The 245,046-nt window shown below is 45.5% G+C and overlaps 2 protein-coding genes across 6 annotated transcripts; both read left to right on the forward strand.

The window, feature by feature from the left end:
* Positions 1-64,205: 64,205 nt before the first annotated feature.
* MEGF9 (multiple EGF like domains 9) lies at positions 64,206-114,646 on the forward strand. The gene is made up of 6 exons (XM_027877880.1): positions 64,206-64,548; positions 88,230-88,431; positions 100,907-101,046; positions 104,515-104,658; positions 105,538-105,810; positions 109,755-114,646. Exons 1-6 carry the CDS (start codon positions 64,206-64,208, stop codon positions 110,207-110,209), a joined length of 1,557 nt encoding a protein of 518 aa, XP_027733681.1. The 3' UTR covers positions 110,210-114,646.
* Positions 114,647-118,160: 3,514 nt separating this feature from the next.
* Positions 118,161-188,674, forward strand: CDK5RAP2 (CDK5 regulatory subunit associated protein 2). Of its 5 annotated transcripts, none has more exons than XM_027877858.1 (39): positions 118,161-118,257; positions 118,411-118,478; positions 120,376-120,443; positions 124,230-124,340; positions 124,872-124,948; positions 125,723-125,843; positions 127,061-127,212; positions 128,176-128,338; positions 129,720-129,773; positions 130,188-130,307; positions 130,892-130,984; positions 132,780-132,998; positions 138,572-138,742; positions 139,463-139,636; positions 144,330-144,427; positions 147,308-147,438; positions 149,047-149,162; positions 150,630-150,758; positions 154,546-154,641; positions 155,322-155,369; positions 155,984-156,171; positions 158,375-158,837; positions 161,398-161,662; positions 162,533-162,649; positions 164,688-165,285; positions 167,141-167,373; positions 169,519-169,567; positions 170,296-170,471; positions 171,609-171,734; positions 176,260-176,376; positions 176,646-176,835; positions 177,045-177,166; positions 178,537-178,785; positions 179,667-179,759; positions 180,026-180,285; positions 182,560-182,706; positions 184,572-184,710; positions 187,048-187,094; positions 187,989-188,674. In XM_027877858.1, the coding sequence occupies exons 1-39, from the start codon at positions 118,205-118,207 to the stop codon at positions 188,046-188,048; spliced, it is 5,901 nt and encodes a 1,966-aa protein (XP_027733659.1). In that variant the 5' UTR covers positions 118,161-118,204; the 3' UTR covers positions 188,049-188,674. The 5 variants fall into 5 exon arrangements, with proteins under 5 accessions (XP_027733659.1, XP_027733661.1, XP_027733660.1 ...); XM_027877860.1 differs by having other exon boundaries at positions 179,670-179,759; XM_027877859.1 differs by having other exon boundaries at positions 155,987-156,171.
* Positions 188,675-245,046: the final 56,372 nt, after the last annotated feature.

Raw genomic sequence — 245,046 nt, forward strand, 5'->3', positions numbered from 1 at the left:
GCCAACCGGGGCTCTCTGGGGTCCCCCCAAATTCAGCAGATAATCCTTCCCCGGGGCTGGCGCGGGCAGATCCCCCTCGGGCCGTCGCTCCACTCGTGGGTCATGGATGCTGCAGGGATCCAGGAGAGAAGAGCGGTTGGGAGCGGGCGCTGGGAGGGACATGGATGTGAAAGAGGTGGAAGTTCTAAGGCTGCCCTTGTCCTTTTAAATAGCTGCAGCCCGGGGACTCCGGGCTGGCGGGGGTGCCCCAGGTATCCGGTTTCAGCAAACAGCAGCTAATGAGCAGAGATCCAGCCTCCGAGGGGCAGGATCTGCGCTGCTCGGCGGGCAGGGGGGCACCCCGGGCACCCCACCAGGAGGGGAGGGGGCCGGAGGAGGGAGGGGAGGACTGCGGGTGAGGAGCTGCGTGGTCACTGGCAGGGGAAGGGGCTGCAGGATCTGCAGGGCCGGGGGACAGGGCTGCAGGGCACAGAAGAGGTCCTGCGAGGTGCTGAGCATCCAGCACGGGGCCGAGACACCAGCATGGGGCTGTGCATCAAAGCTGAGACACCTCACGGTCCCCACTCTGCAAAGGTGTCTTGTATCTTCCCACATTATCCCCTGAGACAAGGGGAAGGACTAAAACACCTCAGACCTGGCTATGGGCACTAGAGTTACACACTCCCTATTAAAAAAAAAAAAAATACAGCCACAAATAGGACTGACATTGACCCACAAAGGACCTAAACTTGAGGCGAGAGGAGAATGATGTTACATTACATTCAGAGTAGAAAATCCAAGGACCCGCTGGCCTGACTCAGCAATACAGGTTTTACTCAAAAACCAGACCTCAGAATATAGCCAAAAGTTAAGGTTTGCACCATAAATTAGATTTCCCTTATGACATCTGTTACCACACACGGTAAAGACTTCTCCCCTTTAATACATATATTTGACTTAGTTGTGGTTGCTCACTGGGGCTGTGGTTTTGCATCTCCCAGTTTCTGTAGGCATAAGATTTTATTCATACCTTTGCTCTGAAGCACCTGCATTCTGCTTCCAAGGTTGCTATAACAGTGGAAGCTTTAAGTAACAATAAAAAAAAATTTGAAACGAGCAGTGTTGTGAGTGGGGTAGAAAACTAACAGCCTCACAGTCCTCTGTCCTCCAGAAACCCTCCTCAGAAGGGTACAGCTAATTACACATCCAGATACTTATAAGAAACTCCAACTCACAGACAAACCTGTCTCAAAACTCTCTAAAGGCACAGGTGCTCTGATGACCCATCCAGTCCATCTTTGAGGATTGGGACTTTAGGAACAGCAGGCAGTGACAGAGCTTGTCAGAAATCCCATAAAATCTCTAGTGTTCTTAGCTAAGTTTTTTCCCCAGCTGCTTCTTCTGTGTTTCTCAGTCACACATTCCTCACTGAGAAACATACTCTAGACAAGCCACAGTGTTTAAGATAAACCTTTAATCTATTAAAAGGTACTTTACAAAGAACATGTGTTAATTCCTCTGCTGTTGAATACATAAATTATATCCTTCTGGTCTTTTCTACCTTTTCTCTCTTCTAAATGCGGCAAATATTGAGCAAACATTCTTTCCCTCAAAAAAAACCTGATAAACAAACCAAAAACCCACTCTACCCAGAAAAGAATAAGGCCTGGCTTCCCAGAGAGAGGGACAAAAAGAAATGGAAAATGATGTGCTGCATCTTTTTGCAAAGGCTTATCCAAATGGGATGTGCGTGGGTAGCTGGGAAAGACTGGTGATGCTTCAGGTCCACAACACTGCACCACAAGGACCCCGACAAAACTCACTGACAGCCCCATCCTCAAATCCTCTGCACATATTTTACTTTGCTCAGATGAACATTTTCAAACCAAGCACATGCATAAAAGCTTTGCTCACAGAGAGACATAAATGTAGCCCAGCAGTAGGAAAAAGAGAATTAGTTTAAAACAAAAGGAAACCCAACATTGCTGAAGCCAAGACTAGTGCCAAGTGAATTCAGGTTCAAAAATTAGACCTCATTCTTCAAAAAGAGAAAAGCCACAACATATGATCTGAATAGAAATATATTTAGCAGATTTATTTTTCTTCCCTTCCAAATTTAAATCGAAGCCATTTTAAAGCACTAAATGAACTGAAGTAAATCAGCACAGCACAAAAATGAAAAAAAGGGGTGGAAAAAAGAAAAAAGGAATGGGAATTGACTGCTATAGTTTAATTAGTCAAAATGAGAAAAGTATAGGGGAGGAGGAATTCCACCACACAACATAGGGAACAGAACACTTGCTTTGATGAAACGCACCTCTCAAAAAAAGCAGCATGTCATTACAGCCTGAATAAATACAGCATTTTAAATATTCAGCTGTATTTAGCCAGTTTCCAGAAGAACAAGTACCCACCTCTCCTCAGGAGCTGTAGCTTGGTTAAGCGTCAAGGCCTCTTATTAATATAATTCTGTCTCCTCGCTCCTCTTGGAAAACCGAGTGGGGAGGCATCTCCGAGCTTTACAGCTGCCCTGTGTGACTCACAGTGCCCGGCTTCAAGGGGGCAGAGGAATCCCAGACACTAACCTGGCCTTGCCCTCCCAGTTTGGCTTGGCCTGGAGGACAACAGTGAATTACAGTTAAACCATTTTTAACTTTACATAAGTCTGAAAAGTATCCCAGATCACTCACTGCCCCCACAGCTCACAAGGAATTACAGGGATGTGTTTGGATATATTTAGATAAATACCCTATTCAGGTTGAAAACTGTGGTATGACCAGGCAGAAGTGAAACCCACGGCACCGGAAAAACTAGTGGGAGGGATCAAACAAACATGCGAAGGAGAGGTGGGATAAAGAGCCTTTCACTCCCCTCTGGGCTGGGGATCCACACCCAGCCCGGATCTGGAGTATCTAAACTTGGTACCTGGCTAAGAGTTGCTGAAGCCACAGGGAATGGGAACCACAGGTGACGGCCCCAGTGATTGTGGGAGGACACAGCAATGCAGCCACGGCCCCAGAACATGTGTCACCACATGGAGCAGGGCTGGATCCACACCTCTAAACCCAGCAGGAACAGGAGCTTAACCATCCACAGGAATGGGACTCATCCTCCAGCCCAGGCACAGTCACAGCAATCCAGGCAGTGGCAGAGGAGGGACTGGCTATGCCCCTCTGCAGCTCTGGGGAATGTCTGGTGGAGGCTGACTCAGCACCCACCCTGCAAACACCAGCAGCCTCGGCAGTCAGAGCCCCTGAGGGGCTGCAGGCTGGGTGTCTGGTACTGATCCCTGGCTGTTGGGGTGGCACCGAGACATTTACACCAAAGCAATTATTCCTACTCCTTTTCACTCCCTTTGAGTGCTCCACACTTGGCTGCAGTGCTCTCAGGTATGTAATTCCCTGGATAGGATTTCCTAATCCCTACACGACTTTTCTGTTCAGATTCTGCATTTATCATGACCCCACCAGCACTTCTCACACACAAGCTCGACTCGAGTGACTGGCAGTAGTTCAAGCCCTGGATTAAAGTCTCCCCTACCCTGTAGGGATCTGGTCATGAGCAGAAACCTGTTGAAGAGCTTCATCTGCTTGCTGAGAGGTTTCACCATCCGTGGGAGAGTCAAGATCTCCATGAAGGCAGAAGCTGGCCTGGATGGGATCTGGTCAATGGACGCTCCTTTCTGGTTTCTCTTTCTGGCTTCAACCATCACTGTGAGATTAGGAAGTTTCTGCTGAGGAGCAGAACGTGCAGCACTCCTGGTTTTAGGGTTTGCTGTTTGACAGCTATTTGTGACATAGGAGCTGCTGTGGGTTATGTTTCTTGTTCCCAGTGCACTATGGAGAGTATTAATTATAGAGATGTACAGAAAGCTCAAACCCCATGCATGTTAACTGAATTACTGCCCAGTGCTATCCCCCCCCCTCCACAGCCCTCCTGACAAAGCCATTCCCATCCTGTGCCACAGGCTACCGGTGACACGTTTGAACTCCTGCAGCCGTTTGATGTGAAAATGTTTCAAATTCTTTTCGGGAACACTAAAGGCTTTTGTCTCCTGACTGGTGGTGCTGCGGGGATGCCACGACTGGCAGAGACAGATCTTTCTGTGCTTTCCAACTACACCGTCCCACACTGGGCTGCTCAGCCAGCCCAGAGGTGGGAATGGCTGTTAATCATTAAACGGAGCCTTTTTCCACCGGGATGGAAGGAAGCACAATGCAGCAACACAGGTCCAAGCCCACCCTGCCCAGGGAAATGCTGCCTGCTGATGACAGCTCTGTTGCACTCTTCCATTTAGATATTTAGAGAACTACAGTTTTACAGGGTGGCTGTGAAGCAATTGTTCAGCTGATGGCAGCAGCAGTGTTGGGCTGACAGGCCAGCTCTGACAGTGTAACACATCAACAGGCTTTGACATGAAGATATTACAGCTCCTAAATCCTGACTGCCTTTATTAAAGGCTGCCTGGTTTTGTAAACATCCCTTTATTTCCCTGTTTGTCCATCTGTTCTATCTCTGGTTTAGGACCTATTCAGCCACTGATGCTACTGGAAAATACAAGAGAGTCAACACCACCAGGCAAATTTCAGCTGTGTCCTCCAGTCCAAACACCAGACCAGGCTGTTCTTTCTGCTGCTTGTGGCATAGTGTGACAATCCTGGGCTACATTTGAACTACACAGCAAATAACCAAGGTTAGTTTCCCCCTTTTACCACAGAGAGAAAAAATAACTCACCATCAGAATCCCCACTGGGCTGCTGCACGTGAAGAAAAGTTCTCCCAGTCTGGAGGTTTGCTAGTTAAAAGCAGTAATGCATCAGCAAGCACAAGTGCTTTTCTCACCAGAGTGCCAAAGGACCTTGTTCATGCCAAAGGGCCCTGTTGGGTTCATGGAGATGGCTGTGTGCTATCCTGGGTGAGTGCAGGTAATGTGATCTCTCTGCAGAGAAACAGCACATCTTCTCTTCAGGAAACAGAACCACCCTGGGAGCACCTTCCCCCTCGGCAAAGATGGACATCACACCAGCACATAAAAGTGCCTGCTGATCAATTCCCTGCACATTAAGGACAGTTGCTACTGTGCCAGTTACACGCTACCAGTATGTAAAATTTAAGTCTGAATTCTGCAAGTCATGTGTGCACAACTCATATTGACTTTTGGGCAAGCACTGCCCAATTCTGGTGTGGTCTGTCAGTGTTTTGGACACCCTGGTCTCACTGACAAAGGTGTGGGGCAGTGTTTGTGCCCGAGTCCCTGAACATGCCATGCAGAACTGATGTAGGAGGGATGAGCCTGACCTGTTCTGAACACCCTGCCAATGATTTGAGGAGCTGCAGGCAACAAACATTGGAAGGTACCAACTACAGAGTCACGCCAAGTCCTTTTGGGGAAGGGACGCTCTTTGCCCCGGGGAAGAACACGTTTAAGGGCAAGAACATGGTGCTGGTGTCAGCTGGAGCTCATGTGCATACCCAGCCAGCGTCAAGACTGAGTTCAAAGGGGAGATGGAAATCAGTGCAAGATTTTGGTCTCCAGAATCTTGCAGGTTGCAGAGCAAATGCCTGGAAAAAAAAGCTTCGTGCAGGACAGTAACTAAGCCTGGGTCAGATTCTGAGTAGTTTTGATGGGGAGGGGAAAGGAGAAGGAGCTTAGAAAACATCAAAGGAACTTTCTGATATGACCAACACTTAAGATACTATTTAAAACAAAAGGTGGTTTTTTACTCTCTAAGCAAGATGTATTTTTGTTTCCAGCTGCTGTAGGAAGATAACCCTGTGTCCTGGTGCTGGGCAGGCCTGTGGGAGCAGTTTGCTGATCAAAGGGAAGTCGTTTCTTGCAGGAAGAAGTTGAAATGGAAATGATAAGTCCAGGACAAAGTGAAGGAAGAAAGAGAAGAGATGAGCATCACTCAGGCTCCACCCTGAACTGGGCTCACAAATGACACCAAGAGAGCTGCTTTGGCAGTGACAAGGATGAGCCACCCTTTGCATGTACACACATGGGTATGTTAAGGAAAAGCCTGTACTCTGCTACGTTCTGAGGTATCAACACCACAGCAACTGCAATTTTGTTTGTGTAATCTTTAAGATACAACCCAACCTTAACAGGGAATTATTTAACTTCACCTAAGCCACATCATGCTGCCATGTCACCACTTCCTTTTGCAATTGTGCTCAGCTGTTTCTGTGACCAGCTGCTCATCACTGCTCTAATGAAAAGTGTTGTGGCTGGTTAGCTGGAAAGAGGGGTCACCTCATTCCTTAAAGGCTGTTTGGTACTTGGTGTCTTGGGCTGAATCAGGAGGCTTTGGTCTTCCTGGAAGCAGCAGCATCCAGAGGCTCACACGCTAACCCAGGTCTCAGCAGAGCTCAGGTTTGGTTTTCACCACTCCAGTGACCTGCAGGGTGACCTGAAGCAACTTAAACCATTGCTTTTGTGCCATTATTTTCTTGCCCCTAGAGTGAAGCTTGTGATATAGATCATCTTATGTGTAAAGAGGTTTAAGACCTTCAGACATAAAACACTGCCAATGACTGTTATTACTTTACTGTGCAGTTGGCAGCAGCCTCTCATGCAGGACTAAGTGTAAATCTATTTCCCAACCAGCTTTTATATCCACCACAACCTGCTACCCTCCAGATGCACAGTTCATTAGAGATCGTTCGGTTTATCTGGCTGGAAAGTCCCGTGTAAAAAAAAAAAAAAAAAAAAAAAAAAAGGCAAAAAGCCCTGCTGATTAAACATGCAATTCAAATCCATCTCCTGGAGCAGAGCAGAAGAGCAGACAGTTCCTAATGCTTTATCTGCACTGCCTGAAATGCAATCTGTGCCACTTAGAGCAGAACAATGCTCGATTTCTTCATACTTTGCTCGAATTGTTAACACATAAAGCAGAAACACAGCCCATTTCCACAGAGAACTCTCCTCTGACACACTCAGTGTGTTAACCCAGAGTATAGAAATCTGCTTCAAAGCTAATAAGTTTTTTTTTTTTTTTTGCCTTCCTGCAAACACACTTCTCCACATCTGCACACTCTCTCTCCACTTCAACAGCAATAGTATTTGGTAAAGCTCTCCAAACAGGAGCCACTGCAGAAAGGCTGTATTTACCCATGTTTGGGTAAGAACTAATAAGAGACCTGGTTGTGTCTGTTTCTTAAAAAAAAAAAAAAAAATCGAGTCAATATTTATACACCCACTGGTGAAATAAATCCCCTCTCCTCCCCCAAGAAGAGGGAAATAAAATGAAGTGATTGAAATGGGATTTCATGGAAGGGGATTTTGTTTGCTTATTTGCTTTCAGAGCTTGAGAGATGCTTGTTTCTTTTTTAAATGTTATTGTAATTTGGTTGTAACGCACAGAGTGCATCAAAGCAGCTTCACAGTGGGACCTGTCGAGGCTTCAAAGCTCAGGAGCCCTTACATGCTGCTGGACTCATTGCTGGATTGGATGGACACATGGATAGAGTGTGGCAGGGGCTGGACCATCTCCATTCCCACTGAACACCCTCTTGCTCAGCCTAACGGGGCCAAACTTGAAGTTATCATTCCAGCAAGTTAGATACAGCATAAAAAAATTATTCAACATTGTTCCAGCCCTGCCAGCACAGAGATCCTGTGTGAAGCCTCTCAGGGCCAAGGAAAAGGCTCCTGTTGACTTCATGGGACTCCAAAACACGCTCTGGTTTCACTGGAACTTCTGCTTGTACAGCCCCCTGGCTACTCCAGCCTCTCTGGTGCACAGCTCCTTTGAAGAGGAAGGAGCCACCAGAAACAGACTTGTTTTGTCAAACAAAACAGTCAAATCTCTCTTCATATGGAACATCTTACTTGTGTATCATCAGCAAGCTTTTCCACTGGCAAACTCACCACATGTAAACAAAACTTTTGCTTTATCAGTGTCATCCTACCTCATAGCCAGACTGAACAGCCTCCCTGCTTCTGTTATATTGCTATTCTCTGACTTTTCTTCATTATGAGCTAAGATTAAACTATTGCTTGTTTAGCTTAAAAAGGGCAATTTTTAATCTCGTTCCATTGCCCTGTGTATCTTGAGATGCTCTTCTCCAAATGAATCTTTTACTGTCAAATCCCACACTTAGCACACAAACCAGACCAAAAACTCACTGGAAAATTTGCATCAGTGAGCAGAACGAAATAAGTGAGACTATTTAAATTTTTACATCTTCAAAAGCCTTGAATAATTTTTGTTAATATTCTTGTCAGTGGATGTGCCCCAGGCAGGGAGCAGGTACAGTGTTTGCAGTGTGAGGCTGGTACCATGCACCTGACACCTCGTTGTTTTAGGGCCAACACAACCTCAGTCATTAACTCAAGTGGGTTTTCACCTTTGCCTTCCTCCAAATAACACAGGACACCCAAACCAGCCGTCCCCATCCAACACCCCACAAACAGGTCGTTAGCACAAAGAAACACTTTGATGCCCCTAAAGTGCCTTTCATCATCACATCCTAAAAGCACTTTGCAGTTATCAACCTGATCCTTGGATTCACCCACGAAGTTTTCCCTAATTCCCAGCTGGATGTACAGAAAGCCACAGACACATAAAGGTGCAATTTTGCACATTGCACATTTGCATTTGCACATTCCCAGGGATCTCAGGGAGCTGGACTTATCACCCCGAGTTCAGAAAATAAAACCAGGCCTTTAGGAACTTGTCCCATCCTGATCACAGTGAACAGCAAAGCAAGGAGAGCCCAGAAATCCATTCCCACTGTGCCACAAATCCCCAGAGCCTCCCTCCCCTTGACACCACTGCACTGGATAGGTGTTGGAAAACTCGCCTGTCCTATGGACACGATCAGCAAAGGGACCTTGTGCAGAAAATAAAGTTTCTCTGTATTCATCACCCTTTTATCCTGAGCTGGTTTTTACTTTTTTTTTTTTTTTTTTAACTTTTTTTTTCCTGAAATGCCATTATTAAACAAGAGGAACAAACTAGTTTCTGCATAAAATTTTCCTCAAAATAGTTGGAAGATAGCAAGAAATGCCAAGATTTCTTTTTTATCTCCCCCTTTAAAGGGGAAATAACAATGAATTTAAACATTTGTAAATGATACTGATTAGCATTTCATTTTACAGCTTTGATTTTTAAATTTCTTCTTCTTATTTTTTTTTCAGTCCAACAAAGACCCCCCTCTCCCCTTAGCAATGCTAGGAGGGGACTCTGCTGAAAATTATAGATTCCAGAGTTTGCAAGAGAACCACAAAAGCCTAATTATAGTTATTGACATACCAAACACCCACTGAAGGCTTAATCTTCCCTCAGCCTGAAACAACCACACAAAGTGAAGGTAGAAAACTGACATCAAACACCCTCGACCAGGGACAGCTTTTTACTGCAGTGGGGCACACAGAGATGCCCTGGTCCCCTCCTGTCCCAGCCTGGAGGGGACACTGGGGCTCATGGTGTCGTTCCACTGACCCATTTATCCCCCATAAAGCAGGATGGCACAAGTTATCCCTTCAGGATGTCCTTCTCCGAGGATGGACCTGAAGGAGCTCCTGTCTCTGCTGTGGGACTCAGCATCTATTGTTCTGCACCATCTGTGCTGCTCCCAGACCACACGTGTGCACCCCATCCTGCTCCTGCAGGGCAGAGGTGCTGCAGATAGAGGTGCGACACTCCTGGGAGTTACCAACCCCCTGGACTGCTGTGCCCCAGCCCAGCCCCGTTTGCTCCCAGGCTGTGCTGGCACATCCCGAAGGAACGGTGCCTGTGGGCAGCTCCGGGCAGACTCCCCGCCCTGCCAACAGCGGCAGGCACATCAAAGGCTGAGTGTCTACGGCGATGCTAAAAGGGTTAGAGAGAAGGTGATGCATCGCTGGGGTGTTCCCAGGGAGCCCCAGGAGGCTCCTGAGCATCATTTCCTCTGAGGGATCCCAGATGGAGCGGGTTGCCACGTGGCTCTGGCTGAGCACGCTGTAGATGGGGCCGCAGCCGTCGGTGATTTATAGCCTGTCCCGCTGCACTGCTCACACAGGGCCCCTTGGACCGCGAGCACGACCCTGTGACAGCCTGGGAAAGGAAGGGAGGAGCCCGAGGTGGAGGCGGCAGCGAGGACTTGGGTCATTGTCACAGGCAGAGACTGATACAGAGCTGGGGAGACAAAGCACAGAGCTACGAGCAACAGGGCAGCCCAGCCTCCTCTTCCATTTCCATTTCCTCAGCAGGGGAAGTCCCCATCGTTGTCCCCAGAAGTCATAGGCTGTTCCACCCGGGCTGCCTTCCCCCTGGGGCACTGCACACCATCACCTTCCCCAGCTCCCACAGCATGGATCCAGCACTCCAAACAGCACCAGGCTGGACCACAAACCCTCATTTAGAGCAGAGCGAGTGTGTTCATGCAAAAACCCACAACAGAGCTTTTAGGACCCGTAGGAGTAAACTGCTGACTGCAGGAACCTGCTTCACCCTCTCACCCAGCCCCTCTCTGTGTCAGAGATCAGAAAGCCCAAGGAAAGGTGGAACAACCAAGGCTGGATGCAACGCCACGGCAGGCTGGTGCTTGAGGGTCAAGGCTATAGGGGAAAGCAAGTTCAGGCAGACTTAACATGAGCTTGGGAGCTTCCAACACCCAGAAATTCCCCACACTAGCATTTTTGCCATCAAGGGATGTTGCCTCTGCCTTGTGCACTGGACAGCACGATGGTACCTGCACTGCTTAGCACTGGCCTCCTCCCAGTAGATTGTGGGTTTCCATCTCTGCTCTGTGCAGGGGTGGTGTTCCTTTGGCAAGCTTTGATGGGAGCAGTTCCCCAGCCAGTGCACAGGGTGGACAAAAAAGCTTTTGTAACAAGGGGGAGGTTGGAATTAACCCTTTTCCACAGTGAACTTCACAGCACGTACATCCAGGAAATTTAGCACTTAACGTCACGGCCCAGTGCCCAGCATCTCCCCTGGCTGACACTGAGCCACAGGTGACATCTGTAACCCCAGACACAACCAAGAGGCTGATGTAAGACTTCTTAAGGAAGGAGACTGGCAAGCAGAGACCTTCCCAGATCCGTGGTTGGTGCTCTCATTTACAAGAGTGATCAAATAAATCTCCTTAAATCTGCAAGAGAGAAAGTAAATGGAGTAAAGGCTAAAACTGAGCGGGCTGGTTATTGAAAACAGCAGTATTATACTTATTTGTTTTCATCTCCTGTGCACCAGCTTTTGTCCACTGAATAGCTACAGAATTCACTGGCATTATTCCTAATTTTACAATGATTTGGAAGAAGAGGGGACAAAGGCAAGCAAACAAAGCTAATTGCCTTCAGTGTTTTGTTTATCTGGGTTTTGTTCAGCCAAACAAAGAGGACGTTCAGGTCCAAGCTGACTGTGGAGCCACAGATCTCTTTTGCTTGGCTGGTCTGTTTAAAAACAGTTTGCAATTTTGGCATCCAGCATCTTCAGCAACTACCACTAGCAACTACTTTCTTATCTCCATCTGGTCACTATAGAAACCCTGGTGACTCCAGCCACTATAACTACAGATTAATCAACCTTGCAAAGCCCCTCCAAAAAAGCAGGAAGTCCTCCAAGAGCCAATCCCTTGGTCATAAAAAGAACAAAGCCAGCAGGAGATTAATCACTGGATGCTATTTCCAATGCAAAAAGTCCTAGCAGGAAAAGTCCCAATTTTAATAACAAAGCTATGCATTGTCACCCATCCATACCAACATGCTTTTGTTCTTGGAGCCAGAGAAGAACACACTGAGCACAAATGTAAATAATATGGCAGGGAGAGCGCGCTGCTGGCAACACACCACAGAACATGGGCTACATGAACCACAACCAACCAGTTCTGCCAGCTTTGGTTGCTTTCCCCGCATCAGCCAACGTCTCAGATTTCTCAGTGCAGACTGAGGGAGGCACAGCAGGATTTCCAGACATCAGGCAGAGGAGAAAAGCAAGGAAGAGGAGTCTGGGGAGGGAAATCCAACTTGCTGTGGTTGTTCCTTAAGAGCAAAACACCTGGTTGAACACAGGTGTGCCAAGAACTGAGGTCACCTGTAAGTCCCTGAGACAGATTCTAGCAAAACAAAGTCACCAGATGTTAAATAACCTGTGAGAAATGGTCACAGGTATCTCCATGTGACTAAGCAGACTGCAAATGTGCCTCAGCACTGCAAGGTGGGACTGGACAGCCTTTCAGTAGCTGCGTGATAGAGAAAGGAGGTTTCTAACAGTGTCACCTGTCCTGAAGTGCCAAGGTCAGCACAGCAGTGGGGTGCAGGGTTTGGGGACAGCCCGTGGTGATGCAGAGCATCAATAGATAGATTTAGTCCTTGCATCTTCTCAAACAGGGAGCAGTAGTGGCAGGGCAGGACCTGAAGATCAGAAGTGCTCTTGTGCTCTTAGAAATGTACAATAGGAGAGGTTTCCAAAAAGCCCAAATATCTTTTTCTAAAAAAAAAAAAATTGTTGGCAGTTATTTGTATTTTCAAAAGAAAATGTAAGAGTCAGATTTGAGAAGACTAAACAAAGTTACAAGACAGAAGGCAAAGGAAAAAGCAGCTCCCAATCCGTTATCTTTTTTATGACATTGTGAGCATGACCTTGGGCCACCTGGAAAATGGCATTGCCGTGTTTTTCCCCACTAGACACCAGCACAAGGCTTCCCAACTCCCAGCAGGAAGAGCAGTTGGGAGGCTCAGGGAAGTCTCTGGTACCTGCATGGAGAAGCAGGACAGCCCAGTGGAGCATGTCCTGCCCATACCTCACCCATTCCCTGCTGCTGGCAGGAGCTCTTGGAGCCACTGCTCCATCAGTGACTCCTATCCTGACACCACCTGCTCCTGTTCTGGGACACAGATTCCTGGAAATTGGCCTTTGATTCAGGGGGTTGGAGCTTTATTCCACTTTCCCAACCCTTTCTATGCCCACTGCCTTGAACACCTTTCCCAAATGAGATTTTACAACCATGATTTAATGCTTCAGGTTACAAAGATTGGGAATTTGGGAATAATTTCTTAAAAGTTAGGCTCCTGAAGGCTCTTGTGTTTCTAGAGCACAGCGGGCTGCACTGTGACATGAAATGAAGGATGCATTTGGATGAGCCTTGTTCAGTGTCCAGGACAGACAAGGAAGAGGTGCCTGACCAGCTCAGGGCTTGTTGCTCAGTAATCAGAGCTGTTACAATGCTGACTCTACAAGAATTTGCCAATAATCCTTCCAGCCTACCTATAAAAAGACCTTTTTTTTTTTTTATATAATTTATATTATTATTTTCTGTTTGCACAGTCCTGTTTCAGAGTGGACTCACAAGGAGCAAGGGAAGGTACGAAACAAGGAGAAGCCAATGCAAACAGTTTGGGAGGGACCCTTTGCAAATCAGGCAAATTTCAAAGATTTCTTATTCAAGTGTCCTTCACACTCCTCACATCAGAGAGGGAGTACAGAGGAGCTAGGTCACTGAATCCAGGGAAAAGTCAAACAAGCAAATCTCTGCTGAAACCTCCAAGGTTACCGTGTCATGATCCTGTTCCAAGAGGTGAGTTTCTGCCAAGCCTGACTGAAATGTGAGCAAGATGACTTTTAAATAAAATAAGAGGGTAGAACACATTAACATCCTGCCCAACTTGATTTTAACTATCATGGAAAACGAGAAAGAAAAATTGGGTGCAAGGCATTGGATAACTAGACCCCCATTTTAACTGGGATGAGAGTCAGAAGGGGAAAGGAGAACAACAGCCCACTCTGAAGTCGTACTGGACACAGACCTGCATTTGACAAAGGGCTTTTGGGTCTTTTGTTAGTTGTAAGACTCTTAAACCCCAGCTTTCATTAACATAACGGAAATAAAGCTCTTAATCTCAGTTTGTAAACACAGATGGAGGCTGCCACACTAATGCCAAAGATTTAAAAAACGGCTGGGTCAAGGTGCTTCCACTTTTGTAGCTACTTGTGATCCCAGAACAAACCCCCTTGTTTCCAAAAGCACTCCTCATCTGCACCCAGAACCACCCAGAAATTCTTTTCAGAGGAGTTTCCTACACCAAAAATATTAATTAGCTGCCCTAACACATTGCCCACCTTTTCTGTTCGTCACTTATTATTTTACATCTGAATGTACAACATTGATTGGCAGACACTGAGCATCATTTTATCAACCTTACAACTTGGGACTCCTCTTTTTTCTCTTACGTGCAACAGGCACAAAAGCTTAGTGACTGTCATTTCCAATATCGGTGCCGAGGTGCTGCGCTCTCCCCTCCTTACAAATTACCCCCAAAACAACTGGATGCTCCCCTGGTTTGACTGGGAGAGCGTGAAGACAGCAACTGCCTTGCCTGGGTTTGGAGGATCCCTGCTCCTGGCTTCCCTCCCTCCCTTTAGCCACCAGACAAACACAGGCACTGGAACGAAAGAGACTTTCACACAAAGCAGCAAATCCAGCTCAATTTTCCACAGTCTGTGCCTTGGGCTGCCAGCCCGTGGTGCTACCGCTGGACCTCCCATGCTGGATGTGCCCTGGGCTGTCTGATCCTCCCAAACACAGCCTGGTGGCAAAACTAACAGCATTTCACACTCTCCCATTCTGAGACTGTCCTGGGACATCCCAGCACACTTGGAAGCAGCTCTGTCAGCTCAAACCATATCCCAGGGTTCACCTCAGACTCTCAGGGGGTCTCACTGTCTGCATTTCAGCCTGACATTTCCCAGGTGTTTCCTCAGTACGAGGCTTGGCAGTTGCAGGATCTGCAAGACTCTTCCTGGTTAGAGCTTCCCAGAACATGCACTGACAGGGATTTACTGGAGGTTCAGAGATCACGTGGCAAGATGAGGATGGCAAGAGACATTCACAGCGGATTTGGGAGGCTCAGCACCTTCTTCCTGGACTTGCAATAGCTGTGGTTGCTTTAACACATGCCTCTTCCTCACTTTTGCATCCTTGTGTTAACTTTTTTCCTATTACTTACATCTTTTCCCCACGTTGAATTGCAACACGTTCATTAATTTTCTTAAAAGCCTTTTATGTTACACACCCCAACAGAAGTTATACCTTTCCTTAGGAAATGTGTGTGCTTACAGCAAAGTATATCCCCACTACACTGCACCAAAGAAGCCTCGTCATGTCCAGGCTCCTTCTATTATTCAACACGTTATAGAAACTCCAGGCACCCAACTGGGGCCTCTTTGTGCTCAGGCTGGACAAGTGCAAAGAAAACGCTCCCAGCACTCGAAACTCCACGGTTGAAACTTTTAAGAAAAGGAAGAAAAAGAGCCCCGAGGGGACACCAACCCCGGCTCGCATAAACCACACATTTCACATCCCACCTCCCTTCCCTTCCTTATGGATGAAGCAAGATTAGGAACAACAGAGGACTTGGATAAGCTGAACAAGCCCTGCAGAGCACGTTTTCTTTTTAGTGCACTGAGCAAAAGAAACACACATTATAACCTTCTCAGGCCAGTCAAGTATCATATCACAGTGATTATTCCCTGCTTTAACATCAGTCTGGCAGGCTTTACACACATCAGCCATGTGCTGAAGGGAACAAGTTCCCACAGATCTATTTATTTTTGGAAAGGGCCTGATAAAAGCTGTTAGTTCTAGCTTTGCCTCGCTCTCCCAGAGAAAACCTTATTCACAGCAACCAGAATATTTGAAGAACACCAACCAAGAAGAAAACAAAGCCACTAAAATTTAAAGCTAGAATTCATTCCACCACCACAAAAATCAAAGCTGCTGTAGGCACGAGAGGGAGAAGCCCTGGTGCTGGGGACAACAAGGATTCCACAAAGCCATAGAGCTGCAGAGTCACTGCACCTTCTGCAGAGCTTGTGATGGGGCTCTTGGCCTCACCACAGGTTCATTTAGTGTGGAGACAAGCCTGGAGTTCATCCTTGCCCTTTGCACATTCCTCTCTCCCTGTTTTGAATTAGTGAGTTTCTGCTCACTCAGCAGAAATTAGACTGGTTTGCTTTTAAAGAAAGGGAAATTATGAACCTCTGCTTTTGCTGGGCTTCTTGTGTGCCAGGTGAGAACCAGAGCAGAAGGCAGAGAGGGAGCTGGAGGGGTGCAGGGATCTCCAGGCATCCAGCTTCCACAGCTAGCAGAGGTCTCAGTGGCAAGCTCCAGGATTTCTTCCCCGTGCAATCCTTCTCCAGGCTCATTTACCTGCCTGTGCAGCAGCAGCGGGAGAGCAGCAGCTCCCTCTGCCTGGGAGAAAGAGGAGTGGGACATGGAACGCCCCCTGCAAGGTTCCTATCCCTGCCTCCTGCTCCCCGACCTCTGGGGATGCTGCAGAGCCTGTCTGTTTGCTCAAGGTTTTCGTGATCCAAGTGGGAAAAATCTCCTTCCATTCTTGGAGCAGGGGAGGAAACAACTACTAGTGCTGCCAGGATTGCTCGCCAATGCAACTCATCTGTTGTGTGTGGAGCTCCTAAAGCTGCAGTTTTAAGGATATATAAGGGGGTGTGATGTCCTAATGGATGTCTGGAAGCAGCACAGTCCAGAGAAGAAAGGGAAGAAGGTGGGGAAAGACAGCCAGGATCTCCACTCCACTTTCCATTTTAGAAATGCAGAACACCATATTTCTCCTTGAAGGCCACAGGGGGATAAAGGTATTTGGCAATTTTGAGATTTAACAAGCAATTTTGAAAGTAAACAGAAAAATAATGACAATCCCTCAATACTCAAGGAAGTACCAGCTTGCTTAGGGGTATTTTGAAGTACTAATGTGACTGTAAAAACTCTGTAGAATTCTAGGTTGCTCCATAAACATCTTAAGAAAAAAATCACTAGAAAGCTTCACTCTTATCCCAGAAATCTAATCCCATCTTTAAACTGCAAAAATATGAACCTGTCTTTAATTATAAAGGACTGTCTCTTGTTAGTGTAGCAGTTGGTGCTGAACTTGCCATGAACTAGAAAGGATTAAAACATTGTCTGGAGGGAAAAAAAAAAAAAAAAAAAGTGAAGCAAAATGCCCCAAAGAATTATTTCATGGTCCTACCTTAATATTTCATGACTTTAGCAGACTTTAGTTAAGTCTTCAAAGACAAAGGGAAGTGTCTTAGGATTTTTCCTTTATTCCCTACGAGAGGGGACCAGAAGATTCCTCACTTTGACAAGTGAATCTTTCCTCCCACCTTTCCTCCCACCTGCAGCCACTCCCCACCCTGAAAGGAGCAGCCATGGCCCTACTGGGAGGTGAGGGGAGACCCAGTGGGACATAAAGGCTCCCAGGACCTCATGGATAATTAAAGCTTTAGCCATGGGTGCCCCCTTGTGCCTCGGTGAGTAATTAAGCACAACCGAGGAGTCAGAGCCATGGAATGGTTTGGGTTAGAGGGGACCTGAAAGCTCATCTCATTCTTCTTCAGACAGAAAAATTGAGTATCCAGCAGGGTTGAACTAGATGACTAAAACCAGGTTGGATGGGATTTGGAGCAACCTGGTCTAGTGGGAGGGTTCCCTGCCCATGACAGGGGGGTGGATTGAGATGAGCTTTCAGGTCCCTTCCAACCCAAATCGTTCCACAGTTCTCCAATCCAGCTGTACCGTGAGTGATGTGACACCCTGGGCTGAAGATGAGCCACGTCCACCCTCAGCTGTCACGGGGCTACACCGAGGCTGTGCCGAGTGCCTGCCTTTCTCTCAGCAACATCATTCAAGATCTCCGACATTTTGGCACAACTAAAGATGGATTTTTCCGCTTCCACTGCTTGGCAGCTCATTGCCTGGGGCTATTTGTCTCTCTTCTGATATTTCTGCTGCAGAAGGGCCAGCCCTAGCCCTCTTAATCTGCTCTGCTTTGAATCTCACAGCAGAAAGGGGCAGAGTCACACTGTGCCTCCAACCCAACAACAGTCACTTCAATACTGAGCCTCAATCAATACTTTAATGGGCCTAATTTTCTAGCTTTTGATCAAAATGCCTTTAGAGCAGGACATCCTCAGATATTGCCGCTGGCATTCCAAAATAAGCAGAAAGAACAAGATAACCTTTGTGGGACTCCATTCCCTACAATCTATAGCTCAATCTACACAACCTCATTTTAGTGTCTCCTTAACCCAGTCTGGTACATGGGAGTTGAGCAAAGCTGGATGTGAAATGGCTCCTGACCTCTCAATCTGCTTATTATCACTTTGGGAAGGCATGGCAGCTCCTTCATCTTTGAAAAGATGAATGGTTATTTTGTCTCTGAAACCCCCACACAGCAGGCAGATTCAACATTTGAGATTTGAAGCCCAAGCTAAATTTAGTTGTGACACATTACAGAAGCCAAAGGGTCTGGCTTGGGGACTTCAGTGAAGGCACAAAAATATTAAACCACTCTAAACCCCTCCAAAATATTCTCCTGCTGTTTGAATCCCTTGGTACAAAAAAATCAGGGAAAGTCTCAGGGAATTTTAGATTGTTGTTATAATTCATTCAAATATTAACAAAACAAGCTTCTTTTAAGCCATTGAAAGAAAAAGTAAGGCTGTTTTAATAGCCACAAAGATTAACTCCATTGAGTACAGAGTTTAAAATGCAGTTAGTTCTGTTTCATTGCCAAAGTTATTGCATGTTTACATGGTTTTAGCTGCTCTAGGACTTTATTGTTTATTGCTTTATTGCTTTGGTGCAAAAGGTGCAAGGAAAAGTTTTGGGGAACTAGTTTCAAGATCATATCAATAAATTTATCCTACAGGATAAAATGCTTCCCCTTCAGAAATGTGGGAATGGCAGCAGATAATATTCCTAGTGGTTTGCACCAAGGCTAATGGCCCAGTCAGGCTGTTCTTGTGGTCAACACCACTGGTGCTGAGAACAGACAATACTCTGGGTACCACAAAGCCCCAGGTATTTCACGATGAGCCAAAACTTTCTGATCAATTTTCAAAGTTTGCTTCGCTAAAATCCTGAAGGGAGAAGAGGTAACACTTCAGTGTGCAGAGGCTGGAGAGAACGTCCTGGGTTTGCTTCAACTTTCCCTTCTCCAGCTGAGAAGTACTTAGAGTTGGGCAAGATTTACAAATACCTTTGGTTGACCTAAAGTGAAAAACTTTCAGCATGTAAATAATTCATCTACAACTCCTTGCCCAGTTCCGAAATTACACATCTCCCGAGTTATTTTTCACGGTGCAGGTGGACAAGCAGCGAGGAAGCAGCATCTGTGGTGGGGATATTTATTACCTGCACACGAGACTCTAGACCTGCATTAGCAGCAAGATCATTTCTCTGGTGCTTTGGCTTCAGCTTTGGGTCAATTCTTGAGGCAAAGCTGATGCCTGAAGCACCCAGAAGACCCATTTGTTTGCATCTCTCCTGTTTGGTGGGGAACATCAAAGCCACTCAACAAATCCACATCACAGGTTCTTCTTCCACAAAGGAGCAAACCTTGTTTTGGCATTTGCTGTTTCTCCCCAGAACAGCAGCATCATCTCAGGGCACTGTGGCACCAAAGGGGTGACAGGACTGTTCACACATTAACAGTTAAGTATTTTGAAGCAGTTTTGGAGATGTACACACGGATTTCTGGTCCTTATTAAAATTAATGAAAGGTTTGTATTCAAATGCCAGCGCTGCCTCAGAAACCTCAGTCATTATGGCTCAGAAGTTGTCTCTGTCATGCAAAGCCTCTCAGGATGATTTAGAAAGTTGTACACAAGTCAGTTATTATATTTCAAGTCACAATTATTATTTAAAGGTTAAATTGCATATTGGGGGGAAAAATGAAGAGAGGAAAGGCTGCAGACAGATGGAAAGAGTCACTAAATGGGAGTGCAGTATTTTAGGGGCTGAAGCATCAATTGCACATGAGCACAGAAAGAAAAGAGCACAAAAGCAGCTGGACTGAGCACAGCAGACAGAGGCAGCAGGGACTCTTCAGACTCATATACAGATTTTTTGCTTTACCATTCACAAAGCCAAGAAAGAAATGAAATGGCAGGAGTGGTGCAGCAAGTCCCTCTTACACTCAGGCGCAGAAAGTGCATCTCCAAAGATTTCTATTAACCTCATGTTTTAGCACACAAAAAAAACCCCCCTTCCTCCCCCTCATATGATCATATTTTCACAGCAATCATTTCTCCGGCTCAGTTGCCAAAAGCTTCTGCTTCTCACCAAGCTTCTGCTCCCAGGGCACTGCAGAGTGGAACATGAGTGAAATGAATACTAAGCAGAGTCAGGCTCCAAAGATTGCCATTACCTAATCCTGTACCATTACACAAATGTATTTGTTAGGAATATTCCAAGGTTTTGGGAAAAGGTTCACAGCAGCTCACAGTGTTCCTGCAGCCCACCACGAACACTGCCTTTACCCGTCGTGGAACCACACTTGCACTCCTCCATGGAAAAGACAGGGAATTACAGTGAACCTCAGAAATGCTGAGGGAAGATTCCTTCAACCTCTGAAAAGACAGGCTTATTATGTTATTACAATTCCCTGGAAATTGCTACGTAGTCATCACTAGAGCATAAAATTTCATCAGAAGCCTCTGAAACATTCCTGCGTATGGATTCCAGGGGAAGTATGAAAAACCCTTATAGTCAGAGAGCATCACAGCAAATATGTTATCCATCTACAGCACCAGAGTATGGATCTGGAAACACAGAACTTTTTGACTGCAGCCACACGCTAAATTGATTTTTGATTTGCCATGTTGTTTAAACCAACCACAGACCTTTACAGCAAACCCTGGGCTGCCAGGCAAAGGGTCTGTCCCACAGCTCAGCCCAGAATTCTTCCCTTGGTTCTGGGCTGAAGTTCAAGTGAGCCTCTAGATGGGGAGATGGGTTTCAGTTTAAAATTGGCAACTCTTGGTGATTTTATCAGAAGTCTCGTGATGTCGGCATATTGCTTGAAACCCCCCAGCTCTTGGAATCTTGTGCAAGAAATTCAACAACTTCTGCTTAAAAACCCACAAACCTTTCTCCCATGTAAGCATTCTGCAAACCTCAGTTCTACAGACCTTCAGAAGCCAGAAGGAAAGGGCAATACATGACCTATCATTTAAGTATCCTTAGGTTTGGGAAACTTATTTATGACTTTTTAAACATCTGGTATTAATAGTGTGTTTCTGGAAACATTACATGAAAATTTTCTTTCAAAACTGTGACTTTAACTCGTTTGCTTTGAAATTCTGGGTATATTAATGCAAAGAAAAATGCAAAAAGAGAGAAGGGGAAATGAAACAGCGGTGAACATTCAAAAGTTTTTTTAAAGCAGAGTGAGCCATTTCCTCTCTAAATCAAAGCACTGCACTTATTCTGCAGGTTAGTCAAGATATTCCTGACTGACCTACAGCCTTTAGAACATAAGCTGAGCAGGACCTTAGAGTAAATCCATGTCAAAGTCCCACTCAATGATCTGCTTTAAAACTGCAGACTGACTCCAAATAATCCCACAAAATCTTCACCAGCCACCATACCTGAAGCCAATTTATGAACAGTGACTATAATTTAGGATCCAACAGAGCTGTGCCTGTGATCTCTTTCTGGCTTCTCTAACCCCATTTACTTTCCAGTGCTGGTTTTATCTTTCCCTTTTCATCCTTCACATTTCCCCCTCCCTTCTCACACAGTAGCTCTTTCATCTGCTCTCAATAGGTGCTGCTCTACCTAATTAATTGAGGACTTAACAAGTGCACTTTCTAATTAAAGTAAATAAGCCCATACTTGGAACAGTGGCTCACAGTGTTATCCAGCACTCCTTCCTCGGGAACAGGATATTATGTGCTCCACCTCCTCAGTGCCAAATTAATGCATTAAACTAATAGAGCAGAAGCAAAAACGTCTCATAAAGCATCATTTAGAAAAATGATTCTAAAACCTAAAGCAGTTGCTGGCCTTGAGTCTCTGCAGTCAATGAGATCTATAATATTTGGCAGAGAACCAGACTTTGGGAAGAGGAGGGAAAAAAAAAAATCAAACCCAAGTCATAGATCTAGATTTCAAACCCAAACTCCCACTTGGTGCTTCCAGTGCTCCTGTTGGAGATGACTTTGTGCTGGGGTTGGGGGAGGCTGGAGGAAGGGGAAAGGGAACAGAATTTCTATTCCCTTCTATGGTGCCTAAATGGCTAAGTCTGTCCCAAAATAACACCCAGCACTAGGACTTCCCTCTTTCTTCAGGGTTGCTTCTGTGCCATGAACCCAAGATGAAGATTTAGAGGGGTTGCTTGGAAAATTCCCCTTTGTCCTCCCCCTTGATCCATATCTAAGGTTATATGTGGGTCTCCACCTCTGTTATTAAACTGATGATGATATCCCTAATGTACACAAATGACTCAAAACAGATGCATTTAAAAGAAAACTGATTATTAATCTCCCCCCGCTTCCTCCCACTTAAACAGGGGAGGTTAAACAGGGGCATTCACAGTCTCTTTTATGGAATAGTTCAGATTGTGGAAGGATCTGCAAAAGCTGTCCTGAGCTAAAGGAGAAAGTCTGGAGCAAGAGAGAATACAGAGGCCAAATACAGCAGACAATGTTCTGGCAGGGAGGAAAACCACTTTTACTTTTCCCCTCTTCCAGTGTAACCAGTTAAAAGAAGCAACAGGGATTTGGGGGTGTGGTTGGCATCCACTTGAAACCTTCTCGAGCAATGAGGACAGGGGTGTCAACTGCACCATCCGTGAGTGAAAATCCAGGCAAAAAGTGAATTTCCCCCCAAAAATCAAGTCAGACACCATCTCCTTCTGTTACTGAAGGCCCTTCTGTAGCAGTAAGGATGAAAGCCACATTCTGAGGATTTCAGAATATTCTATAAATGGTCAAAAGTGCTTCCAAATCACCATTTGAATTTGTGTCATAATTTGTTTCCACAGATGGACTGGGAGCAAAACTGTGTTGGTTTAGGCCTTATGTACCTGAAGTTCATTAAGTCAAAAGAAAGCTTTGTTTCTTTCTGTGGTTTTTGGATGAGTTTACAGCTTTTCAATAGCCTGGACAGGGCTACGAGAAGAACTAACAGGAAAGAGGGAACAGAGGTGCATGGAGCCATGAGGAGTGTGAAAAGAACTGTATTTTGCATCAAATTATTCTCTGCTTTTTGCAAGCTCCTGGCTTTGAGCAGTTAGCTCAGAAATAAAGATTTGTTTGTGTTCTTCACAGTCTCTCCCTGTTGTGGAAACCAGACAGAAAGCCAAACAAAATTGTGCTCTTCTCACTGCATTTCCTTCAGCAATAAACACCTTCATTTATGTATATTTAAGAAAAAAAAAGGGGGGAAAAAACAAACAAAAAAAAAAGCCAGGAAGCTGCAGCTTAAATCTTATTTAGCTATATGTAAAAATCAGCCTTAGTCCAGGCAGAACAGTTGGGCAGATCTGGGTTCAATCTCAAGTCTTTAATATTAATTTTACCTCAAAATTCTTGTGTGCTTTGGTCTCCCAAAACCATCAGAAAAGAGATCCCTCAAAAATTGGTTGAAGTTTGGATCAGCACAGCTGTCAGAGCTCATTTGTCTGCCAGCCACAGCCCTTGCTACAACTACTTCACCCATATGCCCCACGGCCTGGCTGTTGTTACCAACAGTTGGCAGCACAGATGTGCCCACTAAAGTAAATACGATTCTTTTAATAGTATTTTTAAGTAATCAGAAATTATTTTCTCTGCATGAGGCTCTCAGCCACGCTCAGTTTTCCAGAGCAAAGCTGCTGGTTTTCAGCAGGTCCAAAGCCTCAAGTTACCTCTTCAAACACAAATCCACTTGCCTTTCTGTTGGCTAGAATTAAAGCCAGTGGAGAAACAATAACTCTGCTCCAGCCTGACATCCTGAGCCATGAGAGGGAGAGAGAGGTGTAGGAGGGATGGAGCAGCTGAGCAGGGAGTACAGTTACACTCAGAGCAGTGACCAGCAGCTCCATAAAGCCACTGAGCTTTGGTATTGTGTTAGCACTGGAAGCATGACATGAAAAGCAACATTTTAGTTGCATTATGTTATTAATTTGGCTAAAAGCCATCGCCTTCTCTAGATTGTCTTAAAAATAACTGTTTCCTACTGAAATAGCTTCCTTTCTCCCCAGCCAAATAATAAAAGCAGTTGGGTTTGGGGATGTGGGGGAGAAGAGGGCCCCAGGTTGTTTCCAGTTTTTTAGGCCTATGGAAACTTCAGAGAACACACACACAAGAGTGATGAAAGCCCAAAGGGCCGGAGGGTTTGGTGCTTGTTTTTGTTCCCTCCCTGCCAAAGTAGCAGCAGTTGCCCGTTCTTTCCTTTGCGCCTGGCACTGGCAGGACAAGCCTCTGCTCTTGGTACCACCACGGGCTCTTGGCACTGCTCACTGCCCTGCTGTCCTGAGCTGATCCTTTTATTCCATGGCACTCACCTCAGATGTATTTCAGCTGGCTTGGTGGCCTTGCTATTAAAAAAAAAAAAAAACCCTGCATGAATCACCTCCAGTTTATGCGTGGAGGGAGTCAAAAGCCTGCTGCTGCTCCTGTTAGCCACTGTTTGTCCCACATGCCAAAATATCCACCCTTTTCTGGGCGTTTCAGCCACAAAAGTCACCAAAAAACCTCCTTCTTCAACAGGGTGGGTGTTTTCAAAGCTTACTTTAGCCTTTAAAGAAAATAATCCTGACTACTCCCTGTCGACTTGCTGCTGAGAGCAGCCTCCTCACACTAATTTCATTATCCATTTTCAAACTATGTTTCTTTAGAAATCCTTTCTGTTCATTTGATGCTGAAGAAAAAAAAAAACTTGGGTTATTTTTGTTCTGTAAACACTGATATTTGCTCTTGCCTTGACCTAAAGTGTAAGGATGCTCTTCAGTGGAAAGGTCAGGAAAGGATGGGAACTTGAGATAGACTCCAAATTGGGCTGTCTAAGACCTCCTCAGCAAACTCAGCAGAACAGGAGCCCCATTTTGTTATTAGTATTTAAAGCCTGATAAATTCTTTGTGTAAGTCTAATCCTGTTCTCCAGGTAGTTATTGCTGAACACTGAAATGGTTTTGTGATCATATGGAAATTTGACATAGAGGTCTCACTCAAAGCCTCAAGGGTTTTGTTCAGTCAGAATTTTCCTGCAAATCCCTCAGTAGTAGAAACACAGATTTGCTCTGCTAACACTGAGGCTTGAGGCTGCTGGAAGAAAAGAGGATTATCAGTAACATGTCAACAAAGCCACTGCATTAAATAGTGACACCTGGCCAGGGCCCAGAAAAGGTGAAAAGGTGGCAGAAGAGGTAGAATAGAGATAGTACGTAAAAGAAACGCTGTGAGCTCAATGCAGGCAACATTCACAGGATCCTTTCCACCACATTAACCTGCTATTGATGCACCTGAAGTGTCACATCCAGTGCACAGACTAAGTAGAGGCTGATAGCATCAATACAGGTCTGCAAATCAGATGCAGCCCTGGCGAAATGCAGGCAGAGGGAGCAGCCCCAGAGTGAAGCCCAGCATGTGGATAAGCTGTGAAACCCATTTTTACAGGACATCATGGAAAGCAACTGGAAAAATCCAAAAGACATTATCACCAAAAAGAACCTCTAGACTGAATCACTAAAAAAAAAAAACACCTAAATGTGGCAAAAATTATCACTCTGTGCTGGTTGTGGCCCCCTTCACTGGCTGCTCTTACTGGGGACAGGGGTGTGAGGCTGCACAGATCTGCACTGTGAGTCCTCCTACGTCCTCAGGGTCTTTGACCCAAGGACAGACACTGCCTTCACTCCACATTAGCATTGCTGATTTTTCCAACCAAGATTAGAGGTCAGTGAGCAGCTTTGTGCTCCTGCCATCTGACTTTGAAACTGGGACTTTGCCTGCACAAGAAGTGCAAAGCACAGGGGCAATACAACAGGAGGATCAGTGCCAGGTAAGAGAAGAATCATCATAAACAGGGGATTTGCACATCATCTGTTAAAGCTTTCTGGGCAGGGACCATCCTGCTGGCACAGGCACATCTGACACTCCCATGCACTGCCCAGATGTCCAGCCTATAGGACATGTGTGTTCCTTTTATTGTAAACAGACAATCTAAAAGTGATTTAATTTTTTTTTTCCACAGGCCTGCACTTGTTTGCGTTTTGTCCAAGCTCATAAGGTCTGTCCCTAAAGAGTGAACAGATGAATCACCTTTCATGTAATGAAAACACACAGACAAACCCCAAACCCCAGAACAGGACTTTTAGAGAGACTCCAAGAAAGCCACAGGTACACACTGTGAAGGAGACTCGAGTCTTACACCTGTTTGGCACCTGAGCCAAGCAAACCTCTGCTCTGGTGGAGCTCCAGGGATGGGTGAGGAGACTGGGAAACAGATTACTGTCCCCAGGCAAAAAATAAGAGGGTTTGTTCCTTCCTAGTCTTGAGCTGTGATCCTCCTGGACCATAAAACACCTCACTTAATCCTGGGCAAGGCGGTTGGACACCTCTGTGCTTCCACTGGGGGACCCATTTTCCCCAAAGAATAAGCAACAGGCTTTTCAGATTGATTCTTCTCTCCCCAGACTAAGGATTTAGACACATCAGGGACTTCAGGGATGGAAAAGACCAGTTACAAATGCCAGGCTGCTGCCTCTGGCTGTCTCCACATCCCTTTCTCCCTTAGTGTGCTCTTTTCTGACCAGGAGCTTTGCACCTGGCTGCTGCAAGCTCTTTTCTCCCAATCCCACAACAAGCCATCTTGGGACCCTCAAGAAAATGAAGGATATGAACCAAAACTATTTAACAGCATTTTTAGGACAGCAAATGAGCCAGCACAGCCACCTCCCATGTGGGAGGAAAAGGGAAAGGGTCTGAACTCAAGGTCTTGCAAAAGGATGTGAGTCTCCATCAACTGGGGGAGGACTTGTGTATGTACTTCACCACTTTAGCAGGGCACAACAGTTTAAGGTGGTGGTTGGATTTGTCCCAGTCACCCTCTTTTCCTATCATTCCACAGCCAAGAGGAGGATTGATTGTGATGGCTCACACACCCTACTCAGAGCTCAGCCCCCTGAGGACCTGTCTCCTCTTCATGCAGTAATTTCCCATGTGCCCTTCCTGGTCTGTTCTTTCTAATCCTCTACTTCTCAGAGACCTTTAAATATATATTTTAAATTCCAACCAGATTCTTGGACTTGGCAGATAAACTGTGGGTCCCGTAAGAGTTATATTTTCTTTGAAAGCCTTGAATGAAGTCTTTATAAAAAACTTCATTAATATTGCTACCTATATGCCTGCTCCCCACTTCCTGTGCAAATCCAAACAGATTCTCCACACAGAAAGACTTTTGAAATTCGGGTATTTACTTCCCCCAAACAGCAAGAGTGTTACTGAGGAGTTTGTGGTAGAGTCAGGCCACATGTGTGTTGTCCTGCTGGAGTTGAAAAAGATGAAGCCCTCTATTCATTGCAGATGAAAAAAGCAGATGCAAGAGGGGAAGATATGAAGCTGGGGAGATTAGGGCTCTGGAATTCTGTGCTCTGGCTTCGTGCTGTTGGCAGAATTTGGCCCATATTTGCTACTAGATTATATGACAGTAAAGAGTCATTACAGCTCAGGCAGTACAACATTGACAAGGGTGTTACAGCTGGTTTTGTCAGAATAGTCAAAATTAGTAAAGATTAGCAGAGTTGTTTCAAAAGTAGCACAAACCTTCATTTTGTTGTGCCTTTTTGTTGCTGTTTTTTGGTGTTTTTTTTTTTTTTTTTTTTTTTTAATCCCCCCCAAACTGTTCTTTTGAATTCTGCAAGCTGCAGATGAACACCCCTGGCTTTCAGCACAAGTCATCCACCACGATCCAACCAATCCCTCAAGAAACTGTGCCCGCAAAACAAATCCTGCTCCCACTGCAGCCAGAGGGTGAGGTCCCCTGCCTGAGAAAGGAGCTGGAACAGAACTGGGATGCAGAGGTTGGAGTAAAAACAGGCTACCAGAGGACAACAGAAATCCAACATATTGTAGTATTTCTGTTCTGGTCAGATTCTTCCAGTTCCACTATCAAAGTTTGAATAGCAGCAGCATTAACTACAGACAGCAAAGGGAAACACACAGGACCAGAGTGGATATGAGACAGGCAGCAAGTGGAAAAATCATCTGGGACAGTCCCAGCTCCCTCCTTCCCCACACTTTCAACTTCCTTCTTCCAATGCAAGGCCAAAAGACACGTAACTCTTCTTGAAAAGCTCTGCAAGCTACAGCCTACATGCCATGACATGCAAGTAATCCCTCTGAAGACTACTTAAATGTGTAAAATTATTCACTCCTGTAAATATATCTCAGGGAAGTCAGTCAGTACGAGAGGAGGACGGTGAGATCTTTCAGACCTTTACACATATTCTCAATATAAAGCAGTCTGTGAGGTTCACCAGAGAGGTGTGCAAGCTCATTGGACACACAGCAGTTCCAGACCTCCTTTTGGAATTGCTGGAGCCAGCAGAATTGAAGGAGGAGACCCCAAAGTGGGAACCAAACCTCCTACACCTCAAAATGACTTAGTGTAGTCATTTTCTTTGACCAGGCTTTGACTGATGGCTTTAGAAATTCTCCTTTAACACAGGCTGTCCAAATGTTTGAACCCTTGAGCACAGAGCAAGGCTCATCACTGGCCAACTGTCTGAAGAGGGCCACAGATCTAACTTTTATTTAAATAGAATTAAAGATGGGAGATACTTTGGATATGTCAACAGGGCTTGCTGTCCTGTTGAAATATCTTATTGCCCTTGTTAAAACAAGTAGCTTGTTTTAAACTGGGCGCTTTTTAATTAAAAGGTGACAAGCAAAGGAAAACAAAATAGAGAAGAAAATCCATTTGAACAACTCCACTTGAAAATTAGATTTCCTATTAAGAGTTGTGTGACCCTTCCTTCCAAAGGAACATCAAAAAACTCTGAACAAAACCCAAAACATGAAATATCTCACGGGAAGTTGTAATCAGTTGTTCAAAATCCCTCTGCTCCTCCACAGGCAGCATTCCCAGCACAAAGTATCCCCCCCAACTCAACTGTTCAGGGCTCCCACGACACACACACACAGGAGTGCTTTGGGAAACACGCAGCACGAGCACAGAGGTCTGTTGGAGAGCAGCAGTGACATAGAAGAATTGGAATATTCTGGGTTTGAGTTCCCCTTACAAAAAAAAAAAAATCCTATTGGAAGGAGAATATTTTCCAAGCAGCTCATTTTTTAATTTATTTTTTGAGGATAGTTACAGCTCACCCTGGTTTGTTTGGTGTAAATAATAAAAATTAGAATTGCATCAGATTTTGGCTGCAGGAGGGAGATGCAGTGGAGATGTTTCTCCTCACAAAGCTGTCTCCCACCCTCTCGTCCCAGTTCTTCCACCAACCTGCCCTTCAGCTTGGGCACACTTTGCTTTGTACTCTGTGGCTGCAGAACTCTGCTCTGCCCAGGGTGATGGCACACACATGCAGATGCATGGCTGTCATCTCACCACAAATCCATGGAAAAGCCACCTACATTCCTAAGACTTCTTGGTTCTTAGTGACCCTTTTACATGATGCCTTTCCCCAGGTGGTCGAGGAAGGTGTTTCCTTGGCACCTGGGAGGCAGCTCAACCTTCTGCTGCAGGAAACCAACAGAACTACTGTGACATAGCTTGGGAATTGCCCTGAAAAACCTCTTTCTTCCATAAAATCCTCTGTGTTAGGGACTATCTTGGAAGGTGCTGAATACCTCACCTGAATCAAAGCCTTTCTAGGGCAGAGATTCCATCCAGGAGCAGACCCTGCATCTCAGAACCACCACACCTACCCGTGGCACATGCTGTAAGCCCAACATTTCCAGCTGGAAATAACACATCAAAATTTGAACTATTGCAGCTGTGGATAAGTGTTCAGCTTTAATGGGAACCCACTGTGATGGGACAGACAACTCCAGCACTGGCTGGTTCTTTGAAAGGAACAGAGGCCAGCAACATCACAGCAGAGAGTATGGCAAGGGTAAATATCCATGTGCAGCACAGCCAAGGATCATTGTTTAAAAGCCCTTCACGGAACAAATGAAAGGCTGAAATCTTAAGAAGTTCGAGTTTATTTCCCCTCCCCTCTTTTTTAAGGAAGGAACAAACATCAGTGGGAAGTATTTATGAGACATAGAATGCACCTCACATAGTACCCTAAGGGCCATCTTTAGAGTGGAAATAAAGCTTCCATACTAGGAGTTTGTTAACATTGTGACAGGAATCAGATGCAAACACAAAAGCTCACTTGTTCTGTAATGACTTGCTGAGATAAGTGTCCCTTATCAGCAATACTGTTTTCTTTTGGAAAGGAAAGGACTCTGTGTGTACAAGCAGGGGATGGAAGTCAATGAAAACAGAAGGCTGGAGAGGTCTGAATGGGTATTTTGTGCTGTAATTCTAGCTTGGGGCTGCTTTTTGGGTGTGGAAATATCAAACACTGACCTCCCACTGATGGTCCTTGGCAGTGGGATAAGTCACTTATTTATTTTTGCTCGGCCACAAAGCTGCTGTGTAACATGGCAAGGTCCTTGCAAAGTTACACAGGGCTGATACATCTCCCAGGCAAACCGCCTGCACCCAGCCCCGCTCCCAGCCCTCACATGCCCCTGCTCAAAATAACCCCCAGCTCCTGCCCACAACCAGGTAAATCCCCACAGCACTCCTCAGGCAGTTCTTTCAGTGTTTGGAAGAAAAGAGGATCTGTGCAGGAGAAATAGGGGGCCTTTGGTGGTGATGCCCTGCTGCTCCTGACCCAAAAACCCACAATGCACCAAGCCCAAATGAACTGCAGGAGAGCATCACATGCACTCCCTTCAGGAGAAGGGAGATGTGCAGGAACTTCTCTGTCCAAAGGAGTCACAACATTCTTTTAAACAAGGGGGAAAAGGAGAGGGAAAGGGTTTACAGAAAGGTGACCATCTTTGATCTGAGACTTCCTTCAACAGAATGGGCTCTTCTGGCTCTTGGCCCAGGCCACTGCATCCACAAGGAGTTTTCCCTTGGTCTTGGAGCCACTCTAATACCTGAAAATGCTCTGTTATGGGCTGATGATACATGAATGAAGTGAGAACCTATAGGGGAATGATGGGCTCTTCTCTTGAACAATACAAACTCAGAAATTAACATATGGCATCAAGATTTGGGATAATTAAAGCAGAACCACGACAGTGGGGAGTTCTAGTTAAGTCCGATCAGAGCACGAATAAACTTGTCATCTGTGCTCTCAGGAGAACACTTCAGGCCCCTCTGCTGCATCAGGGGGTTCAGCCAAATCAACTAAACCTCTCTCCTAAGCCATCTGACACTTTAGAGACCACCATTTCACAGCACACTCAAACAACAGCACAACTTTGGGGTGTGCTGTCATCAGATCACAGGAGGTTTCCCCTCCACCCACATCAGTTTGCCACCCAGTGATTATATGGACAGGTCTGAATGTAATGTGGAGCTGTACCACAATCTGGATAGAAAAGCACGGGATCCATCAGCAGGATACATCAGCAATGCTATGTCAACAGCCCATGGCAGATGAGGCAGAAACTCACTTGTTCCCAAGCACGTCACCTCTTGCAAGGCACAGGCTGTGCACGGTCACAGGCTGTTCCATTACACAGAGGGAGGCTGAAAAGTCTGGATTAAATAAAAGGAAAACAGCTCTGATAACCATCAATGTATCAGTGAACACTGCATTCTCCCACTGGCTTCACACACCCAGAGGGGAAAGGGTGTAAGACTAGAGGGGACTGTCACCTTGTTAGATGACAGAAGCCAGACTGGCTGAAGGAATGGCTGTGCTGTCAGCTCTCACAGCCGAGTCAGCGGGGATAACTGGCCAAGACACCAGGGTTAAGATTTTACTTTTCATATTTAAGGCTACCCAGCCCAGCCCCATTCTGCCTCCAGAGTGATCCAGGCTGGAACATCCTCAGAGCAATCATGAGGACATGATTTCTTTGGCCTATGCCAAGCACTGCTGAAAATCCAGTCTGACACTGTGATGTATTTCTGCTCCTCCATTTCTAATTCAGCCACTAATACCTACACAGACTCTGTTCCATAAACAAGTCTGAAACTAGACAGGGGGGGATCAAGGGATTTTGTGGGATTCGGATGCTATAGCCAAGGAATGCTCCAACACCATCCACCAGAAACAAAAATTAGAAAGGCAGGTTCAAGAAAAGACATCCACCAGGAAAGCACTCATGGACAAAGAAGTGGCTTGAACTTGAAGCAACTGTCACTTCATAACACAATCCCCTCCTTCTGCCTTGGGTTTGGCCCTTCTGTTTGCCATTAGCCAGTCATGGAAAGGTAATAGGTCATCATTAAATAATTGGGCTTCATAAGCAAATTCCAGCTCCCTGAGATGGTGATCCTCCTACTCAAGCCTAGAAGGCTCCTGTCAAAAGACTGGCAAGCAGGTGAAGAATCAGAACAAACCAAAGCCCTTGTGATCCCATCCAAGACAGCCAGCTGGATTCTGCAGGAGCAGTCACCTGCTACAGCAGAGACAGGAGATGGGGACAGACAAAACCAGCGAGGGCTCTGCAGCGAGAACTGACCAGTGCACTGTGAAATCCATGCAGTTCTGGGCACCTTGTGCAATTGCTTTTTACAGGCAACTTTATGGAATTTACTGGATGAACCATCCCTGTGGAGACCAGATTTTCTGTTGGTTGCTTGGCTGCAAAACGGTTTTTGAGGCCTTCTGGCTACAAAGAGGGAGCAAAAAGGGAAATCAGGTGTTTTAGTGTAAACTCCATCCCTTCAGTGTGAATTTGATCATGTAGTTCATTACTGCACGTATAAAGTTCTCCTAAAACCCAGACAAAGCACCACTGCACTGCTCTTGACCTCCTTGAAGCCTGGGAGCTTCTTCATTCCTCCAGCTTGGTGACATTCTCAGAGAGTAATCAGATATTTGGAAAAATGAACGACTGATATACACATTGCCACAGTCTACACCATGGTTTTCTGGATTAATTACCATTTTGATCAAATACTAAAATGTCAAAGCCCTTACCTACATCATCATCTACTGCTGCTCCCTATCCACAAGCCCTCCTGCCATTATTACTGGAGCAAAAGTACTTGATTTAGCAGGTTTCATTTTTGACAAAGCCTTGCTACCCCGCAGGCAGTCCTAAGCCAATCCCTTATTGCACAGGTGAGCTACTCTGCTCTGCAGTTCCTGGTTTCTTCCCCCCCCCCCCCCCCTACACTTTTTAAGGCCAAGTACTGGGTTTGCTCTTTCAGTTCTGAGTAACCTCACTCATCCCCAGGAGTCCTCAAAGGGAGCCAAGAACAAACTGGTGTTCAGAAACCTCTTTGGCTCCATTCTGGGTACTTCAGGGTGATTTTTATCCCAGTCAATTATCCAAGTACCTCTAGTGTGAGCCCACACCATTGATCATCAATGCCTGTAGAGCAGTAACTGAAATAACAAGCTGCAATCATGCAGGTTTGGATGGACATGCTGAAACCATGGAATGTTCTGACCTCTTTGAACATGCAGCAGGCAGAGAATGGCTGCCTGTTTGGTCTCATTCACAATGATTCTTCCTTCTACTATTTTTTGGAGGCATGCCTATTCTTTTGATCTAGTTTCTGCCTTTTTTTTTTTTTTTTTTGTGTCTTTCCTTTTTGATTCTCAGAGCGCTGAGCAGCTCCAGGCTCAGCTGAGCTGGTCTCTTATTATACTCCCTCTGTTTCCTTTCATCAGGATAATTTGTGTTTATGTCCCTCCTAAGTCAGTCTTTCACACATTACAGCAATCAATGGAACTGAGACAAACAAGACAAAAATCACTGTGTTCTGGGAGGCTCGTGAAGATACTGGAGGCCATATGTTCCCATCCCCAAATGGCTTTTAACTTGCGCTTTCCATCATAACTTGCTGCCATAGGAGCCTCTTTTATCCAGGTTAAACCTAAGTAGTTTAAGTCTCTCTGCTCTCAGCTAGGGCCAGCATCCCTCAGCTGGAAAAAGGGTGTGATCCGTGGTCGGGGAGGAGAAGCCAGGACATGCCATCCGTGCGACCCACGTATCCTGCTCAAACCACAGCCACTCATGCAGAAGCAGCCTCATAGGGAATAGGGCTCCTCCTGGGCCACAGAGGTACTTGGGAACGCTGGAACCACGCTGTGCACATGGCACTGTGTGTGCATCTGCACCACACAGCCTCCCATCCCCGCAGTTGTGCTTTCTCTTCCCACCGACAGCGGGTTTGTGCCGTGCCGCTTTTTCCGCTGTGCACCACATCCCCCGCTGATGGATGGGGAGAGAGCTCCCAGGCTGGGCGTTTTCAGCCCGGTCTCTGTGCCTGGGTGAAGGCCAGCACTACCCCCACACTTTTCCCAGTTCATCAGCTTACTCCTGTACTGAGGCTTAGGAGCAGAATAGCAGTCCGAAATCACCTCCATCAACATTTAGTCTTTAGTGCCTTCTTGCACTGTGGAACACATCAAGCAATTTTAGGTTTCTTCAACTACCGCTGATTTCTCACCTATATCCTCTGGTATACACAGAGTCTTCAATTTATCCTTATTCCAATTGAAACTCTCGCCTCATACGTTCCATAAAGCCTCCCCACCATGTCACTGATTGCACCACCACCTTCCCACTCTCCCGCCAACAACCCAGCCATTGCTTCAGCTCACTCGGCTCTTTCCCTGCTCCCAGATTAGGCACAAGTGCAATAACTGCATGGGGTTTACAACTCCAGGAACATGGCCTCTTGTATTCCCCCCACCCTGCCAAAATCCCCATCTCCACCCTGCCAAAATCCCTGCTCAGGTCCACGGGTTAGCTCATCATCCGACAGCTGCACCCGCCTCTCCTCTGGCCTCGGCAGTGGCTTTGCCTCAGTGTGTATCTGTCTGGAACAGCACTGGAATGATTTCTTTTAATCTGTTTGCTTCTTCCTCCTTTTGCCTTTATCTTTGGATTTTTCTCTACAGCACCAAAGCAAAGCCACGTCCCTGCATTTGCAAGGACTCTTCGGATCCCCACTGCAACCAGCAGCAAATCACACCACCCTTCTCCCTCAGAGCTTTTACAGCTCTTTCCTCTGATATCTCAAAAGAAACAAAAACAAAGAAACCAAAACAACAACAAAACCCCCCAAAAAACCACATTCCCCCAAAGTAAGGCCATTGCTGCTCCTGAAAGCCACAGTTTGCTCCATTGGTGTTGGAGCTCCCATGTTCAATGTGCCTATGTTCATACTTCCACGTACTCTGTTTGCACCATCATTCCATCCCCACATTCCCTTCTCTGTACCTGGCACCCTCCATCCTGCAGCAACACAGCTGATAAACTACGTGTCAGGAGGACTCGTGCATCCCAACAAACTCCAATTTCTTCCATCTCCCTCATAAAGGAAAAAATTCATCCTTTGCAATTTCTTTTTATGAGGCCAAATTTTACAGACCCTCCAGCTCTCGTTGTGGAAAATAAGTGAAAACTCCTGGCAGAGGATTGTATTCTTTGTTGGTTTTTTTTTTTTTTTTAATATATATGAGCAAAAGCGTATATTATGCGCTGCCTACATCAGCTTTGCCAACAAAATTTGCTGATGCTTGCAAAACTATAGGACAGTTGTCCAAATGCCTGCCACTTGCTACCCATAGACAGTCATGAATTGTCCTTCTTGCTGACAAGTTAATGTTGCATCATAAACTGCCCATATGAAGTTTTGTTGCTATAACACATGACTGAATTCAATGTGTCAGGAAAATGATTAACTGCCCTAGAGATTTGGATCTTTAAAAATAGCAGAAATTCAAAAGCCCGATGTTCTTTCTTCTGATGCTGGTCGAATTTACATCACGGTTAATAAATAACAGGCCTCCTTCGGAAATTAGGTCATTAGATTATTCTATTTGCAAGCATAGAAATTCGATCAGATGGAACTGGTAACGTCTAGGATGCGTAGATGGGACAACTGTGACATCTCAGAGGCTTATGGGGGTTATTTCAAGGAAATCTTGGTCTGACTTTTGAGTGTTTGCAAGTTTAGGTGCTCCATTATTAGGGGTAAGATTGAAAAAAAAAAAAATAGTTTATTTGCAGCAACTTAGAACTGTGTGTCTTAGTATATCCTAAACCAGTATATCTCCTGTCAAGAAGGAGCACCAATCTCTCCTCTCTGTGGATCAGTGACAGGATCAGAGGGAAGGGCTGGAGCTGTGTCAGGGGAGGTTTAGGCTGGGTATTGGGAAAAGGTTCTTCCCCCAGAGGGTGGTTGGCACTGAACAGGCTCCCCAGGGCAGTGGGCACAGCCCCAAGGCTGCCAGAGCTCCAGAAGTGTTTGGACAACACTCTGAGGCACAGGGTGGGATTGTTGGGGTGTCTGTGCAGGGCCAGGAGTTGGGTTCTATAATCCCTGTGAGTCCCTTCCAGCACAGGATTATTCTATGAATCCGTGAAAACAAAAACCATGCAGCTGGCCCAGGTGACACAACCCTCACTGTGCAAATCAGCGTCACCTACCTGGCCAAGCCACCTCTGAGGGATAAACGTGCTGCTCACCAGCCCTGAGCCAAAGGGATCTGTGCTTTTGGCATTTGAGATTGCAGCTGCATGAGGTTCTTCCAGCCCCTGTCTGCACTGTGGAGTATCATTACCACAAATGTGCTCTGAACTCACCTATTCCCCACTCATTCTGCTGATTTTTATGTAGCTGTGATGCGTAAGGCCACAATAAAAATAAAAAAATCCAATTTCAGGGTAAAACATGTTACACTGGGCAGTTTGGTGTTCCTCTGGTGAGGATGGTGAGCAGCACCACCACAAAACTCAGCCTCTCTCCATCAGAATCACCAACTGAGTGCACAGTAACTGGGTTATTGTGGGAAAACCGAGTGACTTGCCCCCCCCAAACACAATGCACTTTCCCCAGTGCATCCACAGCCAGAAGAGATGACCTTTGCCAGTGCTCAACAGCGAGTGTGCAGAGGGAAATGCTTCTGGTGGGATGCTCAGACAAACCTAGAGACAGGCAGGAAGGGGCCACATTCCCTTTCCTGAGCCAATCCTGACCGTATCCACATACCTCTCCTGCACAGAGCAGCCTTCCCAGACCCAGCACCCCACCAGCAGCCTGGGAAGAGCTGCTGTTGCCAGGAGGCACACGGAAAAATAGAAGCCAATTATAAGTGATGGCTGGGCTGACAGCAAGTACTTTTAATACAGCCGCCACACACGAATGCCAATACACTGGATTGAATCCCTTTCTCATCAGCCCTTTGTATGCTGCAAGGCTGCCAAGGGGAGCACGGCCCCCAGCACGACAGAGCCTGACCTCGGGGCTGCCTTCCCGGGGTGTGGGACCGGGGAATCGGTGCCCTGAGGCTGCAGGAAGCAGATGTGGATAAAATCAACTGGGACATTACCAGTTTGTTAAGCCCGTGGTGCCTTCTGTCTCTGTTTCGTTTCTCAGAAGCCCTGGCAGTGCAGGAAGGATCGATGGTTCCCCCTGTGTCAGAGGATGCTTGGAACAGAACAGGCTGCTTTTACCAATAGCACACCTATTCCCAGGAGCTACAGGGAAATCTGGCACAGAAATGCAATTAATTGAATGGCTTTGTCATCATATGGACCCAGGGGTCACAGTGGGGGGAGAAGAGGGAACCCTCCAGAGCCTGCAGAAGACCTTGTGTCCTGCAAAGGGGACACAGAGCATCCTGTGGGGACAGATGGGACCTGCACACAGGGCTCTCCCTCCTGCTGCTCCTGCCCTGGGGCCACTGCTGGCTCTGACAGCAGCCACCACACCAGCCCTGATGTTAAAAAAGACATCTGTCAGTCTGCAGTGCTGTCCCTGTGCTGTAACAGCCCTTTACAGCCCAGGACACCCGAAAACAGGACACAGCAGCTCTTGGGACAGAAGGCTCTTTACTGTTTTCTCTTTAAATGCCTCCCTGCTTCTCTTGGGGCAGAGGAAGGTTGGTAAATAGAGCCCATGCTAGCACAGAAACACAAGCATGGCCTGTACCTGGGTTGTTTTTTTAGAAAATGTTCTCCACTGAGGCTTTTCTGTTCCCTCCAGTCTCCACACCGGGACCCCAAGCTTTGGCCAAGCCTCTGCTCCTAACACTTTTTTGTTTTCTTAAATGGACTGAGAAGTCCTTTCATAAACTTCATGTGGGGAAAACACATTCATCTCAAGGTCCAAGCAGGATTTCAGCTCAGCCCCTCACTCACATCAACAGTAAGGGCATCTCATGACAATGCCCAGGCCTTGAAGAACCACATACATGCACAAAATCCCCTTTCTATTGAGATTTTTGCATCCATAGGGCTGCAGGGACTGATGGCAATTCTCTCACTACCGCTGTCCAGGTGATGGGACACCGACCTGAAGCTCTCCCTCAGCTTCCTTTGCCCACTGCTGACATGGCCTTGGGAAAACACAGTATTTCAGACATTTTCCCCCCTCTGTTTTCAAGTCTGGGCACTTCAGTGTGAATATAAGTATCTATTTTTGTTTCAACACATTTCCAAGGTTGGAAAAACAGCAGGATGCTTACAATGTTCAAAAAACAGGTAGAAGCACTTCTGTGTCAGATTAGTGTTTCAGACCTGGGTTATTCCCCATTATAACAGCAATCCTGACATATGATTATTTATCTTCAACATTTCTGCTAGTCCTTCTGCTCAAGGACCTCAAAGCATTGCATAAGTTTAGGTGCATGGCACATTCTAGCACTGCCAGGTGAGCATCATCTACCCACACTGATGATCAGGAGGGGAAAAACAGGCAGAAGTGAGAGCCTTAGCCTTCAATAGTGAGGAGCACAAGTCCTGCTGAGAAGGGCAGTGGCACAGTTTACAGGTTTTAGATAATTTTTGTGCTTTAAATTGGGTTTTTCTATATCTGATCATCTCTTTCATCATGATTACCCGAGGCGCTGCGACTGGAAGTGTTGTTACTTGTAAACCAAAGGATTCTTCTGAGTCCTCCTCAATACCTGATCTCAGGTGTTACCCAGCAATGCTGTTCCTTCCCACCCTCTCTCATTTTCACAGGTGTTATGTGAAGAGCAAGTTCTCACTGCTGCTGAAGGAAGGCACAATAAGGTCCAAAGTGACTCATCCTGACTCAGCAAACAGGGACCAACTCTGAGCCTGCTGTGTGGACCATCTGCCAAGTTAAATTTCCACCAGGAGTTGGATGCTTAGGGATAGGAACAGAAATGAGGAAGGAGATAAAGAAACACCTGGAAAATAAACCATTTGCTGCAAAATGATTCAGTAAAGTCACAAACAAGCCCAGTGGAATGAGTTGTCTTTCCTGGCTGTCCAGTCACAGCCACCTCCCAGGGTGCATGAAACATCAGCATGGGATGGAGATGAGTTTCCCAGAAGTCCCTGTAGGAAGGGACCAGGAGTGAAGGCAGTGGAGAGCATTTGGTGTCCTGGGGGAGCAGCCACACACACACTGCTCCAAAATCTGACCTTCCAGCCTTCCTCACCAAGGGGGAGGCTTTAATCCTGTCATGGCAGTTACTAAGAAAAGCAGGGAGATGGGGAGGGGTAGGTGCCATAATTAGGGGAGGTTTCCCTCCTGTGAAGAGGAGTGGGGACCACGGGAATGAGAAGTGAAGCTCAACACAGAGGTGGAGTCTGCCTGAAAACTGGCACGACGCGTGGCTGGACTTGGGAGATTTCAGTTTTCACATGCTCCATTTTTCCAACCCAAAAAGATGAATTTTTCCACAGAAGCAGATGCTTTTCTTGAAAGATTTCTTTGAGCAGAAGTGCCAAATTCTCCATCAGGAAACTGTTGTGATGGAAGCATTTTGAACGAGCCCCATTCGAGGTCTATTTTCAGGACTGGCCTTTGCTGGCCTGAGTCAGTTCTTCAACTCATCACGGGTTGTTTTTCCTGCCATTACGTACTTTTAAATTGAGAGTGTCTCCTCTTTAACTGAGCTCCTGCTACTGTTTAAACAAGCCCTTGTTCTGAGTCAGGTCATGAACGCAGCAGCCCTGGCACAGCTCAGCCGGCGTGACCAGGGGCTGCCGGGCAGCAATCGCCTCCCAGAAGGGAATTCCCTTCCCAGCAGGAGCGTGGCTGTTGCACAGGGATGGCTCATCCCTTCACAAGCGGAGAGAATTTTTTCTCACCCCCTCCCTCTAAAAACCCAACCATTTTGAACCACTTTTAAGGCATTTTCAGCCCACTCCACCCATTTCCAGAGTGATGTCAGTAGAGTTTAAAACCATTGTCTGGTTCCACAGGGTCATTTCCACTCACATGGCCACTGATGAGCTGGGAATTCTTTCTTTATGCTCAATTTCGGCTCAATATTCTGCTGCATCCTTGTTGCATCCCCTGCCCTCCAAGTGCAGGAGGAGGAGGGTGTAACAAAGCAGAAGATGCCGCCAAGGTATGACACCCAACTCCACACAGCATCAAGCAACTTGGGATGCTCCAGCACATCTCCTTCTCTAAGACCTGCAGGAACAGCACCTAAATTCTTCTAGGACATGCATTTCACACCTTTTTATTTCATCCACTTTTCTGCTGTGGGTGCTGGCAAACAACTAACAGGGCAGGGTCCCACAGCACCAGTATCAGCAACCTCTGCCTTGATCCACGGAACTAAGGAGCATCTGGTGGGAATTTCATAGAATTATACATTGGAATTCACAGAGCATAAATCAGCACTGCCACATCCACCACTAAACAGAGTCCCAAAGTGCCACATCTAAGAGTTTTTTGAACACTTCCAGGGATGGCAATTCCACCCCTTCCCTGGGCAGCCTGTTCCAGTGTCTGACCACCCTTTCAGTGAAATAATTTTCTGTAATATGCCATCTAAACTTCCCCAGCACAACTTCAGGCCATTTCCTCTTGTCCAACTGCTCATTACTTGAGAGAAGAATCAAATTCCCACCCCTCTACACCCTCCTTTCAGGTAGTAGTAAAGAGCAAGAAGGTCCCCACTCAGTCGCATTTTCTCCCAGCTAAAGAACCCAGCTCCTTTAGACACTTCTCACAAGACTTGTGCTCCAGCCCCTTCCACAGCTCTCTTGCCCTTCTCTGGAAGCACAACATTTAACAAATTTATCGACAATATTTAACAATGTCAGTAGATTACTCCCTGTTGAGAAAACCAACTGCAATCGTCTCTGCTGCACGAACACTCCCAGAACACGCTGCCACAGCCACCCCTCTACACCGGGGAGGTGGTGGGGACCTTTTCCCACATCTCACCCTCTCCCCGTGCTCCTACATCTTTTGTCGGGCGGGAGCTGAGGATTTGTGGCCTCGGGTTGCCCTCTCGTGGTGAAGCCCAAGTTAGACGTGGCAGCAGCTTTCAGTATTTCCCTCCCAGATGGAAGCTCAGAGTTCCACATCACATTGAGACCTACTGACATTTTCCTTAGGTACCTTCCCAGACCTCTCCAAAGCAGTCGTCGATCTCCACACTAAGTTGGCTGTGCTGAGCTGTACATGTCCTGCAACTCAGAACATCCTTTCACTCAATGCTGGTTTTCATAGAAACAATTAAAAAAAAATTCTCTGGGTAAGAGGATTGGATTTCCAGTAAAAGCTCCAGCCAAAAAACCATTTGAAAGTTTGTTTAAAAAAGAAAAAAAAAAAAAAAGGCAACACCCCCCAAAAAACACAAATCAAAACAAACTCTGCTTTGGCCAAGAACTGAACCAAAAAGTTATTCTTGTTCCTCCACAAATAAATCCTATGAAACACTGGATCCTTTCAAACCAACAACGAAAGCTGTACCATAAATAAAGATTACTTGTTTTCACTTTTATATTTCCATTACAAAGGCACTTCATCTTTTATTGAACTAGCTCTCAGTTTAAATTAGAATTTGTTTTAAAATAGAAATAGCATTCTCTTCACTCTGTGGTGTAAATGTTCCAGGGTGAGAGATCAATAATTCCAGAGGTTGTTTGACTCCCCCAGACCTGTCACTTAGGCAGGTAGTTTAACTCACAGCACTGCCTAGAACTGAGTTAAATACATCCCTGCAGGAGATCACAGACACTGGGACCAGAGAGCTGGGAGTGGTTCCTGAGCTGAGTTCTCACCTCTCAGGTGCTAAACCCCTGCAATCAGTGCACTGTATTGAATAGCTCTTCCTAAATTTTCAGGTGCTTCCAGGGGTTGCTTTCCCCAGACAGGCTGTTGGCAACTGCCATCATTTACTGCATTAACATCAAAACAGCGGGACCAGAAGGTTCTCTAAGCCAGTGTCCTGTCCCCAGCAGTGGCCACCAGCAGATGTTTAAAGAAGTCATGTGATGGCAGGCACACTTGCACCCTTCTTTGGCACAACCACACGAGTCCATGAGGTTTTGCTACTCAAATACCTGTATTTATACCTCAGAACACTCACTGAGGTGGAGCAAATCACGTGGACACCACAGCCTTAGGGTTTCATATCCTGCCACGCTCATTTGCAAGGTTTTTGAGCAAGTCCACGCATCCATCTGCAGTTCACTGCACCTCCCCAGCACTCTCTAGAAACCTACAATCACTCTGGGGCCACACAAACAGGATGTGCTTGGTATTGCACAGTCACACCACCAAGCTGAAGAACCTTCAGGAAGGTCCTGCACATCCCCTGAGGACATCCCACACCTGACCCCTTCCTTCCTGCCCTTCACAGGTACCCTTAGGGTCCAGAAGCTTTTCACTCCAGCATCTGCTGTGAGCACCAACCCACCCAACGAGAAACACTGGATTAAAACCAACACAGGTCACACATTTGATTTCAACTCATCCCTCTAAGTGTTCCTGTCCAGGTGTGACGGGGCTTGGAACAGCCTGGTCTAGTGGAGGGTGCCCCTGCCTGTGGCAGGGGGTTGTAATCAGATCTTTAAGGTTCCTTCCAACCCAATTCATTCTAGGATTCTAGGATTTGCAGTCACAGTTTAATGTGAGACACTTAAATAAGCAAACCCTACAAGGGCAGTCTCCATTCCCCAAAACAACACAGCCTCCAGGCAAAGAGAAACCTGCTCTAATTGAACTTCAGCTCAGTACAGAGCCCAGAGGATGGAGCTGCATGTCCTGTGTGTTCAAGGCCAGATGATTCAATAGCTGCCTCCAGCTCCCAGATCTGCTATTAGACTCTGAATTTCAGAAAAAACACAACAATCCCAGGAAAATCGATGGAAATGCAATTTACTGAATGGTTAAGACGTAAGAGCAAATCCATATTTTGGCCGGCACATCACAAGCACACCAAGCCCTTGAAAAAGCCATCAATACTCCAACTTCCGAGCAGTGTCGACACAAAGGGAGAAAGAAGCAGCAGATTTAAACCCTGAGGTGCGCGGGAGCCGGGAGTGCTCTGCTGCCACCTCCAGTGCACAGGGTAAAAGCACACAGAGAAAACCTGGGAGTGCCGTGGCTGCTGGCAGATGCCACACACGTTTTGCAAGTTAGAGAGACCCACTGACAGTTTGCCAAGGGAGAAGATCGGTTTGCACGTGATTTCCTTAGAACGACCTCCCCTAAAACAGCATCTCCTGCTGCTACAGGTGGGGACTGGAGCTGGAGCACCTTGGAGCATTTCTGGCTTCCCAGATATGGGCACTGCCCCCTTTGATCGTGCAGGAGGAAAGGTGACAGGCCTGAGGAGTTGTGCCATAACAAACTGAATAGTGCAGAGTTACAGAGATCCATACAGCAGCTCCTCCCTTGCACAGGGAGCACTGAGAGCCCACCAGGTCACAGGTGGTTCTCTGGTGAGCTGCGTTCACGGATCAACCAAAGAAGACACCGCAGTCAATCACACCCATGTTTAGACTGGAGTTTTGCTCTCCAAGCCTCCCTGAGTTCATTCACAGGGCTCTGTCCTGCCCCGGGCACCACGCAGGCTCAGTGCTCTTTCACCCGAGCAGGCAGGAGACATCGGGCAGGACCTCCTCACCCGGGCATTGAAATGTCAGCCAGAACTGGGAACAAATGAAACAACCAACCAAAACTAATTGGTTCATTGCATCCCCCGCCAGGGATGTGGCAGCTTTCAGGAGCCACCACATCCCCCAGGCTCGGGCTGATGCCGCGCCACAGGAAGGCAGTGGCTGGAGGGACACGTTTCTCCTGGCACCCGGGTCTGCAGGGACCTTCCCGAGACTTGGACCCACCACAGCTTCAGAGTCTCACTGCAAAAGTAACAGACTGAAATTCTACAAAAGAAAACAAACCAAACGAGCCCAGGGAGCAGGTATGGCTGCTGGGGTCCAGCCAGCCCCGGGAGCGCTGGCATGAGCTACTCACCACCCGTGTGGCACCGCTGCCGGCTCCCCCCATGTGCCCCCTTCCGTCGGCAGGGCTCAGCTCACCCCCTTATTGCACTCCAAGGCCCCCACTCCCCCACCTCGTCCACGTTCGCACCGGAGCCAAGAGGATGCTCAGTGCTGCTGGCACGCACTCCCTGCTGGGGCAGGACCACCCAGCCGCGAGAGCTGCCCGGGCCCGGCCGCTTTAATTCCTGCCCGGGGAGCAGATTGAGGCCAAGTTCTCATTACTGCAGATCATTAGCTGGACGGGAAGAGGCTTCCCCTTATCACTTTCCCACGTTGACACCATAGAAGCTGCATCACTCTGCTCCCACTGGAAGATCTCCTGGTTCAGGTCGAGGTGAGCAGCCTCAGCCTAAGACCATTAACCCTTTCTGTGTTAATGCAGTGCCTTCTACTGCTGTTTCAGACACTGAGGACATCCCTCAGGACCCAAGTAACTGCTGTCCTCAGAAGGCAGACAAACAGCTTGAAAAAGAAGGAACTGGGCATGTTTCACCAGTACATATTTTCAGGACTGACATAGTTAAACCAGAGCCAAAATCCCACCTGGAAGCTGATTTCTGTCAAACAGGAGCCATGCCAGCTGCTGCCTGGGACCCTGCCATCCCCTCCACCCTCCTGCACCAACAACCAGGGGTTTAAAGTAACTGTTGGTAAAGTCTTGCTCAGTCCCCTCATGGGGCAGCCCAGCAGCCATCAGTGCCAGGAGGACAGGCAGAGGGGAGAAAGAAGTTTGGGAATGCCCCAGCTTTGCATTTTCACCACCAATACAGTGCTGATTTAACTTAATGTTGCTCACTCAGCAGCAAGGATTTTTATCAGCAAAGCAAACCAGGGAAGCTTTGCATATTAATAAGAGCAGAGGTAACAGGGCAGTGACAGAAGCCACTGCCACCCTCTGACCCAATCTCAGAGGTGTAAAACAACGATAGGCATTCCCACAGGGGAAGCAAACTCCCCATGAAACCACAGCAAATCCCTCAGCCAGACAGGAGAGTGCTCTGCCCCCTTCCCCACCTGTTTAACCTGAGCCCTTCATCAACCCCCTCGTTTTGGAGGAGGGCACGTACTGACAGCAGCACAGCCATCCCAGTTTCACCCCAGCCAAGGCACCCCAACACCAATTTCCACAGCAAAATCACCCTCATGCTTACCCCAGACAATCCCTGTGGGCAGTGACAGCTGGAATGGGGCTGCCAGAGGAGCCACCTGCCCAGGACACCTCACTCTGTGACCACTCAAAGCAGATGGTGAAACCCAAAACCCCACCTCAGCTTAACACAGCTGATGGCAATTCACCTCTAATCACCACACAGGGCTCAGCCCCTGCTCCTCCCTCTGTGCAGCAGCCTGGGGGGCTCTGTTTAATGTTCCCTAAGGAAATCTGATCCTCACCAGAGGACTCAGGATGCCCCTGACAGAGGCTTTGATCCTGTTTCTGACTGCTCTCATTTTCCTGAAGGGCGCCGTGTCATCCCCTTGTTGTTGTCTCCCCAGCATGATCTGTTCTCCCTTCCCACTCCCAAAATGCCTCTTTTTGTCTCCCAGGTATTCCCCATGCCTGCACCTCCTGCTTCTTCAGGTACAGCGACTCCTCAGCACCCACCACACAGATTACAGCACTCTCACGGTCTGTGCTGGAACTGCTTAGCCTCTGGCTGTATCCTGTGAACAATCTACCAGCTAATTAGTAATTAATTATTTGCACATCCCTAATGTTTCCTTTTCCAGGCTAGCAGAGCGTTTTATGAGCGTAAAGGAACCAAACCTCACCATTCCCCAGAGCCAGCGAGGAGCCCAGCACACCCACGGATGCCAAACACTGCTCTGCTGCTGGGACGCTGCAGTTTCAGGGTCTGAGCCCCATCCTCACGTGCACCATTCTCACCCCTGAGCTACAAACAGATTTCCCACGTGCCAGCTCCATCCTATAAAGAGCCACATCCACCAGGAAGCAGCAGGAACTCCTCTCTTCTCCCCTTAAATGAACACAAACATTACAATCTTTTTGAGCCACAACTTCAGTGTTGAAGATCGTGATTTAGGTGTCTAAATACCAATGAGAAGCACATCAAAGGCCTGAATCCCCTGCCTGCTGCAGAAGCCTCTCTCTGCTCCCTTAGCTGCAGAGGGGAGATGGAGGACCCCGAATCAGCACCAATTGCCATCACCAACATACTGGATTTCCACTGTGGTAACACCAGAAACCTCACCCATACAGGCAGAAACAATATTAACTTTGCAGGAGTTGGAGCTGCAGGCCCATCATGTTCAATTCCTCTGTGCTTCCTTTTTTTTTTTTTTTTTTTTAGAAGTCAATAAGGCTTTCCCAGCAAGTCTGAGTCCAACACACACCATACGGGCAGTTGCATGGCTGTACATAGGGTGCCCATATGGATATTTGTTGGCCCCAGAACCACTTTCCCTTCTTCTGGGAACTTCAGGTGGGCAAAACTCAGGGACCACTCCCCAGAAACCCATAACCTGGCTCCAGAAAGGCTGTTTCTGGCTTTTTAGAGATTAAACACCCCAGGCACTCTGGTTCCAGGAACCTGGGGCAATGAGAGCTATCACTGCCTCAGCCCACTTGCCACTGGGATAAATCCCTCGGGACCAGGCTCTTGTTACATGCTGGTGGTCACCTCCTTAGTAGCCCCTACTTAGCAATACCACCAGAGGACATGTGTTATCTGTCCCCTAGGCTGAGGACAGCAGGTTTCCTCACCCCCAGCACCTGCATCACCCACCCCCCAAACACAACCACTGCCCCCAGCACACAGAGCTCATCTCACTCCAGCTGGAGCAGTGAGTGGCCTTACCTAGAGACAGCAAGGACATCCTTTACCCAGCACACACCTCAGAGAGAAGGAAAGAGCAGCCCTGCCTGCAGCAAAGATATCTCCCTGCCTGCTAGAACTTCTCTCACCCCCGGCACAGCCCCTTCCCATCACCAATCACCTCCAGCTGGGGCTGGCCCTGACCATCAGCACCTGTGCCAGGGCAGGGCAGGGCCACAGGGCTCTGCTGCCACCTGTACCCACTGATCCTGCTGCAGCTGTTGCAGGAGATCACAGGTCATCATGGAACCACAGAGTCATGGATGGTCTTGAGTTGGAAGGGATCCATAAGGATCACTGAGTCCAACTCCCTGCTCCTTGTAGGAGTACCTACCACTGACTCAAACATCAGCACACTCCCTGTTGCCCTCAGGCTCAGGTGCTTTGGGCTACAGCTGCCTGTTTATACTGGGAGGGGGACAGGGGCCCAGTAGGTACTGAGATATAGCCAAGGGATCCCATCTGTCCTGTCCCCCTCAGGTCAGGGCAGACCTTCCCCTGAGTGATTTCATCACATTTATACACCAGTAAAGAAGTTTCCACAAATGACCAGAGCTTGTGCTGGGCTTAGCAGAGAACCACAGGGTTTCATCCAATGCTGTTGTTCCTCTGCCCCTATTTTTGAAGTGAACCAAAGAGGGATTAGCCAGAGATAGGGGATCCTCAAGCCAGACCTCTTCATACACCTGCACAAAAGGTGAGTGGCAAAGAAGACACCACTCACTGCTGCTCCCTGTCCCATTACAAACCATTACCTCCAGCAGAGACCACAAGGGGCCCAACATACCTGCCAGATTTCTTCCTCTCAGATTTTTTAGGTCTTTATGGGCCAGGCTGACTCAAGAGGCATCCTCCAAATCTCCCTGTCCTGAGATTCCCCTTTTTCTCTGGTTTCTGGCCTCAGCCCACCTTGCCCACATCAAGCAGATGGTGCCCCGAGCCTTGTGCTGGAAGTGCTGTTGGCCCAAATGAAGCGTAACATGCCGAGTTATCCCTAACAAAGGGGTCCTCTGTTTGGCTTTCCCCGTGAGGGTTATTATAGCCAGCGTTTATTTTGGCTTGGGGCCAAAACATGCATTAGTGTGCCTCATCCTGTGCATTTCTGTGTACAGCTAGGACGAGGGTGGGGGGCTTACAGACGCCAGGCCAGGCTGGGGGAAAGTTTTTCAGGGGTTTGGAGTCTTCTTCCCATGCACACACTGCTGGGAGAAACGGGCCCAGGGAACCCTCATGTGCTAGGAAAGGTCCAAACGGGCTCCACACGTGCCCATCCTTGCTCAGTTTGCTGTGGGGCAGTGGTTAGTGCCAGGGACAGGCTCAAGGATCTGCCCCACAGCCCCAGCTGTGCTGCTGGGCTGTGCAGTAACTCATTTTGGTGTCTCGTAGCGGGGTAACGGTGCTGCATTCCCATCATAAACGTTTCAGGACATAATGAAAAAAGCAACAGGTTCCCACTGTGCTGGGAGGGTGGATCTGCAGTGGTCTAAGTTTGCAATGTGTAGAGACACATCTGTTCCTCTGAGGATGATGCCACCTCTTCCCTTGCAAACCTCACCACCAATACATCTCTCACACAGGTCAGGAAAAGCCCTTAAGCTGCATTTTGTAGCCTCAAAAGAAACCCCAGCAGGGTGCTGGGCAGCAGCAATAGCTCACCTGGGCTGACAGGAGCCCCAGGTCAGACGCTGGGACACCCACTCCCCCCACACTGGGGACACAGGTGCTGCCACTGCCTCCCTCGTGTGAGCAGTTCCCTCGCTGTGCTTTTGGCACGTCCTCTGCCGATTGTAAACGTCAAAGCAGCCTGCATCTGCTCTCTGTGCCGTGCTGTAATTAGGAAACAATATTATTAAAACCACTTCCCATCTCCGCTCTCTTTTCATTTCCCCTCCTTCTCGTTGTTCCTCTATTCTCTCCCTTGCAGCCCGTGGCCTTTGGGCTGAATGCTGATGAGCTGTTGTTTGGTCTAATCTGTGGCGCTTGTTAACGGGGTTGTTAACAGAGTTTCGAACCACCTGCTCCGCCTTGGCTTCCCCCAAGTCCCGCCTCAAAGCCGGTTCAGCCCCTCTGTACCAGAGCCCATTGCTGTGGAGGTGCTGAGGTTATTGCTCTTTTCTACTGCAGATTCTCATGGGGACAAGCTCCACCACCTGTGCTGCAACCCTGCCCAAATCCATGTGATTTGCTGTGCAGCTCTGATTGTTTTGGTAATTCACTACATAAAGGCATTGTACATATATTTATATATATACACCCAGCCGTATATCCTTCCCCACAATTATTTGTTTCCAACAGGAGCATGGCCAGAGCTGGCAGCCATCAAGATGATTTCCTGTGAGGAAAGGCTGAGAGAACTGGGATTGTTCAGCCTGGAGAAGAGAAGGCTTTGGGATGACCTAATTGTGGCCTTCCAGTACCTGAAGGGAGCTGACAAGAAAGATGGAGAGGGACTATTTATATGTGCATGGAGTGACAGGACAAAGGCTGAATGGCTTCAAACTGACAGAGAGAAGGTTTAGATTGGATATTAGGAGGAAATTCTTCCCTATGAGGGTGATGAGGCCCTGGCACAGGTTGCCCAGAGAAGCTGTGGCTGCCCCATCCCTGGCAGTGTTTAAGGCTGGATGGAGCTTGGAGCAACCTGGGCTAGTGAAAGGTATCCCTAGCCCCCAGGGGAGGGAAGGCAGCTACAAGTGGCTGCTGGAGAAGCAGCTGGAAGTGATCTGACACCTGTCAGGCAGAGCACATCTGGGGGGGGAGAGTATCATTCCCTTAAGTCAAAGGCCAGATGCTGGGATGGTTCACTCTCCTCCCCAAGGACCAAGCAGGGCCTGCTCCATTCAGCAGATGATTCAGGTTATGTTTTGAAGGTCTCTCTCATTTTAGTATCATTTTAGTCTGGGAGTAGAAGGAGAGATCTAGAAGTTGATTCTCCTGCCTAATGTTCTCCTTTTGTTGAGCACTGTGTTTTGGGCTGGATGAGAACCTCTGTCTCTCCAGAGCGTTCCATCGGCTCCCATAGCTGGTACTGGGATCTGGAGCTGCAAACAGCAATTTTCCAAGCATGATGATGCCTTTGAACCTAAGAACTTGCAGACAATAATACTCTTTTACATGCTAATAGATAGGATTGTTCTCCAACTGTCTGACATTTACAGCAGTGTAATATCTCTGGTGAAAAACAGCATGCCAGGGATAGGCTCGACTTCCCAAGGCAAGTGCAGGGGAAGGAAAGGGATGGAACAGGAATTAATATACCAGATTTGTGACTGAATTTCGCTGTAGGTTTCCTCCAACTGCTGCTGTTTCCTTCCTATATTTCAAAAGCGATGACTGCCCTGGAAGGTAATTCACACAATACCCCCTAAACAAAGCAGTGTGAATAGAGCAGGGAACGGAGATGGGCTGTAAATCAGCATCATCCACCTGGAAGCTTTGCTGGCTGGTATCCAAAGGAAAAAATCAGAGCCAGGCCTCAGCAGCTCTGCTTAATATCAGAGAGACAATAGGCAGGAATGTCTGCCTGAAGATGTTTGCTTGAAATGGATGAATTATTAATAAACTTATTGTTATTTATTATTGTTCTTAAACAGCTTGTCTCAGTGCACATGTTAAGATGGATTTCAGTCTTTTCTTATTATGCCTAACAAATATTTATGTCCAGATGTGAAGTGGGGATGGTAAATATCAGTGAGAGATGCCCAGAGGGAATTTGTGTATGTGGGGCAGCAGGAAAGGATCAGAAATCTGTGTTTCTCTTTGCATCCCTGCCCTCCTGAGGATTTTACTTGTTTGCTCGAGTAAAGCATCTTTCCAATGGCCAGACAATCCATAATATTTTTGGGAAACCAAGGAGAAGACATGCAGCAGCTCTAAGGGGCAGCCCCAAGGTGAGATGCATTGAGGGGGAGGAGGCAGAGAGCAGACCCGGTGTTTGACCCAAAATTCCAGGTGAGTCCTTCCCCAGGCTGAGTCCTGCCATGCACCCAAACAACCTCTCTGCTACATTCCCAGTGGAGAGGAGGGCTCGAGGAGCAGCAAGCCTTACATTTTTGGTGCTAGCTCTTGGCTGAGACAGGAGTGGGAACGTTGCCATGATGTCAACTGAACAAATATGTGCTACCGCTGCTCTCGTTTGTCTGTACAGTTTTGGAGGAGATGCAGATGGCCCTTTAAATACTTGCAAGGCCTGCAACTTTTCCAGAGTAGCTTTTTTTTACCCCCCTTTTTTCAAACTACTTGGCTCCCTACAGTAATTAATGTTATCTAATGGGGTGAAAAGCAAAGCAAAGCCTTCATATTTGAGATTATTCACACAAACAGAAATGTAAACAGCTGTCTGAGAGAGAAGGGAGAAATGGGCTCTGAGACAGGACCCTGAAGAAATGAGCTGCCTGGAGCTGCACAAAAGCCTGTGCCAGGCTGTTCTGTGCCCAGTGGTACAGACAAGTGGGAGAGATGCTGTGAAGCCACATCCTCAACAGAGAGGGGGCTACTGGCATGTTCAGGGGGTTGTCCAGGGGATTTCATTCCCCAGAGTATCTCAATTCTCATAAAACCTGCTCGTCTCCAATGCCAAGACTTATCACCATGCTCGTCCAAATGGCTCAGTCTGGCTGGCAAACCTCAAGGACTCAGGGAAACACAAGGGGAAAAACATCCCCCCCTCCTGAACTGCAGCCACTGAGTTTCAGATCCATTCCCAGACAATGGGGAACGGGATCACAGAGCTGGGTGATTGCAGACAGCACGGGCAGGATAACAGGGGGCAGGTCATTAGCTGGGCTGTGTGGTGGCAGGTGGCTCTGGTCAAAGCCAGCCCTGAGAGGGGACCTGGCAGAAGTGTCCCTGTTGCAGGAATAGCTCTGTAATGAACTGGGCTGCAAGCTGATGCATTGTACCCTTTTGGAGGAGGCATTAGCTTTTAAAGCGAGCAGATAACCTCAGGAGGAGTTAATGAAGCAATTCCCTTTGTGTTCCCCTGCCTTTCCCCCTTCCCTTGCCCTTTGGGCACAGGAACCCGCTCCTGCAGCTCCATATTATTTGTCCTGACTTTGCTCAGATCTTGAAATGGAGCTTTTCCTCCCATGGTGTTAACAAAGACTCAGTTATTTTTTTCAAGGGATTTAACAACAAAAGTTTCTGCATCTGAGGCTCAGGAAAAAAAAGTATAAATCTGTGGAGCTGTTTGGCTGGTGCCTCTTTCTTGCAGGGCTCTTTGCAGGGGATGGGGATGGGAACAACGGGGTGAGAGCCACTGGGGAGGGCAGAGGAAGAGAAGGTAACCACAGGGAGACAGCTCCAAAGAGCTGGGAAACAACATGCAATGCTGTATGTGACAGAGGAAAATGTGTAAGGGAGTGCTGGAAACACTGACTGCTAGTGGGGGAGGTTGGATTTGCTCAGAAACTTGTGGCTAGATTATGGCTATGGATGAATTAATGAACACATGTACTGCAAGGGGCTGGAAGGAGCCTGTTCCTGCAGAAAGGGGGCCCTGTGTGTTTGAGATGGATGCTGCTGTTCTTTGGGCCATGAACAGCCAGTGAGTGACAGTGCTGCCACACATCTAAGGCCTTGGTGCCTCATGAACTCTAAAGAATAAAACAACTCAGGTGGCCCGTGCTGGTTCTCGTAATCAGAGAGAATTCATTGTGTCTCAGTCTTCTCAGGGCAAAATCTTGGCAGCAGAGCCAGGGAATTTCAGCACAATGCTCTGCTGGCTCTGTTCATCCACCTTCTCTGTGTCTGCTCAACAGAGCAGTTGGGTATCAGATCTGGTGATGACTTTTCTTCTGGCCAGGAGGGACACTGGAAAGTTTCAGAATTCTCTGCGAGAGGCTGGAGAAAATATTTATTGCTTGGTCAAACAGATTTTCATAATTAAAAACATTTTTGTTTTCGTGATGATTTATTTCGTGTTCCAAAATTAGACCTTATAAATTGTTTCAAAATGGAAAAACTCAACTCATTCCAAAAGTTTGGGAAGAGGATGTTGTGACTCGGTGGAAGAAATGTGTTCCTCCTTCTGTCCCTGATGTGACGCTTCTGTGAAAGGGCCTTGACCTCTTGATGTTTTCATTTTGACATGATTGCATCGTCCAACAGTATGGTGACTCTGTGCAAGTGGCTTTTCCAAGCACCTGCACCAAGAGCTGAATCTCTGCTGTTTGCAGGCGGTGCAGGCGAGATGCTGTGGGCACCATCACCATGGATATTCCTTGCACAGAGGAGTTGTGCATCCCAGGGAATGCACTTTATATAACTCCCTGGCTGAGGGAATATTTCCCAACTTTATGTTAGAGCCACCAAGCAAATCTCTTGGCTGCACAGAAGCGTCTGTGTAGTACAAAGATGGGGAGGGGAAGCTCAGATTCAGCTTGGAGAGCACAGGGAGCCAAACTGCAGCCAAAATATGGTTCTGATCCTCAAAAACATTCCAGTACTCCAGTAACTGTCAGGTTGGAGCCTCCTGTTTGCTCTCTGGCACCCATAAGAGAGGTTCTGGGTGAGGAAGACAATCCCAGGAATAATTTCCTGCCATCTTGCCCACCAGGCAGTTGCTGATGAGGCTTTGGGGTGCTGGATACTGCCAGTGCTGGGTGATGCACGAGGCTCTGCATGTGCTGGGGGGCTCTTCCAGCATCTCCATGGGCTCTCCATGGCTCTGCCTCGACCTCTGGCTCAGCAGTGCAGCCCTACACGGCCCTCCTTCCCCGCTGCTCATACTTGTGGTGTGAGTAATCTGCCCCTGTGCCTCCCTCGTGGGTCATGGAGCCTCTTGGGCTGACCAGAAGAGGGTCATGAATTTCTGTTGCCTTCACAGCTCCAGCTTGATGGCTCCCTGTTGGGTTCAGGCTGAAGTGAGCCAGGATTTGGGCTGTCATCTCCCCGGAGCACAGCAGTCTGTTGTGGATACTGCTCTAGAAAATGGTTTTGAAATTAAAAAAATGCTGATTAACCCTATTCTAGCAGAATCTGTGTTGCTGAGAGTGTGACAGAGCATTGGGAGCTGGTAGCTCCTAGTTATTCCTCTGAATCCATGTCAGTGACCCTTTGTCATTGTCTTTGACATGGTGATTGCTGTCTCACACTATCCAGGTTCCTCCTGCAGAGCTTATCCCAGGGATGCCTCAGGCCTCACCTGCAGGTACCAGAATCTCATGGGGGCAGATATTAGGGAAACACTACCTCTGAGAGCTTTGACAGATAAATCCTCTGGCCTCTTTGTAAGGCTGGAAATTCTCCCACCCCTTCATTTTTGGAGGTCAGGAAGCCAAGCAGGGAGAAGCATTGCTGGTCTAGAGAATGGCCTCTCCTCCAGAGCCCAGTGCTGGAATTTCTGAAGGGAGAGGGAGGACATCTCTGGAGCTGAGCTGCCTCACTTCATTCCTGGTGAAACACCTGGACAAGCTTTCCCTGCTGATTGTATGACTTGGGCCTGCAGCCAACAAATCTGCAGCCTTTGAATTCAACCCCTCCCTCTGCCCCCCATGTCATGTCAACAAGAGCGTTGTTCACCTCTGGATAGCTGAATTCCCACTATATAAATCCAGTTCCCCTTCTACACGGGCGTGGGGCACCACCAGTACTGTTTTTCCAATACATCAGAGCAAAATGATTATCTTTTGTTTCCCTTTTCATGAACCCACTGCTCCACCCTGGCACCTGCGTGGTTAATCCCAGATCTGAGTCTGCAGGTGGGGAGCATGTCGGGTTCCCAGGAAAACGTGTCTCCTCCGGTGGCCACAGCACTTTTCACCTCTCTCCTCACACCTTTAATATCTATTTCTTTGAGGTAATGGGCACAACAAGGAAATACGTTACCAAGGCAATGGAAAATCCAGGCCCCATATGACAGATTTCTTGTCCAGCAGGACTTGGAGGGAATGGGTACCTGCTTGCTGGCCAGGCAGATTCTGCCGGGCTGGGAATGCAATTCCCACCCCTTGAGCCCTCGGTAGGAGCCAGGCACCACTGCCCAGTCATGCCACACAAACAGAACCGTCCCTCTGTCCAGGACATGCTGTCACATCGTCCCTAGAGCCGCATTCCCCCCAGACCGCGGAGCTCCGGGCTCGGGCAGAGCCGCTCGGGCGGGCGGCAGATGTTGCACAGCTGGACGGGCTGCGTGGAGCAACACTGACATGCAGCGGTCGGTGGCTGCATCCCCGCCTGCATCCACTGCCCTCCCCTGCCCAGCCTCACCAGGGGATGGACCCAGGCCAAGTCTCGCATTGCTGCCCAAAAATGTAGCTATTTCCCAGGGGGAGAAAATATCCCGGCTGGTAATCTTCATGCCACGAAAGCGGTGTTTGCCACAGAGAAACCACCTGCTGGGTAAAGAGGAGGGAATTGATAGCAGAAGCATTTTTCTCCAGCGTGTTATTTAAATTTCTTTAAAAGTGTCCCATAACTCTGCTTGCAAGTGACGGTGCTGCAGCCCAGAGGATGCTGACAGACGGTTGTTCCCAGATGGAAAAGTGTGTGTTTATGCTACAGCTGCAATGCTGAACCAGAAGAGGAAAAGACTGAGAGGGGAAGAGTTTCGGATATTTGAGCTCCCAGGAGCTCTGGATGTGATGCTGGCAGCTACACTGCTCGACCACACCGGGTGTTCATGCTGAAAATCTGTCCCTTTTATCGGTGCTGATCCATTTTGAAACCTGGCCAGGGGAAATGGCGTGAGGTTGGGGCTCCCCTGGCTGCCAGCCCTGCTCCCCAGCGCTGTCACCGTGCTGCCTGGCACACAGTCAAGGTAATGTGAGCTCATATGGCACCTGGGTATCCTCTGCTCTCCAGGGCTCCTCAGTCTGCCGTGGATGTCTGCTGCCCTTGACCACCAAAACCCAGGAGTGGTGATGACAGGGAATGGGAGAAAAGGGAAAACAGAGAAGCTATAATATCTGATGCCAGAGGAATCTCCATTTTCTCAGGTTATGGTTCAGTGTCCAGTGTTTAGCAAATCGGGCATTTACAGTAAAAGTCCAAAAGCTGCTGTTACGGCCTGAATATCTGAGAATTTGGAGCACTTCAGTGAGGAACACCTAGGAAGGAAGAAGGAACCCCAGCCTTAACAAAGGGGGTGTTTTGGACCTGTATTAAGGACTCGGGGTGGGGGGGGCTGTAGTGGAGCACCAGCTCAATGGAAGCCTCCTGGCAACGTGTGATGTTTTAGCCACAAGACTGAATAAAATTCTTGAATGTGTAAAAGGGGACACAGTGAGTAGGAGCTGGGAGAGGATTTAACCTTTGTAGGGAATTGGGGAGTCTGATTCGGGAATTTTGCATCCAGTTTAGGTGTCTGCATTTAAGAGAGGGTGTTGGAAAGTGTTGAAAAGAGCTACAAAAATGATTGAAAGGCTGGAGAAACAGCTTTACAGGAGGGAGAACTTAAAGACCTCCATCTGTTTGCATTATTAAAAAAAGAGGTAGAGAGGTGACTTGATGACAGTGTATAAATACCTTCACAGGCAGAAAAGAGTGGGCATTGCAGGTTCTGTAATCTAGCAGGGGGGAAACCACGGATGGCTGGAAGCAAGAGCCAGATGAAGTCAAACTGGAAATAAATCACCTTCCCTCTTTAAAAAAAAAAACAAACCAGTAGGTCCAATGTTTTGGAACAAATCCAAAGGAAAATGATGGTTCTTTTCATTCTCAATGTCTGAAAATGAAAACTAGAGGCTTTTCTGAAAGACGTGTGTTAGCTAAGGCACAGGTTAGCACTAAATGGCTTAATGTGGAGGCTGGATTAAAATCATTGTATAGATACAGTCAGCATTGCAGTGGCACCCAAAGAGATGCACTAGCACTTATCTTTGGGCTTATCCACCTGAGCAGGACGAATGAAGAATGTGAACTCAGGAGCAAGGGTGCAGCAAAGAAAAGAAAGGGGAAAAAAAATCACCATGGGGCTGATTTTGCTTATTGGCTTTTAAGAAAAAAAAAATAAAAAAAATCAGAGAGAAGGAAAGGTGAAGTCCTTGACCCAGACACCTGCAGGTGCAGAGCAGCTGCCCAGGTATGGCCAGTCAGAGTAACCCTCTGGATGAGTAGCTGCCCTGAATTAATGAAATCAATTTAAGAGGGGGTTTAGCTGCACCAGCGTAGAGCGTTCTACTAATGACAGCCTTGGGGCCTTTCCCAGTGGGAACACCAGATCTGGCTGTCAGAGGGTGGGATTTTCCCTACCCTGGGCGCACATCTGGTCCTTTGTTCTGGACAATGGGAAGGCCCCTTCCTCTGCGCTCCCGCTCTTGCTGCCGTGCCTGGCCCTGTTCCCACTGCCTGCTCCCAGGCTCCTCACACCCACCCTCTCCTGACAGCTGGGAGCAGTTGGGCACAGCTGGATTTTGGGATGTGGTGGTGCCTGTTTGTGGCTTCTCCTTGTAGCAAAGAAGCTCAGCCCCGAGAACTTGATGGAGAAGCAGAAATAGATCCTGCCTTGTCGGCTGATGGATTGTCCAGGGTTAGAGCTGAAATGGCCACTTAATGTCCCACCTGTGCCCCTGTGAATAACAAGGACCTTTTGTCCTCTTTTCACGCTGAAACCTTCCTAAATTGTGCAGGGGATAGAGGGTTTGGCAGCACAAATGGTCAGACGCTGACACGGCATCTTGTCCCAAACACCGTGCTCAGTTAGGCTTTGGTCCAGCCTGATCCCAGCTCCAGCTGCATCCCTCAGCCCCTCTACTTGCGCAACGAGCAGCACCAGTCCCTGATGCGAACCAGGATAAGCCCCAGCCTTGCTGGAGCCTCCTGGGGATTCATTTAAACAAACACATGGAAAGAATCAAACACCTTGAGCGTTCTGGGAGGGAGCTCAGGCTCCGAGAAGAGCACCTGGCTCAGTGTGGTCAGTCCCCTGCATTAGGTAATATGGGAATAAATGTCTCATTTGGACAGGCCCCTAATCCCTCATCCCCTCCCACTGCATGTCCCAGGCAATAACTCGCTTTCAATATCCAATGGAAAAAATCCCAGAGAAAGTGAGTGAAAGGTGAAATGCCTGTCTGTGGCAGAAAGCAAGAGATTGAAAGCGTTACCAGTGCTTTAGGGTGGGTAATAGCAGGAGATTTGCAAAAGGGATCTGGAAGAAAAGCCCTTTTTCAAAGGAATTGTATAATCCCTGGTAGCTCAGTGTCTCACACTCAAGGACTTGCCTTCACGATCTGCCATCAGAGGAGAGGATTTGCTGCTCTCTTCTGTGGATGAGCACTACAGAAACCCTTCCCACACCGCTTCTCTAAATCTCCTTTGAAGGGATGCTCCTCTGCTCCTGCTGAGTGTCAGGGTTGTCCCTGTTTTGTGACCCACATTTGCAGAAATAGTCAGAAATAAAAAGGGGAGAAGAAAGCACCTGACGTGGTGTGATGCCCCTCAGTGTCCCAATGTTCCCAGGGACAGGGGCTGGGGAGAGAGGTCCAAGGTGGTGCTCCCTTGGAGAGGGAATATGCAGAGGCTTGTTTCAGTCTGTGTTGGACATAAGAAAACAAGATTTGGGCATTAGACACGGTGTGCATGGTGGGGAAGGAACTGGTTGGGGTGTGTGACAAGGACAGCGTGTGTGTGTCTGGTGTGGGAAAATGTGTGTGTGGCTGCCTGTCCTGCTCTGGGATGGAGACTGGGTGTGTGAGAGAGGGGAATGGGAAGGGAAATCTGCAGGTGGGAGCCCGGAGCAGCTGCAGGAGGGTTTGCTTGCAGGCATACCCAGCTCCCTGGGTCAGCTGAGGGGCACTGTGTGCCAGACCTGCTCTGGGGCTGCACCCCCAGGCATGGACCCTGGGGGTCCTGCCCCACTTGCAGATCTGTGGGGTGCTTGGCTGTGGGCAGAGCTCTGTTGGCAGCAGGAAGGCTAGAAAGGGTTTCAGTGGAAGTGATCTTTATTGGCAAGTGCATTTCTCCTGAAACCAAACCATTTTGTGGGAACACGCAGGAAACTATTGACGGGAAAAAAAATCTGAACCATTAATTTTGACCTTCAGAGGATAATTTTTTTTTCAAAAGCATTTCATTTCAGCAAATTGCTTGGTTTAGTTTTGACATTACCACTCAAATTGATTTCATTTTAATCTTCCACGTGTGCGAGCTGCTGGTTCCTGGGCTGTGCCCTGGCTGGCACTGGCAGTGCTGGGATTCAGCAGCGCCCACAGCACCCTCCTCTGCTGCTCCCCTTCCAGTCACACAGCACAGGCAGTCCTGGCCCAACGACACGTCTGAAAACCTTTTCCAGCAAATTTGGGTGGACAACAGGATTTGGAGAGGAGAACACATCTGAAAGTGCCACAATAGCCCATGGAAGAGAAATTGCACTTTCTGAGCAATCTGAGTCGGCAGCCTGACCCTCCCTGCTCAGACCTTCTGATCCAACCTCTTGGAGAGCAGAGATAAACATATGCACTGGCCAATTTGTTCAGTCTTTTGCATTTGTAGGACAATTTTTGATGTGAAAAGGAGCTTAGCTTTACATTGGTATGAAGTTAAGCTGCTCTTTAAGTGGGCACAGAATTGGGACCCCCACCACGTCCTGCCCCTGCTGCTGATGTCCCCCCAGCAAGAGAAGGAGGTCTGGCTGCTAATTGGATTTATTTGAGATGACAGCAGACCTGTGCCAACACCAAGTTTGTTTATGCTCACAGTAGGAGCAGCAGCAGATGCAGCACGTGGTGTTTTGCAGCCCCCTTGGCTGATGCTGGGGCTTTTTTGCTGTCTGGGAAGTTGCAAGAAGGACAACAAACGTTTGCTGTTTCATCTCTGCAGTGGTTTTATGCAGATAAAAAGGAGTGTGGAGGGTGTGGGGAGGCTCATGGCCAGGGCAGAGGGATGCCCCAGGATCCAGGGCTTCTCCTGGGCGGATTTGCAGGCAGCTGGAGGGATGGATGCTCAGTGCTCAGCATTGTGGTAAAATGGGAATATATAAAAGGGTAAATACCCCGTGAGCACAGAGTGTGAGGGAACTGGACCCAGCGAAGGAGGGATTTGTCTCCTGTGGAGGATCAGTGGTGCTGTGGCTGCTCCTCCCACACACAGAGGTGAGGCTCCAGGCCTCTGCCACCAGCAGCCATAGGCCTGCAGAGACAACTCCCCAGGCTCCGTTTATAATTCACTCACTTTCATTTATATTTAAATCAGCAGATAAATGTAGGCAATGCATGCGCTTCTTCAGCTCAGGCAGGGCTGCTGTTCCAGAGCAACCACGTAGAAGGTGCTTTATTTTTAAAATAGATGAAGAAAGAGATGGAGGCACAGAGTTCTGCACTCTAATTGTCATCTTCTCCTTGGTAATGTTGGCCTGGTCATGGGAACAGAAAGATTTATAAAAATTATTTGTTTCCCAACACACATACTATTTATGTGGCTCCAGCAGTGAAAATAAAGCTGTGGCTTCTGTTTGTGCTTTAAATCAGTTCCTGTGTCTTGTGCCTGGGTTTGTACAGATGCTCCCAAGGTTTTTTACTCCCAACCACTCTTTGTTTGATGACTAAAACAAATTTTAAATATGTACGTGGAATAAAGAAAATATTCACTGAGGAAGTGCAACCTAAAGAAGATTTGATATCCCTCGGATCAGGGAGAGCCTGACAGGGCTCTGCAAAGGGAGTGGAGGGCACCTTGCCCCAGGGGCCAGTCCTGCAAAGACCCACTGAGTCAGGCTCTTAAATGAAGGTGAAAAAGTTTCCAGCATCATGTGCAGCTCAGACGCACAGGCTGCGTGTCCTGACAAAGCACATGGGATCTCACCAACAACCCTTTGCATTTAGAGCAGAATTTTGCCCTAAAAGACGATCCTGACGTGCTTAAAAGTGACAGTGCCCTTTTGCAGTGTGATTTTTTAGCAGCCGTGTGCTGACACCTACATGTGTTGACCAGGCTGGACTTTGCCTTGTGCCTCAGTCCCCGAGGCAGAATTGGGCTGCCTCGTTGTTTCTGGGCTCTGCCAACCCCAGAGCACACGGGACTGTCAAAAACCACTTAATACACGTTGACTTAATGGGAGTTGTGCAGCAAAATGCTGCTGGGTGCTTTGAATGCCAAATCTGCGGAGAGGATTCATTACTCCTGCATTGCAATTAATGATAATTAAAAAAAAGAAAAAAAAAAAAGAAGTTTTTGTATTGAGAGTTATGCTGGATGTCAGAATTAACATCTCATTGAATTATCAAAGCTTTCAAGCAGTGGGTGGTGGAGAGTGGCTTGGGGCTTGCAAATAGGTCAGAGAAAGAGTTGGTTGCTACATATCTGATGGAAACTTTCCACTGGGGAAGAAAATCTTGCTGATTTGATGGAATAGGAACAATTCTGGGGAGGATGTCGATTCCTCTAAAACTTATGAAAGAAGCAGGCATGGAGGCTGGGCTGCCTGTGTGCAACCTGGGATCTCTGTCAGCCTTCAGTGTTCCTCAGGGATCCATCCTGCTCAGACGTGCATTCCTCACCTTCTTATTGCAAAATGAAAACACAAAAAGAAGGGAAGCGTGAACATTTCAGTGGCACAGTGCCAGCACAGGTCAGCTCTGTGCCCTTGGTATCCCAAGCTGAACGTCCTTGAAAGCAGCCAACAGTTTTTCCAGGTGCTTGGATTTTTGGGATCAGCCAGGGATGGATGGTTTGGGTCGGGTGCTCAGGGCTGTGGAACACTTGCAACTCTATCTGACATCAACAGGGGGAGCGGCAGGTCCTGCAGAACTGTCCCTGAGCAGGGCCTGGGACACATCATCCTCCATCCCCTTTGCCCAGCATCCTCCATCCCCTTTATTTAGCATCCTTCATCCTCTTCACCCAGCATCCTCCATCCCCTTTGCCCAGCATCTCCCGTAGCCCTTCTCCGGCCTTCCACCCAGCCCTTGCCGGGCACACTGACACCCTGGGGGGCTGGCAGTGTTTTCCACCAAGGTGGGAATTCAGCCCTTTTGTTTTCCACCCCTGCTGCCACCAGGATGGGGCATTACTGTGAAGATTCTGAGTTGTGTGTACCCACAATGTGGTAAAGACAGTAAATTTTATTGTTGTGGCTCTTTGTAGTGATTCTCACGATAAGCCAGCACTGAAATCATACATCTGGGCAGAAGGAGCCTCTGAGTTTGTTTGTAATCCCACGTCCAAGTGGTGTCCAGTCCTCTTTTGAGGTCCTGCTGGGATAAGGATGACCTGTGTCAGGGTGGCAGCACAGGGCCACCTGAGGATAAAGAGATGAAAGGCTGTGACGTGCTTAACTGCTCCTCCAAAGCAGAAAGGGAGAATGCAATATTTTGGGAACCAGATGAGCAGATCTAGCAGCCTGTGCTGTGTGGGCCCTCGTGGGGAGCAGCCCTGAGCCAGGAGCTGGGCTCAGGGTCCATCCTTTGGCTGCTGAGGCTGCGCAGCTTTTACTTAAAACTAAGGAATTTCTTTGTTCCAGACAACTCTTTCCTTAATCGTTCCTCTGCTTGGCTCCTTCTTCCCGTTCCTACAGACAATAACCTTGTGTGAAGTGCTGGAGGAGACACTTGATCAGCAAAGCCTCCTGCCTCCCTGCCAGCTGTATTCCCCCTGATCAGAGGGACCCTCTGGTCCCGTGGGGAGCGACAGGCTGACGGCGATTATGAAAAGCAGATCTCAGAAGGGTTTGTCTCCGTGGGGGAAATGGCGCAGCAGAGCTGCTGGGGAATAATAATTATATTATTATGCAGGAATAAAGTCCCATTTATTTCTGAGAAGGGGACGGGTATGGGGGAAGAGCAGTGAGTGATTGCAGAATAATTATCCCACAGCAGCTATGCCAGGCAGCGTTTCCCTTGTAGACAACCCCTAAATATTGTGCTGGAGAAGGACTGGCAGCCTAGATAGACCATGTGGTGGGCGAAGGTGGGGCTGTCTAATTCCAAAGAGACACTTGTCAGCATCCACTGGCTCCCTCAGGAACGAGAGATGATGCAAACACTCCCCTGGCAGTGCCACACACCTGCAGGGCAGGGCTGGGCAGCCAAGAGCCGCCAAGCCCCCAGTGCTCTGAACCTTCCCACGTCGGGATGTGCAGGGACGCTGCTGCCCATCGTGCTCCTGCTGGCCCACCCAGCTGCTCAGCACATCCCGGCGTGCAGCCACGTGCCTTTGTGTTGATCAGAGCAGCGTTTCCCCACCGCGCAGGGCTGGCAGCGCACTCCTGCCTCCTGCTCCAGCACGCGTGAACCAGCGATCACCCAGTTGGGTCCCATAAATAATTAATATCTGTGTCACTGTGCTTCCTCCCCCCGCCGCGCTGCCGATCGCTCCTCCGGGACCGGGGGATTTGGCCAAGGTCACTGCCGGTGTCAGCCCCAGCGGGACCACGGGAGGGGGGGCAGCCCTGGGGGGTTCCCCAGGTGTCATTGTCCTTATGGCTGATCCATCCCCTGCTGGGTGGGGAACAGCTCCAGCCCCGGCGATGAGCAGCACAAAGGGGAACGGCACTACCGCAGGCCCGGAGATGAAGGAGGCGGACGGGGGGAGGTGGATGCAGGTGGCTGCGGGGGGGTCGTGCCGAGCGGGGTGGTGACACCCCGCGACCCGCTGGAGCCGTCCGGGGACCTGGAGCATCCAGGGGCACGGAGCATCGCTCAGGCTGGGATGGACCTGGCTTGCCGGCAACACGCTTTGTGTCCCCGGCGCCTTCTTCGCTGCCTTCCAAAACCGAAGCGGGAGGGGCAGTTTAATTCTTTTAATGGAATACCTTTAAAAATTAATAACAATATCTTTAAAAAATAAAATAATGTAAAAATTAGAGATTAAAAATCAGAAAAAATTTTTAATGAAAAATGTATGTTTTAAAAGAGAATGTGCATATATAGATATAGATAAGTATATAGACACACATAAGAAAGGAAGGTGTGCGGCCGCCCCCGCTGCCCGCGCCCGGCGGGGGTTCTAAGGAGGTCCCACTCCGCGCCCCCCTCCGCCCTCACAATGCCGCCCCCCTCCCCTCCTCGCCCCGCCCTTCGCCCGCCCTCTCCGTCCTCTGATTGGTGCATCGCCGCCGTCAGTTAGGGCGGGCGCGGCGCCGATTGGCCGAGGCGGCGCGGGGGCGGGGCGGGCGCTGTCAGCCGGGGCGCGGCGCGGCGGGAGCCGCCGGAGGGGCGCTGGGAGCGGGCGCGGCGGGGCATGGCCGGCTGAGGCGGCGGGAGGAGCCGCCGCCGCTCCCGGCGCCGCCGCCGCTGCTCCCCCGGCTCCCCCCGTCGCGTCAAATGAATGAGTGGATGGCGGAGCCCCGCGCCGCACCATGAGGCGCCGGCCGAGCACCGCGCTCGCCCTGCTGTGCCTCTCCGCCCTCCTGGCCGCCGCCGCCGCCTCCGCGCTGCCGCCTTCCAGCACCGCGCCGCCCTCGGAGCCCGGCAGCGGCAGCGGCGGCCCCGCTGAGGGCAGCCCGGGTACGGTGCCGCCCGCACGGCCCCGAGGCACCGCCGCCGCGCCCGCCCGGGGCAGCCCCGCACCGCCGCCGCCCGCGGAGGAGGTGCGGGAGGAGGAGGAGGAGGAGGAGGAGGAGGCGGTGGCGGAGGAGGAAGAAGAGGAGAAGGAGGAGGAGGAGGAGGTGGAGGAGGCGGCGGCAGGCAGCGGCCCCGCAGGTGAGCGGCCCACGCGTGTCCGGGACGGGGCTGTGCCCCATCCTCCGCCGGGAGGACAAAGGGGACGGGGCGGCGGCTGCCCGGGCCCCTCCGGCTTCAGGGACCCCTGGAGCATCTCAACCCCGTGTGCCCAGCACCGACCTTCCCCACCTTGGGGCTGGGTGCGGGCGTACCGACCCCGGGCTGGGGTCTGGCAGGGCGGGTGTGTCGTGCCCCTGCCATGCTGGGGGTGTTACAGGTGTCACTGGTGGTTTTGGGGAGCAGGGGCTGGTCCAGGCTGCCCGAAGCATCCTTCCCGGCAGCGCTCCCCGGTGTGCACCGCGCTCCCCGGGGAGGAGGTGAAGACGCGTCCTTGCCATCACCGTTGTATCGGGGTAGTGTCCAGCAGGGTGGATGCTGGCCTTGAGCATCCCCGGGGGGACTTTGAGGTCAGGTAGCTCTGTGAGCATCGAGGCTTCCCGGTGTCCCACCTCCACGTGCCGGCTGCTGGGAGAGCGAGGTTAGCGATGACTTGGAGTCACTGGAACCCTTGTTCTTACCTATGCCAGAAGGTGTGTTTGCAGCTCAGACCCCACACTCCCGTGGTACCTGATGGGCGTGTGCGGGCAGAAAAGATCCATTTGTTCTTCTGTGCTAGGAGAGATGCATCTCAGTAGGTCTCATCCTGACTCTTGTGTTCAGGGGCTTATACAGAGCTGAGGAAGATGCTGTGGCAATGGGAATAAATGATCAATGAAGAGTGTGAGGAGAGGAGAGGTAAAGGGTGGATGGGAGGTCTGAGCTCTTAGGTCAGGCTCCTGCTGGGTATAGTGCAGTGACAGTGCTGGTCACTCCCAGGGAGATGCTCTTCAAAGCTGAGACTGTGGTTTACCTATAGATTAAGCAGACAAAACTCTGCTGGAGTCCATGGAAGGAGCTTTGTCCACTTACTTTACTGAAGAACTTGGCTTCACTCTGCATTTCCAAAGGTTTATGTTCAGACACATGCAAGTACTATAGTGCTGATCCTTTCCTGTTTTGTATTTATTTTTTCTCTTCACCTGGAAGATGTTTGGTTTAAGTGCATTGAGCATCCTCTGATGTGAAGGGAATGCATTTTGCTCTTCTGGTAGCTTTAGCAGTCTGAACAAGTGGTTTAATCAACTTGTTTTATTTGGCTAGAAGTAAAATCAGCTGAAGATCTGGAGTTGCTTGATTTCAGACTTCAATTCCCTTTTTTCTGTTGAGGTTTCTGTCTTTGCTTTTTCTGGAAGAAACAGAATGGCTTAAGATTAGGAGTTGCTGATAAAGGTGGGATGGATTGAGTGCTCTTAAAGCAGAAGCAGTTTTCTCTGTTGTGCCAGGATCAAACTGAATCAACTGAACAACTCACTGGCTTGTGCAGCGCAGCGTGACCTTCTGGGCGCCAACCAGGGGGATGCATGTACCCACCCCAAGCTTCCTGGAGCACATTTCCCCCCTCTGACCTCCTGTGTTGTGTTTGTTTCCATCGGTATCAGGTGGCATCATCTCTCCCACCCCTGGGCTCCAGTGGGTTTATTAAGAGCATCACTCTCATGTGGGCCAAGTGACAAGTGCAAGCATTGCAAGGCAGGAGGTGACTGGTTTAGCAGTGGCTTTGGGATGCTCTCAGATGCCCCTGTGGGATGCTCAGATAACATCCTTTGTCTTCTGCTGTAGAAGCTGTCAGGGGTGCAAGTTGGGGGGGAATTTTGTGTCTGTGCCTCGTGCTGTCACGGGCACCCTCAGCCCTGTGTTTCAGTTCTCCCTTGGGATACGGGAGCGCTGAGGATGAGCACTCCTCCCCACCATCCCTGGGTGTGCTGAGCTCGGCTTGTGGAGGCCAGCATCACCCTTTGAAGTTTTAAAGTGCTAATTATTAATGGCTACAGCCACTTGATCTAAATATTGCTCTCTGGTGCCTTTATTCTGCAGTGATGGCCAGGGTAGGAACACACAGGCAGATTATGTCTTCTCCAACAGCCCAATTTGTTAGTCCTGAGTGTGACAGGTTGAGATTAGCCCTGGCTGATGAGGGATTGCTGGGGTGCTTGTGGGCTGGGTGGTGTTTAGGGCACCTTTGTGGGGGTGAGGCAGCGGAGGGAGGAGATGATGGTCTCAGCAGCATCCCCCTGTGTGATGTGGGAGCCTCTGGAGGTGCCATGGGTGGGTGGTGCAGGTTGGGGTCTGTGTGGGAGCTGGCCTCTGTGGGTTTTATGGGGCTTTTCTGTGCTGTCGTGACTGGTATGACACTGGAGTCCTGTGCAGAGGTTTGCTCTGAAAGGGCATTAAGCACTGAAGGTACAGCAAAGCCAGTGAACATAATGGGTTTAGCTGAAACCCTCCTTTAGCTTTAATTCAAACATGTTTTCAACATTACTTTTCCGATTCAGTAGGTAATTAATGCATTATATGCTCTGTTGCATGAAACAAATGGGCCTTTTCTCATGCACATCATTAGAAAGGCTTCCCTTAGTGCCCATGGTGTTACCACTGATAAGAAATGGGTGTGAGAGTCCTCACAGTCCCTGTTGTTCAGCACTACCAAGATTTCAAGTCTGACTTCAGTGCATTTCTCGTTCCAATCTAAGAAGCACTTCAGCTTTCACTGCACTGCCTGTTTGCTCCACTCTCCTTCTCTTCTTCCCTTTCCCAGTTTCTTGATGTTTATTTTTCTTTCCAAGCCTGTGATCATGTTAAAATCCCGGATTTTGTTTTTAAGAGAAGTAAATTGCTAATCCCCGTGTTTGTGGAGACAAGCTTAGAAGTATCCCCTGCCTTATCGCCAAAGCCTCCGACACCCGCCGGGGAGACTCTGCCTCTTCCTTTTATCCACAGCAGTCTTGTTTCAAGCAGAAGCTGGAGCTTTGCTGGGGAAGCTGTTTTGGGGATGGCTGCTGCTCGGGTGGGGGTGCTTGTTTTGGAGCAGAGATGCAGCTGCAGTGACCAGCGTGGTCCTGGTTAGACTTTGCCACCCTAAAGAACAAAACTGCTCTATTCCACCCCTTTCTGTAGGGTGGTGTTGAACAATATGGGTCTCCTTGAAGGACAGTTTGTTCTGACTCTTTTTTTTTTCCAGCCCCATGCACGGCAGATGGGTGGGCTGAAAAGCCCAAACCTCCTTTCACGGCCTTGCTGTCCCCGTGCTGTGCTGGGTCAGCACAGGAGTTGCACCCAAATCTTGGGTTTAGGCATCTTTAGACTGTACTAAATGGTTCAGATCCTGAAAGCTTTTGCCTTCTTTCCTCCCTGGGGTTTCTGTTGTGCTCCACCTGCCTTGCAGGGTCACCGGCTCCCAGAAGTGGTGCTGGGTCTGACTCCTCACCTCTGAACCTCATAGGAGGGGCCGATGAGCAATTTCTGCTGCAGCCACAGGGCAGGAAATGCAGATGGCCTGGTGGCTCAGAGCAGTTAAACCAGGGGAAGGTGTCACATTTGCTACGGAAATGTGTGAAAGCTGAGTCAGGGTGTGCAGTGATGTCTGATGGGTCTCCAGCTGCTGGCGCGGGGCCACCTCTTGCTGAGGTGCTGCAGCTCAGATGGAGGAGCTGCAGCCAGAGCCCCCTAAATGGGTGGAGGCTGTGGCTTTGGGTGGGATTAGCTGATGGATTTAGCTTGTAAAGAGGAGCCTGACAAATCCCTGGGGGCGTTGGGGTGACCTAGGTGACTGTCTGGGTGCAGGGGAAGTGTTGGGGCGAGGAGGGGACTGGTGAGTGCTTGCTTCAGCTCTTCATCATCCAGCTGGAGAGCTGGAGGGTTTTACTTTTGTGCAGGTACATGGAGACAGGGCTGTGCACCCCATTCTTGCACGAGGTATAGTGAGGGCAGGTTTGGGGGGGCGTTTCTGCAGAACCGGCAGTATTGTCGTGGGGAAAAGACTTTGGTCCAAGTCATGGAGCCATCAGCAGCCAGACCCTGCCACACTTGGGCTGTCTGTGTTCCTTGAGGGGCTGGGAGCTCTCAAAGCCTGGTAGGACAGAAACAGCCAGCTCGCTGAAGGGCAGTTTCAGGACACTGTGCCAGTGCTGGTCCCTTGTGTAGCTCTGGGTGACTCCTTCTCTCTTCCCATTGAGCCATTACACCCTTTGGTAGAGGTCTTCCCACCCCTGTATGGGTTCATACAGATACCTGCCTGAATGCCCCTGGTCTGCCTCTGACTCCGTGGGGGATGATCTGAAGAAGCCAGGGGTGGGGGTTGGAGCTTTCCTCCTGCTCACTGCTTGGGAAGGCAGCTTAAGCTTTCCTCTTTTGAGGGCTTGGGATTGTGTTCAATGTGTTTACTGAGATAACTTGTATTCAAGGTGTCAGCAGGATTTGAATTTATTTAAAGAAATGGAAATGAAGTTAAGGATGTGAAAGCTGAGGATAAGGAGGATGGTTCTTGTTCCTTGGGATGAGTCCGGGAGCAGCCAGGGCAGAGAGCGGCTTTTTTCAATCAAGTAATAAATTGTGAGGTTTGTAGCTTTGAGCTTAAAATAAAGGGATGTTGCCCACAGCAGAAAATGTCACTCCCTGCCTCCACGCTCCCATCTGAGTCATTCCTGTATCAGATGCATCCAACTGTCCTGACTCAAGATTTTGAGATTCTGGGACTTAGCGATGCTCATGAATATCGGGATATTTTTGGGAGGATCTACAGAGCGTCCAAGGTCTTGTTTGTTATCTTCTCTCTGCTGGGGTTTTTGCTTTTTTAGTTTTAATTTTATTTTAAATGATAGCTGAGATTCAGACATCACATCACTGAGTTGCCACTTGGAAAATGCCATCTGTAAAATGGCACTGGCACTGTGTGGTGATGTTGTTTATCTGGCTGCTCTTGGTAATACCCAAGCACCAGCCTGTGAGGGGAAAAAAGGTGCTGGAGCACGGAATAAAGTGGTTTGTCTGAAGCTGTGTGGTGGGCAGGAGGTGTCCCAGTGCCTTTGCTGGTCCTCTGGGCTCTGTGAGGGTGTCTGGGACAGTCAGGCAGTGCTGAAGTGTGACCAGGGGAACTCTTGCAACACCGACTGGGGTTTGCATGGAGTGCAAAGGTTGTGCCTGTCCAAACAGCTGGGAAATGTGTGGCCGAGTGTGGGATGAGCTTCCTGGGCAGTGGCTGGTTTTACTTTTGGAGCATCCTCCTGGGGCTGCCTGTTCCCAGAGAGGCACCTTTGCCTCAGTCCTGTCGACTGCCTGGCTGTGCCAGAGGGGACAGGAGCACTGTGGTTCTGTGGAGTGGTGGTGCTGGGCTGGCAGCAGAGCTCATCTCATGGGCTACACCAAGGTGTAACCTCAGGGGGTGAATGGCCCCATCCTGGAGGGGACTCTGGTCCTTGTGCTGCTCCAGTGCAGTTTTGGAGGTGGCTGCAGCATCCTGGGATCTGCCCAGCTGTGTAATGGTAGGCATCGAGCCTGTCCCCAAGTCTGTCCTCACCAGTTGCCTGTGGGTGAGCAGCACGAGGACAGGGACATCCAGGACATCCCACACCCCGTGGCTGTGTGCAGGGAAGCACAGAACAAGCTGTCTCTGAGGAGCAGAGGGCCCGGATGTGAGTCTGCTGAAGTCAGGGGAAAGATTTCAGAGGTTTTTGATGAGAGCCCGTGGCCTATAAATACCCAGGGCTGAGGCACTGTGTGCCACTCACATTTGTGGAGCTGACACCAGCTGACTGTCAGGGAGCGCTGCTGCAGATCCGAGGTGCTCGCTGGTGCTTCCAGGATCTTAGTAGTGTGATGCATCTGCCAGAATTAGGAGTAAACTCATGCCAAGGCTGGGTGCTGAAGGCAGGGATTTCTCTTCCAGCCGTCTGGCTGGATGGGGAGGCTCAGTCTGCTTTACCCCTGACAAGCACTTAACACGATTTTTTTTTTTTTGTTTTATTTTTTAAGGAGCTGGATTTCTGTTCAGCACCTTGACTGCACCTGAGGCTTGACAAGCTCGGAGATCTCAGAGGATGGAGCAAGGGCTCAGGCTTGCTTCACAGGTCCTGGAAAGCCACAGGCTTTGTTGCCCTGGCAGGTGCTGAATGTCTGAGCTCAACAGGGCTGCCTTGTTCAGTGAGGCATTGCTCAGTGGGAGTAGAGGCCAGAGGGACAGAGTCTGGCACTTTATAATTGGTTGGGGATATTAATATGTTTTATGAGCTAAGGGCTAGATTGCAATCCAGCCATCTGCCCTGCCTTGGGGGGTCGTGTGTCTCCACCACCCCAGGAGAACAGAACCAGTTGCAATTCAGTCTCATTAAACTGGCTAAAAACCAGATTTCTGGTTCACAGGAAATTATTTGGTTTTTTTTTATTTTATTTGAGTTTTGGGTTCTGAAATTAAATGGTTGTTCTTGCTTTGCTTCTGCTTAAGCTTCCAGTAGGGTTGAGAGTCCTGTGCCTTGAGGCTGTCCTGTAAGATTGATGTGCTTGTTGTGCTTGGGGCTAAATCCATCCCCACTGTGGGGTTGGGGGCTTCTGGGTCCCTGCCAGGGGGAAAATGCTCCCCAAATCCCAGCAGGGCTTGTCTGGAAGGGTCTTTTATTGGATTAGAGCTTGTCAGTCTGGAAGCATTTCTAACAAGATATTCTGGACTTGGAATAATTGAACCTCATTTGTCTGGCAGAACATTTTTCCCCTTATTCACTAGGAAACTTCCCAGTGGTGCTGGTCTTGGCTCCTGGAGGAGCAGTGGAGGCTGTCACCTCATCTGATGGGGTCACTTGTTCCCCCATGGCTCCTTTCCCTGATTCTTCACAGCAAGGGATTCTGGAAAAGTGGTCCAGCTTTTCCTGCATCCCAGCTGGCTGGTGTCCTGGCGCTGAAGGGCTGGGAGCAGCTTGGCTGTCTCCCCTTGTTTTCTCCGGCGATTTAATAAAGGCAGGGAACAGAGAGGGGGATGCTGGATCCACGTGGTTTCCCGGGATTGCGCCTTGCTGCCTGCGAAGAATAGACCCCCCAAACACTCTGCCGGGGCACTTAATCGCCCGGGGACCATTTGAGCTGCCCAGAGCTGCTCTTTTGTTGGAGGCTGAATTCCTCCTCTGGCCGATGCTCATCCCGGATCTTCCCGTGCAAAATTCCTATCGCCCTCCGTCACCCGAAATGCAGCAGGGTCGTGATGCCACGCAGGCTGCCAGCCCTCCTGTTTGGCAGCAGCTCTGCTCCAACCCTTCAGGGCTTTTATTCCCCCCACGCTGGAACAGATTTTTGAGGTCTCTGCTCCTGCTTCACACACACGGGTCCTATTTCAGTGAATGAGGCGCTTCCCCGGAGCCACAGGAACTCATGCAAAGCCTTAGTTCAGTCTTGTGCTGCTTAAAGGAGGATTTTTTTTTTTTTTTTAATTTCTGAACACCTGCTGTATGAATTACAATTTGCCTTGTAAATGTAACCGATTCAGAGTCTGAGCATGAGCGATGGGCGTTCGCTTTGCGCCTGGAAAAAGAAGAAAGCAAAAAAACCTCGAAGGTTTGGTTTGTTTTTTTTTTCTTCCCCTTCTGGCATCTTGGACTTAAAGCAGAGAAGTCCAAGATGCCTTTTTTTTAATTATTATTATTGTTATTTTTATTTACCATTTTTGATTCAGTTGCCCCCTGTCCTTATAAATAAGCCCCCAGACACATGACGAGGCAACCATCCCTGCTATTTATAGCTCGAGCTGCTCCACATGCCTGTTTTAAAAATCAGGCAGCTGAATGGCTCTGCAGCCTTTCAGCAAAAGGCTTAATGACACAGGCATTTTCTATGCATGGATGGGTGGATGTTTAAAGGCCATTGGTGCTGAGCCTTCACCCTGAGCAGGACGGGTGGTTTCTGCAGCAGGGAGGTTTCTACTGGGCAAAAGGGGAGCTCCTTGGCACTGCCCTGACCTGGGCAGGGGCTCTGGGTGGGCTGCATCCCATGGCTCACCCCTGCTCCAGCCACTGGAGATGCTATCAGCAGTACTGGTCCTCCCACCTTTCCCCCACACCTTGGCTCTTGATGGGGCTACCACTAGACAAGGTATATTGATATTCCCCAAGTTCATTTTTTAAAAATAATTTTTTGAAGCTGCATTAACCCTTAATTCCTTCTTTTTTTTTTTTTTTTTCTTTCCTTTGTGGCATCACCTCCCTATGACGAGGAGGCTGCTGGTAACCTTTACCCGTTTAACTGGTCATGCCACTTCTCAGATGAATCTGCTTTATTCCTGGCAAATTATACAGCCACAGTTTTCAGGCAGCTTTACTCTATTTTGACTGACTGGCTGACTATATTAACTGATAGTGCTGCTTGGGCTGCTTTGATCCTGTATTATTTATGGAAATGATGGCACATAACTCTGCGTAGCTGATTAATGCTGCATGTATTTTTAATATGCTAGTTCTCCTGTTTGATCTGTGCTAAATGATTATTCTCTGATGTGTTCCTGGGTTCATTTTGGCTCTTTATGAAAAAGAGATTGAAACGGACTGTTTGTTTTGTTGCCTTTTTTTTTTTTTTTTTCCCTCCCAGTGGTCTCATCATGTGCTGGTTTTGAAGCCTTCACAGGTCGTTTTCCCCAGCACGGCTCTGCTGCAGCCACGTGGAGCACTTACACTTCATTGCTATTAATTTGAGCGTTTCATTGGTGGCATTAGTCTAAATTCATTGCCGTGTGTGCAGTTGTGTGAAGTTTCAAGGGAGATACAAGGTGGAACAACAACCTTTTAGGTGATGCTCCATCTTCCCTTGTGCGCAATTGCTGAATGCCAGCTTGGCTCTGACTCAGATCCAGCAGCACCTGAATGAGAAAGAAACTGGTCTGAATGGGAAAGGGTGTAATTAATATTTTCTGTGGCCTGTCACAGGATGGCTGGGACTGGGGGAGATTAAGGAGATGATTTTAATTGCCAGGGAGGTGTGTGCTCGACCCACAGCTTCCTCCTCTGTGGTCGTGGCTGGGGAGGGATTGGAGGGCAGAGGTGATGTTTCATCCCAGCAAATACCCACCACATCCCATGTTGCATCCCATGGCATGCACAGCATGTGCAGTGCTGCTGCTGCTGACGTCGAGGAGAGGGAGCCTGATGTCCTTCATCCCTGCTCCCAAATCCTTCCCCATCACTAGACGTGGCCGACGGGGTGGAAACCGGGAGGTTGTTCCAGAAGAGCCATCTGTGAGCTGGAGGATCAGCATTTCCCCCCTCCCCTGGGGCAAAATGGAGGGGAGGAAGTTGATTATTTTTTAAGATACATATTTTTTTTCCACCTGCCTTTTATAATACCTGCTCATTTCCATGGTATAGGCAAGGGTTGTCTCCAAACCCCTGCCTGCACATGGTCAGACCTCCCTTCTCCTTGGGCACACCATGTTTCAGCAATAACAGTAAGGTTTGTGAGGATGCTTTCATGAGCAGCACTGTAAAGGTGCAAAGCTAGTTGGAAACATTTAAATGAAAGATTTTTTTTTTCTCCCCTCCTCTGAGCAGACCTTTTTGTCAAAATCAGCAAAATAGATATCTTTCTGCAAAAGATCCTGTTTCCTTTTATGGGCTTTTCCATTGAAAAGGGTTTAAACTTGATGTTCTGTACTTTCCCTCCAGATTTTTCAAAGCTCCTTGGGCCGTGAAAACTTCAATGGTTCCATTTTCCTTCTTCCCTCTATTTCAAAAAAAAAGATATATAGATATATGTATATATTGTAATATATATATATATATTCTGCTTGCTGAAAATCATGCCTTTTATCACCTGGAACAAAGCAAACATCAGAGACTGGTTTTTAGGTTGTTCTTTGAGCATCTTGTTCCCAATGTGCTCACCTGAGCAGTTGCGTGGGGGCAAAATCAGGAGGGATGCACCGTGTTGGGCGCTGAGGGAACAGGCAGGATTTTTGGATGTGGCTCCTGCAAACCAAACTGCCTGCCCAAAACATGCCTCGATGGCAGATGTGTGAGTAATGGGGCAGAGGCACCCAACCTTTGTGGTGCCTTTTGTTTGGAGCGTTGCTGGATGGTGAAAGGACAGGGAACCTTGCGCAATGACTCGGCTGGGCGGGGTGTGGTGTGGTGGGGGCATTCCCATGCCCCCCTTCCCACCCAAACTGCAGCCTGAGGGCTGTGGGCACCTGGGCTGGGATGCAGTGAGGACCCCAGGGTATCCTGAGAATGTGGAGGGTCTGCTCCAGGTTGTTTGTCAGAGCTAAAGGGTTATTGGGACTGAAGTGGAGCACAGCGACCTGTCGGCTCCTGCCTGGGCTGGGTGTTTGCTCACTTGCTGCCAGCACAGGCGATGTCTTGGGAGCCTCTGCCCTTCCCTGCCGAGGCCACTTGTGTTTTTTTTTTTTTTTATTCCTACTGCTCCCAGTACTCGAGGAAGGACTGGGGGGGATTTGCCTTGTTTCTCAGCTCCGCAGTTGACTTGGACGCGAGCGCAGCCGTCCCTGCTCCCAGCGCTCCCCTCCCTTGAGCAGCTGTGTCGTGTTAGGATCTGTCCTGTGGGGTTTTCCCCCGGTGCCCCCCAGTTCTTGGGCAGGATGGGGGTCCCTGTGTGGGTCTGGGTTGCTGGTGGGCTGTGTGGCACGGCCATGGCTTGCCCAGCATCCCCTCAGCCACGGGGCCAGCTGGCAGAGGGAGCAGATGGGGAGGTGGAGCCGGGCTGCTCGGCCGGGTTTGAGGCTGCGATAAAGCGAAGTGACGTCGAAAACTAAATACCTGTTATCAGAGAAAAGCAAACAGAGCCTCCACCTGCCTCCAGCCTTTCTCCCTCCAAGGGCAGGCTGCATGCCCGGCGTGGAGCTCCCTGTAAGAGATGTTCTGTTATTAATGTGCTTGCTTTGGCTGGGCTGTGTTGTTGAGAAATCCAAGTTTGACTCCAGATAATTAATGACAAACGCTTATCTGGTCTTAACTGTTTTATTCTGAGCATTTTTTTCCTCCTGGAAGTTCACAGTGAGCTGTTGACAGCGTGCCCTTTGACGTGGATTAGTGCTGACGCCTCGCAGTTGGATCTTCCCATCCTTTTTGCATCTTGGTTGTTTCTTTTCAAGGGAGGCTTTTGTACATGTCTAATCCATTTAAAATGAAAAATAAACAAGAAATGGACTGGTCTCTGAAGGGACAGTGGGTTACAAGTGTGGCACTGTCTTTCCTGCAGAAGGCGGCGAGCTCTAGGTTGGGATGGACAGAATGACAGTCCTGCTTGTCCCCCCAGCACCCCCAGTTAGGTGTTAGGGAATGTCTGGGGCAGTGGTTATCTACACTTTTTGGTTACAAACCCCTTAAAAGCTTTCCAGGAGGTGTGTAGATGGTGAGTTCAAATTTATGGACTGGGGAGTTGATGCCTTCCTCTCTCTGCTCCTCCACCCATCACTTTGTGATCCCTCTTGGGGGATGCCTTGTACCCATTGTCGTGTATATGTGGGGTAGGTGTTCCTTGCCTTAGAGCTGATGCTCTCCCACCTGTATATATGCCGTACCAGGTGATGTATTTTACAGTGGGTGCACTCTTGGCCACATCAAAGCAGAGCCTCAGGATTGTGTCAGGTACCTGCAGCTCCCTGGGTTCAATGGGTGTCGCTTTGCAGATGGGACTCAGATCATCTTCTCGCAGGGCTTCTCACTGGCAGCAGAGCTGGTGGAAGAGGAGGCACCACTCCTCCTCCTGCAATGCCAAAACAGTCATTATGAAGCCCTCAAAAACGGGGAAATGGTCAGGATAGAAATGTCAACAAACCTCTTCTAGCTGACCCACAGGCTGCAGAGGAAGCTCTGTGGTTTTGAGCATCTCTTTGGCTTGGTTTTACCAACCCAAGACTGAGTGTGCTGCTTTTGCCAAGGGTAATTCCCCCTTGGTGATGGTGGGGGATTCAGCTCCGACCCTGGAAATCTCCAGTTTGGTTTTAGCATCTTGGCTCAGACTTGGTCTCAGCTTAGAGCTATGGGTGAGAGGGGGAAGCACTGCACAGGGTGCCTGAAACCCTTGTGCCTGGCTACCTCCATCCTTTTTGTCACACTTTTTTAAGAGTTTTCCCTATGTAAAGAGGATTTGGGTGTTCTGTGGGACAGGGATGTTGCCTGTTGTACTCTGCTGGATGACCTGGTATTTATTGTGGAGGTTTCAGAGAATTGGCTTAGGCTTTGAGTCACTGTTTGTTTGTGGTTGCTGAAGTTGTGCTGTTTAATGGAAACATTTCCCTCTGGAAGGTGAGCTATTGCTAGAAATAAATATAGGTAATACCTTGTGGCTGAGGCAGGAGCTGGGGCTGGATGGAGCTACAGGGTCTGTCTGTGCTGGCAGCAGTGTGGTGACTAAGGAGAGAGGAATGAAAAGCTGATGTGCAGCCCTGATTGGAGTCACTCACCTGCTGCAGGGCTCAGGGGCTCAAAGCAGAGCTGAGGGGGAACCAGGGGCTGGCAGCTGCCCTGGAACCCCTGTGGGTGAGCTCTGCTCTGCTGTGTGTTCAGGGGGGGAATTTATGCTCCCTAAATTCATGCCGTGGCTGCAGTTGCTGGAGGAAGATTAGTAGTACAACTCAGGTGCACTGTGCTGGCTGCTCCCCCTCAGCAGATGATACTGGATCTGCTGCAGTTCCCTGTTTCCAGTGATAAGTGGCAGCTTTCTCTGTCCAGGTGTCTTTTTCCATGACGTGTCCTGGCCCATATCAGTTCCTTCTTTGAAAGCTTGACTTCTCCTCCATGGATTTGCCAGAAAACTTTGTCTTGCTGCAGCATTTGCAACCCAGTTTGGCAGGTGCCGGGTGAAGGTGTGAAACAAGTTCTCAGAGGGGGGATTTAAATCACCTCATGTGAGCTGGAGGTGGCTGCATCGCTGTCCTGCGCAAAGCATAGCAGGGCAAGCACAGGGCTGTGTTGTAAAATAAGGGAATAAAACTTATGGAGCAGGAAACCTCTCTTGCCAGCTCGGATGACATTCTCCTTGCTCTGTCCCAGCAGTTCTCCCTGCTTACAGCACGTTGCAAGTTACAACCCCTTGTCTGGCAGGAGTTGTGGTAACTCCAAACTAGCCCGTGGCGCTATGTCATCATAACCTTGAAACAGGACCCAAATGGCAAAACCTGCCCGAAACCAGTTGTGATTACTCATGCCCCGTGCTATCCCTCTCCCCCGCTGGGCTTTCTGCTATGGTAATTCCACTTATTAAGCGAGGAGACAAAACACCTTTATTAAACTTGGAACCAAGCTCGGGAGCAGCGAGAGAGCCGGGACTTGCTGGCTGCAGGATCTCAAAGGGTTTTCTGCTCTTCAAGTCCCTCTCCCTTCCCCTGCTCAGCCTTTAAAGTGAGTGAGAAAGGAAGAAAGATATTTTGCTGTTTGTGATGAATAAAAGTCTGCATTTAAATATGTTTATTTAGAGTAGGGAGAAAAAAAAAAAAAAGGAGCGTGTATTGGGAATGAATCCTGTGATGGTGGGGCCTTCCAACTCAGAGTACTCTGTGAAACCTCCAAGCTTGAAAATACAGTGAGCTGAGATGTACTGGGGTCATAGCTCAGGCTCTGGAAAGCTTCTTTTTATTAACACTTTCAGTAAGTGTTTATTAACACCGTGGATAAAAGGGGCTTTGTTAATGGAACTGTCCCTTTGCTCCTCGGCTGGAGGAGCTGAAGCTTGAAAAGAACTGCCCTGGGCACCTGCTGGAGTTATTGATAAAAGTTTTCATTCCAGATTTTTCTCCACAGGATTAAACAAAAAATAGCCTGAAACCCTCCGAAATAAGTGTGCCCTCTCGTCCTTATTACAAAAAAAAAAAGAAGGGCACAAAAAGCTTAAAAAATGCCTCTTGCTCCCTGTGTGCCAAGCATGGTAGGCCCCTTCCCTGTGTGCAGAGCAAAAATGTGACCCTCCTTTGGTCCATCCTCCACTTCTTGTGGATGCCCAGAGTGTCCTTTTGAATGCACCTCTTGTCTTGGGGAATTATTAGAACAATCTAAAAATCCTTCCCGCACTCTCAGAGAGAAACCTGGGCCTGATGCTTGTGCTGCCCCAAAAGGTGAATACCTTCTGCAGAGGTTGTGTGTACCCCAAAGCCATCTGGGGGGCCGTGGCAGCCATCTGAGGAGCATCTGCTTTCTTCCAGGAGATGCAGAGCATTCCTCTGCCTGTGGCTGGGGGAGGATGTGCTTCCCAACATTTTTATATTGAATTATGGATCGATTGCACACCTGCGCCGTCGCTGTTGGCATCTCCAGCTTTTGTTCTGCCTTCCCTCCCAGTGTAAGAGAGGCTGCTGTAAAGGAGAGGGAAGGGAGGGATGACTTTCTACCACAGCCATTCTCTGCTGGACTGAGCTTTGGTAACTCTGCTTGGGGTCAGTGGTGAGGCAAAGCTGCAGCTCCCTCTGTACATCAGTGAAGGATCTGGTTAGGCTGCAGTGTAAAGAAATTGGGTTGTTATGTCTTTGCCCCAATAAAAAAAGCTGCATTTTGCAGTGAGATCAGCCATGTGGGTTTGCCACCTCACTAGGAAACCTCCCAAGAGATCCAGGCCCTGCAGCTCCTACCACGATGTACCTGCACGGAGGGATGGAGGCTGTCCCAGTCCCCACCAGCTCCCCTCCCCTCGGTGCAGGTTTCAGCAGCTGGTGGTGCTGAAGCAGATATTATCACCTAGGCTGTGATTTCTGTGCTAAGCAAAAAAGGGCTTTCCAGCAGCCTGAACTTGGCCATTCCCTTTTCTCACAGGCAGTGTGAGCGCAGCCAGGACCTGGGGCAGCGATGGCTGGGGGTGACAAGCTCTCCTCACCTGCACCCACGGAGCTCTCAGGGGATGCTCGGTGCAAGCACAGCCCAGGGTGGTCTGGAGGAGGAGGTTGGAAGTCACAGCGATTCCTGCTGAAGCTGAAATTGTCCCTGAGAGCATGAGGAGTTAATTGCAGTGATTTGGGAGAAGAGGAGCTGTTGTATCTTCAGGCAAGGTCCAGAGGGGAGAAGGCTCTGGAAGGCTGCGTGCCTTGGAGCAATGTATTTTGGTTTTAAGCAACTTAATTGTGTCAGACAAATGTGCAGCTCCTGTAGCTGGGCAGATTCCCTGCTCTGCAGCCTGGGCAGCAGCCCTGGGAGGGAGCCCTGGGAGTGTGGGGTGGGATGTACCAGCCACAAATACTGTGTTTGTGCAAAAAAGCTCTTGGATAGAGAGTGGGAAGCAAACCCCAGCTTCTTTAGTGGAGCAAAAGAGTCACCTGCATTCTTCACCTGGGCTTTTGGGACTGAAGATTTGCCCTTCTTGTTTGTAACCATCTTAGAAATGGAGGTGTGATGGGAGCAGGTCTCTGGTGATTCCTTCCCTAATTGCTCTATACTTAGGGAATCCAGTGGCTGCACTCTGCATCTTATTGGAGTTGCTTGCAAGGAAGTTTTCATTTGTTAATTCAAGCAAGGAGAAATCACTAGTGTAGTTTAACCAGGTGATGGTCAGAGCTGGTTCTCCCCAAGGTCTCACCCAGAGGACTCTGCAGTGTTTCACTGGGAGCTGTGCTGGGAAGGCTGGGATGTGATAAAGGGCTGTTCATCCAAGCTCATCCTCCAGCTCATCTCCTATCCCCTGTTTTCCTGCTGGTTGTTCATGCAGCACAACTTTATACCCCAAACACAAACAGTTGGAAGGACAATTCTTGCTCAGGATTTTCTCTGTAGCTCCTTAAAGCTCCCATATAAATTAACGTGTTCGTTCATTAGCTGCAACTCCCCAAAGCACCGAGCAAAGTTTGTGAGTTTAATTACTTTTTGCAAGAATCTGAGCACACAGAGCCTTCAACAGATGATTATAGTTCGTATTATTCATGAAGCTCTTTTTAATCCCTCTCTCTGCTAGGGCATGGTGGATAGATACTAAAATTGGAATCTGCTAATAAATTCCCAGCCCCATCCTGTGTGAGGTGTCTTGATCTTTGACCGAAAGTATTTTGCTGACAAAACAGTTTAATTTCCTGAGAGGTGCCACACAAGTACATCTGTCAGGAGGGTGTGAGCTGCCAGGATTGCTGCGCTCTGGTAGGGAGATATTTGCCAAAGTTACTTTTTACCCTGTTTGTCTCTGAACCTCGCGTTGGGTTGGCTGTGTCACGCTCTGGGTGGTAAAAAATACAGAGATTTTCAAATAGAAACATGGAATATTTATATGGTTGCAGACATTCGTGGAAATATTAGTGGGAAAATCTAACCAACTGAAGTCAAATGCCAACAAAACTATTTTTAAATTAATTAAAAGGCTTGGATCCATTTTTTTTTTTCAAACTGTGGAGGTTTTAATCCTCAAGCATTTATTTGGTCTATTTGAAGTTACTGTAGCTTCTTGTATCATAAACATTTTAGGGCCACATTCCTCTTTGTACACATTCTGCTTCATAAGAGACTCGGAGGGTTTGTCTCCGTATGGGAATTTATTGTTCTATAGGAATGAATAATTCCTGGGCTGCAGCTGTGCAATCCCTCCTGCACAGCTTTTTGCCTTATAACCTGGATCTTAATGACTCCAGGACCACTCCTGCTCCTCCTGGCATCGCCTTGTCCCATCCACGGGAGCTCCTCAGGTGTTGTGCCCCAGCTGTGCTGTGACATGGGGATCTCCCGGTGCAGGAGGAATACAAAGTTAATGAGAATACATTTTTACTTTTTTTTTTTTCCTAGTGTTTGCAGGGCTTTATCCTTTAGTCTCCCAAGACAGCTTTACACCTGTGAGTCTGACTTTTAAAGCGCTGTTTACTGGGGAATGAGCAGGTTCAAAGCTCCTTGCACGGGTTACTGACTCGTTTAGCATCAAAAAGGAAGAAAAAACAACAGAATTCCTCCATGTGGAGAAGCTTTCAGGAACTCTTCAGTAACCAGATTCCTCTATGTTCATTGCAGGTGCAGGGAAGTAATAAGAATAATCCCAGGGAGTAAAGCAGCCTGTGCATTTGGGGAGGGTCTGAGGGTGGGTTTGCTGAGGAGCTGCGGTGGGGAGCGATGCCTCATCACTGGCAGAAGTGTGACACTGTTGGGGCTGAGCTGGAGTTTGGCTGAAGCCCCAGCCCTGCCTGCTTCCTGCTGATGGAAAGTGCTTGTGGTGACCCCGAGAGCTGGGACCTTGGCTTTGTACTTCTTTCCAAGTGATAAGAGAGAGATTTAATCTGATTTGATTTTCCTCAACAAGTATGTTTAATCTTTTAATGACATTACAAGTGATGTATGAGCACTGAGAAATTCTTGTATTTTTCCCCTTGTTGACCCATAAAAGCCTTTTATTGGAGCAGCACAAGTGGGTTGTGCAAAGCTCTTAACAGTATTAATGTGAACGCTGTTCTCTTCACCACCAGCACACTGGACTCTGCAGTGCCCAGAGCTTGGTGGAGTCTCTAAGTGCCCTGAATCTGTTGGACTCAGTAATAAATGCATGCTAAATAACAGAAGACACTCCTATATGTATATAAAACTTTTTGGGGGGTAGGCAGAGATACTCCTCTTGCCACTCTGGCTTTGCACTGTAGCCTCAAGTGAGAGCAAATTACAGGTCTGAGCACTTTAATGCACCTTCGTGACGCAAGAGTTGACTATTATTTTGTGCTGAGTGCTGTCTAGATGGGAATGAGTCCTGGGACTTGGCAGAACACTTCTCTTTAGGAAGTCACAGTGCATCAGCTCATCTCTGATCCTGTTCTTGCAGGAGCTCTTAGCCCGTGGCAGATGTTCCTCAGCTCCCTGTGGGAGAGCTCAGCCAGGCTGTGCCCTCCCAGATCTCCTGCAGTCTGTGGGGGAAGGTTGGAGGCCAAAGCATCCCTGCACTGAGATAACAGCAGCTCCTGCACTCACAGCATCTGTGGGGTTGCATCCAAGTGAGGAGTGGTGGAGTTGAACACAAATACCAGTCCAGGCCTAGACTGGACCACACTGAGATGGTGCACTGGAGATGTGGAAGGGACGGGCTGGAGCTCAGTAAATTGTTTTACAAGGGCGGTGTAAAGTAGAACCTTCTCTTTTAACAATCAGCTCATGGATACCTTCATTATCCCATGCTGGGACAGTACTGTCCTGACCTTCATCCATCCCACTGCCCTTTTCATCCCATCAGTGGATTGTACTGATGGGATGAAGTGTCTTCTCATGGGTAAGAGAAAGAGCCTGTTGAAAGGCAAGGGGGGAAGAAAGAGCAGTGGTGCAGCACAGCTGTGCCTTTGGCTGTAATAAGAGAAAATTCCCAGTGGAAAAAGCCATGCCTAACTCTTTAAGGGGGATTTGTGGGTTTGGGGGGAGAACTGGAGCCCCAACCATTCCCAAGCAGTGGAAATGAAGAGAAAATCAGAACTGCCAGCCTGGCTCGGGGCAAAGCTTCACCCATCCGAGACTGGCCATAAGAAAATGCCAAGAAGGCAGGGCATAGTCCTGACTTTTTGCAACCAGCATTTCAGGGACTTTCCCATCTGGATGCTTCTTCCAGATCCCTGTGTTTAACAGCTACCAGCAGACCTGTCCTCCGTGAGCTGTTCCAGTCCTCCTTTGAAGCCGTAGGTATTTCTGGCAGCCAGAACATCCCCTGACAATGAGTTCCACAATTTAATTACAAGTGGAAAGGAAATGACCTTGGATAGATTTTTAAACCTGCTGCCTGATCCCTTTATTCCTGTGCTGTCAGGAATATGGTGCCTGGAGAGGGATTGAGAAGGGGAAATGAGAGAGAAGGGAGGGCTTGAATTTGGGAATGAAGTATGGGGTTGAGGGAGAGGGGGGAAACTGCTAAATTAACACCAAAACAGTAATGAGATGCTGTTGTGTGCTGTGGATACAGGGGCTTCATCCTCTCTGTGGAAGTGAATGGGATGTTCAGTTGGAGCTGGGTTTGGGAGCTCAGAGTAGTGTGAAGGGAAATTGGTATAAACCCTGGGTAACTACAAACATTCTGTAATCAAGAAGCAGTTGTCTCCAGCCTAGGGCTGGGCTTTGCACTGCTCACCTTAGTCTGCAGGTGAGGGAGGGGGCCAATGGGAACTTCTGGCTTTGCCCCTACCAACAAATGGTGGTGGAGTCCCCATCCCTGGAGGTGTTCAAGGAACACCTGCATGTGGAACTCTGGTCCGGTTGACAAGGTTTTGATCGGTCGAAGGTGGGACTCTCTGATCTCGGAGGTCTTATCCAACCTTAATGATTCTGTGAAACAGCAGGAGATGCCCCTTGCCTGGCATGATTACTGCTGGTTTAAATCCAGCAGGATACTTGTGGGGTGTTTGGGAGGTGAGGTTCTTGCTGAGCTGTGTGTTGGCTGCAGTGCTGATGTGGCTGTGCTACCCCCCAAACCCACAACAGGCACCTCCAAGTTAAATAGATTATTTTTTTTTCCTTCATCTTTTCCATAGAACAGAGAATGTCTGTCTCCTTGGGGGTGCTTTTGCAGCAGGACAATAAATAGCATCCCTGGGACTTCCCTTGCTCCTACAGCTGTGCGTTCTTATACAAAAAAATGTGAATCTTGGATTTTTCCATACTGGCTCCCAGAGAGGAGGTGAGTTTGTTCAGGATTTGCGCTGTTTCAGGATGTCCCCAGCAAAAGTGGTTTCACAGAGACCTTCGTGCTTTTCACAGTGTTGGCTTCTTTAGCCCTTTGTAAATATTTCACCCGTTTTTAAATTATTCATTCACTAAGTGGCTTGGAGGGGAGAAGGAATCACGCTTAAAATATGTGTGAGGACCTAAAACACTGCAGAGCTGAAAGGATGTGAAAAAAAAAATAATTTGAGAAATGATTTTTACTCCAGAACAAACCCTGTTTAGGTACTGGGAGGAGATGGGAGATGAAGGAACACGGTGTCGTGATGGATCTGGCTCAGGCTGAGATGTTGCTGGGGTTTGCAGAGTTGGGTTTTGCATCAGGGTGGGATTTGGAGGTTGAGATCTGTGTTGGGGGGGCTGGCACTGAGCTTGAGGTGGCCACACCGAGGGGTCACAGGGCACCTGCAAACCTGGAGGTTCTTGGTTGTGTCAATGCTGTTTACAGCCATGCTGTGGATCTAATCAATAAAACACAGAAATATCTATTCTCCAGTTTATTGGTAACCTGTGACTTCTGTATAATAACAATCAATCAATTTGGGGCTGGGGCTGACTGAAATTGCACATTAAATCTGTGTCCCACACAGTGCCCCTTTCTGTACCTTCCCTTTCACTCCTCCTGCCTCTAAGCAATGAAAAGTGAAGGTTAAATGTTGTTCCTGAAGGGAGTGGTGTTTGGGTTTTCTGTTTGAAGGGGGAACATGTGGCAGTGACATGCAGTTTTATGGTACCTCTATTCTGGCACTTCTGAACGTCATGGGGCTGTTAATTAATTAAAGCCTGTCAGTGCCATCACGAGCAAAGGTGGTGGGTTTTATCAGTGTTAACCATGTGCTTTGAGCTGTTGTATAATGCTTTGTGGGGAGGGAAGGGGAACCTTGATGATTTAGCAATGGGAAACAGGCAGAGACGAGCAGGGCTTGGAGGGCCTGGGGGTGGATGAACACCCTGAGATGGGGAAACTGAGGCAGAGCAAGGGTGAATCACTAGAGCAAGTTGGGGAGAGTCAGAGCTTGGACTAGTGCCCCATCCCTAGGAGGTCTTTGCCCTTGGCTCCCCTTGCTGATGGTGTTATCCCAATCTCAGCACAATACCTCCAGCTCTGGCTGAGCAGCCTGGAGTGGGACATTTCCGAGGTTCATCCACCCTTGCTCATTCCTTTGTGTTCACAAAAGCTCTCAGTGAGGTGTTTTTGAAGGTTACCTTCAAAAGAAAAACATTTGCTTGAGAAAACTGAATAAAGGCTCCAAAAAGCCAGGATATGGCCGGGAGCCAGGACAATGTTCCCTGATTTTCTTTTATAGTCCTCCTCATCTGTGCTGTGTTCCCAGAGTTCAGGGCAGATGTTCCTTATCTGGCTGAGGGACCGTTCTCACCTCCTCGGGCCCGGCTGCCGTGGGGACAACAAAGTGCCTTTTAAATTAGGCCTCGGGTGTTCATAGTCTGGCACATCATCATGTCAAGCCTTGACCTCGATGCTGATCCAGGCGATGGATTTCAGTGCTGTGTGTCTGGAGCTCCTTCCTCTGCTGCCCGACCTCAGGGGCTTCAGGGCATTTTCGGAGTTGCATCAGCCAAGCGGATGTGTGAGCTGAGCTGGGTGCATTTGGGGTGGGTTGGGACCACATGTGATGCTGCTTCCCTGATGTGGACCACCCATCCCTCCCCAGAGATCTCTGGGGTGGTTTGTGGGAGGCAACAGCCTCCCCCAAACAACCCTTTTGGGGCACATCTTCTGTATGTGCCCTGTTGTGCCTTATCATGCACTCAGGGGTGATTCTGCGGCCTCTGCACCAGACAAGCTCAGCTCTGTGTTCCCATCACCAGCAGAAAAAGCTTCCCCCAGCGCTGCCAAAGCAGCTGGAGCTGGAGTTCCACCAGCCTCCCAACAAAAAACTGCTTTTGCCAGTGTTAGTTTGGATTATTGCAGCATTTCTTGCTCTCCCAGTGTTGCAGAGCTGCTTTGCTGGATGGAAAGGGCAGGAGTGGGGCAGTGCTTATGAGTGGTCCCCATTGGCATGGGGGAGCTTCTCCCCATCACATCACTCCAGCAGGATGACAGCACTTCCAGTGGGAATTTGACTTGTATCACCTATTGCTTCCCAACCGAAGGAGTTCAGTCTCAGCTGGAGCGTCAGGATGGTCTCGGGTGGCTCTGGCTGTGATGCTCCTGGAGCACAAAGGTGGTCTCCACACGGAGCAGCTCATCACCCTGTGTGGGACCTGCCCTCTCAGTGCCTCCTGTGCCAGTAGAACGGGTATGATGCTCGTTTTCTTGTCTTAATCAAGTCTGGCAGGTCTAATGGCACCGCACGTAATGAGGTTTGAAAGGGAAATTTGTTTTGATGCATGTTTGACAAACTCCAAAGTGCTTTTGCTCAACAAGTTATCGTGGCATCTGTTGGCAGGGGGAAGCCCAAGTGCCCAAATCGATAAGGTTCTGGATAATTGAGCTGGGAATTTGGTTCGTTATGTGAAGTGGCTGCTGAAGTGGATAATTGCAGATCTTGAGGTGTTTGTCCTATTTGCTAGTTTGGATTGAAGGAAATTGAGGTGCAATTTCACAGGTGTATAGGGACAACATGACTTCTGTGGGGATCCTGTGATAGAGTAACAGAGCTAAATAACTCATATTTCTTTGTGCACTGGAAGAAAATGGATGACAAGGAGAAGTGTGTTTTACAACCAGGTGCTCCTGCACAGTCCCTTTTTGGGGAGAGTGGGATCCTTCCCACATGGCTCCTAGCATTCCTTGAAAACTCACTGCTGTGGTGAGGGAGACCTTATGGCTTGAGTCTCCAAAGATACACTGAGGCCCTCAGTATGGTTTGATTCCAAATTACTCACAGATTCATAAATTCATCCTAATCTGGTCACTGGGTTTTTGGTATGGCACCTGCTGAGGCCCTTTCCATTGGATTGGGGTACAGCGTCGCTGTTAAATAATCTGAAATACTTCTGCTGATACAGAGCATTAGTGCTGAGTCTTCTTAACATGATTTGAGCTTTAAGTCAAGTTTTCTTGGGACGGGGAGGCGGCCTCTCCCCTCTCCATGAAGTGCCCTGAACACTGGCTCTTCTCGGGGAATAACAAACACCAGCAGTTGCGTAAAGCCCCCGATACTTTATGCACTATTTCTGCAAATAATCCTTGTTTATAATTCACTCTTGGCAGAGAAAGACTTTAAATTATTAAGGCACTAAATATCTTGCAGTGAAAGAACAGAGATAAAGCTCTTGGCAGAAACAAATTGCCGGGGAGAGGGTTGTTCTCTTCAGCGCTTTTGGGGCTTTAAAGCGTTATGAGAAATAACGTGCGGGGGGACTGGGAACTCATCACTTGATCAAAAGATTTGCTTCTCTCTTAAAAAAAGCAGCTGCTCAGTGTGTGCTTTCCAGAACCCCTGTAAACACAGAGTGTCCCCAAAGCAGAGATGTGGGTCCCCAGAGCTGTCCCCGCTCACCTGTTGTTGTTTAGGTCTCTTGTCTGCCCACAGCTCCACCTCCCCAGTTTTTAAAGTTGTTTTCATGTGCTCAGTGCTCCCTTGAGGGCAGATTTTCAGGGGATTCAGGAATGGGAGATGATCGTTCCAGTTCGTTGTGTCAGTATGACCAGTCTGCTGGTATAGCAGGGGTTTTGCACTGGTGTGAAATGGAGAATCTTATAATTAATGATTTTGCCACCTGTTGGTGATTTTATCCTAATATTACACAGCTAGGGGTCCTGGAGTCATGGAACCAGACAGCCATGAGGGTGGATATGGGTGTATATACAAGTACAGACATTAGATACAGTTACAGATATATATATATATATGCAATACATGTTTATTTTAGATAGTGATACCTGCAATCTTCTAGCTCTTCTTTGGAGAGTGATTTGAAGAATGAACCATGGGGTTTCAAACCCCAGTGTGCTCCCAACATTTTTTTTATCCTCTCAACATTTTAAAGCGAACATCATCCTTAGAGTGACGAAGTTTCCGACCTGGGGTGCACAAAGGGAGTGGTAAGGCCCTGGCACAGGTTGCCCAGAGAAGCTGTGGCTGCCCCATCCCTGGAAGTGTCCAAGGCCAGGTTGGACAGGGCTTGGAGCAACCTGGGCTAGTGGAAGGTGTCCCTGCCCATGGTGAGGGGATGGAACATGATGAGCTTTAAGTTCTCTTCCAATCCAACCCGTTCTGTGATTCTATGATTGTGTTTCTTTTTCCCTGGCAGGAGATCTGTGCAACTGCAGCTCCGTGGGCAGTGCTGGTGTGTCCGAATGCAACCGCACGACGGGGCAGTGCCGGTGCCTGGCCGGGTACGCGGGGCTGCGCTGCGAGAGCTGCGCCCACGGATTCTACCTGGAGCAGGACACCCAGCGGTGCCAGCCCTGTGCCTGCAGCCCCACGGGATCCAGCAGTGCCCAGTGTGACCAGTGAGTAAGGCCAGGCCTCCCTCCTGAGGCGGGGGCTGTGTACGTGGCGTTGGGATTTGGGGGGTGTTTTGGGACTCGAGGTCAGGCAAGAATGGGTCTTGTCATGTGGTGCGAGTATTTAAAAGAGAAATTAAAAAAAAAAAAAAAAAAAGAAAAGGCAGGAAGGAAGCTGGTCTTATAAAAATTCATGAAGATTATTCTTCCCCTTTCAAGGGCTGGATTATAAAAATATCCATAGCTGTGGCAGAAGCCCTGGCAGCCCCCAAAGGAGTTGACTTGCATTTCTGAGTCGCACGGAAGCAGAACCTCTCCTCTAATGCCTTGTGCATCCCTTAGTCCCTGTCGGACAGCGCGGCTTTCACGCCTCAGCTGGGGAGGAGAGGGGAGGCTGGGGTGGAGCACAGGGGCTTTAGAGATGTTTATTTTGCAAAAGGATATTCACTGTGCCAGAGGCAGGCAAAGCTTTGTACTCTGCCCTTGCTGAGCCTCGGGATGGAAGCAGCAGACTGACCACAGAGTCGGCTCCTGCCTTGCCTAGTGTTTACAGTCACCAGAGCTGATGCTTTGAGCTCTTCTATAATGAATGTGTTCCTCTTCATTTCACCTCACCCACCCTCACATCTTGCCTTTTGAAAGCTGGCACGCAATTATTTTTCCTCCAGCCGGTGATCTGTCAGCTGTCAGAGATTCGTGGCTGAGTTGAGGGTGTCTCTGTGTCCCTGCAAGAGCAGACTGAGCAGCAGCCTGACCCGTTGGGTCCCCAACTCTTGCTCACACTCGGCAGGCTGCAAGGTCTGTCCTTGGAGGAGATCCCAGCAAACCACCCTGCAGTGACTTCCAGCCTTCCCAGGCCTCTGCTGCCTTTTTGTCTTTTAGGGTTTGGTCTGGGCTCAGCGTGTGTTGAACACCTGCACTTCCCTGATGAGGCTGGGGCTGAGTCAGAGTCGAAATGCTCTGCAGGGACATGCTGCCTGTAATTATTTTATGCATTATCTTTTCCCAAACACCCAAACCCTCTGTTGATGTCCTTCCTTTTTGTTTCCATGCTGCATTTTTCTGCTTGCATAAGCTCTGAGAATTCGGAACTTAAAAGTAACACTCCAGGTGACTGGAGTGACCTTCTTACTAAAAAAGGTGATTCTTGGGGGTGGAAAATATGGAGTTTTTCACTTTTTTTTTTTTTTTTAGTGTCTGTTTTGAGTTTGGAATGATGTGCCTGGAAGCATCAGGGCTTGCCAAAGAATTGAAAGTGTGAGTTTGGTCAGATCTGGAAAGGCAAATTGGGCAGAAAGGCAGATGGGGCAAATCTTATCTTTCAGAGCTGGGAAAAGAGGGAAAGTGCTGCTGGAGGAACTGGGTTAACTGGGAGGGAGCATTCTTGCCGCAGCTCTGAGTCACTGGGCAATGGGTGAAGCACGAACATGTGTGAAGTCTCCCCACGTTTCTCTGTGTGGGGCGAGCCAAGAAACGCCCTTGGGAACTTCAGGTGAGATGCTCTGAATTGTGAAGGAGAATGAGGTGGAGTCGGAGCATGTAGTGAGCCATCACACCACACCCCAGCGGGAGTGCACCCAGGAGTGACGGGGACCTCCCCAGCTGCTCCTCAGCACCATTTCACAGCCTTGAGGGATGTGGGAGATGCTCATTCTCAGCCATTTAGAAGAGACAGCACAGTGCAAAATGTGGAGGAAGATTTGGGGAGGGGGGATGTTGCTAGCAGAGGTCGCTCTGTGTTTCTCTTCCCGGCTCAGTGGGGTTTGCTGCAGACGGTGATGACCTCTGGGTGTTTTTAAAAAGAGGAAAATTAGGTCAGTTGTCTGTGTTGTAGGGCTGGGGGCATCAGAACGGCTGCAAGATGGGCAGCCTCGTGCGTAGTGATGTGTATGGGAAAATGGAGTGGGACACAAAACCCGGTGGGGCAAATGCTCCCCTGGTTTCTGTTGTGTTAAAGTGGGGTTGGACACAGCCTGTGTGCTGCTGGGATGGGTGCAGGGATGCATCAGGGATGTGGGTCCCGGGGTGGGGTCTGCCCTGATGGGAGGGAGAACCTCTTCTGCATTGCAGTGTGAATCCAGGAAGGAGATTTTTGGCTCTGGTGCTGGAAACCTTGGGTGTCTGCTGTCAAGTCCCCGGAGGAGCGGCGCGTGTCCCTCCGGGCAATCCCTGCTCGGGATGAGGCACGCAGGCCTTGCCCAACGCCAGCAGCCAGCTACTGCTTTGTTGACATGAAAAATCTTGTAAGCTCCGTTATTTATTTATTTAATTAATAAAGCACCAGCCCAGCTCTAGGTTGCACAAGTGAATTCCTGTGTGCTGCCCTCAGAGAAAAGCGGCCGCTGCTCAGATCACTCTCCGGGTGAAACCGCAGCGTGATTTTTGGACTCTGACCCTTTTTGAGGGAGGCTGATTGGAGAGGCAAAGTGCCCGAAGGCCAAGCCCTCGGGGCACGCAAAACATGCCTCATAGGTTTCAATCAGCTTGCCTGGGCTTTTGTAAAACTGCCTTTTAAAGCACCACCGTATGATGATTATTAGTATTATTTCTCGGCATGCTCTCAGGCCGGCCAGATGGCAACCCAAGTCTGCTGTTTGTTAACTAGACCTCAAATGCAGACCATCAAACAAAAATAATAAAAAAAAATCCCTTTCCCGAGGCACAGAGTTGATTTTGGGAGTGCACATTGACCTGACATGCTGTCGCTATGAATGGGCTCCATGACCGCTAATCAAAGGTCTGTTTTGGTGGTGGTTTAAATTTGATTATCTGGGAAGATCCACACAGATCCCCCTCTGGGATGGCAGAGGATTTCTGTGCTCTGGTTTGGGTGTTTTTTTTTTTTTTGTCAGATGAAAAGCTGTGTGTGGTTGAAGCTGGAGTTTGCTGTGGGGCTGGATGGAGTCCTGGGCTGCTCAGAGAGAGCTGACACATCTCAGAGAGGGGGAGTGAGTTGTCCCTGTTGCGGTTAACGCCTAGAAACCTCAGATAAAACCACATTTCTCTGGGTTGGATGCTGTGCAGATGCTTGCTAAAGATAGCTGTGGCCTGGAAGTGTTCATAGTCCATAGAGGAAGGGTGGGGAATGAAGCTGAAGTTTCAAGGGCCATGGTCAAGGTCAGAGTAGTGGAGAATGAGGATGGTGACTCATGTGGGTGCACGGGCTGAGCTGGAAGGGCTGTGCTCCTGCTGCAAAGCCCTGGGGATGGGGACAGGGAGGGGAGGGTGGCTGGTGGTGGCCCCAGCTTGTGGTGAGGTAGCTCCAGCCAGGAGCTGCCCCCACCAGCTGCATCTCACACCATCTTCTGGGCACCTTGAGTTGAAAGCTGAGTTGTCTCTGTGTTGTCTGAGGAAGCAGGAACCTCCCTCCTGGTGGAGGAGGCAAAGGTGAAGGTGGTGCTGCTGGAGAAGGTCACCAGGCCTGGGCTGCCCAGCCCAAACCTCCCAGCCTTGCACTCCTGGGCATTTATTTTTCCTTTTTACTTCATATGAGCAGAGTCCTGTGCCTGAACTCTCATCTCCTGCTCCCCAAGGCTGGGCAGGGGGCCAAACCAGAGGCAGGAGAGGTGAGCTGGTGGTCTCCAGTCCCATCAGCAGTGGGAGTGCTGGGGCTCATTTCAGTGTTTCTGGCCCTCTGTGCCCTGTACATGTCTACCCAAAATGCCACTTGTGTCCCCAGCTGAGTCATGGCACAGTGGCTGCTCCCTCAGCAGCCCTGGGATGTGCAGGCTGAGGGGGAACAGGTTTGGTTTGAGAAAACCTTTTAGTTTCCCAGCTGTCGTGCCCTGGCGTGAGGAGCCTTGTGGGCACAACTCCTTCAGAACACAACAAAACAACTCTCCCATGTAAACCTGTCCTCTGGCTGATGGATTTAAAGGAGCAGGATGAGGCCAGACTGGATGAGGCAGCATGTGGTGTACCCTCCTGGGGAGCAGGAGATGTCAAATGACTCTGCAGTTTTTGATTTATTTATTTTTACCTCGCTGCCAGCCCTGCCCCATCCCCACATGGGGCTGCAAACACTGGGCAAGGGCAGCCCAGTGTGACCCAGTGGTGTGGGGCCCTGGCAGCTCATCTGCTGGGTGCTGGTGTGGGGCTTCTCTGTGCTCCCAAGCAGGGAGGGAGAGGTGGGATGACCCTGATTTACCTCCTGCAAGTCATTCGCCTGAGGCTTTCCTAGGGGAGGCCTTTGTGGCTTTTCTTTTCCTGCAGTCGTGGAGGCAGCAAGTTTAGCCCACGAGCAGCTGTCCCTGTGTGGGTGCTCTTGCACCCCAGGATTTGGGATGTGCATGGGGGAGTAGAGCTGGGAAGTGGAGATGGTGCTATGAGGCACTGCTGCCTGGCAGAAAAAGAATTCCCTACTCCCCTGGGAGGTTTTATGTTTTGAACTAACTTACTCAGGTTCTAGGGAAGACAAGGTGATGTACCCAAGCCTTGTCCAAACGTTCCTTGAGCTTTGGCAGCCTTAGGGCCGTGACCACTGCCCTGGGGGGCCTGTTCAGTGCCAACCACCCTCTGGGGGAAGAATATTTTCCTAATATCCAACCTAAACCTCCCTGGCACAGCTTTGCCTCGTGGTTTGCCTAAACCTGCGTTAACAATCTAAACTGCGCTCAAGTTTTTCCACTTCCTTAAAAAAGCTGTAGACTAAACACACATATTTGCTGCCATTGTCCCAAGTGAAAGCAGATTATGTTAAGTTGGGATCTGTGAATTAAGTTGCTCCCTCTGCCTGTGCCTCAGTTTCCTCACAAGCAGAAGGGTGATGGGAAGCAAAGACTTGGAGGTGACTTGAGCTTTGGTTCCTGTGGGCTGAAACCCACTGCCCAAAGGTGCAGTGCTCTGTTCCTCTGCTGTCTGAGCAGCTTTTCCTTCCTGCTGGCTGTGGAGACAGCTCTGTGCTCCTGGTCCTGCACAGTTTGTGCTGCAGGCTTGGCATAAATCATACGAGAGACAGCTCCTGTCACTCATTTCCATTGAGAAAAAAGAATAACATGGATATAAATGTCCAAGTGTTAATTCAGAGATGCTTTGCCCCCTCCAGGGGGGCTGTACTTTAGCAGTCCAGTTCATATTAAAAAGAAAGAAGGCAGAGTGTCCCTGAGAGCATCTGTACACGGCTGTCCCCTGGAGCAGGGGTGCTGTGAGGCTGAGCAGGGAGGGCAGTGACCATCTCTGTGTGCTGCCTTTGTGGGGGGATTCTGTGTGGAGAGGCTGATCTTGTGACCCCTACTCATGGGGGTTTGCAAGAGCCTTGCTGGTGAGGGTAAGGTCATCAACTCTGGACAATGTGCTTTGTTGAGGTCTTTGAATAAGGGCTGGGGTTTCTGGGGGAGCTGGGCAGGGAGAGCCACAGGCTGGGATGTGGAAAGGTGCGAAGAGATCACGGGGGGAGAAGCAGTAAGGAACGCTGGTCCTGGTGGTGTTGAGAGGCAGCCAGGTGGGTCACAGTCTGGAGGTGCCTTGAGCATCATGTGGGGCAGGATTTGATGTTGTTTTGTTAGTCAGGAAATGCAGATCCATTGAAATTCCAAGTTTTTTGTGGAGCTCCACCAGCCTGCACAGGAAGGGTGCTCATGGCTGTGGTTTGAGATCAGAGAAGCCTCATGTTCCCATGTGCAGGAAGCAATGGAGTTCTCATTTTGCATAGATAAAACCCTTCGTTTTCTGTCTTTGGAGTGTCATCACACTTCTGAAATGTCTCTTCTTTGCGTGGGATCTGTATTTTCATTCTGCTGTACTTCAGCAATCCAGTAAAAACACATCAGGTGCTGCTCCCCTTTGGAGAGATGACCTTGGGAGCTCAAGTCCTTAAGGATTTGTGCTTTAAAAAAATCCCCAAAACCAGACAAAAAGCCACCTCTTTTTTCCCTTTAAAAAGGCTACTCTCCCTTTTATAGATCAGCTGAGCACAACCAGTGGCTCATTATCTCCCAGTAATGCCTTGTCAGCATCATTGTGCAGAGAACAGATCTTGTTTTGTAGCGGAAATTATTACATGTGGACGTCAGAAAAGCAGAAGAATACCCTGTTAGAGCCTATTTTTCTGCATGCTTTAATTATCTAAATCTCTCTCCTGTTTCAGCCTCTTGCATCCTTTACATCCTACTAGCTCCCCTCCCCTCTCCCCCCACAAACAGGTAAATTTGGTACCTGCACCCAGTTTTATTCGGTTGCAGACAGGGATAGGAGATGAATGAGTGACTGGACACAGCAGCAGGGAAAGGTGGGTTGTTATCATCTCCCCTTTGGTAATTGTGGCTTCTCAGAAATCCTGTTATTTTGTGGGTTTTCCAGCAGGCTTTGCCGTTCCCGTGTTGTTCCGTTGCAGACTTGCTGCTCTGGCAAACACTGACTGCCCTCAAAAAAAAAAACATTGGCTCAACTGTTTAAGCTCTTGTGGCTGAATTCTGGTTTGGGGTTGTTGCCCAGCCTGACTTCAGGCACTGCTTCAGCCCCTGTCTTCTGCTGCCTGAGCAGAGATCTGGGGGATGGAGGGATGACCTTGGGCAATATTGGTGTGTCCAGTGGGGACCAGCCCTGTTTCCCTGCCATCCTCAGTGATGTGCTAATCTCTGCATTGAGGTTTCCTGTCCCATCCCTGCACTGCCATGATCTCCAGGGCTTACTCCGGGAAACCAGGACACACCACCTGGGGTTGAAATTTTGCAGTGAGTGAGGCTTTTGTTGCTGCTCCTCGTGGAAACCATAAAGGACCCCATCCAACCTCCCTCTCCAGGGCCATCATGGTCTTCCCAACGCTTCCTCCCTCCCCAGCCCCCCTGGTCCTGGTGGGTGGTGCCAGGAGGGCACCCGGAGGAGGCAGCACAGCCCCGGGGCTGGAGATTCCCGGCCTTCCCTGGCGGGGGAGCCGGGGCTGTGGAGGCGGCGGTGGCCAGACAAGGTGGCCCTTTGACATTCACAGAGTGGCCTTTCAGAGCTGTGAAGTGTCCCTGCTCAGTTCGAGGGCTGCCACACAAACAGACGCCACGGAGCGAGGAATGCGGCGCACAATGGGCCAGTGTTGGCCCCCATAAAGCCCCACTTCTTCTGCCCTCCACAAAGGGGCTCTGAGTGGGGGCTCAGCCCTGGCCCCACTGACCCTCCCACGGAGCTGCTTTGGCTGCCAGGGCTTTGGTTTGAGCCGAGGGAGGGGGGAGGAGAAACCCAACGTGGGGCTTTTTCCTGCTCTCCCCTTCCCCACGTGCTGATATTCAAATCAGGTGACCTGAAGGAAGAGCTGCTCATTCGTGATAGGGGTTCTTGGTTTCCTCAGGATGAGACGACACAGCCTCAAGCTGCACCAGGGCAGGTTCAGGTTGGACATCAGGAAGAATTTCTTCATGGAAAGGGTTGTCAGGCATTGGAAGGGGCTGCCCAGGGAGGTGGTGGAGTCCCCATCCCTGGAGGTGTTCAGGGAATGCCTGGACATGGCACTCAGTGCTCTGGGCTGGGTGACAAGGTGGAGGTCGGTCACAGGTTGGACTCGATGATCTTGGAGGTCTTTTCCAACCTAAATCATTCTATGATTGAGTATTAACAGTGTTGGTTTTCCACCAAAGTGTCTTGGAGCATTTAGCTTTCAAATGTATACTTTTCCACCTTTACCAGGAAAATGTAAGAGAGATTCATCCCCTGGCTGCTGTCAGACATCACAGAAAATCAGCACTAAAGGAGCCAGGCTTGCTGGAGGAACACACCATTTTTAGAGACATCCCTTCTGAATCCTCCTAATCTTGTGCAGAATCCTTTTGTCTTATCCCATCAAAGTGTGACAAAGCCTTTTCATGGGGGTTGTTTTACAGATGCTCGTAGCTCAACGCGATTCTCCTCATTCATTCGCTGTCGCTGCCGTTAATTGTGTCTGTTCCAGGAACACCTCCGGGCCCTGCTGGGGTGAATGATGGGCATAGCTGTCATTGAAGGTTTCCAAGGGAAAGGGGAGGGGATGGGATGCAGAAGAAGCTGGAGATGCCACCAGGCTGGGGAAGGGCCCCTCGCCATCTCTCCTGGGGCTGGTCCTGGTTGATGCTGAGGTCTGGAGTGTGTAGGTGTTCTCTGTGCTTCAGGGTGAAGTTGATAAATATATTTGGCAAAACTCTTCTTCAAAGCTGGGGGGTTTTGCAGGGCTCATCCACAGGGCATGCCCTGATTTGGGACCCATGGAAGCTCCTTCCTTGTCTCACTCTGCCCCAAAATCTTACCAGTCTGTTATGTTTTAAAAATAGAGGCACAAAAACTTGGTGCTGTGCTGTTTCTGCTGGCTGTGAAATGGTCAGGCAGTCCTTGGGCTGTGACTGGGATCTGGGCATCTGGGATTTTCTGCTGTCTGGGAAAATATTCAAAATTAACTTCTCCCTTCCCTCCTTCTTAGGGGGGAAAAAAAAAAAAAAGGAAGAAAATAAATGATTGAAGCTTGCTAAGGGTTTTCTGTTACACCATTAACCGTGCACAGCTTGTCTCCCAACAGCCCCTAAGGCCATGGTTCTTCATCCTCCCATCCATCTTGTGCCTGTCGTGTCCCTGTTGAAGCTAGGATGTTTCTGTGGAGGAGGAGTGGGAACCCCTTGCAGATGTGACTGCGCACTGTGGGCTGTCTCAGAGCACAGAGACTTTAATGCTTTGTCTCCCCTGTGATGAGGCCCTGAGGTCCTGCAGTCTGTGCTGAGCAGTGCAAGGTGAGGGCACTGCCCAAGCTCCCAGGTAGAGCCCGTCCCTTCAGAGTGTCCTTCCCTGGCTGCCAGACCTGGCAGAAAATTCCCTGCAGGATGCTTTGTGGCTTCAGGAGGTGTTCCTTGTTCTCCGTGCTCTGCTCCAAGTGGGGTCCAAACTATCTGCAGTCCTCCTCTTTCCTGGTAGCCACAGTAATTGGCAGGGGAGGGCTGGGCTGTCTCTGGTGCATCCCCTTAACTTCTGTACCTGTAAAGCTGCAGTTCCATGGAAAATCCCGCCATGGGGAACGTTTGGTTGCCAGTAGTGGCACAAATCACTTGGTGAGTGATGGGATTTCCCACATCCTGTGGCTGTTCCCCTTTGGGGGAATGGAGGGAGGCTCTGGGCAGTGGAAGTGAAACCAGACGGCTTTTGCAGACGTATTTTGGGGTGTAGGCTGTTCCCTGGCCCAATATTTTGCTTTTATTTACAACCCCCTGCCCCATGTCTGTGGGACACAGACTGCATCCACAGGGTGGCTGCATCCTGGTCCAGCCCCAGGCTGTCTCCCTGCAGGGACAGCTGCTCCCAAGGCTTAACATGGAGCCTGAGGGATGAGGGGGATCAGAAGCAACTCCCTCTTGCTTTGAGGGTGTCCCAGACCTGGTGTGTAGTTCCCACCCCTGGAGGGTCAGGTCATTCCGTGCTGGATCCCAGCCTTGCACGTGGTCTGTCCCTGCCAACCAACAATCACCAGCTCCTTCTGCCAGTGTCTGGTGTGCTGGTGATGGTTTTAATCATTAGGAGACATGTATAAAGTTGATGGACGATGTGCTGGTGATCCACACTAGCTACATGGTCTCTAAAATAAGTATATTCATAAAAATCTAATAGAAGCCAAAGCTGGCAGGAGACTTTGGTTACTGGAAGTCTGGTTTTGTCCCAACACATCCCTCTATCAGTTCTTTTTCAAGTGCTAAAAATTGGCTGGTTTCAGTGGAGTTAATCATCATCTGAAATGGAGTTGAGCAATTGATGTTGCTGCATCAAATGCTTCCCTCTTCCCTTCCCCCTCCTTCCCCCTGCTTCCCCCAAAAAAGAAATTCCTGGCTGATACTCAAAATCCAGTTCAGTTCTTGCTGTGCAAATATTAAACTGTGGGTCTTTTCTTTCAGATTTCTTCACTTTTATGGGCACAATCGGTCTGTTAACAGGATTTTTTTTTTTCTTTGTGGTTTCAATGCATTTATATCATTGACCTTTGCTTTAAAAAGTGTCTGACAGTCTTTGCTGGGCTGGAGCTATAAAAAGGAGTGTTGTAAGGGGGCTTTATTCTATGGAAGCAATGACCACAGGCAAAGCTTTATATTTGCTGAGTGATTTAATTCTTGCACATGCAGGACTTGGCTCTTTGCCATGTGTAACATGTTGAAAAAAGGTCTGCTCGAGAGGCATTCAAACCAAACTTTCCAAAACAGTCTTTTTTACTTATTTAAAAAAAAAAAAACAAAAAACCAAAACAGCTTTCTTTCCTGTTATTTTTCAGCTAACAAGTAAAACTGAGGGACTCTGCCCCAAAATGCTGCATTGAGCTCTAGCAGGGTCACTGGGGGAATAAACCTCCTTTAATGAAATGAAGTGGGAGTCTGGGTGGAAGGGGGTCAGCCAGGAGGAAGAGGAGGGTGTCATTAAGATAAAGGCTTCATCAGGGACAGGAGGGAGTAAAACTGAGCTCCCTGGACTGCAGGAGGAAGCCAGAGGGGGTGAAGATGATGCAGCTCTAATGCCTGGTCCTACGAAACCCTGCTCACGGGATGCGTCTCCAAAAGATGCATTTTCAGGCTAATTATCATATTTTCCTTCCCATATCAGTTGCTTTTCCCTGCTGGGCTCTGCCTGGGCCCTGCCCTCTTACAGGAATATCTGTGCAGTAGCAGTCAGAAGCAAATAAAAACAAGCTGCTTTTTGTTTGCGCTTATTCTAAACATTGTGACAACGTCTGGATTAATGTCAGGTCTTGTGAAAAGCTCTTTAAAAGTCAAACATACTGAGCTGCTTACCAGCATCCCTTTGAATCCTGCATCTGCCTGCTGCCCTTCCAGATGATGGTCTGGAGAGCAAGGAAACATCATATTTCTTTTTCCTTCTTGTAATCAGGCCATTAAATATGCCTGAGGTTTCAGATTCTGGAACTGTTTAATTGTGTAGCCACTTGGGCTGAGGTCCCTGTTTTGGTGTTTCCTCTTCCTTTGGCAAGCAAACAAACAACAGAAATATTAAATTATGCTGATTTCTAACAGAAGCAACGTCTTCTCCCGAACATTGCAATCTACTGCATTTTAATTAAAAGCAACACATCAACAGTGCATCAAACCTCTATTAGTTTTAATCAGCAGATTCTTCTGAGGCTTTTAGAGGGGAATTGTGCCTTGCTCGCTGTTCTGCTGGAGGAGAGGGGAACAATGGATGAGCTTTGTGCAGGCACAGTGAGCCCTGGAATACTGAATTTAAAAGGTATTTCAAAGGTGTTTAAAAGGTGTTTGAGTAGGGTGGGGGTTATAAAGGGGAGAGCCAAAAGGAGGGAGATCCAGCAGCGTGCAGGGGTGTCCGTGGGTGGTACCGGCCACGTCTGCAGATAAATCCAGCACCTGGAGGAGACCAAATCCTGTTTATTTGGGTTGCTGTCCTGGTTCCCTGTGCAGCAGGCAGGGCTGAGGTTCTCTGCAGGTCCACCCAGGACTCTCAGACATGTGGAGAGGCACTCAGTGCTCCCTGCCCCTCGGCTCAGGCGTTGGCTGTTCCCTGTGTGCAGGTGGGATGAGCCACTGTTGTGCCCAGGGCTTGCTGGGAAAGAGCATTTCATCCATTCCTGTGATTCCTGGGAGAGCTGAGCTAATGCTGCCAGGGTAGAAAGTCGCTTATGAAAGCAGAGGGTTTGAAGCCTCTGTGTGGAGAGAGTGGCTTGGAAAGCCAGAGGAATGAGGGTAACCTTTGCTTTTTATAGCTCCTGGTATTTGTTTGCTCGTGGCAGCCACCAGCAATGCCCTCTGTGTTCGCTGTGCAGGGCTCCACCCTTCTGCAGTCACACTGTGCCCAAGTAAACAGCTTCTGTCCGGGGTCAAGCTGGAGTGGAAACCTTCTCTGGGGAAGGGAAAACCCTCTCTTGTACTTCCCTGGCTCTGCTGGGTAGCAGAAGTCAACTGGAGAGAGACTTTGCCCTCTCTCCATCCATGGAGATGTTGTGTGGGAGGGATAAATGAGGTTATGGAGGAGAAGTGGAGGGAGTGCAGGCAGCTGACACCTGCCCTGGCTGGAACTCCAGTGAGACACCTGAGAAATCCTGTGCCAGCTCCCAGTGGAGCAGGTGGCGAGCAGGGAAATTTCTGTTTACGTGAGAATCTGGGAGGTGCTGCCTGGCCTGGTGTGGAGGGGAGCTCATTATCCACGTGGGTGCAGGCACAGTGACCACGGGTGTCCCAGAGTCCTGCAGGACCCGGGGCCGGTGCTCGGTGGAGCAGGGACTGGAAAGGGCCTGCTGGAGCATCTGCTGGGGCTGATGCAACGGGATGGCTTTGGGCCAGGGCTTTCTAGAATGAGCCATGATTTCTGGTGCCCAGCTGGAAGTTGCTGTCAGGGCAACTGGCTTGGCAGAGACTCGGCTTTTCTTGAACTCCCTATCACTTTTTGGAAATGGTCGCTCGTGGGATTCGTGTGCTGCTTCCAGCAGAAAGGAAAAACAGGAAAGGAAGTCCAAAACCCTGCCCGCAGGTTTATACCTTGGATGGCTTCCAGCACAGCCAGGTTTCAGTGTTTGTTTTTCCCTCTGCAGCTCTGGGAAGTGCCAGTGTAAGGTTGGTGTCACGGCCCTGAAGTGTGACCAGTGCAGTGACGGATATTACAGGTTTAACGAGACCACGTGTGAGCCCTGTCGGTGCAACAACCACTCCCAGACCTGCGACAGCTCAACAGGTGAGTGCAGAGGCTGCAGACTTCACCTGTCTCCTTCTCTCTTGTTTTTGCCATTTGCTTTCACACACCTCTGCTTTTATCCCCTTCATCTACATCTCTATGCCTCGAGTACCCAAATTTTTACCTTAAAACTCAAATGCAGGGCGAGGATGGAGCTGGTCTTCTTTGAAGGAAGGCAGTAAAGGCTGTGTGTTTTACCCCAGGCTGCAATGCAGAGCCTTAATTCAGCAGTCTGTATCGAAAATCAGGGCTCTATTGTTCTCTATGCTTACATAAACACAAAACATGGGCTTTTTAAGAGCTTTTGTTTAACTGCTGTTTACCTGGCACTGACGTAAGGGGACTTTTTGCCACAGATGGCAGGATTAGAGCTGGAAAAAACTGGCAGCACCTAATTAATATTGCCCACTTTTTATAAATTGGCCTTGTTCATTTTCCTATATCGTTTCTTTGACTGTCTCTCACTCAGATTTTGATGAAGTGCAAATGTTGAGGCACCTGTGCTTGAACAGCTTATGGGAGGGCAGGGGGGAGCCTAATCACTTTCCTGTCTTCACTGGAAGGGCAGATCCCAGAGGATATATGTTATGTGATTGCCTGTGCAACCCTCACTTCAGCCACAGGACTCACTCAAAAATCCAAATTCCCATCCAGACTTCCTGCTGAAACGCAGTTCTGTGATATCTATCCAGGAGCTTAGAAAGGGCTAATAATTCAAAGTAATGCTGCAGAGTTTTTGTGTAGCTGGCAGGGAGGCAGAGCCCATCAAATAAGGGGTTTCTGGGCAGTTTCTGCCCCAGGTGTTCCCTGCTGGGCTGTGTGTTTGCAGCAGAGGCACAGGCAGCTGCAGTGCTGGTGCCCCGATCCCGCTCGGCGTTAGCGGCGGGCACCGGATCTGTGCTCCCTGAGGATGAATTACAGCATTTCCCTGAGGATGAATTACTGCATTCTCTCCTCTACTGAGCTCAATGTGCTTATGTCCTACCAGAACTGAAGGATACAAGACTGTCCCTAAAGCTGTGCACACGTCAGCTGTGTTGCTGATTTGGAGCTGGGTGTGTGGGATTTGTGAAGGAGGAGGATAATCTGCTCTTCCTTTTTTTTTCCCCTCAATGTTCTCCCTGCTTTTGATTTATGAAACAAAACCTAAAGAAAACCCAGCACAGACCTTGTCCCTGGGATGGGGCTGTTCAGGCAGCCTTTCTGCTGCTGCTGCCCATCGCTGCACCATGGCATTGCAATGAAAACCCCACATTTTGGTTAATGACTTTTTGTTGATTTGATAAAAATATTTTTTTTTTTTATAATTTCCTCCTTCTGGGGGTGGGGGGAACCCAACAAAACCAGAGCAGAGAACAGTCAATTAAAGATTAGATTTGATGCTTAATAAGTAAGGAGAACACTCAGCTTGCTTTAGAGACTGCACTCTGTGTGACCTCCCCAGCTTTGCATCAACTCTATGTAGTCTTTGTCAAATTTTCAAGTTTTTTTTTTTTCCCATTAATGCTGTACTTTGGGCTCCCTCTGCCGGCTCTGCAGCTGGTTCCTGCTTGGCATTGCTCTGTCCAGGAGGAATATTTAAAATTACTGGGCATAAATAAATAAACTGGGCAGCGAGAGCTCCTCGGGCGACAGCACTTCCTCCAACACGACCCTTGCACCCCGTGGTGTGCCTGTGCAGTGAGGTGGGTTGGTTCTTCCCAGCTGGGGTACTGTGAGGTCTGATCCTTCCTGAGGGCATTATTGGGATGAGAAGTGCTATTAATTATTAAGGCTTTTCACAGCGATACCTGATTGCAGGGGTGAGCGATGTGCTGACTCATGGAAACGCAGCCATTTTACAGGGCTGGTGGGGATAAATGTGAGTGATTTCTTCCCACGGGAAAGACACTGGTCCTGAAATGACCAAGACTGTACAGACAGTGCAGGTGTGATTCCAGATTTATGCCCCCATTAATGCCTGTGGAGGACAGTCCAAGGCACCTGTGCTGTGACCGGGAAAATGAACTTCCCATGAGTTGCCCTGTCCCAGGAATCCAGCCTGCTGGAACAGCTGATCAGGCTTTGCTGCTGGAGAAACTGAGCCCAGCAGATAATTTTCCCCTCGTAACCCTGACATCTCTCCCACAAAAACCACTGGCTCGTGTCTGACAGGCTGCTGAGGGAAGAGCAAACAGTGGGTGGGAGCTGACGCTGAGCAAGTGTCCGTAGTCATGGGGGTGCTGTCAGCGCCCTGCTGGGGGGTGAATCAGCCTCTTCCCGGGTTTGCTTCCTGCCCTTGGCATGAGGATTGGCTGCAAGGACACTCCAGGCTGGCTTGGGGATGCTCAGCTGCAGAGTCATTGCTGTGGAAAGAGAGGAGCAGGAGCCATGCAGCGTGTTGGGCTTGTGAGGGAGCCAAACTGTTCTGATATTAATAAGAAAATCTGCTGTGGGCTTTTTAACAGCCAGCATTAACCTAAATCAGGATTTTTTTTCCTGTGGTTGGTGTTGATATGAGACTTTTCCGTCCCCCAGCAGCGCTGCTGGATCAGCTCAGTGAATCTGTGCTCTCATGTGAGGTGAATACACTGCTCTGTGCCACCCTGCTTTACAGAAGGGGGCTGTTGCCTTTGGGGAGTGTGGTACAGAAATTTAATCACACAAGCTTCCCTCAGCTCCCTGCCACCTCACTGAGGAGCTGGCTGAATTACAGCATGTTCCTGGTGATGGATGGGCTTTGGATAGAGGCTGTGCTTTCGTAACTAGGGAGATTTTTCTTCTCTGGTCACAGTGGTATCAAAATGCAATTTGGAGGCCATTAGGACACAGCCTCTGCTGAGACATGGCACGTCGACTTTCTGATTCAGGGGCTTCCCCAGGAAGGGGAGGTGGCTCACGTGAGCCCCCAGTTCTCCTCTGTTTCTCTGGGAAGGTCAGTGACTCGCTGCTGCCTTCTCCTGTGTTGGGGATGGAGAAGCTGGAGCCACCCTGGTGGGATGGAGCTGCCTGTCCCCAAAGCAGGACGGTGGCACATCCTTGCCCCTGATCACCAGCTCTGGGGTGTAGGAAGAGGCTGCACAAAAAAAAACAAACCCTGAAGACATAAACCTGAGGGACCCCTTGTGGGTGTGGGAGACTTGAAGCTTCAAAATTCCATCTCACTGGTACAAAGGCAAACTGAAATTCCTTTCCTTGAGGAGAGTTCAACACTGTTAGGACCTGTTTACCTGCAGTGACCTTTCAGTGATGAGCTGTGGGGCCTCTCTTCTGGGGCCACCTGCTTTATCACATGTTCCCTGTTTGTGTGGAGCCAGGGGATGAGCATCAGAAGGTCATAAGAGGCCAGGATCGTGTTTTGGCCAGGGGGCATCCAAAACCACCTGTGAGCTCCGATAATTGAGGGCACTCCACGCGGATTCTTGCTCCAAATGTTCTGCTCCAGTTCCTGCTGCTGAACTGTTGCTTGTGCTCCTCTCCCTTCCCCAGGCACCTGCCTGAACTGCCAGGAGAACACCGAGGGGGACCACTGTGAGCTCTGCAAGGAGGGTTTCTACCGCAGTGCCCATCCTGTCCACACCTGCAAGCGCTGCCCCTGCTCCACCGTGGCATCCACCGGCACCTGCCGCATACGTGAGGCTTTTGTTTTGCTCTAATTCCTCACAATGAACGTTGCTCTCTTCTGTTAAATTGCCACTCAGAGTGCATCAGCCCACTGAGGTGGTTTTACAGGCTGTGAATCCCCTGTTTGTGGGCACCTTGTGGAAGGAGCTCCTGCTGTGACGTGTCCCTGGTGCTTGTGCTGCCTCTTGTGAGAGCAGCTGTGCAGCAGAGGGAACGTAGAATCATAAAGTCACAGACTGGTTTAGGTTGGAAGGGATCATAAAAGTCTAGGTCTAACTCCCAGTGTGTTGCTGCAGCCTGTTCTAAAGAACCTGCAAAATTTTGCAGAGAGAAAGTGCTGAGCCTGTGGCAGCCAGGAGAGATGCCCAGCAGTGCTGTGTAGCCATCCATAGCTCTGGGCCTGCTTCTGAACATCTCCACGAGACTCCAAGTAGAGATTCCCCAGTGTAACCGAGAGAAGTCATGGCTGTAATAATCATATGTATAACTTTTTTTGGTACTTCCTTAATCAGTTTTGCAATCAAGCCACTTCTGGCTTCCTATAGGCCAAAAAGTTCTTGCAGATTACAAGCATCCCCGGTATAGTTCCAGCTGTTCTCTGAAATTACCTGTTTGAGACGGAAGCATTCAGGAGTAATGATCTCTTTCCTTAGCAATGTGCTGAGAGCGCTCTTTGTGAGGCTGGTATGAGGCATCAGAAACCCCCCAAGGATGCTTTTTCCCCCTAGGAACAGAGGAAAAACTGCTGCAGTTCAAAAATTGTATTTCCAGCTCAAAAGCTGGAGGCTGGTTAATACTTGGACGCCGCTCGTGGTCCCGCGGGAGAGATCCCCGTGTCTCTTGCGAGGGGCTGCGGCACATCCCTGCTCTCCTTTTTGTGTCCCCCAGAGCCTGGTGAGACCGTGCCGAGGTGTGACCGGTGCAGAACGGGCTACACGGGCCTCAACTGCAACCAGTGTGACCAGGGCTACTACAACTCGGACAGCATCTGCGTGAGGTGCTGGTGCAACGGGAACGTGGACCCGGCGCGCTCCCCCAGCGTGTGCCGGCCCGACAGCGGGGAGTGCATCGGCTGCCTCTACCACACCACCGGCTTCCACTGCGAGCGCTGCCAGGAGGGATACACCCGGGACCCCGAGGGCAACAACTGCACCAGGAAAGGTAAAACAGGCTCCTCGGGGCTGTCGAAGCTCGTTGCGCAGCTTGGAGAGGGAAGGAGCGTTGATTGTTCACGTTGGTTTGGGTTTATCTGGCCTGGGGTGAAGGGGGGAAATTGGATGTTTATGATGTGTTGGCACCTACTGTCCTTGAAGTGTGGTCTGATTCCAGGCAAGTATTTACTGAATAAGCTACAAAAGAAAACCCTATTTGCAGTGTATTTAAATGTAGGTTTTCAGACTTCCATTGCTTGATGTCTTAGTGCCCAGCGAACTGTCCATGCTGACTGTTCCGTTCCATAGCACTGGTTCCCTTGGAAGGCTGTTCCTTATGTTATCATTCTTCATGCCCTGCAAACAAGAGATGCTTGGCCCAACTTTAGGTATTCTGTGGGTTTTTTTTTCTTTCTAAATGGGGAAGCCGAAGCTCAGAAAGGTGAAATCCAAACTTCTGGAGTGAGTCAACACCAGAATTTGCTGGTAGCAGTTCTGAGGGTCTCATCAGTCTCCAATCCACATCCAAGACACTTTGTGTAGCACCTCAGATGCAAACTCTAGTGCTTAAAGGGGCTGCTGCACAGCAGGAGAGCTTGGACTAAAATGAGAGAAAATGATTCTGAAGTTGCTCCTTCGGTGTTTATTTGGAGGTTGGTCCTCACACTGGATCTTCAGCTCCATTCATAGAAACATTACTGGTGTGATGTATTAGATGAGAACCCAGAGTGCAAGGAAGTGTCTGGGCATAAATTCGTCCTTGTCACCAACAGAGATTCAATTCACATCTTCCATCAGGAGCTAATGTGGTTTTTTACTCACGTGCTGCTCTCTGGACATGTAATCACAGAGTCCTTCCCTGCTCAGGGAGGTGATCAATACAGCAAAGTTGGAGGCTCATTAGCTGGAACTGTGCTGTCACGGGGCTGGAAACGGAACTTTTGCATCAGCTCATCCATTACCTCCCCCTGCACAGCTCTGGCTTTGTGCAAAGATCCGCATGACCTTGCTCCATTAAAATCCATATATATGGCTTTGCTTGTGTACTTGCAGCTTTCACCATTCAGTTTTATTTTAATGGCATTGTTATAGGCAGTTCCTGATGTGGGGGAAGACTGTCACTTTTCACAGGGACTGGGACATGCTATTTGAGCTTTCCTCTTTCCCTGACACTTGTTTTTCCCATTTCTTATTAAGCAATTAAAATTGTGTGCGGTTTCTTTCCAGTTTCTTACACACAAATTGCCTAAAAATTGACATGCTGAGGTACTGAACATTAACTAGTTCTAGGTTAAGATTTTTCTAAACCACCAGTGTATTGGAGTGGCCTAGTTCTGAGGGGCTTCTGGAGTGAAATCATCACCCCAGTTCTGTTTCAGCGGTGGCAGCTGAGATGAGACAGCAGGTTCTGCACAGCCTGGGCAAAGCTAAACCCAGCCCTGGGTACCCACAAAGCCTTAAACCTGACCAAAATTCTGATGGTTTCAAGGCTGATGGAGAGAATATTCCAAGGACATGCAGGGTGACCAAAGTCAGTGCTCCCAGCCCCAGAGGGGATGGTGTTCCTGCTGCCATGGTGAGGCAGAGCAGGGACTCAGTGGTGCAGTGTGGCTCTGTGCCACCCGGGAGCTGGCGCGTGGGCTCCCGCCGGAGCTCACTCCTTGCAGGAGGCAGCAGAAGCTTTGCCGAGCTGGCATCTCAATCAAGCAGCTGGATGTGATGCTCACGTCAAAGCTGCCAAAGCAGCCCATTGAGTGAACAGCTGCTGCTCTCAAGGAGCTGCTCTGGGACATCTGGAGAGCTGGCACGGCCCCGGGAGCGGAACAGGCAGCGCCGTGGCACGGCCCGGGAGCGACGCCGCGGCCGGAGCTCGGCACTGCCCGCCCTGTCACCGGGAGCTGCAGGAAATGTCTTCACCCAGGGCCTCTGTGCCAGCACTGAGCTGATGCTGACTCACAAATAAAGCCCAGAAAAGTGCTGTTTCCTTGCTGGTGAATCAGCCATTGTCTCTGTTCTGTTTTTTCCCCTAATTATAGCTGCTGGTGGGGTTTGCCAAGGATTGAGTGTTGATGAAGGAATTTGGGAAGGATGACTGAATTCCTCATGCCCTTTCCCCAAAGTCAAAGGTTTTCCAGGAACCTCTTGGTTATGTCATTTTGCTTCCTACTGCAGAATTCTGCCCATTATCCCATAGAGAAACACCTTCTGGCATTCAGCATCCTGAGTGTCCTTATCAGCCTAAGGCAGGACCTGCAGATAATAGAGGAGCTGCTGCAGGGAGGGGACTCTGAGCAGGAGGCTCAGTCAGGTGTGTGATGCCCATTCCAGAGGCATTTCTTCATTGCATGAACTGGGAATGTGACAGCCCAAAGTTAACTCGTGGGAGTTCCCCTGAGGACCCGTGGCAGGAGATGTGCTGAGTATTTCCAGCTCCTGTTGCCATTGGAGATGCAACTCAGTGCAAAATTAGTCCTTCGGAAGTGACTCTCCTCCTCAGTCATAATTAGTAGATGTTCAGGAGAGCTGGATCTGTACAGCACCATCAGCTGTAATTGCTGCAGCTGTTCGTGGGTTTAAAATGAAGTCGCTTTTCCGAGAGCAGGAAGAGAGTGGGAAAGAGGGTGAAGAGAGTCCTGTGGAGCAATAGGTGTAGAAAACATTCTGGCTGATTGAGGCTTCAGCTTCTGGAGGGTTCCTGCTGCCTGGGCTTGAGAGTCTAAAATAGATCAGGTTATTCATGTGAGGAAATGCTTTATTAGTTACTTTTGTGAGCTTAATACTCAGGATTTATGGTGCTCTCTAAGGCCTGTGGCTCAGTTGGTTTGATGCAGGCGTAATGACTTTGCATCCCACTTCTGAGATCTCCAGTGCTGACTGACTCCTAGATCTGAGGATGGAGTATCCCATGGCTGCTAGAAGCAAGGTTCACCATCCCTGGAGATTTTTAAGATGAGGCTGGATGTGGCACTGAGTGTAATCACAGTGGGTTTGGATCAAGGGTTGGACTTGATGATCTCGGAGGTCTCTTCCAACCCAGTTAATTCTATGATTCTATGATTCTTGGATATTTAGTGCCAAGAAGAAGGCAGAGCTTGTGGCATACTCTGGTAGTGCCCACGTTCTCATCCTTCACGTGTGCTCCTGTGGCAGCAGCTGAAACCAGCTCAGGATCCCAGCTGGCCCCTGCTGTGTTTGAAAGCCTCATAAGAACATCCACAGTCTTTTCTTTTGTTGTGATTTGGTCACCCTCTGCTTCTGGCTGTGCAGGCAGGGGGTTTCCATGAGGTTTGTGTACAACTTCCTCACTCAGAAGCAGAACTGAGGTTATTTTGCCCTTTTACCTAAAGCAGTGCAAACAGTGAAACGTGTTGCTAAAGGCTGTGACGGCAGAATACTTGTGGTTCATTTTTTTCAGTTTTGATCTTCTTGTTTGTACAAGTAAGGCAGAAATAATATCATGAAAATAATCCTACATCTGGTGCAGTGGCTGTGAGGGGTTTAAGCTCCTGGAGTCGCTGTGTCCTCCCAGCCTGACTGTGCAGCCACACAGACACCAAGTCACACGTTGGTTCACAGTCCAAACGAGCTGAGCTTGGTAAAGCCCCGTTTTCATGGGCTAAGCAGGAGCTGGGCTGGGTGACTTGCTCTCATCACAAGCTCACGTATGGAACGCTGAATCCTGACTGCTTCACTTATCCCTCCAGCACCAGATTTTTCATAGGGATGCTGCAGTCCGTGGGCACTTAGCATACAGAATTAGTTCAATAAATCTTGAAACCGAATCCTGGCTAACCATTTTGTAGACTATTAAAAAAACCCCAAACAAAACAGCTTTAACAGTGTAGACTTAATTGGCACAACAACTGTGATATAAATCTCTTGTCAAATCTCTTCCATTAGTGTTTGATTCCAGCTTAGCAGATTTTTATTGATCATTTCTTATTTGTTTTGTAGAAGCCACTCCCAGCCCAGAAACAAGGGAGTTCACAACTTCTGCTCCAAATGCCACCAAGGCAACATCATTTTCCACGGCAGTGCTGAACAGTACGTTGTCACCAACAACTCTACAGACGATATTTCCTGTCAGCTCCTCTGACAACAGCACCTCTGCCTTCGCAGACGTGTCGTGGACTCAGTTCAACATCATTATCTTGACAGTGATCATCATCGTTGTGGTCCTGCTGATGGGATTTGTGGGTGCCGTCTACATGTACCGTGAGTACCAGAACCGAAAACTGAACGCCCCTTTTTGGACCATTGAGCTCAAGGAGGACAACATCAGCTTCAGCAGCTACCACGACAGCATTCCCAACGCCGACGTGTCGGGGCTGCTGGAAGACGACGGGAATGAAGTGGCACCGAACGGACAGCTAACGCTGACAACTCCCATGCATAATTATAAAGCTTAGGAGAGATCCAGCTATTCCAAAGTTGGCTTCAAAAAGCTACAGGGCTTGTGGAAGGGGTATCAGGATCCGTGCCAAGGCTCCAGGCAGAGGAATTCGCTCTTCAGATACTCTAATGCTGGGCGTGCTGTAGCTTGCAGGTGAACAGAGGGCAGTGTGGTACATCCGAATTCCAGGTAACGTGGGGAAATGCATTCAGTGTCCCGTTCTCCATAAAGATCCATAGAATTCACTGTTGTCAAACACTTGATTGTGCTGATCTGAAAACATTTTGTTATGAAGAGGTGGTGGGGTGGAGAGAGCAGAACCCCCCCTGAGGAATCAGAAGCTACTTGGTTTCCAGCCAACCCAACACTTGTGTCTGCATCCTTTAGTTTGAGAAGTAGCTCATGAATTAACAGTGGAATATCAGGAAACAAACCTTTTGGAAGGGCATCATTTTGGTTCCTGATAGAAATTTGTTTGAAAGGAGGACAAAAAAAAAAGGGAAATAATTGTTCACTGTGCTACCAAAAGGCAAGTAGAGGAGTGAGTTGCACACTTGAAAAGAAGTCACCATTATTTGTTTCCAGTAAGCGGGGAAACAGGAAAAAAAATCATGAGAACATTTGAATTAGGGAAGAGACTAAGCTTTTCCCTTTCTGAGTATTTATACAGGGTGATGATGCTATTAAAACATAGCAATCCAGTTTTTTCTAGAAGGAGTTAATGAACTTGTATAGTTTCTGTGCAAGGGAAGACGACAAGACATCTCAGGGTTGCCGTGTAAAAATAAAAGCCAGGCTTAATACCCTACCCTGATAGAAATGGTGTGTTCTGTATATAAAATGTAATATATCTTCTTGGAATTGTATTTGTAATTATTTGTAAAAAAGACAACCAACCAACCAACCAAAAAAAAACCCCAACAACAAAACCATGAACCCCTTCCTCAACCTCCCCTACTCCCCAGGTCATGTTTTATCCTCTAGATTTTAATTGTACAGAGGTTAGTGGCGTTGCTAAAAAAAAACAGAAACAAAAACAAAACACGAGGATTGTTTAAAATACTGTAAATGAGATGGCAATATTGTTGGAGCTGGGCCTCTGGCAAACAACGACTGCTTAAAGCTTTTCTTCTAGTGTCATTGAATAACTTTCTTTTTTAGAGAAATTGTGAGTGCTCCCTACTTGCATCTGTCAAATTTTGCCATTCCTTTAAATATAGAGTGAATACCAGTGTTGCCATGACTAGGGCCGAGTAGGTGTCCAAAAAGCGGATGTACCAATCTGTTGTTTGCTTTTAAGTCTCTATCCAAAATGCAAATTCACTGTCACGAACACACTGAGAGCCTGGTCTCCATGGCTGAGGTTCTCTGAAGCAGCTGCTCATCGGGTGAAGGGTTCCCTTTGCCATCTCCGATGGGGCAGGTGTGCCAGAGGGCTGAGCACAGCCTCCTGGCCTCTCGAGGGGCAAAAGCAAAGGTCTCCTGGATTTGGGTGGAAACAGCTTTGAGATGAAGAGCTCACAGGGGGCAGATCTGCACTTCAGGGCTCCACAGGTAAAAGTGCACCAATGGTGATTTCAGGAATTCAACGAAGCCCCAAGGTGGTGGGGGGGAATCAGCTGTCAAACAAACCTGCAGGGAACAGGTTTCAGAGAGTCCCCTGATTTCTGTGGGAGGCTGGTGGGCTGTTTGCAGAGGGAGAACAACAAACAGGCAGCACAGCACAGGGAGGTCACACCAGGGAGCTCTTCAAGTTGGTCCCTGCAGCCTGTGAGCCTCAAGACGGGGTCCCACGCCTGGAAATCAACCCACTGCATTGAAACAGGGCGTGCAACAAATATTTCACCTCGCTCCTGCCCAACCCCAGAGCTGCAGCTGTGTTGCTGTGCGTGTTCACCAGCAGTTAATGGTGAGGGTCACTTTAAGCAGCTGCTAAAGGTCAGCAGGCTGATGCATCCTCAGAGCCAGGAAAAAGTGGGTGTTTCTCCAGGTGAAAAATGGTAGGGAGAACATGGTGGTTATTTGTTTGCTTGCTGGTGCTGCATGGGGGCTTTTCTTATCTTTGGAGGCTTGGGGGGGGGGGGAAATAGGTGCTTTAAACACATGCACAAAGATGCCATTTCTGCCTCAAAATTTGAATTGAATATGAGGCACAGCAAGGCAGGAGGGAAATAGTTGAGGTTGACCAAGGGAAATGGTGAGGGCAGAGTGTGGAATTGCATATAGGCCCAATGGAAAAGCTGCTGTTGCCTGCTGTGGGCCTGGGTGAGGTCCTATAGTTTAGGTAATAAATCTGGTTGATGTCATTCATAAAAGGGTTACTTTTAGTTATAAAGTGGGGGAGGACTGGAGGAGAAAATCTGAATATTGCTAATCCTGGAGTTACTCACCGAACTCTTGAAGAGCAGAGTGGTGCTGAAATAGAAAATTTCCTCAAAATTATAATTATGTAGCAGTGGTAATCTAGTGATACACTTGCACTTGGTCACTTCATAGGGTGGGGTAAGGTGATTTTAGGAAGTGTTAGTTTTGGGGACTGATACTGGAGGGCAAAGTGAAGGACAGACCGTTCACTTTAATGTTTCTAGAATACTTTAGTAGATCTTTTAATCTCTTGCCACAAAACACCTCTTTTCAAATTTTGGTATGACTGGGCTGCTTTGTAACAGGAACAGACTTGGATTTTTGTCTCGCTGTGGAAATGAGGACCATCTGCTCAAGCAAAGCGTGGGCTCAGGTGCTGAGCCCTCCTAGTCCCTGCCTGCCACAGCACAGGAGGTGTTGGCACCTGGGCTGCTTCTGACCTCCAGAGTGCTCCAAACACTCTGTGTATGGGCAGATGGGGAGGTCAGGATGCAAAGGGGGGGTGGTACAGCTGTTGTCTGTGGGTTGCACATCTGGATGAAGGGATGTAGACGGCCTGGCAGATGTGATGGGAAGCCTGGGTGGGCAGGAGGGACCTGTCTGCCCAGGCTTGGATGGCAGAGGAAGGCACAGGATGTCCTTTAGCAGGGCACAGCGAGGATGTGGCACTGGCACAAGGCTTGTCAGGTGGCAGAATGACTCAGCAGGGGCCCACCAGCCACCTCCTGCCACCCAGGCCTTGGCACACGAGAACAACGGTTAGAGGAGGAGATCGATGCCTCAGCAAGGAAGGAATAAACAGCTTTGTGTTTGGCTTTGGTGATGTGAGACCAGATCCTCCGTGCTCTCATCAATCATGCAGCTTCCCCTGGTACCACAGAGGGGAGGAAGAGGCTGAGCTAGTTCTGCTTCCAGTCAGCTCTGACTGGAGACAGTGCAGAGCTCAAACACCTATGCTGGGTAACGAAGGTCACCAGGACCATGACCTGTGTCATTGCTTGTCATGAGGCTTCCCAAGTGCTCAGGCCACGCTGGGGTAAGGGCAGGTAAACCAGAAATGGACTCTCAGGGCTTCTTTGAGGCCCAGCTCAGCAGCCAGCGAGGCAGGGGGAGGCATCTTGTAGGGCTGAGGTGGCAGTACATGTACATGTGGCATTCCTGAGAGGCCACCGGGCAGCACCTTCTGCAAGGGGGGCAGTGGTGAGGATGTCCCAGACAACGGGGTCATGGCATGGGACAGCAGCTGCAGAGCTCAGAGGTGGCACAACAGGGCAGGGGAGGCTGGATGGGTGCGGAAAACCACCTCAAGACACGATCCTTGGGGTCATGAGGGCCGGGCTGGTCCGTTTGGGGTGAGCCCAGTCCCACAGTAAAGGCAAGAGGCCAGACTGGAGCAGGTAAAGGGCACAAAGGTGTGTCAGGCATGGGGGCAGGCTGGGAGAGCATTTGGTGTGCACAGAGCGCAGCAGACGTGCAAGAAGGGGTTGGGTTAATGAGAATAGATGATCTCGAGTCTTGTGAACCACCGTGGCTGGAAATAGCTGCGAGGAGCGCTGGCCCTGGGGAGCTGTCAGGAGATGTCAGCCCCTGGAATGGTAATTCCCTTCGACCAGGCTGAGCAGACTTAGCACACTGGACGCATTTAGGAAAGAGGAGGGGATGTATTGAGCTTCCTTCAGGTATCCTGGGCCAGTTAACCACTGCTGTGCAGCATTGTTACCTTCAGTGTTACAGGCAATGTAAACGTGGCAGGAAGTTTGCACAGTCTCCTTTAAATAAAGGATATAAAAATACTTTTCTCTTTAAGGTGAAGTTTTAGAATGAGCTCCCACAGGACTCTGCTCTTTGTGTGTCAGAGGAATGGATTAAAATAAGAAAAATGTGGGCCTTAAAAATTGTACTTGCTCCCAACTGAAACCCATCAGTCTCACTACACGTCCAAACACGGCGTCTCCCAAGCATATGCTATGCTTACAAATGCATTTCTAAAAAGAAAAAAAAAAAGTGTATGATTTGAATATATGTCAGAATTTATACAGAAGAATGTTATTTAAAATGAATAAAAATAAATGTATATAATTTGTATCTATGCCACTCGGATTTTTGCATCTGTGGTTTTGTTCATTGAAGTTCAGCAGGAGTCTTTCCACTGACAGAAAGGATTGAATCTAATCTCATCGTGGTAATGATATTTGTTCCAAGAGAATTATTCCTTCATTATAGCCCTGTATGTGAGATGAGAACCAAGGCACAAAAATGTTTTTTACCATCAGATATTCATAAGTACAGTTGACATCCTGTGTCGGAAAATCCAGCTAAAAAATGAGTCCTCTGATCTCTTGTGCCTACTATGAACCATCCCAGCCCTCAGCTGCTCATAGTGACATGTTTGGGATCTCCACAGTCAATGTCTGCTTTCCCACTGTTTTCTATATCATTCACACGGACACATTTTGTCAGGAGATGTGAGTCATTAACAACAAAACCCTCAGAGCAAGGCTAGAAATGGGATGAGGATGTTGGATCAGATTTTTCTTCGTGACCACAAATGTCTTTCAAAGGCCATTTCTGCTATAGATACTCAGAAATCCACATGTGCGGCGTCAGTAGTTTTGAACACTTCAGGGAGTGTCTGTGGAAAACTTGTATTTCTGTCTCCCTTGGCAGCGTTAAGAAATTGATTTATTTGCAAATACAACTGCTAAAGGCTCAGCTTTTCTGCTGAAAGCTGTGTCTGACTCTGCAGCCCTTATTAAGCAAAGAACTTGGAGAGGTAAGGCTTCGTAAACCAAGCGAGCACTTGGTTTTAAGTGTTCATTCAAATGTTTAGCTGAGCCAGAGCTATATAAGTAAGGGCCACAGCAGTGAAATTCCAGGGAGTTTACTGGGACCTGATTTGCATTAGCAGAGCAGTTGGACTGTGTATGACTTAAGTTAGGAAGAATCTTGCTGTGAGCTGTGAGAGGAGGAGGCAGAGCTGAGAGCTGAACCAGGTCCCCAGAGTGGGGAGTGAGAGCAGGAGGGTGAGGAGGACCCGTGTTCAGCTGACGGTGACATCCACCCTCCTTGTGCCCCCACAGCACAGCACAGTGAGCAGCTGGCTCTCATCCTGCTCCAGGGCAGCTTGTGCTCAACTCATCCCTACACCACACTCACCATAAGTACTTCCTTCCCAGACTCCCTTTAGGACTCTCTTCCCGATGTGGGAAGGACCTCGGCTGCCTTGAGAAGCAGAGGAGTTCCAACACAGCTTCTCCGCGTGAGGATTTAGTGTAATCTCCCCAAATGTGCTGCTAATTAAGCTAAGGTTAAACAACATTAAGCAGATTAGCATAAGGCGAGTTGTTAACTGCTTCTGAACGCATTTCCCAGGCCTTTCTGCCCCTCTCAGCTTCCTGGTGCTGCTGCAGGTTTCAAAACATTGGGCAGTGCAGTAACCCAGGGATATTTCCCATCCTATCTGTCTGTATATACATAGATTTATAAAATCCTGGAATGATTTGGGCTGGAAGGGACCTTAAAGATCATCTGATTCCACCCCTTGCCATAGGCAGGGACACCTTCCACAAGAACAGGTTGCTCAGGGCTCCATCCAGCCTGGCCTTGAACACTTCCAGGGAAGATAGACATGGATATATCTCTATATATACATATCCTTATCCAGTGGACAAACACGTCATGAAGCAATTAACTTCCCAAGGAGGGCCTTGCTGATTTCCTCTGGAATAAAGTATGTTGGACACGGACCATGGCTCTGCAGGCAGAGGTGCCGTGTGTGCCCACAGCACACGAGCAGGGAGTGGTTTGCTCTGTACATGTGGCTGATGGACACCGATTTAAAGACCTGCATCAAATACAATCACACCTCACTGATACCTTAAACAAGAGCAAATTGGTACCATCCTCTCCGTGAATGGACTCGTTCATTTGATGAAGATCTGCTCTGTAAAGAAGGGAAGCCACGTTTCAGCCTGGCTGGTCAGATCTGGTGCCATATGGCTGACGGGATTTTGGGAACTTAACTTCATCCTGGCAGGGGCCACTGCAGAAGGGGCCCAGTCACATAAGGTGAGCAGCGTCTCCCAAGGTCCGTGATGGGGGAGTTGAAGGGACCAAACATCCCTTGGAGTCACCAGAACCCAAAGGCAAAGCGTGAGGCATGTCAAATTGGACAGGAGATGGGATTAAGAGCTTAGTTGTGCTAAGCAGTACCTGGAATTTCCTGGCAGTTTGGGGGCTCTGACAGCTGCTCCATCCTGCACTTGTACTTATAAAGCTGAAAGGTTGAAACAGGGATGGGAAGCCCACCATGACCCTACACACCCAGAGCTGCAGGGGCTGCTGCCACCAGCCTGGGGCATTTGACAGGTGACAGCACCAGTGTGTTCTGAACAGTGAGGTGGTGCTGGTGCATGGAGGAAACGGAGCTCACAGGGCACCAGGACAATTTGGAATGAGAATTACCCACGGCCTATGGTCAGCCCTTGTCTGTGGCTGATTTCCTGGCCGGGTAAAGGTCCCTTTGAGACAGCCCAGAGGATGGTGAGTGAAAACTGACACAGTGAGTGAAACCTGACTCTTCAGTGGTACTGAAGAGGAAACCAAATCTAGAAGAGGAAACCAAATCTACGGCACACGGTTACATCCCGCGGGTAAGGCGAGTGTCCCGCTGGGATGGATGGAGCTTCCTCGTCTTGCACAGAACACTGAGAGCCAGTCCCAGCATGGTGACGCTGTAGATATGGCAGGGAAATATTTCAGTCCTACACACACAGCTCCCAGATAATGAATTCAAAAGGAGGGCAAGCAGGACGGGCAGCAAGGGGATGTCTGGAGCTCCACAGGCTCCGGCACGGTCACCATGGCCATGCCCTCGGGTACACGGTGTAGGAGGGGACAACACAGCATGTAATCCAGTTTGGCATTTCCAGCTGTCACTATTCCGAAATGTTCAACGTAATCACATTTTCTCCCGAAAAACCAACCAACCAAACAACGGGAGAGGCGACGTGCTTAGACTTTTGCTTTAAAAGAAACCCCCCCAAAAAAAACCAACAAACCCAGACTGTTTCAAAATGAGCCTGCATGGGTGCTGACAGCAGCTGGCTTCGCCCCTGCCAGCTCCACAGAGCAGCGATTACAATTTGGAACTAAAGCGTCATTATTTCTCCCGCCAAGCCTGATGACGGCTTGGCGCTGGAGGGGGGGGAACATGGAAACTATCAGCTCCAGCGGCTCTGCCAGACCCAGCAGGAGCCCGGGGCCCTAGCGCATCCCTGCAAAAGCCTCTTCCAAAGGGGTATTTTTTTGGAGCGGGGCCCGGGGAGCAGCGGAGGTCTCTCTCAGGATCCTTCCCTCACTCAACATGGCGCCCCGCAGCTCCCTCCCACTTTGCCCATCTGGCACCCGCCCCGCCCTGCCCTCAGCCGACATGGCGCCCTGCCCGCCCGCCTTCCCCGGCTGCCCGCAACAAACATGGCGGCTCCCATTCAGTTTCTATAGCGCCCGCCCTCTGCGCGCCCCCGCGGCGGCTTCGGCGGCTTCAGCTGTGCCGACGCAAAGATGGCGGCGGCGATTGCGGGCGTTTGAATTCCAGGGAAGCCGCCAAACCCTCGCACAAAGGCGGCAGGAGCCGCGGGAGCGTCCCATGGATTCGCTGCCGGGGGAGGACCCCACGCTGCCGCTGGCCTTGGAGGGCAGGTACGGCGGGGGCTGCGCGGCGGGGGATGCGCTGGGGCGCGGGGCTGGGCCCGCCGGCCGCGGGGTCAGCGGGACGAGCCCCTCCGGCGTTCGGCTCTCAGCGCTCTCCTCCTCCTTCTCCTCCTTTTCCTCCTTCTCCTCCTCCTTCCCCAGCGCCAGCGCCTCCCAGCTGCCGGACATCTCCCGCGGGGACCCCCAGCCCGGCCCGCCCGGCGGACAAGGTAAGGCTGGGTCGGTGCAGGGAGCCCGCCCGGGCTCGGTGCTCGAACCCTGCGGGGGAAAAACGGGCGAGAAAAAATGGCTTTTAAGCGGTGTGTTTTTGTATAAGCGAAGGGCTTTTAGGGTCAGCGGCTGCTGCCGTGAGCTCCGCTGCCTGCGGTCGCTGCGTCTCGCAGCCTTACATAAGACGATCAGCGATTTTGCAGAGCGCGTACTTGAAATGCTTGGAATATCCATCCCGGCGGAATATCCTGCCCGGCCGCGCTCCGCTCAGCATCGGGGGAGTCGCGCTCTGTGCATCCTCCGCTTCTCAGTTCGGCTGTCCCGTTCCCGCCCGCCTGAAGATCTGCACCCGATGTCTCGGATTTTATCTTTGGAAAACTTCCTGTCCAGTTCCTATTGAGCTGGAGCTGTAATTCAGTGCTTTTTTTTGGCCATAGAATCACAGACTGGTTTGGGTTGGAAGGGATTTTAAAGCTCCTCTCATTCTACCCCCTGCCATGGGCAGGGACACCTTCCACTATCCCAGGTTGCTCCATGCCCCATCCAACCTGGCCTTGGACACTTCCAGGGATGGGGCAACCTGTGCCAGGGCCTCCCCACCTTCACAGGGAAGAATTTCTTTCGAATCTCTGCTCTAACCCTTCCCTGCCAGTTTCAAGCCCTTCCCCTTTTGTCCTGTCACTCCAGGTCCTTATGAAAAGCCCCTCTCCAGCTCTCTTGTAGCTCCATCAGGTATGCCAGGTGTAACTGCTCATCTTCAGGTGTGGGAAACTTGCTTGGAACACTTATTTTAAAGTAAAGTGCCTGGACAGTGCTAGTTTGAAACCTCCTGTCTATGTTGTGTACTGTCCTGTGCTCTGTTATTGTAAGTTTCAGGTGTATGTTTTGATTTTATTTATGAATGAGTTTCTTTATGAATGTGTTGATTTTCTTTATGAATGGCTGACTCTATGGTATAGGTAAAGTAATAACTGAAACTAAGACAAATCGAATTAGATGGTTTACCAGGAAGTTATATTTACTGACAAAAGGAAGCAAATAGAAATTAGATATTCATGCTGCAAAATAATGTTACTATATTGTGCAACTGCTCCAGGAAAGCTGCCTTGTGAAATTCATTAGACTTTCAAGATGTGAAAACCACTGGCTGGTACTCTTTGGGTAACTTTTAAGACTGCTCTGCGCAGCTGCATAACAATTTTGGAAGTGATTTAAATGAAATATTTTCTATTAGTTAGTATGAGAGTCAGTCTGAGTACCCAGCTATATCTTCTTTATATTTAAGGTGATGTAAGTGCTGCATGTTTTATACATCGTCATTATTTTGATTGGAAGTTTACTCTCTCTGTTTTGAGTGGAAATAAGTTATGCAGCTCTGCTAAATGTGGCTGCTGCAGAATGTGTGTGCAAACAGAACTTGTAGATTCAGGAGAGATTAAATTTTGGGAATGTAAATCCTGGCCATTTCCTCTGTTTATCCTTTCTCTCAGTCTAAGGCCTGTCCTGTGACCAGTGAGATACTGGAAGATTTGAATTGCTTTCTAGTAGATTAATGAGAATTAATGTAATATGGGATTCCTCTGTAGTTGCTCTGAGGACTTATTCTTGTGAGTGCACCTCACATAGCCTAATTTCAGTGTATATCATGGTTTAAATGGGTGATGCTGGAATTTGGGAGCTTAAGTGTCAACTTATTGTGATCAGAAAGAAATTAAGATACTACTTAGTAGCACTAATATATCTGATGTAAACAAGGGGCAAAGCATCGCCTCCCTTGCTTCCCGAAAGTTGTTTTACTTTTTTTATATTCAGATTAGTATAGACCTTTGCCAAATTAAAACTTCTTTGCTTAGAGATTCTGCTATCTGAACTTGTTCTGTCTTTTTAAATGTCTAGTGTTGCCAGATGTGGCAGAAGACACAGTCTCACCAACTCGAGCTCGGACCATGAAGGACTATGAAAATGTAAGCAGATTTTTAATATAGGACCTGGTGACAGATTTATGGCCGAGATATTCTCAACATCCTGCCTGAAGTGTTGCCTCTTGGGGTCAGGTTTGTAGCTGGTGTCAGCTGACACACATCTGTTGGAGGTGTGACCAGGTGGATGGCCCTGTCTGTGCTCTGAACCTCTATTTCATAAATATTGCTTTCAAAACCGAGGCAGAAACTTGTTGTTGAGAGCAGCCAACTGCTGCGCTGAAGTTGTGAAACAAAAATTGGCACTCTCTGCTCAAAAGTTCCTGCAAATCACCACAAGCACCAGAGCTTGGTTTGCACATCTGCTGTTGATTTATTTCAGGGAGGCATCAAGTTTACTTTCATTTAGGCTAGTGCAGGATTTGGCTTTTTTATTCACTGGCTGCAGTATGATGCCTTTTAACTTTATAACTATGGACGAGAGTGCTTGGAATACTTCTCTTGTAAAGGCCTAGTGTCATTGTGACAGTTCTGTAGGAAAAATTATTTTGGCACTTACTAGAATGTAAAGGAAAACATTGGATTTTTTAAAATGTGTTGTATTAGTTGTTTAAATTGAATAAGTTTATACCTACAGAATGATGATTTCATTGAGGTGTAGCTGTGTTGCAGGACAACTTCCCTGTTAAATGTTTTACATTTTTTTTAAACTCTGGTTCTTGTTCTGAGAAGAAGCTGTAGAGGGGAAAGCAACCTAAAATATTTGAGATGACAGCTGCAGATAAAGGCTGTGGCTGCTGTTTTTGGGCTGTGATCATCGTCTGCAGTTTCAGGGCACTGCTGTGGCTGCTGTTATCTTTTGTGGCATTGTTTTTGAAATGAGTGCTTCTTCTATAAACTCTTTCAGTTTCTCCTGGCCTTATGTCTCCCTGAGGGGAAACTGTGCTCTTTGCTCAGAATTTAAAGCTTGTTTTGGAAAGGCTTGGTGAAGGATGTTTTTTCACAGTCTGTATCTATTTCTCTTCCTCTTTTGTCAGCTGGGGTAGGCAAAGACTGCCTTGGCTTTAGAATGGGCTTAGAATCTTTCACTGTGATGCACCCCAAAGACCTCAGTCTAGAATATACATTCTGCAAGTAGGTTATTATCTGGAGGGTTCTTTTGCCCGGGGAAAAAAGTTTTAGCAGGGAGGAAAAAATCTTGTTATGTGGGAGGAAAGGTCACAGGTCTGTCATCCTACAGACCTCTCATGTGTTTACAGACCCCTCATGTTAAACTGAGCTGTAAAACTTCACATGGGATGAGAATTTTTATGGATGCCAGCAGTATAATGAAGCTCAGAGAGCCATTCAAATAAAGGAAGAAGAATCCATTAAACACAGGAGATATTTCTGTAACTGTTATTTCTTTAGGGTATGAGAAGGATGTAATTAAAAGAGTGGCTCCTGGCCTTGCAGCTCAGAGAGAGCAGGATGGATTTAAGGGGCTAAAAGGTGGAGCCATGTAGGAAAGGGCCTTTTGTGTTTAGACCTGGAGAAGGTGCTGAGCTGGAAACTGTTAGAGGTGCACATTTTTGAATTATTTATGGTATGTATGCTTGCAATATAGAAGGAACCACCTTGTGATAGAAAACATGATTACATGGGCAAAGTGAAAGGATCTCTAATTCAGGACCTCGTTACGGGTTATTAGGTGCTCATGGATAGAAAGGGTGATGGGTATCAAGGCAGGGAACTGAGTAATAGTAATTGAGGTTTTTTTCTTGTCTCTCCAAACCCACTTAGAGTTTTGCTGTCTTGTAAAAAGGCCTCTGCTGGTGAAAACTGTTGTGCTGTGAAACCACAGCCCCTGCTGACAGATCCATTTGGCATGAAAGTGGCTCCGTGCAGGCTGGGAAAGGAGCAAATCTGAGTTAGGATTTGCTGCCATGCTGTCCGTGGTGTGGATTGTTTTGTGTAGTGTGTCTATCATTGTCCTGGTTTTCATTCCTTTTTTCAAATACAGAAATCAAAATGCATAAAGCAATTAAAACTTAGTCTTCGAATGCCTAAGTTGAGAGAGTTGCCATTAAAATCTCTTTGCAGTGTGAACTTGCTCACATTATACATGTTGTCTTTTATTAAGCAATAACTTTTTGGTTGTAGTTTGCCTGAATTAACTTTCATCTGAGACACAACATCAGAGGCGACATTTGTTTCACTTCTTGGTTTATGGTTGCATAGTCTGTTTTATTTGCCTTTTGAAAATGTTGCCCTCAAGCTCTTTGGTTTATTTCTGTTGCCACTGAAATACATGTGACTAAAGCGTGGTATGCTGAGTTCTTTTGATATTGTTTTTTCCTTTTGACTCAGAAATATATTGAATGTGTGGAGACGAACTAGAAGTTCAACTGATATAAATTCAGAGTGTCTTTGTTGCTTGGACTTTTTCTGAATGAGCAGGGACTGTTAGGAATGATCTACTGACAAGGTGTGGGAATGAGCCACAAAGTTTATGTAGTCAGCTGGATTTTCAGTTGCTTGGATGATATTCACTTGTGTGAATAATGACAAGGCATCCTGCTGGGCAGGGATTGTTAAACTGAAGAATTGTTTGCAGATGCAGGTTCTGAGTGCAGTTACAGAAAGTAATCTCAGGTTTCACAAGCCCAAATATTTTAGAAATTGTATCTCTAATAATTCTTACAAATGGCACTGTACAGTTCTGGAAAAGCCTACATAAATATTTTATTAGTAGCTCTGTAACATATTAGATTTCCATTTGCTGAAAGCACCTGGCAAGGGGACACGAGTCTTACTTGAATGAATGTTTTATGCTTAGCCTCTTAAAAAAAATTTAGAGGGAGACTCCTTTCTTTAATGAAACCATCAACTATGTTACTGCTTCTACAAGGAAGGTTAAAAATATTAAGCAATTTTTTTCCCCAGAGAATTGCACTGTGAAATATGGGATGGGATAAAGGTTTTATTGGTGTTCGACTGGGCTCACGTGCCTTGTGTGCTTGTGGCTTTTCTTCCCATGAATAAGATTACCTTGGTCCCATGAATGAGGCTTCCTCCCCAGGCTTTTCCTTAGAAAATATTTGTTTCAACGTGATGTCTTGTATTTTGTTCAAGTTCCACCTTATAGAAGAATTGCCTAATATTTTTAGATTTTAAAAAAATTTTTTAGATACTTTTTTTTGTCGAGTCAGTCAGTGTTTTAAAGGAGGAATGTTCTAAAGAGCACTTTCTGCACTACAGCTTGTATTATGTATTTTTAAACAGTATTGTTTTATAGTTGTTATTTGCTTAAGTGCTGTGCAGAGCTTAAAATAAACACAAAATGTTATCATAAATGATAACATCTTGGACAAACACTCAACATTTATGTGTCTGCCAACATGGCTACATGTCTTAAAACCAAACTAAAAGACAAGTCCCAAAACATTCAGAAGGGATAGGCTGGGATGGGATTTCTTCTTGTTCAGGTGAGAAATAGAGTTGGGGGGAAAAATGTTATGGCTGAGATGGTGGGAGAACATTATGTGCTGTGCTTTGGGCCGAAGCTGTAGGAGACAGAAACCTGTTGAAGGGCTTGGTGTATTTATAGCTCTGTGGGTGACACAATCATAGAGGGAAGGATGTTTATTTGGACTTGGGTGTCATATGGTGCAATTAACACCTTCGCAGCTTTATATACGTGTGTATGTGTATCATCCACGTGTTTAACTCTGTCCAGAGGGTTGGGTTCCAGTATTGCACTGTGGAGAGCAAACCCAAATTTTATAGTAGTTTTTACTCTTAATTCGAAACACATGACACAATTTGCTCATTTTCTTTCTTATTTCTCAGCAAATCACTGATCTGAAAAAAGAAAACTTCAACCTGAAGCTTCGTATCTACTTCCTGGAGGAGCGAATGCAGCAGAAGTTTGATGGTCCCACTGAAGAAATATATAAAATTGTATGCCTTTAGATTAATTTCATAGAACTGTGTATCATTTTGAAGAGTTTGTTTTGTGGGGAGGTTGCCTATTTCACTTAACTTTTGACTCTTTTTGTTGTTGTTGTTGTTGTTGGAAATGGCATCTGTCAGCTTCCAGGCCAAGGAGTTCTTTTTACAATTATATAATGAGAGATTTTCTCAGGCTATAACAAAATAATTTGAAAACTGTTAAAAAACTCTATAGCTGATGCAATCAGGTTTTGAAAAGAAAAGAAAATTTCTTCTGTCCTAAATAACAAACATGCATGGAAGCCCTAGAAATTCCCAAGCTGAGGTGCAGTACTCCCCATCAGAGCAGTTCAGTGAATACAATGGTCCTTAATACTTTTTGAGATTTCTGTAAGGCTTGAACCTTGCAAATTACGTCTTTTAAAAGCTGAAATGTCTCTATGCTTTTCTTAGCCCAATGATACTTTACATTTGCTGGTCCAAGCAACAATTAATCTACACATTGCCAACAACTTTCGGGTTTTCGTTCTCTTGCTGTAGAACATTGAGCTGAAAGTTGAGGCAGAAAGTCTGAAGCGTGAACTGCAGGAGAGAGAGAAACTACTTGTCAAGGCCTAGTAAGTACCAGAATATTTCTTGATGTCCATTACTTGGACTTGTTTCAATTTGGTTTTTTCCTAATTCTTTAGGAGTAGGAGGATTTGAAGTGGTATTTTAAGGGTATTTATCTGTAAATGTCTGGTTCAAACCTAATCCAGGCTGGCAATGACTTGACAGCTGTTGACTGCTCCGTGGGCCTCAGCTGCAGTGGAGTTTTCTTTGTTTTCCTGAAGACCAGGTTAATATTTGTTTGGTCTTTCCAGATGGATCAAGGGATGTTGCTGGGCTTTGAAGGGAACCTTGCACAAGGTCAAAATAGCAAGCAAAATTTAGGGGTCAGTCATGTGCAAGAGGTCATCCTGTGTTTAGTAAGGAAGCACTAGCTGTTGTTTTCTCACAAGGCATTAACAAATACTGAAAAGGCAGCTGGAGAGATCTCAACAGCTGCATGTCTTCAGTTTATTCCAGTGCTGCTTCCTGTAGAAAATACAAGTCTACTAAAGGCTTGGTACTGTATTCGGAATTGTATTTAAAAATACAAAGGAAATATTTCTCTTTTTCATCATACATACAAAATGCTTCTTTATCCACTGTGACAAGGCTTGTGTGTGGAACACTCAGACTCTACCACCCAAATCTCCATATTGTCTGTAGATGTTTGTGTTTAACCTTAAAGTGACAAGCAGGTACAGATAAAATGGAAGATGCTCGAGCATAATCCATCAGCCACTGGCACTTGAAATGTTTTCCACTTTGATATGCAATGGGATCTCTGTGTTACTGCCTTTCAGCAAGGCAGTTGAAAGCTTGGCCCAGGGTGGTGATGCTGAAGTGCAGCGTGTGAAAGAGGCACAAAAGAAGATGCAAGAGATGGAACAAATGCTGACTGGCAGAATAAACCTTCTGGAAGAGGTGAGTGACCACAGCTGAAGGAACGGTAAGGAATCAGTGCTGTTTTTGTAGTTTTGTCTCATATTTGATATTGTGATCTACCTGTATTTTCCTAATGTCTCTTAATTCCTCACTGTCTGTTGATGAGACATTTATTCCTGTATTTACAGTTGAGCCATTGCAGAAATCTTTACAGGAGAATTACTTCATGTTTTCTCATTTCTTAGTGTTAAGTTAAAAAAATTCTTTATATGAATAGCATGCTTCGTGCAAGAAAGGAGAAGTTCAGTTCTTTACAAAGAAAACATTTGATATCAAATAGTCTGTGCTGGAAATGTTTGTGCCAAGTTCTAGAAATATGGAAGATTGTGGTTGGTTTGCATCACTGACTGTCTGCACTTCCCTGGAGAAGTGGGATTTTGTAGCTGTGTTTGTGAGGGAGATCCATGTCTGGTGCTCCTTCTGTAAGTAAGAGATTATTTTTAGTTCGGGTTTGAAGGCGAGAGGGGAATTACTTATTAGGCTACAAGGGGGCTTTTACTTCATAGAAAGCAAAAATGGGTGAGCACAGCAGGGAAGCTTACAACATAAAAATGAAGATCTGAAACAAATTTGATGTAATGTAAGGCAAGTGTAGGGTTGTTTTTTTTTTTTTGGTGTTCCCTATCTCTGTGAGTTGGGTCACCCAGAGGAAGTTGGCTGAAATCTCTGAGTCTTATCTCCATTTCCTTTGCTGTTCAAGAGAAAAATGTCTGGTTCATACTTTATCAATTCTTGCAAAATATTATAAATGATGTTGGGAAGAGTTCCAATTAGCTACAGTGAGCCTGGGAATATTAATGTTATTGAATAAAAAAGCCCTTCTTTAACCTCTTTAATTTAAGTGTAGCAATTTATTATGATAGAGGGAGGACAGTGAGACAAAATGAAATTATAATAGCTAAATCTAAACCCATAGCATAGGGGCACTTTTTTTCCCAGTTCTGCTATCAGTTAGGATATTTCTTTTATTTCTTCGAAGCAAATTTCCCTTCTTTCTGTGCCACAGAAAATGGATTAATCTTGAAAATGCAGACACAGAGTTCAGAAGCATTTGTAAAACCATTGAAATACTTGTTAAAAGTTCCTAAATTAAACAACCCAACATATGTTTGGTGGGGTAAAAAAACTTCAATATATGAAAAATTTCATGAGCATTTTGTTCTTAAAAGCATCAGGATTGTGTGTTTTAATTACAGAATCTTAAAGCTGCCCAAGAAGATGTGGAAAAAGCCATGGCAATGACAGAGAAGGAGAAAGCTCTGAGAATGGCAGCCGAGCAGAAACTTTCTTCAATTATGAATGCCCCTGCCAAGGATGTGGATATGGTTACAGCAGCTGAGAAAGACAGGTCAGAACTGTTGCCAGTGATGTTTCTGGCTACTGGAATTCTTTATTGTGAAAGAGTGAAGAGCTGACATGGGTTTAGGTTTTATAGTTTGGTCCTGCCCTCAGATACAGGAGCATCGCAGACTGTCTTACCTGCTCAGCTGCCACATGAATGGCCACACAGCATCCAGTTCATGTGCTACATGTAGCAAAGTCATCTTTAAAAGTTATCTGAAGGTGTAAAAGGATCAGGATGCTTGAGACATGAGCGAGTCCTGCATTAAAGCATCTTTGTAACTTTGCTGTCCTGCCTCCTGTTCGCTGCTTTCTTGAGCTGTTGCTCCAGAGAACTTGACTCAACCCTTGGTGCTCATGTCGCGGTGTTTGTGTGCTCTGAGTCCCAGTGCTGTACCTGGTGAGCTTGGTAAATGTAATGGCAAGAGAATCACTGTGTTTGAGCTTTGTGGGCTTGATTCTTCTTCGCAAAGCCCTGGTTGTGGGTTTTTTTGGCTGATAGTTGGTAAGGTGTGTAAGTTATTCAATAACTTTAGATGGGGAAAGTGTACAAACCCAAATCTCAGTAGTTTGGGGGATTATTGGTTTTGCTTTTGTTTTAGATATGTAAGGTAAACTACATGTGGTGTTTGGGGGGCAGAGAAAGGAATGGATTGGGAAGGTTTCTGTGTGGGTTCTGAGAGTCAGTGCAACTAAAATATTGATGTTAAAGTGTTGACATCTGAAGTGGTACTGGAGGAAAATAAGAATAAGCGCTTTTCAAATAGCTCAGCCCTGTTTGCTTGCTTCAAAGTTACATCTCTTTTTGTGTTTCTCTGGAGGGAGAAGAAGTTGGGAAAGTCCTCCCCTAAACTTTACAGGTATTGTCTGGAGTCTTCACCTAGAGAAGCTGTCTGCAAGATTTACTGCAATGACTGATGAATTGATGGTAGATGATGCAAGATTAATATTAAAAATCTTATCATTTTAGACTTATAGAGCAACTGACTCTGTCACTGAAGAGTAAAGAAGCTCTAATTCAATACCTCGAAGAGGAAAAGTCTAAGAGTGGATCTTATGATGGGAACTTGTCAGCAGAAAAAATCAGAGAACTTACCATGGCTTTGAGGCATGAAAAAGATAGTGAGATAGAGGTGAGGAAACTGCTTAAACAATTACATGTTATAAATCTAGTGTGGGGTAGGATTTTAAAGGTTTTCTGCATGACAGTGTGTGAGACACCTAAACCAATTTTTAAAAGTACTGTTTCCTCCTTCCTTCTCCATTTCCTTACCATTCATGGGTTATGGTGTGGTTTGGTGGGCAATATTCATCTTTATTATCCAGTCATGCAGTGAGGGGTTGTGTTTCCCATTGCCTTTGTGCCTGTGTTATAGATACTGTGCAATTGCTTTACAGAAGTATAAATTAAAGAAATACTAGATGTTAATAGATCCCTCATTAGATGACATAACTGCTATAGAAGCTAAGAATGTGAATTGAGAGTTTGTTCTTGGGAAGTGTCTCTACTGTTAGAGTCTGGAAAAAAAGCTGTGGTAAGGGAGGTGGGCATAAAAAAATCTCATGAAATAAAGTGGAAGTTTAGGCTTTGGCTTACAAAAGGTGCAAGAGTCAGTCTTATTTCACTTGGCTCTTAAACAGGAAGGCAGATATCCTGAAAGGTGGAATGCAGAATCAGGTCCTGAGGCTTGAAGTCTTCTTTTTTTTCTTTTTTTCCCATTGGTTATTCAAACAAGAAATTAAGGCTGGCAGAGTTAGGAAAGTTAGTCATGCAGGTTGTCAGGCTTCTGAGAAATTTTCTTCTGTTTTGTTTTGGAACTCAAGTCTTGTTTAGTACCTACCCACCTTTTTGTTTATGTCAAGAACAGATGAGAACCTTCAACAATTCGACTGATTATTGAAATTAAAATTTTTCGGTCTGCAGTTAAATCAGTGTGTGCCAGGAAATACCACCCTGGTTTCACAAAAAAGGTGTCAAGGTGAAAACAGTGTCATCTGTAATCACTTCATAGGAGGTGGACAGCCTGCACGATCATTTGGAATGCAGGACTGGAGGAAAAAATATGATGAATAGCTTTGCACAACTCTGTTTTTATGTATGATTACCTTTTAAAAACAAATAATTCTGTAACCTCCCTGGGGAAAAGTGCTAATTAAAATCTGCCTTGATAAAAGCATCTTGCTGACAAAGATGAATGTCACATAAAAATGCACCTTTATTAACTCTGCAAGTACAGTTGTTCCTGTCTCCTGGAAGAATGAGTTCTGTGGGGTTTTATTTTCTTTTTTTTTAACTTCTTCTTAATTTGGACTGGCTCATACTGTGCCCAGGTAGATCTGTAGACTTCCAGGAAGCAACTGATTGAACATATTCCTGTCAAAATGTGTATATCAAGTTTTCCCTCCACCCCCAAGGTTTTTCAGCTCATTTTGCTGCATTTTAATGCTTAATGAGTTATATTTGTGTTGAAAATGAATTTTTTGGTTCTTATAAGAGTAATGTTGTTCTTACAGGCTCTTAGAATGGAGCTTAAAAACGAGAGAAATTCCTTTGAAAAAAAAATTCAGGTGAGTTCCGATTTTGTTTCTGTTTCCCTGACTCCTTGCAGTGTGTGCTTGGGCTCCCTCTGTTATGCATTCACAGGCACAGACAGGAAAGAGGGCAGAGCAAGTCCTCTGGTAAATTCTCCTTTATATGACATGACAGGAAAGCTCCCCTTTTTTTGAACCAATTTTCAGTAGAGCTGATAAGGCCTCTCATCAAATATTGGAGCTGATACTCATGGCCAGCCCACGAGATGAGCCTTCTTCTACTGTATTGCAGGCACATCTTTAAGATGATGACTCTCATTTTGGGACTGTATTTTATGTTGGTAATCTGAGTAATAAGCTTCAAGAACTCCGAGGGAATGTTCTTATTAATGTGCAGTTACAGTGTCTCTTAGTGGGAAGTTAATGCAACTTTCACATAATCTAATTTAGTCACTCCAAGAAGAGCTACAAGAGAGGGAAAATGAGCTTGCTGTTGAAAAGAAGAATGGTTTGAAAAGAGACAAAACCATCCAAGGCCTAACTGTTGCCTTAAAAGCAAAGGAAAGAGAGGTATGGTGGTTGTGATCTTGCTGGTTTGTTGAACTGGGAGTGGAATTGTATGTTGTGTGTGTGACAGAGTCTGACTAATCTCACTGTAACCATGAGGAGGCTTCTAGTGGGTCCCTGATCACTGCTGTCAGCTCTAAGCAGTTCTGTTTGCGTGGAGTTTGGGCTCTTGAACTGGAGGAGAGAAAAAAAAGATACTTAACTGATACTTTCTACCCTAAGAACTCAAAAGAAAAATGTTTTCTCTTACACACTGATTTTTATCAGCTCTGAGCACCACTTACATTGGACGAGGAGGATTTTATGTGTTGAGTAAGTGGAGCTGTCAGAGGCAGCTAAAATAGGAGAGGTCAAGCTGAAATTCAGAATGTGTGGAAGAATGGGAAATACTTAACTTGAGTGATAGGCAATCTAGTGAGTGCTGTATAAGGACAAGAATTTTTTTATATAAGATTTATTATGATGTATTTGGTGGTTTTTGTTCTTGAAAGTGTTTTGTGTAGCTGGATAATGAGGTGGGATAGCGATTACTGAATGGCCATCCTTTGGAAATAACTCTTTCTGCATTCCTTTTACTTTACCTAAAGAATGAGGAGCTTGGTTCTGAAATTGAAGAGTTAAATGCTTCACTGGCTAAGGCAAGAGAGGCAACTCACAAGGCACATGTCCAAAAATTCAAGGTAAGAACAAGCAATTTAATGTGCCTCCCCCATCCCTGCTCTTCCCTTCTCTGTAATTCCACACAGTGGGTAGTGCTTTGTGTCTTTGAAGGCACAGAAATGGAAATTAGTTTAAAATATTGTTTAAAATGTTTGATTGATATTTTTTTTTCTTTTTACCTTGAAAAAAAATCCCAAAGCAAATTGTTGGAAAAATGGAATGTTAAAATGTGAGATCAGTTAGCTTGTTTCTTGATATTTTTTTCTTCAATAAAAACTGAGAAATATTAAGGGAGAAATTATTAAAAACAAAAAGACACAGATTGTTTTGGAACTGAGATGATCTTAAGCTTTTTTTTTCTTTTACCTGTTTTGTTTTCTCTTCCAAAAGTATGGTACCAGCACAGGCTTCTTGTTAGCAGACTAGGCATGAGACACTTGTTTGGATTTATTTATATAATAAATGTGAAACCACTATTTATAAAATAGTGGAATGTTATTTGTGAAAATGTGATTTAGTAATGCTTTTGTGTGTATGGAGGAGAAAGGACTTTATGATGATGATTTCTGCATTATAAAGGTCTTAAAATGTAAAATGGGAGAAAGTAAGAATTTGATATTAGAGTAGGCAATAAAATATCTCTTGTAAGGTTTTCATACTCATCTAAAGTCTGATAAAACTGACACTGCTTAGTGCTGCATCTTCCCTTGTGATGTTTGTTCATCCCCCTGGTTTCAGCCCAGCAGGGATGGCAGAGGTGGACTCAGCTGCCCCTGAGGTGCCCACACTACAACCTTTGACTCTTATTCCAGAGTCTAATGGAGTAGCAATGTTTAGTTCTCTCAGGGCACCTCCATTTCTTCAAAAGCCTGTTATTTCATTTAAGCCCATGTTTTAATTGTGTTCTATTGAGAAAAGTTTAGCATATTTCATTTTCAGGTCATTTTGACCTGTTTGTGACTCTATAGCTCACGTTTGCTTTTTCGTACTTGCTTTGAAATATGACAGTTTATCTATTTCATTTTTGAGATCTTGATGATTTTTTTAAAAGCTTTATAAAGCTAACCCCTCCTGCCCACAGAATCCATGTTGCATGGTGGGTGACAGAGCAAGCCCTTCTCCTCAGTACTCTGCTCCTTAGCTACCAGCCTGAGTTGAAGGCAGTTCTCTGTGAGTAGATTGTGCTCCACAGCCCACTACTCCTGTCAGCTTCAAAGCCACTGGTAACAGTGTGTGGTGGGGAAGAACACAAATCAGACTTGCTATTTTATATTAAAAAAGTATCCTCATGCCCAGGGCAGGAGAGGAGTCACCATCCCTGGAGGTGTTCAGAAGACACGTGGGTCTGGCACTCAAGGACAGGAATTGGTGGTGGTGCTGGGTGGGTGGTTGGACTCAATGATCTCAAGGGTCTTTTCCAATCTTAATGATTCTATGCAAAGCTTGGTAACCACCTGCCCTAGGCCAGATTCAAACTGCCCCAAAAAAGTAGAGCTTTATGCAGTTAAAGGTTTGAGAAGCAATAATACAACCGTGACCCGGTTTGCACCTCCTTTGCACGTCAACCTTTATCTCATTCTTCGTTATCTCAGCCTTGGTTATCCTGCACTGGATGTCATGGAAAGTTGTGTTTACTTTAGCAGGGAAAATTACCAGTGTAACACTTTCCCTGTTTTGTCATTTCACTGCTTTTTTGCACCCCAGTTCTGAAGTAGTGGGAAGAGGGGCAGGGGAGCAAGTTTGGATGCAACGGGAATAAAGACTTCCAGGCTCTACAAAGACCTTCTAGAGCCTGAATGCTGCTTTATGTTTCAGGGGGCTGCAGATTATCAGGCTCTCCTGATGGAGAAGGAGACCCTGTTGGCAGAGCTCCGTTCAGAAAACCTCACCAAGGACGCTGAGAATCGCAGACTGCAAAGGATAATTAAAGTGACCGGTCAGGAGCTGAGTGATTTGAATCTGGAAAGAGAGAAAATGGAGAAGGAGCTGGATGAAGCACAGCTACAGAAGAGCAGAAGTGACAAAACCATTAATGTTATTATCACTTTTTTGCTTTATTTCATAACGTTTAATTCAGCACTTTAGTTAGGTTTTTAATTTAAATAAGTTTTGGAAAGGTAAAGACCTAACACTGCCTAAATGCAACTGTTTGAAAAAATGTAGCCAAGAAGACTGAGGAAAACTCGGGTACATAATCTACCCAGAATAATATTTTAAAATAGATACAATTTTTATAGTTAGGTCCTAGGAAAAAACATTAGCCTTTAGAAGTGGTAAATGCTTACTATTGGTTTCAGTTTTCTGGTGGGAGGATTTGAACACGCATGACAGTGTATGTTTTGTATTTCTGCTGTATTTGTCTTGTTCCATGTCTGTGGATTATCTTAAGTGACACTACTTAAACTTTCTTCTAAATCCTAACACAGCCCAGGAGGAAGCAGCCAGTTGTTGTGACCTCAAGCCGAACCTCAGCCTGCCTTCTGCTCTCCCAGCAGGGTCACTGTAAAGGCTGTATATTTAATAACTTCTGCTTGTAAAAGACCCAAAGCACAGGATTAACTGATCACAATTTAACATAAAAATGATGTGCCGCTCATTAATTTTGCTGCTTGATATTCTGCAGAGGGTTTTTACCTTGCTCGAGGTGTTCAGATAAGCACTTCTGCTTCCAGCTCTCAGAGCTGATGCAAAAAAGTGAATGATCAGGTTTCTTCTTTTCTTCCTTTGAAAAAAGGATGCACCCTGTGCTGAGGGGTTGACATAAAACATACTTCTCACCTGCATGGTTTGTCATGTGGGTTTTGCTAAATTCTTCCCACTGTTGCTTCCATCAGGGCAGCATTTGCATAACAAGCAGAATCCCTCCTGCATCCAGAGTCGGCTCCTCCTCAGTCAGGGATTAGTCTCCTGCTATATTAAATTACATAAAAGATTAAATGAGCCTGTCCTTATTCAGTGGCTGTTTTGGTTCTGTTATTAAATAAGGGCTTTAATAAAGCAGGGAGACGTGGAAATTGCAGTTCCTGCACTATCCCTGAAAACCAGCAGAGGGGTCTCTTTACCTGCAAACCAATTAAGTTCTTCACCACCCCCCCCACTCCCACCCCTAATTTAACGCATTTTTGTTTGATTGTCAACTGTGGCTTGGCTGCCGTCACAAAGTCTCTATCTTTGGTGTGCTTTGAAATTTCTTCAGGGTGCTGAGGTTAAGGAGAGCGAGAACAGATCGCTCCTGTCAGTAAAACAGCCACAAAGAGCATTTTATTGATTTGAAGTATTTTATATTTAACTGTCTTCTCTATTCAGATTTTTTTTTTTTTCATCTTTCAGGGGAGCTAGAATATAAACTGTATAGGAGAGACAGGAAAAATAGGACTGAGTAAGGAGTTGCCAGGGGATTCAAAGTTGCTCGGATTACAGAAGCCCTATTGGACTCCATTATGTCCAAGTTTTTCATGTAAATGACTGGCTCCTTGGGGAAAAGCATTCCTGCCAAAAGATGAGCAGTCTTATAAAAGTTATATCCCTAACCTATTTCCTAGTCCTTGCAGAACAGCTGCTTCAATTTCAGAGCTGTGAGTACATTGGGGTATAACCACATTGCCTGTGAAGTGTAGCCCATTAAGTAGTAGATATGTGGGAGTAAAAAAATATGCTGTGAGAGTTTGCTCTTTGACAAACAGGAAACTGCCTCAGTGATGTGATGCAAACTTTTTAGGAGGCAGCCTTAAAAATTCAGTTCTATTTATGCTCCAAGATACCTATTTATCAGTGTTTCTATGTTGTTAGAATAAAACCAGTAAGAAAGTGTATAAACTGTAGAAAATGTCCTCAAAATTTGTAATGAACTGCTGTCCTGGCTCTTCACTCACTCACAGGGAAATTTTCAGTGACTTTCCATGTACTGTAATTGGGATAATGCAAATTTTTGCATATATCCATTAAAAAACCAAACAAACAAAAAGCCAAAACAACAACAACAACAAAAAAACCAAAACAACAAAACCCAAAAAACACCACAAGTAACAAACCCTAAAAAAAAAAATTGAGGTCCAGAAAACATCCTTTTCCCCATTGTAAACTGAGTTGGTCTGGATAGGAAGTTGGCATTACTGTCCTGGAAGGGAACGGGAGTGAAACTAAATCAAGACTGTTACATGTGGGCTGATCATCCACATCACAGACTCTGTCCAGTATTAGAAGTCTTCTGGAATAAGGGGCTTAGATGTCCTTGAACCATGTTCCTGCCTCAGAGTGGGCAGCTTTAAAGGTCTCTGAAAGAGCTTTTAAGAGCTCTCAGTTCTGTACTTTCCAGAAGCTGCTGTTAAGCAGCACTTAAAGCATCACCACTGAGATGCTGTTAAAAGTATCACTTCACGCTCTTTGAAACAAGGAAGTTGGAGCTATATTCTTATATACTATTGATGAGGAGCAAACATCAATTCCTCCTTTATGTTGCTTGTGCCTACCATGTTCCTGTGCCTCTAACAGGGATTCAGTCCTCCTTCATCGAGGAGTTTGCTCCAATTTACATGATCAAACACCTCACGTATCCATTCTCTCTCCAGGCCTAAATGTAGACAATTAGAGTGTATTTACTAGATATTCATATTTGATCAGTTGGTTGGGGAAATGCAGAATAACTCATTAGGCAGAATTTATTATTTAGCCTTCCTACCTGTAGTTTCGCCTGAGAGGGAAGTTTTGGAGCTTCGCGACTTAATTATTCACCAAACTGGATTTCATCTGACAAGGAGGGGGAAGCATCTGCTCCAGTCTTTTATATTATAGTGTTTCACATTCATTTTTCTTAGTTCAGCTATCATTAATCATAGGAAAGTCTCTGGGGAAAAAGGTTGGCAGGGGGAATTGCAAAGTTTGTGCTCCGAGAGCCGTAGGTACTATATTATCCTTGCAACCCAGTGTACAGAAACCAATAGATTTTCTCCCAGACAATTTGAGTGGTCAATGAGTTCAGACAACCTGCTATAGTGATGGATAGTTTGGTGTGTTACAGAATTCCAGATCATGCAAAGGAGATTATTTTCAGTCTCACCTCTAGCTTGTTTTGGGAAGGATTTAGGGAACTCCGGGGGCAGAAGTAGTTGAGGCAAAGTTACCTGTACATTGCAAATCTCTCACAGGCTGTTTTGCTTTTACCACAATTGTATCACTTGTCAGTCCAGCTCTTTCCATAAACCTGGACATAACATAGTTTTGCTGCTTTAAAACCTGGTTGCTGCACCTGACAACTGTTGTGCACCAAGAGGACTGAGATGAGATAACAGGGGTGGAGTGCTGATGTTGCAGCAGCATCTCTTCTATCTCTGCACGTGTCACCTTCCTAAAGCTGCTCATGGTTTTTATATAGAGAATACTCAGGGTGTTGGCCACCTGAAGTTACAGGACAGATCAAAGATGTTCCTTTGGAGTTTACTTACAGGTAGTTGATTCACTTAAAGCCTCTCAGTGATGTAATAGCATTAAAACAACATTAAAAAAAACCCCAAACCACCAAGGAGTGAACTTTGCAGTGCAATGAAAGTGATAACACTGCTGTTGATCCTTTGCTTCCGATTATCATGCTGGGAATGGAAATTCAGACGTAATTTGACCCACTTGAAGAGCTTCATAACTTGAAACCAAAAGCTTTTGCAGTTATCAGACTTTGCACTGCTTCCCACTGCAGTTTGTATTTATAGGTAGCTAGGAAAAAATAGGAACACTTTTGAGAGTTCGTGTGTATAGACAAAATTTGGACCTGATTATGCAATTCTTCAGTTTTCTTAATCAAGCAAGTAGTTCTTTTGGTCCTGAAAAAAACCACTTTATTGGTTTGCAGAATTGAAGGTCTAGGTTTAATCATTCTTTGAATAACATTTGAGAGGGGTTTGGGAACTGTTAGGGGTTTCTTAGCTCAGTCCTGGTGATGAAGCTAAAATGAAGCAAGTAAACCAAAAGGCATTGTAAATGACAATTTGCATTTAGTGTGCAAAATAAACAGAAGTAAAACACTGTGGTAATAAAATTATGTTAAGGATTTGATGTGAACCTGCATGAAGTGAGGTAATTAAGTCAAGAAAAGAACATAAAACAGTTTGTAAAGAGATTGCAGTTAAAGTGTCACTAGTGCTATCTCTTTGAACTTAGAATAAGAAGCAACTATTAAATTTGAAATCCCAGTGGAGGTAAATGTAAGGTTTATAGGTGACTACCATATGTGCAAACTATTTAAAGAGCTTATGCTACTTCACAAATGGGCCCTTTTGGGGAATAAATAGAAAACATTTATTTTAAGATGTATTCTGTGTTACCTGGTTCTTTGGGTCTAAACAGAAGTTTAGATAGTATAAAGTCTTCTGTAAGTTTTAATTGTTTAATTTTAGGCAACAGCTCCTTTGTTACAAGTTTCTACTTTTCTTTTTCCACACAATCTGTGCAGTAGATGCAGAGGAACAGTTTATTAAGGGAAGCTCATGTCTGTGCAACCTCTGCTTCCTTTGACTGAGTGTTGTGAAACTTCCAACAAATCAGGAAAAAATTGGAAGTGACACAAAGAGGGGGAGAGAGGCCACACTATGGATTTTTCTATTGCCTTTTGCTCTTGATATTTTCCACTCAGTAACTTGGAGCTGACCATGCTAATAATCTCATATATTTACATAGATTTAGGGATTTTCCTGGTCTGTAGCAAAATGTGAGGAATAGGAATTGTTTGATGTTGTTTCTTGGAGGCTTTATCAGGTGGTCAGGCTTTGAAACCCCATTTTTAGGTGGAGTGGGGCAGGATCTGTGGTGTAACCTGCAACCCAGGAGATGCTGCTCTTTGCATTGCACCATTCCAGTTTGGTCCTACAGATCTTTGAGTCCTCTGGACTTGCTGCTGCATCAGGCTGTTGAGAGAGGCTGTTTCTATGGTTTAGAAGCAGAATGAACAAGAAGCACACGTTTCTGATGGGGAGCTAAGATGTGGAGATAATGCAGCTAATCCTGGAGCTGCAGAAAGCAATTAACAGAGCCACAATCAAGATCAAGGTCTGTTCACCCCTTCTGATCACGAGGCTGACCCGACTGGTCACTTCAAGTTTGTGCTCTTGTCAAAACAAAAAAGTTTTAACATTTCTGACCTTTCGTTTGATGCAAACGTAACCAGTAATGCAATGTTAGTGCAACAATTTTCATGGTGTGATGAGAAAAAGGAGCAAATGACAAACTGAATCACCCGTAACCAATTTTCTCCTATTTCTAACAAGGGAGGGAATTGACTCGGCAGTGAATTTTCATTCTGACAGCGACAACATCTACGTGCTAATATTCCCCACAGCCTTGCAGTCCAGTCATTTGGTATGAAAAGCATTTAAACAACAACAACCACCACCTAGATTTTTAGAAGAAAATACTGACATCTCATCTAAAAGTTTCCTTTCTTTAATTGTGTTCAATGATGCCAACAGAAAGAAAAGTGGCTTCAGTATGTTTTCCAGGCTATCCAGTGATATGGGTAATTTAAAGCAATGGAAAGATAAAATAATAATGTGGGTTGTTAGCCTTAAACATTTTTTAAAGTTGATTTGCTACATATTCAGTTTCTTTTTTTTTTTTTGTAGGACCTTAGAAATCAACTAGAGAAATTACATGGTGAAATGACTGAGAAAGAAAAGGCAGTTGAACACCATTACAATATTCTTTTGAGTGAAAGCAATCAGAAGCTGCAGAGCCAGGAGCTTGTTATCAAGCGGCTGACAGACAGTGTCAATCACAAGGATCTGCTGCTTGAGGTAGGTAGACTCACTTTGAAATGAAAAATGGAAAGTTATCTTTTGATTCTGTGTGGGGAATTATTACAAAATCACGTTTGTATTTGGAGTTACTGTTGATTTTGCTGATAATCCTTCACTTTTTATAATGCTTTATTTGCAGAACAGGCATATAATTAGGGAGTGTGTGGCGTTCAGGAGGATTTCTTAGGGTTTTTTGAAGCGTGTGGGCAGAGAGGGAAGGAAGCTTTGCTAATACTTGTGTAGAATTTTCACTGCTGTGCTAAGATACCTTAAAAGCTCTGAAGTGCCTGTGATTTTCAGTTTATTGTGCAGAAACTGGAAGCTGAGGAGTAGGTACAGATACTGAAATATTTTATCTTCCCTTTTTGGAGCCCAAATGACCTATGTGAGAAGGTTCCTGTTGGAATGGTAATGGACCCTGCTCAGTTTTTTACAGCTGGAGGTATAACCCTGAGAAGTACTGATGGTACTCAACCTGGAACCAAGGTGGATGCCTTGACTTATTTATTAATACTTAGAAGACTGAATAGCTGGTCAAAGCTTCTCTGTGTCTTTCTTTGCTTCTAATATCTTAAATTTTGCCCTTTTTGCAAGGTGTGTAAATAAGATGTGCCAGGTCATCCTTGGATATTCTCCCGAATTTCGTTTGTTTTGCTATTTTGCGATTTAAAACCGGAGTAAATTTTGTAAAACTGTCTCATGGCTTTCTTTTGTTAGAAACTTGATGGAACAGTTAAAGAAAAAGATGCAGAATTGCAGGAGCTCCTGAATAAGTACAAGAACCTTCTAAGAGCTAATGAAGAACTTGAACTGAAAAATGAGGGCCTAGTAAAGGAAAAATGTGCTGCACAGTCTCAACAGTCAATTATCAAGATAGCCAGAGAGTTAGAGGTGAGTTTTTCATAACTGATCATCTGCAGATAAATACCTTGACTTCAAATTGAAGAGAATTTTGATTTCCAAGCTGTGGACTCAGGTGTGTTGTAATTCACCGATATTGTACTCTGATGAGCTCATGTGGCATCACTAAGCTCTGTACTCTTAGACAGCACATAGAGAGGTAGAGTTTTTTGGTGGTTAGGGCAGATATATTTCCCTGAGTGAGAGGATATCTGTGTTTCTGAAGAGAGCTACAGAGGAAGGTTTGTGTACTTCTGATAGATAAGGGGGGAAAATTGCACAGAGCCAGTGACCACAGGAGATAAATGGAGTGAGGAAAAATACAGCAGGCAGTGAAAATATGTCTAGGGCAAGAAGAAAACTGCTTTAAAGCAAGGAAGAAAGGCAATAGTACAATAATATATATATTGTACTTATATGCCCGTTTTTTTTAATGCTATAAAATGAATAAACTTGTTAGTAACTGAAATCAGAGCTCAAAATTCAAAGTCTTAAAAAAATGTAGGGTTAGTTCCTTCGTTCCCCACACTTCTGTACAAGCAAAAAAAAGTCAGGTACTGTTCAATGTTTGAATCACTTGCTGACTCCATCAGTGCATTATTATGTGCAGATGATTGAACAAATAAGCTGCTTTTGAGGTTACATTTCTTGTCTTTCTTGTATTGTTTGTAGCTGTACATTAATGTAGTTGTACTTTAAGATTTCTAAAAGCATCAGGCAAGGTAAAAAGAATTAGACTAGTACATTATAATGGTGGAGAAAGCTTTTTCATTTCTTTAACAGTAAATCAGTCATTAATGAGATTTTCTGAAGGGAGTTCAAAATAAAGTGAGCCAATGGCAAAGGAAACATAAGTGCAATATCTTGGGTCACGTCCTGAATCATGAAATGATGGATGTGATGGGCACTATTATTAAACATGGTAGAGACAAGCACAAGTCATGGATTACAGGAGAAGCTCAGAGTCAGGGAGCTGCAGCCCTGTTTGCCCAGGTACCAGTGAAGGTATATCCAGTGTGTATGAATGTACAGGCAGGAAACAGTCTGGGAAAGGTTGAGCAGAAATTCAACCTCTGTAAAACAAACTGCAGTGCATGCACGTAACTTGTGTCACAAAGGGACCTAAAAGTGATGGAAAATCATACAGAATTAATGAAAATCAAACAGCAACTCCCCTCTGTACACCTCACTTTCAGTTCAGGTGTATAAGCAGGGGTGAGAGCGGTGGTAGGTGAAGCTCTGCATGGCAATCACCCAGACCCACCTTCCAATCACAGCCCATTCTCTGCTGCTGGTTCACTCGGTGGCTGTGAACAATAGCTAATCACAGCCCATTGTCCCCTCAGCTCAACCCCAGTGTCACATATCTCCTGCAAGAACCCACTTTGGCATATTAATCATCAGTTTATGGACAGGGATTATCCAGAGCTCAGCTCTCATTGGCTGCTTGGGACTCTTGGATGGCTTTGCCCTGCTGCACCAACTCTCAGCAAACCCACAGCTGGATCCTCCCCTCCAGAGGGAACAGAAACCCAGCTCTTCCAGCCTCCCCGATCTTTAAAGTTGAAGAAACTGATCTGAGAGATGCAGAACTTTCACTCTCTCTCATCATCATATCTTTGTGCTCTGTTTTAATGTAATGATAAATGTCAAGGCAACCGACATCCAGAGCTCTGCTGGGTGCCTTGGCCAGGGCGGGGGAGATAAATGACAGTTTCTAATTTTGGAGTTTGGATTCCTGAGCCACTGTCATGGGCTAGAGAGAGAGAGTGAACGAGGGCATTGATAATTGTAGGGGAGTCAGGCAACTGCTGACTCTGGTGTCTGTGAAGTCTCAGAATTAAATATATTTTACAGCCAAGGAATTTAGAAATTAGAAGAAATTACCAAATTTTGGTACTGATTGATTGATGGATCAATAAAGAGGTGTAGGTTATGGCTTTCTCTCAGTCATTCATCCTCTAACCTTCAGAGATTTTGAAATGATCCTGAGGGTTGTTGGAAGCAAAAGAATATTCAGTGAGGCAACCAGATATTCTTGTGACTTTGCCAATAAGTTATTTATTGTGGAGGTATAAACCTTTTACTTTCATTGCTTAAAATCTGAGAAACCTTTAATGAAAATAAGTTATGTTTTCCACCACTGCTGCTTAGCAATAGTATTTCAGACTTAAATATAGACTTTAATGTATTAGATTGCCTCCTTTCATGGGAATATAAATCTTTCACTGCAATATGGTCCTGGATGTCTTACAGCTATCTCCTCTAACACATTTTCCCTCACACCATGTGTCAAGAGGTTTAATGTTTCATTAACTCCCCCAGCATTACAGTCTATTTAAGTTACAGAGCTGCCTTATGTTTTGTGTACCGTCGGGGAGTTGATTGAAATAATTCACTCCTACACGTTATTTAGAAATGATAGTAATAATGTACAAAAAAAAAAAAAAAAGGATGTTCATGCTGTACCTTCTCATCCTTATTATTCATGAAAGATTCTGAAAAATCAGGAACGCTTCTTCATGATTTTGCTAACCTTTACCTAGCTGGTTGAATTTAGAATTTAATAATTTGTGTATAGTCTGTGACATTTGGAATTAACGAGCAGCTCCTGTCTCCCGTTAGGCAGAGAAGGAGTTGGGAGGATTTCACGAGCTTACAGAGATTTTGGTACAAATGTAGAACTCAATTAACACGTGAATTTCTAAAAGGAGCAGGCAACTGGAGCAGGGTTGTGTGTTCAGCACTGCTTTGTTCATGCAGCAGTTACAGACCCGTTACCTGATCTGTGCACTTCAGCTCTGCAGAGTGACACGGCTTTGCCACTGCTTCAGGAGGAGCTTTTAATTAGGATATAGCTCTGTATGTCTTCAGTAATAATTGCAAGGCTCGTATCAGACATATGGAAGAGTTCACTAGAACTTTTGCCAGACTGTGAAACGATAAATTAAGTCAAAAGATATATTTTTTCCCTTTGCTTTCTACGTCACTGGTCAGTATTTGTGACCAAACTTTTCCAAGTTAAATTGCAACCTGTGTATTTTACGTTTAGTGGCTGTTCTTGAAAGGCTGAGGGTCCAGCACACTGATAAGGCTCCTTAATTCAGGCTGCAAGATGTACTTTTTAAAATCTTTTTGCATGAGGTTTTTTTATTAATGGCCTCTGGATCACCCACCTCCATCTGTTTGCCTTTGTGTTACTCAGTCAGCAGAAGCTGTTGCTGTGAGCTCCTCCTCTGCTCATCTCGATAATAAACATGATAGGAATCTCAGTATTTTGCACTTCAGTACAGAGTAGTATTTAATGTATAAGTTGCACTAGAACCTGGAGACATTTATGAGAATCCAGGGGCCTTTAGGTGGCAGCTGAACACGGTGCCTGTGTCCAAAGGCAAGGTCGGTTCTTCAAAGACTCCGTAGCCTTGGTGGTGGAAGCTGCAGCAGGACCTGCCAGGCACGTTACCTGAGCAGGAGTCATTTCAGCAAAACTTGATTACACTTGCAAAATGTTGTTTAACATGTTTGCCAGCATACAGTGAAGTATGAGTGTAAATAATTAAAAGTAAACACCAGTTGTCCTTGCTTTTGTGCTGTTTGCTTTGCAGAACACTGAATTTTTCAAATTAACAGTCTTTGCATCGTTATTGTGAATTAACAAGATTATGCTGTAGCTGTTTTTTTTTGTTTTTTTCCCTGCAATTCCTTTCTTAGGAATTGCAGTTGGAGTAATAACAGCTGCTTAAAACTCCTGGGTGTAGGTTTGTTCCTTGGTAATGATCTGTTCACTCATGATTTAGTATCTCTTAAGAGTTCCCTTAGCTGAGATTCCCCCTTAGCTGTGGCACCTTTTTGGTCTTGCTTTCAGTTTTCAGTCAAAAAAGAAAACTGAGAGTAGCAACAATTCTTAAACAGAGGCAGAATCTGTGCCTGGTATAAATATATCTAAATTTGCTACAGATATTTCAGTTATTTTCTCTTTGGAGATGGCTGATATCTTAGATGCTTTTATTCAATAAGTGCAAGCAAATAATCCTTAAAAGAGCTGCATTTTTTTGCTTCCTGCTGAAACAGTGACTCTGTGGCTGTTTTGCAGTGAGAAAAGTCTGGGGGAATTAGTGGATCCTTACTGAGAATGTACCCTTAGAGTCTGGGTTTATTCTTAAAATAATAACAATATCCTTTCTGTGAGCAAAACTGCAGGTAAACCATTTTCTTTCCTTTGCACGAGCAGCTTGTGGTGACCCAGCTGAGTGTGCAGAAAGCTGACTCCCAGAGTGTCTGACATGCTCATCCTTTAGTTGTGGCTCAACACAACCCTTTTTTGTTGTTGTTGTTGTTCTGAAATGGAACAGAATTTGCAGGAACTCCTCGCCCCAAAAAAGCCAATTTTATCCAGAACACAGAGAGGACTTGTTCTAAAATGTGTTCTTGGAGCTTGTGTTTGTCTGCTTTCCCTTCCCTCCCTTCCCCTCCTCTGGAATAGCTGCCTGCTGGGTTGTTCCTGGGTTTTTGGAACTTTGGGAGTGAGGATGCTTCGGGTTGGGGTGGGGGGAAGCTTCTCAGACTGAGAGAAAAATGATGAATGACTGTCTAGATGTGTGACTGACTCCTGGTAGGTAAATAGTGATACAATACAAACCTAAAAATTACCTTGCAAGTTCAGTATGTTCTGGTTTTAACTTAGGAAAATAAAGAAGCTGAATATGAGAAGCTGATTCTTGCTTTAAGGAAAGAACAAAATATATATTCTACCCTCGTGAAGACCTTCAAAGAATCAGATAGGTGAGTACTTCTGGTTTGGGGGATAATTAAACTCAAAGGGCAAAAGTCAGAAGTTGAGAGAAAAATATGCAGTTTAACTGGAGATTATTTTTTACCATTTGTTTGTAAACTCACTGTAGTCATCTCTGTAAAGGGAAGTATTTTTGTAAGTGAGGCTCTATTATGTAAATTGCTTAAATATTTCTGAAAATGTTTCTGTTTTGGATTGGAACCTCAGATGACCCAGATTTCCATTTAGGTACCAAAGTAAGCAGCTGGATTTCAGCAGTTACATGTGGTGTGTTGGAATATAGGGGAAAAAAATCAACTTGCAGTGAACTTTTAGGTGCTGGACAATTTGCCATGGTTTACTTCTAAAATACAGATATTGCTTATCTTAAAAGTAACACTTAGAGAATTTTGATGAGAATATAAACCTGTAAGACTTTGGAAAAGGTTAAACAAAACAGAATAATTGAAGTTTACATAGTGCAGTCTCAAGGTAAGGCATTGAGAAGTACAGCGGGAGCAAGTGGTTTTTAACCTTTTAAAATCAAAGAACACAACATTTTAGAGAGAAATCTGCGGCCTACTTTGTACCCTGTTATTGCCTGGCAGTTGAGGAGGAGATGTTATGATAAAATAAAGAAAATTCTTAGCCTTGAGGTAAAATAAATTTAAATGTTTTATTAAAAATTTACTATCGCTGTTACAATTACAAACACCTTAATTAGATATTGTCAACATTTGAGAGCCAGCTCCTCACTCTTCCTGCCTGGAGGCAATGGCTTTTTCCTGCCAGCCCTGGGGGAATGTGTGTTTGTATTTTGCAGTTGGTTTATAGCCCACTGTAGTTTGGAAACCATGGAGTGAGTAGCACTAGAGTAGATGAGATCTGCATGTGAGTTAAGCACATTACCATTTGTGCCAGCTTGTGCTTGGCCACAGCTCAGGAGCTGCTTCAGATACTAGAATTTTGTTAATTAAAACTAGTGACAGAAGTCAGATTATGGGGATTATTTCTTGTTTCACACGAGGAGTGTGGCCTGACACTGAGCCACGTTCCGTGGGTAAGGTGATTGCCATCACTCTGTGCAGTAACAGCAAAGCCACGTGGCTCTGAAATGAGTTTTTCCTTTCAAATAAAGAAACTTATAACTGTAAGTGTAATCATTAAGGTCCTAGGAATTCTGCAGTTAACTTCTGTGGGATCAGGGTCATTAGGTCTGGTTTCTTGATGTGGGGTTTTGGGATGCAGAGAGCAACGTCACGCAGAGATTGCAGGCGATGCACAAAGCTGGGAGCTGGAGACTGGTCTTCTTATTTCTCCCCCTCGTAGTTTTGGGGGCTGAGATGTGCTATAAATCTCATCAAGGAAGACTTGAACAGCCAAAGTTCTTGGAAATGGATAAACAAGCCCTGCAGATACACAGATGAGGAAGCTGAATTTAATTGCCATCAGCGGTGACATGGATTTTAGGCAAACATCTGTTTTCTTGCTGACATATCTTCTTTCAGGCATTATTTATTTCAAGCAACCTGGGTGGTTATTTTTCAAAATAAGGTACAGGATGTCAGGACCAAGACATTCCCTGTCTCTCCAAGTGGGGAATCAATGCTTTTTCTTATAAAACCTCTAACTCATGAAAAGGAGAAAATGTGCTTACCTGGCTTCTAGTAATGTGTTGATTTGTTTTTATTCTTAATTTTTTTGCTGAGCTTTTAAGAGAGGTCTCTCTTCAAAGAAGCTCTTGTATGAGGCAGAATTGGTTAAAGCAGTAGTTTCTTGTGCAGGAAACCCTGACAACAGCACAGTTGTCAGGAGACAGACTGAGAGTCTTTTCATACATGCAGCCTTTTAATTAATGTGCTTCTACAGTACGCTGTTATTCTCATGCAAGTATGATGTGCTCTGTGTTCCTGTACAGTCTCCTGTAAGATAGATTTAAATTTTTAAAAGATCCCTGAATTCTCTGGCATTTAGTGCAGTAAATTGGAAATTCTACAGCAGCTTCATTTATTTTAAAACACTGAGTGAAGTAAATGTGAAAATAAATAATATGATGAGTTCAGTAACACTGCGTTACTTATTTTTTAATCCTATGTATTTCATTTTAGTACAATTTTAGGTGGTTTTTTTCAGTACTTAAGTCTTTGTGGACTGATTAGCACTGTCTTGTTGATGTAGTTAAAGGGTGTGGGGAAGATTTAGGAAGGGACAGCTCCAGGTGCTGACACTGTGAGACCTGAGGGGCTGATGCTGAAGAGCTTCCCTGGCAAAGCTGCTTAAAGAATTAATTCACCTTGACAAATTTATAAATTGTAAGTTTTGACATTTACGCCCTATTGTGATAATTGAGACAATTTAGACCTCAAAAGGTCTTTTTTACAGACTGTATGGATAAATGAAGAAATAAAACAGTTGTGTCTGGGTCATATTTTCAATGAAACAGGACTTTTTGATATTTTTCTTAAGTGGAGCATTAGATTATATAGTGTAGCTCTGTGGCAAGGGAGTGAAGTTTCCATGGTCACCACATAATGGAGTACACAAAGCCATCAGCATTATGTAATAATGATATTTTTTTGGCATACTTTCCAGAAGTTAGAAATTTTGATTTTTCCTTAAAAAGAACTGCCCAGAGTTGGCTGGTGGAATAACTCTGTCATGTGGAAGCTGACTTGGAAACAGCACAACTCAAAACAGGAGGAAAAGGCTGTGTATGTAAACATTTAGTCTCCTCTTCCTATGTAGGGATTTGTTTGTGCTCGTGGATCAGAATGATGTGACTTTGGTGAAACCCTGCGGTGGGGAACGTGAAATGGAGGCCCAGGTGGACAAAACATGCTGAAGTTTGAATTGGATCTCAAAGATTTCTTTTTCCCCCCTTTTCCTTCCAGCATAAACAGCTTGCAAGTGGAACTGAACAACATTTTCATATTGAGAAAACAACTGGAAGAAGATGTTTTAGGCAACCGGAACCTACAGAAGATCTTAGAAGATCAGATTAAGGACATGAAAAACCGCCGAGGTCTGTATCCATGTGCAGCCCAACCCCCTCCCTGCACAAAAAAAACCCAACTGTTTTTTTCACAGTCAGTTTGCTGTGATGGAGAAGAAATATTTGAGAGTAAAAAAGGTGGGAAAAGTTTTCTTTTTAGCTTTCTACACTGAGGATGATTTGGGGGATTTGTGACAGAGCGTCCTGAAGCCATCAGGGCACAGAGGGACACAGAGGGGCAGCTTCTCTCTTTCCATGCACAGATGTTGGTAATTCCATGGCAGTTATGCAGCAGGGATCATTTCATGCTGCCTGAAGTTTTGTACCCTTAGAATTTATGTTTTTTTCACAGAAGTCTGAGATTCCTGCCTTGGAATCAATCTGTGGCCATGGGATCACTTTCTGACCATGGGATGTAATTATTTCCCAAAGACCTTCTGTCTCAGACAATGGATAACCTCCTCCTAAGAGAAGAATTAGTTCTAGGGAAAAAAAAAAGAAGCCAAAGGTTTTGTTATTTAGTGATTCAGAAATAGTAGAGCTTTAAACTATAACTTTATCTTCAAGCTTTTTTATTGTACGTCTTGGGAGGTGTTTTTAGGATATTCTTAGATATAGAAAAGAATAATGTCAGTGGGCACTGTTAAATATAGTTTACTGCATATGTACAAGATGTATCTGGTTTATTCCTTAGGGGATATATAAATAACAATAAAGCCTGTTCAGTTTCCCCTTTCAACTTGGATTTTCAAATTTAGCATCACTCCCTTGACAGCTCTGATGAGTGACAAAAGGTAAACTTTGGCTGTTTCAGAGTTTCCAGCCTCAAAAGCCCAGAGATGATCCACAACCAGGGTGGGCCAAAGGGCCTCGTGGATCCTCCTGGGTTCTCAGGAGCAGGTTTTTTGAGGGTGAGGCTGCTGGAAGAGAAGACTCTGAAAAATTAGTGGATGAATTGTGAGTTTTGGGTCCTTGCAGCAGCCGTAGAATCAGTGTCAGAGCTGGGAGTAGGATTTGGATGTCTCTTCTTTGTCCTACTTTAGATATGCTTTCCCTCTATCTAATGAGATCCATTTGTAGAATTAACTGTCATCTGTATTGTAAATAAGCAGGTGTTTATTAAAACATAACAAGTAATTCCTGCAGTTATAGAGGAAATGAATAAGTAACTCTTTATAATTTAATGACTGCATTCTTTTGACCCAAAAGCAAAATAAAATCATTAACTTTGTCCAACCTGGCCTTTTGCCTTGAGACCTTGAGCTCATGTTCATAAAAATATAGTTAAAACACAATAACTATTCATGCCTAACTTATCCTTCCTAAAAATTATTTCTAATTGTAATGCTAAATATGCAAATTATAATTCAGAATTACATTCACAGCTCATGCTGATAACCACAGAAAATACAGCCACAGAAAATGCAGCACGTCTGTGTGTCAGGAGCACAAAGAAATATGAGGACAAAATTTTTTCAATTAAACAGAAAGCTTATTTTGGGAATGAAACATTTTAACTGGCCTCCCACAGACTTACTGGAAGGTTCTTATTCCAAAAGTCCTGTCTGTGCATTTTGTGCTGTGTTTTCCTGCAAATGGAGTCTCTGAAATAATGCCTGTCCCTGGTTATTTTGGCAGATGAAACACTATCTTTCTGTGGTGATCAAACATCTTATATGAGTATCTGTTTAGGGGAACAAGATCATTTAAGCCTACAGATAGATCATCTGTCTCTTGAAGAACTTAAGAAAAAGGTATTGATCTTTTTTATTATTTACTGTTTCTAATGGCTTTATTCTGCTTTGTTTATAGTTTCTGTATCTCTCACAGAAATGTTATTTAGATACAGTTGGGTAGTTCTGAAAGGAAAAATCTCTGTGGTTTTTTGACCCACCTTTTATGAACTATTTAGTCTTTGTTACACCACACTGGCTTCAGAATCAGCTGAAAGCTGGGGGGAGTTGCTGCCAAGGTTTTAAGCTCTGAGACACTTGGACTCAAGTTTTTGACTCGATCCCATGTTTCAGACATCATGTACATCAACTCCAAAGGAAGGTTTTGACATTAAATATCCCACAATGTGTATTTCATGCACCTTTATAAACATGAAGACGGTGGTGTCTGTAATTTGTACTTTTACTCAGCACATTCCATCCTAGGACTTTCAAACCTTTTGGTAAATAGAGCATGTTATAAAATAGCCCTGAGGTAAATGAATGTTGTCTCCATTCTACATAAGGAGAACTGAAATTCGCAGGGATTAAATGTGCAGACCTCTGCCATAGAATAAATCCATATCAGAGTTCAGAAACTTGTTCTCTTACTCCTTACCCTGTGCAGTGACCCCTGGTCCATGCTCCAGTTTATGACAAGGAATTATTTTGAATATGGTTGTTTAGTAGTGAACATAAGTAGAGTTTTATATTTCTCAGGGCCAGCTGAATTGTAGGCAGGTGCTCACACTCTGGAGGTGGGTAATCTAAAGCAAGGAATTTTGAACAGGTGTCACTAAAAAAGCCCCAGATTGTGTCCCAGTGCCATTCTGGGGTTACACCACTTTTATCTCTGAGCACATTCCCTTCAGTAGGTTCAGGGACACTCATTAGCAAAAGATGTTTATATATAATTTCGTACTGGAAAAAGGGTTTGTGTGCCTGAAAGCCGCCCTGTTTTTCCAAGTGTATTAATTGGTCTAATAAAAAGATTTCACCTTCTTCTCCAAATGTTGCCCTCTCAATATACTAATTGGGTTTGTGGCTATAATGTCTGTTGAAGAGCTTTGAACACGACTGTCCCTTCAGATTTTGTGTTTGTGAAGCTGCTCAGAATGGAAGTAATTTATAAATGAGTTTGGAGACAGAAGAACAGGTTGTTTCTGGATGATGCTATTTCCCTGCAATGCTGTTTTTTCTTGCATTAAATGTTTCCTCTCAAATCAGCTGTTGGTGTGAGGTGCCCTCAGGTTTGTTCTTGCCACTGAGTTGTGAAACTTAATACCTGAACCTAATAACTGACTGGAAACTACAGTCTTACAAATTAAGTTTCCTTGAATGCTAATCACAAACACATAACCTTGTTTCCACACACAGATTACCTCGAGAGCAGGCACACAAACCCAACCTTTCCAACTTAGGGTTTAGCTGGACGTTCATGCATCATCATTTGTTTTCCTGCTAGTTTGGATGTTAAAAGTTCTGCTTGTTCTTCCTTTGATTATTTAGGTATCTGATCTGCTCCTGATGGTTAAGGAACTGCAGTCAATTAATCAAGAACTTAAGGAAAGACAGTCTGGAGGTTGTACAACAGATTCTCAAGGGAAGGAAGCACTGAAAATATTAAACCACAGAGAGGTAGGTTTTCTGGTTTTAAGTACTGAGTCTGACTCTCTCATCTAACGTACCTTGTGGAGTCATTAACATCAGTTCAGAAGGAGTGTAAAGCCCTCAGGGCTGAAGTTGCTAATTCCTTATAATAACTTTTTAAATTAATGATGTAAACAACTTTTAACATGTTAGCACAACAGAGAATCAGCTCAATGCAAGTGTTCAGTGATGTGTCAAGTTGATTTTAAGGAAGCAACATACTCATTTAAATATTAATTGGGTCTGTGATCTATTTGTTTTGTCAATTGAGAGGGAAGGAAATAGTTAATGTTACGAAGCAAGCAATCTCTTATATAATATTTTAGTTATTCTGGAAAATCTGTTTGCTGTTGCAGACTCATTCTCGTGCTGGGTCTAATTCTCTGAGCTTAGTTTAGATTTCCTCTGCATCTACAAAACAAAAAGGTCCAATGTAGCCAAGAAAGAGAAAATAGCAGGTCACCCAGACATGTGGCTGTTTCTTCCTATGGAACAGAGAATTACATGAAGAAGGGGCCCCCAGCACTGTGAAAATAATCCTTGCTGGCATTTCCTTCTTTTTCCTGAGGCTGAGGCTGTTTTTAGCTGTGGGAAAGAAAAGGTTCCACTGAGAAGCATTTTGAGTGCTGGGTCCCCCACGTGTGTTACTGTGTGTGAGTGGTGAAGAACCACTCAGAGGAGGCTCTGAGAGATTCTAGTGACCCTTCCAGCTTGCTGGAAAATATTTCTGGAAGCGTGGCTGGTAGTGGCTTGTCTTTATGTTCCTTTGTGGTTTCTTGCTTTCAGTTCCGTTGTTGTTTGCAGAACATATTGGATAGGAAGGAAAAAAATGTGGAAGGAATAATGATGGTGCTGGTATTTTGTGCCTTGAATTTCTGAATTAAGAGAACAAGGATAGGAACAGTTTGAATTAACTATGTGTAGGTACCAGCTCATTCCAGAGCTGGGACTGTGGTATTGATGATTTTTCTGCAGGGCTCAGTAAAAAGGCTCATGCCTTTTCCTGGATGTGCTGTGGATGCACTGGAACAATCATCAGAAGTCACTAAATATTCTTGCTTTTTCAGTTTTAAGACTTACTCATCCTACCTTTAGTTGAAATTTGTTTTAAATGAGATATAGACCTTTAGGGGTGCCGTGTTTTTATTGAAATAATGAATTTACATGCCACTAGCAGGTCTGGGTGCAGAGCTTGTGGGTGATCCCTTTCCGAGCTCCTGCACTCTCCATAATTAATATTTTTAAGCAATTTGCCTCATCATCCTGCAGAGGGTGCTGCACCCCCATGGATGCTGCAGTTAATTCCAAAGGGATTCCGATCCTGGGCTGGGATTATCATGACAGGGCTCTGTGCTCTCCTGCTCGTCTCCACATGACAAGTGCACACAGGGCTGCTCTCTGAAAGCTTCCTACACGAAATTAGATGTAGAATGACGAAGAGTGAAGCTTGTAAAATATAAATAAACCTCACAATTCTGGTAAAGGAAATAAGAAAATTAAATATGGATTTTAACCTGTGCCAGAATGACAGGAGTACTCTGGAGCTCAAAAAGTGAAAGGACCTTTAGTTAAAAGTTTTTGGTTTAAAAGTTTTTATCATTTATCATTTATACCATTTATCATTTTATCGGGCCTGGCAATAAATGGCAACCTGGATTTCGGGTTATGGATTGTGACAGCAGTGTGTTTTGTATATTAATAACCACTGTCAAAAAACCCTATGTTCTATTTTTTGTGGGGGTTTTGAGCTAAAATTTGTTGGCAGGTAGTGCTGGGATGACACTAGCATGTGTTATAATAGGAATTGGGACAGACACAGGAAGATGTATCTTTCTCAGGTTCTTAAAACGTTCCCATTTTGCTTTTCCTTCCCAAAGCTGGAGCTCAAATCAGAGGAATCTGCAGGTTGGTGCCTCTGCAGGGTCTGACAGCCCCTAGTCCTCTGTTTCTTGGCTTCATGTTCATGCTGGGAAGGGAGAAGGAGGAGAGGAAAAGGTTGTTTTTGTACTGCCCTCTGAACATCTGCTTTCTTGGAGAGAAGCAGCCTCAGTGATTTCAACCTCCAGGGCTCGGGGGGATCTTTGCAAACCAAGCGTATCAGTGGTTCATTTAGGAGAAATATTCCCAAGGTTTTCAGTCTCCAAGGAAATACTTCAAAACAGGCAGCTTATTCTTGGTAGGTTTATTTTTCTGGCCTTAAGACACTTATTTTCTTTCAGTATGTTGTTGCACATTAGGTTATATTCCTCAGAGCACAGAAAGTTTCTCTTTAGTCTCTCAGAGAGAGGACTGTAGGACCAGGCTCAACCTGCAGGGATTCATTGTAATAGTGTACTTATAACCTGTTGGTCTTATGCAGTATTTCCATTCTAAGAATCCTCACTTATAAAAGCAAATACTGGCCTTGGACAAGCAGGTACTAAAAAATGTTGAGTTATAAAAAGTGGTTGCATTGGATGGATAAGTTACGTGTGCAAGTAACTTTAATATACAAATGCAAGGTTTGTCCTTAATCTACACGTGGAAGATTAAATCTAAACAATTTTTTTGGTTTTTTCATAATAGCTAACATTATTGGACTTTTAGCATCCAATGATGACAACAAAAAGATTTTTTTTATAATGCATGCCCTTGATATATACCACAATCCCATCTGTGTCTTCCTCCAGTTTTCAGATTGTCTTTATTCTGCCTTGTCCTAGAAAAGCAAATCTGAGTGAAAATACCAAAATAATCCAAGCATGACTTGGAAGTTAAGTTTTCCATATAGGATTCTAATTGTAAAAGACAAATATATTAATACACTGCACCATCCGGTTTCTGCCTTTTTAAATTCATACTTAAAACCATTAGGGTTGCTTCTGCTTCGAGGGGTTGAGAGCTAAAAAGGTTTTTCTCATTAATTTCATATATATATATATATATATATATGCATGCATTCAATGTATGCTCAATTAAAAAATCAAACCCCACACATGCCTTCAATTCCCAGCGTTCTTAGGAAGCAGAAATAACTCTGCTCACAGAATCCTTTTTGCCTGCAATGGGACTGACTTGTGAGCCAGGACTTTGCAGCCTGTGATCCTGGGGAAGCAGGTTTGTCTCTCTCTGAAGTTTCAGCACCAAGCTAAAAATGCCCCACCCAGGGCCACGAGACACCAGTTCCTTTCCCTCCAATCTCTCACCTGAGTCTCTGGACCTGTAATCTCAATTTTCTGTAACTATGGTCAGGGATTAAAAGATGATTTGGCACCGCTTGCTACAAATGGGCAAATTTAGGCAAGACACAGCAGTTTGTAACCTTAGTGGTACAGTAAATCTTTTTAGAGTGCAGAGAGCCACATGTGCTTACTTTTAAAAGCATCTATTTCTTGGATGCTGGAGAAGAGCCTGAACTGTGTAGCAAATGAATATAAATTCTAGAAATTGGAAAACAAAATAGGCACAATGAGAATGCGACTGAGGAGACAGAGCTCCTTTGCCACAAGGGCGTGACTGGTTTTATATGTTTTATAAAATCCGAGGGGAAAGGGTTAAATAAAAATAAAGGAATGTATAAGATGAAGTTTCACTGTATTTGATATGAGTCATTCCTGGGCTTTATACTAATTTTCTTTGATCTTGTTGAAGAAATCTAATTCAGTGTTTGTTACTTTGTATTACAGGCTTTTTTTTATTTTTCTTTTAAGACATGTCACTGACTTATTTATGCATGTTTCATATCACAGTATTTTTTTTTGTGCTACATTTTCACATCATTCCATACTTTGTGTAGTGTCTTGAAACAACAGAGGAGCCTGTGATGCAGACTGAAGATGGTGACAATGACAAGAAGATGCGGAACAGTCAGTTTTGTGAGAGAGTCAGTCAGGTAGGACTCTGCTGAGGGTACACTGGGTTACAGTGCCCTCTTCTCTGCATGCCTTTAAAATCTCTTATTTTCTTAGAACACAAAGTCTTTTGCAACCAAAACATGCTTTTCTTGGTATCTGATTTTGCTTTCAGCTGATTGTTATCCGTAAGGGTTTGTGGAAGCTTTTTCCTGTATTTTTCAGCTGGCTTTACACTCAAAATAGGTTTGATTGTGGACCTTGTGTTCTCTTGTTGGAGTACTTATAGTCACCCTGAATGGGGATGACAGAGAGTCCCTTCAAATCATGTTTCTTTACATACACACACACTGATCTTGCAGCCTCCATTGCACCCAGGCCGATAGTACAAATTGTGTGAGATTCACTTGCTGCTGTGACTGAGGGAAAAAATTCTGTAGATCTTTCTTCAGGTTTGAAGTACTTGATGTCTTGGTAACTTGCAGACTGCATTTTCATACACACAGAAATCTTCTGTCCTCTTATTCTAATGCAAAGCATCATGGAATCGTAAAATAATTCAGGTTGCAGGGGACCTTAGAGGATCGTTGAGTGCAATTAAATTTGAACCTTTCGGGTTTAAAAATTGTAACATGCTAAAATACGACACAAAACGGGGCATTTTGTATAGTAATGTTGAAGGATAATGATGCAATTTGTAATTTTTGTGTTTGCTTACCAGGTGTGCCTTCAAGTATCTTTGGATTTTCCTTGTGAGGTGGATAAACAGGTTAGTGATGTATTGATACGATTCTCTTGGCACTTTAACATCCTCATCTCTCTCTGCTGATGGAAATTGTACCCACATGGGCTCAGTCTGAATTCTCATGTGATTGATACTGACTTTGACTGTTTTAATGGGGGCTGAATGACTGCAGAGATCCCAGGTAGAAATTTCCTAGGACACGTCTACAGTGTTTTCTGCAAGAAGTTGGCAGCTTGTAAATACTTGATGTTGTATCCTGTCGCAGCCATCACTTGCATCTGGAGATCCCAGGACAGAATCTGTACTGTAAATACGCATGATTCCAAGTTGAACTAATAAAATGTTAGCTGCAGTTTGCAGGCAACATTCCAGAAGTTTCATACCTCTTCACAGATAAAGACCTTCGGGGAAATCTTCTTACTCCTTCCTAAACAACTGATCGCTATGAATTAATCATGTGAAATAGATGTTAATTGGTTTTCCTATTAATAAATAGTCAGCGAAATGTCTGTGGATGCTTCTTAATGCAGATAAAGAGCATCAGGAATTACAAAACCCGATTACAAAAAAGATTACAGCCCTGAATTTAATAGAACATTACATACCTGTGTAATAAGACAATGTTTGCAATTTTTTAACAGATAACTCCATCAGGCTATTCAGAGAGTTTCTGCAAAGACAGACATTATAGGAGTCCAATTAAGCCTCAATTTGAGCATGATACAGCTGACAAACACTTGGGCAGAATGGAAATGAGTGAACATGAAACAGAGAACTTGCTCACATCTCTTTTAAGAGAAAATAGAACATCTGTGCTGGAATCTACGTAAGTATGAGGGATATGCAGTGCTTTTGACAGTATTTCTATTTGAGAAGAGAATAAAGTAATTTTGCTAAAGTGAATTTAGATAATGGCACTGTCTAATTTACCTGAGAGATTGGCAAGACACCTTCAGAGCCATTTTAGTCTATCATGCAATTAAGTAATTAGGAAACACACTATCAGTAGAAATCCTTAAGAAAAACCCATTGCAAGAAAGAAACTCTCCAAAGTTACTGATACATGGAGCTTTGCTGCAGGGGCTGATTGTTTCTAGGATGAGGTCTAGCAGAGTTAAAGGGCTCAGTTCATAATAGGTGGTATTTTTCTTTAAAAAACCCAAAATATCTCAGAGCACAGGTGGTGTGGTGGAGGGGACAACACTTCACTGCTGTAAAAATTATATACACGGGGATCTGAGGGTGGAGGAGCTGGAGTTACAATGATTTTTACAGGGATAATTTTGAACGGATGTTACTCTATGCATTTCACCTGAACTGCCTGGGCAGAGCTTTGCTCTCTGTCAGTGGTTCAGGGAGTTTTGGGGCCCGTGTCATGCAGTTCAACAAGAGGTTACTCCACTACAACCACTTGTAGGACTGTGCTGAGATGAACCATTTTATAAGCACTTGGGTCACTTTCAATGCAGGAGAAGATACTTGTGTACCCAAATCTGTAGAAGCCCTGGTGTAACCAGTGGTTTTCAAGTGTGTGTGTGTGTTACACTGTGATTTGATCAATTCCCAGCTAAAACGCTCATTTCCAGAGGAACTGGCTGATACCAAGCAAGAAATGGCTGTATAGGAAAACCACACTCCCTGGCTAGTTTCCCCCAATTTCATGCTTACACCACTTGATCTCCTGGTTGAGAACTGAATTAGAGCCTTGGTGGAGGTCATTCTCATTTTCCTTTCCCAGTTCTCTCCACTGTAATCACTGTGTCCAGGATTCTGTGTCTTTCTGGAGTGGTTTCTGGAGGGTGATGGGAATGACCTTCCCTAGAAACTGTGCTGAGCAGTGCTGGGAGCAGAATATCACACAGAGCTACACAAGTCAAATCCTGGTTTCTGTGTTCACCATCCTGCACTTGGCTTTACTCCAGCAATTCTCTATTTTTACATTACTATTTAAAACTCTCCCAACAGGCACAAATGGTCTTAGTTGTCACAGCAGTAGTTAGTGGTGAATGAGGAGATACTACTCCCTTAGAAGATGAGCAGAAAACATTGTTTATTTGTTAACTTTACTTAAAAGTCTGCTAATGAGTGATTCCAGCACCATCATCTTTACCACCCTAGCGTGTAATTTTTTCTGTGTTCCAGTATAAATGACCAGACTGATGGGTGATGAGCCTGTACTTTGCATAACTGAATTCTCACTAATGAGATCAGATGCCAGACAAAGCCATAAAAAACCTAGTTAGCTTCTACCATTTCAAATGCTAAACTATACAAATGCAGTTGTTCAAAATGCTGCTTTATATGTTTCATGGCACAAACAGCTCTCTGTTGGACACACAAAATTGTCTGTAGAATTTGAGAGCTTGCTTGTGCTTGAAATGCCTCTTATTTGGCTTCAGTTTCTCTTAAACATCACTTTCCAAACTGTTGTCCATGAACTAGTTATCCATGGGGCAGTTTGGTGGTCTGCAGTGAGCTGGTTTTGCAGGCTTTTGGCTGCTTTCTCAGTCTCCAACTTCCCTGTTACATTAAAAATACATGATAGATTTTTAGAAAAACTCAGCATGAGGGCCAGGAGTTGGACTTTGATGATCCCTGTGGGTCCCTTCCAATACTATGATTCCATGATCTAGAGTCTCCTGTGGTTTTGGTATAAATTAATATTTTAAGGTAGAGAGTGAACTTTTTTGAAAATCCATTCGTATTTTTTATATTTCTTTATTACATAAGCAATCAGTTTACTTCCCAGAGGTTTAGTGTCAGTTCATAAATTGGGAGAGGGACAGTAGAGCATATATGACCATAAATAGGAGAAAAGCACTGATGAGATAATTTATGATAGAATTTGAGTTGTGAAAAGGTTTCAGAACCTCAGTTTGCTTGTTAGTAATTCATTAGTGAGTAAACCAGAATCTCCTGGGAATTTCAGATGTGTCAGGACACAGCAGAAGAGTTTCTTGGAAGGTATTTTTGTTTGCTTAAATAAAAATCTAAATTCATGGCTTTTCTTCCCTCTTTCCTGAGTGCAGCAGACAAGAACAAATGAAAATTGTAAATGAACTGTTAGATCATCTGAACACGACTGAGGAAGAATGTTCAAGTGAAGATATAGAGAAAAAGGATGAAAAAGATCTTAAGCAAATGATTATTCAACTAAGAGCTGAACTCAAACATTTCAAGCAGGTCACTAAATTCTTAAAGCAGCAAGTAGAATTGAAATCAACTTTTGATGGGAAAGAGAAGCTTTATCCCGATGCAGTGCCACAGATTAATAAGGATATTCAGTTGTTGAAAGTGGAATTGAAAGATGCAGCTACACAAACAATGACTTTAGAGAGTAATGTCATGAGATTCAAACATGAAGGCAAAAAAGGAGCCTCAGAAGAAAAGTCAAACTATTCAAGATTAAATGCAGAAAGAGAACATCAGCAAGAAAATGTGTATAAGAAGGGTGAACAGCATGAAAGACTTTTTTTTACAAGAACAAATGAAGTAAGTTTATTCTCGTTCTGGTGCTTGGGGAATAGATATATAAAAGGGAAAAATATGTTTCATTTCTAATATTAAATCTTGCTTTTGTGTAATTTTTAATATTAGGAAAAGAGATGTAAGCCAAATATATTTTCAGTAATTGTTCTTAATGTTCAGAGCTTTTCATCACATACTTCAGCCTGCTTTAGAACGTTAATTAATTGAATTTCAGTCCTCACCGGGACCAGATACTAGTAAATATTACAGCTTTTGGAAAAAAAGAGTTTATAGCATAATGGCCTGATTCTGTACTGCCTTGTGTTCCTGCAGAGATGGGCACAGCCTGCAGAGCCTGAGCAGAGGGAACTTGTTGATTAAGTCTAAATGGCAGATGTGTTCTAGAAAATTCCAGCCTTGCGCCGTCTCGGAGAGCAGGCTGGGGAGGAGTCAGGGATAGACTTCCACGAACTCCAGTCTTAATTTTACATCTCCATTTAACATCTAATCATCGTGCCTTGCTTTTAGAGAAGCGTGGCCAGTGGTGTGCGGTGAAACCGGGGGGCAGTTTGTGGTGTCGGGTTTGGAGCCTGAGAGCCCAGAAATCTGTTCTGTCAGCACAGACAGAACCTGAGTTTTCAAGCCTTCTGTCTGTAGGCAGCCTGTGATCCCAAACAAAGAGGTGGGAAAACAGTGTCTGCTAAAGAGTTCCTGTGTATTGTTTCAGTAGCAGTGATAGAAGTGAAGTTGAAAACTCTTTGAAGATCTCGGCTCCTGCGGCGCAGACAAAGGAGAGCGTTGCTTTTGATTCTGTGCACTGCTAATGGGGAATGTTGTAGCACCTTCTGCAAAGAGTGGTTTCCATGACTTTAGTGATCAAGAGATTTCTGTGAGGCAGCAATTAGGAACTGTTCCTTTTTATTCTGGCTTGTTCCTTTTGGATTCATTTTTCTGAAGCTGTAGTTGCCCCATTCCTGGAAGTGTCCAAGGCCAGGTTGGACGGGGCTTGGAGCAATCTGGGCTTGTGGAAGGTGTCCCTACCCATGGCAGGGGGAACAAGATGATCTTTAAGGTCCCTTCCAACCCAAATCATTCTATGATTGTTTCTGCACTTCTCTTTTTTCCAAGTTCCTGTTTTCCCCGAGTTTCAATACACTCTTCTGATTCCTCTCTAGTTTAATCAGCTGCAACCTCAATGCAATCCCTGAATCAGTTGCTTTAAAAGCTTTCTTGTTTGGAAAAAAATGCAGTGTGTCTTTAGGTCTGGAATGGCTTTTATAAATAATTTGATGTAGCCAGCTGAATTGGCCTTTGGGTAATCTGGGTGACATATGTGTCTGTGCCACAGCCCTGAGACAGCTGGGAATGGTTTGTGGTTATTAATGCAGTTTAGTTAACAGGAAGTTCTGGATTTATATTTCAGCCTACGGATGATATTGTACTCACATATGTACAAAAAGGGATTGAGTATGGCATTAGGAGAATGGAACTTGCTTTTTATTATTTTGAATTGTGTAAAGACTATAATTGCCTAGAAGTGGATGTGGAAAGGTATTTCGGAATACATTGGGTGGTGAAAGAAATTAGGGGACTCGGGAAACTGGTAGAGCAAATGAACATTAAAAATATAAACTAAATCTATCTGAGCATGCCATTATTGATTTTTATTATTATTGTTGCACACAATTCCATAACTCTCATCAACACACAGAATGCTTTTATGGTTTTGGAGGTAGCTTTATTTTATGCTCTGTTTAAACAGGGAACATTTGTTTTATGCAGAGTTTCCAAAAGGTGAGAGGCTAAATTGTGGTGACTTAAGAAATTTAACTTCCCCCAACTCCAATGACAGAATATCTGTTACAGTAGGAAGTGGGATCCTGCAGAAGCAGTTTATAGACTGTATGGGTGAAGAAGCTGGTTTTGTTCATGAAGAATTTCTCTGTGGCAGGATAAATGTCCCCTGTGGCTGATGCAAAGCTGTGTTGATTTTCTCAGAGTTATGGAAATAGGGGGTGTTAGGTGGAGACAAAAGGAAGAAAGGAAAATAAGCTCAGAATTTTTTAAAAATGAGGAGGCTCCTCAACTAAAAAAAAAAAAGTGTTTTAAGGGGAACAGGGTTTAAAGTTAACTTAAAGGTTTCAAGTTACTGGGCTGGCAGACATTTATGATATAAATGACAGTAGGAAGTAGCAGTTAGAGAGGTCAGCTTGGGTGAGAAACTATTTTCCTAAGGCATCCAGAAACTCAGAACTAACAGTCCTGCTGGTTAAAAGCCTTTGCTGGTCACTGCTGGATTTGCTGTGTTGGTTCCTGAGCTGGAAGCCAGTCACTGGGAGGCTGTGGATGCATGAGCAGCTGCTATTTACAGAAAATTGTACTAGTGAAATGGGATTTTTGCCTCTCTGAATGTTTGTTTTTCAGGCAGCCAAGGGCAATACGAACTTATTTTCAAAACTAAGGTGACAGCTGACTGATCTTACAGGAAAAATTTTGTTTTTCTACAAAATGTTTCCTTATAGTTCCTATACTTCACTGTTATGTGTGAGCTACAACTCCCCATTTTATTCCATGGATTTTTCAGGCTGGCTGTTCTTCCCTGCCCAAGAAATCCCGTCTGCCTGTGCTCTTAAAATCCTCCAGACCCTTAGGAAATGTGCCTTTGAACTCCTGGATGCAGAAATGGGGGTCAGAACCGCAGTGTTGTACCAGGACACCCTGTGAAGGTCTGAAAGCTTGTGATGCACAAACCAAACCATTTCAGGCACAAACTAATGGAGACTCATTGGATGAGTCTGGAGCTGAAAACCTTGGAGAAGAGCCTGCCCAGGGAAGCACGTCAGGGAGAGGTAAATAATGAGCAGACGTGGTGATTGTGCTGCTTGGAATAGTGGCTTAAACCCTGATGATCTTTGTGTATCTACAGTGCCGCTTAACCTTATGAGTTTCTCGAGCAGACAAATATGTACAGATCTTGAAAAACACCCTTTTTTTCCCCTCTGCCACTAAAATGTAAACCAGCTTTTTATGGAATGGAAAGTGCTGTGTACACATGGCATAAAATCCATAATAAATGACAGATGCACAGAGTGCCACACATACACACATATATGTCAGTGTTTAGGTACATGAAGAATTTCTTTTATAGGATGCCAAATTTAATGGAAACTGTCAGTAATGGAGACAAGAGAGTAAAAAATATTTGTTTATGCTGCATAATTAAGTTTTTCCAATATTCCACTGATCAATCAAGTAATCTGTGTCTTTTTCCAGTGTGGTGGGTTAATCTAAACTCAGTTGTTGACAAAGTATCAGGAGCAGTAAACTATGATAAATTGTAAGACAGAGAGCAATGGGTATTGGAGAAAGATCTGGAGTGGTAACAAAACGAAAATGCACTTAGCAGTTAGATTAAAAACTGAGTAGAGATGTGAAGGATAGGGGAGGGAGTGTCAGTATGAGAAATAAGATTCAGTCAAGTGGTGATTGAACCACTGTCAAACACAGAGTTTGCAGAGACTTTGTTGTTAATAATGGTGTTGTGGAAAGGGACAGATATGGTGCAATTTATTGCAAATATTTGTGAGGTGGGGTTGTTTTTGCTTTTTGTTTTGTGCTTTGGTTGGTTGGTTTTTGGTTTTGTTTCTTTTAACTGTCCCCATTTAATTTTTGTCAGTCACTTACTGAATTGTGTTTTACTTTCCCCCACTGCTCTCCAGTTGACTCGTTGCTCAAACTGGATAATAGTGAAATCCAGGTGGAGTTGGAAAGTGTTGATCCAGGTACAGAGCACAAGAATGAGTATGTGATGGACAAAAATCAGCAAAACTCTCAAGGTAAAGAATTTACATGGTAGAGTATAAGAAAAAAGGAAATTTTAAAACTCTGTTTTTTTCTGAGTTGTATAAAATTGTAAATTGCTGCAGGTAATCATCTCCCTTTCCATTATTTGTGGGTTTTAAATCTCATTTTCGTAGCTAGTATGGATTAATTGCTCCAAGGATCCAAGCTGGTCTTTCAGGGTTGTGCTTTCAGAAGGGCCACAGGGATTTATGAGTCTGGTTTCCAGTAAAAATAATGAGTTATATGCCTGACTCTGATCTCTGTTGCTAATGTCCTCACTTCTGAACTCTCCTCTGAATTAAATGTTTGTTACTTATTGCTTCTGCATCTAGTTCTGAACTATTGGAATGAAGCAACTGAATGATAGAATTTTGCTTATCTGAATTATTTGAAGGCATTCAATTAGGTTGAAACCCAGTGGAATCGTTTAATGAAAATATAAACAGGCTTAATACTGTGTGTTCCATGTTTCTGCATCATCCATTCCACTTTTTTGGGAGAGCTTGAATAACCTGATTAACACTGTAGAGAGAGGATGTGGCCAAATCTGTGATCCTTTGGCGTGCAGGGTTGTGCTCCATGTGTGGCCATATATGCACAGAGAGCTTATTAGTTAAAGGACACTGGTTCATTAAAACTCCAGCCAGTGCTCTAATCTGAAATATTTCTTCCTTAATACCTGTTTTTATTATTTTATCTGTTTATTACCTGGAATGTTTACATGGAATCAGGATTTCAGAGTTTAAGAGTCCGCCAACTATTTGTTTTTTTTGACATCTGTGTTACTGCAGCAACCAACTGGTAGGGAAGGAGGAGAAGCTGATAAATGAAGTGTTGCACAGAGACACAGAATAGTTTGGGTTGGAGGAGACATTAAAGATTATCCTGTTCCAACCCTCTGCCACGGACAGGGACACCTTCCACCAGACCAGGTTGCTCCAAGCCCCGTCCAACCTGGCCTTGAACACTTCCAGGGACGGGGCAGCCACAGCAGTGTTGATATCCCACTATCACAGCTTTATTTTATTCAAGCTTTTATGTTATATTTATTTTTATTCTCTTGTGCTTGAACTTGACTTGGGCCTTCATATAGAGCTGCTCCCCCTGAGATTTTGTGCTGATTTAAAGCTTGAACCCTGGGCATTCAAATTCTCCATGGAAACCAATCTGAAAGTATTAAGGCGTCTGAAAGATCAATGAGTGACTCCCAGAAGGGAAGTTCTAATTCATAGTGATCTTTTGCAGAACTAATAGAAGAGCAAAATTTAATTTACTGGTAACTAGAAAATAATCATTTTGCTAGCTACTTACACATACAGCCCTCAACATACACACAAGTATAAACATGTAGGAATATATGACTTTTATTGGGCTGAATCTGGGGTGATTGCATTACTTAGGAATGGCAAAGTCACCTGAGGAATGTGATGTGCATGTCAAATGTGTGCCAGTAAAACCTTTAGCACCAAACACTTTAATGGATTTTGTTTAGATCAACCTTTTAAAAAGAAGTTATTAAAGCCCCTTCTTCAAATTTTACTATTTTGTTGATAATCTTTTTTAAATTCCACTGACTTTATGCTCCAATTGGTTTTGTATAGATTTTTGGAGTGAGGAGAAGAGGAATATTTAATTAGAAGCTTTAGAAAGAACCATGTAAAGTCAGAGTCTCCTTTGAAATCTCAGGGTCTCATGTTTGAGATTATATCTTTGTGACTAGAAAGGTCTGGGCCTCACTGGTGTCTGATTCATGACAGCATATGGCAAAAAGAATTTCCAATCATTTGAGAAAAGAAAGTGGGTGTATTTTGAGTATTGTGTATTTGAAAGGTGATAAGGGGTTGAATTATTGAATTAATGGACAAATCAAAGAAAGAGGTCAAAAGTCCCAAACTAATATTGCATAGCTTGTAATTATCTGCATTTTTATTTTGCTATTGTAGAATTAAATGAATTCATTCTGGTGCTGTTGAGAACAGAGTGTCAGATAAAGAAATATTAATATTCACTCTCAAGCCTCCTGTTTTCCAGGCGTGCAAAATCATCATAACATTAGCAATGGGAATATTCATAGTTCATTAAAAGAGATGGATGAAGAGTTTCATCCCATGGAACATGAGGACGTGGACTCAGCCCCTGCACGTTGGGGTTCCAAGCGCCCGCGCTCCTGCAAATCGAGTGTAACAAGTACAGATGCACTTGATGACTGTGAAGCCACAGATGAGGTCGAAGAACTGAAACAAAGAATTAAGAACATGAAGTCTGAGCTTGAGAAGTACAAAACGTTCCTGTTTCAGTTGCAGAGCTCTGACTGTCTTCTGCTCAGTGGTTCTCCTAATGAAGTTGTGAGTGACGCAGCCTGGCCTGTGGAAGGGTCTGGAGCACAAGTGTCACATAAAGCTAAGCAGGAAATCAAAACGTTCTCTGGTGTCCATCAGATGGATGATGAGATCCACGCTGAGAACAGGAATTCAGAGTCTTCAAGAGCACCTGATACGTGGGCAGCACAAAACCCTAAGGAACTACTGCTGGAAAATGAGGCAGAGCTAGAGAAAGAGCAAGTTGGAAATGTGCATCTTGATGAAATGTATCACCTTCAGAACAAGCTGGGGGAAACATCACCATCCAAGTGAGTAAAGCTGTTGCTGTTTCAGGTTCTATTTTGTAAACAGCGATAGGAAGGTAACATAAAGGCTAAATTTCACCAACATCAACATAAATAAACCGAAATAGTTAGTTAAAAGACCCCTTGAGGTACAAAACAATATTCCTCTACAACAGAACTGCTCCTGATAAGCTCCTGTGTAACTGTGCTGTGCCACACACCTCAGGCCCACAGCTCTCTTTGCTGCGATACACCCTCCCTTGAGCAGCCACATCTCATCACAGTTTTGCGTCACTCAGGGTTTTTTCAGGTGACAAGTGCAAGGCAATGGAACATCCCATTTAAGGCAGAAACGTTTCCGTGGGCAGTTGGCTGGCACATCCACGCTGGCCCTTCTGTTCCTGGGACCAGACTTCATGTGTAAAATAAGACGTTTCCGCTCTAGTTCCCATTTGTTTTGCAGCTGAGGTGCTGTGATGCCTTCCTGTGAAAGGGGATATATATAGAAATTAATGAATGAAATTTTACAGCATAAGCTCATAAGCTGGAAAGTCATTATTATGGGAGGCTGGAAAGTATCAGTCTTGCTTTTTGTGTGGTAAGACTGGGGGCAGCATTTTGGCTGCGTTTGTACAGATCACAACCAGAGAATGGGGGCTCATAAGAGTGAACCTTTTGAAACATCCACCCCCCTTTTGCCCTTTTTAATATTTTTATCATCCTGAGGGCCTGTAGAATGCCAGGAAGCATAACAAGGAAAGAGATTCAGCCTTGTGGTTTTCTTCCAAATGCTTGAGAAGAAATATTTGGGGGCACCAACACAGACTATTGTATCTCTGACTCTTACTGTTGTAAAATACAATTGTGTTTCATAGCCCATATAAATTTACATACCTTGAAAATATACCTCATCCATTTCACAAAGGAAGATCTGACTGTAAATTAAGGAATGAGACAGTATGGGTCACTGTGAAGTTTTTTGTGGCCACTGTCTTGAACAACATCATGAGTCACAAGTGACAGACCCCCAAATTAATTATTTTATAAAAAAGTGACAACAAAAAATCTATAGCTACCCAGACCATTATAGATTTTGGTTGATTCCCTGAATCTTTTCAAATCCTCTCTATTTTTCTCTCCACTAATGTATGATTCTGTACAAAGAACTCTTCCTGTGGTACAGGCAGTGAGAGTATAAAGGGGATGTCTACATTTGCAAGTGTAAGCTCAGTAAATAAATTCAGTTGAATTGAAATTTATATCCTGGCTTGTGAAGTACAGGAGTTTGGACACAACAGTGGTTGTCATGGTCATGTCTCTGGTAATAAACATGCAGAGATGTGCAGAATTTTCAGACTGGGTGAAACCATCCCTTCAGAAACTCCATTATTGTGCTTTTGCAAGGAAATACATAAAATTTCAGAGGGGACAGCTCTGTTCTTCCATAATGAATTAAGAAAAAAACCGACAGAGCATCAAAAAAACCATCCTGAAAAACACCCCACACCATCCAGTCAGAAAAAATAAGTGTATTCTTAAAACTTCTTTTCATGGATTCACTCTTCTTTATCTTAATTTGGCACCTTTGCTGCCACCCGGGTTCTTTCCAGGCAGACCATCGAGTCATTCCCTTAGTTTTGGCCCACTTTATAAATGAAGCAGTTTAATGATGGAGAATAACCCACAAGTTATGCCCATAAATACCAAACTCAGCACTCAGAGACAACACATCCCTCATTACGGCTGTAAAAGCCTTTTAAAAGCAAATCGAGTCGCGTAAAATTATAGCTTGGGAATATAAGTTTAATTCGCTTTTTATTTACATTTAAGTGTCGCTTATGGTCAGCAAATTGCCTTACAGATAATTTCGTTTTCTCAGATATGATTCATTAGTTCATTCCCAAGCTCGAGAACTCTCCTTTCAATGCCAGCAAATTAAGGAGATCCGCTGTGGCTGTGTCACTTACCATCAGCACCTGACAGGTCTGGTTAAAGCCTTTGAGGAGCTGCTTCAGGCCAGTGATGTTGATTATTATGTTGCTGAAGGCTTCCGTGAGCAGCTGAATCAAAGTGTCCTGTTGTTTGAGAAGCTGGAAATGAAATTCCTCTATGGTAAGCGGGGGTGTTTTGTGGTTATTGTCACACGTATTCGTGCTCTGGGAATGGGAAGGATTTTATCCTGTTTTTAGTGGGAGGGTTGCTTTAAAATGATTTATAGGGGAGGGCTGTCTTGGAAGGTAAAATTTTTATGCTCCAGCAAGAATCACAGACTAATTAGGGAGCTCTGGAGGTCATCCAGCGCAACCCCCTGGCAAGGCAGGTGACACAGGAACACCAGGTGGGTTTGGAATGTCTCCAGAGAGGGAGACTCCATGCCCTCCCTGGGCAGCTGTTCCAGAGCTCTGCCACCCTTCAATGGAAAGAAGTTCTCCCCCCTGTTGAGGTGGAACTTCTTGGGTTTTGGTTTATGGCCATTACTCCATGACTGGATCTTACTTTCGTGGTTGTACTCTTTATTGACACCTGCTGTTTGGAGTTTGTCTTAGCACAAGCATATTTTAACTGTCCAAAATATAGTGGTTATATTTAGTTTGATAAAAGTTTTGGTACAAGCAGCTTCAGGATTTCCTGTTTCAGGAAACGGCCAAGCTGACTCTGTTGAAGGCACCTGGGGGCGTGGGTTAGTGCTGGGCTTTGCAGTGCTGGGTGAACAGTTGGACTCAATGGTCTAAGAGGTCTTTTCCCAACTAAATTATTTGTGATTTTCCTGAGGAACCTGTATCTTGCTGCCAATAGTCTGGTTGTTTAGGAAATGCACACTGTCCTTCATAAGAGAGAGCTAAAATGCAACCATGTGTGGGGAAATGAGCATCACAGTTGACATTGGTCACCTGAAGGAAGATTATATACTGCATATTGCCTTCAGTCTGTGGTTTAAAGAAGGTTAGCAGGGAAGTGATGGAAAAGGGATGTTATCGTGAGTAATTCAGCAAGAAAAACCTTTTCCTGGCATTGCAAGTGTTGCTCTTGCTGATGCTGACCCAGACAACCAGCAATACTTCCACAGGTGTCAGCTGCAGGAATTACATCTTCAGCAAAACACTTGAGGCACCTGAAATAGGGACCCTGACCCCCACATCCTCCTGGAATTGGCTCTGGAAGATGATTTTGTTCAGCCCCATTCAGGGCCCAGCCATACCATGATCTGTGTTCTGCCTTTCATTAAAGATCTCAGCAGCATGTTGCAGTTTTGATTGCTCATATAAAGCAGCTGTATATGAGAAAAAGGTATTACAGCCCGTGTGTCATAGCAGGGTGATAAAAGATTGAGTGTATTCAACGATTTCGGTGGCTGCAGAGATTCCTTGCATTACAAATGAGAAGTCTGTAGTGAATAAACATTAAATGCCTTTAAGCCAACAGATGGTATCCTATATACTATGAAAAGTCACTGACAACCGAGACAATTCAATATATCTAACACAATGGTGTTGCATTGAATCACACATTAAAACAAAATGATGTTTGTAGGGTTGTAAAGAACATCCAGTGTACTAAGAATTGACTGTAAAGAAGCAGCATAAACAACCGTCTGTCTCTGCATTTCCACCCTGACCTTCAGTTCATTCCCCTGAAATTTCAGCTGTGCAGCTCCTCCCTGCCACTTCTGCTTAATTGCACAAAAATTTTAAAATCTGGGGAGCCAAGGTGACACCACGAAACTCTCGTTTCCTTATTCAAATTAGTGGCTGAGTCCAGGTCTCTTGCACTAAACTGTGCTTGTGCTCACACATAATTTCACAGAGAATATTGCAGGCAAAATCCTGTGTGTGCCCCTTTATTAAGAATTACTGGTTAACATGGCTCTGGGTGGACAAAGTCCAAGTGCAACAGAATTGGTTTTATAGAATTTTATAGATGTATTTTTTTATTGAAGCATTTACCCTTAATCCTTTTGCCCACAGCACAATTATTTCACATCTGTATGCTAACTAAAACACCAAGGCTGTAAAATCTGGCACCTGTGATCCCTAATATTTTTTTTTGAGCTCCAGAGCAAGATACTGCTTTGTTGCTAAGCTATAAATAGTTTTACTCAAGTATAGCATTTGACACTAATACACAGTGTGTTAGTATCTGTTGACTTCTCTAATTTCTCATTAATTTACCATTCTATATTTATACAGAGTAAGATGGAGGGGAAAAAAAATTGTAATTCTCAGTGTGTGTTTTTAATCAGCTGTTTTTGCTTTGCAGGAGAATCAATAGGTACAGAAGTTACTATACTTTATGAATTAGCTCAAAGGTAAGTGTGCAACTGAATGTTTAGCAAAAATATGGTTGCTTCTTAAGTTGATAAGGATGTTTTGTAGCACAACTTCCACTGTTTCACTTTTTGGCAGGGCTTTGCTTTATTAGTATTCAATTTGTTAATAAAATATCCATCGAAAACAAACTAACCCTAACCTCTCACAGAAATCTGAGATACTGAAAAAGAAGCATCATGCTACCAGGATTGTTCCAGTGATGAGCAAACAAAACACGTGCCATGATCCACTGTGGTGGATGCTCACACATTCTCCTGGTTGCCAGGAGGGACAGGGAGCTCCCTGTGACCTTGGGGCTGGCTCAGATCACAGAAGTTGCAGCACAGCTGAGTTCATTCTCACAGCCCCCTTCTGCTGAAGGTGAAGAAAGCAGGTGTTGTTGTGCTGCATATGTTGGTTTTATGCCAGCCTGGGATTCTTCTGTGCTGCAGAAACCCTCAGCTGCCTGTTCAAGGCAGCTTGAGGTCCCCAGAACACGAAGGTGAATACCTGGTGCTGGAAAATACAAAGTAGGCTGGAGGTCCAGTGATTATTCCTGCTGACTGCAGTGAGCTCTGAATTTGCCTTGATACAACCTCTGATGTGTAGTGGTTTGTCATGTCCTGCATAAATTCACTCTGTGAATTTGACACCAAGCCCGCTGTCTGTGCTCCCAAAGTCATAAACCAGCGTTTATATTTTAAAACCGTTTTGTTTGGCGCAAAAGGGATAACGAGAAGAACGCCACGATGTACCAGCAGCTGCAGGATGAGTCCCCTGTACCATCTGCTCTTCAGAGCTTGTCTGACTTTGATTTGTCAGAGAAGTCTCCCCTCGGCTCACCTGAGCGCAGGCGTGACCTGGAAGGCCAGCACAGCACAGTGCCGAGCAAGTTCCCCCCAGGTAATGTTTTTCCCACTGAAGATTCGCTGGATATTGGGAAAAGCTGATGAATAACACACAGGGGAACTAATTAAGAAATAATGAAGAATGTTTGTCTGCTTCAGCTTTCCAGTTCCTTGCATAATCATTGCAAATTCCAGTGATAAGGCACACAGAGATGGCAAGGATCTGAACTGCCTCCTGTTTGAGACAAACCCTGATCGTTTGTGTCTTTGTTGTTTTAGACTCTCAGCTTTTACAGCGCTCCAGACGGCCCTTAAATAGACAAGTTATAGGGGGAAAATAGACAATTGTCAAGAGATTATTACGTTGAAAAAGAGAGATTTTTCTAATTTTGTGAAAGCCAGTGTTGTGTTTCCTGGAGGATTGTTAAGTGCTGCATAATTAATAAGCGGTGTCATGTTTGACCTGGATAGTTTCACTAAGCACGAGTGATGCTTGCAGTACTTCATCGGCTGCGATGAAAATTTAATGTCTGAGCTGGCACCGACTGCTCGGGGAGAAATATTGCAGAGTAAACCAGGAGTGTGTGACATGGATAAACTGACAAATCAGACAGTGACAGGTAGAATAGATCAGCTCCTGAGTAAAGCTGAAACTTGCAGCCAATGGGAGAAAAATGGTAGAATGGCAAAGCAAGAAGGAAAAGGTACAGTAATGAAACTTGATTCAACAGATTTATTTATTATGGTATGCATTGTGTAAGTCAAAGTCAAATTTCTGTCTGAGTTACTCTGGGAGCTTCCTGTTGTTGTAAGGGAAAATGTCTGTGATTGGTGCGTTGAGCCAGAACGTGGAGCTGCATGGCAGAATTTGAATTCATTTCTCAGTACAGGGAATGTTTAACTAGATAAAATTGTTATCTACTCCAGTTTTGTAGGAAGAAGAAATTTGAAGAACCTTAAAACTGGGATATTGCTTAAGTTAAAATGTAGAGTAGGAGTTGCCACTGAATTCATGGCTTGAGCACTGTACAAAAAAAAAGACTGTTGTGGAGTCAGATATTTAATATCTGCCATTTCTAACAGCTCTGTATCATCTTTTAGTATTAACAGCCATTAGATTTGGCAGGAGTACATAGTGTAAAAGAATACAGTAATTTGCTCTAAATAAGAAGTGGTCTCCTGCTTTATTTAGAGTTATTAATGGAGCATCTGCAAGAAATTAGAATCCTGAGACAGCGTTTAGAATACTCCATAAAAACTAATGAGAGACTGAGGAAGCAGCTTGAGAGACAAGTAACAGACAAGGAACTAGATCAAGGTAAGAATTTATATCATGAGAAGTGAAATCCACCTTTTCTGATGAGAGCCTGAGAGATCAAATGCTGCTGGAAATGTTTTGTGTGATTTTTTTTTTTTTTTTTAACAACCCCACCCCTTAAAATGATGTGCCTTTCTCTGAGTCCTGCTGCATTTTGAGCAGGTTCCCCACACTGCCTGTGGAGTGGCATAAATACAGATCTGATGTGCCTTTTCCTGGAGTCCAGTGCTAGAAGTGTCCCCAGTACCAAAGCACAAATCTTTTGTGGGGTACACTTGCACCACAGAGCCTCAAACCTGCAGTTGCACAGATTGCTCAGAGAACAGTGAGATCTATAACATTTGATGGTGCTGTGGTTGAATTTCATACTGAGAATTGAAAGACCCTTCTCGTTCTGTTACCAGCGAACAGCCTGATTGTTTTTTTTCCTTTTTTGTTTTTGTGCCTTTGGGTGATCATTATTATTTCAGTGTTCTTGTATTTTAGGATGTCCTCTTTCACTTCCCAGCCAGCCCAGCCAGGGACAGTTGCAGGAGGGGAAGCCCAATTTATCAACATCGTTTCAGTATGAATTTTTCAGTCTGAATAGAGAAGGAGATGCTTTGCTCTAAATTACATTCCTGCTATTGATCCAAAGTAGGAATTTTTGGGAATTAGCTTTCCTGCTCCTATCCCATGTACACCTGGGGCGGTCAGCACAGCACCACTGCCGAGTGGAGATGCCTTCTCTGGAATTTTTTGACTGCTCTAAAGCCAGCTTGTGTTTACACACAGGGACAAAATGCCTGTAAGACAGAGCCTGGGCCATGTCAGCTTGTCATTGGAGTTGATTGGTGGCATAAATGTGTCCTGGACAAAATGCCACTGTGAGGTTTTAATGAGAAATACCTGACAGCAGCTGATGGAAATTTTAACGCAGAGTTGGTTTTCATTCTGAACTCTAATATAAAGCAGCGGATGAGAAATGCTAAGAATAGTTATGCAAATTGGGAATCAGTGCTCTCTGTTGCTGGTGTTCAGCATCTCTGAAAGCCAAGCTCTGGGCTGGATTTAAAACTTTTCCCAAGGAGGTAGCCAGCTTTCACTAAGGATGCTTTTGGAGCACCTTTGAAGCACCCCATACCTGTACTTCTCTCACTCTCCCACATTCCCCCCACAGGACAACTGATTAATATACAATATTACTCCAGCTGAAAGCAGGTAATAAATACAGACATACTTTCCTTTTCCTCAGTTTCACTAGTACTGACGTTAGATTCATTATGTTTTACATCACCCCGTGATCCATTTCTGTTGTTGTTTAAATGGAGGCAACCTGCACATGGCAGTTTGCTTTCGGGGATAATTTACAGTGATGGAAAGGTGGATAAAAAGCATCCATTTCATCCATGAAGTATTTACACTGCTGGAAAGGCATTCTGTGCTCGTGAAATAACCACACTGAAACACTTCCAACTCTTTTACAGCTTCATAAAGATTCTGGCAAGGGCATCCATTAATGCAGTGAAAGTATATTTTCTTTATAAACTGTCTTATGCCTTCCATCTGTCTTCTTGTTGCCTTAGCACATCTACCAATGCATAGAGGAGAATTTTGGAAAAGTAAAGGAAAAAAACACATACCTGTTAGAACAGCTCCTTTTTGTTACTATGTACTTTCAGTCCTTTTTTCTCTCTGAAGATCTGTTTCATGAGATCAGATAAGCCTGTGCTCTCTTCTAATAATGATGCTCCTTTCTTTCCTAATAGATGAGATTTCTTTGACTTCAGGTGTAAAAAGAAGTTTACAAGTGAAGTTGAGGCAGATTCCTGAGGACATGGGGTGATAGGGTGAGGGGGAATGGCCTTAAGCTGAAGGATGGTAGGTTTCGATGGGATATTAGGAAAAAAATCCTTCCCTGTGAGGGTGGGGAGGCCCTGGCACAGGTTGTCCAGAGAAGCTGTGGCTTCCCCATCCCTGGAAGTGTCCAAGGCCAGGTTGGATGGGGCTTGGAGCAACCTGGGCTAGTGGAAGGTGTCCCTGCCCATGGCAAGGGGTTGGACTGAGATGATCTTTAAGGTCTCTTCCCACCCAAACCACTCTGTAATTTTATGAATTCAATAATTTTAACTTAATATCCTTAGTTTGTTTTCCTTTAAAACACAAAGCCAAGTTGTAACAAACTTAATTTTTGATGAGAGCCTGTTAAATTCATGATATTGAATCATTTGTTCAACTTAAGTTATTGCATAGATTTATTCTTGTCTAATAAATATTATATGGATGTACATACACACATCTGCCCACTATTTTTGCCATGTTATTTTTAATATTTAGATTCTCTAAGTATTTAAATGCCTCTGGGCTTTCAGTATTCTATAAATGACTCAAGTGCTGGTAATGACTACATCGTTCCTGTAGAGCTGAGGTTTGCAGTGCAACTGGAACTAAAATAATTGCTTCAATCATTTCAAATGTTAGGCTTCAAAATAAAATCAAAGGCTTAATTTTGAGTTTCCCAGGTTTCAAATGTTATTAATGGCAGTTAACATTAAAATAGGGGTTTCTTTGCTTTTTTAACCCATAAGTGACTGTATCTACTCAGACTTCTCTTCAGCTTTCAATGCCTTTATTTTGCTTTACCTGGGAATGAATATTTTCTTCCTCTTTGCTGTGGTTTTCAATAGTGCCTTTCTTTCAGTCAGTGTTTCCTTTGAAACCTTCAAGGTATGCTTCCTTAGCACTCACTTTTTCAGCACAAAACAGAATGAGAACTCAAGTGTGTTGCAATTGTGGGCCCTGATGCTCCACTTTCCTCTGGTTAGATGGACCTTTGCCTGTGTGGAGAGTGTAATTGATGTCAGCAGGGCTCTGCACAGAAGTAGTAGTCTCAATAGTGGGTCAAATTGCAGGATTGTGTCCCTATTACCACTGGCTCTACATTATCCCTTATTATGTAAGATAACTACTAGTTATATTCTAAAGCCTTTCAGTGGAACTGTGATAGCATAACTTTTTCAAATAGGATAAAGCTGGGTGATGGGCAATAAATTAAATTAGAATCAAGATGAGACCATCAAGCCTCGCCACTCCAACTTGAATTGCTTTGTTAAAGTCTGAAAGGGAAAAGCCTTTTGAGTTCACATAGCTGCCTCAACTCTTTAACATATAGATAGTGAAATGCCATTAGTGCCAGGCTTCTGGAGCCTTTGAGTCTTTCAGCAGTGACAAGAGGTGCATATCATGGCACACTACATCCCAGTTAGGTAGTGGGTAAAAGCTTCAATTGGGATTACAATAAAATGAGATTACTCAGAGGAAGTGCAGCGCATCAAATTGAATTGAACTGCCAGAGCTGAAAGGCGTCCTCCTCATACATTCAGCTAATTTTTTTTGCCAGCTGGTTATTTCTCTATTAACCAAATACTTGACACTGTTGTATTTATCTCAGGAGATACGGGGATAACCAATCAACTGAAAAATACTTTTAATTCCAGTGGGTCCTGAAGTGTTTTACTGACTATGAGAAGGCTGTAAAGGGCAATAACAATTCCTTGACTTGCATTTCCGAGGCAGCACCTTGAGAGTGGAATGTGGCACTTTCCAGGCTGTTCTTTAACAGTGCACTTGGGAGATGAGTAACATAAATACAGTACATTACAAGGAGTGCCTGGGCTGGGATTTGACTGACTGGATACAGGATTTAACACTTATATTCATATGACTAACACAGTAAGATCCTCAGAGTAGGATTCATCACCCTTATGTTTCTGAAATTTAGACATCTAAATCTGTGCTGGTTATCCAAAGCTTCTCATGGAGGCGCTGGAGAGAAGTGCAGCCCTTGGAGAACAGGGCTCTGACCCACAGAGAGCTGTGGAGGGGATGCACGGGGTGAGCTCCTCTCTGGAGGGGCCTGTTCCTCCCCGTGGCTGCTGATGGTTCATCAAGACAGGCTCAGTTATCTGAGTTTTAGATGCACAGATTTAAGAGGGATAAATCTTCATCCCTGTGGTCATAAATGTGTTTTCAGTTTGTAATCAGAGACCAAGACCAGTGATTCTTGGCTGTGTGGTAACAGGTCTATTAGCAGACTATTTATGTTGCTTCTGCATTAATCCCTGTGGATTAGTTGGTAGAATTTAGTTGTTCTCTCACTAAATACTATGGAGTATGAGCAGAGCAAGACTAAAATATATGGTAAACCCCCCAACAGTTTTCAAATCACAGAAATGTCACAAAATACTCCTGCATTTTGTCCTGTTGGGATATTAACTGATAGGTAAAGACTGCCGGGGATAATTCTGCAATTTTGGTAATGGTTGCCCAGCAATGAGAGATATTTGTGATGCTCAGGGCTTTGGATTACTTGGCATTAACCTGAGCTGCCTTTTAGCCTCTAGTGATAACCTTCAAAATATATAGTGGAGAAATAGCTTTCATAACATGTTTTTCTGCAATTTTTTAAATTGTTCTTGTCTGGAAAGTTTAATCTTTAATGACCTAGAGATGACTCATAAATCATCTTTTATGTATATATTTATAGGTTCTGCAAACATTTTTATCCATGGCTCAGAGCAGCATAATTCCCTGACTTCTGAAATACATTTCCTGAGGAAGCAAAATCAAGTTCTGAATGCAATGTTAGCAAAAGGATCCAGAGGTAAAAACGTGAACTGTGCTCTACAGAAGTAGCCTGTAACTCTTCCCAGATCAGAAAACAATAAAATAGTCACATTCTACTCATTAAACTGACTTAACCACTCTCCCTACCCCTGATATTCCATGCTCAACCATAAGCATTCAAGCTGGGATTAACAGTAATAGAGTAGCAGCTGTTATTTTCTGATAGTCTCTGAAAAAGCTGATTTACTTAAAAACCATAGCTTTAGTGTGGGCGTTACAGATACCTTGTGTTTCTTCTTGTTTCAGATAAACAAAAGGAAAATGAAAAGTTAAGAGAATCTCTTTCTAAAAAGAGTGCAATCATTGAGCATCTTCAGGAGGATCACGAGTGCATCAAGAAGGAAAACGAAAAGTTGCAAAAACAAGTTTGCCAAAAGGAAGATGAAATCAGATACCTGACATGTCAAATTTACAGCAGTCGTAATGAATTAAACAGGTATTGATTGTGTCCACATTTAAACAGTCATTTAGAGAAGAAGATTGTCAGTGTGACAAGCACGTGTTTAGCCATAGCCATTAACATTAATGAGGTGCACGGATGTCTTCAAAAGGCAAGGGAAGAATGATGGAGGGAATGAGGAATGGATTTTAGATTTTGGAAAAAGAAAAATAATTTAACTCAAGCTGTTTATCGGGACTTAACAGGTTGCAAACAGAAATTAATGTAAAGCAACATCAGATCTCTGAGAATGAGAAGTTGCTGCAGTCGCTGCGGACGGAGATCAAGGTGTATGAAAAGCTGGAAGAAGCAAGAAGGAAGAGGACAGGTATAAGTGAACAATTGTCTCTTCCCTTTGCCCTTGCAACCCTTCCCTCTGAATATGATCTTGACAAAGGACAGCAGGGCTGGGTCACTGTTTCTGTGCTTGTCTACTGTGCAGAGAGAACTGGCAACTTGCTGATCAGATGCTGCTCTTTGCTTGGTGTCACTGCCAGGCTGTTTGAGATGTTGAGTGCACACACCCCAAGTTTCCTTTACCTTTTAGCTAAGCTAAAAACAAGATTTGAAGATTTAGTGGCTCAGGCTGGATAGACTGCATGGGAATCTTAGATATTTACTTGTCATCTAAATACCTGCTGCTGCATCCTCCCAGGTCGTGCTTGCTCAGGTAGCTTGTGCTTTCTCTTGGCTGAAGGTGAGGGTGTGGCTTCTCCCTGGGGCTGGGAGAAGTGCTGGCTCTGCTTTCTGAACGAGCTGTTTAATAATTTCCAGTCCACTTCGTTGACACTAAAGGTGAGAGGAGGACTGGAGCTCACCTGAGTTCTTCCTACCCCTTGTAAGGAAGTTGTGCCACCACGTAGCTGTTGGTGTGGTGAGGTAAAAGAGTGGAATGCTGCTCTTTGCTGCATTCCCTTTACCGGATCCAGCAAATTCCTTATTGCAAGTTCTTGTAAAAGGGGATTTTTTTTCTCCTTGCTACTCTAAAATGCCCTGCTGCCACTGGATTTCCTGCCTGGCTGCAGCAGAAGAGCCCTGTTGGCACAAGGCTTTAAGCCAAAGTTGGCTCAGGGTGGGAGTGATTCTCCTTGTGGAACTGGTGATGCCGTTAGGGAGTAGCAGCACCCTCTTCATGTAGCTCAGCCCCTTCCTGCTGTTTGGAGAACACCCTGATCACTCTGATTTCAGCAGGAAAGAATACATGGAATTGTTTGTGTGCTGATCTCTTTCTGTGAAAGGCAAACACAGCCCTTGCTTTTTTTCAGGTTCGCATTTGTTCCTCTGGTTGCCAGGTGATCACTACAATGTTTTTTCTTCTGTGTATAAAATGAAACTCCCAATTCTACTTCATCCCTCCTCTGTACTCTGAGATTACCCATTCCTTTTTCTTTCCCCAGACTGTGCATTACTGAGCTTCGAATTTTGGAAATCCTCTTCATTCCGTTTTCATCACATTTTTTAGCTTTTGGTATGAGACTTAGTAGCTTTAATGGACAAAGTGAAAAATAATTTTCAGCTCTTTAAATCTTTCCAGGGCAGAGGCAATTAAGACGTGCTTTTTTGTTTATCTTAATGCTGTTTGTAGTTAATTCTTAATATTGAGGATAACACTGCTATAACTTACTTGCTGAGTGTTCCAGTGGCTAATATTCTTTAATTGTTAAAGGTGTTTAAGTGTTTCTTTTGAAATTGTCTCAGATCCGAGATGTGATGCCTCAGAGGAGTTCAGAAAAGATCAGAATAATCCACTTGACTTACACGAGCTGTTGACTGAAATACAGAGTCTGCGGGTGCAGCTGGAAAGGAGCGTCGAGACCAACAAGTCCTTGCATGAAAAATTAGAGGAACAGCTTTCAAAAGGAAAGAGAGAGGAAGTGGCATCAGTGTCAGCTGTTAATATCAACTGTCTTTTCAAGCCAGGATCTCAACACTGTGCCGGAGTGAATGGTACTGTGCTGAACGTGCTTTTGTTGTGCTGTAGAACCTGTGCCTTTGCTCTTTAAAGGTGCTCTAAAAGCCTTATACAACAGCAGCTGCACTCAAATCCCCTTCCTGGTAGAGCTGTTCGTGCAGAGGGTGTGAAGTGAAAGTTTGCTTACCTGGGGGTTCTTTTTTCACTCCAGAGCTCTGTTGTGTTTGCTAAGGGTGAGTATGTATTACCCAAGAATGATCAATAAGTGCACTAAATGGGCTCTGGATAAATCAGTTGTCCCCTTTTTGCCCTTGAGGAGTATTTTACCTTTATTTCAATCACTGTTAAGTGATGCTGTTTTAGCAAATCAGGGAATATGTGATGTTTAGACTCAGGTTGTTGTTGTTCCAGTATAAATGGACGTGGGATGCAGAGGGCATGAGAATCTTCTTCCTTAGTGCTCAAAGTGCTCTGCACAGTAACAGCTTTCCATACATCCAGCATACAGCCACATGGACCAGAAAAACTCCTTGCAATGTCAACAGCTGAATTTATTAGGTTTTTAGGTTGCTGTCTTTACTCATAGGTGCTTAGGGAATTTGGAAGGTCTTTAGTCTGGTACTGGGGAGAGTGTCATAATTCTTGTGGAATTAATGGGGAGCTTACATTTGTTCATTAAAATATGCTCATCAGGAGGTGTTTTAGATTTTTTTACTATTTTGAGAGATATCTAGAACTATGGATAGATGCTAAAATATAATAGTAGGAAAATACTGGAAGATCCATGGCTATGTTTCCCTGCTTCCTGGGCCCAAGTGCAGCATCAGCAATAAAAGGAGCAGAAGTAGAGTTGGGAAGTTTTTTTAATGGATGTAAACATCTACTGATAAGAGTTTTCCTTCTCCCTTTTTATATGTAGAAAACCTTTGCAAATGCCCTGCTGCCAGCAGAAACATTTGTGAGCAGCAGAAGCAGAGGAGTGGACATTGCATTTCACTGGGGAAAACAGGTACATCCAAATGTGTGTTGTGACCTTGAGATGAGCTCAGCTGGTCAGAGCCTGCTGCTAATAATGATGCCAAGGTTGTGGGTTCAACCCTGTATGAGCCATTCACTTAAGAGCTGGACTTTGAAGATCCTTGTGGGTCCCTCCCAGCTCAGAATATTCAGTGATTTTGTAACTCTCAGTCCCTCAGACTTGCTGTTTGAGAGAAATTTGGTGTAAATCAGTTCTGCATGTAAGGATAAAAGAATTCCACAATTTTTCTGCCCCAGGTACCCTCCCAGCCCCTAAGGATGATGCAGACAGTGCCTCCCACTGCAGCAGCACCTCCTGCTCCAGCACCACGTGCACCCCTCGCCTGGTGCCCGGACACGGGGTGTGGGCGGACAAAAACGGGCGCCACGTGCTCGGGCTGATCGAGGACTACGAGGCCCTGAGGAAACAGATCACAGAGGGGCAGCAGGTCCTGGCAGAAATGGATATTTCCCTGAGAGACATCACTGGTACGAAGCTGCAGGAGCCTGGAGTCAAGGTAAGCAGAGAAAGCTGCTAAAGGAGGGTGAATTTATAGAAGAAGAACCAGGTTAACTGTGCAGCAGGCACTGAATAACTCAGGGCACCTCAGCCTTCACAGTCCAAGCCTCATCTAGATGCAGGCACTTATTTGTGATTCTGAGTTAATGATGCTACACGTAAATCAGTTAATTCTGGTGCTTTAAGCAACCTTAGTTTTACTTGCAACTTGAAATGAGGTAAAACTGCTTGGTTTTATGTGAGGAGTGGTGTTTGTCACGCTGGAAATGACAAAAAAAGCCAAATGAAAGCAACAACAGAAAACCCCAGGTAAAAGTCTAAAATGCTTTAAAGAGGGCTTAAAGTAGGGGTGTGTAAAAATAATCTAAGGATAAAAATAACTGAGATTTTTCTTGTAATGAAGGTTTGAGACAAATGCAGGAAATATGAGGCAATTAAAAGAAATGGGATATAGAGCTGATACAGTTCCACATTTAGCTGAATTCAGCCCCTTTAGTAATACCAGGTTGTAACTGCACATTAATGATTGATGCATGCTAATGAGGGTTGTTTCATATTACATCCCTATTCAGGGAAACTTTTTAATATTTTTCCACTTCCTGGTATCAGTTGAGCATTTTGGCAATATCAGTGTCTACCCAGAAACTGGAATATCTTATTAATGATCAAATATTGTCTTCTGGAACACAGTGTGTCATCCTTTCTGCATCCTGTGATAGCAAGTCATGGTGCTCTTGCTGTAATCTTAAACATAACGATGTTTAAACCAATAAAATGCTTGTGTTGTCTTGAATAATGTCGGTCCTTTTCCTCTAGAATCAGGAGAGCTAGTTAGTGTTTACTTCTGCTCATTTTTTCTTATGTAATATTTTTAATTCCTGGACACAGTTAACGATGGCATATTTGGGGTGGATTGAGAAGATAAATTTGCCTGCAAGCTTCAATTAAAGGGAAGGAACAATCTGTATATGTCTGCAGCATCTAATAAAGAACTAAGAAACTTAAACCCCAACAGGAAAGGCTTGGAATGGGCACTGAAAACAACAGTCAGTGGTAAAAATAATGAACCACTGGCATGGAGGGTGCTCAGAGACACTTACTGGAGGCAATTTTAAGAATGATTATACCAGTATTCGAAAAATTCGATGTAATGCTTTCCTGCCTTGGAGTGGGAAAGGAAACTAAGTGACTAATGAAGGTCCTTTCACCCCTATGATTTTATGATAATATAAATGCTGTAAAAACCATTCCTGCTGCTCTTTAAAAACCAGAAGGTCTTAACTGCTGGGATAAATTTGTGCTACTTATTTTTTGCAGTTATAATTAGTGAAGCTATTGAAGGTGCAGTCTTCAACGATTCTGAAATTCTTTTTGTGGTATCACATGTGTGCTCACCCAGGAAAATGATGGCTGAATGACAGTTAAGACTCTCTGAAGTATCATATATTTCCAAATGACCTAGTTAACATACTGATAATGACTGGGAAAGTAATCTCTCCAAGTTTTTAACTTGTTTTGTTGGTGTAAAGATAAAAGCAGTAAGTTTCACAATTTGCAGTTTCCTATCAAGCTTTACATCACTGAATTTTCAGACTACTTAGCAAATGGGATGTTTTATGTGACAGGAGGATCCTAGTTAGATAACAATGCTAAATAAATATTCAGATTATATCCTGCATGGGATAGGAACTGCAAATGCTTTTCTTTCATTACCCTTCTCCCTCCTGTAGCACCACTGCTTTGGTAATTCATTTGCTCTCCTCATATTCTTTCCCTCCTTTATTTCACATTTATGCAATTTCTTCAATTTGGTTTTCTCATCTGTCAGCAGAGGAAAACATTTTATGTGTGTCCTGATGGTTATTTTAGCATTAAATGGAACAGTTTAAAGGGTCTGCTAAGGAAGAAACATCTATATTGCTTAAATTGATGTCTGTAATCATTGACTTTCAAATAACATGACATGAAATGCAAATGGAGAAAGAAGAGAGTTGCCAACTGTTACCATGTGGCAAAGCACATCTAGTAAATATAATCTATTGTTAATCATGGTTATTGATTAGGATGAATCCCCTCCCTCCCTGAAATTCTCAGATAATGCATAATTCATCAGCTTTTGTTAACTAACAAATTAGTTTTTATGGTGAACAATGGCTGTGTACATTATCTTAAATATGAAATCACACCCACTGGATTAAACCCATTCATTAAGATTACATTTCCATAATGGTTTAAGTATGAAATATAACATGTCTCTACCCCTGTGATACAGGTACCATCCCAGGCATCCCTGCATGGCTTTTCCACAAATACCCACACAGTGCAGCAGATTTTAGAAGAGGCTGCACGTTTGCTGAAGCTTCTCTGGAGAGTTTCCCTTCCCCTGAAAGCTGCACATGGTACTGCTCAGGGCACTCAGGTACTGCTGGGTTTCATTGGAATTTGTTGGATTTGAGGGGTTTTTTGTGCACTCTGGTAATGTGTCAAGGAAGATGGACCAGTTACAAATGTGTCCTTTGGGAAAATGTTTTGAAAATCATGAACCCAGGATGCCCAGTGTGTGCTGGTTCCTGTCCTGGCCGTATTGTGTGCCCAGGTGTTAATTTACAGCATACTTTATATTCAAGATGTCATGTGTAACCCTGTTACAGGATATTCAGGAAACCCAGGCAGGTGGCAAATGTTCCAGTTCTGCAAGAAAAGGTTTGGAGTCCCTGTTATTTGAGCCGAATTCAATTTGATTATGTGTATCCCAGTAAGAACAGAAACATCAGCAACTTTGATGTAATCTCAGCTACAAAACGTTGTTGATGCCAAAGCTGTAAAAGAGGATGCTTTTGTAAAAGTGTGACAGAACCCCAAGACAAGTTTTACAACATTTTAACTAAAAAGGATTGCACTATGCAAATGAATGAAAGTAAACTAAATGAGGAATGAATTATCTCTGCTGTCAGAATACCACCACTCAGCAATGCAACTGTTTCAAACTCTGGCTTTAAAATAAATCTGAAGTGCTTTCACTGAGGTTTCTCTATGTGTTTTTTAAGGGAAGTAGGATATTCCTGAAAAAAAAGAAACCTCAAACTTTAGGAAAATAAACATTTTATATATATATTTTCATCACATTTTTGGTGGTGTTTTCTATGTAAGTATCCTTATATAGAATCACAAAAGCAGTAGGAGTTTGCTGTCTGATATATTCACTGATGTTTCAGCTCCATATTTGGAATGTCTTGGCAAGTGCGTGTGTTTCCATTTTTATCCTCATGTGTGTAATCTGTATAGACAGCTAAATGTTGGCCTGAACTGCAGGATCTGAATGTACCTCACACACACTTAGGGCTCTCAGTACGTGGGTGATGCATCTTGTGCCTCCCTGTCACACTGATCTGAACCTTCTTCATTTGGATCAGTCACTTATGAAAATCTGACCTTAATGTGTGTGTGGGGATTTGAGTTCCCAGGATGCACCTAATTAGAGCCTAATAGAATCTTTTTTAAAAGTTTCTTATCCAATATCCCGAGATCTTAAGGGTATTAGATTGCTTCTGATGTCTTAAATGCAGCATATGAAAGAAGGTCTCTTGAAGCTTGATTGTAAAAGATACAGAGCATTCACTGCCTTCCCTGCAGCCCCACAGGAGTTGTGAGTAATCAGTTCTGCAGAGCTAAGTACTGGGGGCAAATTCCAGAGACACATTAATTAACAAGTGGCACAAGACTGAAAATGTGCAAACTGAATCAAACCGGCGATCCTGGAAGATGTGTCGGGGCTGCTCAGCATCCTGTTTGGCAAGTTACTAACCATAACTTGGTTGGAACTGGTGAAAACTGAACCCTAATAATGATGCTGTCAAATAATTTTGCAGTTAAACCATCCTGCTCGTATGTTCAGTGCCTTTTAGCCCTTTGATAAAGGCAGCATCAACACTTAACAGAACACTGAAGGAGCAAGATGGAAGTCATGAACCTGCAGACAGTTCACTTGCTGATCCCATGGCACTGCTCTTCCTTATCTAATTTAGAAATAAAAATAGGCATTGGTGTTAAGGCTTTCCCCAGTGTAACAGAAAAATTGTAGCTGTTTCTTGACAGGTGTCACAGATTCACGTGTCATGGGGGACATGAATGAGGAAGGACATGACTCAGGCACTTTTTGCTGCTTTAAGTTGTTCGTACTCTAAGGAAGCTTGAGAGCACTTGTGCAAAACCATTGAGCAATTCCCAATGTAGACAGTACTTTTATGTAATAGTTTAATGTCATGTTTTCTTCTCTCAATTTAGGATGAAGGAATGAAAGCAGAAATATTTCGATTACGTAAGAAACTGTCTGAGCAAGAGAAGAAGTTGCACAGCACGGTGAAACGCTTGCACTCCACAAACCAGCTGAAGGAAAACATGGAGAAAGTCATCATTGACCAGTGTAAGTGTGTACTTTGTTAATGATTCTTATTTTATTTCTGTAGTCCGTGGCTACCTTTAAAATTGGCATTCCCTCATGTATTGTGGGAGGGGGATTTAATTTTCTTCTTTAAAAAGAAAATTAAGAAGTCCTCCTTTACCTTCTCTGAAGAGGTGGGACTGAATGGCTCGTTAGTCTGTGCTGGAGTGGGTCTTGTGTTACCAGTAATTCACCTAGACTGAAAAGTGTTCCACACCATACAAAGTTATAAAAATGGCCATAACACTATATGTGACTCAAGTCATTTAAATGCAGTGTAGAGTGATAGACGTTATTTTGCTCCATAGCCTGTAACTTTTATATCTAAGGTCCATATATCTCCTGCCTGCAGATTTGTGTTGTTTTTAAGCATTTATGGGCTGGTTTTTGGTCACTTCTTTCAGAATCGTTATACTAAACGATGTACAAATTACTTATATTAAATCATAAACAGTGTTTTGTTCAAGTTTTAAAGCTAAACAGCTCAGTTTGGGGTTGTCATATAAAAATCAAAGCTATTGTATTATGTCTTTCCAAATAATATCCCTGGGGTAGATTTACTGGTGTAGTTTCTCCAGTTCCAGTGACACCTGGGACACACTGGGTAATTTCAGAACTAGGCAGGGTATAAATCAACAGAGATTTTTACCCTTGTAGCCAAAATGTTATCCCTCTGCCACTCCACCGCTGTACAGCAAACAGCACATCTCCCCCTAATTTTGCTCCCTCTTTTTAGGGCGTTGAGCCTCATCTGAATGAGGGGCTGACAAACTGAAACCTCCTTTTTCTGAAACCTCCATAATGCAAAAGTGCTGCCTGGGGAGCAGCAGCTGTGCCAGCAGAGTCACAGCCTCCAGATTCTCTTCATGGGCTGAATTTAACGTTTTTGATTTAGAAAAAAATCTCGTTTGCCAGGTGAAATGAATTTACTGGCAGAGCTCTTATGAGCAGAGAGCACTCTGCTACACAGAAAGGCCTGGATATGATTTTCTCTAAGTTTCATTGATTATGGGAATTATGGATGTCGAGTTGCCTTTGCCTTAAAGAGCAATTTAATAAATATTTCTAATTTGCATCTGTACACAAATTCCTGACCAAGCACGCAGCAAAACGGGGGATCATGCGGAGCTGCTGGATTTTGTCAGGATGTTTACACTTGTTTTTGAGGTTTCTTCCTTTCCCCTTTTGCTGCTCAGAAAGGAAAAGCATTGCTTTCCTTTCCATAGGTGACCTTGCCTGCCTTCATTCTCCACACCTCCTGTTACCTGGCCACTCCACTGAGGATATTCAGGTTCCCTGTTATTTAGTTGAACATTCCTAAATATATTTAGAGGCAGAGACTGGAACATTCTTGTGGCTCAGAGTCTTCTGTGTGCTTTCTCTGGTGAGAGAACTCGTTGCTTATAAACCTCCTCTGAACCTCTGAACGGGGAACAATGTGGTGCCAAATTGCAGTAATCTGCCAAGGGTGTAATTATCTCATGACAGCTCTACCCTTGCAGTTGTTGGGTTCTTACTGTTGTAATGAAAAGTCTTTATTGTGGCTAAATTGTTTATTTTTGAGACTGGAATATCAAATTGGTACTTGTGAGTGGTGCATTTCAGCAGTTATGGAGCTGACATGGATTAGAGACTCTCAGATCTAACCTGACATTTCTAAATACCAGTTTTGTTTGGGAGCATCCCCTCCTCCATTCACGGGTCTCCTGCTGTCCCCACAGAGGCAAAGTAGCTGGATGGATAGAGAAAACTTGGAACCCTTCAGAACAAGCCACTGCCATGATTTCCCCATGGTCCAGAGGGGTTGCTCTGTCCTTGAACTGCTGGAGGATCTGGCTGACTCCTTTTGCCGCCTGCCCACGGTCCCCCCACAGCCTCTCCACTGCAAATTTTCTCTCTTCCCTACTGACTGCCCTCCCCAGCCCAAGTAGGCTACATGGTGGATCAAACTGGAGTTAAATCAGGCACCATCTCCCCTCAGAATGAACAGAAAGTCTCCCTTTCTGCCTTAGGTGGAGGGAACCAGGCACGCAGGATCACAGGGGCTGTTGGTGCCTGGGATGTTGCACGTAGTGCTGGGCTATTCCTGTTCCACATGGAGTGTTCTTGGTGTGGCAGAAAAGCTTCCAAAACACTTCCATGATGCTTAGATTTGAAAAGCAAGTTATGGATTATAGGCCAGGAGTAGGAAATAACCTGCCCTGTGGTCCTGAGGGAATCCTCCTGCTCAGATGTTAATTAATATTTGGTCAAAAGACTTGAATACAAGGAATTTAGAAAAATTTGCAGTGTTCTTTTTAATCTCCTCTTTCCTTCCAGTGGTTTTAACTCATGATGTCTTGAAGAAGGCCAGAGGAAACCTGGAAGTAAGTAAAGTTTTTGCTTGTTTTTAATTCCTTGGTATATGCTAATCAGAAATCTGCATTGCTGTGTCAGGAGTATTTTGCAGAATTAGTCTGATTTGCTTTAGGTTTGCTACCTAATCAGGTCTGGGTGACAGCAGTTTAGTATGATAAATAGTCTGCTGTGTTTGATGTCTGAATTAAGAGTTTTATGACTGACCACATAAACAGCTAAACCCTCTCCTTCCTGATGCTTCCCTAGATAAATATTCATGTCTGTCATCACCTTCCAGCAGTTTATTTTCAGGAGATCACAGCCTGATAACCTGCCTGCTGAACAAGTTCACAAAGACACCCTTATTTAAAGCTGGAGTGTGTGTTAGTAACTGGTGGAGCTTTGATTTTTTAAACATGGGCCCAACTGGCAGAGCTTTTGCAACCAGCTCTTTGCTGGTGAAAGGTATTAAATTACTGGGAGTGTTTAAATAATCACTGCTCACATATAATTTCTCCCAGAAGGTTCAGACTTTTGCTCCCAGGAGGATGTAACACACTTCTTGACTGCTAAATCCCAACCTTCTCCTCACACCCCTCCACTGTGAATGACTGTACAATTCCCAGCCCCTCCTTGAATTTTCCTCTAACCTTTTCCATGCATCCCTTCTCCCTCATCCCCATCAGTGCCTCCTTCAGCACTTCCCTGTGCAGCTGCTGGGCTGTTGTCTCAGCCCTGCCTGAGCTAAAAAGTGATGACATAAAAGAGTCTTTCTGCTTACAAAAGTCTTATCACTTTAATTTGAAGATCTGCTGAACACAGGAGCTCCTATTTGCAGATCCTTGTGCAGCAGGATGGGGTAGGGACAAATTGTGGGCATTAAAGTACTGTACAATAATAGTAATTATTGCTTTTCTAACCAGGTCCCACCAGCTGAGAATCAAAAATCACCTTCCTACACCAGCAAAAAGAGAATTCTCTGAAGGAGAAGCATCTGCTAACAAAGACTGGTCCTGGGAGTTGTTTGCTTCATGCTGCCTTACTATTTATTGATGTAAAAATGTTTGTTCAGCTCTTTTAATGGAATCAGCCTTTGACCAAAAAAAAAAAAAAAGACAAAAAAAAAGGACAAAAAAAGAATTCTTTTGGTAAATAACTTATTTAACATTTTCTGTAATGTAAAAATGGTTTTTAATATTTATTACAGAAGCAAGGTACTGCAGGTACTGAGAAAAAATCCAGATTTTTTTTTTTTTTAAAGTTGGCACATTTGAAATTTTATATTTGTACTTGTCATGTTATAAACTTATTTGTTATTATAGTCAAACAGGTCCTGAAAGAATCAAGAATATGATCCACCTTCCACTGTTTCTCTACTGCTAAAATAATCTAGGTTAAAAAAAAAAAAAAAGAATTCTGCCAGTTGTCATTGTTTTCTAGAAATGTGAAAAATGTTCAATATTTTAAAGCATTTTAACTATCTCTGGAAAATTCTTCTGGAAACTGCCTGATGCTAGGCTTTCTTACTGTCCTGTTAGAAACTTAGGTTGATGCTGTGTCTGAAAATGTTACGTAGAATCAGACAATTAAAACGAAAAATAATCACAAATATGTTTGTGTTATTTTGTTTAAAACCTCAGACTGACCTAAACATCAGAGCATGTGTTTCCTGAGTGGCACACAGTGAACTGGGAAAATAGTTTATTTTAACCTTAACACGACCATAATATAGTGATTTTTGGTTACAAAAGTAGACTTTGTGGTGTAATCATGGGTTTATTGAACTGATTTCAAAAATCAAGGAAGGGGTTGGGGTGGAAGGGACCTTAAAGCTCATCTCGTTCCAATCCCCTGCCATGGGCAGGGACACCTTCCACAAGCCCAGGTTGCTCCAAACCCCGTCCAACCTGGCCTTGGACACTTCCAGGGATGCAGGGGCAGCCACAGCTTCTCCGGGCAACCTGTGCCAGGGCCTGCCCACCCTCACAGGGAAGGATTTTTTTCAATATCCAATCTAAACCTACTCTGTGAGTTTGAAGCCATTCCCCCTTGTCCCAGCCCTTGTAAACAGTCTCTCCCCCCCATCTTTCCTGAGGCACTGGAAGACCACAATTAGTTAGTTCACTCCTGGAGCCTTCTCTTCTCCAAGCTGAACAATCCCAATTCCCTCAGCCTTTCCTCACATGGAGAGGTCACAGATAACCTGGCCCTTGGCTCTGGGGACGGTGTCTCCCATTCCATACTTCCACACGACCACTGTGTGTGTCATCTTTTTTACTGGAGGAAACCAACCTGAAGCCCTGCACTTCCCAGGTGCCCCTTTCTGGGACCTGCTTTTTCAAGTCCCCAGCGTGGGCTCTCTCTGAAGGATGCAGATGGATTTAGTGGGAGGTCCCCCAGCCTTCCAGGATGTTGTCACGCTCTGGGAAGTGTCCCGTGCCTTGGAGATCCCAACCTGCAGCCCGAGCCCGGGTTATCCTGGACCTCCCCGTGGCACCCTCTGGTTCCATCCCGGGATGGGAAGGCTGAGCCTTTCTGTGCCAGGAGGGGGAGCCAAACCCATTCGCCTGGATTCGGGGAAAGATGCCAGGAAAACGGGAAAAAGTTAAAAATAAACTTTGCCAATTGGAAAAAAGGAGGGGGGGGGGGAAGGCAAGGGAAGGAGCGTGCAGTCAAACTTGCTCTTCAGTCTCTTCACACATTATTGTCCTCACAGCTCACTAAAAACGTCAAGTTAATTTTACTAAGTAGCTAAATTATAGACACTCAGCTGTAATCAGAACCCGCTATACATTTCAACTTTCAAAATTAATCATCCTACGTTTCTGAGCTATAACACCTGAAGGAAACAGCTGTACAGCTATATATAGCACTCCCATGCCTCTTGGTCTTCTTGCAGCCTTTTCTTTTTCCCCCCACACCATCTGTACTTAAAAATAAATAAATAAGTAGGTTAAATGTTTCCCTTTCCTGAGATGATTTGCCACTTATTTCTTAATGGCCCCTGCTGTGTCCTTTCAGAGCTCTTCTCCTGAACCCCTCTTTCCTTCTCATGGGCTCTGATTGCTGCACCCAGTTCACAGCAGAGCAAACACCTGGGCAGGTGGAGGGGACACAGACACCACTGAGATTGGGTTAACTGGGAGGGGAAAAAAAATGTAGTTTTTATCATTATCTCTTTTAAAACAGATGATCCTATGAGATCAAAGTATTTCATCTTAATGAGAAGTGCCTCTTAAACACACACAATCTACTGGGCTGGTTTAAAAATAATTAGAAAAAAAACCCCAAAACAAAACAGAAAAAACCCTCACCAGATGGAGCCCGCAGAAGACAAAGCTTACGGAGTGTTAAACTTTGTTCCCATTAAACAAAATTAAATTTTCCTTTAAAAATAATTATGCAGGAGAAAAATAAGCAGCATAAGCAAATGGAATTAAAGGAGGGGCTCATTTGCTTAGTGAGTTCCTGCCTGTGCTTTCATTATATGTGCAAGGTGATTGGAAACATTGCTGAGAGAGTAGTTCAGGGATGAGGATTCTGGAGGGTGAGGGGAGACCTGCTGTTGTTACCTGTAACCTTGAACTTCTCTGCTCATTTCCCAGGCTCACAGGACATAAACAGGCTGAGGTCCTTCTCAGAGAAGAATTCTGAAGGCCAGGTGGGATTAAGGGGAAAAAAAAGAAAAGGAAATAAGAAAAAAAAAAAAAAAAGGAAAAAGAAACAAACAAATAAAAGGGAAAAAAAACAACAAAGAAAAGGGGGGAAAAAAAACAAAGAAAAGAAATAATAATAAAAAACCCCAAACAAAACAAAACCCAAAGAAAAGGAAAAAGCAAAAAGCTTTTCCCTTCCCTTTAGCCCCCCTACAATATGTGCAGCTGCACAGGAGCACTGAGAAAAGGCAATATTTGATATCCTGGGGACAGAGCAGTGCACTGGGGACACAGCCAGTCCCTACCCATCCCATCAGGGCAGCACGGCTGGGAGGCCACTGAAGACCCACCTCTACCAGAGGGAAACAAACAGAAATAATATCCAAAGCTCACAGGTGGTGGGTTGTATTAAAAATAAATCAATGCTAATGCATTCAGGCGTTTAAAAACAAAAACCGCAGCAGATCTTCGCGGTATTTTAATCCCCACAAAAGCTGCCAAGTTCTGTTTTTGGGGAGGGAGCAGTGAGGCTTTGAGGGGTGGTGTCTGCTGGGGTGGAGAGGGATGGGGCATCCCGAGGCTCCTGTAGGATCACAGGGAGATTTGGGGAGGGGGCAGAGCCCTCCCCACCAGCTGTGTGGGACCATGGAGCAATTTGGGGAGGGGGCAGAGCCCTTTTCACCAGCCATGGCCCAGAAAGCCAGGCAGAGGGGATCATGCCCTCTTCACATTTTGGGTTTATTTTAAACACTCCTGAACTAGGAAAGCAAATCCTGTCATCACTCTCCAAATTCCACAGAAATGACAGTATGGGAAGAGAAATGTATAAAAAGTGGCAACACTCCAGAGTTCTATTCGCACCAAATTCCCAAGGTATAAACTGGTAAAACCTCCCCCTTGGTCACCTGTGGACACCAGCCATGGGTGCCCAGAGCTTTGCCACTGTGGGTTCTGGGGGAAAGCAGGAACCTGGAGGCAGGTCAGGGCTCTGCTGTGAGAGAGATCAAACCCCTCCAGTGGCAACGAGCCCGAACTGATGCTGGTATTAAACCCCAGCACTCGCTTTTAGGTGGCGGTGCAGGGTGATTTGCACCTCCAGCCCTGGGTTCTGCTGCTGGTGGAGCGTGTTTGCCCTCTGGATGTTGGGAACAGAGGGGATGATAACTCCAGCATTAACCCCCGTCCACAGCAGGGGATGCTGCAGAGCCTGGGCTCATCCTCAGGGCTGTAACAACGCGGGGAGAAGCTGCTTGAATAGCACAAATCCCTCCCCGTACTTTTCTTCCCCTGCCACTTTCGCTTCCTTCACCTTCATCCTGGGCCCCTCAAGTCCGTTTTTGAGCCTTCCCGGGATCAGCAGCCGCTAGATGGCAAAGGCGGGTCGTGCTGGAGGGGCCGCAGCTCTGGGGTTTGTGTCGGACCCAGGTGAGCAAAGCCCAGCACGGACCCGCTGCCTTTGGGCTCCTGCCCATCTCCTGCCTGCAGGGAGCTGCCAGAAACCCAAACACACGTTGCCCGATCGGACCTGGGCTCATTAGTGTGAATGACACGGATAAGATGAGATTTGGAGCCTGAGTTATTACTCAAAGGAGGAAGAAAAAACAAAACAAAACAAAACAAACCCCACCGAAAACCAGCCAATCCCAGTCTCAAAATGTGCCCTGCGTGGATCATAGTGATCCAGAAGCCATGGGCATTGTTGTCATGGTGAAATTATCAGCCAGTTTAGTGCTTGGTGAAGTTCTGGGGCTGTCCTTCTGCTTCTCTGGAAGAGAACTGCTCCCTCCAGCCCCTTTCCATGGGTTTGGCTTCCAGAGGAACAAGTGCCCAAGGGTTCTCCCTCTTTGCTGGATGCTGCACCAAACCCACCAGTGCTGCAAGCACAGAAGCCCTGAGTGATGGGCCAACCCCCTCACCTTCCAGGGTGAAGCAAAAGCAACACAGACTACTCCCAAAATGCCGTTTTTCTCCACCAAAAAGTTTCACCCTGAACCAGCTCAGCACCCAGATTTCACACTGCACAGCAACCACGGTGCCTGCTCCAGAGGGAAGCACTCTGGGAATGGGCAGTGGCTGCTCCCTCCCCTGCCAGCCTGCAGGGAATGATCCAGGTTTAGCAGGGGCAGAGCACAGAGCACAGGGAAGGAATGAGGTCACTTTAGCATCGGTTTGCAGAAAACTCCCCTCACAGGGAGGCTCCCAGGCTGCTCCTGGGCTGGTGACACCGAGGGAACAAGAAAGATTTTAGTGACCCATTCCCACCTTTCTGTCCCCTTCCTTGCCATCCTCACAAAGATAAAAATCCGTATTTTCACAGCTCTCTCCTGTCTCCAGAGAAGCAGCACAAAATCCAGTGTCACAGCAGCGCAGAGCTGCAACACATCCCTGCAAACCAGCACATCAAAAGTGATAAATAAACCAAGTAATCCCTTTTCCTACCTATCTCCACAGGACGTCACTCCTCTAATAAGTTCCCAACACCAAATCAAGGCCTCGAACACCTCCACAGGCAGCTCTGGGCTCCCCTTGCCCCATCCCAGCTTCAGCCCTACTGCTCCACACTTGCAGCCACATCATCCTTATCTTTAATTTCTGAATTGACCCCCTCGAGAAAAGCTCTGCATGCCTATTTTTTATGTGTTTATCTTGTCATTTCTTTAGAAAGATACTTGTTACAATATTCTTTTCCCCCTCCTTCCCCCCAGCCCTGTCGGAGGCATCTACTTGGGTAATTTGTTGAGCGGGTTGCTGGGCCATGCATTATGCATGAGATGCAATCTTGATTTTTGCACTCCACTGTGTGCATTCTGTAACAGGCAACGGCATCATGCCCGCACGCAAAATGAACATTAACAGCTCAACAAAAAAAAAACCCACAAAAAACCAAAAGAAAACAGAAAATGCCCATTTATTTAAAGGAAAACAAAGAAACGCTCTCCACTCTTTCAAGCCATTCTAGCTGGGATTGCTCCGAGCAGTGAAGTTGTCCCCACTTAGGCTGTGCTGTTGAGTAACTGGGTTTGGAGCTGCTGTGCTGGGTGTGACACAGGGATGGTGTTGTTGCAGTGCTCAAGGCCAGGTTGGACGGGGCTTGGAGCAACCTGGGCTAGTGGGAGGTGTCCCTGCTCATGGCAGGGGGTTGGAACTGGATGTTCTTTATGTCCCTTCCAACCCAAACCATTCTGTGATTCTATGGGAGCCCAAAAGCTTCACGGTGCAGCATCACCAAACCCCTGCAGTGATGGAGCTCAGGTGCCTCCTGACATCCATTTCTATATTTACACACACCACACACACACATAAACCACATACACTTGCAGTTCTGAACCCATTCTTTGCTGCTGCTAAAGACAAATAAAGCCTCTCTGTATCAGCCACTCCCGTTCACGTGGTTTGTGCTGCAGCAGCTTTCAGAGCACGTCACTGGGCCAAACATTTCGGGCCTAAGCCCAAAGGCCACGTTCACCAAGGCTTTGAGCCTTTTTTTCCCAAATCTGCCCTTATTAATCCACCTCTACCCTACAACACAACCCCATTTATCTTCTCCCAGAAGGGCTGGATACCCAGCTCCTTGTCCAGGTTCTCTGGACGTAGATGAGGACGTGGCAGGAGCTGGTGACGTGACTGAGGGTACACACTGCTAAATGTTGTGTCACGACCCTTTGGGTTAAACATATAAAGCAAAATCACAGGAAAAAAAGATGCAGAAGATTCACAGCCCATCAACCCCTCCAGCCCCCTGCCCTGCTGTATTTCATGCTTGGAGGCCATCCAGTATTTCAGAGCAATAAGATGTGGAGCTCATTTTAAAGTCCATTTAAAATCCAGCTGAGACACTGATGTCTTTACCAACCTCTGCTGTGGCACCTCCATCACTTCCCATGGTGGTGACCCCAAGGTGGGTCACAGCCATCACCAGGCTACACTGGTCCAGGAGAAGGGAAAGATCTCCTGCTCCACTGGCCCTGGCACCACTGACTGGCACAGCAGCTGGAAACATCTGGAGGAGAAAACAAAGGACAAGAACCCAGCTCTGTTCATCCCAAGAAGAGCACAAGGAGTGGAAAAGAATCCCAAAGCGGCCCCTGAGAAGGAATTGGGGGGGGGGGGGGGGGAAATGTCAGAGAATGAATAAGAGGGAATGAGAGGACAAGTGGAAAGGAAAAAGGAACAGGATAAAATGGGCACCAAGATGTAAAGCCAATTATTTTTGATTCTTTGGCTTAGGGGCTAATTTATTACAGCAGTAAATCATGCTTAGGACAGGTAATACAGCAGCCAGAGCCTGGACATTATTTAGACAGCATGATCATGATATTAGCACTCAGAAAAGTGGAAAAATTTACATTTTAACTGCCTACAGGCCAGTCTCACCCTTTACACTCTCCCCTTTGCTCAGAACAAAGAAACACGGCACTTTCCTAGAGCCAGAGGTTTCACCTGGAGGCAGAAAAGGTTTGTGAGAAGGCACGGGGTCGGGTTTCCACTCCTTCACTTCTCACATCACCCCTGGGCTGGGCTCAGGCTGCAGCCCCACATTCTCCTCTCCCAGTCTGTACCTGGTGCCAGGGATGTTCCCACCTGCACATTAATCCTGGCAGCACGTGAAACTGGTAGCCTTAAAAAACAATGTCAAAGACGTGAAGAGCCCACCCTGCTTTGCCTCGAGCCATCAGAGCAAATTCCGCATCCTGCAGCCCCGTGTAATGTGGAATTAAATAACTCCATCCTGCACTGACCTCACTGAGAATGGCAGAGGCAAGTTCTCAGCTCCCCCTGAGCACAGTTTGAGCCCATTTGCTCCTGATTTTCTTCCAGTGTCACCTGCTGTGAAATCCACACGGCGGTCCCAAGGAATTATTTCACAGACGCAACCACATCCCTTCACAATCCATCCTGGAGCCCTTCCCTGTGTTTTCCTGCCCTCAAGGCATGAAAAAAAATGGAGATAGAGATTGCACCACCCCCTCAACCCACCCCAGTTCTGCTTGTGGCACACACTGGTGCGCTGACAGTCTCCACCAGTATCCCACTCGCCTAAAGGCACAGCAGGATATTTTGTAAATGGGAATATATTTAAGAAATGTGTTTACTTATATCCCGTAAAAGCACAGTAAACTCGTCTCCAGACATTGCATCAAAGAAACGCTGTGATTTTAAAAGTTACTTTGTTCAAAAACTCCTCCAGGCAGAAATGATAATAAAAAACTCGCAAGGCACCGGTGGTTAAGGAAAAAAACAGAACCATGCTGTTATAATTTCACTCCACGGCCTATCCCTACCAGAGTGACACACACAGTGCACGTGTGGGATAATGAGTTAAAATAACTTGGAGAAAGCTATTAATTTATAACAATGGCAAACACGGGCTCCTGGGGACAGCGGAGGTGTTTTAAAGCACAGTTTGAGTTATTGAGCCCACCAGATGCCACACTGGCACTTGGAAGCCTCAGGTGGTTTGAAATGCAGCACAGATTGTCTCATGTTTGATCTCCCACACCCGTCTCGATCCATCCTTGTCAGCAGCTGCCAAGATAACAGGGGACAAGACTTGATTGGAGCCCGATTGGGTTTTGTTGGTGTAAAGACACAGATATGTATGGTCCCAAAACCTGACATTCCTACCTCTTCTGCTGGAAAAAATGTGGCTTTAAGCAGAAACAGGGCTAACTTCCACCCTGAAACCAATTTGTGTGATGGAACTCAGCCTGCAGAGGAGGAAGGATATTTGTATTTACGTCTGCTTGAGTGCAGGATTCCTTGATTGTTTTTAGTTACAGCTGATGATAATGCAGAGAGAAGGATCAATATGAACTGAGTTGGCCTGGCAACCTTCACAAACTGCAGAACTTGTTCTGAGATGGGACACAGAGAAACTGAGAAACATCATAAAAGTTTTATGCAGCCAGAGCAGCTTTGAGATGATCTGCTCTCCACAGGACCCCAAGGGCCATGTGCTGCGCTGGGTTTACCTGCAGGCTCCACTTATCAGGAGGGATTTTGCAGCTGCTGATAGAGTTTGTCAACAGTGAAAAACTACTGAGACCCCCATCAGCAACTTCAGAGAAACTCAGAGCAGAGTCTGACCAGCCACCTCTGACCTCCTGCACAGAGAGGTGAACCCTGGACTTTCCCTGGAATGAGGGTGGGGAGACCCTGGCACAGGCTGGCCAGAGAAGCTGTGACTGCCCCATCCCTGGAAGTGTCCAAGGCCAGGTTGGACAAGGCTTGGAGCAACCTGGGACAGTGGAAGGTGTCCCTGCCCATGGCAGGGGATGGGATGAGATGATCTTTAAGGTCCCTTCCAACCCAAACCATTCTATGATTTCATGGTCTAAATGCATCCCCTGCCCTTCAAAGGGCACTCTAAGCTGCAGTCAGTGGCCACCCTGGGCATTGTATGGTCACCACCCTGGGGATCACATGGATTGCCACAGCTCCTCCAGCAGAGATGTGGCCTCTGAACCCACTTGACTCAATATTTCTAGAGAAACCACACGTTTCTCTTCAAAGCAAGGAGCACAGAACTCCCACCTTGTGAGAGAGCAAAAGCATATTCCAGCCTGGGAACAAACAAAGCTTTACAGCTGCACTGATTATGGGGCCAGGACCTGCTGGGCCCTCCATATCCCTCACTTTGGATGGTGACATGGCTGGGGAAGCCTCACCAGGTCCCCAGGGATCTACCTCCTGACTGAGGGCACCAGGACTTGGCTCCAGACCCCACAGTGATACTGAATCGATTAAAGGTTTTATTAGCACGAGCTTGTGTGGCAATTGCATCGCTCACAGGTGCCAATAAACCCCTCACACCACACCATTAACTGGTCTATATATGCCACATCACTCTTCTGTAAAATACTTCATGAAGTGTTTTAAATTTTTCTGCCGCCTTTTCTCCCCCTGTAAATCTTTGCCATAAAACTAAGCTGGGTTTAACAGCCAAGAGCTGGTTGGGAGGGGGAAGCCACCACCATTTCTTCATTGATTACATGGTCTTAAAAAAATTCTTAGCTGAGAAAGCATGAAATGGAGTAAAACTGAGCAGTGTGATCTCCTGTGTAAAATGTGCCATCCAAAGTGATCCTGGAATTCTTCCTGAGCCTGTTGGTGAATGTTGAGGGCCAATGAAGGAATTAACATCAGGACAAAATATATTCACTTCAGGACAAGCTTCAGCCAGGATGGTTTTCTGTTGGCATGGGAAAAGATTAGAATGTGGTCACTCCTAAACCTCTAGGAAAAGGGAAACACAGGACTGGCAGTGAGGACGTATCTTTTCCACAGATCCAGTTTTAAAACCCTTCCTTTTGCTAACCTTGCACTACCACTCCTAGTGTGTTGCTTTAACTGACTTTTCCCTTTTTTCCCCCTCTCTTTTCTTTTGTCCCTTCAGGAACTGACACAGTTGAGGGAGCAGAGAAATTAAACTGTGCAGGATTGCCTCGTGCATTGATAGACTCAGATTCTTATTCACACAGAGTCTTATAAGAAAGCACAAAAATGTTTTTTTAAAAAAAATCACTGGGATCTCTCTTTGCTCGGAAATCTGTATTCCATTAACTCCAGAATAAGGCACAAAGCAAACCAAAAGAAAGAGAAACTCACCCCAGTGGGTGGCTGGAAAACAGAGGCAGAGCCTATTAGCATACTCAGTGTGCACAGTGAACAGAGGGCTTGGGCTCACACAAAGTGATGCTGATGGAAGGAACAGTCAATCCCTCCTCGGAGCTGCAGTGAAAGCCCACGGCCAAGAGGGTCTGTGAGGATTTGGTAGCAGAGATAAAGACAGAGGCACATTCCAGCAATCATCACCTTCCTGCAGTTGATCAGCTGCTCAACTCCAAGCTGGGAAACACGAGCACCACACCTGTGAAAATCAGAGTTGGGAGCGCCCTGACAGCAAACCACCATTGACAGACATCTGCAGGAGAGGTGGGAGGGAGGGATTCTAGTTTCAAATAATTTTAAAGCTGAGGCCAGGTACGATTTTGCAGAAGTGTATATGAGTTGTCCATATCCATTAATTGCCCCGAGAAGCTGTGGCTGCCCCATCCCTGGAAGTGTCAGATGGGGCTTGGAGAAACCTGGGCTAGTGGAAAGTGTCCCTGCCCACTGCAGGGAGTGGAATGAGATGATCTTTAAGGTCCCTTCCAACCCAAACCCTTCTGGGATTCTGTGATTAATGAAAAAAATATTTGGGACATCTCTGTCAAACTGGGCTGAAATCCAGTAAAGCAATTAAGATGTGTGTGCACACATGTAGAGACTGATCACGTCACTTGCTTCTAGCAACATCTGGCTGTAAAAGATACTTTAAAAAAGAATATTCCCCCAAGGTACCGAAGAGCACACCTTCCCTGTTAACAAGTTCCCTTCACGCACAGCACATCAGGCTCACAGCACTTCCATGGAGCTCTGCACAGGGATGGATTTCACCAGAACAGAAAGGAGCAAAGAAAAACTTCAAATCCCAGAATGGCTCTCTCAGCCCCAGCAGCCCTTGAGGGAGCCCTGTCAGAGAGCAGCCAGAAAGTAAGACCATCACAGAAGCCAAGTGAAACAGTTTCCAAAGGTCCACACAGGCAGAGGTGATTATGTGATGCCTGCATGGATCCTTCCAGCTGGAGGTATTTTAAACACACAGGAAATAATGTTGGAATCATAGGACCACAATCTTTAAATTATATTCAAAAAAGATGCTCAAAGCATATATCATTGAATTATGAACAGCTTTGGCAGCTTTATTGATGATGTTGAATCTGGTTGACAGATGCATTTACACTGCATAAGCATTTGAGATGCAAGAGTAATTGCTTATTAGTCTTGTTGTGAGGCAAAACACCAGATTGAAATAAATAGGAGCTCATGAACACAGAATTTTGCTGCCTCTTTGATTATTTTTTCAAGCTAACCATCTGCTAAGCATCTGGTTTTCTTAGAATCCAAGATCCGTACCCCACACAGGTGGGAATTAAAAAAGTACAAATAGAAGGAGCTTAAGAACCCAAACAAACTATAATATGAAATTGTCCAAAATGACTGGGGAGGTTTCTTTCCCAGCTTGCATACGAATGCAGGGAGTTTGGCTCTTACAGGATGCACAGTCAGGGCACTGTGTCCACTTTGTGCTCTGGTGCTCCTCAACATGTGCCAGAGCCAAAAAATGGTCTGCAGTGTACCCTAAGAACATGAGGGGGACTGCAGAGACATAACAGGAGAACCCAAGTTCCCCTGAGGTCTCCAGAAAGACTTCCAGGACTCTCTAGAGCTTTCCTTGAAAAGACTTTTGGTGACATAGTAAGATTTCAGGTTATTTCTCTGCCCCTTGCTAATATGTTTTTAAACTTCAATCAAATTGTAAAGAAAACAAAAACACGGAAAGAGGGAAAAATAAACACATGAAAAAGAAAAAAAACAAACACAGGAAAGAGAGAAAAAAAAAAAACAAACATAGGAAAGAGAAAGAGAGATGCTGACAGTGAGGGAGAGGCTACTTTGATTCTTCAGCCCTTTTCCTGGCGGTTCCTCTCCTCTCCTCTCCTCCTGGACACCCAGAAGGGCTGGGTGCCCACACATCATCCATCAGGATGGACATCCAGCCTTTTACACCCGATCCCTGATCCTCAGAGATCCCCTGTCCTTGTCCCCATAGGGGTCCAGCACAGCCATCAGCAGAGGACAAGGACAAACCTCCATCAGGACAAACCCAGGAGCCAGAATGAAGTTTGCTGCACAGTTTATTGCAGCCTGTGGGATGGCAGCTTTGATAAGAACATAAAATTGATATTTGAATTTTCCCCAGCTGCCATTGCACTTGATGCTGAGAACACGAGTTAATAAAAACAGCCAGTTAAATAACTGTCAAACTCAGGCAAATACCCATAAAGCAAATGTTCTTTTTAAAAAGCAAATTAGACTTGCATTTTTCTCCATGAAAAAGGGCAATTAGAGAAGCTTTATAACTAATATTTGGTTTTGGTTCTAAAATATTAAGAATCTTTCCTAAACACAGCCCAGTGAAGGGTTTCGATTAATCTCCTTTGAACACACACTTTCAGGTGTTTAAAAAGGAAAAAAAAAAAAAGAAGAAAGAATGATTTGTGCATCATGATCTGTCATCTCCAAAAAGCTGTAAACAGTATCTTAGAGAGCAGAGTTTGTGTGACAAATTTGAGATTAGACGGATTCTGATCTAAAAATTAACTTGCTTATCAGAGAAATAATATTAGAGTAAAATAAATTAGAATCTCGACTGAAGACTCTAAAAGTAATTTTTAAAATTAATTAGAATCAAAAAGATGGATCTCAAAGGATAGGACAACTCTAATTTAGACAGACGGTAATTAATTCCTTATTTCAGAAATTCATTAACAGGCTGTAAGAGCAAATCATTCCTTTGCTGGAGTTAAGCTCCAGAGGGAAAGATTCATCTGGAAAGGGGATATGGGAACTCCCTTGCTGCTGGTGGGCAGGAGAGCAGGGGGAGCCTCATGGGCAGCAAGTTTGGCTAAGGGAGGTCATGGTACTTTATTTTGGGTGAGCAGGGTTTGGACCCACAGATACTCTGGGGTGCTGCAAGCACAGGGGGCTCAGACCTTGCAAGGGTTTGTGGGTTGGGGAAAATAAATAAAACACAGAATCTTGCTCTTGTTTGCAATGAAAAGCAACAAGATATGTGTCCTCTCTCCCTGTTTTGGTTGGGGCAGCAGCTTCCCCATCTTGTTCCACCTTCACTGAGCTCTGACAAAGCAGCACAAACCCACCATGGGTCCTCAGGCCTTGGTGTGGAGGCAAAAACCCAAAGATTTGGGGCAATTTCACCATAAAACTCCATCATGTTTGTTCCAGCAACAAGGAACTGAGCTCAGAGGGGACATTTTTCCATCTTTCCCTGCTCCCACCTCCAGCCGAGGAACAGACACGTTTCACAGCTCTAAAACACAACCGACCAACCCAGGGAGATATCCACGGAGAAAACAACTCGTGCACCTCGACAGATGTGGTGTGTGAGTTCCCACTGCCAACACATGCATGCTCTGGCAGCCTGGTGTGCTGCCAACCCCCTGGGTGGTGCCACCCTGCCACTCCACATCCTTGGGAGAGGCCAAAGCGCCCCTGCCAGCTCACACCCGGCTGGCAGCTGGATCCCTTCGATAACCGGCTCAGCGTGGAACGTGTCCTCAGAGCTGCAGGGCTCGTTAAGGGGAGGACAAGCAGGGCAGGAATCTGCTGCCTCTACCCAACTGGAGAGAAGCCCAAACCTAAAATCCTTATCTGAGAAGAGCTGAGCTCTGGATCTGGATCCAAGGAGCATCCTGCTGGCCTTCCCATCTGCGAGAGGCTGTCCCAGCCCCGGATCTGAGCGGGGTGGGAAGGAGGGAGAGAGCCATGAATATGGATTTATTCCACTGGGCTGAGGACTGCCACATGCTGCATGGCAGCAGTGGGCCTGGGCTTCTTGGCCCTGCTGCAACAGAGAGGATTTAGTGGGCATTTCTCCCAGGAAGAATCCTGGTGACCCGTGCAGGGGATGGACAGACGGCTCCCAGACACCAGAGAAAGGAGGCAGAAACACAGCAGGATTAACTAGTGGTGGCTGCAAACCAACCCCTCTCTGCACCTCAGCTCGTGGTCCCCAGGTCCTAATGGGAGAAGCAGCTTCCAGAGAGGAGGACAGGTCACCTGGCAGCAGGACTTCACCATCTGGGACCAGGAAGGAGCCACACAGCAGGATACACAGAGCAAAATAGGCTTAGCAGAGGATCCCACGTTTTGCTCACACTTCCCTGCCACAAGCTTAGGGGCACGTTCACTCCCCCTCACCACGGTTCTTTAAGCCCAGTTTTATTTCACAGAAACTGCAAAGAGAAGTGTCCATGATTTCTTTCTCCTAAGTCACAGCTCAGCCTAAACCTGCTTTGTTGGGAAAGGCAAGTTGCTCCGGGTTGCAGAGCGCTCAGCTCTGAGCACTGCACCCCAAGGGCTCCACAAAATAAAGACAATTAGTTGCTACCTCTGAAAAATTAATTTAAGTGACAGGCTGTGAAGCTGCCAAAAACTAACAAGCATGTGAAAACTGACTTAAAAAAATAAATTATAGCACACTGTCTATTTTTCTTTTTTTTCCTTTCAGAGATCACTGCTACCTTGAAAGCCCTTACTCAAAGTTAAAAAGAAAAAAAAAAAAAAGCAAAACAAACAGCTGATTAAGAAAAGAAAGTAAAAAAAGATCTTTTTTCTCCCACAGTTTTTCTCTGAAGTTTCCTGGGATGTCTTAGCTGCAGGCAATCACATTGGCACAGACTGGTGAGGGTAAAAAATTGATATGAAGCACTAAAATGAGGAAGTTTTGAGCACAGGTGGCACCATCCCACGTGCACAGCACTACATGTTTGAAGCAAGGTTTGTGTGCTGGGTAACTTCTTTTGCCTTCCCCCAGTGACATCAACAAGTTAAAAAAAGTCACATTGTCTTCCTCACAAGCCTTGTATTTGTGTCTTTAGAGAGCCAGAGCTGCAGGAATTGCAGGGAAAGCCCCCAAGGGTCTGGTCCGTGCTTGGGACTCTCACAAACTCTGGCTGCTGCTGCAACCTGGGTCCTCCCATGGCTCCTGGGAGGGGAGGAGGCCCACAGAAGGTGGATGGAACAGCAGCTGTGACTCCCTGGGGGAGGTTTACAAAGGAACTAAGAGAGGAATTGGATACCTCCTCTGGTTAAGGTGAACCACTGCCACAGACATTCTCAACATCGTGTGCCGCCAACACAGTGCAGGGGGTGGGTGAGGTCACCCCCTGCCACATCAGCTGCAGCAGAGCCATTTATACCCAAAATACACCTCCAGCTGTGGAAGGGGTGTATTTTAAACAAAACCTGTGCCATGAACTTAATGGTTCAATACATTTAACTTTCAACCTCTCCTGGTGCCCACCCAGCCCCCAATGCACAGAGCAGTGTCAGAGCCTGCCATGGCACTCTCTTCCTCTTCATCCTCCTCTCACCAGCTTTTTCACTCCATTTTCTTCCCAACAAGCACTTGAAGGTGGTGCTGTGGGCAGCTGCCTTCACAGCTCAGTGAATCAAACCTTCTGCCTGACGCCACATTGGCTCTTTCATTGACTGAGTGACAAATCCTGGAAATGGTTTGGTTTATGTCATTATAACCAGAGGATATTAAACTTACATCAACCCAACAATGAGAGCATAGCTAAGGAAATGAAGTGTTGCCTCCAGAGAGAGGAGGGAAGAGGCATCCCTTTGAATGTGTAGTGAGGATCCGGGGTTCTGCTTTTCCTCATCATCATGTCCCTGGATGAGTACAAACAGCATGATTTTCCTTGGAGAAGAGACCTGGAGGTCTGGACAGAGCAGGAGGGGGCAGAAGAGAGGATGGTGGAGATGTCCCTGACTCAAGTGTCTTTCAAGCCTTCATGCCTTGAGATCCAAGACACTGTCCCCCAGCCAGCTCCACACCACATCCAGGCTGACCAAAGGCACACTTGGACTCTGCCCCTCATTCCCTCTCCTGCCACTGTGACTCACTGTCTGGTTCCCCATCCACAACACCTGTCCAAGCATGAGGAGCTGTAGGTATTTGGTCCCTCTTTGTGGCCACATCAAGAGCCCCCCCTGCTCCCTTCACAAACCCCAGGTAGCTCCTTAGCTGCCTCATCATCATCAGGAGGCCTCTGAATCTCTGCATCGATACCAGAAAGAATTTCCACTGCAGTATAAGCTCCTTATCTCGCCAAAGAATGTGCTCCACGTCTCTTATCCCATTACCAAACATGAAGAACTTCCATTCTTCCACCTACCAGAAAGATTCAGGTTTAAGGGGGGGGGGGTTTGGCATCTTTACAGCTTTGTTACCCAAATACCTCCCCTCCCAGCCACCCACCTTTCCCTGATTGTTGATAAACATGAAAATCCATTCCCCTCCTAGCAAGGGGAACAGGGGATCTTTTATCCTCTCCTGATAAACTGTAATAAGCTTCTTATCCTCTTACCAAAAACCGAGAGCGTTGCAAATCCTGTATCAGACACACTAGGGTTAGGGTTGTTTGTGTTACGTGGAGGGATTTTGTAAAGTGGCAAATAAAAGGCATATCATTTTGTTCTTTTATCTGAAGCTTCCTTCTAGGAGGGAAGGCAGAGCTGTTTAGAAGTACATTTAATTGGGTATTATTCAGTATCAGGTTGAGGCAAGTTCTCCTGTCTCTCACAGAGAACTTCTGCGCTAATTTGTTCCTACTCGTGGATGAAAGGTCATTGTGCTGACTAGGAAGTTAAGTAAACAAAATTAGCATCTGATTTAAGAGACTTCTTATTCCCTCTGGTGTAAATTAGTGTAAAAATTAGCAAGACTTTCTGTTGCTTCTGTTTTCTGCATTTGAAATGCATCAGTTCCCTGAATATAATAGTGTGGAGGTTTATTATTTCTTTATTTATGGAAGTGCATATGGATGGGTGGTGAGATGGAAGGGACCATCAGCTTCAGCAGTGAAAGTCATCCAAGGTCAGGAAAAAGAGGACAGGAGAGCTCCCAGCAGCACTGAGAGCTGGACACTGAAGGGGTCACAACTCCATACTCACAGATGGGAAAACATTTTAGAAAGGCAACGTGGGCTTTATCTGTGAAATTCAGCACCACCAACAACCCAGGGTCAAGCAAATCCACCTCTACTACAGAGGATACAGGCTTGATTTATTTTTTTCAAAATTAAAATAAAAAATAGTCTCTCAAGTGGTCTTATCACATTCAAATCACTCTGAGGACTTTGCAGAGATTAGAAGAAACACTCAGCCAGTGCTTGGGGTTAAGATAGAAAGTCCCAACAAATGTGTTCCAGAAGCAAGTTCCTGATAAGTTGCTCATTAAAAAGCTTTAAACTTGTTCCAAATCATCCACTATTGACTATTGCTGCCCATGCTAATAAATAACTTGATACTACTGCAGCTCTACCTGATGAGCTGAACTTTGTACTGCACTCCTGAAAACACACAGGAACAGAGGGATAAAAAAGGAAAACATGTTAGAAAATAACCTCAGAGAAGGAAGGCAATAGAGGAATATTTTTCTATACTATGGGGTGAAACAGCCTCCCACATAAACAAATCATTCCTGGGGAGGGAGGAGGAGTTGAACTGGCAGAAAGGGAGCACCTGAACCTTGGTATCTTCCAGCATAAACGTAGGGGAGATTTTTCTAATCATTGGTTTCAAGACAATTCCCAGCGTGCCACAGATTGTATTTCAGCAGCAGATAGGAGGTGTGAAGGCAACTATTAAATTAGAAGGCTAGAGAGAAAGCCCAGGAGTGGGTTTTTTTTCAGGAATGACTCTGGCAGAAACCTTTAACTACCACAACACAAAGTGGAACTGGACCTTTGGGCTTCCCAGAGCCCCAGAACATCTCTCCCAAGACATTCTTGCTTGGGAAAAAAAAAAAAGAAAAAGAAAAAAAAAGTGAAAAAAAAAGCAGAATCAACCAACCTCCCCAAAGCAGGACTGGCTACAGAGATTGGAAAAAGATGCTGGAAATTTGCTATTTCAGTCCCCCTGCACCTGATTCTCTGCAGAACCCACTGTGGTCTCATTGCAGTGACCCCAGAGAAGGGTTTCTCCTCCAGGGATGATGCTCTGACCCCATCATAAGCTTCTCCAAGGACAAACATTGTACCAAGGGAGCAAAACCAGCTCCCCCAGGCAGCCTCACTCAGGTGGGGGTTACACTGGTCTCTAGTGAGGTCCTACCACAGTATTTTTAATCTTACATGGTACTAATTTGGATGTTGATTTTCCACTGCGCAGTTCAAACATATTTCCACTTTAATTGGTAAAACTCAGTCCCCAGACCCCAAAAGAGAGGTGCAGCATTTGCAACCAAGCTCATCATTTTGAGTCTGCTATTGCTTGTTAAACCAAAAAGATGTGGAACCGAGAGCAATACGTTAAACTTAATAACTTGAACATCAATTCCCTGAAGAGTCACGGAACACATCTATTCCACCCGCTAAGTAAAGGTAATGCTCCTCCAGCCCCATAAGAGGAAGGCAGGCACTGAAGTAATAGTTTGCATTTCTTACTGACTCAGTTCAAAATGTGAGCAGAAACACTGGGTTTCTAGTTAAGAAGAGAGCAGATATTGCAGTGACCGTGAGGGGCTGGCTCCAGGAGAGGTTTGGGACCTCCCACGTTTGGTTGGGCACACCAGGGCAGGACAACTGGTCCCTCACTTCAGAGGGAAGTTGAACGACCATGTGCTCAAATTCCCAATATCAGAGCTGTCAGGAATCAGAGAGCTGCTGGCAAACCCTTAGGCCTGAGTGCCCAGGTCTGGTTTATGTGTCACCAAGCCCTCTTCTGTCTTTGCACAGCAAATCCTGGACTCCTTCCTTGCTCTCAGTTCTCCCAGGAGAGACACACTATGAACTTCTGCCTCTGATTCCAGAGACAACATTTGGTGGGAATACCAATTTTTCCAATGGTATAAAAATGCCAGCTTCCTCAAAAACTTAAATAAGTCATAATAAGAGGGGTTTTGAGAAATAGCCTCAATGAAATGGTTTCTGCAGTCCTCCCAAACCATCCTCGAAGTGCACATTTTCCTGCATGGGGTTTTACATCCAGTCATCAAACAAATAGTTTCAGTTACCAGAAAATCCAGTTAAAAAAAACCAAAACAAAACCAAAAAAAAAAAAAAGCAACAAAAAGAAAAACAAACCAGCCAATTTATCTTCTCTTATGGGAAGAGTAATCTCTCAGCTGGCTCTGGCATAGCTGGAATATTTTCTCCTGTTGCCCAGATCATGCTTGGATCTATAAACCCTCCCTGTTGGGTCTGATCCCACCCACCCTGAGCCAGGACTTTGTGCTGTAGCCCCTTCCCTCACTCTTGTGTTGTTCTTTGCAGTCCATCAGCCAAAAGCAGTGCTGGAGAGGAGGACAAAAGTTCAAAGCCTGTCACAACAGGGACCTTTTACAAAAAAGGTCAGAAGCCCTTGCCAGGAAGAGAGAGTTTGTGACTGCTGTGGCCACAATGTCTTACAGAAACAGCAATGAGAACCACAGTGAAAAAAGATGAGCAGAAGAGCCATTAAGCATATGTTGGGTACAAGCTCATAAACACATAAACAACAACAATTGCTGGGTAACCACAGGCAAGAACTTTCAGCAAGCTGCAGGTACGAGGCACAAATTGACAATAATCAGGTTTAATGGGTTTGGTTTACAGTCTCACTGGTTTGCATGTGTTATTATTTTCTGCAAAATTAACCAGTAAAATAAAGTCTCTCTCTACTTGCAAATCTGCTGGGATGGGAGAGTCCCAGATGTTGGAGGAGTCATAGTCAATAGAGATCCCCAGGGACTGGGAATTTTTCTTCTGTTGTAACACGGAGGCCTCAGGCAGAGTGTGAAAAGTGAAATAACAAGGATGAAATTCAGATCCAACCCAGAAGTTATTACTAACAGAAGTTCTCAAGTCTAAGAAAATAAAGTCAAATTTTAATTTCCATTCAGAGGGAAAGCCCTTTGCACTGGAAAAATACAAGAGGTTCCACACAGAGGGATGTTTGAAACACAGTGAGTAGATTTTCAGCACAGAAGCTGAAGTGCTGCTTTGATTACACTAGAAATGGAAACAAATGATGCTCATTTGAAGAACAACACTAGGCAACCTGAAAGATGCTGCCCAGACCACAACAATCTCTAGCTGAGATCTCTGGAGCAGCTGTGTGCATTTACAGCTTCCCTCCAGGATCAGTCTGGAATCACACTGACACCAGGCAGGACTCCCCTACCCACTCCAAGGAGGAATGAAATCCTCAATCCACTTCCCTTGCATTCCTCAAATAGTTTGCATTCCTCTGCATTCCTCCATCCAGATCAAAGACTCTGACCCATGTCAAAATAGGGCAGAATATAAAAAAAAACAAACAACCAAACAAACCAAAATACAAGTGTAAGAGCAGTAGGGAGCAGAACTTGGAAGAAAAAAAAGAAGGAGGATCAGGTGCCCAGCAGAACCTGCCTTAGCAGGAGACTTCAAACTACCTGTTTTATGAGTATCTGTTGCTAAGTTTTGCTAACTGAGTGCACTTGGAATCAGAAAACAATTACATGACTTACCTGTTTCCATGAACCAAGGCCAGGTCTCAGATAGGTCCTTGTTCCAGGCCAACCCCAAAAACCATAAAATGGTGGAGAGTCCCTAAGCAGCCCCTCTCTCAGAGCAGAATAACCTTCCCCCCTTCCCCTCCCAACTGCTCTGCCCTTTGCAGCCTGATTGCCCCCAGGAACCTCACACAGCACTGTGGGGGGAATTAATTACATCCTCCTTAAAGACTCCTGATTAACATTTCCATCACATGCTAACGAGACACTTCCTGGCTTCAATCTGCTTTCCTTCATTATGGCTTTCTGGAGACAAACTTTACACGTTTATGAGAAACATTAAATGCACAATTGTCTAACCACGATTTACAGCCGTCCTGGCTCCAGGGTGTTTGTGTAAAGACTCAGTATATTATAGTGTGAAATCTGGAATGGTCTTCTTGGAGTCCACAGCTGTTTCTGAGGTCACATTGGAGGTTGCCATCACCAAAAAAAAACCAGCAACCAAGCCCAGAGCCATGGAGAAAATGGAGGGGAAAGCCCACCTCAAAAAATAGCAGCAAAGCAATACCCTCAGGGCTTCCAACATAGCACAGGGTGGTCCAGTTACTAAGTGTACCTCTAACAGAGAGAGCTTATTGAGAAAAAAAAAAGAAATTAGGATTGTGATTTTGGGCAACAGTGTCAAAAATGAGAGAGAAAAACAATAAACGAAGATGATCAAGTAAAAGGTCATAATGAAGATGGACACCTGGAATATTTCTTGCATTTAATGCAAGAGAAAGATTCCAGTGTTTGAATAAAATGTCTCAGCTCCTGTGAAGGGCTTTGCACTTGTTCTCACTGCAGTGCTTATGAGCCCTCACGTTCAGCACATAGATTCAGTAGCCTGAGTCTCACTCCAATACATAATACAATAAATACACAGGAAGCTTATTGTAATAAATACACCACCACTGCAAATGAAATAGTAATTAGAAGCATAATTCAGACAGATTTTAGTTAATACCTGTTTACTAGGAGGTGCTAATCTCCCAAATAAATGTCCTAAGTATACAAAATGGGCCTCCATGCTCCCAACTTCCCTCTGTCAGAACCCGTTCACCCGCTAATTGGAATTTAAAACATTGCTCCGTTCTTTGGAGTGGGTTGGCAATAGCTACACCAGCTTTTGGAAACTAAATGTTGCCAAGTTGAGCAGTTTAGCACTTCGCTTGTGAAAGCTGGTGTGAGCAAAGCCATCCATCCCCCCCTGCCCTCCTCCAGCCCAGTTGGGATCCATCACACCAGCTCTCCCGCTAATGGGAGTCGATATGGCTGAAAAATGCTGACAACTCTATTTCCTCCTTCCTTGGCTGGTTCCCAGTGTGTGTCCTCTCCCAGCCAGCATGTTTGCTCCCTGCAAGGCCAGGGAACCGGGGAAGGTGCAGGGGGATCAAGGGCAGAGTGGCACCAGCCTGCCACATCTGGCTGTGGGGTGCAGCAGGGGCTCCTCTGCCCGTCCCCTGGATTAAACCCTGTGCCAGTGTGCTGAACTCCTGCTGGGTCTCTGAAGTGGCTCAGCCTTCGTGCCTGAGCTTCGTGGTGACTCTGGGAATTATTTACAAATGTGGAGTAACAGGTAGTAGAGGGGAAAATTGTTTATTCATACTAGAGTGGAGGCCAGAGGTCCCCGTGGAGATCAGGGCTTGCCTGCTCCTGCCACCAAACATATGCACAGTACGAGGCTGTGCCTGCTCCATCCTGCACTGACAGACCAGGCAAGGGCAGGGGACAAGGACAAGGACATTTTTGCCTCCATCTGCAGAAGGGGAAGAGAGTCAAGCCTACAAGACTCACTTAGATGCACGGATAGCCTGTGGCAGGGCAGGGAAGCAGCTCTTCCAAAGTCCCAGCACAGAATTCACACCTCCAAATTATCCGAGTCCTCAGTGTAGCAGTGCTGAGCCAACAGAAATGAGCTGCAGCCTTTGCCTAGGACTTGACCCTTGTTCTTCAGAGACAGGATTAAAATGAGTAACAAATCTTCACTTTTACTTCTCCTTTACCTGTGGAGGTTGTGGAGCCTTGCCCTGGCTGGGGATGGAGTGCTGGTGGCAGCAGAGGAGGGCTGTGCTTGCAGAGGTGCATCCTTCCCAGTGGGGAGAGAAAAGGAGGCCTTACAGGAGTTCACCAAAGCTCCTGGGTGGTCCAGACCCCCTGGGGTTATCAGGGAAAAAGTCAGTTGTCTTTATCTTCCACTCTCAATACTTGAAGTCCCCCAAGACCCTCAGGTTGGAAGGGGAGCAGGATGGGCCACAGGGAGAGTCTTCAGGCTCAGGGGCATATGTGCACCAGCAATTCCCACCACTGCAGCTGGACCCAGGAGCACTTGCCAGCCCCTGATGAAGTAAAAGCACAAATCACCATCAGCTGTGACAGCCCAGGGATCGATCTGGCCCTAAGGAGACACCAGGGGGAAAAGTGGAGAGCATTTGCCTACACAGACCATAATTCTGCAGCTCCAGGCTGTGCACTTGCTGTGCATTCATTTCTCCCTCCATCACTGGGGTCATGTGCAGTAAGGAATTTTATCCCAAAAGGCTGCCAGCCTTTTAATCCAAGCCGTTCATTTTCTCCTTGGAATTCATCTTCTGGACCAGAACACACTAACTGCGAGCCTGCATTTGTGATAAAGACCATGAGACATAAATATTTTACTCTGGTAATGAGATATTTAGAATTGATATAGAGCTCAAAGCCCAGTGCAATTCCAGCTTTGTTAATTATAATGAACTATTGTAGGGCTCGACTTCATCTGCGCCTTGTAAATCTTGCAGTGCTGGTTTGATGTGCTGGTGGCTCCTTTCCAGGATGAGGCTGGAGCTCAGCCTGGTGAATGTTTAATCAGATGTTCAGGCCCACTATAAGAGCAGTTAATGGTGTGAATGGTGAGTGGGTTGTGTGATGGTGCTGCCTGGCTCCCTTCTGGAGATGAAGGGATGGTCCTTTGCACAGAGCCTGAGTAGGACTGTTGGAAATCCATCGTGTTCTCAAGCAGGAACTGAAGCTGCTAACCATGAAGATTGTGTTCTGCCCCCTGAGCTGCCATGACTAGCAGGAGAGTGAGCCAACTCACCTCTGGAAGAGAATATGGACCTCAGCCACGTTTTTGTAAGTCCTTTGGACACCTCCTGTTCTTCAGGTGGCAATAAAGTGTGAGGGTCCTGTCACTCCTCCCAGAGCCTGGGTGGACAGCTCTGTCCCCATCCCCTGTCCCTGTATCTGGCAGAGCCCACCCCAATTTTGGCAAGCTTAAAGCTCATATTCACTGACAATGGTGTAAATAGGTCGTGCAGACACGCTATGTGTTAGGGCAAAAAAACCTACATGCAAAGCAAAGCTCACCTAAAACCCCAGGATTTAGGCTGGGAGGTGAAACATGGCCCTGCACAGAGAAGGGTCTGTTCCTTTTGTTGCCTGCTGAGGAGAAAGGGTCTGGTAAGACACAATCCTTCTTACACTGGATAACACCCCTGAAGGGGAGGTGGCTGTTGGTGGCTGGTGACTTTCTCTGCTGCCCCAGACAAAAATCCTGCAAAAATCCAGCCAAAAATATTTCTCATCCTGAGAAATACTGAGTTATGTTTTTGTGCCCAGAACACTCAGGATCAGGCCCTTTGCCCTGAAATGTTATGGGACGTGGGAGGAGTGGAGGAGAACACACTTTTGAGTTGATTTGAGGCTGAAAAGACATGTATCTCTGCCCAAACAGGCTGCAGCAAACATGGATCAGGCACTGAATAAATCCTGCCTCTGCTGAAGCACCTGGAATTGGAAGATATCAATGGCAGGAACAGCATCAAGTTAAAAATGTGACAGAGTGTGAAGCTGGCATTGGGAAGTGCCATGTGGGAATGACACAGTTCTGCCTTTATTTAGAATTAGTGGATACTTGAAAAAGTAGCTTAACGTTTTGTCAGATGCTAAGCATAAATCTGGATAATAATTCACGCTACACTAGGCACTTTATAACAGTAGTTTGCTAAAACAAATTGAATTCAAACCTATATTCATTTACTAACTTAATGCTTGACATATCTGTGAATAATTTTTCATAGTCTAAAAAAAATTCTAGGCACAGGCTTCGCTGGAAAAGGGCCAGGAGATCTAAAATTAATGTACATTAAAGCATAACTGGTACTTTAAGAGCATTTGTTATACGCAACAATAACTGCTTTAAGCTTTTTATTTTATTTATTTTTTTTTTTTTGAGAGAAAGATGATTGTGGAAAGGCTAAAAGAAGTTGAGATCTGAAAATCCTGGGGTAGAATGACAAACCAGAGCTTCTTATATTTCAAAGTAATGTGTGAATTTGGGAGGAGGGAAAGACCCGAGCAATTTGGCACTTAGAAGATGCAGAGTTATTAATGGAACAACCTAAAGAAAAAGTTTGTCTTTTTCTTCTTAAATGTTGCTGGGCGTGGAGAGAATGAAACTTTTTTGCTTTTGAAGATGTGTTGAAACATCTCTGCTGTCTGCCCATCTCTCCCTCACTTGAAAACACGTGACTTCAAAACAACAAAAAAAGAAATTCTTCCACTTTCACGCGTTACATTCCGAAACTGGAGTGATTCCAACTTCGTTTTCTTTCGAGGGTAAGAGGGAAAAAACTACCAAGTTCCATGACAGTGGGGTCTCAGTTCTACACCCCAAAACCCGACGGCAGCAGCCCTGGAACAACCTGGAACAGCATTCCCAGAGCAGGTGTGACATCCATCCGTTTGCTCGGCCAGCGAAACCGCGGCGCGCGGCGCGACCCGCTGTGCTGACAGCGCCTCTTGGACGGGAGCAGGGCAATCCATCAGGGCCACCCGGAGCATGAGGGATGGAGACACCCAGCAGTACCTCGTTTTATGTTACTGCCTCCCAGGAAGACTCATATTTCAGGAAGCCAGAGCACTCCTCTTGCACCATCCAGAGGCTGCCTTACATTTCACCTCTGTGTCATCCCCTCCAATGCACATTAATATTAATTCCTTTTCCTCCCCCATCTCCCAACAATTATTTACTTACAGAGGATTTACTGTGACACTTGAGCTGAAGGCAATGCGCATAAGCCCCACTCCTGCTGTACGAGAATTAATTTTTAGCATTCTTAATTTATTACCAATTAATTTATTCTAAATTATAGGAGAGACGACCCGCTGTAGATAACTGTTTCTTTCTAATGCCTTCCTAGAAAATCTCTCGTTAATGAGCCCATTAATTTGATGGTGGCAGGGGCAAATCATCCAGAGAGAACCCTTCAGTTGCAATCTGTGTGTCCCGCCTCGTATTCTTGAGAACATGGCAAGAAGAAAGCTGGGTTTGTTTGCAATAAATGCTGGTATAAAATATGCCTGTATATGTATGTATGCAAATAGCCTGATCTAGCATCATTAAACCTCTTAAGGAAATATGAAGTTTTGAAGCCATTTTCCCACTTTAGAGCTCAGGCAATGACTGGAGCATCTGCATTAAATGTTTAATGTTCAGCGGAAGTGCAAATCACCATTTAATTAACTCCTTCCATAAAATATGATAGTTTAGTGAAGTGAAAACAGATGAATTATCATTATTCAGGAGGATGCTGAATGCATTGGTGAATACCAGACTCTGCAGAGCTGACAACAGTGGATCAGGAGGTTCCTGGTCTCTAAAACAGAGTGGGTTTCTTTTTCGAGGGACCGTTTATTATTCATGAAACCGCATTTTTTTCCACAGAAGTCACTGTTATCAGACTCAGGCATGTGAATGCACAATTAAAAGCAAAATAACTACTGCCAACAGCTGGCAAAAATAACTTCCTTGAGCAACCATTCATTAGCTTCTGAGCTGGAGCCTCTGCAAAGCCACTGTTTGATGCTGAAAATGAGTGTCACTAATGCTCTCATGAGGGGGAGCCACTGTCTGAGGAGATCATCTGATACATGTCACTGTGGTAGGATGTGGGACGAGCAATCCTCGGCTTTCCTCCAAAGGGCACTGCTGCAGTCCCTCCAAGAGGGATCAGGTGGAGAAGAACTGTGCTCAGGAGGGGTCAGAGGTGCCTCCTGCCCTCTGAGCACTGCAAAGACATCACATTTCTCTGCTTGAAATGCCCCTGTCCCTCTATGATCCCTAAAGCTAAAGGATGTTCTACGGTCTCGCTGATTTCTTGCTGAGAGACTCCAATTTTGTGGAATTCTATTCATCCCCCAAGCCATCTGGAAGGGATTAACCACTTTGAATGGATTAATTTTATCAGACTATTGCCATCCACCACTATGCCACTCATCTATGTGCTTCTATAGCCCATGAGATGAGGACAAGTCCACTGAGCAGCCTTAGACATATCTTGTGGTGAGTCACCCCCTTGAAATACCTTCCCCCCTCTCTGCTGATTATAAATTGAGCCCTGCTGCTCATTTTATTTGGAACAGTTATTTATTTTTTTTTAAAAAATGCTGCTGCTGTATTACTGCTGTATTACACACTGCCAAACAGCCAGGCCAGACAGGGCTGTGTCTGGTCTCTGGGGACTGCACAACCTTTCCCACACTATGTCAGTTTAGAAGGCAGCACAAACATGAGCTAGTGCAGAGATTGTCCCTGTGGAATAAGGATCAAAACAGGGGGAAAAAAACCTCTGAGAAGATGACCTGAGGCAGTTCTGATTGTTTGAGGAATGGAGAGTAATGAAGCCAAATGTTTCAAAGTTGGAGCTCTCTTATTTTATTTTCACTCTTCCACTAACAATGATCCTGCACTTCATCTCTCAGGTTCTGATCTAACAGTGCTTCTGCTTGCTGAAATCTTGTTTTCCCTTTTGATAGATGTTTCCTTGAAACAACCCTTCTCAATATAAAAACACATTCCATTTGAGCAGTCACTGAAACTGTCTTAATGTCTCCACTCTTCGCTTGAAGAAAAACCCCAGCCCAGTGAGGTGCTTCTCTGCTCGCAGAGAGGTAAATACATCTGTGTCAAAACCAGCTTAATTTAATGCCACTTCAGCAATCATTTAGCTCTGGTTGGCTGTCAAAGCCGTCTCCTTTGCCTTGAATATTTGCCATTAACTTCCCATCGATAACTTTCTAATCTGTAACGACCCTGTGCTTTTCACCAGCCCCCCCTCTTCCCGAGGTCTCTTCTCTGGCTCTTGGAGATGCCCAGCGAGGTGGGGTCACAGCTGACAGACTGAGAGCTGGCACTCAGACCATTCTTAACCCTGTGTGCTGCTGACATGCTCCCATGTGCACACATATTTATCTCCCTGGAGAAGATGTTACCGAGTTGCCCTTTGCCACCTTTAGCCGAGTTGTTTAATCTGAAATTAGAGATGGTTCCTGCTGCAAAAAGACAGGCAGTTGGCACACATGGGGGCACAAAACTGTTTGGGGTTTTTTTTCAGTTTGTAAACAGGGACAGGTGGAAACAGGGGTCTACATCCAGAAAATAAAGTGTAACAACAAATGTGTGTTGCAGTGCTTAGATAGGAGCGTCCAAGGGAACCCCGGATGAAGTTCCTAGAGCCACACAAGGCACAGGGGCAGTTGGCTGCTTGCAGAAGGGATTTACAACCCCCAGCATTCTAAACCAGCTTCCTAAACCCAGCTCAGCCAGGTGAAAATGACAAAATTCAACCAAGTGCAAGTCAGGGATATCCTGTCCCAGCAAATCCACACTGACCACGACCACCAGAACGAAGGGTGTGAATTTTCTACGACTACAGAGCAGAACAGCACATTTTTCAGTGCTCACCTGCAGCAGAGGAGCTCTGAAGATGCCAAAAATGCAATTGCCTGAAAAGAGCACGAGAGTGTTTGTGCAGGTGGCAGTTTATCAATCGATCATCTCTTTCATCAACAGCTTTTCATTCCTTGTTCCCATCAATGGGGACATCTCCGAAGGTTCGTTCCGATCAGGATGGACTAATTGGTACTAGAAAGTTCAGTGTTTGAAGATGGTATGATTAGGGAAATGTACAAATTCAATTTCTTTCAACCAGATTCAATTCTAATCTAATCAGAGAGATGGAAAACTCCAGTGTAATAATGACAAAGAAAATGACTTTGTTTCAGGCCATTTAAATGTCCCTTACTGCAAACACTCCAACAGAAGAGGCTGAATTTAGAGTCAGAGATGGGGTATTTGCTTTGAATTCAACAGCAAATGGGCCATTTTCTGTGTCTAAATTAAGATTCTCTCTTTTTGAGAGAGAGAGACAGACACCATCTAAGTCAAATGAGCATTTGTGACATTTAATAAAGCAATTATATCTAAAGGCTAGGGGCTTCAGATAGAATAGACTGGCTAATGTTGTCTGGTAGAAGTCTCTCAATAAAGGAATGATTCTTCTCTGCAGGCTTCCCATGACCTTGAACAAAGTAAAATTGCTAGTGGAGACCATCTTCCATCAGTGCTATTTAACTCAAAACCAGACCTGAACAAAATCAGGTTGTGTTCCCAGGGAGATATTTCAAAAGAGCCAAAGGGACTGAGGAGCTTTGTTGGCTCCCAGGCTCTGAAATGCTTGACAGCAGGGCCAGTGAGCCAACCCAGAGTGACAGCACCAGCTCTGGCTGTTGGAGCTGACTGTGTCATAGTGGCTTTTGTTCCTTAAACTGAGACCAAAGCTGTGCTGCCAAACACCTGAGACAGTTTAAAATGAGCTCAGGTCTATCCACATAAGCTTCACCTGCTCCTTTGACTCCCTGGATAACTCAGTCCTAACTCCGAGCAGCTCAAGGAGTTTGGAGATGGACATTCAAAGCACACTGAGCTTTCTGGAGATGCTGCTGTTGGTATTACAGCAACTTCTGGCATTTCTGAGCAGGGATCAGGGCTCTTGCAACCACACAAGCATAAGGAGGATATATCTGGAGGTAAAAACTCACAAAAGCCACCCCTTTGGTCTAGTTGCTCTCCTGCAAATTTATTCCCACCAAACACCAGCAGTGCAGCATCTATGCTGAGAGCTGTTGAGTATCTCACCAGGTGCTTGTGCTTGACTCAACAACGATAAAAATCAAGGAGGGGCCAAATTACAAGATCACGTTTGAGAAACTCAACACTGAAGTGACTCAGAGTCAGATGAATCAGTAGCACAGCTGGAAATAAACCCTGGGAGTCTCAGCCAGCCTTTCCCTGAGGTGACACAGCTTATTGCTAGAGCTGTAGAGCTCCTTTCACTGGCTTCAGAACCAGCAGCTCAGTTGCTCACTGCACACTCAGCCCAAACAGGCGGCATCACTTCAGAGAGATCACAACACACCTGGGCTCTGGCTGGAGATGCTTCCACGATCCCAGCCAAATGTGTTGCCTCAAGCTGGTGTGCAGTCAGGGTCAGCAGAGCAGCTCTTTCTCTTTATACATTTTTAAGTGAGTTTTCTGCCAGTGAGAGGTCCTTGATTGACAGTTTGGAGACAAAAGTCCTCAGTTTAGCAAGAAAACTGTGGCAAAATGGTTACAGTAAGAGCTTTAGTTCTGTTTTTAGTGCTTTGTTGGGCCTCAAATTAGGGCTGAATGGAGCAACCTTAAGTATGAGAAATATATTCCTTTAATTCCTGGCCTACACGTGCTGAAAGTTTGGCTAACAGGAAACTTGATGTTTTTATGGGTGACACTGAGGTTTAATTTCAACCTACTTGTTTTATCAGCTGAGGCTTTAGTGACGAGGATCAATTCTTCTACATTATTTTTCCAGCTAATAAAACCCCTGACCAACCATAGTGACCCAGCTGTGAGAAGTTCAGTGCTTTTTCCTCTGCTCCTCTTGGTCCAGACTTGCTCACCAAGCTCCAAGGCTGGGGAACATCCATAGAAATGATGCCCTGGTCATTAATAACCTCCATTTTAATTCAAAACCTTGGCAAAAAAAGAGGCTTTTCTTGGATGATCTTGTTACTTGTTTTTTGACCTGCAGTTCTACCCTGCAAATCCCACCAGTCAGAGGGTACCACGCTCACCATCAGAGACCCTGGGGCACCTCCCTAATACTAAACTTGTCCAATGAGTCTCCATCAGTGTGAGATTTTGGGAGCTTCAGTTTGTAATGAAGGAATAAATGCTGTTTCCACCGAACTGAATGAAAATTATCTTCAAAAATAGCCTGATTCAGTGCCATGAAAAAGCCCCTTCCAATCAGAGGGTAATTTAAATCAATAAATATCACCTTCTTTTAATGACACTAAAAAATCATTTCAGAAGAGAAGGTGAACCAGCACCAGAAGTCTTTTAAATTTAATGACCTATGAATGAAACCAGATAATCCTTGCATTTAACATAATCATCTGTGTTTTATTCCATTCAATTATTTGTTAATAAACATAGACCTCACTATTGTAATTTAATACTCTCGAATTATAGATTAGGGTTGGGGCTACCTGTTTTTTAAAGCATTAAATGATTGGGGGGGTTGGTTATAGAAGATTTTATTACCCCAATAATACCATTTTCAGGAGAGGTTTTCATAAGCTTCATTTGCATGTTGATTTTTTATAGTCATTATCAGTAAAAGGTCAAATATTTGCTTTATCTATATAATTCAATTTTAGAAATGCCTTTGGGATTCAAATTAACTCCCTTGTAATATCTTCATTGAAAAAGAAGATTAATTATGCTTACAAGAAACCTAATTTGGCTTATCAGACCTTTAATGTTACAGGGATCGTTAATGCATTTAAATTTAGGATTAGTAGAGTGATCTGGTTCCATTATTTTGGTGACTTTAATATTTGTCATTATTTTTATGCATACAGTTTCTATTCCCTAAAGTGAAATTATAATGTCTATTATAAAGGAAATAAACATTATATATTGACCTTAGTAATTATGCTTCTGCTTTTTAAGAGTGCATTAAAAGATGTATTTGTGACTTATATATAAATGCAGCATCTGTACATTAAGTGGGCTCTGGGTGGTAACACTGCCAGATTCATCCTTGGAGGAGGATTTGGGAGTGTCGGCAGGAGGATTCATGGCACTGTTTCCATAGGGAGCCTCAGGGGGAAGAGCTGAGCTCCAGCCTCACCTCACCCATCCTTCCCCATCAGCTGCATCCTCTGCACCACTGGGGACTCTGGGGGATGTTCTCTCCTCACTTCACGGAGTCACAGACTGGTTTGGGTTGGGAGGGACCTTGAAGATCATCTCATTCCACCCCCTGCCATGGGCAGGGACACCTTCCAATATCCCAGGTTGCTCCAAGCCCTGTCCAACCTGGCCTTGGACGCTCTCAGGGATGGGGCAGCCACAGCTTCTCTGGGCAACCTGTGCCAAGGTCTCCCCACCCTCCCAGGGAAGAATTTATTTCTAATATCCAATTTAACTGTCAGTTTGGAGCCATTCTCCCATGTCCTGTCACTGAGCTGACTTTGCTGGAAGTAGAGTTGTAGAACTAGTGAGTGTTTTTGAGAATACTGCCTGCAGGCCTGGATTATCCCACCTGCTGGAAAATTCCCCAAACCCCCCTCGTTCCCTCCACTGATTTTTCCTCTCTCCACAACATGGTGTGTGGAGCCCACAAACCTGATTTTGTGGGTGGCTGCAGGGGTTAACTTTGCTGCCTGCATGAGGACAGGCTGGGAGTACTCCAGAGCAGGTACTGCTGTATAAACTTGTACCTGCAGCAATAAACACATATCAGTGCTCTTCTCCTTGTCTTCTTTCTGCCTTAGCTGTGCTGTGGTTGTTGGTGTGGGATACAATTTTCCACGCCATGCTGATTGTCGGGATTTTGGGTTATTTACGCCAGGCTAATTGCTGTGGTATCGCAGTGTTCATGCTAAGCTAATCACCATGGTATTGGATTATTTATACTGAGCTCACTGCTGTGGTATTGGGTTATTTATGTTGAGCTTATTGCTTGGGTATTGTGCTATTCATGCCGTGCTCGTAGCTGTGGTATCGGGTTATTTATCTTGTGCTTATCCCTGTGATATCTGATTAAACTGATTATACCAGTTGCTCCTTTTGGTGGGCCATTCCGCTGTCTTATCCAGTATCAGAGAGGAAAATCACCCCTTCTCTGCTCTCCAGATCAGGTTCACATTAATATTTTCTTTTGGTTGACCTTCTGTGAAGCCTCCTGGCAGTGTAACTCCACCAGAGGACTCGGATGTAGGATCTGTAAGTGGCTACACAAGCAGTGAAGATGTGTTAGAGCTGTCAAGGCTCTCTTGTACCAGCTCCATCTCTGGTCTTCAGATACTCTTCTCCTTGAATAACCCCTCTGTTACAAGCCCACTTCCAGCAATAGTTGTTTGGACCTGACTGATGCCTTTGGATACCTGCACAGGTAACACTGGCCCAAATCTCTATGGCCACCAAAAGCCACTGAAACCCTCCTGGAAGGTGCTGCTCTTTGTAGTCCTGTCCTCTCCTTGGCTTTGAGAGCCTCACTGATCAGCTTCAGCTGTATGTCTAACTTCGGAAAGCGATGAATTTCACCCCTAATCGACGTGCCCAAGGTCATACAGCAGGATTCAAACCCTGCTATGCTCAATCTCCCCTCAGCCCCCCACATTCCTTCCCATTACTACAGTGTGAGCTGTGACCCTGCTCATCTCTGCTGGTTTCACTCAAATAAAAATGATCAGCTTAGTGGCACCTGCTTTTCTTTAAATTGTTTCCAGGATTTTAATTTTTTTTTTTTTTTGTGACTCAGTGCTATCTGTGTTTCAATACTGCAAACTTTAAAGGTGCTTAATACATCAGAAAAAAAAAATAAATCATTGCGACAAATAAGCACTGATGGTGGCTTAGGAGAAAATCTTTTAAAGTGTTTTTGTTTTGCTACCAGAATGCTGCTATGTATTATTCATTACAGCCTGTGAGATTTAATTATTATTAGTGCTACTGATGATTGCTGGAAAACTAAACTGTAGCAGAAGGTGTCCGTCATTGTGTGAAGGGCATCTATACGTTGTGTAACTCACTGTACCCATCTGCATTAATCTCATTAGTTGCTCACAATGCAACTCCTGAGGCTGCTCCCGGCTGGGGAACTGAAGTGAGGGGACACTCGTGCCCTCTGTGCCCCCTCTCCACCCGGGCTTTGCGGCACAGAGCTCAGGAGGAGCTGATCAAACCACCTCTGGCTTTTTGCCTGCACTTCTCTGTATCTGGGGTTCCTCCTGAGGGGCTGCTCGGCGGTTTCCACCCCACCCTGGGCTGCCCTGCCCACCCCACACAGTCTCAGCTGCAGTGCTGACGCATTTGTGAGAGGGAGGATGAAGATGTCCTGTTAGGAATGACCCTGATACCTGCCTGGTGGCTTGAGGCAAACGCAGGGAAGCTACTGGAGTGAGTTCAAGAGGAAATCTTGATTCAGCAGCAAGCAGTGCCTTTAAGCATGCCCTAAACAAGACACACACCTTCCCACCCTTTGAATGCTCTGCCATTCCCTGATCTCTCCCAGTCTCAGCCACGGAGATTCAGAGGTGATCATGTTTTCCTCACTCTATTCACTGCAACACAACCCCATGTAGAGCAGTCCAGCCCTGCACAGTGCATCACACCAGCCACAAAAACAGCATCCTGCAGCCTCTCCTGGGATTAAACAGCACAGGGATGTAGATGCTTGTGCCGTGATCTGTACCACCCTGTGTTTTGCAGTTCTCCCTCCACCCCTCTCACTCACCCCAAGCCCTCTAGGAAGCTTGGAGTCTCTCTGCTGGCACCTAATTTACCCACTGCCTTGAAAGTCTCATTAATTGCCTGCTAGATCTTGCATGGCCTCTCTTAGAGGTGCCTGAACTATGTGTGATCTCTGCACAAGGGTTTTGACAAAACGCTGCAGACACTCTGCCTTTCCATTTAGTAGCTCTGACATCCCTGGCTCCACATTTGGGGCTCTCATTAGAGTCCAGAGGGAAGCAGTTGAGTTTTTTTAGGTTGAAATTAAATATCTGCCCCTTCTGTCTTGCATGACCTTGCTAAATCACTTGATCTTTTGAAGTTACAGCTTTTCTATCTGCTCTGCTAGGACAGAGGGAGCCAGTTTTGTTAAGGCTGAGCTTATTTGTGATACCAGAGCTCATGGGCTATTGGGACACAGGCAGGGTGGGGATGAATAGGGATTGTAACCACTCTGCCCTTGAATGTCTGCAGGCACACAGGGCAGCGCTGCCACAGATCTAATCACTTGATTTGGTGTTTCCTGCTACGTGGTGCTTCTTGGTCAGCCTCTCAAGCCTCCTGCGTGCCCCATGAGATGAGGTCTCTTGGATGTTCCCGTGCCTCCTCCTTCATGCCCGTTCATTCTCCCTTCTTTAAAACATCCCCACTAAGGGAACAGAGCAAATGCTGGAGGAACAACCAAGAGGTTTTCACAATCAGGAGGCAGGTTGTGAAACACATTGCCCCACGATGGACATGTAGATCTCAATGGTTCCAAGCATGTGCAGTCTCTACCCACAGAGGCTCAACACTGTTGAAATCCAGAAGCCTACAAGGCTCCAAAGAAGGGAAGTATGTTCCAGTAACTTGCTTTTCCACTGCCGCTCCTATTGTCAGATGAATGCATTAACTGCACAGAAACACATCAGAAGAGAAAAAACAACACAAAAGATCATAGGACAGCAGGGCTGGATGGAAGGCATCCACTGGGGAGGAGGGATCTGGGAGAAGTTTGATGTCCTTGATTTGCAAGAAATGACAAAGACACAGACTGAAGTCTTGACCAGGTCAGTGTTTCTCACACAAAGCAGACGAATAGTTTGGTACTATTTATTTATTTGGTGTGATTATACAGATGAGGTCTCTATATATCCTGTCTCCTATGTGCAGATATGGAAGACATTGATTGTCCTTCTCCTGCACTGGTACAAATATTCGGATCCAGCTTTTCCTCCTCTACATAAATTGCTGCCCTGGCTACTTTCTTTAGCCACCCCAGTGGCAACATAAAATCTTTACTGGGTTTTACATTACCCTTATGCACATAAAACAACTGCTGTCTTCAGCAAAGACAGAAGGAAGATCTCAGGGTTTACCTAGCAGTTTTCTACCCAATTTCTGGGGCCCTTTGCAGTGAGAGACAGCAGAGCAGGGGTGGTTTTCTGATGGGAGCAGAGGAGGATGGGTCTCAGGGCTTCTCTATGGCAGCCAGAAGCCCTCAGGCTGCCCTCAGAGCCACAGCACCAAAGATCCTCTCTGGGAGTTGGGTGTTTAAAAGCTGGAGCTAATCTCATAAATGGATGTGTAAAGTGCTGGACATTTACACTCGGATTGTTGAAACCATATGGTCATGGGGCCACAGAGGGTGTTTCTCTGATTGTAATGCAGAAATATGCATTACATCTAAATTGACACTGAAAACTGACGGGAGCCTGGTATTAGAGAAGATTAAATTAACCCCCAGCAATAGCAGCATATTACAAAAATGGTTAGATCTTAATAAATTGAAAATGATAACAGTGGCAAAAGCTGTACATTTTCCCTCATGTTCCTTTATTGCTGTAACACTTCTTTCCAGTTTGTTGCTTCCGTGGGTTTTATTAGCACATTTCAGTGGAGTAGATTTGCTCTGAAGTGATAAAAGCCGACTGTAATCAGAAAGCTTTATGTTATCTGCAGCAAACAATGGTAAATGCCACCTGAGAAGGGCTCTGCTCAATGCCTTCATTACTGTGATTAGTCTAAGACGGTGGGAGATAGCAACAAACTTCAAACTGGCTGATAACAGACTTTGTTAGGAACACAATAAACACTGAACACCCCGCGCTTCAACCTAGTAAAGAGACAACTCCACTCCAAACACCCCCGGGACTATTCAATGTGCCGCAGACCTGACAGTGCACGGCGTGTAACGAGGTGGATCCACCCAGAGCAGTGACCGATGGTCCCTACGGGTCCCTTCCAACTGGAGATAGTCCATGATCCTGCCGGGGAATCAAAGCTCTGATTCAGCAAAGCCTCAGTGCAACTTAGACATGCCCATAAAATGCAGATGATTTCGGAGATAAGGTCTGGGTTGTTTTGGAACCTGATGCTTCCAGAAGTGTGAGAAAGTGGACAGGAATTTCCTCACTCGGTTGCTGGCTTGGTATAAATCATCAGCAAACACTGGTTTTACTTTGGGGATAAAAGCCTTTATATGCCTTTATGTCTCCTTCAAATTGATCTCCTAAACTCAGTCCTACCCAGTGTCAGTGGAAAGCTGAAAATTCCAGTGACACAAGCTGGTGAGACCTACCAGGGTCCTGCCAGACTTACCACTTTCTGCATATTTTCTTGACACTTTTGGTAGCAAATCCCTGGATAGAGTCCTGTCCTTTACTCACCTTGTGCACAAGGGAAGAAAGGATTTGGCTGCTGCAGGAACCTTTCTCTGATCCTATGTAAGGGGAAGGGGGGGATTTTGCTTCTGGAGAAAAGGTTTGAAATGAAATAAGATGGATGTGCTCCTATATCCTAATAAATGCTGTTTCTCCTTCTGTAAAACCTTTTGGGTTTTGTTTGTTTTGTGGTTTGTGTGTGTGTGTGTGTTTTTCTTTTTCTTTTTCTTTTTCTTTTTTTTTTTTTTTTTAGATAGTGTCTATGTAAATACAGAAAGGTTTCCTTGTGTTTTTTTTTTTTTTTTTTTGGTGGGTTTTGGGTTTGGTTTTTTTTTGGCTGAAAACCACAATCATTCCAGCATTGCTGTCTTGGCTTACAGCAAGTGTGGTTTGGCTCCAACAACCAGCAATAGAAAAATTCTCTGAATGGGCACCCAGTCCTAGAGGGCACCTCGGGGCTGTGGCAGGGATGGGAGCACACTCAGGGTCTGGCACGTGCCAGGGTGGAAGCCAAGGCTTGGCTGGGGAGCCCTGTGACCACAGGGAGAGGTGGCAGAAGCCAGCTGGGCTATCACTCTCCTTGGCACTGCAACAACCCTTCAGAACAAAAATACTCCAACTTCCAGCAAGAAAAATTAATCTGGTGCTTAATTTCTAAATACAGAGTTAATATTTCCAGAGAAGAGATAAATCTCGTTGAAACGTCCCTTAGAAAAACAGCAGTCAAAGCTTTTCAGAGGAAAATCAGTTCAGATAGAAATACCGTGACAAGACTTTGCTGTGAATTGCATAGAAGTGTTTCCCCTCAGCCCAGGAAACAGCATTTGGCTTTCCAGGCAGTGTGTGGGGTTTGCACACTCGCTGCAGGTAGTTGAAGGGGCTGTGCCTACGTGTCCAGCATGACACATAACCCTCACTGAAATACACTCACTTCCCAGTACTGTTGACAAATGCAAAAGGCAGAAATCTTAAATAGATCCAGGAAGAGCAATCCTGCTGCCAAAAGGTTAGTTTTGAAGTGTTTGACATTTTCTACCCGAGCTGAGCAAATCATTTATCTGATTAATTTAGTTTCCTCTCTGTTCACCAGTTGTCCAGGAGCTGTTGCTGAGATTTGCTCAGATTCATTTGTTATCTGAAGTTCCTGCCTGGGTCTGCAGGTTGTTTATGGGCAGTTTGTTATAAACAGTCACAAAATTCAGAGCTGTGCTGATTGCTCTTGATGGGGAATACGTGGCAGGATATTGTCCTAGCTCTCTGATGGGGTGATCTAATCCTTTGAATTAGATTTCTGATGTGACTGCAAGTGAAATTTATTGCCTATAAATAGTCTTTGCTGTTTGCCTAAAGATCACTGCAGCTGTGGACACTTCTGCCAGTTCCCAGAAGAGCTCTCAAGGTGGCAAAGGACTGTCCTGAAAGTCCAGTCTGACCACAGGAACAGCATCCCAACAGCTCTGCATCGACATGGAAACCTTGGCAACAGATTTATTTAAAAGAGGAATGAAGACCATGAGCTGGTAGAGAGTTCAATATATTCTACTCCCCAACCTGGTATTGATAACTGAGGCCCTGGCAGTAACACTTTGATTTCAAAGTGGTAAAATCAGATGAGAAATAAATAAATAAATAAATAAATAAATAAATAAATAAATAATCCACGTGCCTTTTGGTAGGGAGCAAATATTTTTCTAAAATAGTCTTCTCCCACGTTTTTTCAACATACACATCCTACTAATTAACAGGTCAAGTCTCCACCCCAAAAATACTGTTTTCCATAAAAAAACTAAGAATTAATGTAATACCACGTGATAGAGGGAATTACGGCACTGTGTGTGTTCAGCACAGAATCAAAGAGGGAATAATGAATCTGGGGCTTGCATAATTGAGATGTTATACACTTGGGCTGGAGGGCTTGTCTCACTGTTCAACACTCAGCAAATAGTTTTATAAAATTACATCCATATTTTTCTGCTTTGTAAGAATAATTTGAGTTACTTTGTTTATCCTTTCAGTAGCACTTGGCACGTCTTGCTGATCTCTGCATTCCTATGGGCTCAGTGCCTGAGTGTTTGGGTGTAGGCTGAGGGACTTGGTAATAGAGACAGAAAGGAATGGGAATTTCTGATCTGTGGAAAATTCTGACATTTTGAAATAAATAACTATTGCAAAGCGTGATGAACGGTCACACTTGTGAAGTTTGCTGCCAACATTTTTGTCGGGAGTCTTGGTTCAGTGCCATCAAGACATGTTTTTTCAATAATGTCCAATCACTTTAGTTTGGTGATATTAAACCAAAATGAACAAAGTCCAAGGGAAAGCTGCAGACCTTTTAATTAAGATATGATAGATTATATAAACCCGCTACACTCGCTGCATTACAATGAGAGTGCAAGGAGATGCTAAAAGAGTGGCAATGGATTAAAACCAGGAATGTTTTCCCTTCTGAGAAGCGATTAGAAGTCGAGGCAATGCCTCTGAACTGAGCTCCCATCTGAGAGCAGCAGCCTTGGTGTATTCAGGGCCATATGGGGAGGATTTCTATGAGAAGTCACAGTTGGACTGACCCTATTGCAACAACAAAAACTGCCTGTTGAACAAAAAATCCCGGTAAGGACACAGTGTGTTACATACACACTGTCCCTCCACCTGCTGTGCATTTCTCTTCTGCTCTGTGATTGCACCAGTATCAGGAAATCTCATCTGAAAGTTTTTATTGGTTGTGAGGGGGCTAAAATATCCCTTGAGGACCCTGTTAGAGGTGGATCAAAGTCTTTGACAAAACCAAAGTTATTATGCATTTAAATAGCTTGGCATGTATCTTAAATAATATTTCCAGCTGGTTATACAGAGCAGTGGCATTTGTATTTACTGAAATCACCCTACACCTCTCATTATGAAAGCACTGTTGGCAGTCAATTATAATTTTGCCAAACTTTGTCAAAATCTGGGCTGGAATTTCCCACGTCATTAGTTTTCCCGAGGCAGGTTTGTACCTGATTCCTTTGCTGTAAAATACCAGAAAACACACTTCCAAAATTGAAACCAAAGAAATAAACCTCCACTCCAGCAAGGAAATACTGAGTTCTCCTGGTGTGTGTGGTCTTGTGTGATCATGTCTGTGTGCATCCTGAGGATTTGTGTGGCAGTGGTAGAGTAGGAACCAAGTCAGGGATCAGGATCCTGCTGGAAAGAGGCAGCACCTAAACATGTAATGTGATTTTTTCTTGCTTCACATGAGATACAGTCTAAGCAGGACACGAAAAATGAGGGAGATTTTTAAAAATCCTTGTGTCCTGGGAGAACAAGGGCTGAGTGATGTGATTCTGAGTCAAAACAAGACCTGGCACAGTGAGGTGTGAGACAGTGGATGACCCCCTGCTTTTCTGCCTCCTGCGTTCCTTCTTCTTACTTGTCACACCCAGGGGATGTAGGCAGGTGCAGAGCAAATGCCATGAAAGACCTGGGAGGCTATTTAGGAAATTAAACTCTTCCACTCCTCCAAGTGCACTTTGAATTTAAAATCTGGCTCAAGTTTAAAGGATGTTTGGGATGAAGGACTTGGAAGTAGGTTAAATAAGGTTAAACAACAAAATGTTTTGTTTCACTTTGTTTGACTGTTTGGAGTGGAAATATTTATATCTGCCTTTCCAAAAAAACCCAGTCCCCCAAAATATCCCCCCCAAACCAACAAAATAGCCCCCCAAAAAACCCCCAAGCCCACAACCCCCCCAACTCCTTTGAAACAACCAATCAACAACAACAACAACAAAAAGCAACCAAAAGACAAACAAACAGCCAGCACCCAAAAAAACACAACAAAAAACCCCCAACCCCAGATCACTGCCTTAATTTCTCTTGTTCTCCTCCTCCTATCAGGTCCCCTTGCCTCTCAGACTCCCCCCTGCTTGTTTCTGGAGTGGCTTTTTCAATCTCTGCCTCTTCCCTTTGAAGTCCTCATTGCCTCCTTGTTGAGCACGCTTTGAACAATAGTTCTCTAATTGCTCTTCAGAGAAAACTCGTGAACAACCTGGAAGGGCCCTCTAGCTGTTCCAGGGGAAAGGGACTGTTTTCAGCTCAGGTTGTCTTTTAACACAGGAGAACTGCTTCTCCAACACTCACTCGGTGAGCTGTTTGTGTCGGTGTCAGCCTTTTTATTCTGAGTACAAACAGCTCCTGCAGCAGCCACTGTGGAACCACTACGGCCAGAGAGTGCCAGGGAAAAAGATGCCACATTTCCCTTCAGCTGACCTTGGAATTCTTAAATGAAGGCACTCTGGAGAATACCTTGGGCATGCCATGAACTTCTTTGATCAGGACATGAAAGGACACAGTGTCAAGCGGTGCAGCTCTTCAAATCTGATGGGAAGATCAATCATTCCCACTCTGACTGAGAAGTGCCACCCTCTTGTTTGATCACCTTTGTCTGACCTTGAAAAACTCCCCCTAAGTGCTGAGAGGAAATGTCACACAGAGACTGTCATTAGAGTTTCTTCATTAGGTGACCAAACCAAATGGAAAAGGTTTTTCAGGTGGGAAAACTGAAATTAACCGTCTTTAACAATTCTCTGCAGCAGAAAAGGGGAGGAAAAAAATTGCTTCTCAATCAATTAAAAACCCCTCAGGCTGATTGATTTTGGAAAGCTCTATTTAATACCTGCATATTTAAGCTTGATTTTGATGAAGCTACACTTAGACTGGAAACGTTATTCCAAACAAATCCCCTTACAGTACTTTAACTTATTTATCCTAAGTATACAGTAATCTGTAATAAATTCCCTGATCCCTATATGAATTTGGTGCCTTTTTAAAGCTCTAAATAAGGCAACTTTTGGCTTCAGAGGGCTGTGAAGAAGCCTCTGCAACCGGAATATTTCTCCCAATTCCACTGGAGGTCAGTGCAGCCCTACAGTTCTGCCTGCACAAGTGTCCTTTTCTCTCTGATCTAGTGCTACAGCTAAACAAAAACCCCTGTAGAGCTGTTTTTAAACTAGATTTGTGTAGTAATAAATACAGGCTTAAGAACTGTGTTTCGTGGTTATATTTGGAACATCCTAGCAGGGATGTGAGAATCTAAACTCGTTTGGGTGTTCTTTTCTTTTTCCTTTTTTTTTTTTTTTTTTTTTTTTTTTTTTTTTTTTTTTTTTTTTTTTTTTTTTTTTTTTTTTTTTTTTTTTTTTTTTTTTTTTTTTTTTTTTTTTTTTTTTTTTTTTTTTTTTTTTTTTTTTTTTTTTTTTTTTTTTTTTTTTTTTTTTTTTTTTTTTTTTTTTTTTTTTTTTTTGTGTGTTGTTTCAGTTGTTTTTCAAGTGCTTGGGGTGATTTTTTTTTTCTTGCCAAGTAAAATTACTTGGAATACAAAAGTAGCAGATTTTGGGACATGTTTTCATAGATCCAGAGAAAAACATATCTTTGGGTTCCCAGCCTGCTAGAGGAGTAGGGGTAAATGTGGTCCAGAGTGTGTCCTGTGCACTGGGGAGGTTCTGAACCACACCATGTTTTATAGTGATTTAAATGGGAACTTGCTCAAGTCGATACTTTCCTCTCTTTGCCTCCCTAATCTTCCTCCCCTCTGTGGCTGTAGGGCATCCACACACCACACTCACCTCTTCACTGTGGTGATACATGTGAGTTGAGCTCCAAATCATCCCCTTGGGATGATGGCTCTCAGTTCTGGGAGCAAAACCCAAGCTAAGGGGTTTAAAATTATCCCAGACAAACTAGTGGGGTTGTTGGGTGAGCCCTCAGGGCTTGCTGCATGCCTGGCTCTCTGGGGAATGTGCTGCTCCTCTGAGCAGGGTTCCAGATTTCCTGCTTCCCTGCCTGGCTCTAGGACAACGGGTCCTGGAACCTACAGCCCTGTGCTACTGGACTTCACAGGCAGATCCTTTGAAATACAAAAGGAGAGAAGAACAAAGAAGGGAAATCTGAGTCCTGGACACCACAACAGATGTTTTATATAAATGTTCAATGCACGTGGAGTGTGTTACAGGAGGGAGGGTGGCAATACTGGGGAGACATCACAGAAATCTCTTGGCCTACAGAGTCCCAGCAACACAGAATGTTCCAACCAGGGATCAGCAGGTCCAGTCCTGCTTCAGAAAAACCCAGACACCACCAGCCAGGTGACCCAGGATCTGGGCTGCCCGAGCTTGGGATGACAGTGATAGACTTGCTGGGGCATCTCAGCGATCTGCCCTGATGCTGCCTGCCCCCTGGCCAGGAAAGGAGGAGGAGGAAGGTGGAGGATTTATCCCTTGCTCTGCCCTCAGCCACTGCCTGGTGACAGCCCACGGGCTGGCTGCAAAAGTCACATGCAAAGAGCAGGATGTTTCTGCCCTTGGGGTCTTCAGGCAGGTCCCCAGTTGAAAGTTTTACTGTTTCTGTTCCAGGTACTTTGTTCCTGCTCATTGATTCATTTCTCAGCTAACACTGGCCAGAGAGCTTATTAGGAGAGGAGGTTGCAAACCTCCGTTTCCCCTCCCTGAAGCAAAGGAAAGCTTCAAATCTTTGGGTTTGCATCCTTCCTCCCCTTCTGAAGGGAGATGGAGGGGGGAGGTTGCCATAAAGGACACTGTGTCCAGGATGTTGAGGTCTCAGTTTAATTCAGGGTGTGTTTAGCTGAGTCAAAACCATTTTAGCAGAGCAGTTGATTATCAGGCTCAGCCTCCTCTGTACACTCACACACAGACATTTTCAACCACGCTGGTTGGACCGTGGAGGATTTCTTGTATTGGAGCAATCTCATAAAGGAAATGCTGACAGCTGTATCCACTGGTTAATTTAAAACTCAGCTGGAACAAGACCTGGGCAAAATATTATTGTGAAGTGACTCTCATTCGCTGTTATTCCATGACTGAAGCAACAAGTTCCACCACAGGCTGCCCTCCCCGTGTCCTTGTACCCTCACCTAATTTCCCTCTTGGTTCCTGCAGTAACACACCTCTGCTCCAGAGCATCATCATATCACTGCCCCCCCTTCCTGCTCTGAGCCTGCTCTGCTTGGCCTATTTTGCATACACAGACCCTTGTAGTCCCCAGGGTTTGTCTTTTGGAGGGCTGTGTGGTGCCCTGGGAAGTTTTTTTTACTGGGATTTGGCAGCTCCCCTCCATGCCCACCCTCCCAGCTCATGGTGGGTGGCAAACAAGCTCTTTACTTCTTCCCCTGCTTTTTCCTGCCCAGCCAGTGGGGTTTGGCTTTGCAGCTGGGTTCAGGGTTCTTTGGGGAGCAATCCTGTGGGTTCCCAACCCATTCCTTACCCTTTCATTCCCTATCTCCCTGGAACCATCCTATCTGCCAGTGTCGTATTTCCCCCAAATAAAGGAACCTTTGGTGAGATGACCTCTCCCAGTCCTACAGGTCTCTGCAGCAGCTGATTAATGTAACAGTATTTTCTGTCCTAAATCCTATGATTCCCATGTCTTTCTCATGCTTTCACCAAGGAAAAAAAAAAGGATCTCTTATAGGCCAGAATTAGGAAAGCTGGAAGTTTTGGCTTTGGTTTTGGAATTAGCAAGTCTTTCTCCCAAGTAATTTTGAACAATATATGTTTTATATTTCTCTATCCCTTTCCATGACTTATTTTATGCTAATAGTTCCCTAAGTATTATTAATTAGATTTTTTTTTTGAGTAAGGGAAAGTTCTTGAAAGTTAATTAAAGTTGCGAGCAGTAATTGTGCGAAAGTAGCTTTTCCATTCTAAAAATTAAACCTTTATAATTAAAATCCAATATTCATTTAAAGATTCAAATGGGTTGTTTATTAGTCATTTGTTATTATTTATTTTTTTTTTGCCAGTTTGGGAGCGTAATTGCTCCAGCAGAGGGAAATCAATCCCAGTGCTGCTCTGCCCCCTCCCTCCTGTCCCCTCTCTGGGAAATAGGACACTTCCATCACCCCGATTATGTCATCCTGCTCAGGGAATGACTGAGTTGGGAATGGAGGGACAGGGACACGTGCTCACACGTATCTTGATCTCTTCCCCTAACAGCCTGTCACTTCTCTTTTTTTTTTTTTTTTTTCCCCCTAGGATGTAAAAAATTTGTTGTCTTCTTATCTCAAGGCTGGGATATAGATTTCAGAAGCTATCAGCATCTCATATTTACCAGCAAGAGGCTGCTTACTGCACATTCAAATAACACCGAGGCTGGAAATCAAAACAGATCCAGAGAAACATCAGGAGGAGGGTTTAGATGCTGGTGCAGATTCCAAGTGACCCTACTCACCACAGTGTGCCTGTGGCACGTCTGGGTGGGTTTGGATCACCCCCACGGCCCTGGTGCTCTGGATGGATGGAAGGAAAGAGAACCCTGAGGAACAAGGCTGTGCTCCCACATAGATTCCAGCACTGAAGTGCTTGAAGTGATGTGGGAGAAGAAGGGGCAAGCTCTTCAAAGTGTTTTCTGTTTAATTATCAAACTTTAGACACCATTTCCCTACTTTGCATTTCTTGCACATCAAGCCTGCTCCGGGGAGCCCAGTTGACTGTGTATGCTTGGACATGTCTTTGGAGTCCCTTAAAAATCCAAGTTACATCACACTACAAAATTCCAAGAGGCCCGAGCCTGGCCAGTGTCCACTGATTAATGATGACTAATTATCTTCTCCTTTTGGCTCTAACCCCTAACCCTAACTCTAACCCTAACCCTTTGCCACCTTAGTGGCAAAGTCACCCCTTCATGTACTGGGCATGGTGGGAACAAGCTTGTGTAGGACATTCTTGTTGTGTTCCAGAGTTCAATGCCAAGTAGATATACATCATTATCATAAAGTTATTAGTTATTGTGCTGAGCTAATGTCACCCATTTCTCTTAGAATGGCTTTTGCCTCTCTAAAATGCACAACACGCCAATAAAACAAGAGAGCGGTGTAATAACCAGCATATAATTAATAATTATCAATAACGAATGCATAATCAACTCAGAACACCTCGTGCTGTGTTTAGGAAATGGCTGGGCCCCTCGTGCACCTCTTTTGGTCACAGTGTTATTATGAGCTATTTTTACTGAACAACTATTTTGGGAGAGCTGGAGACATAAGAAAGAGGAAACTTTGCTTAAAATCTAAAAGGAGTCAACAGGAATTAATTAAAACCTTTTAAAACATGGAAACATTTAGGTCAAATGTAAAAAAAAAATAGGCTTTAGTGGCAGAGAGAGTGCTGTGAGCAAACAACCGACTCCAGTAACACAAGCATCACCAACAGAAATAATCACGAATAAACAAAATCCTTTCTGAATTAGCACAGAGGGAGATCTCATTTGTCCTTGGGCTGGATGATGGGAAGGAACTTTTGTAAGGATATTATTGTTGCAGTGTGCCAGAGCGGCACAGCGAGTCCCTCATCAAGATAAGGGCTGTTACTGTGGCAGCTTTCTAGGACGGGACGTGAGTATTGAGAGAGAGACCCAGAGTAAAGAGCTCATAGTCACAGCAGAGGAGGGTTCAGAGGCTTCATCTCAGAGCAGGGATGCTCAAGGTTACAGTGGTCCCTGGCATCTGATCCAGGAAAACACACCTTGAGCATCAGCCACATTGTCCTCCTCCTCCTGGGATGTGCATCCCTTGGCACCATCCCGATGGGGCACAGGGTCTGCTGCAGGCCTGGGGAAAGGCTGGTTGTCTTCTTTTTCCTGGGAAACTGCCCTCTTCCCACCTTGCCTCTGGAAGGTGGTGACTGGAACTGGGTTGAAACAGGGCAAAATGGGGCATTAGCAAAGGCCTGTTAGTGCCAGCCTGCATTTCAGCCCAAATCAGCTCCTCTGGCCTCGTCACTGCAGCACAACCCAGAGGTGTAAACTGGGACTTATTACACCCAACTTTAGCACCTTTGGGGCTGCATTTAGTCTAAGAGCTGCCTCCAGAAACACCCCCAGAGAGTGGCAATTCACCCCAGAAAGAGTCTGCAGAAATACTTCAGGACTAGACACCGACTTTTGAGCATCAGATTTAAGTCTGTTGTATCTCTGCCTTAAAATCCTTCCCTGGGCGATTTTGGAGAAGTCACTTCACAGCCCCAGACCTCAGCGTGTCTCACTGACGCTGATATTTCTAACTTTTGAAAGAGATAATAACCGTTCCTGAATATTAACCACTGTGCAGCAAGGACTCTGATAAAGACGATTACAGAAATAAACCACCAGTTGATAACCAAATGCAAAAAGAAAAAAAATAAAAAGGTTATTATTCCCCCAGCATTATCTCTGTGCTCTGCACTAGTACATTTTAAAGCAATCTCAGCTGAAAAGATGAAGACATAGCCATCCTTATAAACAAGGATATTTCATTCAATAGATAGAAAGCTCTAAAGGGTTCCAGCTTTGCTGAAGCACTGAGACACTGAGAATTGAAAGAGGTAGGGAGAATTAATTAGACTTCTGATATTATCCTGGTAAATAAAAGTAATAAGAAAAGCTCTGAAAAGGAAGACCTGATTCATATTCAAACATTTACAGAATAAACAGCTGCTGATTCTCCTATCTAGCCCAGTCCTTATCCTTTAAGGCTGCAGTAAGTGACCTCTTAATCCCAGGCAAAAGACTGCATGAGCATCTGGAATTGAAAAAGAAAGCATATTTCCTTCACTATTCCAATTTTCACTCAATTTCAGTATAAAGTTGTTTGTGTCTCTCTCTCTTTTTTTTTTTTTTCTTTTTTTTTGGTTCCTACAGCGATGTGCGTGTGATGATGAGATTCTGTGCATCTGAACACTTTTGCAGCCTTTTTCTTCCCCCCTCTCTAAATAGAAGTACTGCAGTCCTTCAGCAGGGTTATATCTCCATTGTACTGGCCATGCTCTTAAAGCACTTATAGCAATAATTTCTGGGCATGATGGACAGACTCAGCAATAACCTGATCCTGCAATGCACTGAATAAACACTTTAGCATTTAGTACATGGACACTAATGTGCTGGGAAGTAATTGCTTAGAGGTTCCCAGCTTCAATATAATAATGCAGGGATTGCATTTATACAGCGTACAGCAATGGAAAAAGAATTATTATTGGCCAAGCTTCCTCTCTCCCATTTTGATTAGCACAGTAGGAGAGAGAGAGATGAAGGTAAACCCGAGGTGATCCCAAGTTCCCAGATCCCCCGAGCACCAGGGGCTGTGTTTGGATGCAGCTGTGCTTAAGAAGTGGGGAAATTCCACTGACTTCAGCCCGTTTACTCTGATTTTACACCAGTGTCCCTGAGAGAAGGGCCTGGCCATTAATATCCTCCTTCACAACAGTAATGCTGAAACGAGTGAAAGATTAAAAAACCAATGCTGGCTTGGCAAAAAAAGAAAAAAAAAAAGAAAAAAAAAAGAAAAAAAAAGAGTATCTTCTACAGTAAATACATAAACATGCAGGCAGCAATTCCCTGGGTGAGATCAGCTTAAAAGCAGCTCAGTGGAGTTCTTCTGAGAAGGAGAACAAACTGCGTAGAAGCACCAAAGTTTTGTATTTCCACTTATGCGGATAATTACTCTAGTCCTCAACAACATTTCTCCGCTTAAATAGCATTTATAAATTAAAGATGCCCAAACTTTAAATGAAAACTAATTTAGGTATTTTCTTAACTTGTTTTCCCTGGACGCTTTGGGCTCATAAATGATTATTAAACAGTTTTGCTGGTTTTTTTCCCTTTGCCTTTCCCCTTTCCTAAGCACTGCAAGTGACTCCTTAATGGCACCCAGAGTGGGGACACCTCTAGGATACAAGAATGCTCCTTGGACATTTTCTTTTTCAAATATTTGATTTTAGAGCTACCAAAAAAAAAAATATTCAGAGGGTCAAAATAAAATAAAAAGAACAGCTTTCCCAATCTATTATTAATAGCAATAAATGGGAGCTGGCGGATTTAAAAGCCACGATGTAATGCATTTTCCTGGAGCAGTGAGCCTTTAAACAAGTTCCAGTTATTGAGACTGTGTAGTAAAAACTGGTAAAATGAAATATCTTTTCAGATAGGATAATAAAGACGGGGTGTATTAACATACCCTTCCAGGGAAACACAGCACAGAGGTACCGTTGGCTGCTGTTCTTTATGGACTCTGTTGTGGAAGGCTGGCAGGTGACCTGAACAACTTAAGATCATCTTAACTCCCTGCTGCAGACTGGGAACCTCTTGCTGGGAACAGGAGAGCCATGGCCCTGCTCCTGGAAAATCTCTCCAGGAGGCTTTTTCTCAAGTGTATGTGGTGCCTCCAGGTGGGATATTCCTTCTCTGTCTGTAGAGTTGGCTTGGAGCTGGTGCTTCACACTGACATCATCATGGGGCTGCAGTGTGGGGAGCCAGTGACCCCCTGCTCAGAGAGGAATGGGGTGACACCTTGTAGGAATAGCAGGAATGGGGTACCAAGGGATACCTGAGCCAGGGATCCTGCCTGCCTCACCCTTCATGGAGCAGTGACATTGCTCCTGTGCTCTGCTCCAAAGCAGAAGCTCAACCCAGAACTCTCTCTCCAGGGAAACTGAGGCAAAGGATCAGGGCACTGGGACAAACCAAAGACTTGGAATTAAACTCTTGTTAATCCAAAAGGTGTTGGAAGGGCTAACAAAGCTGAATGCTGGGGGAAGTTCTGCCAAGCCTGGCAAGGGACAACTAAAGGATGAAGGAGGCTGGTGTGGAGTGAGGGGGGAAGATGCCAGTGGTGGGATGGGAAAGGGCTGGTGCCCGTGGTGGAGTGCAGCTGTCAGAGCAGCATGGCTTGTTTTGCACTTAATATCTCTGCCCTGTCATTCACTGAAATCCAAGCTCTCCATTTGTCAGTATCCCCCAGTATCTTGGTAATTTGCTCCTCTCAGGTTTGTTAGTTTAAACATCACTTATCTCCAAGAATATCTTTTATTTTCACCCCTGCAACACCCCAGTAACTTCATGATTCTCACTCAAGCAAAGACTGCTGCAATCCATGTTCCTGCTGGCTTCACAAATGCAGATTTGTTCTTGCAGGAAAGGGCAAGTAATCTCTTCTAGCTGAGGCGTCCACCTGAGAAGGACTCTCCCCCTCCTTTATGTGCAAACCTGAGCTCATGAGGTAAAGGTAAGTACCAAACTTAAGCAGCTAAAGTTTGGCAAGAAGTATCCACCCACTATCCCTGTGGAAGTGAGATGCCTGACTCTTCCTCACGTGTCTGCTTTGAGCACTTCCGAAAATCTCATTTGTGATTGCACAGGGAGCCTTTGGGCTGGCTCTGAGAAAATGAAATCTGTGCTTTTTACTTTTAAGACTTTTTTTTTTTTTAATAAATTTCCTCATATATTAAATTTATTATTATTAGTAGTATATTTTATTAAGATCCTTTTAAAAACTAGCCTTCTGCTGCAAGCTTCTGGTGTGACTCTGCCTCCACCTCGGGCAGATGCAGCCCCACTGCACTTGGTGGTGCTCGAGGCAGAGGGTCAGCCCAGCTGCAGCCGGTTCTTCAGCTGCATCCAGGATGTGGAGTTTGCCACGAGCATCCTCCCTGTGCTTCCCGAGCTGCTCAGCTGCATGTTAAGAGCAATGATACATCTGTAACTGCTCGGGGAAAGAGCGTTTTAAAGGTAAAGAAGGAGATTTAAGGAAGGGGAAAAGAATGAGCAGAGATAAGGCTGAGGCAGTGTCAAAGAGATGGAATATACATCTCAGAGAAAATCTAAAAGCAGATCATTACCCAAAAAATACTAGCTGTAAGCAACAGTTTGCAGTGCAGAAGGAATATTTATCCAGTGAGGTTTTTTGATAGTCTTTCTGTTTCTTTCTGTTTGCTTCCACTGAGGACTGATTTTATTCTGAGGATGGAAAGGGAGGTTTGGAGGTGGTGGTGGGGTGCTGGTGTCTAATCCTAATCCTGCCCTTGCCATGTGGTGCTCCCTGACTCATTAACCCCATCAAGCACCAGGGACTGGGGGCTGCTGTGCTGGGAGCTGCACGTCCCCAGAGCAGAGAGAGCTTGAGCCAAAGGGTTTGTACACACATGGGAATTAGTTTGGATAACCAAAGACCAACTGTTTGGGGTCAGACTCAAGGTCTCTTTGAGTATCTCCTCCTTAACAGTGGGTGCATTGAGCAGGGTATTTACAGAGTGCTCCCTCCCCTGCTACAACCCTCCAGCTTCCACGGCTTCTCTGCTCAGGGGCCTCTTTGACCCAGAAAAGGTATTTTGCGTTAAAAAGCCAGAGATAGGCTGTGAATTTAAATTCTGTGGCATCTTTTCTTTTGCAGTTGGCATGCCTTATTCCTGTTTAGTTTAGCTCACTTTCAAGCAGATTAAACTAAACTGGTACACAGCACTCTTATTATAGAATAAGTGCTCACAGAGAGAGCTATTCAGGAATAATTATTCTGATTTAAACATTTCTGAATAATTCTATGCAAAAGCAAGTTCTGAACAGAGAGATAGGAGGTTGATGTGGCATACAGATGGGGGAGCACAGGGAGCTATAACACAGTGTATGAGTGTTCGTGCTGGAGTCCCTCTTCTAAATGTTAACACACCCAGTCAGGAGCAGAAACTCTCCAGGTGATCAATATACCCAGTGAAAACTTAGATGGTCACAATGAATTCTGACCATTCAATATGCCCAGCTAACTCCTCCTGAATGAGATACAGAGCAGAGCTTACTCCCCCAAATAATTTAGCAAATAGGTCTGTATAATAAACACAATCCCGAAAATCACCATCTGCTTATGGACAATTTGCAAACAGAAAGAAGTAGCAGCATTCTTTTAATAAAGGACCTGCTATGAATTATTCACACAGCTCTAATTAACATTAGGACTCCTAATTTTTCCAGACAGCCTTAACACAAGAATACTTTATGATTCTTCTGTATTTTTAACTCAAGACCCTCTGAGCCCTTTCAAGACATTCAGGAAGAAAACCCCACCACCTTGCTTTGGAGGAGGCCATGTCATCATTTGGCAGGGGATGAAATGGAGACACAGGGAATACTGTGGTGTTCTGCACCTTCCACTCATTCTTATCAACATGCACATCAGCCTCTGCCATTTTAATTTGCAATAATCTGGGCCCTGTTTTCACTCTGATGCAAAAGAGCTCTGCAGGTGAGTGAAAGTGGTGATTTAGAGTATGCTCGAGTGTCACAGGGACACCAGATTTGTCCTTCATCTCTTGTTTGGTAGCGGATTGCTTGAGCTTTAGCAGCAAAATGACCACTGTGATGTTTAAGGTCCACATTTTTGAAGGGATCTTGGTACTGGAGAAAACAAAATAGGTTCCTAAATTGCCATGAAAATATAAGTCACTAATATAATTGGAAATAAATTCAAGGGAAATTAGAATTTTTCCAGTTTTTGTGAACACACAACAATGGTATCCACCTATGTTCTTTTAACCACTGCTTTACTGCCAATGTAGAAGTCTCAGTTTGTGACAAATTCTGTCCTTTTTCAAATATTTTAGTAAAGCAGCAGTACCTTTTTAGTGACAGTATTCCCAACAATGAAAGCTGCACATTTTTGGTCAGGAATTACTCAGTGTGAGTTATGAGTCAGCATTACCCACTTATTATGGTGGGGGGGATGGCTCTTAGATTGCTATTTGAGCAGAGAGATTTACACCACAGCAAAAATCAAATGTGCAGAGCTCACCGAGGTTAAAGACAGCCTTAATTCTGGCTGTATGGAAATTAAATGTTAGGGGGTTTCATTACAGACAAGTTGGGCTAAAAATGAATCCTCATTAACAGAACGCTGTGATATACGGTTACATCTTTCTTGTTGGCCGGAATGTACCGTCTCTGAATTTAGCTTAACAATTTCATATGGCATTTTCCTGCTCACTCCTCCTCCTTCACAGTTCAAGAATAGGAATAGCTCTTATGGCTGAAGGACAGAAGTTGTTTTTCATTAAAGCATCATAGTTTAGGAAAAAAAAAAAAAAAAACCAATTCATCTCCTCTCCCTGCATGTCATTAAACACACTCAGCATGCAGCATCTCAGATGCCTCGCAGGTGACATCCTCAGCCACCTTCAGACTCAAGTTTGCTGCTTCCCCCAGCTCTCAGAGTCCTGGTTCCCAGCACTTCCATCCTGCCTCCTCATTTCCGAATCAAACACATCTTTATTAACCTCTGACTTTCCAGGGTAAATCCTGAGTTTTCCCCCAGGGAAATAAAAATCAAAAGCGTGCCGTACTTGGAGAAATATTTGCAGCTGGCAAAAAGGAAGGCACAGTCTTGGCTTTGTGGCTCAAGGAGAGGAAGTCAGAAAACTTTATAACTTGAGTGTGCACAAAGTCACGGCGTACCTGAGGTAAGAGCCTGGTGCCTGGCTTTGAGTGTTACAGACTTATAATACACAGCTGCCTGACAGCGAAGTGGAGATGATAAGTTCTTTGAGATAGGATGGAGCCTGAAGGTTATGACTTGTAACTATCAAACACCTATCCAAGTAATACTTTATTTGGAAACAAATATTTTTTACCCATTGGCAAATCTGGCGCTCTGTCCTCGCTGGGGACCTTGAGCAGAGTTGAGATGCAAACTAAACGAACGGTACTGATTAAGCAACGAAAGGTTTCCCAGAAGAGGCAGGGTTTAAAGAACCAAAACAATTCAGGCATAAGCCTTTTCCCCTGGGCTACCAAGTCAGAGTACCAGGAGATTGCATTCCAGCTTTACCTGGGAACTGTAATTACATGGAACCACTGTCCTTCCCCCCAGACTTAAAAAAAGTAAGAGGACAGAATGTAGCTGTCAAGGACAGTAACTATTTCATACTGTCATCATCTTCAGGGATATTTGGTACCATGTAAGAAATTTGGGCAAGGGGTTGGTCGTGTGTACGCTGCTGCTTTTGCATCGTGCTGAGATTTTTAGCAAGTGAACATGGAGAGCCCCCATTCCTCCTCTGTAAATCCGGAGTAATGTACCCAGTGACTGTCACAAGGAAGGCAAAGCGTGAATTCAACATCTTAACTTCAGTGCCCATCAGCAATTCTAGCTGGGCAAGCCTTTATTGCTCACTCTGGGACCGCAGAGCACAGGGCTCAGGTCAGTGCACACACCCAGATGCCTTTTATTGCACTGGAGTTGCTCTCATTTTGCTGGGATATTCCACTTTGCTGGGATATTCCCGCAGCAAGATGCTGGGAGAAGCTGGTGTCTCTGCTGCCATTCTGCCTCTCTCTGCAAGGCTGTTCCAGCTGAGAGAAGCTGGTGCTGTGAAGGGCTGTCTCTCTCACCTTCCCCAGGACTGCCACCTGGATTGATGCTGATGAGTGACCCGTCCAAAACTGCCCAGTGAGCAAAGACTCCTCCAGGGCAGCGTGTCTCCAGCCCTGCACTCAGATCCCACCATGACCCCACATCCCCCCTCCTCAGATGCTTCATGGCATGATGCAGTGACATGGTCCCAGCATTCCCACATCCCTGTGCCTGTCACTGTGATCTCTGTGCAAGTGAAGGAGAAGAAATCTCCCCTGGCTTCCCACCCCCAGCTTCTCCGCTCAGTGCACGGCCAGCAGGTCCCGGCGGCCTCCGCGTTGCCTGGCTGAGTCTGTGTGAGCCCCTCCTCCTTGCTGAACTGCCGTGGTAAATCAGGATTAAACTACAGTCTCTGCTGCATCATAAAACCTTTAGATCTTTAGCACCAGTGGAGAGGCAATACCACTCTCAGCCTCATCAGGAATGGTTTCCTCTTACAGATGTTCACTGACCGTAACTCCCCGTCTCCTCTTCGCTCCCCTCGCTCGCTGCAGCCAGCCAGCGCTGTGCTCCGAGGACAAGTGAGGCAACAAGGAAGAGGTTTCTGGGTGTTTTTTTTTCTTTTTTAAATAAAATAGACAACAGTCCATAAATCTAGTCCTCCTGCCTGAGCATTGTTTCCCTCCGTTTCCCTCTGGCATTGTCGGAAAGCGGCTCTTGGAACAACCTCTTAAAATTGTATCGGCTAGAGGTAAGGAAATTGTTCTCGGTGACAACAATACCGTACACATATTTGTATATTTATTCTGAAGATCAAATTGATAACAACAGGTCCCTTCATGCCTGCTGATTTATCTGCTGAACAGGTACCTGAGCCGTATGCACCGCATGGCTATAACTGTCATGGCTGATACAGGGATAAGATGAATAACCTCTACAGATTTCAGGTACAAGTAGGAAAATGTAATCATAACTCACTTTAGAAGCAAGTGATACATATTTATACTTTGCCTATCACAGGCTAGCAAGCCTTTCCCTTTTATTTTGCATTCATGGACCTGTGATGCACATCAATCTTTTTTTCAGTTTGTTAATATTGTTGTCACTCAACTGAAATTTATCATCACATGACTTATGATTGGGAGACAGTTTCATCTGAGGAACATTCTCTTAATTTACCATATTCAAATTTCCTCTCCTGGCTTGACTCTGCAACACAAAGACCAAGACTTTGCTTGGTTCTAGCCTATTCTACTTTCTCCCTCCTAAACCAGCAGCAGTAAATGTCATAACTATTTATAAACTGCACAGGATTGGAAGTCAAAGTAGCAAAATAACATGGATATAAACTCCTAATCAGCCCCAGAGGCTTTAATGGATGGGCTTAAATGCCCATGGGCTGATTTCTCTTGGAGACCTGGCCTTGAAGGACCCTCTGGCTCACAGTTTGCTTCCCCATGGCAGTCAGAAAAGCAGCTTTGCCTATTTTGGGCAATTTTTAAGGGCTTTTTAAGAGCTTTAAATGCCTTCTGAACATCCAGTCTCACCAGGCTTCCTCTGGATTTCATGCCATGAGTTCAGCAGCAGTGGGACAGGCATGGGGACTCTGCTCCATCACCGTGGCTGAGCTGGCAGGTCTGGGCTCTCTACACCCTCCTACTTTTGAAAATGAGGGTGACCATGAGCAGGGCCAGCTCTGCCAGGCAGGATGAAAACATTCCTCCTATGCCAGCAGAAGGACAGACCCGGCCACTGCAGAGAAGACTCCACCGTCAAACTTCACCGAGGGAAGAATTTAACTTTTCTTTCTTTCAATCTTTTTTTAGAGATCATAAATATTTATGAAGCACCTGTCAGTCATTTTTAGGGTTTCTGACTGAGTGTGTCACAAGAGAAGGGCTTTTATGAGGATTTATAGTAAATTGCAGTAAATTGTATTCCTGTCAGGGAGCACAGAGGAGTTACACAATGTCAGGGGATGCAGGAATTCTCCCCAGTGTGGCAGTGATGCGCTCGGGTGAAGCTGTCCCTGCCCGGGGGGGTCATCGTGAAGCCTGAGCACTTCTCAAGTGTCACTTCAGTCCTCAAACTTCAGCAAGGCATGGTTGGGAGAAACTCCCTCTTCCTGGGCAGAAATCACAGCAAATCATCCTAATGTAGCAGGTGCATTGCTCTCCTGGATTTCTCCATTGCTGAACACTCCCTCTCCCCAAAACTGCCATGCCCAACAACAGCAGGGATTATATCCAGCTCTAGGTTTTATACACAACTCCAGGTCTCCTGTAACTGCATCCCAACAGGAAAATAATCCTGGATTCTCACACCAGCAGGATTTTGGAACTTTAAGGGATGTAAAAGTGGGACTGAAACATCAATCCAACAGCAAGCATTGAAGAAACACTTTTCCTACAATAAAGCAAATCAAGGCAAAACCTAGAGCATGTTCCAGGAGTAAATTATTGCAACTATCTGTTGTACAGTGAGAGGAGGAGACAGAGGCTGCTACAGAATCATTGAGAAATAGAATTGACCTTAAAGATCATCTCATTCCCACCCCACTGCTGTAGGCAGGGACACCTTCCTAGACCCAATTGCTTCAAGCCCTATCTGAGCTGGTCTTGAAGACTTCCAGGGATGGGGCAGCCACAGCTTCTCTGGGAATCTATAACCCTACACTTCACCAAACCATGCTGTGACATGCCTGTCACACAGAAGTCTTCTGTCCTAAAAAAAAAAAAACCTTTAAAAAATTAAGTTTCTAACAATAAATCCTCAAAAGCTACATCCAG

The sequence above is a fragment of the Empidonax traillii genome, unplaced genomic scaffold (genome assembly GCF_003031625.1).
Source record: "Empidonax traillii isolate 1590-97213 ecotype Southwest subspecies unplaced genomic scaffold, ASM303162v1 scaffold34:size3740991, whole genome shotgun sequence".
NCBI lineage: Eukaryota > Metazoa > Chordata > Aves > Passeriformes > Tyrannidae > Empidonax > Empidonax traillii.

Coding starts and splice junctions, on each gene's coding strand:
- MEGF9 (XM_027877880.1), top strand. CDS start 64,206: ATGAGGCGCCGGCCGAGCACCGCGCTCGCCCTGCTGTGCCTCTCCGCC. Junction 88,432..100,906: donor AGCAGTGCCCAGTGTGACCA/GTGAGTAAGGCC, acceptor TTCCCTCTGCAG/CTCTGGGAAGTGCCAGTGTA. Junction 104,659..105,537: donor CACCGGCACCTGCCGCATAC/GTGAGGCTTTTG, acceptor TGTGTCCCCCAG/AGCCTGGTGAGACCGTGCCG.
- CDK5RAP2 (XM_027877858.1), top strand. CDS start 118,205: ATGGATTCGCTGCCGGGGGAGGACCCCACGCTGCCGCTGGCCTTGGAG. Junction 130,985..132,779: donor CACATGTCCAAAAATTCAAG/GTAAGAACAAGC, acceptor TTTATGTTTCAG/GGGGCTGCAGATTATCAGGC. Junction 176,836..177,044: donor AGTCGTAATGAATTAAACAG/GTATTGATTGTG, acceptor GGGACTTAACAG/GTTGCAAACAGAAATTAATG.